The following is a 288358-nucleotide window of genomic DNA, read 5'->3' as shown; positions in this document are numbered from 1 at the left end:
TCATTATATATTAGAAACAAGCATATATTGTAATGTTACTAATAGATCCTGCTCCACAGTGTGAGATCTGTCTATGAGCATTCTCCTTTCAAAACAAATTCCATGTGGAAACATAGTGTGTTGTTTCCTCTCTATGCAGATGGCAATCTGAGAAAGGGCCTTCTCAAGAGTGGCCGTGAAACTTTGGAACTCCTTTCCAAGAGAAAGTAATCTGTCTCCCTGTCATTCATTCCCACTAGGGGTTGAAAACTTTTTTGTTTTGTCTGGCATTCCCTCACTAACTCCTGGGTTCCCCTCCTGGGTTCTATGTGTTTTGTTTAATGGTTTTTAATGTTTTGTTTATATATGTAATTCAAGTGCTGTTTTTAATGTCTAAAATGATTTAATGTTTGTGTCCTTGAGGATCCTGAGTTGGGTCAAAAGCCAGTATTGAAATTCTGTAAATAAATGTAAAAAAAACAAAACCCCTTCCAGTGACTAGAATTTGACTTGAATGCAATGAGCTCTGGAGGCTTCTCTGGCTCTAGTGTTATATAAGACTAATAATGACCTGTCAACTGTTGCCCATGGAGTTACAAAGACAAATTCGATATTTGGAAAAATCAAAAGATTTAGAAGATTATCATGGTAAGCACCAATAGGTCACAGAACATGCTAGGAAGCTAAAATTCTATGGAACCATACTTAAGCTATAATATACACTATATCGGCAAAAATTGTGATCCCAATATTTGAATCTCAGTTAGGATGCCAGTTAATCTTGTTACTGTTCCATCTCTCTCCCAGTATATCTTTTTCTCTATTAGCTTTGGTTCTTCTGCTATAAAACTATGGCAACCCAGCTGGTCTAATATAGCTGCCTAACATACTGGCTCAAAACCAGTTAAGGGACAATTACATGCAGCCTTTTTTCATTCAGTTTGATGGCAGTGCAGCATAAGGATCCTTACAATGAATCGATGGAATTATGAATCTAAAAAGAAAAGCTATTCTCATCTTTTGAAGCCAACATGCTTAGAAAGATGTGTCTGCTTAGGGTTAGAAATTGAAAAACCCACATGCTTCCTCCATTTGTAGATCTTTTCTCATTAGTATTTGAGTGGGTTTCTCTCACAGCTGTTAATTTGGGTAAACTTTGTCTCACATAACTGAAATTCATCCTCTTCTATCAAAGAACGAATGAAGGATGGGTTGCTTGAGAGAGCACCTCTCTGCTTCTTGTTTCATGAGTCAATGTGGAGTTAGGCATTGCTACAGTTGTGGGTCCCATGCTCTTTAACTTGTTCATTAATGATTTGGAGTTGAGAGTAAGCAGTGAGGTGGCTAAGTTTGCAGATGACACTAAATTGTTCAGGGTGGTGAGAACCAGAAAGGATTGTGAGGCATTCCAAAGGAATCTGTTGAGACTGGGTGAGTGGGCGTCAATGTGGCAGATGAGGTTCAATGTGGCCAAGTGCAAAGTAATGCACATTGGGGCCAAAAATCCCAGCTACAAATACAAGTTGATGGGGTGTGAACTGGCAGAGACTGACCAAGAGAGAGATCTTGGGGTCGTGGTAGATAACTCACTGAAAATGTCAAGACAGTGTGCGATTGCAATTAAAAAAGGCTAACGCCATGCTGGAAATTATTAGGAAGGGGACTTAAAAAAAACCAGCCAGTATCATAATGACCCTGTATAAATCAATGGTGCGGTCTCATTTGGAATACTGTGTACAATTCTGGTCACCGCACCTCAAAAAGGATATTATAGCATTGGAAAAAGTCCAGAAAAGGGCAACTAGAATGATTAAAGGGTTGGAACACTTTCCCTATGAAGAAAGGTTGAAACGCTTGGGGCTCTTTAGCTTGGAGAAACATCAACTGCGGGGTTATATGACAGAGGTGAACAAGATTGTGCATGGGATGGAGAAAGTAGAAAAAGAAGTACTTTTCTCCCTTTCTCACAATACAAGAAGTCATGGGCATTCAATGAAATTGCTGAGAGAGTCAGGTTAGAATGGATAAAAGGAGGTACTTCTTCACCCAAAGGGTGATTAACATGTGCAATTCACTGCCACAGGAGGTGGTGGTGGCTACAAGCATAGCCAGCTTCAAGAGAGGGTTAGATAAAAATATGGAGCAGAGGTCCATCAGTGACACTAAATTGTTCAGGGTGGTGAGAACAAGAAAGGATTGTGAGGCATTCCAAAGGAATCTGTTGAGACTGGGTGAGTGGGCATCAATGTGGCAGATGAGGTTCAATGTGGCCAAGTGCAAAGTAATGCACATTGGGGCCAAAAATCCCAGCTACAAATACAAGTTGATGGGGTGTGAACTGGCAGAGACTGACCAAGAGAGAGATCTTGGGGTCGTGGTAGATAACTCACTGAAAATGTCAAGACAGTGTGCGATTGCAATTAAAAAAGGCTAACGCCATGCTGGAAATTATTAGGAAGGGGACTGAAAAAAAACCAGCCAGTATCATAATGACCCTGTATAAATCAATGGTGCGGTCTCATTTGGAATACTGTGTACAATTCTAGTCACCGCACCTCAAAAAGGATATTATAGCATTGGAAAAAGTCCAGAAAAGGGCAACTAGAATGATTAAAGGGCTGGAACACTTTCCCTATGAAGAAAGATTGAAACGCTTGGGGCTCTTTAGCTTGGAGAAACGTCAACTGCGGGGTTATATGACAGAGGTGAACAAGATTGTGCATGGGATGGAGAAAGTAGAAAAAGAAGTACTTTTCTCCCTTTCTCACAATACAAGAAGTCATGGGCATTCAATGAAATTGCTGAGAGAGTCAGGTTAGAATGGATAAAAGGAGGTACTTCTTCACCCAAAGGGTGATTAACATGTGCAATTCACTGCCACAGGAGGTGGTGGTGGCTACAAGCATAGCCAGCTTCAAGAGAGGGTTAGATAAAAATATGGAGCAGAGGTCCATCAGTGACTATTAGCCACAGCATATTGTTGGAACTGTCTGGAGCAGTGATGCTCTATTCTTGGTGCTTGAGGGGTGAAAAGTGCAAGGGTTTCCAGCCCCATTTGTGAACCTCCTGATGGCACTATGGTGTTGTTGTTTTTTTGGCCGCTATGTGACACAGAGTGTTGGACTGGATGGGCCATTGGCCTGATCCAACATGGTTTCTCTTATGTTCTTATGTTAGATCTTCAAACAGCTTTTTAGTGGTAATAAATTCAAAGCATTGCAACGTTTACCAACACAGTAAATTTAAAAGCATTAGCCAGTGGGAAGAAGAAGGCAAAACTTCCATGTCCCATGCTGCATTTTTAAACAGGTGGCCAGCTAAAGGAAGTAGATTACATGTCAAGTAAATTCACCCTCAGATATTGTGTAATTAGAATACAACTAGATAGTAGATGAATCTTGGGCCTAGCTGACACAAACACAAACAAAAAATGATGATGATGACGATGATCTGTGCTTGAATTGTTCTAGTTCAAGCTGTAGGTGGTGACTCACATGTTGAAATGCTGTCATATAAAAAGTTGTGCATATAGAAAACTATTACATCTGGGGAAGAACTAGCTAGAACTCTACTCCATGACACCATCTTTATGTGCATATAGGAAATAGTTTGTTTGTAGGACTGCTGTTAGAAACACTGTTTTAGACCCAAACATTTCTTTCCACCAGTAGAACAACCTTTCTGCCAGTGGAGAAGGGTGACTTTTTTGTAATGATTCCCGTCCCCTCTTATAGACCTCCACATTGCACAAGCACTATTTTTGAGGGTCTCCTGAACCCCTCATTTCAGTATTTGGAGAGGTGAAGTTAGACACTCCATCACTCATTTCCTGTCACTGCTTATAGATCCAAGCCATTATGGTATTCTGGATGCAATGCACAGTCTATAAATATCTTCCATTTTGGTTTGACTATTGGTTTATTAGGATTCTCCATTCCCAAAGTGTTCAGGGTACACTACAAGAATCTGATGCAACTAATAAAAATCACCATCAAGCTGTGTTTACATTCTAGTGTGGATCCTCCTTGTATGAGTACTGATCCATATTATGGGCATTATTACTAGTCCTAGCTCTTCTCCCAAGATGTTTCTCCTTTCAGTTCCAGTAACCCATGTACTGATGTCTGATAAAGTTTCTGACACAGGGAACATAAATTGGCTGCAGTTGGGGGTTGCAAACAATGCACAGCAATTTGTGTACACATGCACACAGTGCATTCAGAACAGTTATGCTTTGGATAAATACATTAAATAAAAGCCTTGGGGAGAGCAGGGTGAAAAACAAGCAGGCCTTTGTAATCATCACCCCAAGATTCTGATCTGAATAGAACAGAGAAGGAAACGTGCCATGTCCAAAGGAAAAACCCATTTGTACTTCAGCAATTACAGGGTGTGTGCAAGCAGTATCGATAAGAACTGTGAATTCTTGTGAACAGCAAGCTACATCAATGCTGTTGAAATGTCTTGATAGAAGGAGGAAATAGTGAAGCATTTTTAAATAACATGTAGGTGTTCTATTAGTGCTTGCGAAGGTGGCAAAGGAGTGCTAGCTAGAATCTTCTGACCTAACTATAAGCCATGAGTACTTTTGCTGAAGTATCTGCATTACCTCAGTCATGAGGCTAAGACAATGCAGTGTAGATTAACATATGTGAGCAACAGCCCCGCAGCAATAATAATTTAAATCTGGTTTCTCTCTTATTATCCAAAGAATCTCAGGAGTTCCAGAAGACAGTTGCAGGAAAAAGTTGAAGCTGTTCTCAAGATGCTGAATCAATCCATCAGAGATCATTTTGGAAAAAAAAATAAGCAATTAAACAATGAAGAAATTGCATAGTACGATCATATAGCAATAGACAGTACATGCTATGTACAGTAGTCTAATCCACAGTCCCTGTGTCTTTTCCAAAGCAGCTTTCTGAAACATTTCATTACAATAGGGCCCTATTGCCTGTGTAAAAAAGCCCTCCTGAATAGTTCAATTTTGCATGGTTTGCAGAAAGCCAGAGTAGTTAGAACCAACATGACTTCACCAGGCATGCCACTCCACAAGGAGGGAGCCACAGCAGTGAATACAATTGTACGGAAGGTTGTTGATTTTGGCCATTTGAAAGATGGCATGGGCAGAAGGCCCTGCTCAGATTATCAAAGCAGTCATGGTGGAGTACAGGATAGGTGGACCCACAGATATGATAGACCCAGATCATAAAGGGCTTTATATATGAAGGCCAGTATCTTGAATTGGTCCCAGACAGTAGCTGATGGGCAACCAATAAAAAATGGGAGTAAGATGTATGCCTCACCTAACACCCTGATAATAACTGAGCTATAGCAGCTAGAGTCTCCAAGCTGACTTCAAGTGGAGACCTATAAAGAGTGCATTGTAGTAATCTAGCCTTGAAGTTACCATGGCATGAATCTAAATGGCCAGATCAGCCATATCAAGGCAGAGGGCCATCTTCTGCACTTAAGTGACTTGGAAGAAAACATCTTTTTGTAGCTGCATTAATTTGTTTCCCCAGCAACAATGCTTACCCATGTCTTTTCTGGCTAGGGACTTCATTAGAGGTCAGAATGTAATTAGGCAGGGAAAAAGTAGAGCTGACTACTGGCAAACATTGCATGTCTCTCTTTCTAACCCTCTTGGCTTTGTTCTCAGACCCCCACCACCTGCCCAATCTTGCTAGCAAGTCTGAAGGAAGCATGTGTCTCGGTATATGTTAACATCATAAATGATGTTCACAGAAATCCTGGCAGCTAAGAATACAACCAAGTCTGTGAAAGGAATGTTTCCTGTACAAGGAAAACCACGTCCATAGTCATATGTGATAAGGGTGTCTGATTCTTCTTCAGTGTGTGTGTATGTGTCAAGTCAAGAATGGAAAGACAACTCCATCATTCCAGCAACTTGAAAGCTTGATAAACAAGAGGGCAAAGAAGGAAAACAAGAGGAGAGTAGGCGGTTTGAAACTATTATATAGGGGGGAAAAAATCTATATTCCAATGGTAAGTAGGTAAAGAGGAAGAGGTGCAGCAGAATCTAGGGCACATCGCATAATGATATTGCATTTAAAATAGAATGGGTAAGTATCATTGTGTACATAGAAAATCCCTAAGAGGCTGACAGCAAAAAAAATAATAACAATAAATAATAATAATAAAGCAAACAAAAGTAAACGAGAATGAACAATAAAACAGTGGAGTAAAAAGAAGATATATTTAGGAGTGTTTTAGAACTTATTTAAAGCAGATACATGTATCAGATGGGGAAATGACAATCTGTAACTTCCATTATGAGTGTGGGTTATTATCTGTGCTGCATTAGAAATTTAACAGACTTAAAATAGATTAAATTCTTCAATTTTTTATTTTTAAAAATGTGATCCAATTCCGGAGGGGGGGAGTGCACAGGGAGCCAACTGGCTACGACAACAGTGTATCCTGTAACCCAGAGATATGCTAGCACAGTGCCCTGGCATCTGTATGCCACAGTCAAGCACCAGTATGGCTGTGACAGGAATAAGTTGCCCCCCTAAGCCACTCCAGCCTGGGAACACCCCTAGAACCAGCAAAAAGTTATGCCAGCAAAACCCATGATTCAACTCACCTACAACCATGGAATACAGAAAACTCAGCTTCCCCCAACATCTTTCATGCCCCTGGAACTGAAAGAGGCTGAAGAGCATTGTGCCCAGTTTCCGCTGGTTTCCATCTGGTGAGCACTGTGCCCTCCGAACAGCCAATGGTGGCCCCCAGTAGGCAATATAAACATTGGACGGCACACTGACATGTCAGATGCTAAGTCACAAAGCATGGGGCTACATTAGTCAGCCTCACAACTGTGGGACTTAGCTACAGTGGCAGCTCACACACACTTGGGCAATGGGTGCACCATTTGCTCAGTTTTCACTGCCCAGGAACACCAACAGGGCAGATAGCTGGGCAAAGCAGCCATAGAGGGACAGTGTATCCCTGAAGAACTGGTTCCTCCGATGAAGGGTGTCCCCAGCACAGCCTGGTTCTCTCCTGCAAGCACACTGAGCTAGAACACCCATGCCTGCAGCATGCCACCTGACCTCAGAGCCCAGGCCCAAGGGTTGCAGCATGAATGCAATGTAAGTTCAATTTCCCCATCCCTCTTTGACAGGTCCTACTCCCACACCCCTGCCCTCCCCAGACAGGAGCCATGGCCACACCTAGCCAGCCCAGGGTGGATGGTGGCACAACATGTGGTTGGCAGGAAGCTGCTATCAACCATGGTCCCTTGAGGATACCACTCTAAGACCCATCTACTGCTAAGGTGGTCCCAACAGAGCCTGGGAGTGCTCCTCTGGATGACCGCCAATGTCCATACCTATGCACCCATTCTGTAACATTATGCCTCCACCACCCCAGGGATGCATCTACCACCTGCCCTCCAACCTGCAGGTGGAATGGATCACCCATAGAAAAAGGACTACCCCCCAGACAGCAGGGATCATCCACCATGTGGGAGGTGTCTAGTCTGGCAGGTGACCTCCAACAGGCCCACATACCCCCCAGTCCTTCTCCCAACCCCCAAGGCCATCCCCTTGCACAAATGTGGAGCCCACATAGCACAGGATGCCAATGATGGGCAAGGGTCAGTTGCATTCCACACATCCTCTTGGCCACCCTACTGTTGTTCCTCTTCCTTCTGCAGGCAGGACCCTCAGGTGCTCCATCTACTTACTGCCAACCAGCTGGTGTCTGGAGTCATCCATGGCAGCTGCCAGGCCAGCACAGCCCCCACCCAGATCCTTGCAGCCCGCAGGCAACAGCCTTGTCACACAGCACCCCTCCAAGGTAGGCACCAAGCCACCGAGACAGATGAAGCCAAGGATCAAAGCAGGCCATCACAGAGTCAAAGTTGAAGCACTGCTGTAGCAACCATCAACTTTAATAGGAACATAGCACAACAAAAGCGGCAACAGTGAAAAACTAGCAGGCATAACAACACACACGGGAGGCAAGAAATTCTGGAGGAGTGAATGGGTCAAATGGTAATTTACACATTCTCAGTTGACTTATTTTGTGCATCTGGCTTCTTACTTGGGTTTCTGAGCAAAATACTTAAGAAGCAGGTTTCTACCACAGGTTTTGTCAGGATTTGGTGGCAACGGGATTCCACAGATTGGAGGGAGCTGCCAGTGCCCTTTGAGTACTTTTGAGGGAAGGGAGAGGGCATCATAAAGGTGTGTCACAGTTTGCACCAGCTGTGAAGCCCCTCTGCCCCACATCATCTACTCTTGCTGACCAATATAGAGGTGAACCTGCTTACCAATCAAGATAAGAGTAAGATGATCTCAGGGCACAATAAGCTCCAACCACTAAAAACAGTGTATGACATGAGTGCTGAGAGTTCCTCAGATGAAACAAACACTGCCAAGTCATTTTCTGAGAATACAATACATTTCTGCCTTGCCTTTTATCATCATACGCCAAGGCTGGGCAAGGTGGTGAACTTTTTCGAGATTGCAGGAAAAATGGAGCAATTTACCTCTGAAGGGTTGGAAAGAGTTTCACCTGTTGGGGATATACAGTTCATGTCGCTTCACCTCTCTTCTACCAGGGAAGATGCAAGATTGTTTTGCTGGTGGTCTTCCAGATGAAAGGAAGTGAAAATTGTTTCCATTAGCTGGGCAGAATCACGCAGGGGAATGTGCTGAGAGCAAGGTTAGGGACTGAATTCATAACTCTGCTCCAGCCAGCCAGTCCTCTGCACCACTTGCAAGGAAATGCAATCGCTTTCATAGGCCAAAAAGAAACACAGAGCACTGCAGGAAATGGGCAGAATGGTGACACTCGAAAATGGCTGCACCCAATGGCTGGCCTATGGGTATAATAGGACCCTCTGTGTGCACAAAAAAAACCAACCTCAAACTGATAGCTGGTGGATTTATCTGTTTGTTTGTTTTTAGCAAACTCTTAGTTTTTATAAAGAATTATAATAGCAGGACAGGGCCTGTGTGATACTGGAGAGAGAGGGGGGGGATGGGAAGGGAGGAAAGTCCAAATTTGTACCAACAGAAGCCCAACTGTCTGGTTTTGAATTACCAAAACTATTTTTGCCTGTTAACATTTTGTTGCTGCCTCTACAAAGACACATGGGCACACTGGAGATGGCAGAAGCAACGACTGCCAGCAGGCTGCAGACATGGGCCTGGCAAATGCTCCTGATTCCTCTCTCCAAACCCTCCTCCCCCTGATACCTTTCAGGAAAGCATGGGGAGTCATCACACATCACTTTCAGACTCTCTGGAGCCTCAGCATGTCCTGAGGCAAGACAGACAGGCTCTCCACCCAGGAAGAGAAGAGCAGCAGAACGACTCCGTGCTAGCCTTCCTCTCATTGTTTGGGGTCTGAATGCTCATGATGGCCTTGGGGTATCCAGCTGCTTTTGCAACTGCTCCAAGCCACTTATCCGGATTTTGCACAATATTGCAATATGTGCATTCACAGTACATTGGTTATCCACACTATGGAATACTGTAGGATGTTTCTGATGCCCCTACAGCTTCTCCACCCATCTGGCTGTTTGTCCTAGCACAGACTTGGCTCTGCTGCCTCTTCTGCATTCAGGTGCCAGCAGTACACCAGCATCTCATTCCCCAGACAGATGACGGACAGTCCTGGCTGCAGGCAATGACTAGCCAGAGACAAAATGTCACATTTTGGATCTCAGCATCACCACCATGCCTCAGGTTATTTAAAAGAGCTACTAATGTACTCCCAGGGGCACACTTATTTACTGCCAGACTTGGACCTCAAACTTTCAAGGAAATATTTAGTATTCATGGGAAGCTGCTGAGTGAGCTTGAAGTCAAAGATTATATCTTGTTAAGAAAACAAATAATACATTGCATGAAGACTGACACTAAGAGACAGTATTTCCATGATAAGATTTTCAGCACCAATGAAACCGGAACTGCTTTCCCTCTTTCTTCTTTGTAAAGCCCAGCAGTTCTAGAAATCATCGGCCAAAATATTTAGAGCCAGACTAAGGGAGATGTATCACTGCTTTGCACAAGCAATTTTTCTTGGTAAATAGCAGCTGTCAAGAGTTATATCAGTGGCCTGCTGAGGGGAGGGGGATTAACCTTTAAATAGGCCCCCAGAGCTGCTATTTGCCCCACTGGTTGAGAACAACATGCAGTTTACTAGTTTACTGTATGCTAAAATGAGCATGCATCGCATACAACCTGCCTGTACACCCATATGCCTGTTTGCAAGAAAGAACATGTGTTCCCTTTACAAATGAAGGCAGTGACCAGTACCTGGAGAAGAAAAAGCAAGTGAGTGCTGTACATGGATTTATGGACTTTTCTGTAGTCTGACAGTTCCTTCCTGGACTCTGGAACCAATCAGAATGTAGGGTACCAAGTCAAAGTTTTTCTTCAAGCCAACTCTTGAGTAATCACTTTAAAAGACTGGATTAAAGGAGTTTAAAGTGACAAGGGAGGGAGCCAATAATAATCCATTAGGATAACCTGATCTGCATAGCCCAAAGCAAGCCCAATCTCAGAAGCTAAGCAGGGTCAGCTCTGGCAAGTACTTGCAGGGGAGACCTCCTTGAAATACCAGAGGCAGTCAACTCTCTGAATATCCTCCAGACCCCCAGAAGGGGTTAGTCACCAGAAGGGGTCAGTCACGCACTCACACACATATATTTAAAAGAATTTAAAACCCCACCCCCCCAAAAAAAATCCATCAGGGCCACCTGACAGTTTAGACAAATGATAAAACTGAGACTGGGATTCAGTTTCCTTTCCCAGCACAACAATTTGTCTATTGGCTTGCACAATTTATTTTCTTTACTTCAGTTGTTCCTGTGTGTTCCTTACTTCTTCATCCTTTCCCAGAACAGCTGATAATCATATAACCTGTCCCTCTCTTCCTAGAATTCAATTGGGGATCTAACTTCCCCTTTCCAATGGATAAATCTTTCTATATGTACATAAACACATAAACTATTTATCCATTCCTAATAGATGTCAAGCAGGATGAGACTCCGGTACCTTTAATAACCTGACCAGTAACTAATTTTGCTGGTTCTCCATTGAAAGACCAAGGCCCCCACTTCCCTAAGTGGCCTATTCCATTTTCTCAAAGACTTATCCTTTTACACATCTTTTCCCCCTATGTATCTGAAATTGTGGGCCATTACACCTGTCTGGTGCGTGGGGGGGGGGGGGAGGTTAGCTCAGAAACATTGCTGGTTACAGTTGTATGAGAGAAAGAATTTGCGTGTGTGCAGCATTTGCCACTCATGCATAACAAGATGCACATATCACAATTGCCTCTCTTATACAGCTATAACAGACAAGAAAAGTTCCAGGGTCTCTTACCACCATACATCCGAGAATAACTCAATGAGTTCTGGATCATCTGATCAGTGCTATAGAGCAGGGCTTCCCAAACTTTTCTTTCCCGAGGTCCAGTTATTTTTACACTTCTCCTTTGTAGCCCACTAAAATTTGGGGGTGGAGCCAGGAGACTTTGGGAGTGGAGCCGGGAGACAGGAATTATGTCATTTCCTGTGGTGTCAAGGACCAAGTGATGTCACTTCCAGGGCACACTGAACCAAAACTCCACCTTTTCCAGTGATGTCACTTCCAGGGCACTCCCCCAAACCTGCCTCTTCTTCGGAAGTAAATTCATTTTCAGGAAAATCTCTCTGAAACTCATGCTGAGCCAAAATGGGGGTGGAAAGTGGGCGGTCCTCTCTTTTCACCCCCACACCTGCATGCACCTATTTGTTTGTGTATTCTTTTCCAGCTTGCAGCACTCCTAATGCCCATGTTCAATTGCTGTACCACCACACATCCCTTCCTCAACAGCACTGGCCAGTGTATGCAATTGGGAGAGCTGTTGCCATTGCCATCAGGAATGCCAGCACTGGGTACCACCCACACTGGGCCCTGGCAGCTGCTCTACCTCAAAATATGCTAACACATTTAGTAGGCACTTCCTTCAGCTGCTACTACTGGAACCCTGCCTCAAGCTACAACCAATCTTGCTTGGTTTCAAGAAAACCTTTCAACAGCTATTTTCATACTTTTCTTTGGTTGAAACATGGGAAAATTGCTGTGAAAGGTAGCAGAGAATTGTACTGCAATTAATGAATTAATTTCAAGTTATATGAAGTTCATGCAAGCTTTTCTGCAGTTATCCCAAAAAGGATATTTATGAAAGACTTGCAGCTTTTTACTGGCTGTGTTTCCCATGCCTTTAAAAGCAACCTGTTGTGCAGACACTTAGCCGGTGAATTATTTTCATCCTTTTTAATATCTACAGGCAAAGTTTAATTTTGGTGTCAGACAGCTGTTAAAAGCAGGACCAGTAAAATGGTGCCAAGTTCATAGTGACCCGGTGCTGTTGAGATATATTGCAATAATCTCCAACACTCTCTTTCTGCTCTACACCTCTTACTCTCACTCACTCACACAGAAATCTCATAGAAGGCCACCTGGCTACAACTGGGGGTGCCAACTTTTCATTGGCAGAGCTCCTATGTCTGCAACAACAGTATGATGAACAGAAAAGTTTCATCTAGTAAAATGAGAGGAAAGAAAGAGAAAGGGAAAGAATGAAATGGAAGGAAAGGAAAGGAAAGGAAAGGAAAAGAAAGACATGGAAAGAAAGAACATAAACATAAGAGGAGCAATGATGGATCAGGCCAGTGGACTATCCAGTCCAAAATTCCCTCATACAATGCCCAAAAAGCACCAGAATGTCCACCAGTGGGACCAGGGCACTAGAAGCCCTCTCACTGTTGCTTCCCCTCCCCCAGCAGCAAGAATACAGACAGAGCATCACTTGCAGGGAAAGAAAGAAAGAAAGAAAGAAAGAAAGAAAGAAAGAAAGAAAGAAAGAAAGAAAGAAAGAAAGAAAGAAAGAAAGAAAGAAAGAAAGAAAGAAAGAAAGAAAGAAAGAAAGAAAGAAAGAAAGAAAGAAAGAAAGAAAGAAAGAAAATAATAATAATAATAATAATAATAATGTTTATTTTTGTATCCCGCCCTCCCCCGCCAAAGGCAGAGAAAGAAAGAAAGAAAGAAAGAAAGAAAGAAAGAAAGAAAGAAAGAAAGAAAGAAAGAAAGAAAGAAAGAAAGAAAGAAAGAAAGAAAGAAAGAAAGAAAGAAAGAAAGAAAGAAAGAAAGAAAGAAAGCCTTCCTCACCATCAGATGACCCCAGCCAGCAAAAATTCTGCCCAGGGGTCGTTTGGTAAAAAAAATAGCTACTGGAATGCCTACTCCCCGACCCTCCTGGCTTAAAAAACACACACACATCTTCTTTGCTGCCCAGGCCTCCCGGGGAAATCTCCCCAAAAGAACACACTGCAAGGCATATGAAAGCTCATACCTTGAAGAACACTTCATGGATCTAAAGTGCCACTGGATGCTAGCTTTCTCTCAAACACTGGGAGCAGGGGAGAAGGAAGGAGAGGCAGCCCAGCTCCTCTCTGCACAACACGGAGATGAGGCAGGGCTAGCTTTGGCTTTTCTTGTGACCCGGTAGTGAAGCTTCCATGGCCCAGTACCGGGTCATGACCCTGCAAATGGGAAACACTGCTAGAGAGCAATATCTTGCCAGACTTTTGTTTTGCTGTCCTGTTAACATATTAGTCAAACATCCAAAATATCAACCACACCCTTTTTGATAGTAGACTATTGATAAATATTGGAGTTGACATCAGGTACGTGCCACTTCCCTGCCATTTTGTAATTGGTTGACATTCAGTTCAAAGCTGTTTAGTATTTAAAAGCAGTACTTAGAACTTATTATTTTCTCCATGCTTTGTAAACAGTGATATTGGCAATTAAGATAAGCAAGTTAAGATCTGGAGAGGTCAGGCACAATTCAGTTAAGAGGACAACACACAAACTGAGCAGAATAAAGACTTAAATCCATTGTTCAGCCCTTAACATATGGAAGCATAAAATGCCTGAACCATGCAAGGCAGATTAATTAAAACTATTGTTCAATTTAAAATGTTGGAAGGGAGGAGCATTAGTGATCTACTATTAAAACTGCCTAAATGTTTCCGACTTTAGAGAGTCTAATCACAAAAGTCAGACAACTTTGAACACATGGGCTAGCAGGGAGTTATCTTTTGCTGTAAGAGCTTTGAATTCCCTGCTGGCCAATGATTCTTGTATGCTTAAAGTCAAAGGCAGTTTTTGATTAGACAGCTGACTGAAGTGAGTAGATATATAGTGCTGTCATTCAAACTGGAATGCCAGAGGAGTCTCTGTGATATGATGGTTTAGCAAATGATGTGTGATAAACTAAATGAGCTTCTACAATGACTCCAGTTTTCTGTGCTGTTCACCAAGCCTCAATGCTAAATGAGGTGAGTAGAGAGCCAGACCTTTTACTGTGAAGGGTATACTGGTGGTTGTGGACCATACACACATGAAAACAAACACTCACTACATAGAATTCATCTTGGAGGAAGCTCATTTTTTCAAGCATGATGAAATCAGTCCTCCTGGCATTTAGTGAGACTGCCTTTGAGAACATCTGAGACATTTCTAACAGTCCATACTGTTAACTGGAATAAGCCAATTAGAACATGACAAGTGAGGGACCCACAAAGACTTGTGGGAGTTATCTCGCTTTTCGCTCCCCCATTATTTCCTCTTTTCATACATTCTGGTATCTTCCATAGTCTTTTCCCTTTTCCTGCTTCCTTCTGTTCTTCCCACTCACCAGTCAACCTATACTTCACTCCCCTAGCAGCCTCTCCCCAGGAAAAGCCTGGCTACATTGTGCAAGGGTTGCTGGGCCAAGCCCTGGTGCTTGGTGGCTGCTTGGTTGGGACATACCTAGTTGCACAATGGCTGCTGCCAGGAAATCAGGCTGAGCATTTTGGGTAGTGAATTTCCAGTGCCAAATGTTCCCTCTAAGCTGTGCTCAATGAGTGGCCATTTATAAACACAGGAAGCTGTGCTCAGCAGCAATCTGGAGCCATGCAGGGTCTTGCACTGCCCATTTCCCATTTTAAGATTACAGCAGTTACATTTTGCTCAGGATATAAACAGCTCCACTCAGTTGGGGGTGGGGGAGAAATAGAGACAATATTGATGGTCACTGAAAGATCTGTCCCCAGAGAGTCTTCCTCCATCACTCGACATGACAGCAGAGGAGGATGGGATACTTTCCAGAGCTGTTTTGACATCCAGTTCCACCCCTGTTCCACCCTGTGACTTTTTTTTTTTACAAAAACCAAGGGCTAGAATTCTCAGCAATATTGTTATGGTTGCCTGGCAACCTCTGACATAGTGACTCCCTGGACATTCTTTTCTTAAACCTACAAGTGTTATGTTTTTTTTTTAATTTGGGAGAGTTTTCATCTGTAATTTTTATTTATTTATTTTTTAGATTTCAGATATTTTTCTACAAACCTAGGACGTCTTTGCAGAGAAACCTCATTATCTATCATTAATTCCATTTTGCAGATCTATTAATCTATACTCTATGGCTGTTTGAGATTTAGATATATGGTTTTCCAATGCTAAAAGATCTATGCTAGTCCTGGCCAGTATTTTTCCAAGTACTATTCAAATTCTAGTCTTAACAATCAAAGCCCTAAATAGCTTGAAACCATATGAACCTATCCAGTCCTTAAAAACTGTACTAGAGGTTCTTCCATTTGAGATCAAGGAGTAATAATTCTTGAGAGTGGTTAAATTTCAGTGGTGGTAAATTTCACCACCAGTTGTTCAAACATTCTCAAGAAGATCATTGAAATAAATAATGGTACACTGAACAACAGTGCAGTGCCGGATGTCATAATACAAGATTATAGCTTTCTGAGAACAAAAAAAAGAGCGTTTGTCTTTCCAGATATAGCTTGATTCCCTCTCTTGCTTATATGCTAAAAGCAATGCCATGTGGATTATTATTTCCTTATTGTGTTTTTAAATGTCTCTCTCTTTCGATTCATGGGCTTTCAAAGTGACTAACAGCATATAGAAGCTATAAAGTTCAATACAAAATCAATAAATGTAAAAAAGAAAATAAATGCAGAAACAAAAGATACCATTTACATCTAATTTTTTTTAAAAAACATTTTACTGCTCTCTCCGAATATTCATTTGAATGAAGCTGGCTAATCTCTACTGGGATCTGGAAAGTGGCCCTCCACAGACAAGGAGCCACTGCTGGAAAAGACCTAATTCTGGTGCATGTGTAAAATCAGGGCCAATAACATTATACAAAGTCCTTGTAGCTACCGTGAGGACTTTGGATCACTCACCAAATGTTCCTTGCTTCCCAGGTTTGCAGGGGCTTGATTCTGACCATAAAATGCATGGAGAAGGGGCTTCAGTCTTCTGCACAAATTTGTACACGCACCACCAAAGCAAATAGCACTCTGGATCCATTTCAGGCAAGAAAAACAGCATGAGGGAAAGGCCAAAGGCTTTCTTCATGTGTACTGCAGTTTCAAACAGAATTCACACAAACACACACACACACTGTACACCTAGGAAGCATGGGATTTCCAGTGCACATGTAATCCAAGTCCTTTGGGCAGCCATGAGGAATTTGTATTTTCTGAATCATCCCTCACATTTGATTATGACGAACAATAGGGCTTCCATTCCTAATTCTCATGGGGACTTCTTATAGGAAAAAGTGCTCCTTCAAATTATAGGTGCAGTTCAAAAACTTCTCCACCCATTTAACTGAATGTTTCAATAATCTTTGAGAGTACAAATCTTCCAAACACTCTTTTCTTCATTTTGCAAAACAACAAACCAATGCACAGAATAATTTCTCCTCTGCCATATATTCCGGATCACTTTGATCTATTATCCTTTACATACCTTAATCATTGTTTTATACACACTTTCAGTCTGGTTAAAAAGCAGTTAAAAGATGCAAATTGTTTCAGACTTTCAATGCACAATATACAATCAGTTTTCTAATAACTGCCAGTATGGAGATGGGGAAGAGATGGAATTGGTCCACCTAATAAACAAAATGTGGCCATACATACATACATACCTGGATATTATATGGACAGTTGAAGGGAAAAGAGTATGACATTTTGCTACCTTCTCACCTTTCTGCAGTGATTTTCTACTTCATTCGCTAAAAAGCCTTCCTCCTGCAATGTTGCCTATGTCTTTGAATGCTAACAGATTTCTAAAGGAAACTGTACCATCCTTATTCCTTTCATGGGCATTTTTTTTCTTCCAGAGAAGTTGTCATAGGTAATAGAGTTCAGTATAGCATGTTCCAATCTGGTGAATAAATGAAGTCCTTAGGCTATGTGGTGCAACTTCCTTATTATCACGTTCAAACAGATGAACTAGAAATGGAATAATAAGGAGAGGAAGTTACCTAGAACCACAAACTAGCAGGATGGGATGTGTTATGAATTAATGATAACTAGCAGTGTGAATAAAGCATTTTTTAAGAATTCAAATCATTTTAAGTCTTCCTTTCTCCCATCAGGAACTCAATGCAGTGAGATGGGCAGGCTAGGTATGAGGGTTGGAAGATAGAGTCACTCTAGATTTCAAAATGGAAACAACCTACAGGGTTATAGTGACCACAATTACTAATATTTCATGCACTATAATTCCAAATTTATAGGTGAAATGCAATACACACATACATTAAATTATGGAACACTCAAAAATATCTCAATACACTAAAAATTCGCAATACAAAGTAGAGTCCCATTGTCACAGGAGGTCGACTTTATATCCTGCTTCGAAGTTCCTTCCAGCAAGATACACTCCACAGTCCTTTTTTCACAGAGCTGTAAGGTAAGTAGTGTCCAAACAATTCATCAAATTTACAATCACAAGATGGTACAACTATTGAGATTTACATTGATACATAATTGCCACAAATTTATATTTACTTACACTACTCCAGTAATTTCAAGCACAATCCAAATGAAAGACAATTTCCAATCCTTCCTCCTTCAGTTATTCTACTGAAACATAATATAAACCATTACTATACATCTAATCCTACAACCCTTAACTATAAACCACCACCTAACATACATAAATCCTTCATATAGTATATTTACAACTGACATCAAAGACTTATCTCTTTCCATGAGGGCCGATGCCAGGCTTTCTGGTGCCCTAGGCCCCCACCCTCCTGGGGAGGCATCCCCAAAATGTGCCCAAGTGCCCCTGCCCCTCTGTGGCAGTGATATTAGCTTACCAGAAGCTATGTGGGCACCATATGTGCCACACCAGCCACTGCACCTCCACTCCTTCCTCCTCCTTCTCCTCCTCTGCCTGACTGTGCTCAGTTTGGCCCAGCTGGCAGTTTATCCTACTGCTGCTGCCTGGGCTGGCCAAGAAGCCCATGGTGCAAACATGCTCCGCCCTGCTGCTGCTGCTACTGGTGGAGCCAGGCTCACTGGGGAAACCACTGACGTGGGTGGACTTGGCAGGAGAAAAAGTGGGGTCAGCGCTCTCAGCAACACCCCCCTCCCCATCCTTAATTTGCCCGGCAGGAGAGTGGCAGCACAGAAGAGCAGCCCGCGAATGGCAACCTAACCCAGCGCCCTGGGGCTGGCATCACAGGTGGGGACAAGGGGGTGAGGGTGAGCAGCCCCAACAGCAAATAGGGTGCATGTGCACTTGGTCTGGCTGGGTGGTGCTGCCTGCTGCTGCTATTGGTGGGGTTTGCTGGGAAAGCCACCACCACTGCAAGGAAAGGGAGGGGATGCCATCTGCCCTGGTGGCCAGGTGCACTCTAGGCAGCTGCCTACCTGGCCTACTGGGACATGCCGTCCTTGAGGGCCGCAAAGCAGCACACTCCTATGTCTCCCCAGATCCTGTGGTGTACAGCAATAGGAAATACATTAAGCAGCATACAGAAAGGGATGTGGGAAAAGCCTCTGTTACTACACTGGATCATATACCACAATTCATAGATCTTTTGGAATCAGCATTAGAATCTGAAGAAGATGAAGAAGAAGATATTGGATTTATATCCCGCCCTCCACTCCGAAGAGTCTCAGAGCGGCTCACAATCTCCTTTACCTTCCTCCCCCACAACAGACACCCTGTGAGGTGGGTGGGGCTGGAGAGGGCTCTCACAGCAGCTGCCCTTTCAAGGACAACCTCTGCCAGAGCTATGGCTGACCCAAGGCCATTCTAGCAGGTGCAAGTGGAGGAGTGGGGAATCAAACTCGGTTCTCCCAAATAAGAGTCCGCACACTTAACCACTACACCAAACTGGCTGCACAGTGATGACATGGTTTATACTGTAAAAATAATATGAAGGCGCTAGGTTCAATGAAACCATGTGACTCATGGAAAAAGAAAAATAAGCCTTCCACTCCAGACCCCACAGGTCAACTTTGTAGGATTGGGTAAAGAATATACTTACGTGAAGCAGACACAGAGAGACAACTAGACCTATCAAGCTTTCATCTCAAAGAACACCAGGCAGCATTCTTACCGATAGACTCTGAGATGAAAGGCACATGCCTGCAGCTCTGCCCATCACCATCCATAAGGCAAGAAATATGATGCATTCTATTTCTCCCAAACATAGTTCCCTCTAAGTTGCACTAGGGGGTGCTGACACAAACAATTTTTAAAGGTAGTTCAAGGATTTCTGCTTCTGTCCACAAGGAAACAACTGGAAACAATTGAGGATGGAAACACCTCTTTCTGGGGCCCATAGAATTGGACCCTCTGGTCCAATCTTTTTGAAACTTGGGAAGATTTTTAAAGAGAGGCACCAGCAGCTATGCTGCAAATTTGGTGTCTCTGCATCAAAAAACAGCCCCACCAGAGCCCCAGAGAACTGCAGATTTTCCATTATAGTCTACGGGGCCCATTGACTATAATGGTCCCTATAGACTACAATGAAGCTGTGGGAAAACTCCATGCTTTTTTTGTTTTGTTTTTTATGCACACCCCTGTTTTGATTTTTCAATATGATTTGTAAGCTGCCTTAAATCACAGGGGAAAGTGGGATATAAATATTTGAATAAATAAGTAGCTTGGGCAAGTTGGTAACATTTAATCAACTTTCTGGAGACCAAGTCCTATGAAGAAAGGTTGAAGGAGCTAGGCATGCTTAGCTTGAAGAGGAGACTGAGAGGTGATAAGATCACCATCTTCAAGTACTTGAAGGGCTGTCATCAGTGCTGTATATACCATTGTGCTTAGGTGTGCTCAAGCACAGGGCCCCGTTGGCCAGGGGGGCCCCATCTTCCTTCCAAAAAAATTTCGAACTCCTGCTGAAATGCATTAAAATATATCTCCATCGATTCAACATAAGCTTTTGTACATATTAGTAACCTAAAATCAAGTTGATCTACTTAAACTTTTCAGATATAACGAATTTAAAAGCTGCTCCATATGTGTAACTTGATAGCAAATGGTGAAAACAATTGCAGATTTTAGCAAAAAAAGCTCGTCATTCAATACCAGAAAAGACATTGAACGATTCAGCATAAAATTTTACACAATATAACATATGAAAATATTGTTGTATTGGTGAAAATCTCAAGTTTAGTGGCTAGCAGTATTCAATTCATAAAAGCAGTCCGCCATGTGTGATGTTTTCCTGTTGCCTAGTGCAAGAGGCGATATCATTTGGTGGTAAGGGGATACAGAGGGTAAGGGAGAGTATGTGTGCCTATGAGCACATGTGCATGTGAACGCTTCCAGTTATGTACCATAGACAGCAACAGTTTTCGAGTGGTTTTCTCAAACAGGTGTGTGTGTGTGCCTCTCTCCTCTATCTTCCTCTCTCTCCCTTTGTGTGTGTGTGTTCTGTTTTGTATGTGTGTGTGCATGTCCATGCAGCATTTGTATATACACATAGATTTGCCTGTGGTCTACACAAATTCGTTATATCTGAAAAATTCAAGTTGATCACCCCAATTACAATAGCGTACAATGAGTTATGTATGTAAGTTGTGCGTACGGTACATTCTATCAGTGGGTGAAAACACACTGTTCACGTGATGTGAATCGAACAGGACCTCCGCTTAGATGAGCTATGAATTCCAACAATATCAGAAAACAAAGAGGAGAGTATTGCACTTACATATATTGAGTGTGTATATATACACACACACTCATATATAATTATATTTATTTATGGGTTAGTTTTTAGTTGGCTTTATTATTACATACTTTAGAACTTTCCATACTTTAGCGCTTCCATACCATAGTTTACCTTGATATTACCCGCTTAGGTGCTGATGAGACGTTAAACACCAACTCTCTCTCTTTCCAGAATCGAATCTAGACAATTGCTATTACTGCTCCAGCTTTTTAATCCTAACAATGAGATGATATGAAAGTGGTGCAAGTAAAAGAAAAAGAACAAAAAGATATAGTCAAACATTTAAAGCCAATCACATCATTTGGCTTTGCATACCTGAAACAAACAAGTTCAACTGCAGATGCAGAAGATTTAGATGCATTACTTGGCACCCAGGAATATTTGTTAGTAACACTTAGTACCAGTGGCACCCAGGAACATTTTTCAGTAACTCCAAGTACCAGTGGCACCCCAGAACCTTTATCTGTAAATCCAAGTACCAGTGCCATCCAGGAACATATGTCAGTAACTCCAAGTACCAGTAGATCCACAGACACAGAAGCTTTAGTTTCCCCCACCAAATGTACAGAAGCGAGTGTTTGCTCTTCTACTGATTTCATTGTCAAGAATGATGTAGGTTTATGGACCACATTGAGCAATGAAGAAATTTTTTACGTGCCCACATAAATCAATATGGAAATAAAGGATCTGGCCATCCATCATACCTATCCAAGACCATATGTGAAGAAGTTACCCAGCTAATGGCTAAAAAAGTTCTTGAAGAAATAGTGAAAGATATCAAAGAAGCAGGGTATCTTAGTGTATCAGTTGATTCAACACCTAATGTTTCCAATGTTGATCAACTCACTGTAATTGTTAGATATGTTTCTCCCCTTGATGGAATACCAGTTGAACGATTTTTGGCATTTATTGAACTGAAGAATCACACGGGTCAAGGAATGGCTGACCTGATACTGAACTTCTTTGAAGAACTTGAAATTGATTTTAGTAAATGCAGGGGTCAGTCATATGACACTGCAGCTAACATGGCTGGAAAGTATAACGGCATTCAACAGAAAATTCTAGAAAAGAATACATTTGCAAAATTTATCCCTTGTGCTGGACATTCCCTAAATCTGGTTGGAAGAGCTGCAGTTGACTCTTGCCTGGATGCAGTGAATTTCTTTGCCGTGATAAATGAATTTCATTGCTTTTTCTCTGCCTCTACAAGACAGTGGGCAGTGCTGAAAAATGTCTTACCACCAGAGTCAAGAGTTCTGCAACATTTAACTGACACAAGATGGGAGGCCCATTCCAGAGCTATGACAGCCATCAGTGAAAGTTATGCACACATTGTTGAAGCACTCAGTCACATCCATGATGATGACACTGAAAAGGGTGATACTAGAAGACAAGCTCAAAATCTTTTGCAGAAAATGGAAGAATTTGAATTTGTGTTCATGCTTCATCTATGGACAGGTTTGCTTGAGCAGTTTCACAAAGTAAGTAATACCCTTCAAAGTGCACAGATTTCATTGAACACATATGCAAACCTATACAGTTCACTTCTGCAATTTGTTTCCAGCACATGGGAAAATTTTGATGAAATTGAGGAGCAAGCAAAAACTACTCTACCTGATATAGAGTACAAAACTCTCCAAAGAAGGTGTAGAGTACGAAAACGACAACACAATGATGGCAGTGCAACTGAGGCCTTGGATGAAATTTCTCCAAGAGATAAGTTTAAGATACATACACTCAAATTTGGAGAGAAGAGCTACTGTGTACAGGAGTGTTGCTGACAATTTTTCATTTTTAACTGATCTGCAAGCAACGAGGGAACAAATTCTCCATGGTGTCAAGAGACTAGAACAAGAATATCCAAAGGATGTTGATCTCAATCTTGTTGATGAACTCTTGACTTTCCATTTGTATGTCAAACAGGCTCATGCACAAAAAGAAACTTTCAGTCACCAAGACATGTACCAGATAATAAAACAAGAAAAAATCCAAGCTGCTTTTCCAAATGTGGAAACAATTTTCAGATTGTTCCTGTGTTTGATGGTAACTAACTGTTCTGAAAAGAGATAATTTTCCAGGCTAAAAAGGATCAAAAGTTACCTTTGTTCAACAATGTCACAAGAGCGGCTGTCTGGTCTGAGTATTCTCTGTATAGAGAACGATAAACTGCGACTTATTGATTTTGATGAAATCATTGATGAGTTTGCAGTCAGGAAAGCTCAAAGAAAGATGTTTTGACATTAAATTACCTACCATAAATGTGTAAATAGCCTTAACAGGGTAATACGAAAACATGGCAATTTGATTATCTGACTGTTTTGTGTAAACAATAAACCTCTTCATCAATCATCACTGTATGATTTAAGATTGTTATTTTCAATGAAGTTTAAGATTAAAAATTTTGTCAATCTTCAAAGGTTAAAATGTTGCATAATGTTTAGATTTAATTACATGATGTTGACTATAATGACTGTCCTGTCTGTTCTCTTTTCATCAAGTTTGACTATTTCATCATGTGACCTGTGTAAGACAGTGTTGGGCGGGTTGGTGCTTTGGTTAATATATATTAACTTTCACGTTTGTACATATCTGACCTATAGCCCATACAGTCTAGAATTTAGCCATAAAACTCCCAAAAAACATTCCATGATGCTGAGCCCTGATAATTCAAAAAATTGCCTAAAACTTGTTGAGAATAATGATTGATCAGGTAACATGTAATATTTTAACTACTCCTAAATTTTCTGAGCATGTATGCCAGACTGCCTGTGTAGGCATGCCAGGCCTACCTCCTTCAGGACCCAAGTAAGGGGCCTCATAACTTAACTAGCACAGGACCTCATTTGTCCTAAATCCGGCACTGGCTGTCATATAGAGGATGGTACAGAATTGTTTTCTGTTGCCCCAGAAGGTCGAACAAGAACCAACCGATTGAAATTAAATCAAAAGAGTTTTCAACTAAGCATTAGGAAGAACTTCCTGTTAGAGCAGTTCCTCAGTGGAACAGGCTTCCATGGGAGGTAGTGGACTCTTCTTCTTTGAAGGCTTTTAAACAGAGGCTAGATGGCCATCTGACAGCAATGCTGGTTCTGTAAATTTAGGCAGATCACAGGAAGGAGGGCAGGAAGGCTTGCATCAGTGCTTAGTTCTTACATGCCCAGGGAAATGCTGTTTGCCACTTGGGGTTTAGGCAGCAATTTTTCTCCAAACCAGCTTGCTAGGGATCCTGGAGGGTTTTGATTGGGGTGTTTGCCATTTTCTGGGCATGGAATATGTGTGTGGGGGTGGGCACAGGTATTTGTGAATTTTTTGGATTGTGCAGATGACCCTGGAGGTCCCCTCTAACTCTGTGATTCTATGATTCCTGTTTCTTAAATTAGGCAGGGTTCTGCCAGTGATTGTTCCACCTCTGTTATACTTGACCTGTAATACTTTGTCATATTTCATTAAAAAAAGAAAAAAACAAAGTAGGCTACAAGAGTCCCCACCTGTCACCACCCAAATGCTAATGTGTTCTCTAAGGCCGTTTTCGCACTAGCGTTTACTCCGGCGTAGCACCCCATTTACCTCCGGATCTTTCCCTGGTTTTCGCACCTGTTGCTCCGGCGCTGCGGTTTGCTCCGGCGCTGCAGGGTTTTCACGCCGGAGTATCTAGATCCACCTCCTTCCGGAGTTTTTGAAAACCTCCGGATCCACTCCGGATCCACTCCGCGGAGTTTTCTGTGGGAAATCCATCCACGCCGGATCGACTGCTGTGTGGGCGGCACCCTCTCCCTTTCCGTCCTCCCACCCCATCCACCCCCTTGGCCAATCATCAGCCTTTCGCGGCGCTTCCCCAAAGTGCCGGCGCGGCCATTTTTTTTTTTTTTTAAACTTCACAGTTTTGCGTAATAGCGATATTTCGAAATTAACCCCCCCCCCTTCCTGGAATAGCCTCAATTGTAATTTTTTTTGTAGTTTTACGCTGCCCCTGCACTGTCATGCCATTTCAAAGGTGGATGCATTAGAATTATTTTTTTTTTACTTTAGTTGCGTTACTTCGCTAAACCGATGGGACAGTTCGAGTGATGTTTCGTTACTTCGCAGCTGCATCACACCTAACACATAACACATTTCGGATGATACATGACTATTGATAATATGCATTATTATTAATAGGGTGTTAGGTTCGCGAGACTCTGATGGGTGCTATGGCGAGGGTCTCGCGAGAATTGCGGCTGATACATTATAGTTGAGGCTGTTGGCTCTCGCGAGAATTGCGACTGCTGAGCTAGAATCAGGGAATTGCCCACATCATGCTGCCAATGCTAGTGGCCAATCATGAGGCGAGAAGCAGCTATCGTCACAATTTGCATGAGCCGAACAGAACACTGGGAGGAAGAAGGGACAGATATTGCTGGCCGCCATTGAGCATCTTACTCCCGCCATTGCACAGCAGCTACTTGCAATGGCATCCATCAGCAGGCCACCGGGGGCTCGGGGTGTTTCGTGGCGGGAGAGCGAAACAGAAGCCTTGCTGTCCATTTGGGTTGAGGAAAAGATCCAGAAGGCGCTGGCCTCTAACCGCAAAAACATCTATGTCTACGAGGATATATCTAAGGCAATGCATGCCATGGGGCACAAGAGGTCGGCGCTTGAGTGCCGCACAAAGACAAAGGGCTTGCGTGCGGACTATCGAAGATGCGTTAGCCACAATGCAAAGACTGGAGCATCCCCAGTTTACTGCCCTCACTTTGATGTGCTGCACCGCATACTTAAGAACGATAAGTCCGCGCGTCCCCCCCTCATGAAGAGAAGCTTGACGGCAATGTATTACAAGGCAAATAAGGAAAACATCCCGATTCAAGGATCAGATAGCATCTCTTCAGCTGACCTCCAAACAATCAACGCTGCTGATCTCCTGACGCACACCACTGAATCACCTCCTGGTGAGTATCCCGGCGATACAGTGCTCCTCAGCCGTGTAATTTTTATGGTTTGGGGTCCCTGCTCACCCATAAGGAAACCCACGTAGTTTTTTCAAACTTTTATCGCAGTAGCGAGACTTCGTACTAACGAAACTACACAACGACAGTGGTTGCTGTGGGTTGGCCGGTGATAGGGAGCCATGGGGAAAACCTTAATGAAACCGCCCCTTAATGAAGGGAGACGTGGATGTTTGGCACTTATTATACTCGCAACATTCCTCTGGCTTCTGCCTCCCTCCCCCCCCCCCGCTAGCGTAATACTGTTGATTTTTCTGCATTGCTATAGGCTCAAGCGGCGTGAACCCAAGCAATGCGTTACAGGAACAGGAGCAGACCCAGGATTTTACTGATGAACACCCAGGCGAGGAGTCATTTCGGGGTAAGTGCGGCCTGCAGTGCTTCTGATAAGTCTTATGTGGAATGTGAAAGCTTTCAGTGGAACTTAGATGCATTGCCCAGCTTACAATTGCTGAACCATTGACCCTGCGTTTCCTGCTTCATGTATGAGCAGAACTGCTCCTGAAGACAGGTTATAGTACAGATCTTTAATGTAAGCATGGGCTTTGCAGCACTAACCATGTAGAGGAATGAGTGTTGTGTCAATTTCAATTCCAGGTGACTTTGAGGAGGAAGAAGGGTGCAGTATCCAAAGGGGAGGACCTGGAGATGCTGTCCTCTCAGAGCAGGAAGCAGAGGGAGGAGGTATGCTCTTGGGCTTTCTGTTTAATGTACAGCAGCGATGCCAATGCCTGCAGTAGAGTAGTGCATGTCAGTAATGGGAGCTTGTGCCCTAGCTCAAGCGAGGGGTGTATTTGTGTCACACAGTGGCCAAAAACCCAGGTGTCATCAGGAGGTCCATCAGTGGGGCCAGGACACTAGAAGTCCTCCCACTGTTGCCCTCCCTCTCCAGGCTCCATCCCCAAATCTCCAGGAGTTTCTCAGCCTGGATCTGGCAACCCTACCCCACATTCACTGGTAGCTGGGGGGATCTGCTAACCCTAGCCACAACTCTACCATCAAATATTGGCTGAATGCTAGAACACCACTGATGAAATGACCATGTCAGTTCCAGCAGCACCAGAAGTGGCATTGTTGTGCCACAAGCAATGTCACTAAATTGCTGGGATGAGCCCCTAGAGCCCCTGACAGGTAAGTCTCCTGCTGGCAAGCCTAACTGGAAGCAAGCTTCTGGCTATGTCCAGCCTTTATAGAATAACTGAAACAAGAGGGAAAGAAACAGTCCTCAGGAAAGATGTTACACATTTGGCAATAGATATTCTCCCCCACTATCCACTCCTTCCCTCTGTACTTTAGGTAATCAAGATATGGGTATCACTGATCATGTTTGTTTCAGTTAGTATTGCCAGAGTTTTCCAGGGAATGTAATCTTTCCATCCTTCTTCTTTGAGGAGATGCTTCAGGAGATCAGCTGCCGGTATCATCAGCACAGCAAATAAAGGAGGCGAGTGTGCAGAACGAAGCTCAACGTCAGCGAAGGGTTGCCATGCTGAATACTGTAGCTGAAAAGATGATGAATCAAAGCCGTCTGGATCATGAAGACGCGATGGAGCACTTTGACCGAATGCTAGCTTCTGAAGAACGCAGGTTCACTTTGCAGGGAGAGCGTGACACAGGCTTGATAAAGGCTTTCGAACAGGGCACAAGGGAGACTGTGGATGTTATGAGGGCAGCTGTTGATATGCTAGGCAGCATTGCCCAAATTTTTAGGGAACGTAGGGCACAGGGAAGGGTGGGTGAGGTACCAGCCACTGCAACATCTCCACCATATGCAGCATCTCCACCATCTGTCACACATAGGCAGCTTCACCTAAACTGTGACTGCAGCGAAACTCGCGGACCACTGCCTTCTGATATAGCTTACCCAGTTTGGGCAGAAGACTCTATGCCTGAGAGCCAGAGCCTCCTGTCTCCTGCACCCTCCTCAAGTGGCAGTGTGGCGGCTTCCCGTAGGGGCAAGAAAAGATCCTGCACAGGGAAGCAGAGGGTGTATTTTGAGCCCTAAAACCATTTCAGTACTGGCTGGCTGCTTCTGACATGCAATGCTCTCTGTATGACAGAAGCAGGTACTGCTGCTCTGCCTTTTTATTTTGCTGTGTTTTTCAGCACTGTCCCATTCATGGGTACCAGAATCAATGCCCATCAAGGGAGGCAGTGAGTTGCAGGCATTGTTTACATGTTGTGCATGTTGTTATTGATGATGTTATTTCATTGTTTACATGTTGTGCATGTTGTTATTGATGATGTTATTTCATTGCTTATACCAACACGGGCAGGCTGTTCCTACCTTAGAGATTAATACGCAGCAGCTGTGTACAGCTGATGTTGTGCTCTTGTCAGGTTAACGCACTTTTAATAAAGTTATGTTTTGCACAGGTCCCAGTTCGGTGTTTAGGTAAAGAAAAACGATATCTTACGGTTTAAACATTAACAAGAATTTATTAACACTGACAAACAATTTATTAAAACTATATACAACTTTATTCCCCCAACCCCCCACCCCTGGCCCGCTCCAGCCTCCGGAACTGCCGCTCCAGGGCGTCAATCCGGCGCGTGAAGGCGCTCACTGCAATTTAGAAAAGAAGCAAGTAAGTGCAACGCCCTCAGTAATGTACGCACAGCACAGCACTCAGTCACTCACAAGAACTACCCATCATGCAAAATAGTGAGCACTCACACGCTGAGCGGCAGAGGGCCTCCAGCCGGGCAATGGCCTCCAGTGGTGCCTCCAGTGCTGGGCGCCGCTCGAGGGCCTCGATCCGCTGGTTGAGGGCCTCCAGCCCGGCGTTGGCCTCAATTGGTGCTGGGCGCCGCTCGAGGGCCTCGATCCGCTGGTTGAGGGCCTCCAGCCCGGCGTTGGCCTCAATTGGTGCTGGGCGCCGCTCGAGGGCCTCGATCCGCTGGTTAAGGGCCTCCAGCCCGGCGTTGGCCTCAATTGGTGCTGGGCGCCGCTCGAGGGCCTCGATCCGCTGGTTAAGGGCCTCCATACGGGCAATGGTCTCATCTTGTTGGCGCACCTGCTCCTCCACCACTGAAATGCAAGCACACCATGCATGCACATTAGAAAATTATAGGCATGTGTGCATTGTATAGCAACATTAGTGCGCAGTGCCCTGAGAGGCAGCTCAGCAAACCCACCTGCCTTCTGAGCTCCCACCGCCTAAGATTTGCAAAAGTAATCATTAAGTTTTTTTACTGAACGCCCTGCGCACATGGCTTTTTAATGCCTCTAATGTGCAATAACCCAGAGGTGGCTGCTTTGTCAGGTAATGTACCTTCTTGCTCCTCAGCACCATGCTGCTCATCCTCCTCTCCCCCCAAGGGTGAGCCTGGCCGCTCTGCCTCGCCTCGTGGCCCTAGAGGCAAGGCTGACAAGGCTGCAGCATCATATGTATTAGAAACTTGCACGCCATGCCTATTGATTTCTATCTGAGCCTCAGCGAACCCACCTGCCTCCTCAGCGCCTCCTGCCTCCTCAGCGCCTCCTGCCTCCTCAGCGCCTCCTGCCTCCTGTGCTGCTGGGCTCCCACCGCCTAAGATTTGCAAAAGTAATCATTAAGTTATTTTCTTGAACGCCCTGCGCACATGGCTTATTAATGCGTTTAATGCGCAGTAACCAAGAGGCGGCCGCTTTGTCAGGTAATGTACCTTCTTGCTCCTCCGCACCCTGCTCCTCCTCTCCCTCCGAGGGTGGGCCTGGCCGCTCCGCTGCGCCTCGCGGACAGGTGTCAACTAGAAAAAAACCAAGCAACGAGACTCATACATGCAAGTGATGTGAATGAAAGCACACAACATATGTGAAAACTGCACTGTAATCTGCAGGTAATACGTACTGGCCAAGGAAGGCACATCAGGACACAGAAATGGGTGGGGGCTTGGGGTGGGATCCAATTAATGAGGTTTCTGTGATCATCCTTGTCCCCCCCCCCATTCCACCAGGAAGGCACATCAGGACACAGAAATGGGTGGGGGCTTGGGGTGGGATCCAATTAATGAGGTTTCTGTGATCATCCTTGGTCCCCCCCCCCATTCCACCAGGAAGGCACATCAAGACACAGAAATGGGTGGGGGCTTGGGGTGGGATCCAATTAATGAGGTTTCTGTGATCATCCTTGGTCCCCCCCCCCATTCCACCAGGAAGGCACATCAGGACACAGAAATGGGTGGGGGCTTGGGGTGGGATCCAATTAATGAGGTTTCTGTGATCATCCTTGGTCCCCCCCCCCCCCATTCCACCAGGAAGGCACATCAGGACACAGAAATGGGTGGGGGCTTGGGGTGGGATCCAATTAATGAGGTTTCTGTGATCATCCTTGTCCCCCCCCCCATTCCACCAGGAAGGCACATCAGGACATAGAAGGGGGGGGTGGATCTTGTACTGTACTGCCATGAAGCAGTAATAAAGAAGGAAGGTGTGTGTGTGGCGTTTGTGTGTTGTGTGTGTGTGTGGTGTTACTCACAATCATGATGACGGTCCTCCCAACGGGGCCGCCCCGCCAACTCCCAGAGACGCACCATGGCGTCGTGGTAGGGCGTCCGCCCTGAGGCCCTGGGGATACCGCCCCACGCTTGCAGGCTAGCCATGAAGCTGCAGCGGAGGCGTTTGATTTTTGACCGGCACTGCGCAGCAGTCCGGTCAAACCCCCTCCGCTGCAGCCTCCTGGCTATCGCCTCATAAATGTGGGTGCTCCTGAGGTGGGTGCTGGACATAACCTCGCGAGCGTGCCCGCTCCTCTCCACAATGTCCAACATTGCCAGCACCTCTTCCCGCTGCCAGAACATCCCTCTCCTTCCCCTGGCCGCCATTTCGAACTAACGCTCTTTCGATGTTGCGAAATAGCAGCCTCCCCTTTTTGCTTTGATTTATCCAATCATGGGGAAGGCATATCCTGATTGACAAGGCAAAAACAGACCCAGGCCAGAAGCACGTGTAAGAACCCCTGGTGCACCAAAATATTACTCCCCCCCCCCAACCACCACCAAAGTAAATGAAAAGTAAATGAAAGCAATGCCAGAAGCACGTGTAAGAACCCCTGGTGCACCAAAATATTACTCCCCCCCCCAACCACCACCAAAGTAAATGAAAAGTAAATGAAAGCAATGCCAGAAGCACGTGTAAGAACCCCTGGTGCACCAAAATATTACTCCCCCCCCCCCCAACCACCACCAAAGTAAATGAAAAGTAAATGAAAGCAATGCCAGAAGCACGTGTAAGAACCCCTGGTGCACCAAAATATTACTCCCCCCCCAACCACCACCAAAGTAAATGAAAGCAATGCAGTTTATAGTGCTCAAAACTTTATTCGCTGTAACGAGAAGCAGCCTAAACAAACGCAGGCATACTGTTAAGAAATATGCAGTATTAATGGGTGGAAGCTGAAAAGGCAGACAGGGAACGTTTGTGATAGCGTAAGATCGTAATAACGAAACAGCAGTCTTTTGACAGTCGCAGGCGGCGGCAGCGAGAGACATGGTGGACAGGAAGCCGCAGAATCATCTTCTCCTTTTATAAATGTATTCCGCGACAGCATCCCGCACAATCCTCCCCCCCTCTAACTGCCTCCTGTTGATCACCCTAAAGTCTGGCTCTTCTGGTTCAGGGAGGAGTGTTATCTCCTTATCAGGAATATCCAGCGTGACCGCATGTCCCTTTTCCTCACAAATATTGTGCAGAGTCACAGATGCGGTCACGATGGAGAACACACTCCGGTACTGCGCGTTCATTCGCGTTAGCAGGACACGCCAGCGAGCCTTAAGGCGCCCGAAAGCACGCTCCACCACGTTCCTGGCCCTGGCGTGCTTCTTGTTAAAGTGCTTCTGCACGGGCCCGATGGGTTTCCTGTACGGTGACAACAGCCAGGGCCTAAGGGGGTACGCTCCGTCGCCCAATACAAGCGCAGGGATGGTCACATTTCCAAAAGTCACCGTGGGGTTCCCTGGAACCCAGAGCCCTGCATCATTGGCGGCGCAGAGATGGCTGTTTGCAAAAACGAAGGCATCGTTGGTCCTCCCGGTGTAGCCAAACTCTGCATCCAGGAAGCGTCCGGTGTGATCAACCGTGCCTTGGAGGATCACCGAACAGAACATCTTCCGGTTGCAAAACTCCTCAGTTCTTCCCCCAGGCGCCCGTATCGGTATGTGCGATCCGTCCACAGCAGCCACCGTATGCGGTAGACCGAGTTTACCGAAACCATCCATAATCTGTTGAGAAATGGAGTACAATGGATCAGGTCAAGGTTAACGCAGCGTCCACTGTATTAGCAATGGAGAATCGCATCTTATATATCGATATTGAGTTATAACGCAAAACTAGGGAAGGGGGAAAAAAATATATATACACCGTTCCAATGTCGTCACCGAGGCAGATGACCTTTGAAAACAGACGGGTCTCGATGGCTTCGCAGACCTCCATCACAATCCCATGGACGGTGGAAAGGCCGATTCCGAACAGCCAGCTGATTTCCCGATAGGCGCTCCCGGTCGCGAGGTACCATAGCGCTACCGCGAGCCGCTTCTCAGGGTGGACAGGATACCTCATCCGTGTGGTTTGCCTTTCCAGCTTGTCCTTCACAGCGGCATAAATCTCCAGGAAGGTCCCTCTGGTCATCCGGAAGTTGAGAAGCCATTGCTGGTCACCCCAGTACACAAGCACAAAGTTCTCCCACCAGAGCCGTTCACGGGGGAACACCCAATACCTGGGCGAAAACCGCATTCCGGCAAGAAAGTGCCATCTACGGTCCTGGCGGCGAGTGCCACCTCTAATCAGCCGAAGCCGGGCCTCAGACTTCCTAGAGGAGATCAGAGGATTCCGGGATCTAAATGCACGATGAGTGAGGAGTTTTCCTCCAGTGTAGAGGACTTGGCGCCCGGCGTAGAGGCACAGTAGCAGAAGCTGCAATGCTGAATAAAGCAGCGCCATACTCTCGTCATCCAGATTCTCCATTGTGAATACAAGACAGTATGGAGGATGCTTCTGCTGCAGCCAATACTTAACCAGATGGTTTGCCCGCGAAAAAGGGGATTCTCTATTGTGGCTGTGGAGGTTTCTACAGCTGCAGCCAATCCATAAGCAGCAGCAGCACACGTGATGCGGTTTGTCCACGAAAAGAAGGGGAGGGAACAGCTCGATGTTGCGTTAGTACGTTAGTACGTCATAACGCAACCAGACTTGCGCTTAAAAAAAAAAAATGATTGACAGGGCATCGAACTCAAGTCGATGCCAGTGGGAAAACGATTTGAGCCGGGGCTTCAGGGAAGGCGACTCCGCAAAGAGTCACTAGTGGGAAAACGATAAAAATGATCCGGACATAATTGCGCCACGGAATAAGGGGAGCAAACGCTAAGTGCGAAAACGGCCTAAGGCTCAGCACAGGAAGATGGTCTGAGGCCAGGTCTACCAATATAGTGGAAAGGAGTGGTTGAAATTTTACTCAATTCTGAATTTATTCTGATATTTTTAAAAGGTTATGGAAGTAAACTTCTTTTTTAAGAACCCCAATTTACTCAATAATTAAATGTAGAGTTGTTCACAACTTTAATGCTACTAGCTTTTTTTCCACTCACAAGGTAGAATTTTTGCTCACAATACTGTAGAGTTTAGAGGGAGCATTGCTCCCAAGCCTCCCAGTCTTCATTTTTACAGCATGTCTTTCCCTCCCCCTCAGCAAATGTACAACTATCTGGATCTGAAGAAGCCATTTGTTGACCTATGTCACACCACTGTATTAAAAACACTTCACATGCCCAGTATCCTCCATGTTACCTGTTAACCTTCTGGTACCTCCTCCTTTGTTCCTGTTCTAACCCCCTTGGAGCACCTTGCCATCTTCTAGCTAAGCCCATTCTCTGTTGCTTCTTACTTCATTGACTTTGAACTAGCACTTTTGACTTTTCATCAAGGTGTAGCTGCACTTGTTAAATATGTTGTTTCTTCTAAGTACTGAATGCAATCACTTCCAAGCAAGCTCCAGAACATATCCTTTTTTCCTATTTCCTGCATCTGAAGATGATCAGGAGGAAAGGAATAGGAAAGGAGTCACAGAGAAGCCAGTCATGTTAAAGCCTCACTCTTACTGAGGTGGTAAACCCATGTTAGGACTGTATGATTTAAGACCCTCAATGGGAGGGTCAAATGACTAGATAATCTTCCATACTCATACCCAATGGGTTCTTGCCTTCCTCCTTGATATGCCCCTTAGCTGTGTGCTGGAATTCTGAAGGTGGGCTTTTTAGTAAAAAAAAAAGGATGTGGGTGGTGAAGTGGTTCACAGCCCTCCAAACTGAGGGACTTGTTTTAGGATGGCTTTTAAAAAGCTAAAGTGAAAGGCATTAATCAAGGATTGTGATCGGAGAGGGGTCTCCAAGAGCCACCGAAGAGGCCCTTACTTAGGATCTCAGATAGACTTCCCATAAGGATTGAGCTGTTTCCTCTTGTATGTGCATTTTATTGCTTGAAACCCCAATCACAATACTTTGATCTCATACAAGATGAATTCCCCCTGTACCCACAAGGCCCTGGGAGCTGGGCAAGCTCTACATAGCACAATTTCAGGCAGGGAGAGATTCTTGGCAGGGCTTTTTTTGAGCAGGAATGCACAGGAACAGAGTTCCAGCTGGCTTGGCATAAGCCTAATATGCAAATGATTTCATGCTGGGCTTTTTAGCCCTGTGTGAAACAATGGTGACATCTGAAGGTGTGTCCTAATATGCAAATGAGTTCCTGCTGGTTTGGGGGGTGTCAAGATTGTAGTGCTTGTTTATTGTCTCCTGAGAAAGAAGGAGTTGCCTAAAAGGCCAGCGATTTGGAGTGAAACTGCAGCTGCCTCTTGTGCCTCCACCTTGCCTCGCCTGCCATACCCATCAGGATAATAATGATTGATAATTCCCGTATAGAGAAAATTACACTTCACCACAGATCATGGCTTATTAGAGGCAGAGGTGACATAGCATATATTAGACCTCCACCTATTAGAATTCCATACCATGCTCAAAGGCATCAAAGCAAAAGATCAGCAACCAGGTCAAGTATTTTGTGCTGATTTCTTTTCCAATCAGCCATATTAATAGAAAAGATAGTGCTTATGTATTCCTTTTTCTCCTGCCTAATAGGCAGGAGGATACATATGAAGATGAAAAGTATCTGAGGACTTTAGGGGGAGGGGATGGAGTTCTGTTTGCAAAAATACATTGTCATATACCACATTTGCAAAAACACATTGTCATAAACCACATATACCAGGCTATCTAAATTCACGAGTCATGAAGCGTTTTGACCGATTGCAGTGTCTTTCCCAGGTATAGTACTTATTACCTAATGTGCTCAGGATGACATAAAGTTGCCAACCTGCAGGTGGGGCCTGGCAATCTCTTGGAAATTTAACTGATCTCCAGGTCACAGAGATCACTTCTCCTGGAGAAAACAGCTGCTTTGGAAGGTGGACTCTATGGCATTATAGCCTGCTGAGGTCCCTCCTTTCCCCATGCCTCATCCTTCTCAGGCTCCTCTCCCAAGATTACTAGGCAGTCTCCAGCTCAAAGTTGGCAACCCTAGGATAACAAGTATAAAAATATTTGAAATGAAAACCACATCCTTTGATGTTTGAGACTAAAATGATTCAGCTCCAGACTGACTTAGAAAGGATAATAAGGGCTGTAATAAATTGAAATTATCAGAGATGGTTAAATGAAGAAAACCAGGGTCACAGGCAAGCAGTTAGATGTCTATTTCAATCCTTTTCAACAGAAAAATCACCACACTGTCCATCTATAGGAGTACCCAGTCCTGTCACCCACTTTGTAATTACCCATACAGAGCAGTACATACCTTGAAGAACATGAAAATGGGCAAAAAGAGTTTTTTTAAAAAAAAGACAAGTGGGAATTGTCAGGGATGGGAAGCTGTCAAGTGCTTATCCAGCAGCAATTCTAAGCAATACACCTTTAAGAGCGGTGAACATGTACAGTGAAGCAGGGTCTGACCAGCAAGTCAGAACCCAGGCCACAAGGATATGAGGTGAGTGATTCCATGTGTAAAAACTGATATTAGGAAGGGAGTTCAGTTGCAGGAATCAAGCACAATGGAAAACAAAAATTTTCTTAGTCTTGAAAGAAGATGGAGAAAGTCTGTGAAAGATGAAATAGAGCACCTAGTTGGCATAACAGGGAGCAAGGGGGGGGGGGAGCAGAACTATGCCTTCTCCTCCCAACAATCTTATGCCTTTCCTCCAGTCCTGTAAGACCGGTGGTGCCACTTTATCTTCCTCTGTCCTTTCAATGTCTGTCCTGCTGTACCAAATTTTCCCTTGAGTCTGCACTCCCTCTGCTTGTGTCTGCTCCTTTTCTCTCTCTTTTTTTAACTTTTCACAACTTTTGGGGGTATCAAATGAGAAGTTACAGAAAAGAAAAAATAGAGACTTATATCCATTGGCATGTGCATACATATTGAAATGTCTGGCTGTTTTTAAAGAAACAAAATAGGCTCAAGCAAGTATGTTACATTCCCAGTATACATATACAGATAAGTTAAAAGGTAAACTTATAAACCATAATGTGCATAGTAAAATACATATGTAAAATACATATGGCATGTGAAGAGGAAACTGAAAGGAACGGTAAATATGGTCAAAACCCTTGGGGAAGCTTGGACGCTATTTAAAACTATAATCCTAGAAGCTCAGATAAAATACATACCACAAGTTAGGAAAGGTACAAACAGGCATAAGAAAAGGCCTGCATGGTTAACAAACAAAGTAATGGAAGCTGTAAAAGGTAAGAAGGACTCCTTTAAGCGGTGGAAAACCAGTCCAAGTGAGATTAGTAAAAGGGAACACAGGCTGTGGCAAATCAAATGCAAGACTGTGATCAGGCAGGCAAAAAGTGACTATGAGGAGCATATTGCAAAAAACATAAAGACCAACAATAAAAAATTTCTTCAAATATATTATAAGTAGGAAACCAGCCAGGGAGGCAGTGGGGCCCTTGGATGACCATGGGGTAAAAGCATTACTGAAGGAGGATAGGGAAATGGCTGAGAAGCTAAATGAATTTTTTGCCTCCGTCTTCACTGTGGAAGACGAGAACTTTTTGCCCGCCCCAGAACCACTAATTTTGGAAGGGGTGTTGAAAGACCTGAGTCAGATTGAGGTGACAAAAGAGAAGGTCCTACAACTGATAAACAAATTCAAAACTAATAAGTCACTGGGTCCGGATGGCATACATCCGAGAGTTCTGAAAGAACTCAAAGTTGAACTTGTGGATCTTCTAACAAAAATCTGTAATCTTTCATTGAAATCTGCCTCCGTTCCTGAGGACTGAAAGGTAGCAAATGTCACCCCCATCTTTAAAAAGGGTTCCAGAGGAGATCCGGGAAATTACAGGCCAGTCAGTCTGACTTCAATACCAGAAAAGTTGGTAGAAACCATTATCAAGGACAGAATGAGTAGGCACATTGATGCACACGGGTTATTGAGGAAGACTCAGCATGGGTTCCGCAAGGGAAGATCTTGCCTCACTAACCTGTTACATTTCTTTGAGGGGGTGAACAAACATGTGGACAAAGGAGACCCAATAGATGTTGTTTACCTTGACTTCCAGAAAGCTTTTGATAAAGTTCCTCATCAGAGGCTCCTTAGAAAGCTTGAGAGTCATGGAGTAAAAGGACAGGTCCTCTTGTGGATCAAAAACTGGCTGAGTAATAGGAAGCAGAGAGTGAGTATAAATGGGCAGTCTTCGCAGTGGAGGCCGGTAAGCAGTGGGGTGCCGCAGGGCTCGGTACTGGGTCCCATGCTCTTTAATTTGTTCATAAATGATTTAGAGTTGGGAGTGAGCAGTGAAGTGGCCAAGTTTGCGGATGACACTAAATTGTTCAGGGTGGTGAGAACCAGAGAGGATTGTGAGGTACTCCAAAGGGATCTGTTGAGGCTGGGTGAGTGGACGTCAACGTGGCAGATGCGGTTCAATGTGGCCAAGTGCAAAGTAATGCACATTGGGGCCAAGAATCCCAGCTACAAATACAAGTTGATGGGGTGTGAACTGGCAGAGACTGACCAAGAGAGAGATCTTGGGGTCGTGGTAGATAACTCACTGAAAATGTCAAGACAGTGTGCGTTTGCAATAAAAAAGGCCAACGCCATGCTGGGAATTATTAGGAAGGGAATTGAAAACAAATCAGCCAGTATCATAATGCCCCTGTATAAATCGATGGTGCGGTCTCATTTGGAGTACTGTGTGCAGTTCTGGTCGCTGCACCTCAAAAAGGATATTATAGCATTGGAGAAAGTCCAGAAAAGGGCAACTAGAATGATTAAAGGGCTGGAGCACTTTCCCTATGAAGAAAGGTTGAAACGCTTGGGACTCTTTAGCTTGGAGAAACGTCGACTGCGGGGTGACATGATATAGGTTTACAAGATAATGCATGGGATGGAGAAAGTAGAGAAAGAAGTACTTTTCTCCCTTTCTCACAATACAAGAACTCATGGGCATTCGATGAAATTGCTGAGCAGACAGGTTAAAACGGATAAAAGGAAGTACTTCTTCACCCAAAGGGTGATTAATATGTGGAATTCACTGCCACAGGAGGTGGTGGCGGCCACAAGTATAGCCACCTTCAAGAGGGGTTTAGATAAAAATATGGAGCACAGGTCCATCAGTGGCTATTAGCCACAGTGTGTGTGTATATATAATTTTTTTTGCCACTGTGTGACACAGAGTGTTGGACTGGATGGGCTGTTGGCCTGATCCAACATGGCTTCTCTTATGTTATGTTCTTACATATAATTTAGTGGATTATCTTGTGGGAGCAGCATAACCTAACCGATTCTGTGGCTACATAATGTAGGGTTAGCAGGGAAGAAATGTTGAATTGACTGGTTGCTGGTGGTATGAGAGAAGCTAAGTTTCCAACACAAATAGGGCATCCACTTATCTTGAAATGAGCGCTGATGCTGTGGGTTTAAGGGGAGCTGACGAAGTTCAGAGATTTTGTCTAATAGGAAATACTCCCAGAGTTTGTTTTCCCTTTGGCATAAAGTGGGTAAATCTTGAGATTTCCATTTAAGGCCAATGGCGTATTTTGCTGCTGTAAACATCAGGATGATCAACTCCATTTTGGAGTTAGGGACCACAATACCATCCCAAACATTTAAAAATAGAAGCTGAGGTGAGAGGGGTAAAGTAATTTTTGTAATTTTCTCTATACAAATAAGAATGTGTTTCCAAAAATCTGCTATAATTGGACTGTCCTTTGCCCTTCTGTACTGTGCCCTTAAGACTGAGGCTACAGTTATATCTGCTTTCCTGTCTGAATATAATCTGAAAGTTTTTCAAAGAATAACCAACTTCTGAACATTGAGTTTCACCTTTTCATGATGCCTAAACCTAGCATGTTTGCGTGTTTGCTTCTTGTGCCTATTTCTGTGTCTGCTATCCCATATTCTTAATAAATACAATTTGTCAAAGTAGTCCTGATATATTGCCTCCCTCTCTCTTTTTTGCTGTCAGATCACAGCTTACTTATGATTACCCCTTCCCATTTCAAGGTCAGAGGCAATAAGAACATATAGCTTGTCATGTTAGGGCTTTTATTTTTGGTTTGTACTACCTATACTGTTTTCATATTCACATCCGCATTAAAGGTTTTTACAACACACTTGTTTTTTCTTGAGCACTTATAATAAACCTGTTGTTATACTTCCTGAGTCCTCACGTCTCTTCAATCACAAATAGACACAGGGGTTGGGTGGGTGCTCTGGGCCCTCCCAGACAGACCCTTACCAGAGTGGTGGCAGTCTGTAGAAGGCCTTCCTTGGTCCCCAGAGGTGAAAACAGAAGAAAGCAGCTTACCTCAAGAACAGTTCAACTATACCTTGCTAATTGGATGCAAGCAACTTTGTATGATACCTTGGAGACTGTTGTCTTCAAGACCTGACCCCCATTGATCTTGAAATTCCTCTTTCAGAAGGAAGGTTCAGTAATTATAATGGTTGTTTGGGGCATTACCATTGGCCATGTGAGCAAAAGACTTGCAGTCAAAGTTCATTACAACCAGACCATTTGAACTTCTGAGGGAAATGCTTTGCTTCTTATTGAATGCACACACTGAGTCATGTAATCTAGAAAAGATTATTCTCCCAAATTCAGTCTCGTAGAAGTGTACATTGGAACCAATAAAGATTTCAAAGAGCTTATGGGGTAGCAAATACCACTGGCCTTTCTCTGCTCAAGGCTAATGATTTCTGTTGCAATGCACAATAAGATCAAATCTGAGCATCTGGGTTTGAAAGTGGCATGTCTGTGATGCACAAGATGACAAGACGGCACTTGGAATGACCTAAAACAGCATTTCACAAACATTTTCCTGCAGGATTTTACCTCAACACAGCATTTCCCACCCCGCAACCAGCAGACATTAAAGTACGATTAATTTAAGCTCTAACTATGATTGATCCTAAAGTCTTTCATCTGCTCACATCTGACTGAGAAGACATGCTGGTTATCAGGGAAATAATCCTAATTTAAATTGAAAAATTATGAAACTGAGTTTTTTTTATTTGTAGTTGTCTGATAGACTAAAGACTATCGTTTATCTAATGGAGATAAAGAAGTCACAGACATTCAAGAGATAATTCTAGCCAAAGAGAAGTCCATAAAAGTCTCATTGATTTCAGTGGGATATTTTTTAACTTGTACTTTATTCTCACCTACCAGAATCAATGGGAGAGAAAAGTGCTTCACTTTGGCTGGATCATACTGTTCACTTTCATGTGAAGTGGGTAAACATCTGTAGTTGCTTATCCTCCATAATCCTATGACCCTTTCAAAAGATTCCAGGGTCTTATTTCAACTAGTCCATTAAACTCATTTTTAAGAAAGAGCCAGCCATCACTGCTCTTGGGATTTATGTTATTATGAGTGTCAGCAGCTTCATGTTTTCAGGACCACTGAGGAAGGCAATGGGGGTGGGGGATGGACAGAATTCCAAGGGCCTGCATTTATTAGGTTCCTTGAATTCCCAATTTTTATTTTGTTAAAAGTTTTTTTTTAACGTTTCTAGCCATTTTTATTGTGGAAATGTGCCTTTGGGGACAGATGCTTCAAGGGTAGCCCTGTCAGTCTGTTATGGCAAATCCAAATTATTGTGCCATCATAAAATGTAACAACACCATCTGGGGATCCAGTTAATGTGCCTCCACTCAGTGAAGGATATCTCATCATTTTCCCTTCTCCATTAAGCATCTTTACTAGGGTTGCAAGCCTCCAGGTGGGGTCTGGAGTGCTTCTGAAATTACAGGTGATCTCCAAACTGCAAAATTCAGTTCCTCTGGAGAAAATGGCACCTTTAGAGGGTAGACTCTATAGCATCACATCTTAGCTGAGCTCCCTCCTCAGATTCTGTCCCCAAACCTCCAGGAATTTTACTACCTGGAGTTGGCAGCTCTAATCTTTATGTTATTGTGAGCTTGCTTTCTGTTCTGGGTGAGTAGAAAACTTCAAAAATATTTTTCAGTACTTTTTGAGAGAGACTGATGTCTTGTTTCATTTTATGGGGCTTATTCCCAGGTAATTTGTGTCTCATCTATATTTACTTTTCAGTGCACTTCCGTGTATTTGGCCCCATGGCTGGGGAGTCTTTCTGATTCTGCTTGCTCTTTTAAAAAAAAAATAATAAAAATAATTCCTATTGCAATCTGTCCAGTGTATATCATATATTTAATAAAATATTTTTAACCATCTTGTCCCATTTCATTTACTGTTCCTTACCTAATGAACAACCAGCGGCGTCACTAGGGCGGGGCCAAGGGGGCCATTGGCCCTCCCCCAGAGCATTCTCATTGGCCCCAGGCACTGACCCATGGCCCCCCCCCCAACAGGAAGGGGCTGGCCCTGGGACTAGAACGCTGCTGCTGTGTGGGCTGGCCGGGATTTTGAAACCAGGACCGCGCTGCCGCCTCTACCACAAGGGGATTAGCATTCTGTTCAGTGGGGGTGAGTGGGCGGGCTGGCTGAGCTTCCCAGCTCACGCTGCCGCCGAGTTGCTTTCTTTCTGTGCATGCGGGGGTGGGGGGGGCTGGGCTTCCAAAACTCCAACGGTGCCTCTGCTGAGTGAGTCCTGCCTGTTTTCTGTGTGCCTGGGAGGTGGGGGGGCGGAGGGGCTTCCCAAACCGGTGCCGTGTTGCTGAGTTGCTTGCTTTCTGTGCATGGGGGGGGGGCTTCCAAAACTCCAACGGGGTTGGATTACGGGGGCTGGTCACATGACCAGAGGGGGCTGGTCATGTGACCAGAGGGTGGATGAGGGAGGGGCCATGTGAAGTGGGCAGGGTTGTGTGCGGAGGGGGTGACGCAGCCCTCCAAAAGGGGTGATGCCCAATGGGGGGGGTGACTTGAATCAGTTACACCCCAGGGTGCAACCCACCCTAGTGACACCTCTGTGAACAACTATTATTCTGTTCATGGTATCAGGAAGCCAAGTGATCTGTTTTGTTTTGATATTTAGTTTGAATCAGTACCTTATGGAGGTGCAAATAGAATTTTTGTCCAGGTCCATCGTAGCTTTCAGCAGCCCTGTTTATATCTTACAGACCACCTTAATCATGTGAATTTATCTTTGGCTACTGAAGAAAATAACCTTGTAGAGAAAAGGAACAGAAACCTTTTCAGCTGCTGAATGAACCTGAGTGACTGCTCTTGCTAATTCCCTGACACAATGAGAAATGAAAGGGTCAGTAGCTCCCATTAGCAGGGTAAAGACTACTAAGAATGATTATTATTGATTGTCTTCCACAGTTTGTCAGCAACATACACACAGCCTACTGCCAAGATCAATAATGGTACAAGACAGCCTCTGCTTCATTGCATGTATTTTTAAAAACCTCATTGTCCCCTCCAAGAACTCAGCATTAACTACATCCTATAAGAAATATATTTTTGTCTGGTCAAGTCATTTAGAACTAGCTTAAGTTCCAAAAGTAAAAATGTCCTTCCTGATAAAGGATAATTTCCTTACAGTTGTTGTCTAGTTAAAAGCGGAATGAAATGCTATTGGGAGTTTGGGTACCAAGTCTGGGGGCTGACATCCATGTTCCCAATCTCGTGGTTCCTTCTTCTGTCCGGCTGCATCACATAACCCATTCAGGATTAATATTATGAATTGCTTTTCTGGAACAAACCATATAGTGAAGCGCATCTATAAAACAGCAGCCATTCCCTGTTTTTATCCACAGGTTTTAACGGCCCCAGTGAAAATTTCAATTGATGGTGCAGCTTGATGCATACTTTCCCCTCCTGGTCATCTGTTCCTCAGGAGCAGCATTCCAGGGGGCATTTGAGGCCACAGTGGGAAGGGGAGCTTGACAGAAATCCCCTCCATCTTTAGAGGTTACCTGTGGAATCCAGCCCTGGCACAGAGATGGACTCTTACATTTTTAATAATGTTTTAATAATTTACATTTTAATACTTTATTGTGATTTTATTTTATTAATTTAATTTTATGTTGTTTTAATTGTTGTTAGCTGCCCTGAGCTGATGAGGGGAGCGCGAGATACAAATATAATAAAATAAATTTTAAAAATAAATATTTTTTCTTTTTTATGTTTTTAGCTTACCCTTTCTCCAAGGAACTCAAGATAGCTCACATGGTTCTTCCTACTTCCATTTTATTTTCTACAACTCTGTGAAGCAAGTTAAACTGAGACAGTAACTATCCCAGTCTCACCTGGTGAATTTCATGGATGAGCTAGAATTGGAAACTAGGTCCTTCCTATAGTAATCTATCATTTCATTGCAGTACCACTGTAATGTACACAATGCTATGTTTTAAAATAAAATACTTACCAAGACTCTTAAAATGCATTGTATTTTGGAATTTAACCTTGAATGCATGTAAGAACATACTTTTGTACTATGATAAATCTTGCCCCTTTATTGAAATTTATTCTTCCCTGCCCCTCTTACTCAAATTGGTGCATGTGTTGGGCCCATAATGTGCAATGGATCCTTTACATGTGTCAGGTCAAACAATGTCACTGTGGGTCAAACAGTCTGATGTATACCTGGGACCCTATTAGACACAGCACTCTGATTAGGAAGGCAAAATGAGACTGAGAATCTCAAAAGGAAATAATAATCTTTATTCCGCTAATGAGTTACAAAGCTTGAAAGATGAAATGCAAGGGAATGAAAAAATATAAAGCACCATTGCCCAATAACCATAATTTCTTTTTTGTTTGTTTCTTTATGTGCTTTATTTTCTACTTTTTGCTGATAAAATAGCATTCAAGGAAGTTTACAACATGCCATTAAAATGAAATAAAACTACTGCAATGCAAAACTAAAAACACAATCTAAAGCCAAAACCAGCAACCACCAGTGGCACTGAAAGAGTAATAAAAGCAGCAGCTAAAATGTAAACAGAATTAGAACAGTAAATAATAAAAACAGCAGTTAACAGTGAGACCAGGTGTACAGAGGTAAACAGTGGTCAAAATGTAAATTATAATTTCAATCTGTTGATCAGGTTGAGAGTTCTGCTGCCACCATCAGGGCACTTCTGTACAATTAGGCAGTTTTAAACATCACCCCAGAGTTGGAAACGACTGGTGCTTGCACAGGGAACTACCTTTGCCTTTAAAGGTATTTAAACCCAGCAGGTAGAACTTACTAAACCTATAATCACACAAGCTCACCTTATGCTGAATCAGACCCTTGGTCCTTCAAGGTCAGTATTATCTACTCAGATTGGAAGCAGCTCTTTGGGGTTTCAGGCAGGGGTCTTTCATATCACCTGCTACCTGACCCCTTTATTTGGAGATGCTTGGGATTGAAACTGGGACCTGCATGTCAAGCAGATGCTCACAGCACTGAGCCACTGTCCCTCAATCCAGTGGAATAGTCAGGTGGACAATTCAGTCTTCCTTCCACCTTAGAGCTCTTTGGATATCCAGCTGCCAAGTCTGCACATGAACTTTTCACTGTTGTTACTGGCCAGATATTGCTACACCTGGGACATTAGGAAGCGTTCACTTTTTATCCAAGCATTACATTTGACCAGTAGTAGTTTGATTTTAAATAACTGCTAAGGAACCAGTAGTGTGAAATCTGATCAACAGAATAGATTGTACTCAAATACAGTGTGACTATGTCGGGTCAACAGAGCAGAATGCCTTGTTTGCTTCTTAAAAATCCTCCATATTCCATTATTCAGTGCAATGCAATGCAAAATAGCTAGTACTTAGGACTATGAACTGAGGCAAAGTGCTTTATTGTGCTAGAACTGAGTAACAAGAATGCAGGAGACAGGGAGGCCTAAGAAAAGTTACCTAAATCTTTTCCTTGAATGATTTATACATTTTGTGAATACCTCGATTCAAATCACAGTATTCTATTTATGCACTCACATGAAATGTCTTTATACTGAATCAAACCATCAGCCTATCAAGGTCAGTATTTTCTACTCAGACTGGAAACAGCTGTCCAGGGTCTCAGGTAAAGCTTTTTCACATCACCAACTACCTAGTCAATTTAAGATGCCAGGGATTTAACCTTTTGTATGTAAGCAGATGCTCTGCTACTGAACCATCGCTGATTCTGCTGTTTTACATAAAGTGTGGTATATGTGCTATTCACACACCTGTATATTAATAACAGAAGAGGAAACTCTCACTTATTCTTTCTAATGTCTCTTTATATATTCTTTTGCAAAATAATAAGAGTATGACAATTAGGGTTTACAGTATAATGAATAATGTTATCACAATAAGATTTCAATCATTATTTCTAGTTAATAGTCAACTTTGCAAGCATCTCAGTTGTATTTTTCCCAGTCTATGCTTAATTCTTTTCCAAAGAAACTGCCTCTTGAGGAGTTCTCTTCCATGTTTGCATTTTGCCCACACAAACATTACCAAATTTGCTGCTTTTTCAGAAATCACTTCCCCACTCTTGCTGTGACAAGTGTTATTAAATGCCTTTCTCACAGTCTCTTTATATTCTTCTTTAGAAATATCTTCTTTCTTGCAAAATGACTTAATAGTCAGTTTCACTTATTGTGCAGCTTTTCCAGGCTTAATGGCTTAATAGTCAGTTTCACTTATTGTGCAGCTTTTCCAGGATTTTTCCAGAAGTTAATTCCACCAATATGAATGGCACTAGAGTGAAGGAGGCAGTTCAGGATATGTTGTCACTTTAATTAAGATAGATCCATTGTCTCCTATGCCACTGCCAGTTACATCTAAGCAGAGCTCATATGCACATCAGCATCCTTCCCATTGTGAGATCCCTTTATTGCTGATATGGGAGCTAAACTAAACCCAGCCTTTACTGGCTGGATATTAAAATCTGGTCCACATATTTCACAAGCTGTGCAGTCATCTGTGTACCAAGCCATGTGTCTTGCTCGGTCATCATTCCCAGCAAGTTTGGCCACCCTTGGGTTAGAGAGAGGAATGTGTATTCTAGGAGAAGACTATAAGACAGCACATCCTTACCTTACTTCCTTCAAAACCTGGTTTGAGTACTCTTCATGATTGCTTCAGTGCCCAGTGAGTAACCTGTTGTCTCTTTGGCTCAAAGATGTCCTCTCCGGCATGCATAACTATCTCAGGAAATGTTAAATAAGAATTGTTTCTATTGTATGGAGTTCATTTTGAAGCTTTTCAGTTCTGCTAAAGCCAGAGTTGAAGGTTCTAATTCCTGCTGATCTCTTTGTTCTCAAAGAACATGAAATCTGATCTATTTTGAAACGGCATAAACAAAGTTTGACTATAGCTCAAGTAAGTATCATGCCCTGTCTGGTTTAGTAGACCCATATTTTATTGGTTTTGATACCTTTTGCCAGTTTCTGCTTTCTACTTTTCAATGTCTTGTAAATTTAGATTTTATTTGTAGTAAATAATTATTAACTTTAAAAATTACAGTTCCTTAGTTGGGATTTTTCATTATATACTCTGTTTTAGGGATGAGCATGGAATGCAAAAATGGTGGTTCATTTCATTTCATAGTTTATTGGATTGCCTGATTCAGTGGTTTGGTTTGTTTGTTTTTTCAATTTCCCGAATGATTTGTGGCTTGTTCAGTTCAAGAAGGTGTAGAACACCCCCTCCCTGAGTGGGCTAGAGATGCCAGACTTACAGCAAACTCTTCTTTAGACTCTCCTCTATCTACTCGCCAATTTTGGTGCAAATTGGATTTTGGGGGGCTGAGCTACAGGTCCCCCCCAAAGCAGATGCCACCAGTAAACTGCTCTCTTAGGAGTATGTCAGGCTGGGGAAAGAAAGAGAAGCCACCCTGCAGCTTCTGGTCTGTTTCACCCCCAGGAAGTTTGGAGGGAAGTGAAACAGACTAGAAGCAGCCGCTCCCTCCCCCAACCCCCTGCCTTCGGGTCAGTTTCACTGGAAACTGACTAGAAGTGGGGGGGCGGGGCTGGGGAAAGCAGAGCTGCCACTTCTAGTCAGTTTCACTAGAAACTGACCAGAAGCTCAGGGGGATAGGGAATCATGCCAGCAGCCAGCTGTCTGGAAAAACAACCAAACATGAACAAAATGACATGCCAAGAAAAAAGGCCAGTTCATTTTTGTGTCCAGGTGTGGAGGGATCAGACTAACCCAAGGGTGGCCAAACTTGCTTAATGTAAGAGCCACATATAATAGTCAGATGTTTGAGAGCCACAAGACAGGAACAAATATTACATATACATGTTTATTAAAATTCTTAATACTTTCTTTGCACAGAAAGATAAAATACATATGCATGCTAGATAAAATACATATGCATACAACATAACCATGCTAGAAATAGACTGTTTAAAAAACAAAATCTGAGAATAACACTCCCCATAATACCAGCATAAGAAAAGGTTAAAGAATTATTTTTTTTACACTAGTGAGAGAAGGAAATGTATGTACCATATAAATCACTGACCACTGTTTGCATCATTATGCATCTCTCTTTGCCTTGACATCAAGGTTAATAAATACAGCTCCTTCAAGAACTATGAAACTAAGAGGAAACCCTGCACCACCCTCTTTAATTCCATCCCTGCTTCCAGTGGCTCCCTGGGCTCTTGAGCTCTCTTTCCCCAATCTAGGTCTTTGGCTGACCTCTGTGGTGGAGAAGAACTTGCAAACCGACCTATTTTCCCCTCCTTTCTTACTTCACACACTGCAGAGATAGTCACTTACCTATGGATTGGTGCTCAGAGGCTGACTGAAGTCCCAATGCTAAGCATGCTTACTTGAAAGTAAGCCTGCATTAAGTTCCTCCTTGACTTCTGGGAGCCACACAATAAGTGTGAAAGAGCCGCATGTGGCACCCGAGCTGCAGTTTGGCCACCCCAGGACTAACCAGTTTGCAGCAAACCATGCATTGGCCATTTTTTAAGCACAAATCATGATTTGTGGTTCAGTTTATGCCCATCCCTACTCTTGTGTCTTGAATCATGCTTTCAAAATAAAAACTAGATAATACTGGAGATGTTTTGCTTCTGGTGTCAAAGGGCTGTCATAATGTGTGCTATTATTGTGAATAGCAAGGTGGTGACAGTTTATACAGGTTTTAAGGGTTTTGGTTCCTTGACTGAGGATAGACTGAGAATGTGGGCAGGTATTTGGACAAAAACACCTTGGCATAATCAGTTTGGAGAATAACAAGTAGAAGCACAGCCTCCTGGCTATTCAATGAATTGGGTGGAATCCAGCTTGACATTCCCAGGAGTAAGTAATATATGTCATGAGATTTGTGGCAAATCAAAATAGGAATCATCTATGTTCAAGAAAAAGATATTGCGTGAAGAGTCTAGAAGCTTTTGTTAACTTCCAAGCATCCAGAAGGCATATTTTAAAATATCTGCTTTAATGTAATCTACAAGATAAAAGTCCTGTTTATGGTACTATAGCAATGGCGCATTGGCTGCATTGCTCAAGCTATGAAGTAGAGTTGAGGAACATCTCTGAACCTCTGGTGAGAATTAATATTTGTAGAGGTTTGATTTAATGTAGTGCTCTTGCCTGTTGGTTTATAACATTATATAACTTTATTGTATTAATGTCTTTGATTACAGTAATAAAAATTGTTCAGTAACAGTGCTTTAGGGCAAAAACATACTGCCTTAAAATTGCATTCTATGCACAGTGCCATTTTAGAGCTTATTCTGTTTGTTTTATATTTGTGTGTAGTGTCTATGGACTTAGACCCACTCCATATGTTATGTAGAGAACACAACAGCTGTCAAAAACTGTTGCTGTATGGTTTGGGGGAGGTTCCACACATCTGCTGAAAAAAACTTATAATTGGCTCACCACATAAATAAGCCCCTGTATAGAGCTCTCATGCAGAACCATGTTTTTCAGCAGGAACCATACCACCCACATGAGGTAAGTGGGCCTAATCCAATCTATTGAAATAAGTGCAAAGAAGAAAGAAAAGAATAGGAAAGGCAAAGAGAGAAACTGAAAATGACTAATACAACAATATGCAAAATAACAAACTGTATTTTTTGCTCTCAGGGCATTGAAGTACCTACCCATGGAAACTAAAATGCAAAGCTTGTTATACTCTAGCTATTGCAAGATCTGAATTTACTGCTACATCAGTATTTTATTTTAAAAAAAATGTTATTTGCAAAGTTTGAATCATTGGATTTGGCAGCTTTCTGGATCCTTATGTGCTACCTTTTCTTGATAGGCATTATAGCCCTCTTGATATGTCATGGTTGTTGTATCCCAATCAGGACTTATCTTAAATCAGAATTTAATAATAATATATGGAGCTGCCTTATACTGAGTCAGATGATTGATACATCTAGCTCAATATTAATATATCTAATTCTCAACATGGGCAAATCTGTGCATGCTTAAATCCAGATATTAGAGCCATAAGCAGATAAGAAAGAAAAGGAAAAATCCCCTGTGCAAGCACCAGTCATTTCCGACTCTGCTTTCACAACGTTTTCACAGCAGACTTTTTACAGGGTGGTTTGCCATTGCCTTCCCCAGTCATTTACGCTTTCCTCCCAGCAAGCTGGGTACTCATTTTACTGACCTCAGAAGGATGGAAGGCTGAGTCAACCTCAAGCCAGCTACCTGAAAACCCAGCTTCTATCGGGGATCGAACTCAGGTCATGAGCAGAGTTTAGGACTGCAGTACTGCAGCTTTAACACTCTGTGCCACAGGGCTCTAGAAAACTGATAAGACATACCTAAAAAACACCCCAGGTTTACAGGAAAATATTTTTATATATTTATTTAAACCAAAATAGTATTAATCACAATAGGATAGCCAGGCCTTGGTTTCTGTCAGTAAAAAGCAGGGGGAGAGGGCAGGGACTTTCCAGGGCTGGTTCAGCTGGGCAGCAACCACTAGACAATGCTAGCATGCAACTTATTTAGGCCCAAATGCTTGCTCATATTCAATAGCAGCCACCCCACAATAGCCAGTGTGGTATGTAGTTAGAGGATCATATTAGGATTTGGGAGACCTCCCTCTGTCGTGAAAGCTCACTAGTGACCTTGGGCCAATTACACATTCTCAGTCTACCCTTCCTCACAGGATCATTTTGAGGATAAAAAAGATAAAAAGGAGGAGAGAAGAATGATGTAAGCTGCTTTGGGTCTTAATTGTGAAGAAAAGCAGTATATTAATGAAGTAAATACATAATTAATATAGCTGAAGATAGATGCAGGTAAAAGGTAGGTAGGTGGGTGGGTAGGTGAGTGGGAGGGAAGGAGGGAGGGAGGGAAGGAAACAAGGAAAACTGAGGACAAAGAAAGCTGAACACAAGGGTGGCAAACAAGAGAAAGTTTGGTTTGTTGAAGTGCAAGGAGCAGGGAAAGGGGAGATGATATGGGGGCTGCCAGAAGAAGACAAAGAAGATATAGTAAGAGAAAGGCAGCACAGGGGAATATGAAGTAGCCCCACCAGTGCTTCGGGGGCCATGCTTGTAATATATATAATTCTGAAGCAAGTCGTAGAGTGTGGATCAACAAATTTGTTAACTGGAATTTATAACAGAGGGGGGAGTTCCTCTATAAACCTGGAGTCTCACTAGCTACACAACTAGACCCATCCCAGCTGGCAGTACAAAACTAGACCTGCCATAGCCAGTACAACTCAGTGAGACTTTTCCTGAAGAAAGGCTGCTAGGGAGAGGGAAGGGGAAAGCTGAAGATGGGGGGTGGAGTTAGTTGGATTGGTTGGTGGGAAGGATAATCTATCAAGACATTCACAGAACAAACAGAGGACATAGTTGAGGAGGGGGAAATGAGACTCCCTCCCCCACCCCCCCCAAAAAACCTCTTTGTGAGTCTATGGATGGCATGACCTGGAAGCGGGCTCAGAAGGCATTTAAATGCCTCCTGAGCTCACTTGCATCATGCCACAGTGGCAGCACTATCCAGAGTTATCACTTGCATTGCCCCAGTGGCATAACCCAGAAGCACAAACATGTGGCACCCATCGTGGACCTCACAACTGGTTCATAAAGTGAGGAAGCCCATGGAAACTTATGAGCCTCCATTTTTCCAGTCCATGCCCATCTCTAGACATTATCAGCTCAGGATTCAAATCCATATGGTTTTTGGGGGGGAAGGGGGTTCTTAAGCTTCAAAACCATTACTTTCAATGAGGAATCTACTGGAGGGTCTGCAGCAGCTGTTTATAAAAGTAATGGCACCATATTTGCACAGACCATACTTCATTGGACCAAAGTAGATGCCTCTTGGCACAGGTTCAGTTTTCTCTACCTGTCACCACCTGGGATCTTTTCCCACCATGCTAGGCATATCCCTGGAACCTATTCAGCTATGAATTAATTGCTAAATAATAATTATAACTGGAAAAACCTTTTTTAAAAAATAGCACAGCTGCCCTGTCTTGCCATGCTAGAATAGCCAGTCTTCCCATTTCTGAACAGCCTGGAGAGCCGTTTGCAGAAATTACATTCACTTTCAGGTTCCGTATTTATTTATTTAGAACATTTACTGGTTTGTTCACAACATGAACACAATAATTTCAAATTTTAAAAGTTGGAATGTTTCATTTTCACAGCAGGGTTGATCTGATAATGGTTAGAGCCAAAAAAAGATACAATCCAATTCTTATGTTGCTTCAGAGAAGGAACTTCCAAAGTGATCCTCACAAGAGCTGAGCTCAAGGCCTATGGGGTTATTGGATGGGAGATGGAAAAATCAAATAGTGACATGATGAATAGGGATGAAGAAGAAGCATTAGGTACATGGAGACAAGTAGAGAGAGGGGCACTTGCCCTCTGAAAAAAATCATAAAATCTTTTTATCAACTGTAACACAACAATCTTTTGCTTCCCAAACAGAATGGGAAATAGTCTACCCGAATACAATCCTTCCAGGTGTCAGGGGCATTTATTTGTATAATCCATACTGTGTATTGCATTGTTAGACAACATTACTGAATTCATTCAGCTACATTCAGCTGAGGCAACAGAATATCCTGCCAGGAAGCCAAGCTGGGATCTCTCAAGGCATTTATCAAAGTCATAAATCCCATTCCTGGCAGACAAATCAGTAACGCTACTAAGAAGCAGTGGCATTTAATTTACACATTATGAGTTATAAAGTACCATTTTAACTGCAGAGTTACACTCATCTGAGTCCACTGAAGTCAAACACAGAAGGAGGTAGGACTGCTTAGAATGGCACTCTTAATAAACAAAACCTATAAGTTTAAAGAAACTGGAACTACTCAAATTTGTTGTTGGTTCAAATATTATACCTGACCTAAGGAAATGGATAAGGTAAGTTCCTAACAGTGAATGCAAAATTTAGACAAAGCTGACTTTTGCATTTGTTAAAACATGAAACACTAGCATCCATGTCTTTGTTGCTTTAGCACCTGAGGAGATTCTTTGTTTTAAAATGTATTAAAATATGTATATTCCCACCTTTCTCCTGAGTACGTCTGGGCAAAAGATTGGGAGCTTCACTGTCAAGCACTCATTCTATGTCTGACTTCCAAATCATGCTGGTTCTTGTAAACAGCCCACAAATGTTTGTGCTAGAATTGGTGCTGCCACAAGACTTTTTTTTTCTGCTGCAGAACACTTAACATGTATTATTAACCAAAGATTCTCATCTTCATACTGGACCTGTAAAAGAAAAGAGTGAAAGGATATCCTTTCATGTTCACATCCAGTGACAGCCTATACAAAACTGAACATGTGAATGTGCCCACAGAAATGATTCCTAGCTGCCTTTCTAATACAGCACAGCCTCGCAAAAGGACTGTACCACTCCATTTATACACAAGAAGAAACTATGTGCATTTTTGAACAAACCACTCTCAAAAAGGTTGTTTTCAAACAGATATGGACTGCTTCGACAAGGTTGCTTTGCTTCACCTTTTCTTCCAAACTACAGTGCTTTTTTTAAAAGACTTTTTTAAAAAAAATCATGCTCCAACTGTCCATTTTCCAGGTATTCCTCCACTTTACACTGATTTTTCCCCCAAAATCTGATTGCTATCAGTTCTTTTTGAAGAATGACGTTCAAAAACTTTTGCATGTAATCTGATGGGAAGGCAAGCATTGTCAAAGGTCTTTCCAACATCAGCACCCTGTTTCTTCCATCAGCCTCTTGCAGCTGTCATTTTCCCCACAACACAACTAAAGAGCTGAGAGGGAGGCTTTTTAATCTTGTACTGTGGTGCAATCATGATACAAATAATGATCTGTTTCCATGATCTACTAGTTCCTCTGCATTCCCAGTTGTTCCATTAGGCAGATATAAGGAATAGTTTTTGTTTGCCTGGAGAGGAGTGAGGAGAGGAAGCTGCAAGAAGCTGGAGCAGGGGAGGAATTCACAACTCTCCCAATTGTATGGATGCTTCATTCTCACTGCAAAATACTTCTGCATTCACAGAAGCAATGAGAGCAGCAGGGAGAATGAATTGCAGGTGGATGTATTTTTTTAATGTCAAGAGTGATTACAAATGCCTCACCACATGAAAAATGAAGTACAGAAATCCCCACATGAAAAGTCCTTCACTATAGATGCTTCATTTATTAGTACTTATTATAATGTAAATAAAATAATCTAAATGTGTCTGGAGGTGCAGGCCTGCCATGTACCCAGCCGTGATTAGGCCACCATCACTCAGGTGTGTGGTAGGATCCTGCCCCTATGAATTACAATCGCCAAAAGGGGCCAAGGCCACACACCATGGCAAGGAAGCCTCCTGGCCACATAAGCATGCCAGTCCCCAGGTCAGGGTGGGGGATCCCCCAGTTTTGCAGGCTGTTCCCTGTAGGCTTCCCAATCCCCAGGTTCCAGCGGGGATCCCCTGGTTTTACAGGCTTCCCCCCTGTAATGTATTGGCTGAAATACGCGCCCACGCGCAGAGGCGGCTGGGTATCCCAGGCACCTCTAGCGCGGGGCGCGGAATCCCCGCCTACTACATCCACGGCGGGAAGTTTAACAGGCCAGGATTGGCCTGACCTGTACAGGAGGCTGAACCGGGTATGTACATAAGCGGGGCCCGGCCCGCGTGTTCGCTCTCTTGCAACGTGCTCCTAATAAACAATGTCGCCCTACGGAGTGGGGGCAGTCCTGGGGCACCAACTCCCGGACGGGAGGGAGGTCCCGGTGGCATACTACTCCCGCACGCTGTCTCCAGCCGAGCGCAATTACGCGCAGATAGACAAAGAGGCACTGGCAATCGTGGCGGGGGTCCGCAAGTTCCACGAATATCTGTACGGGCGGAGGTTCACTATTGCCACCGACCACAAGCCTCTCCTAGGCCTGTTGGCCCCTGACCGGCAAACCCCCCAAATTCTCTCACAGCGCGTGTTGAGGTGGAACCAATTCCTCAACTCCTACACGTACACACTGGTGCACAGGGCAGGCAAGGCCATGGGCCACGCGGACGCGCTCAGCCGTTTGCCGCTCCCAGAAGTAGGCCCAGACCCCGCCCCCGCACACCAGGTCATGATGATAGAGAGCCTCCCGGAGCAGCCCCTCCACGCGGCAGAGGTCGCCAAGGCAACACAGAAACACAAAACACTGGCGAGGGTGCTAGACTGGGTGATGAGGGGCTGGCCGGAGGGGAACATGGGGGAAGAATTCAAACCATACATGACCAGGAGGGAGGAACTAGCCGCGCACAAGGGGTGCCTATTATGGGGAAGCAGGGTGGTGATCCCGCCTCCGCTGCAAAAGCGAGTCCTGGAATCCCTACACGAGACCCATCCCGGCATAGTCCGAATGAAGGCGTTAGCCAGGAGCTACGTCTGGTGGCCGGGAATGGACGGGGAGATTGAGACGTGGGTGCGCAGGTGTCAAACGTGTCAGGAGTCAAGGCCTGAGCCCCCCAGCGCCCCCGCCACACGGTGGGAGTCCACCCGGAAGCCCTGGTCGAGGCTCCACATCGATTTTGCGGGGCCATTCCAGGGTCAAATCTTCATGATCATTGTGGACGCCTATTCCAAATGGCTGGAGGTCATTCCCGTAGGGTCCACCTCAGCGGCCGCCGCCATCAAAGCGCTGCGCAGGGTCTTGTGCACCCACGGTATTCCGGATACCATAGTCTCAGATAACGGGACAGCATTTACAGCGGCGGACTTCCAAGGGTTCCTCAATAGATACCTGATTAAACACATTCGCTCCGCCCCCTTTCACCCGGCCACTAACGGCCAGGCGGAGCGGATGGTCCGCACAACCAAGGAAGCCTTAAGCCGCATCGTTCAGGGACACTGGGACCACAGACTAGCCGCGTTCCTTTTCGATAACCGGGTCACCCCCAACCCGGCCACAGGGGTCAGTCCGGCCGAGCTCCTCATGGGGCGCAAACTCATAACACGGCTGGACCGACTACACCCTGACAGGACCGCTGACCCCAGCGGAAGTCCCGAGGTCCGGGACGCGGCAAGGGGGTTCTTCGCAGGCGACCCAGTTTATGCCCGGAACTACGCTAGGGGACCCGAATGGGTGGCGGGCAGAGTGTTACGAGTAACGGGGTCCCGCCACTACGACATATCGACCGAGGGGGGCCAGGTCCTACGGCGGCACATCGACCAGCTATGCCGCCGGACGCTGCCCGAGGACCCAGTGGACATAGAGGAGGCGGAGCCCACCAGAGGCCGGCCAGACGACGCGCCCCCAACGACAGCAGGGCCGCCGCCCGAAGTGCAGGGGCCCACCGAGCCCGACCGGCCCGAGGAACCAAACCCGCCGCCTCTGGCGGCACCACAACCCCCGGACGTGCCCGCCAGGGAAGCAGCGCCCCCCCCGGACCTTCCCAGACGGTCCACCAGGGAGAGCCGCCCGCCCGCGTATCTTAAAGACTATGTTCATTAACTAGGGGGGGAGGAGTGTAATGTATTGGCTGAAATACGCGCCCACGCGCAGAGGCGGCTGGGTATCCCAGGCACCTCTAGCGCGGGGCGCAGAATCCCCACCTACTACATCCACGGCGGGAAGTTTAACAGGCCAGGATTGGCCTGACCTGTACAGGAGGCTGAACCGGGTATGTACATAAGCGGGGCCCGGCCCGCGTGTTCGCTCTCTTGCAACGTGCTCCTAATAAACAATGTTGCCCTACTCTCGTCTCCGCCTCGAGTACGTTACACTCCCCCACTCACAGCCAGCTGGCTGGCAGGGGAAGCCCCGCCTCCTCAGCCACCATGCAGCTCTAGGTCTTGGGCAGGTTTAGAAACCTGCAAATAGGTCTGTTTCAAAATGTGTGTGCGTCTGTGTGCCTTTACAGTTGAGCAGGAAGTACTTCAAGGGAAGGGTCAGCAACAAAGACATCTGGCTCCACCCCCAAAATCCCCAGATATTTCTTGAATTGGACTTGGCAACCCTAATGGGGGTACATTCAACCAGTGCTGAAAGAGCTGCACTGGCTACCTATTGCGTGCCAAGTCCACTTCAAGGTTCTGGTATTGACCTTTAAAGCCCTATAAGGTTGAGGGCCTGCCTATCTGTGGGACCGCTTTTCTCCATATGTTCCCCAGAGAGCACTGTGTTCAAGGCACAAAACCTACTATCTATCCCTGGACCAAGGGAGCCCAGACTGTGCTCTACACGGGCTAGGGCCTTCTCAGTGGCAGCACCAGCAATGTGGAACGCCCTCCTGGAGGCCATAAGGACCCTGCGGAAGTCCAAAGCCAGTCCAAGGTCAAAGTCCAGGAAATCAAGCAGGAGCCAAGTCACCAATGCAGAATCACAAACCAGAATCAGAAGTCAATGTCCAAAAGCCAAAAGGTCAGGGTGCCAAGGAAATCAAGCAGGTCAGGATCAGGAAGGAGCGTGGATGCAAGCCAGATAATAGACTTTAATAGACTTCTTGCTTCCACAAGGTTGCCAGGTCCTGGGTGAGAGCTATATGGGAGTCTCAATCAGCCTGCTCCCTGGATGGCAGTGACTCTGCTAGAACTCAGGGCTGAGAGATTTGAAGCCTTGGCATGCCTCATGTCTTTGCTCTGAAAGTTCTTTCCGGAGCCTGCGTCGAACTCTTGAGATGGGAGGAGGAGAGCTTGGAGGAGATTGATCGTCAACAGCTGACACTGATGCCTGGAGAATGATTGATGGGCCAGCTGCTGTTTGTTCAGCTGAGGAACTGGCTGGCAACTCTTCCAGGTTTGTTAACCCTTCCAGCTCCTCCTCGCCAGGGCTCATTACAACGCCTATACTGAAGTTTTGAGCAGCACCATGAAATGTATTTTAATTGTTATTTTATTGTTTTAAATTATAAACTTGAATTGTTTTGAATTGACTGTTAGCCGCCCTGAGTCCACTTGTGGAGAGGGCGGGATAGAAAATTAAACAAACAAATAAATAAGATACCTGCATGCTCTAGATCAGGGGTGGCCAAACTGTGGCTCTTTCACACATATTGGACATATGAAGCTGCCTTATACTGAATCAGACCCTTGGTCCATCAAAGTCAGTATTGTCTACTCAGACTGGCAGTGGCTCTACAGGGTCTCAAGCTGAGGTTTTTCACACCTATTTGCCTGGACCCTTTTCGTGGAGATGCCAGGGATTGAACCTGGGACCTTCTGTTTACCAAGCAGATGCTCTACCACTGAGCCACCATCCCTTTCCCTTGTGTGGCTTTTGAAGCCCCCCCCCCACCACACTGGCCAGCTTAGAGAAGGCATTTGTCTCTTTAAATCATTTCTTCAAGCCACGCCGGCCAGCAGCTTGGAGAATGCATTTAAAGTTAAAGTTGCTTTCTTTCCACTTCTCCCCCTCCCCTCTCCCTCCTCTATTTTCCTTCCTTCCTTCCTTCCTTCCTTCCTTCCTTCCTTCCTTCCTTCCTTCCTTCCTTCCTTCCTTCCTTCCTTCCTTCCTGTACTGCGGCTCTTAAACATCTGACATTCAGATCTTGTGACTCTCAAACATCTGACATTTATTTGATGTAGCTCTTACTTTAAGCAAGTTTGGCCACCCCTGCTCTAGATTAACCTGGGCATTACTGAACTTCCAGCATTTTATTTTCCAAGGGAAAGGCTTCATTTTTGGCTCCTTCATCAAGAGTTTCTTGTGCAATTTGAAACCTGAACTACAGCCATTCCCATAAAATCCATTAACATTTGCAACATCTCCAGTTCCCATTTTAAGCAAGCTACAAGCAGTAGACAGAATGGTGCATTCCTCATCCCATGGGTCAACCTGGCTATGTACAGTTGTATTGCTTTATCTTCAGCAGTCCATAACCACACTTAACCAGAACAGAACTGAAGAATGGCCCATTTAAATTTAGTATTTGCAAAGAGACCAGTGTCTACCAGTCTTATCTGGTTGTTATTACAATGAAAAACATAACTGGAATGCTATTATTTATTTGATATTATTTGTCATATGGCAAAGTTACACACAGGAAGCATATAGTAGTATAAAATAAATAACCAAGTTGATACAATGCGTATGCAGACTAACTGTGCAATTCCCATACATAGTAATATCTAAATTTTCAATCCACGTACTCACAGCTGGGGAGAGTTCAACGAGCTGTATTGTATCACCCTAGAAAGCATGACACTCACAGATGGAAAATAGTTCCAGACAGTTGGAAAATATTTGGCAGGCTGCACTACAGTCACATTTGTGTCCCGCTTTTTTGTCCCATTTAAACAACTTAAGAACATAAAAGAAGCCATGTTGGATCAGGCCAATGGCCCATCCAGTCCAACACTCTGTGTCACACAGTGGCCAAAAATATGTGTGTGTGTGTGTGTGTGTTTATATATATATATATATATATATATACACACACACACACACACACACACACACACACACTGTGGCTAATAGCCACTGATGGACCTCTGCTCCATATTTTTATCTACGGTAACTCCCCTCTTAAAGCTGGCTATGCTTGTAGCCGCCACCACCTCCTGTGGCAGTGAATTCCCCATGTTAATCACCCTTTGGGTAAAGAGGTACCTCCTTTTATCCATTCTAACCCAACTGCTCAGCAATTTCATTGAATGCCCACGAGTTCTTGTAGTGTGAGAAAGGGAGAAAAGTGCTTCTTTCTCTACCTTCTCCATTCCACGCATAATCTTGTAAACCTCTATCATGTCACCCCTCAGTCGACATTTCTCTAAGCTAAAGAGCCCCAAGCGTTTTAACCTTTCTTCATAGGGAAAATGTTCCAAACATTTAATAATTCTCATTGCCCTTTCCTGCACTTTTTCCAGTGCTATAATATCCTTTTTGAGGTGCGGTGACCAGAATTGCACACAGTATTGCAAATGAGACCGCACCATCGATTTATACAGGGGCATTATGATACTGGCTGATTTGTTTTCAATTCCCTTCCTAATAATTCCCAGCATGGCGTTGGCCTTTTTTATTGCAATCGCACACTGTCTTGACATTTTCAGTGAGTTATCTACCACGACCCCAAGATCTCTCTCTTGGTCAGTCTCTGCCAGTTCACACCCCATCGTATTTGTAGCTAGGATTCTTGGCCCCAATGTGCATTACTTTGCACTTGGCCACACTGAACCTCATCTGCCACATTGACGCCCACTCACCCAGCCTCAACAGATCCCTTTGGAGTGCCTCACAAACCTCTCTGGTTCTCACCACCCTGAACAATTTAGTGTCATCTGCAAACTTGGCCACTTCACTGCTTACTCTCAACTCCAAATCATTTATGAACAAGTTAAAGAGCATGGGACCCAGTACTGAGCCCTGCGGCACTCCGCTGCTTACCGTCCTCCACTGCGAAGACTGCCCATTTATACTCACTCTCTGCTTCCTATTAATTAGCCAGTTTTTGATCCACAAGAGGACCTGTCCTTTTACTCCATGACTCTCGAGCTTACTCAGGAGCCTTTGATGAGGAACTTTATCAAAAGCTTTCTGGAAGTCAACAGATCTACATAACTACCCAAGCCTGTTTGTATTCTATTAGCAATCATCCATACTTTTGCAGCAAGTCAAATTCTGCAGGCCTCTCATTGGTGTTTACCTGATTATGGCTATTGGGCAGAACTGATTATGTTCATTCATTCATTGTATTCATTCATTCCCTCAATCAAAGTGTTGTGATTACCAAGATCTTATTGCTGGGTGTTGGGATCTTAGTCTGGATAAGATGTCTTTGTGAATGGACAACTCTTTGTTTTCAGTGAGTCTGGATAAGATGTCTTTGTGGATGGACACAATGTGGATCTCTGTTTTCAGTGATCTCTCTATATTCACAAATAAGAGCATCTTGTCTTTGGAAATGCAGGGGAACAATGTTGAACAACATGGGTAGCCAATAGGTTGGAGTGGGGTTAATACATCCTCTAATGGTTCTAACTGTTGTATTGAATTAGACATAAAGTTTGTGGATATGGAGGCTGTTGAGCCACATTGAATCACCATAATCCACAATACTATACAGCAACCCCAAAGCATCTAAGTGTAGTAGCAGACACACCCCAAGTTGTACCATATAATTTTTGGAAAATGTTGTTTCACATGTGTATTTTCACGGCTACATTCATAGAATCATAGAGTTGGAAGGGACCTCCAGGGTCATCTAGTCCAACCCCCTGCACAATGCAGGAAACTTACAAATACTTCCCCCTCAATTCACAAGATCTTCATTGCTGTCAGATGGCCATCTAGCCTCTGTTTAAAAACCTCCATCTTACATTGGTAAGATGGTGTTTATAGCTCATGGTCATGTCTAGAGTAATGACAAGGTACTTGGGTGTATGGTTGTGTGTGAGTCAGGTGCCATTAAAGTAGACATTCAGTTTATGGTTGGCAAGATTGTTATTGAGATGGAAACAGAAGCATTCTGTTTTTCCTGGACTTGGAATAAGCTGACATTTATGGTAGTAGTAAGTTGAAATTTTGAGGTCCCTAGTCAGTATTTCCTCAGCCATTTCAATTGATTTGTACCTTACTGAAATCACCATGTCATCACCTTGATATCTCAGAAACATCAGAAATGTATATAGATTGAAAAGAACTGGAGCGAGAACTAGTTTCTTCTGCTCACTGATTAACTGACCCATAATTATTTGGAAAGTTCTACCACTCAGCATGTTGCTTAGGAGTCAAAAATAATGTTCTGCAGGAGAAAGCTTGTCCAGCAGACCATCCCTCCAGACTGTGTCATAAGCAGCAGTCAGACTGACAAAAACTGCTGATGTCTTAAGACACTTCTGATACCCTGCCTCAATGAAAGTTAAGAACCTGGTCTTCACAACTACAATGGTGTCTAAATCCTGCTTGCTCTATAAAGACATGTTTGTTACTTTTGTCACTGATTCTGTTCAGGATTAGCCTCTCGAGTTTATTACAGGAGTTCAGAAGGGAAATAGGTCTGGAACTTTCCACCAGATGTTTTCATTTTCCAGGTTTCAAAAAAGCAATTGCTTGGAATGCTAACAAGTGGGAAACAGTAGAAAATAGGGCTGTTGCAAACTACTATTTTCACTGAGGAAGCGCATGATGTCTTTGAAAAACAGAGGTCAACACTGAGCTTGTAGTATACATTATAACCTGGTAGTCTTGTTTTTCTGGGTTTACAATATCATCTATTCCCTGCGTAGGTTCTTACTTTGTTTGTCCAATATTGACAGGCAACAAATGTTCATTTCACTCTGACTTTGTACACTTCTGTGATTCCTTGATAACAAATAGGTCTCTGACAGAACACACCAGTATCAGATATTAGGTGTAATCCACCAACATGCAATGACATTGTCTTTTCTAATCTCCCTCAGGCAAAGTAAAAAGCTGTTTTTTGGCTCCCTGAGTTCAAGTTCAGTATGTTATGTGATAGCTTCCTGGTATACCAAACTGCACTCGAGGTTTTGTACTTCCATCTTAGTTAAGATCATAAGATGTAGCATATGAAGGGGTTATTTCCTAAATTCAACCTTGGAAGGGATTTTGCAGTCTCTGTTTTTGAATGTGCACTCAGGGACAGATTCTCACCTCAATCACTGCTTTTCTGTTGGAGTAACCTCATTGACTTCACTGACTAATGGTGCAATTCTAAGTGGAGTTATATCCTTCTAAGTGTCTTCAATGGGCTTAGAAGGGTGTTGTGATGTTTAGCATCGCACTGTAAGGTATTGCCATCACAGGTAAGGTGACAGTGGAGAAATGTAGCCTTTAATGATCTAAGCTATGAAACATGCTTTTTTCTATCTAAGAAGAGATGCTTTCAACTTTCGAGTCTACTCTGCAGAAAGCTACAAAATCCTTAATACATGTTCTAAGGCAGATTCCTCCCTTCCTCTCCTGATTTTTAGGTAACAGAGTTTGATTTTTTTTTGGGGGGGGGGGTTGCTAGGGAGTTTTTAATCATATTTTATAGCTGTTTGTAGACACAGAATCTTTAAAGAAATACCTACTAGGCTTCAGCTGAAGCACAGTGCAGTAACCACACTGTACTTTACAAAATTAAAGTACATATCAGTTACTGTTTTCACTTTATGGATCACTAACTGATTAAAGAGCAGAAAGCAGAGGAGGGCGGGGCGACGCGGCAAATGGCGGACGCCTGAGTGAGCAGCTCTCTCCTACCGTCCCTTCGCGCCCCCCCCCCCGCTCCTTCTAAACGCGGCGAAATCGCTTGGGCATGGGCAAACGCAACTCCGGATCATATAGAGCACCCAAAAAGACCTTTCCGACGCGGCAACAGGTATTATCCTTCCCTCCCGCAACCCCCGAAGCTCCCGCTCCCTCGCCCGGGCCTCCTTCTTCGCCAGTAAAAATGGCGTCCGACGCTTCCACTAACACTGACGAAAACGCATTGCTCACCTCTCAGTCTTTCCATACTGCTATGGCTCGGCTAGAAGAAACCATTGGGGATGCAGTCTCCAAAGCAACTGCCCCCATTTATGCTGAGCTGAAGAAGCTTAATGAAACCTTAGCAGCCGTTACCCAAACTGCAGACGCTGCCTTTGAAATTGCTACCACGGCTCAGGAAGCTGTTGAGAGCCTCCAACAGTCTGATCTATGGGTGCATGAGAAAGTTTTATACCTGGACAATAAACTGAGGGTGGCAAACCTGAAATTCAGGGGCCTGCCCGAACAGGCCGAAGAAAATCAAGAAATTAAAACTTTCATAGCTACTTGGCTGGCCTCAGCCCTTCATCTCCATGATGGCGTCGCCCCCTTAATTGACTCTGCCTACCGACTGGGAGCCCTTCGTTCAAACTCCAAGGACTTTCCGCGAGATATCCTAGCTACATTCCCGGACTCCAGGACCAGAACCGCAATTTTACAAAAAGCCCGGTCCGATGAAGGTCTACTCTACAAGGAAAAGAAGATTCTTGTTTTGGCCGACCTCTCCCCTGAGACCTTGCAACACAGGAAAAGCATGAAACCCATTCTCAATCTGCTTGCTTCACATAACATTCGCTTTCGTTGGTCCACTCCTACCCAGATCTTGGTGGTCTATCAGGGTCTTCGCCTGACTGCTACTGACTTCGTCTCCGGATGCAATCTCCTCAACCACCTCCACATCGACCCACCCTCAACCACCGACCCCAATCTGGCCAACGATACCCAACCACCCAGCAAGTCACCTTTTTCTAAATCAAGACGACGACGTTGAAACTGCTCCATGGTTCCAGCTACCTGCTTACCTGATCCGTTCATATTAAGTTGACAGCAAATGCCATGCCTTGGCTTTATTTTTACGTTTTGAAGGAGAGTGGGGGGGAGGAGAAATTTCTTCATTTTTAATCTTATATAGATGGGACGGTCGAGAGCCCTCTCTTTCTAGCCCTCCTCCTTTGGTTAGTGACTTACCAAGATAAACAAGATTTTTCATTGATCTCTATTCAGAGCCAATGAATAGTTTAGATGGATTTGAGTTTTATATGTTGTTTTTTGTGTGTTTGTTTAGAAGGGAAAGCCACTTGGCGATATTGTTCATGAACCTGTTTGTTCATCTTGTTAGTTTTAACCATTCTGGGTCACTTCCGCTTGCTTGCAACCGAAATGTGTTTGCTAAACGGTTCTTCTTAAAGTTATTATGGACTTTGGTAACCCTGTTTATATTTCAGAATTGTTCTATGAAGTTAGACCTGCCTTATACTGCCAACATCTATGTCCTGGCTTCCTGGTCCATGTATGTACCTACATTAGATGTTGACTTAAGTACTTATGGGTCCCTATTCCATTTATTCTCAAATCTACACTGGACTGTTCTTATTGTATTGAGGATTCATGTCGTTACACTATATTGTTTGCCGTCAGTTTTTAGATCCAATTTTTTAAACCTGGATTTGGAGGAACCTGCCTCTAGGCCATTTGGCCTCTCAATGTTAATCATTTTAGGAAATTTTTCACCTTTTGACTGGTTTATGTTATGACAGATCTTAAATTAATTTTACTCAATTGTAGAGGCCTTAACAATATTATTAAGGCCAAAAGACTGTCCTCTGCATTAACTAAACTACAACCTGATCTTCTTTTCCTTCAGGAAACCCATATCAAAAAGCTAAAAACTAATATCCTACACTCAAAGTGGTTCCAAACCCAATTTGTAGCTCCTGGCTCTTCGAAGTCACGTGGTGTCGCCATCATGCTATCCAAGAGAACAAGATTCACCTTACTGGCCCAAGAAGTGGATCCCTTGGGGAGATTCATTTTCGTTAAAGGTTTGCTCAATGACTCTATATACACCTTGGTTTCCCTCTATGCTCCTAACACAGCACAACTTACCTTTATAAAATCTACTCTGCAGAAACTCGCCCTCTTTCAGGAGGGAGAAGTGATCGTGGGTGGTGATTTTAATTTAATAATCGATCCTATTTGGGACAGATCCTTCAAAATACGTGCCCCCTTAGTCCCCCCTCCCGCACCTCTCCACACCGTTTTTCAAAATCACAACTTACATGACATTTGGAGGATTCGAAACCCAGGGGTTAAAGATTACACTTATTTTTCCCCAGTCCACAACGTTTTTACAAGAATAGACTACTTCCTCACCTCCTCCTCTTTAATAAATCAAATTTCTTATACTAACATCGGCCTGAGAACTCTTTCTGACCACGCGTGGCTAGAATGTACGTTAAGTGTTACCCCCCAAGAAAAGCCTAACTACAACTGGTCACTGAATAGATCACTCCTTTTAAATCAAGAGTTCTGTTCACAGATTGAAAAAGAAATCAATATTTATTTTGACAATAACTCCGACTGTGGGGTCTCTCCCGAAATTGTCTGGGATGCAATGAAGGCGGTCCTGCGGGGTAAATGTATTTCCCTGAATTCGGCCTACAAAAAAAGAAAATTAGAACTCCGTCAGCATTTATTAGACAACATCAAACAACTAGAGCGAAAACATAAATTGACCTGTTCGAAAAAGATCTACCATAAACTCATGCTGGAACGGAAAAAACTTGACTTACTTGAAACTACCACCATTAAGAATAACCTTCTCTTCTTAAAACAAAAATACTGGTACAACCACCCCCGCTCCTTGAAACTCCTATCTTGGAAACTCAGAAAAGAATTAGGGGAGAGACAAATAAAAGTCATCTCTGATTCTACAGGCAAAAAGCACTCCTCCAACAAGAAAATTATAGAAATTTTCCATAACTACTTTCAAAAGCTATACACCTCAACCAATCCCTCTCCTTCCTCAATAGATCACTTTTTGCATGAACATCCCATTCTTAACCACCTATCACACGACCACCGACAATTTTTAGAGTCACCTATTTCTTCTACGGAGGTCCTCGAAGCCATCAAATCTTCTAAACTTAACAAAACACCAGGTAGAGATGGTCTACCGTCAGAATTTTACAAAAAATTTGGTCCATCCTTAACCCCTCATATCACTTCAATTTGCAATCTTGTATTAGACACTGGTCTTATGCCTCCCTCGTGGTCCCAGGCCAAAATAATACTTATTCCCAAAAAAGAAAAAGACCCTCTAAACACTAAGTCCTACCGCCCCATTTCTCTTCTTAATAATGACTACAAACTGTTCACATCTATCTTAACATCTAGATTAAACAAAATCATTGGCTATTATATCCACACGAACCAATCGGGATTCATCCCCAATCGTGATATCACTGACAATACGCGGCAAACCATTAACTTGATCCAATACTGCAATTTTCAAAAATTTGAGTCCTGCATATTGGCCCTTGATATCGAAAAAGCCTTTGATAGTGTGGAACCGCTTTTTCTTCACAAAATATTACATTGTATGGGCTTTGGCCCAAAGTTCAGACAGACTATTAACTCCCTTTACGCAAATCCATCTGCCTTTCTGCAAATCAATGGCCAACAATCCCCAGTGTTTCGACTTGAGCGAGGGACACGTCAGGGTTGCCCCCTTTCCCCAATTTTGTTCGCATTGGCCATTGAACCCCTCGCTAACTTGGTTCGTCTTTCCCCTGAGATCCCTGGAATCTCAGTTCAAGGCTCCACATTCAAAATCAGTTTATTTGCTGATGATATCGTTTTATACATTTCTGATCCCCTACAATCTTTAAAGGCCATTTCCTTTATCTTGGACGGCTTTGGGACACTTTCCGGACTACATGTTAACCACTCTAAATCTATTCTCTACCCAATCAATATTTCTCTTTCCACAAGAAAGGAAATCTCCACCAATTATCCTTTCAACTGGGTCACTGAAAACTGGTCGTACTTAGGACTAAAAATTCCTTTGAACCTCTCCAACTTACTAAGATCCAATTACATTGCTACCTTTTCAGATATTTCCACCAATTTGAAACAGTGGGACAAATTACAATTGTCCTGGTTAGAGAGAATCCATACTATCAAATCTTTCATCTTTCCACGCCTACTTTACCTATTTCGGGCTCTCCCTATTGAGATACCCCAAAAAACATTAAACTTCTGGCAGCATTCTCTGACTACTTTCATCTGGAAATACAAAAAAGCCAGAATCAAGCTGTCGACCATATGTCGTTCAAGAACCAAAGGTGGCTTGGCGGTCCCTGATATCACTCGCTATTACAAAGCTGCCATTCTCTCTCAAATGGTTAAAATCCTGTACCTGCATCCCCTTCCCCCACCCTGGTCTCTTCTGGAAGAGGCCCACTTCACCCCTCTTAAATATTATGAACTCCTCTGGCTCAAAAAATCGGACCGCCCCCCCTGGCACTTTGTGAACCCATTTCTCAACGCACTTCTTTCGGTCTGGGACTCTGAACGATCCTTTCTCGCTCCAGATTTGTCTATCATTTCTTCTTTCATAGGCCAAAAATGGTTTCTCCCGGCTCAACCCCCCTCCTCCTTCAAAATCTGGCGCGACTCCTCTAAGGTTTTCCTCTTTAACCTTCTCTCTTCCTCCAAACAAATTCTACCTAAAGACAAATTAGACCACCAACTCTTAAATCCCTCACCCTGGTTTCAATACTTTCAAATTAGACACTTACTACAAGACCCTAAACTGAGTTCTTCACTTTCCCGCCCAACAACTGACTTCGAGCACTTGATTCTTCACCTACAGGACCCCGAAAACTCTAAGGGTCTTATTTCACGAATATATCGGGTCCTCCTCTCCAAACTGGAAGCCCCACTCCCTTCATATGCACATCTATGGCATAAAGATTGTGGGTACACGCTCTCCCCGGATCAATGGGATGCTATATGGGATAGCGAGATTCTTCACTCCAACGTGGTAAACATATCACAACAGAACTTTAAACTGATCGCTCGCTGGTATCTTACCCCCACCCAACTCGCACACGTATCTAACTCATTTCTCCCAAATTGCTGGAGAAATTGTGGTCTCAGGGCCTCCTATATTCACTGTTGGTGGGAATGTCCTAAACTAAGACCATTCTGGTCCTTAATATGCTCCCATCTTTCATCCCTACTGGGAACCTTAATTCCGGAAGACCCTAAGATTATACTCCTTAATCACTGGCCTGGTTCTAAGCTCCCAACCTCTAAAAAATCCCTACTGGTCAAACTTTTAACGGCAGCCAAAACAACAGTTGCGCAGTCTTGGAAAAGCCCTAACAGTCCATCACTAGACTCTTGGCTCCTAAAAATTTGGGATCATATCGCAATGGACAAGATCCAAGCATCACTTGACACCACCGATCCTTACAAAGCCTACTCTAAATATATTGCAGTTTGGTATCCTATCCTGGGAAAAATTGACAGCGACCCATTCTACATTAACTCCTACAATAGTAGTAAACTTTACAATGACTTTTTGTGGTTATGAACAATTCTAATGTACTCTACGCTATTACTCCAGTTTTGGGGGTTTTTCCCTTTTTTATATTTTTGTCTCCCCCCCCCCCCCCTTTTTCACTGTTGGATGCTTTTTTACCTTTCAGTATATTTGTACAGTTAAATCCATCCAGTTATATGTACCTTTGGTTTTATTTCACTACTGTATTTTGTATTCTTTTTTCAAACAATAAACCATTTATTGAGTTAAAAAAAAAAAAAAAAAGAGCAGAAAGCAGGGGGTGGGAATAAACCAAATTGTCATAACAGAAGAAAGTAAGCAGTGGTATCTGCCAAGAATCTAATATTGGAAGTCATGTTCACACTTAATATGGGATTAGGGGTGAGGTTTATGAATGACACCAAATTATTTAGGATTATTATTTCGAAAACTCCAGCAGACAATGAAGAGTTCCAAAAGGATCCCTCAAAACTGGGTGAGTGGGCAAGATCTCTCTCCTGGTTGTTTACTTTTAGAGGTGGCCACTGTATATATAAAGCTAAGAATTTTCTACCCCATTTGTACCGCTTCACTATTAAACTCATGATATATCACAATTGTCCAGCAAACCAGGCTCTAGAGATCCCCTAGGACTTCTTTTCACACTTTGTTTTGTTGTTGTTATTATTTCCTTTTTATACTGCCTGCAGCCAAAGCTCTCTGGGCAGTTTCAAGTACAAAACAGCAAGTATAAAACAGTAAAATATTAAATAATTTAAGAACATAAAAGTTTAAAAAATAGAACTAAAAAACAATTAAGAGAGAGACCTAACTAATCATATCAGACCCCTGAATGCCCAAAGAGATCTTTAAAGGCCTCTGTGAAGAGGATTGCCTTAACCTGGTGCTGAAAAGATGGAAAATTTGGTGCCAGGTAGGCTGCAGCAGGGAGGTTATTCTGAAGACAGGGGGCCACCACTGAAAAGGCCCTCCCCCAGATTACCTCCCTACAAGACTTTTGAGGAGTTGGCACCCAGAAGAAGGTCCCAGAATCTGTGCAGTGTGCAAGCAGATTGAGGCTGGGAGAGGTGCTCTGACAGGTATTATGGTCCAGTTCCCAAGCCACGATCCCATCTCAGAATACTTCCATGTCATCAGCAAGCACAACTCCTGGAATATTCTCCCTTGACCTCAAGTCATTTATGAATAAGAGCCAGTGCGGTGTAGTGGGTAAGAATGTCAGGCTAGGATCTGGGAGGACTGCATCCCTACTCTGCCATGAAAGCTTGCTGGGTGACCTTAGGTGAGTCACACACTCTCAGCCTGACCTACTTCACAGGATTATTGGGAAGATAAAATGAGGGAGAAGAGAATAATAAATAAATAAGTTAAATAGGAAAGGAAAGGACACCTGTGCAAGCACCAGTCATTCCCAACTCTGGGATGACGTTGCTTTCACAACATTTTCACGGCAGACTTTTTACGGGGTGGTTTGCCATTGCCTTCCCCAGTCATCTACACTTTCCCTCCAGGAAGCTGGGTACTCATTTTACCAACCTCGGAAGGATTGAAGGCTGAGTCAACCTCGAGCCAGCTACCTGAAAACCCAGCTTCCACCGGGGATCGAACTCATTTCGTGAGCAGACCTTAGGACTGCGGTACTGCAGCTTTAACACTCTGCACCACGGTTAAATAACCTTTATCTAAAATCAGGTCCTGGAAGGTCCTTGCCCATTGTAAGAACTAACCATGCTCTAGCAAATTTACAAAAGAGACTCACACTAAGGGATTCTCTTTACCATTGTGACAAAGTAGCGGCTGCAGACAGTGTGTTTTTATGCTGCTCTGAAATATATGAGCCACAAGAACAAAGCCCACAATGCAACTCCCTCATCACACTGTAATTGCAACAATAAGCACATTAAAGGTAAAGGTAGTCCCTGTGCAAGCACCAGTGATTTCCGACTCTGGGGTGATATTGCATCATGATGTTTTCGTGGCAGCCTTTTTACGGGGTGGTTTGCCATTTCCTTCCCCAGTCATCTACACTTTCCCCCCAGCAAGCTGCGTACTCATTTTACCAACCTCAGAAGGATGGAAGGCTGTCATTGGAAGAAGCTTATTTCACATGGAACCTTCCAGTGGAGCTGCATGGGAAGTTTACATGCTGCAACCTCTTCCTTATGCTAAAGGGTTCTAAAACATTGTTTACCTTAAATGCAGAAACAAATAGACGTGTGGCCACCTGTGACCTGTGCCTGCCACTTGGAGCTATCTGTCTTGCTAGCTTTCTCATCTGCTTTCTCTACTTGTTTCTCTATGGTCCACCTGAGTGGGATCACTTGTTACATTTGTCACTAACCTGTTACATTTCTTTGAGGGGGTGAACAAACATGTGGACAAAGGAGACCCGATAAATATTGTTTACCTTGACTTCCAGAAAGCTTTTGATAAAGTTCCTCATCAAAGGCTCCTTAATAAGCTCGAGAGTCATGGAGTAAAAGGACAGGTCCTCTTGTGGATCAAAAACCAGCTAATTAATAGGAAGCAGAGAGTGAGTATAAATGGGCAGTCTTCGCAGTGGAGGACGGTAAGCAGTGGAGTGCCGCAGGGCTCAGTACTGGGTCCCATGCTCTTTAACTTGTTCATAAATGATTTGGAGTTGAGAGTAAGCAGTGAAGTAGTCAAGTTTGCAGATGACACTAAATTGTTCAGGGCAGTGAGAACCAGAGAGGTTTGTGAGGAACTCCAAAGGGATCTGTTGAGGCTGGGTGAGTGGGCGTCAACGTGGCAGATGAGGTTCAGTGTGGCCAAATGCAAAGTAATGCACATTGGGGCCAAGAATCCCAGCTACAAATACACGTTGATGGGGTGTGAACTGGCAGAGACTGACCAAGAGAGAGATCTTGGGGTCGTGGTAGATAACTCACTGAAAATGTCAAGACGGTGTGTAATTGCAATAAAAAAAGCCAACGCCATGCTGGGAATTATTAGGAAGGGAACTGAAAACGAATCAGCCAGTATCATAATGCCCCTGTATAAATTGATGGTGCAATCCCATTTGGAATACTGCGTGCGATTCTGGTCACCGCACCTCTAAAAGGATCTCATAGCATTGGAAAAAGTGCAGAAAAGGGCAACTAGAATGATTAAAGGTTTGGAACACTTTCCCTATGAAGAAAGGTTAAAACGCTTGGGGCTCTTTAGCTTGGAGAAATGTCGACTTAGGGGTTACATGATAGAGGTTTACAAGATTATGCATGGGATGGAGAAGGTAGAGAAAGAAGTACTTTTCTCCCTTTCTCACAATACAAGAACTCATGGGCATTCAATGAAATTGCTGAGCAGTCGGGTTAGAACGGATAAAAGGAGGTACTTTTTCACCCAAAGGGTGATTAACATGTGGAATTCACGCTCATGGGAATAAATTCGGCTGGCACACGTATTTGTGTTATGGGAAGAATAAGATGGACGGTTTTTATATATATCAGAAATTATCAGAAATCGTTTATTAAACACTTGGATAAAATATAAGAAATATGGGGATGAGAGAAAACCGCTTTGGATAGTGCCAGCAGAAGTAATAAAAATAACAGCTGAATCCGATGAAGAGAGAGCGATGTCATATAATCAACTGCTCAAGATTCAAGGAGACAAAATTGAATTAAAATCTTCAGAAGAGTTAAATAATAAGTACGATTGGTTTCAAATGCAACAAATTAAAAGCTTGATGGAAAATGATATTAAATCGGAGGGAATTAGACGTGAGCAAACAGAACTGGAAAGGGTCCTGCTTGGAGATAATGAAAAATTAATATCGAAAGTATATAAATTATTATTGGAATGGTCTACAGAAGAAGAAGTAGTAAAGTCTCAAATGGTCAAATGGGCAATTAATGTGAATAGAGAAATACAAATGGATACGTGGGAGCACCTTTGGAAGAACTCGATGAAGATCTCAACTTGTCAGAGTATCAAGGAGAACTGTTTTAAGATGATGTACAGGTGGTATATGACTCCGAAAAAGCTGGCTAGGATGAGTAAGAAAATGTCGGATAGATGTTGGAAATGTAAAAAACACGAAGGTTCTTCATGTGGTGGACTTGTGAAAAAGCGAAAGAATTCTGGAAGATGATAATACAACAAGAAATCTCCAAAATTTTGGGTTATGACTTTAAGAAAACTGCAGAGACTTTTTTGCTTGGATTACAATTAGAAAAATTTCCAAAAGAAGACTGGACTTTAATTTGGTACTTGCTCTCAGCTGCTAGGACATTGTATGCGCAGCTGTGGAAACAGGGAAAAATACCAGAGAAATGGGACTGGATTGTGAAAGTTTTATCGTGGAGTGAGATGGACAAATTAACTAAAACTTTAAGAGACTATGATTTAGATATTTTCAAAAAGGAGTGGAAGAAATTTAAAGGATATATGGAGAAAGAATGGAATGTAAAAAGACATTGGACAATTTTTTAGTATTAATGAGAGAAGAAAAATTATTGAACTTTGATTGGTTAGTTGTACCTTTAGAATTGAATTTAAATTTATAACTTCGGAGAAGTCAAATATTGGAGGGAGGGGGGTTGATATATCATATGGGTTAGCATAGAAAGGATACAATTAAGTTTTGTAACCATACGTTTATCAATAAATTGTTAAAACACAACATGTGGAATTCACTGCCACAGGAGGTGGTGGCGGCTACAAGCATAGCCAGCTTTAAGAGGGGGTTAGATAAAAATATGGAGCAGAGGTCCATCACTGCCTATTAGCCACAGTGTGTGTGTGTGTGTGTATAATTTTTGGCCACTGTGTGACACAGTGTTGGACTGGATGGGCTATTGGCCTGATCCAACATGGCTTCTCTTATGTTATGTTCTTACTTGCTCTATGCTTGAAATCAACCTGACACCCACACTCCAAGTTGATATGTGTATTATTATGCTTTATTTAACCACCAATTAAGATCTCCCTAAGCCCTGCTCTCTGTGCATAGGTGATGTGCGTGAGACTAACAGGGCATTTCACTTCTGGAATTTCCTCCCTGCTTGAGACTCACCTGGTGCCTACTTTAATGCCAGGCTTTTAATTAGGAGATTTGTCTTTTCAGCTGTTCTATCGCCTGCTTTTGGTCTGAGGTCTGTTTTAATGGTATGTTTTGATTTCGTTGAATAGTTATGAGAATTTTGTTTGCCACTTCGAGCAGATGTCTGCAGAAGCAGCATTAATATTTCCTCTCTCTCTCTCGGCTTGACTTCGCGAACGAAGATTTAAGAAGGGTGCAGTATTTCCTATATACATTAATAAACATCAGTTCTGATTTCTGATCCTGCTGGCCCCCCTCAAGCCTTGAAGTGCTTCATATCACCCTGTCACAGAACCCTCATACTGACATGAAGGCCATTGTTCTAGGTTGGCATTTTGTTCTTCTGAAACACTTAAGAGGACTGTTTCCTGGGAAGGTTGACTTGGGCTTGAGCCAGCATTAATATCCATGCTAGCAACTCTATGATCAGAGTGAGATGCTGCATAGGGGAAGTAATTTCCCACACTAGTTCCCAAGGATATTGGTGAATGTGGCCCCCACTTGTGGAGTAGGGTCATATTCACACAGATTGGTGTGGAAAACATGTGTCACCAACACAGTAACAATACTTGCCCCTTTGTAAGATTGTAAGCACAGTGTGTGCTTCCTGTTCTCTTTTCTCTTCAGTTGAGGCTTAATTCCTTTGTTGAATCACCTGGAGCACTGAGGTCTGAAAGTTCCTTAGTGCCCAGTGTTGCTTCTTTGCTCACACTTGTTATGTGCCATGATCAGAATTAAGCATTAAGATGGTGGTGGGGGATGACACTGCTATGATGATCTTCATTTTCACCCCTGTGGGCCTAATGATTCAAAGGATCTCACCTACTTCACTACTCTCACTCTCAGATATAGATTTGAATTGGTCTGCCCATGGACACAAAAGGAAAAGTTATGGAGGCTCACCTTTGAAGGTCTTTCAGTCTGTACACGTTAAAATCTGCTTCAAAAGCCCTGCACTGCTTTCCTTTACCTTCTGAAAATGAGGTGAAGACAGATGGGAGACAGGGCTTTTTCAACTATGGTCCTTTGGAAGTTAAATACCCTCCCCACAGAGATTCTTCTGGCATCTAGTCACCCAGGTATTCTATTAGCATTATTGTATTTGTCAAAATGAGTTTGCTGAAATGGTTTTTTGCCACTCATGCAGTTTGACTGTGTTTTCACTACTGTGCTGAGTTTGCTCTATGTATTTTTGCACTGCTCTTTAATATCACCAATAGCTGTTTTTTCATGCTTATGTATTCTGATTTATTTACTATGTATTAGCAGATTTATACCTTGCCAGTGGCAAACAAATAATCTAAATACATTGTGAACATATTTAAATTGTGTGACAATCATGCTGATGATTGACCTGAACACATTTCGGAAATGAAAAGGTTTCAAATACATTTTTACATTGAGCTTCCACATTAGACATGTACACCTAAATAAATAACTTTTTAAAAAAACATGAGTACACAGCAGGAGATTTTACACCTTTTTAATAAATTACCTTAGGAGATAAAAATATTTTACTATCAGCCACTGAAAAATAAAGCAGGGGCACGTTTCTTTCCTTCATTCCTGCTCAAAGCCAGTATTTAATACCTTAGGGTGATTCAAACATTCCTTCTAACTAATGACTCCATCAAAAATTCCGTTGAATACTTATTTATTATTTATCCCTTCATTTTGCTCCTTATTCAACTTGACTCTCTCAGAAACCTTGGGAAGGAGGGAGAAAGGGAGCAATTGGAAGTGGGAGATTTTCATTTAAAAGATTCCACACTCCAGACTACAACTGAATGACCTGTGGGCAAGGGTGAGAGGTCTGAGGGGCTTCTCCCCAGAGGGCAAAGACAGAGGTTCCGACAGTCATCTCTCTCTTTTAGGAAATCCTGTCCATCAATATTTGGGGCAGGAGACATGTGCCAACAGGAGCGCAGGAACAGGGCGCTGAATTAGTTTGAAGAGGGGGTATGTTTCCAGAGGTTAAAACAAAAAAGGTACTTTTTGTGGCATAACTATAGCCCACCAGTCGATGCAAGATTGGGCAAGAGAAACTAGACTAGTGCTGGGCAAGGGGCACCGGTTTCCATAGCCTTGATCCATCTCCGCGATAGAAAATGCCCCCTAGATCACCCTTCCCGTTCGAATCGCTTGCTCTGCTCTTCCCACCCCGCGTCAAAGTTCCTTGTCCCCAACCCCCAAATCCTCCACTTCGGGATTCCCCCGGCAGCCGGCAATTAAAAGGCTGTAAAGTGTCACTCTCCCCTCGCCGCTCACCCCCACCCACCCCGCGCCCTCCCCTTTTATCTTGCCGACACATCTGCTTGCTTTCCAGGAAGGGATGGCTCGCCCAGCGCCCCGGTGTGCTTGAGCCTTCTCCCGAGCCGACCGCTCTGCCCCAGTCGCCGGGAGGAAACAATGGTCTGGAGTCCACCACCAATGTAAATAATGCGCTGGCCTCCCTGCAAGGCGAGAAACGGCTATTTTTAGAAAGCCCTGCATTTTTTTTTTTTTTTGCCCTCCCTTTGCAAACCTTGGAGTGGAAAAGCCTGCAAGGGAAGAAAGCCAAGGCACCGCCGCAATCTCCCCTCGCAGAGCTACGCGGGTGGCCAGGCCAGCAGGAGCTTCCCAGTGCCAAGCGCCCAGGTGGGTACGGCTCTTTGTTTTGTCGCCTTGCCTGCCACCCGCCTCCCTCTCCCCGTCCCTCTCATCCTCGCCTGTGGCCCGCTTAGGCCCAGCCGCTCTGCAGCAGAAAGGAGAAAAGCATGCCTCTTTAACCCCCTCGGGGCTGGGCGTGCCCTCAAGACGCAGCTCGGCTTTGGCATCACGCCGCGGATTTTGCTCGAGGAGCCGCTGCCGCCTCTTCTCTGGCTGGCGATCAGATAGGGCGGGCAGGTGGAAAGCAGGGCTGCCCGTTTCTGGGTTGCTTTTCCGGGCTCTGCTCTCCGGAAGCGGCATGAAATGGCCTACCGGTCTCGTTCGAGGAGCCCGATCTTCTCCTACTCCTCCCTTCCTCCTTTCCCGCTCCTCATCCCCGCAATCCTTGCAGCCTGCAATGCTGTGCAATGGGGAAACCGCTCTGGGCTGCTTTCATTTAGGTTTTCACAGGCGCGCCACCAGCCTAGTCATGGAAGCTGCAAGCCTCCCATTTCCTCTCTCTTCCCCTCCCAGCTCCTATTAATAGCAGGAGGGCTTTTGTCTTTTGCCTTGCATCCTTTAATTATTCCCGTGACTGGGTTGGGGCAGGGAGTGGAGAAGGAGAGCCGGGGGGGGGGGGGCGGGATGAGTCTCCCCGTATTCTCTCTTATACAATCAGGGTAATAAAGGAACAACCGGGGGGGGGGGCAGCCTGGTGGGTGTGGGATCCGGCCGGGATTCCCCCACGCGCAGACACACGCCCCCAGCCCAGCAATGTCTCATTGCCTGCCACACGCGCCGGCTGGCTCCCACCCCTGCAGCGGTGGAAGCAAGGTCAGCAGATACCTGTGAGGCTCTGCAGTCGAATTTATTGTTGACACCTCCTCCCAGAAGTCAAATGCAAACGTCTAGAAGGGAAAATATAGACTAAGGCCTCTGGAACTGAACCAGAAAGAGAATATGGGCATAAATTCTTGGAGGGGGGAGGGACTGCTTAGGGCCTTGACAGATCCCAGAGTAGAACAGGTTTCTTTTTGGGCTGTGTTGTGACCTGGAAGTGGAAATGCAGTTGCATTTTTGGTTATCATATACATGTGTTAAAGCTATAGATGTAGTGCAACAGATGGCTGAGCTGTGTAGTCCCATGAAGAGTCTTGCTTCTTCGTTCTTCCAACTGTGCTATCACGTTGTCCACCTTGTCTGCTGTGCAGTTTGCTGTACCATGGACCTGAGCAAAGCTACAGGTGCAAACCAAAAGTCAGAAGTTGTATACAGGCAATACATAGAATTGTTTAGTAGCAATTGTGACTCCACACACCACCTTTTCACCATACCAGTATCAAAATCACTATTTCCAGTGGGGCATCTTTGAACATAAGCAAATTCAAACGTTCTTTATTTGGTTCATAGCAATGAGGTGAGGAGGGTTCTCAGTGGCATTGAATGCTTACCCCTTTTAAGTATTTCTTTCTAAAGCAGTGGGGCGAGGGAAGGATGAGACACCAAAAAGGGTAGGCGAAGATTTGTTTTTGTACTTTTAATTTGTCTGATGTATGAACAAAACACAACTCTAGCCAGATCAGTTGTGACATAGCTGGGTTGGGGGCGGGGGGGGGGGAATTCCTGGAGAGTTAGGAGTGGAGCATGAGGAGGGCAGAGTTTGGGAAGGGGAGCTGGGAATAAAGCCAGAGAGTCCCACCCTTCAAAGCAGCCATTTTCTCCAGGGGAACTGATCTCTGTGGTCTGGAGATCAGTTGTAATTCCAGGAGGTCTCCAGGCCCTACCAGGCCATCCCTTCTGATAGGACTTTCAAGCATGCCCAGCTTTCTCTACTGGCTGTCTAGAGCAGTGGTGTCAAACTCATTTGTTATGAGGGCAAGAACTGACATAAATGAGACCTTGTTGGGCTGGGCCAGGCCATGTATGTACCTATTTAAGATTAGGTAGCAGAGATATAAACTTTATAAAGGACACAGACAAGCACAATTAAATATGTTTTTTTAAAAAAACTTAAAACGTGCTTAAAATGTTAGCTTCCTTTCCTTCCTTCCCCAGGGGACTGGTGAGGGAGGAGCCTCAGCCAATAGAAGGAAGAGAGGCTTGGCTCAGTAATTCTGCTGTGTGATTGAGAAAGCCTGGGAAAACATGCTCTGCCTCCCCCCCCCCTTCCTCTCCAAGGGAGGAGCCTCCAAGGGAGGAGACTTTGCTCTGTAGCTCCTGTGTGATTAACTAAGCCTGGCAAAGCAAGAAGGAAGCAACAGAGAGGGAGAAGGAAGCAGATGACAACCAGTTGCTTCCGGGCCTGATAGGAGTCCCCCAGGATCCTGATTCGGCTCCCGGGCCGCATGTTTGACACCCCTGCTCTAGAATGACTCCATGGTTCTTCTGAGTGGTTGAGACTACTGATGTAGGGTTGCCAGCTCTGGCCTGGAAAATTCTTGGAGATTTTGTGGGTGAAGTCTGAGGAGGGGGGTTAGAGGAGGAGAGGGAGCCGATATAGTGCCATAGAGTTCACCATCCAAAGCAGCCACTTTCTTTTGGGGGAATTGATCTCTGTCATCTGGAGATCAACTGGAATTCTGGGGGATCTCCAAGCCTCACCTGTTAATTGATCCTGATAGTCTCTGATGGATGGTTTCCGTAAGATATCTGCATGTGTATCTTAATTATTTTAAGTGCAGAAATGGGGAGGAGTGCCCTAAAAAGATAGTAGCAAAACAGACTACCAGTCTTCCTGGGATTTTCTAAGCATTGGAGCATAAGGAGAAAGGGTAGGGTTGTCAGCTCTGAGTTAGGGAAGTACCTGGTGATTTGGGGGTGGAGCCTGGGGAAGGTGGGGTTTGGGGGAGGGTCCTCAGCAGGGTATAATGGCATAGAGTCCACCCACCAAAGCAGCTGTTTTCTACCAGGGAACTGATTTTGGTCATCTGGAGATCAACTATAATAGTGGGAAATCTCCAGGTGCTGCCTGGAGGTTGGCAACCCAAAGGACCCTTGTCTAGATGACTGTATGAGCCATTTTCAACATTCAGCTTTAGAGGAGAACAGCAACTGGGGGTTGCAGAAATGAGACAGGAGAGCAGGCTCATCTACTTGTGTCAGTGTACAGGATCCAGGTTCTTTGAAAACCTTGTGGATTTTTAACATCCTGAACTACTGTATCATTTTATCTCGAATGCTGATGTTTCTAAATTAGCAGGCCAACTGGAAAGGAGATGGTGTGGGAAGACCTGTAGATACTTTCTAGAGCAGGGGTGTTGAACCCATTCGTTATGAGGGCTGGATTTGACATAAATGAGACCTTGTCAGGTCGGGCCATGTGTGTCATAAAATGTAATGGCAGATAGTGGAGATATAATATTTATAAAGGACACCGACAAACACAATTAAATGGGATTTTTTAGGGGAAAAAATTAAAATATGCTTAAAAGATTAGAACTCTTGCAATATTTTATTTAGCAGTTTCTGATAACTAACACCTCTTGCTCTGAATTATTGCATCGAAACCTGGAGACAATGTCTGTGCTGAAGCAATCTTGAGTATGCTGTTCAGGTGTGTTTCTATAAGTTGCAAGCTACTTTTGGTTTATTGACATTCATTACAGAAATCTCATAGTTAATGCTTTGAGCCCAAGACCCAGGGGAAAACATGAAATGGCTGGGCATTGTGAGCTTTTGTACATAAGGTGCTTCATGTGCTGGTCAGCCAATGGAGAAAATAGAGGCTTTGCTCTGTAGCTCCTATATGATTGAGCAAGCCTGGCAACACACACTCTGATGCAGAAGGAAGCAAGAGAGAGAGAAGGAAGATGACAGCTAGTTGCTCGCTGGCCTGATGGGAGCCCTCCGGGTATCTGATCTGGCATTTGAGCCACACGTTTGATACCCCTGTTCTAGAGTACTTAAAATAATGGTTATGCAGTGTTGCCATTAGGGAGCATGATATGTGCCTGTAGATACAGGTTAACTGATGAGATTTTTAAAAGTCAGCTATCCATTTGACCTGTGGCGCAGAGTGGTAAAGCTGCAATACTGCAGTCTGCTCACGATCTGAGTTTGATCCCAGTGAAAGCTGGTTCAGGTAGCCGGCACCAGGTTGACTCAGCCTTCCATCCTTCCGAGGTCAGTAAAATGAGTACCCAGCTTGCTGGGGGGAAAGGGTAGTTGACTGGGGAAGGCAATGGCAAACCATCCCGTAAAAAGTTTGCCATGAAAAGGTTGTAAAAGCAACGTCACCCCAGAGTCGAAAACGACTGGTGCTTGCACAGGGGGACTACCTTTACCTTTACTTTATCCATTTGACAGGTTAGACATAGGATGGTATCTTGCATGCAGAGAGAAACAGTATGCTCTAAACAGTTGGCCATGCTTACTGAGGCTGAAACCTGTCATGCACAAACCAGTGTGGAACATTTCCTCTAGCTGGCATTGTACGGAAAAGTTATTAATGGTGGGAAGATTCATTTCAGGGGATCTTATCTGCATTTATTAGTCTTCTTATTGAATAATTCCTGATAAGCTTCCAAGGATTCAGCGTTCTCTGGGGGGAAAGTTTGAACAGTACTGCTCCATATGAGCATTCTCTTTACTTGATAGGATGAAATAACATTTCTGCTTGAAAGACAGGGATGATTTACTCAAGGGGGAAAGGGTATCTAAATACCAGCACATCTCTGTATCCTGTATCCTAGCGGTGCAATCTAGTACAGAGCTGCTCCAGTTGAAATCGGTGGGTTTAGAGTGGCATAACTTTGTGCAGGATTGTGCTGAAGACCTTTCAGCATTGTGTCATTTTAGGGATACAGGGGGCAGTAGTACTTCCTGCACAGATGAAACCAGAGACATTGATGGCAAATTAAAACAAATAAAGGAGTTTCTGATTCTTTGGCTGCAGCCTGGGTGTTTGTTTCTTCGATTGCCATGAGCTCTAACATTAGTATTGAAATTATCTCAGCTAGACAGAGCTGTTAACGCCTGGGAGAGGTAGATGAGAAATTCAGTTCACACCTTAACTCTTCCTAGTGTTTGTTTGGAACAGTTTGCAATGAAGCTAGCTGAGCAGCTAGCTGAGTAGGCCGACAGGATTTCGCATAGATTTTTGCAAGGGAAAAGGGAGAAAAGTGTCAGATTGTTTTGGTTACATTACAGTAGCACCTGGGGTCCCCACTGAGCTGGGCAATGAACATGCACATTAAAAGAAAAATCCAGCCCTTGCCCTGGGCAACTGATGTGCTGAATAACAGCCCAAAATAGTAGATCAGCCATATAGCAAATCAGTGGCAGAGCTGGGAATGAAGTCCAGACTCTTGTTCCTCAAATCATCATTCCCACTGATGAGCTCAAGTGCACCATAATCTTTTGTTAAGAGGCAGTGAACTACACAGTACAAGCTTAAGTCACAATTGAACCAAAGATAAGCACTTGCATGCCTGTTGATCTCAATGGGAGTGAGGTATGCATATGTTTAGCTCTCTTATTGCTATTTCAAAAATCTGCATTACAGTCCTGGGAATTTTTTCTCAGCAGATCTCACTTTACTCAGTGTGGTTTATTTCTAAGAATGTTGCATAGGATTGCTGCCTTATGTGCTAAATGTGGGCTAGATTGTGACTTTATTATTTTATTATTTCTCTGAGAAACCATTTCTCTGAGAAACTCTAATGCCATTTTATTATTTCTCTGGAAACCATGCATAATTTGGTGACATATTTTTGTCCCAAATACTTCAAAACTCAATGAATGGTAGGGTTGCAAAGTCCAATTCATGAAATATCTGGGGAGCCAGGAGACATTGGGGTCGGAGCCAGGAGCAAGGGTGTGACAAGCATAATTGATCTCCAAGGGAGTTCTGGCCATCACATTTAAAGGGACAGCACACCTTTTTAAATGCCTTCCTTCCATAGGAAATAATGAAAGATAGGGGCACCTTCTTTTGTGGTTCATAGAATTGGACCCCCTGGTCCAATCATTTTGAAACTTGGGGGGTATTTTGGGGAGAGGCAAGAGATGCTATACTGAAAATTTGGTACCTCTACCTTATAAAACAGCTCCCCCAGAGCCCCTGATACTTCCCAATCAATTCCCCATTATACCTTATGAGAATTGATCTCCACATAGGGAATAATGAAATGCCCAGCAGACATTTCCTTCACTCTCTTCCCCCCCCCCACCCCCGTTTCTGGTGAGGGATTGGCATCTCTACTCATGAGTTGCAGCCAACTTCTTCAAAGTAACACAGACACACCCTCTCAAGAGGAAGCCTTTCCAATTGGAGACTGAAGCCTCCGGAGGTAAAAAGTCACATGGTGGCTTTGGGGGCGGGGCTCTCCCCCCCTGCCGGCCAGCTGAATGGGGGTGGGAAGGAGCCTGGGAAAGCGGAAGAACCATTGCTGGGACCTGAGGACTGGCAAGCCTAATGAATGGGATATAAACAGTACCAATTCTTTTTGGTCCTAAATATTTTTTCCAATGTCAAAGTATACTACTATAAAACCAAAGGAGACTGGGCATTCATGAAGGGATTGATGCCCAAATGATTTTGGCAATGACTAACAAACTTTCAAATAAAGCTCTGGCAAAAGATTTGACTGAATTTTCCAGAAAATCTGGCAACATAAGCAGATCTCAGTTTATAACCAGCTACACTGCATGGTCAAAATCCATTGCCACTCTTTACAATGAACATTTATGTTCAGAAAGGGATATTTCCAACATCTGATACTAAATGCAGAATGTAAAAGTGTAGAAATGTAGAAGTATATCCTGCCCCCCTAAACTAGACATCTTACCATTATTTTTAAAAGGTCTTCATTTTAATGTGCTCCTTGGGCTCATTCAATATTCCCTGTCATTTTTTACACTTAAGATTCCCCCACACACACACACACACACACTCAATAACTTTGGCCCAATTACTCTTGTTCTGATGTTATACTTGCTTTGCTGGGGTTTGTACTCAACCCAGTGGATGTGCATTAACACAATGTTATATATGAGGGATGCAGACTTTAATTGGCATGCCCTCTATTCTTAATCAGATAATATTTGAGTTGATTAATTTGTAAGAATTAAAAAAAAAATAATTATGGGCCCAGATTTTAAATGTAGAAGTACTGCTGAAAAGCTCCAGCAGCTGGCAGGATACTGTGCCATGTAAGCGGCACAATTTCTTAGTTAATGGTGGGAAAACTCTGAAAGACTGTTGCTGATAAATGCACAATGATTCCTGGCCTCCTTCAGAGGTAGCTGTGATAGGTTCTAATTCTATTGCTAAACCCACGCCAGTAGAATACTGTCCTTTGCCTGTGAGACTACAACAACTCTTTCTAGTTCTTTAATGCTTTAAGAAATGCAGACTCGTGTCCATTAGAGCCACCAGTCCTCGCCAGAAGCTTTTGAATTGCTAGTCCTTTGGGATGTTTGTCTTCAGTCAACTGAACCGCCTTCAGTCTTATATACACACAAGCGTCTGTATATTAAGAGTGAACTTGCAGGGAAATTCTGGAATACCAGGCTACTTTGCAGGTTGGTAAGACATTCTGATCAGAAAGAGTTATGTGGAACTCCAGTATTGCTCTCTGAGACATTTCTCCATGGTGTAAGGTGCAGTAATCAGACTCCAGTGACACTGCTCCATACCAAATCAACAGATAACAAGAATCACGCTTGAGATTGATCAAACAAACTTTCCACTTTATTCTTTGTGGGTCCGCATCAAATATACTTGTTCATTGCTCAATAGATGTAGCAGAAAGTGGTAACTTGCTCTTGTGGATTGGCCATCACTGATCATATGGCTCAATGGAGTTAATAAAAATGTTCAGGTATGGGCCATTTCTGAGGGCATGCTAATCCACCACTGCACTCACAGTAGACTAGCCAACTTCCAGCTGGTGTCTGGAGATCTCCCAGAAGTACATGTGAACTCCATATAGAGATCAGTTCCCCTGGAGAAAATGCTGGCTTTGAAGAATGGGGTCAATGATATTTTTCCCCACTGAGGTCCCTCCCTAATTTCTGCCCTCCCTAGGCTCTACCCCTCAAATATCCAGGAATTTCCCAACCCAGAGTTGGCAATCCTAACTGACACATCTCTGCCATCTAACGATGCAAAATTTCCACAATTTTTAGAGCCATTGAGGGATTGTTTTTTTCTTTTTGAGGAATGGGGAAGCAGAAGTGTGGGGGGGCAATTAAATATATGCAATACTTACTTTTTTCTCTAGCCTAAACTCATTTTGATAACATAAATAATCGTTTATAACTTGATTAGCATATAGCATTGTATTACTGGGCATATTTATGAAATGTAAAAGTATATATGCCAGGTTTTCGATAAGCAAAATTGTGAATGTACCCAATACTAGAGACGGATAAGCTGTTCTACCTTATATCACCTTTTGCTGCCTGAGGGGCAGGATCAATTCAGAAGGGTAGCCATGTTGGTCTGCAGTAGAAGAGCAAGATTCCAATCCAGTAGAACCTTAAAGAGTAACGAGCTTTCCAGGGTATTATACACTTTTGAGAGTCAAAGCTCCCTTCACCAGATACCAGAAAGAAAAACAGAGGTAGGCGGTGGAAAGGTGGAAAGTAGAAAGTAGAAAACACAAATTTTGTACTAAAGAAAAAAAGTATGTTATCTGCATAAAAACAGACTTGTATAGTCATAAAATGGCTAGCAGTATATTTAAACACTGAATTAAACTTTATAACTTTGAAAACATTGAACTTTTCAGTAATGCAGGATCATCATGCAGATCATAGCATACCATTGCTAAGCCTGGCACGGCATCAAGCAGGACTGCAGAGGTAGGAGCTTGGGTGATGGCTGCCAGCTGGTGTGACATCACTTCTAGGAAAACTTGGAAGTTATGGTAGCCCACTCTAGGAATCCCAGAAATCAGTACAGTTTTACCATAGGGTTGCCAGGTCCTTTTTAGAATCATAGAACTGAAAAGCATCACACACCCCTAGTCAACCCCCCTGCTCAATGTAAGGTCAACCTAGAGCATCTCTGACAAGTGTTCATCCAGCTGCTGCTTAATGACTTGCCAGTGAGGGGGAGCTCACCACCTTCCTAGGTAGCTAATTCCAGTCTTACTGTAAATAAGTTTTTCCTAATATCCAGCAGGTACCTTCCTGCCCTTAATTTAAACCCATTATTGTGAGTCCTCTCCTCTGCCTCCAACAGGAACAGCTCCTTGCCCTCATCTAAGTGACAGCCCTTCAAATATTTAAAGAGAGAAATCATGTTCCCTCTCAACCTCCTCTTCTCCAGACTGAACATTCCCAAGTCCCTCATTCTCCTTCCCCAGCAGAAGACTTTGGGGGGGGGGGGTGTTCCTGGGGATGGTGGGACATCTCCAAAGCAATGACATCACACAGAAGTGACATCATCACGTTGGGGACTGACACCCTGCATGCCTGAACTCCAAACAGCAAATTTGCAGTTTGGATTTCAGGTCCCCCACCACACTTCTTGCAAACAGAGACCCTTTAAGTGCTGTTTACAAAAAATGGGGGCTGCAAATTCCCTCTGCCTCCCCCTGCAAGATTTAAAAGGCCATCTAGCTGATCTCCTGCAGATCAGCTGAAGGAACCCTTTAAATCTTGCAGGAGGCAAGGAGAGGGATGGCCACTGGCTGACACCTGAATTCCAAATGGTGAATTCACTGCTAGAGTTCAGGCCCCTATCCTGCTTCTTGTAAGCAGCTGAATTTTGCCATTTGGAGTTCAGGCATGCAATCAGTGGCCACCCCACTCTCTCCTTCTTGCAAGATTTAAAGGCCCCTTCAGCTGATCTGTGGGAATGTGCTTGGAACCACTGCTCTAACAGTCAAGCACGAATACTAGTTACAGCAATAATCTTGACAGTATAGTTCTCGTACATGAAGGCAAACGAAGGCAACCAGAAGATGTTCTTTTGAAACATGCAATCAAAAACCTAGCATGGATGTCATCATGCCTCTTCACATCCGTATGGAGTTGTAAAAAGTTTCATCTTTGAGACATCTGTCATTTAGACTTTTGTTGTGACCAGAGACTGAGCCTATTGTTAGTTGTGTATTATAATATGACATGTAACTTTTGTCAAGCTAATCTCTATATGGCCTGGGACATTATTATCCATAAAGCTAAGACCATTGGTGGAATTGTTTGTGGCATGGTTAATAGTGTTGTATACAGTTCTTTTTGTGGTTGACCAGTCTCATATAGTGTTTTTTTTGTGGGTTTTTTTGTCCACCCGAGGACTGGCATTCCTGTTTTACCATAAAATTTTGGCCAGTACCAAGAAAGATGTGTTGTCAGCTAGTGTCCATTTTTAAATCTTATTTTTCTTCCACCACCTTGCTGAGCAGCAGCAAAAATACCAGCTGGGTGTGGGACATCCCTTTCTCCCACTGCAGGGAGCTGTCAACCCTCTATATTGAGTGTGAATTGCAGGCAAAATTATTCACATTTGAAGAAACATATGCTTGAAAGTGTGTTATATATGTCTACAATATCTGTAGAAATTGTTATCATGTAATATTGTAAAGCTGCAGTACTGCAGTCTGAGCTCCCTGCTCATGACCTGAATTTGATCCCGGCAGAACCTGGGTTCAGGTAGCTTGCTCCAGGTTGATTCAGCCTTCCATCCTTCCGAGGCCGGTAAAATGAGTACCCAGCTTGCTGGGGGGGGGGGGGGGGAGATGACTGAGGAAGGTAATGGCAAACCACCCCGTAAAAAGTCGGCGATGAAAACGTTGTGAAAGCAACGTCACCCCAGAGTCGGAAACGACTGGTGCTTGCAAAGGGAACTACCTTTACCTTCAATATTATGATGATTTCACACTCCCGCACAGGATTTATCTTTATATAATTCTTAGCTGAGCAGCCTCTTTTATTTCTTCTTTGTTTTTCTCTGGCTGACCCTGCAAGTTGTTTGAATGTATATTGGCAGGAGTGGAATTCTAGCAGGAGCTCCTTTGCATATTAGGCCCCACCCTCCAAGAGCTTACAAAAAAGAGCCTTGTAAGCTCTTGAAGGATTGGCTACATCAGTGGCCTAATATGCAAAGGAGCTCCTGCTAGAATTCCATCCCTGTTTTGGTATTGGTAAATGCTGATTCAGCATAGGGAACTGTGGGGAGAGACTAAATTCCTTATTTTGTCTTTGTTTTATAATGGCACACAAGAGGCTGATGGTAAATCAAAACTAACAATCTTTTATTTTACTTCAAGGGAAAATGGTCAGGGAGGAATCAGGTTTAAGACTTATGAGGTGAACAGGAGTGAGGTAACTTTGTATAAAATAAACACCAGTTAATTTGTCCCAAGCAAGTAACTGTTTCTGTTACTCAGAGAGGTCTTTGAAACTTGAGGACAGAGATTAGTCTCTGCTTACATAAACAAGCATAAGCTTCTTGGTTGCACAGACACTAAAGTTGGTGAAAGCAGGAACATTCACACAAGTTCCAGTTTCCTTCTTTATTCACTAGCTAGGGATCATCCCCATCTGAGCTTTTCCCCTCAGTCTTGTTAGGGATGGGCTATGCATTCCACTTTCCTAATTCAGGACCCTTCTTGATCCTTTCACAGTCTGTTCCACTCTCTCCCTGTTAACTGTCAGCTCCCAACTTCTGACACTGTGAATCTCCCTGTCACTCAGAGTTCTCAGACTGAGTTACAGCATCAACTATTTACTATCTGTCAAAATTTTCTTAAAGATTGTCTTACAGAAAAACCTTCCTAAGTTTTCTACTTTCCACTTTCATTTTTTCTTCCTGGTATCTGATGAAGGGAGCTTTGATTCTCATTTTGAGTGACTAAAAGCTTGTCTTATAAATATTTCACACATTCCAGGTGGGGAAATATTTCATATGGTTTATTCATGTTTCCACATGAAGAACTGAAAAAGTCCCCCCCCCTCCCCCAAAAAGCTCTTCCTGCCCTCCAATTTCCCATTTGTTGCCTGGTTCTTTACATCTGTAGCTCTATCACACAGATAAACAGCTACTGCAATTATTACTGTGATTCTTTTTCATAGAAAATATTGTGTCTGGCCAGTGTATTAAATATACTGCCACCTTTATCTTATCCTCAAATAGTGGCTAGAATTAGGTGAATGACAGCAGATTTACTAGGCATTATATTAGTCAGTATTTGAGTGATCTATGCTCTGTCATTCACTGCCAGCTTTTGCCAAGATTGCATTCCGTGACCAACTTGGTTAGAAGCCATTAAAGGATTAAATTGACAAAATTCTCATACAGTATTAAACCTAGTTTTACTCTGTACCTCTGCATCAGGGGTCTGATTAGACAAGACATTACAATATAAGACTGTGATCAGGCAGGCAAAAAGGGACTATGAGGAGCATATTGCAAAAAACATAAAGACCAACAATAAAAAAATTCTTCAAATATATTAGAAGCAGGAAACCAGCCAGGGAGGCAGTGGGGCCCTTGGATGACCAAGGGGTCAAAGGATTCCTGAAGGAGGATAGGGAAATGGTTGAGAAGCTAAATGAATTTTTTGCCTCCGTCTTCACTGTGGAAGATGAGAAGGGTTTGCCTGCTCCGGAACCACTTCTATTGGAAGGGGTATTGAAAGACCTGAGCCAGATTGAGGTCACAAGAGAGGAGGTCCTACAACTGATGGACGAATTAAAAACTAATAAGCTACCAGGTCCGGATGGCATACATCCAAGAATTCTGAAAGAACTCAAAGTTGAACTTGTGGATCTCCTGACAAAAATATGTAATCTTTCATTGAAATCTGCCTCCGTTCCTGAGGACTGGAAGGTAGCAAATGTCACCCCCATCTTTAAGAAGGGTTCCAGAGGAGATCCGGGAAATTACAGGCCAGTCAGTCTGACTTCAATACCAGGAAAGTTGGTAGAAACCATTATCAAGGACAGAATGAGTAGGCACATTGATGAACACGGGTTATTGAGGAAGACTCAGCATGGGTTCTGTAAGGGAAGATCTTGCCTCACTAACCTGTTGCATTTCTTTGAGGGGGTGAACAAACATGTGAACAAAGGAAACCCAATAGATATTGTTTACCTTGACTTCCAGAAAGCTTTTGATAAAGTTCCTCATCAAAGGCTTCTTAGTAAGCTTGAGAGTCATGGAGTAAAAGGACAGGTCCTCTTGTGGGTCAAAAACTGGCTAATTAATAGGAAGCAGAGAGTGAGTATAAATGGGCAGTCTTCCCAGTGGAGGACAGCAGGGCTCAGTACTGGGTCCCATGCTCTTTAACTTGTTCATAAATGATTTGGAGTTGAGAGTAAGCAGTGAAGTAGCCAAGTTTGCATATGACACTAAATTGTTCAGGGTGGTGAGAACCAGAGAGGATTGTGAGGCACTCCAAAGGGATCTGTTGAGGCTGGGTGAGTGGGCGTCAACGTGGCAGATGAGGTTCAGTGTGGCCAAGTGCAAAGTATTGCACATTGGGGCCAAGAATCCCAGCTATAAATACAAGTTGATGGGGTGTGAACTGGCAGAGACTGACCAAGAGAGAGATCTTGGGGTCGTGGTAGATAACTCACTGAAAATGTCAAGACAGTGTGTAATTGCAATAAAAAAAGCCAACGCCATGCTGGAAATTATTAGGAAGGGAATTGAATACAAATCAGCCAGTATCATAATGCCCCTGTATAAATCGATGGTGCAATCTCATTTGGAATACTGTGTGCGATTCTGGTCACCGCACCTCAAAAAGGATATTATAGCATTGGAAAAAGTGCAGAAAAGGGCAACTAGAATGATTAAAGGTTTGGAACACTTTCCCTATGAAGAAAGGTTAAAATGCTTGGGGCTCTTAGCTTGGAGAAACGTCGACTGAGGGGTGACATGATAGACGTTTACAAGATTATGCATGGGATGGAGAAGGTAGAGAAAGAAGTACAGTACTTTTCTCCATTTCTCACAATACAAGAACTCATGGGCATTCAATGAAATTGCTGAGCAGCCGGGTTAGAACGGATAGAAGGAAGTACTTCTTCACCCAAAGGGTGATTAACATGTGGAATTCACTGCCACAGGTGGTGGCGGCGGCTACAAGCATAGCCAGCTTCAAGAGGGGGTTAGATAAAAATATGGAGCAGAGGTCCACCAGTGGCTATTAGCCACAGTGTGTGTGTGTGTGTGTATGTCTATACACACACACACACACACACACACATATATATAAATAAATTTTTGGCCACTGTGTGATACAGAGTGTTGGACTGAATGGGCCATTGGCCTGATCCAACATGGCTTCTCTTATGTTCTTATAAGTTCAGATGGACACCTTAAATTGGTGGAAGAAGAGTTGATTTTTATACTATACTTTTCTCTACTCTAAGGAGTCTCAAAGCAACTTACAATCACCTTTTCCTTCCTTTCCCCACAACAAACACCTTGTGAGGTAAGTGGGGCTGAGAGAACAGTGACTGGTTTAAGGTCACCCAGCAGGCTTCATGTGGAAGAGTGGGGAATCCAACTTTTTTCTCCAGATTAGAGCCCATCACTGTTAACACTGCACCACATTGGTTCTCCCACTTGTGTGGGGGCAGATGGGTTCCTGAATACACACTGAGGCGAGAGGTTTCTTCATACCTTACCTTCCACACAGTGCACATTTACAGACAGAAAAGGGCAATGGGGGTGGGCTTAAACAGAAGATTATTTCTCCCCTCCCCCGTAGCATTTTGAAGGTGGGTGCCAGTGACACATTAAATGAGAGTTGATTTGGGGGGAGCTCATGTGTAACATCTCATTTAATTAGACGCAAGGGATCCAAATTAAATAATTTGATAGGTTAACTCTGTGAAAAAGTTGAAATCAGATGTAATATTATAGAGAGAGAAATGGTTTTAACCAGTATTAGGCATAACTGCTTGCATCTTCATAGCCATGCAGTATCATAAGGCTCAATAGCATGTGGAAGTTTGTCTAATTAAGATAAAATATTTTCCATATAATAACTGTTTTCCACCCCACCCCCACCCCCACCCCCAAATTCTTAAAATTATTTTGATTTTTCTTAGGCAAATTGTTGCTGTATTTGAGGGGGAATCTCAGGCTGGGGCATAAATCTGATCTGACCTGACCTGATCTGTCTTTAGCCAGGCATATCTAGATAGCCCTAATGTTAAGGTCATGACAGGATTTTTTTTTTGGGGGGGGGGGGGTTAAAGGAGGAATGCAGGTCTGGCTGGCCTGGCATCAGGGTGTGTGGCCTAATATGCAAATGAGTTCCTGTTGGGCTTTTTCTACCAAAAAAAAGCCTTGGTAAAAAATATCCTGAAGGACTGGTGCCATATTTTGGATTTCAGGGAGTGTTTCAGAGAGAAGCAGCCATATAACTGTGGGATGTAATTAACTATCTCCAAGCATTGTATTACATTGTATTTTGAACCTCTGTAGATATTCAATCCATTGGATACTATTTCTCAGTAGCTACACAAGCTGGCAGGTCAAAGTAACCCGTGTAATCCTAAAAGCTACACACTTCTACACCCGTTTACTTCAGTGGGCTCAAGAAGGGTTAAACTCTGTTTAAGAATGCAATGTAGTGAGCTTCACTACTATGAACCTGGGTCTCCCTATTTAAACTCAATACTCGTAACAACTAGAGTGCACACACTCTCAGCAAACCTCCTCTAGACAAACCATTAAGTCACATGGCAGGGGAAATAAAACACAAGATGGTGTGTATGCTCAGTTATCTTGCTGTGAATAGATCAGCAGCATTCTGTGGTCAGTGACCAGAGCCTTTGTGCCATGCCCACTCTGTGTCTTCAGTGCTCTTCATCAGCACACACTGATTAGAAATCCAGAGTTATGGTTCAGTTTCAAAGAAGCCATTATCTTTGACTTGGGGAAGACTGAAGGACTGTGATCATCAGCACAAGAATAAAAGAAACAAAAATGCCTGCTTCATCATCAGCCTAATAGAACTATGCTGTCAGCAGAAAAGAGATGCCCTTACAAAACCCAGCCAAAAACTTCTTTGACCTGCCTTGTTCTTCTTCCCCATTAGTATTGTTCCATTAGTATTAGATGCAGAAAAGGCGTGTCTGCATCATTTCAAATGGTGGCAGGTAAAAAGGCAAGGTCAGATCATCCCTTGTTGATGGAAAGAATTTTTAATTTAATTGGTGGCAGCACTGCACTCCTGAATCAACAAAGTGGCTCCCCACCACCAACTATTCGGTTACTACATGAATAGTTTGGGTTTTTTTTAAAAAAAAAACCCTACTGATTTTAAAAAGTCTTGAGAAAATGTGACTCACAAAATTGTTCAGAATGACCAACAGGAGACACATGTTGTGGCAGAATTCTGGATTTGGTGCATTTCCTGACTTTCAAATATTTCAGAATTCCTGAATATAATTAGGTAGGGTTGCCAAGTCCAATTTAAGAAATATCTGGGGACTTTGGGGGTGGAGCCAAGATCAAGGCTGTGACAAGCATAATTGAACTCCAAAGGGAATTCTGGCCATCACATTTAAAGGAACAGCACACCTTTTCAATTCCTTCCTTTCATAGGAAATAATGAAGGATAGGGGCACCTTCTTTTGGGGCTCATAGAATTGGACCCCCTGGTCCAATCTTTTTGAAACTTGGGGGGTATTTTGGGGAGAGGTACTAGATGCTGTACAGAAAATTCAGTGCCTCTACCCCAAAAAACAGCCCCCCCAGAGCCCCAGATACCCACAGATTAATTCTCCATGATTTTCTATGGGAATAAATCTCCATAGGGAATAACAGAGTTCCCAGAAGACATTTCCCTCCCCTCCCCCTGCTTTCTGACGACCCTGAAGCAGGGGGGGGGGCCTCCAAACTGGGGGATCCCCTGCCCCCACCTGGGGATTGGCAACCCTATAATTAGGTGTCTGTGTTTTGATACTTGTTTGTAGGGTTGCCAAGTCCAATTCAAGAAATATCTGGGGACATTGGGGGTGGAGCCAGGAGACATTAGGTGTGGAGCCAGGATCAAGGCTGTGACAAGCATAATTGAACTCCAAAGGGAGTTCTGGCTGTCACATTTTAAGGGGCGGCACACCTTTTCAATTCCTTCCTTCCATAGGAAATTATGAAGGATAGGGGCACCTTCTTTTGGGGCTCATAGAATTGGACCCCCTGGTCCAATCTTTTTGAAACTTGGGGTGGGGGGTATTTTGGGGAGAGGCACTAGATACTATACTGAAAATTTGGTGCCTCTACCCCCAAAAAACAGCCCCCCAGAGCCCCAGATACCCGTAGATCAATTCTCCATTATTTTCTATGGGAATAAATCTCCCTAGGGAATAACAGAGTTCCCAGCAGACATTTCCCTCCCTTCCCCCTGCTTTCTGATGCCCCTGAAGCGGGGGGAGGGTCTCCAAACTGGGGGATCCCCTGCCCCCACCTGGGGATTGGCAACCCTACTTGTTTGGGAGCTCTTATAAATAACTAGGAGTAAGGCCTGTTGTGAAAAAAAATACAATGGGCTCTAGAAGGAGGCTCTGGGCAAGTGCCTGCCACCCTTGCTGTCTTCCCACCCACCCAAGTGAAGGCATCAACGTCCCCCCATTTCAAGGGGAGCTTATGTCTGCTATCTAGAGAGCAGTTGTAAATCTGAGTGATCTCCAGTTATTCCCTTGGAGGAAATGGCATTGTACCTGTCTGAGGTTCCACCCCTCCTCAAATCCTACCCCTTAAATATCCAGGAATTCCCTAACCTGGAGTTGGCAACCTATTTCCTTCCGTTTATCTGCCCCTCTGACTTCAGCTTTCCATCTCCTTCTTCCTCCATGCAGCTTCTACATAGGCTGTCTTTCTCCACAGTGTGGGGTGGGGAACCAAAGCAGCTTACATACCGGTAATTCTCTTCTGCCCCCTTTCATTTGAACAACAACCCTGTGAGGCAGGTTAGGCCGGAAGTCTGCGACTGGTCTGAAATCAGTCAGTCAGCTTCCACAGCAAGGACCTGGTCCAGCAGACCCCACTCTGAAGCCCTAACTCCTATGCCCTCCTCAAACTCCACCACAGAATCTCCAGGAACTTCTCACCAAGCTGGAACTGGCTGCCGTAGTCAGCACTGGTCCCAATGATCCCTCAGAGGCCTGTAGTGAGACCTTTCAGACCAACAGTCTATCTCTGACAATCTGTTTAATAGGGAGGAGTCTTCAGCCATTACATCAGCTTCCAGCATTCTCCTCTCCTCTCCCCCGTTGATCTGAACGACAACAACCCTGTGAGGCAGGTTAGGTTGGTTCAAAATCACCCAGCCAGCTTCTACAGCCCTCACCTGGAGATTGGCAACAGTGGTTCCCCAGGAGGAAAGGCCTCCCTCAGAGGGCTTAGGAATTTCTGACCAACGTGGAAAGGTGCCACTAAAGGCCTCTGTGCGAGTGCTCCCCCCAGCCTTGTGTCTTCCCACCCACCCAAGTAAAGGCATTCACTCCTCCCCCCTCAAGGAGAGCTGATCTCTGCCATCTGGAGAGCAGTTGTTACTCTGAGTTATCTCCAGCCCTTACCTGGAGATTGGCAACAGTGGTTCCCCAGGAGAAAAGGCCTCCCTCAGAGGCCTGTAGTGAGACCTTTTAGACCAACAGTCTCTCTCTGACAGACTGTTTAATAGGAGGAGTCCTCAGCCATTACATCAGTTTACATCATTCTCCTCTCCTCTCCCCTCCCCTCTTTGATCTGAACAACAACAGCCCCCTAAGACAGTTTAGGCTGGTTTGAAATCATCCAGTCAGCATCTACACCCCTCACCTGAAGATTGGCAACAGTGGTTCTTCAGGAGGAAAGGCCTCTCCCTTAGAGTCCATTCTGTCATGTTCACTGTAGCCTAATTGGAATAGAAAGAGTGAAAAGTATTGGCAGGTAGAAAGGGCCCCTCCCTGCTGTGAATGAACATTCCTTTTGCCTCAGTTGAAGAGAAGGAACCCTAGTATTTTCTCATGAGCACAGGCCCATAGCTGGTGGGGGGAGGGAGGCACCACAAATCTTGCCCCTGTTTTACACCCTCACACCTCCTTGCCTGCTCTCAGATGGACTGTCCTAGACTTCCTACAACAGGCCCTGAGGAGAAGCCATGCTGATCAGTAAGCCCCCTGTCAGCAGAGAACTGTCTCCCTAGAAGGTCAGTAGGCTTTGTTGTTGTTCAGTCGCACAGTCGAGTCCGACTCTTTGCGATCCCATGGACAAAGTCATGCCAGGCACTCCTGTCTTCCACCATCCTCCAAAATCTGCTCAAATTCATGTTTGTTACATCGATAACGCTGTCCAGCCATCTAATCTTTTGCCGTCCCCTTCGTCTTTTGCCTTCTGTCTTTCCCAGCATCAATGCTCCCTTCTCATTTGGTGGCCAAAGTATTTGATCTTCAGCTTCAGCATCTGACCTTCCAGGGAACAGTCAGGGTTGATTTCCCTTAGGACTGACTGATTGGATCTTCTTGGAGTCCAAGGGACTCTCAAGTTTCTTCTCCAGCACCACAGCTCAAAAGCATCTGTTTTTCTGCGCTCGGCCTTCTTTATGGTCCAGCTCTCACAGCCATACATTACTACTGGGAATACCATCATTTTGGCTATACGAACTTTTGTTGGCAGGGTGATGTCTCTACTCTTTATTATACTGGCCAGGTTTGCCATAGCTGTCCTCCCAAGGAGCAAATTTCTTTTAATTTCATGGCTACAGTCACCATCTGCAGTGATCTTGGATCCCAGAAATGTGCAGTCTGTCACTACTTCCATGTCTATTTGCCACTGTGTGATGGGGCCGGATACCATGATCTTAGTTTTTTTGATGTTGAGTTTCAAGCCTACTTTTGTGCTCTCCTCTTTCACCCTCAACAAAAGGTTCTTTAGGTCCTCCTCACTTTCTGCCAAAGAGCCCCATGGCACAGAGTGTTAAAGCTGCAGTACTGCAGTCCTAAACTCTGCTCACGACCTGAGTTTGATCCCCGGTAGAAAGTGGGTTTTCAGGTAGCCGGCTCGAGGTTGACTCAGCTGTCCATCCTTGCAAGGTCAGTAAAATGAGTACCTAGCTTGCTAGGGGGGAAGTGTAGATGACTGGGGAAGGCAACGGCAAACCATCCCATAAAAAGTCTGCCGTGAAAACGTTGTGAAATTGCATTATAGGGTTGCCAGGTCTGACTCAGGAAATATCTGGGGACTTTGGGGGTAGAGCCAGGAACAAGTTTGTGACAAGCATGGTGGAACCCTTCTGGCCAACGTCACCCCAGAGTCGGAAACAACTGGTGCTTGCACAGGGGATCTTTCCTTTCCCACTTTCTGCCATTAGAGTGGTATCATCTGCATATCTGAGGTAGCTGATGTTTTTCCCAGCAATCTTAAGTCCAGCTTGTGCTTCTTCCAGACCAGCATTCCGCATGATGTACTCTGCATATAAATAAGCAGGGTGACAATATACATCCTTGTTGAACTCCTTTTCCTATTCTAAACCAATCAGTTGTTGCATTTCCCATTCTGACCGTTGCTTCTTGACCCTTATACAGGTTTCACAGGAGACATGTGAGGAGGTCTGGTACTCCCATCTCTTTAAGGACTTGCCACAGTTTGTTGTGATCCACACAATAGGCTTATGCTGGAGCTATTGCCTGATGGGGCTGGTGGTGGGCAGGGAGAGCAGAATCAGCCAATGGCACGGCAGAGACAGTGTGAGCCAATTCTATGCAAGCCACATCTAACAAATAAAAATCCTCAGAATTGCCACCACAGTTGGGCTTTTATTTATATAACTGATACCTTATTTGAGCTGTGGGTCCCCTGAGGAAGCACACTCACCAAGCTGTTGTTTGATAAACATTTTTAATTAGGCATTTGTGTTTCAGAAGCTGTTTGGGACACACACAAGCACAGTGAAAACTGGCTTTTCCAGTTTGCAGAGAAGATGGTTTTGCATACCGCTATTTGGCTTGCCCCATGGTATGGCAAACCTACATCCCCCAGAGTGGTTCTTCAGTTCTTAGAGAGTGGTTCTTCAGTTCTGAGAGCCAGTTTGGTGTAGTGTTTAAGTGTGTGGACTCTTATCTGGGAGAACCAGGTTTGATATCCCACTCCTCCACTTGCAGCTGCTGGAATGGCCTTGGGTCAGCCATAGCTCTGGCAGAGGTTGTTCTTGAAAGGGCAGCTTCTGTCAGAGCTCTCTCAGCCCCACTCACCTCACAGGGTGTCTGTTGTGGAGGGAAAAGATATAGGAAATTGTTAGCCGCTCTGAGTCTCTGATTCAGAGAGAAGGGCAGGGTATAAATCTGCAGTCGTCTTCTTCTTAAAATGTTTGATTATACATATTTTTAAATGGGAGCAAATATATATTTAATCTTAAAAATATGTATGGCCTTTAAAAATGAGAAAATAATAAAGGTGGACAGCTGGCTTCAAGCATGGATAAGCCCAACACCGAGGCAGTGTTTGCTGATTGCTGGTGTATATTTATCTTTTTCACTGCAAAGCAGGGTGGAAGCCAGGTTCACACCACGGGAAGAAAAAATTCACAGCAAGTCCTGTTTAAGTACTTCTTCTGTATGCACTCTTTGATAATTTCAGTAATCCAATCAGCTAGACCTCAGTGCATGTTGGTTGAAATTGATTTTTTTTTTCTTCTGCAAGAGATTAATTTTGACTTTTTTACCCTCTGGAAAAGGTAAAAGTGAGATCTATTTTTTCTCAGGCATCAGTAGCTTAGGATTTCTCAATGTGGTTGTTTCAAGTCATACTGCTTCACTACAACATCAACTTCCTTAAATTGCTATGCCTCACACATAGGGTAGTCAGATGTTTAAAAGGCACCTTCTAACTGGGACATCCCTGTTTTGTGAAGCACAGGTCATGATGTAGCCAACCAATTTTGTATAACTGCAATTTGCTGTTTTGTGACTTGGGCAAAGACAGAAATTGCATTATAGGGTTGCCAGGTCCGACTCAGGAAATACCTGGGGACTTTGGGGGTAGAGCCAGGAGCAAGTTTGTGACAAGCATGGTGGGACCCTTCTGGCCATCATATTTAAAGGAACTATGCTCCTTTTAAATTTCTTCCCTTTCTTGGACATAATGGAGGATGGGGACACCTTCTTTTGGGGCTCATAGACCTGGACTCCTGGTTCAATCTTTTTGAAAGTTGGTGGTGGGGGGGGGGGTTGAGGAGAGGCACCAGATGCTATGCTGAAGATTTGGTGCCTCTACCTCAAAAAAATAGTTTGCCAGTACCCCAGATACCCACAGATTGATTCTTCATTATACCTTAATGAGACCAGTCTGCATAGGGTATAATGGAATGCCCAGCGGATGTTCAAATCCTTCCACTTTCTGATAACTCTGAAGCAGGGGGAGAGTTTTCAAATCAGGAGATTCCCTGCACCCAGCTGGGGATTGGCAAGCAACCCTACTGCACAATGGTTTTGACCCAGTACTAGGAACTCCTGATGTCCAATACGGAACACACTACATTACAAAATGCTCTAATAATTCTACCTACGATCCTTTGGTTCCAGATCGTAGAAATAAGATTGCCAGTTCTGGTTTTGGAAATTCTTGAAGATTAGAGGGGCAGTGCTTGGGGATGGCAGAGTTTGGGGAGCAGAAGAAGTTCAGTGGAGATGCAATTCCATAGCCTGACCTCCAAAACTGCCATTTCCTCCCAGGGAACTGGTCTCTGTAATCTGGAGATCAATTTTAATTCCAGAAGAACTCTAGGCACCACACTGAGGTTAGTAACCCTATGTGGAAAAGCTATTAAAACCATGAAGCAGTTTCTCCTTAGGGTCCTGAAGACAGGCACCAACTTGAGACTTTCAGCAGTCAGAGTCCAAAACCCCTAGTTTTGTAGCTGAATTAAATTAAAGAAAGTTAATACGCAAATGCTTATGTCTGATTTGTAGAACTGACACCCTAGCCCTAAACACATTGGTTTGGGGAGCGTGTCATTGATTACATGGGCGTTTATTCATCAAATGATTTGCTTAGGATTGTTACCAGGAGCAGAGATTTTGGACTTTCTAATCACAGACCTTGAAACCTTTGCCTTGTTTCAAAATCAGAATCAAGATGTTGTTTTTTTCAATCTGTCATCAGGCTGTATCAGCCTTGACTATGTGAACAAGGAATTCAAGAGAAGAAAAACAGAGAGCCTCTGATCTTACCAAGATTTACCAACTCACTCTAACCCTTGAATCACACCTTCAGTGTAACTGTTAATGCGGAAATCAAAGTCAGTTCAGGGACTGTTACCTTGGGAAACTTATCATATAAGCAGGCCTTTTTAGGACAGAAATCCTGTTCTCCTAAAAAGAGTCTGATACCCCTAGTTTAACAAGTGTGCATGAAGTCTCTTTGATATCAGAGTAACTTCCTTCCAAATACTGCTGCTTTGGATCCCTAATCATGCGCTCTGGCAAAGCAAGAGTAGTCCAAGTTCAAAAGCAGGTTTCCATGCACAGATACCCTTTGAAATGAGGCTTCATGCACAGCAGATTTTGGATCTGGAGCCATTCACAGATCGTTCAGTGTTGATTTCCCTTTGGGCATGAGGAACTACTTCTAATCATTGTCCCTCTTTCCTTTCCCATGTGGGTTGGGCAGTTAAGGATTATCATCAGGACTGACCATATGTTTGGTGGTGAGACCAAGAAGCCTTGGAACAGTTCAGGATGAAATGCAGTGATCTATGGATTTGCTTTTGAGAATTTAATATGATGCTGTGGGAAAGCATCTTGGTCCATGAACCAAGTGGATACTATCCAAAATTCAATGCCAAAATTCTAGCAGTTTATAATTAACTTCACTGCAGTCCTCCTGCAGGTGAGTCCCTCTTTATCAGGAGAATCTTTGCCTCCCTTCCACCCATGACCTATCCTCCTCACTGTCATGAGTATCTTTCTCCTTCTTTGCTCTTGCTACCCAGTTCCATCTCCCCTCAGACTTTCAAGCTCCCCCTCCTTCTGCAGCCTCTGCCCAGGTGCAGCCCATGCTTGCCACATCCCTTGGACCAGATGCAATGGCCTTAAAGGCCCCTTGGCCCTTCTTCCCATTTTGCCTGACAGTGCTGTCTGTCTTCCACAGACACTCATACTGGCATTTGCAAGTGGAGTTGTATAAGCTTTGGGGGGCGGGATTTGGTATGCTTATATTTTTAATGTGTGTGTGCATGCACACACACAGAGAAGTCATGGCAATCTCTAGTGACTGACTCCTACTGGGGGCATGGAGGATATTCAGGGAGGTGGCTGAATAAAGCCTACCCTGTCTTCTCAACTGCTGGTATTCCTTGGAGGTTTCCCATCCAAGTACTTGCCAGAGTCAACCCTCCTTAGCTTCTGAGATCTGATGTGATTGAGCTTGCATGGGTATCCAGGTTAAGGCAGAGTTGTACAAGCTTGATGGTTCCTAGGGTGGTAATGGCAGCCCAAAGTTAACATCAAAGGTAGGCCCATTATGAACAATGTATCTCCCCCACCCCAAAATTTTCAGTTCCTTAGAAGGAAACAAGCCGATCCTTTAAATCATTCATCTCAAATTTAATGTGGAAATAAACTCTTTATGAGCTAGAAATGTCATTCTTCTCAAAACAGTTTGACTTCCTATGCCTTTTTGTTGCCAAGAAACACTTGCATCTTTATGAGTAATCTGTCAGAGTGGTTGGGAGTCTAGGGATGATCCACCTGTTAGGAGGGAGTTGGAAAGGAGCCACTTGTAATGAGAAGCTGGTTAGCTCTTAGGAAGAAGGCATGGAAACTGGAAGCAGGGATGTACAAGCAAACAAACAAACACTGGGCTGTAAAGGGCAGGAATAGCTGCCTTAGTAGATGGCTGGAACAGAGATGCTGGAGAGGAAAGAACATCTGGAGAATGATGAGATGCAGTACTGAGGGAAGCAGAAGCACATTTGTGCTTTTCTGGGGTTTTTTTATGCCTGGTAACTCATAGTGAAAGCTATCACTCATGATAAATCCTGCAATGTACTTGATAGGTTGATCCAACTAAGACTGCAGAAGAACCAGGTACATCAAGTAAAGGAAGGCCAAGAGTGGAAGTCCAGTCTCTCCTTATCTTGTTCTCTTCATTTATATACCTCTCTAGGGTGTCAGCTGTTGTTAACATGCACTGCCTGGCTGAGGAAGCTTTGTGTTAAGTTACCCAAAAGAGTGCCTGCCTGGAGAAAGGTAGGTGCATTTCCTTTCCATTTTCAAATTTGTCCTCTGGGCTTTTGGTTTGGGAAGAAAAGTGTTTCACCAAATCTGTTTTGCTGCTGGTGGTTTAGATAAGTAAGCAATTAAAGATATGGGTCTCTATCCAGCATCTGGGATGCATAGAGAACAGGCCTTGCCTGCAGTCAGAAACCAAGTTTAAATGAGATCTAAGCCATGTAGAATGTACTCTTGCCTTATTTCTCTCAGTTGTGATTCCATACAGATAATGCAGAATTTTTCTTAGGAACTATAATCCAATGCTAAAATGACCTGTAGAACTAATCAGTACAACTCAAGGCAGAGCCAGTTCATATATTATCATAAAAGCCTCTCTTTTCCCCATGCTATTCCAGCAGAATTTGAGTGCAATAACCACGAGGATTAAGCTAGAGATTGTTCTTTGACATCCATATGACTTGTGGTGTGAGGTGAGGTGATAAACCATGGGGAAACAGCTCCCAAGTCCATGGGTTATGAGAAGTCACAAGCCCTAAATGACTTGCCCATAATTACAGAGCAAATCTTTGACAGTTCTGAACCTGGGGCCCTAGCAACAAAAATTTAAGGTGGCTGCTTTCTTTTGTGGCACCTTCTATTCCAGAAAAAATCCAAATGCTGAGCAGCAGCACAATTGGGGACACGATGCACACCTTCCTTCCTAACCTTTTCTGCCTCCCTTTCTATGTTTCTACCTCTCATCCTTCTTGCTTTGTTTCTAAGGTTTTGTGTCACGATCAGGGTTATGAGGTCAGTGCTCTCATTCCCCTTTCTGCCCCACTGTTCCCCAGTAAATGCCATCTTCGTGAATTGATAGCGGTGGAGCTCTATGTGTGGGATGCTGAATTTCTAATGTGCTGTGATGGGGTGTGTATGTGAGGAATTTTTTAAAAAAAGGAAAAGCAGAGGTGCAGCTCATTCTCAAAGTGCAAAACGTTTCGCAGCCAAGCTGAAAATCTCAACTTTCTAGAAAAACTGACAATGATATTTGAGCAAATGAACCATCCTAAGGAAACCAAGGCCACTACAACTGCCCTTAGAGTATCTAATGCTCTTTAACAGATGCCTTTTTTCTCAGGGCTATATTTGCTTAATGAGTGGGCCAAAGTAACAGATTGAGGCAGTATCTTTCACACACCTTTTGTTTGAAACACGGAAGTAAATTAAGTGATGACTCCTCAAGGCTAACAAACAAGAGAACAATCACTCTCCTTCTGTTTAATATGTATTCACTGACAGAACTGTGTTAGATACTGTACAGCCATCCCTGGAGGGATTGTATCCCTTACTGGAGAGCTGACAGTCTATTACATTGTAGTTCTCACAAACAGCTGATGAAGTGGCAAGATGGTGTCTAGATTTTACCACTTCAGACTGCTCATGTGACTGAATGCTGCTCTCTGCACTCCCCAAGAAAAAAAACAACACATACAGAAAACAATAAAAGAGAAAGCTATGATCAGTGTTCCTGACATCAGGGCCAATTCCACACTAGACCTTTAATCCTGGCTCAGCCCTGTCCCCAAACTGATTTTCTACACTAGAATAATAGACTCATAGAGTTGGTTTGTATGATTCTAGTGTAGAATGTCAGTTTGGGGACAGGACTGAACCAGGATTAAAAGTCTAGTGTGGAATTGGTCCAGGTTTTCTGTTTGCAGGCGACTGTTTTGTACAGGGAAGCATTTAAAGATGTAATTTCCCCACCTACAATTTGAAGAGGTATAGTCCTCTAGATAGGATTTTACACTCTTCTGCCACTTGTGAGAATTGGAATGCCATTAGAAGGGTTACATGAAGTCATAATGCAAAATGAGATGAGGTAGCATGACATTGTAGAAGAAGAAGAAGATGATATTGGATTTCTATCCCGCCCTCCACTCCAAAGAGTCTCAGAGCGGCTCACAATCTCCTTTACCTTCCTCCCCCACAACAGACACCCTGTGAGGTGGGTGGGGCTGGAGAGGGCTCTCACAGCAGCTGCCCTTTCAAGGACAACCTCTGCCAGAGCTATGGCTGACCCAAGGCCATCTCAGCAGGTGCAAGTGGAGGAGCGGGGAATCAAACCCGGTTCTCCCAGATAAGAGTCCGCACACTTAACCACTACACCAAACTACACCATTTCAGAAGATCCCGTTTAGGAAAACTAGGTGAAATGTAAGCAAAAGAAGTATCTGTCTCCTCAACTGTCAACTGTCTCCTCAACTGTCAACTGTATCTGTCTCCTCAACTGTCATCTTCCTTTCTTCCCAAATCCTTGGCAATGACATGCTAATTTGCATACAAGCTAAACAGTTTAATCCAACCTGATCTGGATAGCCCAGACCAACCTGATTGTGTCAGATCTTGGAAGCTTAGGGTAGTTGGCCCTGGTTAGTGTTTGGATGGGAAACCATCAAGTGTCATTATGCAGAGGTAGACAATGGCAACTCACCTTTGGACGTCTTGCCTTGAAAATCCCATGGGGGTTGTCATAGTCAACTGTGACTTGATGGCAAAAAAAGCACTTTCATCATGGTTAGGGGACAAAATCCAGTTTTGTAAAATTCTAGCCCCAAGATATAGCTGCTCATTCACTCTGTTAACTCTGCCCAGAGTTCTGTTTGTTACACAGATCTGCTTAAGCACCATGCATTCACCTTTTTTTGTACTTGCTGCAACATCAGCATCCTGAAACTTGTCTTTTTTTAAAAAAAAAAAAAATCTTCTTTCCTGACATGATGATTGCATATGAAATATAGGCTGGTGACACGCAGAACCAGGCTAGCAGGGAGGTGCCATAGGATTTTTTTGGGGGGAAGGGGGGGTTATAGGGTAAGATCCATCTTCCTGCACAGTTGCTTTCTCCTCTTCTGACAAACTAAGTTGATTATGCAAATAAACTGAGACATTTGAATCACAGATTACTTAGAACCACAACATTCTAAACATGGGTTAACCTGTGGAAATGCATTATATTTTAGCATAAATTGTATAAATCTCGAGAGCAAGCAATAGCAACCACCTCTGAAAGTTTCTTGGCTTGAAAATCCCATAAGGACAAATATTATGTATGCCTCTATTTCATCGTGTATGTCTTTGATTAGATATATCAGAGACACTGAACATGGAATTAGATATATCAGAGTGAACATGGAACCTTCTACATGGTCAGTATGTAGCCTGCCAATACATAAATTCAGGAATAATAAAACCATTTCAATCACATACTGTACTTATTCCCCTACGGTAATGTGACTCGGGTGGCTGGGTGTCCTCAGAACCAGATATTTGCAGGTTTTGTGTCCTTTTCAGTCAGTGGGCCTTTGAAGGATCTCTAGACTACTTCAGTAAAACAAACGCTCTTTAGCATGGAGTCTCCTGAGTGTGTCCTTCATCTGCTGTGGAGAGAGGACTAAGTGGCACCTGGTATTCTTCCACAGCTCTTTCTCTCTGACTTCTCCTCAGTGCATTGAATTTCCCTGCCATAAATATTCATGGTCTGGACTTGCCATAAGTGTGGATTTATATATGATATTAAGGATGTAAATCTTTTAAAAATACCTGCTGTGAGAGGATAGGCCAAAGGGAGCTACGGAATTGGTGATAACTTTGAGGTCAAATGCATTATGACTGTTTAGTGGGAAATGGAATTTAGGCTCATTGGTAGCAAGTGGAGGAGAACCTAGCTGAATAATGAGAGAAGTCTTGAATATTCTACAAACTGAAACTTGCAACATTGGTTTGTGAAGCAAAACTTAGTTAGAAAGGGTTACAGTATTTTTGTTTAATGGTGCATGGTATGGGGGCTTCATCTGAGCATCAAGGAAGCTCTCCTTTGGGTATGTAGCACTGATGAACAGTATCCCCCACTAGCCTTCTTGGGAATAGCCATGGACATCTATGTTGTAGTACAGTAAGTGATTTTTTGGGGGGGAGGACTGAGGTAATGACACCTAAGTCTAAGAGTGGCTGAGCCACCTTAACAACACAGAGGAGCGGCACAACTACAGTTGGTTGAGTTGCTGTGATCCTATGACAAATAAGTTACCAATTGTCCCTTATAACAGTGCCTAGCATAAACCACCATCTTTGGGCAGAGAGATAGATCATGACATATTTTCCCATATTTTTGTCCTCAAAGAGAACATTTAAGATCTGTGGGGTTGCCAACCTTCAGGTGGCACCTGGAGATCTGCTAATATAGTTGATCTCCAGATATCCAAGATCAGTTCCCCTGGAGGAAATGGCTGCTTCTATGGCATTATGTTCAGCTGAGGTCCCTCCCCAAACCCCACCCTCCCCCAGCTGCACCTCCAAAATCTCTAGGTATTTCCCAAACCAACAATGTTAACCCTAGATCTAAGCTTCTGAAGCTCCAGAAGCAATGGAGAAAGCAACATGGAGAAAGGTTCTGCTGTTGTTTGCTCTCATGGAGGTATATAGAGAGCTGCATCAGTGCCTATGCAATGGTGTGGTAGAAGAATGCCTGTGAGATTTTTATAAAGGAAATAGGGATGTAGTAAAGTAAAAATGTGCAGGAGGACAGTTTTTAAAAGGAAATAAGCATGGAGCTTTAATTTCCAGTGAAAACAAATTTAGGGAGTTTTTCCTCTTCCCTCCTCCCATGTGATGCCATCTCAGTCTCACTTCCAAACCCACCTTTTCTATCATACCTGTTGTGCAGTCCCCTACAGATACTAGTCTTAGGATGTGTCACTGAAATAAGCACTGGTTCTTCCCCTGTTGATTGCTGCCTCCACATTCTTCCCCTTTCTTTGTTGCTCTCTTATATTAAATTTTAGAAGAGTCAGCTGGCAATTTTGTAAAGGATTGTGCACACTGGTGGCAATATATGATAATAAAAATATAACAAAGAAAAAGAAATATGACTGTCAGTCTTCATGCACAGGCTTGTGTACAAAAAGGTGTTCATTTTGATGAAGGATGACACCTCTGTATATGTATTTTTGTATGTTTTGTATCCTTTAGTGCCTTCCTTTAGGAGGCAACTCCAATTTTAAATTCCTTGGTTTTAAAAAAAAATCAGCTGAAATAGTTTACTGTATTGATTTTGTGTTTTTTAATGAAACTACAGATAATACACCCATCTCATAATGTAAGCACCATAATTGTAGTTTCTCTATATGCCCCATGTGTGTTATGGCTTCTGCACAATATTCTCACAAGCCCCTCACAATATTATGTTCTGTCTGCACACTATATGGTAGAGTGCATCATCACCCGGGATTGGGGGGGATAGTTGTGCTGCTTTTTGTCCCTACACAGCTGTAAAAGATTTTTATAGTAAAAAAGCAGTATTTTTTAAGCATTGTAGGGGAGGAAGAGTTGGCTCAGATGGTAGGCCCAGTAGCCAGTTTAAGCAAAATAATGCCTCATTACGTCTTGTGGTTTATCTTTTCACTGAAGGGGAGCATGAGTCTACAACTCTTATGTGAGTTTATAGCTCCCATGTTATACTATTAATGCAAGTAGACCAATCTTCATGCAAGATTGCTTGTATGAGCGGTCTTTAATGCAGATCAGCTGTCCATATATTGTTAAATCTGTCTTCAAGTCTGCAGTTACAAAAAGTCAAACCCTTTGGTTAATGTTGAAACATTTTTAAATTTTCACTATGAGAACTGGCACTTAATGCAGTACTAAGCCCATTGATTTAATGGACTTGGTATGGTGAAGCTGTGCTTAGCTATACTGTAAGCTGACTGAATATAAACACAAGAGAGACAGTGTGGTATATTGGTTAGAGCAGATGTGTCGAACTCATTTGTTATGAGGGTCAGATCTGACATAAATGAGACCTTGTTAGGCCGGCAATGTGTGTCATAAAATGCAATGCCAGATAGGCTTCCCAATCCCCAGGTCCCAGAGGGGGATCCCCCGGTTTTACAGGCTTCCCCCCTCCCCCAGCCAGCTGGCCGGCGGGGGAAGCCCCGCCCCCAGAGCCATCATGCACCTCCATGAACGATTCCCATGGGGAATGATGGGGAATTGAACCGCTTGTATCGGAGGCTCTGGGGGGGGCTGTTTTTTTAGATAGAGGCACCAAATTTTCAGTATAGCATCTAGTGCCTCTCCCCAAAATACCTACCAAGTTTCAAAAAGATTGGACCAGGGGGTCCAATTCTGTGAGCCCCAAAAGAAGGTACCCCTATTCTTTATTATTTCAAATAGAGGGAAGGCATTTATTTCCTATGGAAGCAATGCATTTAAAAATTTGTGTAGTCCCTTTAAATGTGATGGCCAGAACTCCCTTGAAGTTCAATTATGCTTGTCACACCCTTGCTCTTGGCTCCGCCCCCAATGTCTCCTGGCTCCACCCCCAAAGTCTCCTGACTCCACCCCCAAAGTCCCCAGATATTTCTTAAATTGGACTTGGCAACCCTAATGCCAGATAGTGAAGCAGAGAAATAACGAGGTCCGCACAGACTTACTGAGTTGAAGCAAGGTTTTTACTTTATGGTACCATAAGCAGAATGCAGTCGGGCGTGGGCCCCCAAAATGACTGAGTTAAAATCATCCTACATACAGCCAGTTTTATTCACACCCAAAACAAGCAGGCAGGCCCCAGGCTTATCTAATTCTCCAGCTCCCTGTAACTTCTGGTACTTTTCCACTCCTCCTGTCTCCTTCCTTTATCAGCTCCAGCAAGAAGCTTCTCAAGGAGGCCCCTTTGTGTTATCCTAATACACATCTGTGTTTCACACACCCACTGAAGGCTGTCTGTGCTTCTAACGAAGGGTTGCATCAGACATCCTAATTCTGAAGGCAGAAGCATGCTTTTATTCATTATTATAGGGGTATTCATTAATTATTCAGGGGTCTCCCTTCATTAGCGGAGATATAAACTTTATAAAGGACACAGACAACACAATTAACTTTTTAAAAACGCCTTAAAATATGCTTAAAAGATTAGCACTCTTGCAGTATTTTGTTTAACAGTTTATTCTGACACCTCTTGCTCTGAATCATTGCATTAAAATCTGGAGACAATGTTAGTATTGTAGCAATCTTGAGTATGCTGTTCAGGTGTGTGCTTGTAAGTTGCAAACCTACTTTTGATTTATCCAAGTGGGCAGCTGTGTTGGTCTGAAACAGTTGAACAAAGCAGGAGTCAAGTGCACATTTAAGACCAACCAAGTTTTATTCAGAACATAAGCTTTCGTGTGCTCTCTAAGCACACTTCATCAGACGATGATCCTCTCGTCTGATGAAGTGTGCTTAGAGAGCACACAAAAACTTAGGTTTTGAATAAAACTTGGTTGGTCTTAAAGGTGCACTTGACTCCTACTTTTGATTTGACATTCATTATAGAAATTTCATGGTCCATGCTTTGAGCCTAAGAACCAGGGGGAAACATTAAATGGCTCAGCATTGCAAGCTTTTGTACATGTGCTGGTCAGCCAATGGAGAAAATAGAGGCTTTGCTCTGTAGTTCCTGTGTGATTGAGCAAGTCTGGCAAAGCAAGCTGTGATGCAGAAGGAAGCAAGATAGTTGCAGATGTCAGTGAGTTGTTCGCAAGCCTGATAGGAGCCATCTGAGGGCCTGATCCACACGTTTGATACCCCTGGGTTAGAGTGTTGGCAAATAACTAGGAGGACTCAGGTTCAAATTCCATCTTTGCCTTGACACCTCCTGGGCATTCATGGACCATTCGTTCACTCTTGGCCTAACCTATCTTGCAGAGTAGTTGTGAGGATGACACTGGCGGACCGTACTTTTTCTTGGAGAATAAATAATAGTAATCTCCCTCAAACCCTAGCTGCTCCATCTTAAACAAGGCTGGGATTTCCTGAGTATCATTGTTGGTGATCAGCACATTAGAAAATAAGGTTAGATGAACGCTCTTATTGGCATTATAATGCAAGAGAGTACATGGCCTTTTGACTGTTTTTAAAGAAAAGATAGGCATAGTAGGGGAAGTTGTACAGCCTGCGACTAGCAAAGTATCAAGTAATATCCAGAAGGTCCTTGTCACAGTTGTGCAGCCACACCATATGACAAATGAATGTACACTATCTGTTCATTTTTTTTCCAATGACAAAATATTGTGGCTTGAGTGCTGGGAAGACATGTTTTCTCAACACTGAAAGCACAGCCTCAAGGGAAGATAAGTGGACGGTGCACTATAAATGATAAATAGCAAATAAATTACGTTTATTTATTTGTATGACATGCAGATGTGGCATATTACACGAGTAACACCTGCACAAAAGACAAATCCCTGCCCCGAGGAGCTCACAGCCTAAATTTAGATATAGACAATGGACACTGTTGGGGAAGACAGTGGAGGGAGAGTAACATGAACAAGTATGACAGATACAGATATCTGGGCTTCATTTCAGTTTAACACAATGGCTTGGATCCTTCCCTCCTGTTACTACTGACAGTAAGAGTTTCATCCCTGAAGTGCAAAAGCATTCCCTAAAATGAAGCAACTGTTCTGTGAATATGGCTAAGGACAGAAGGCTGCTGTTTTGGTTTCTGCATCCCAACCATAAGAAGAGAGCAGCAGAACAGATCCCTTGAGGAAAGTTGGAGGGATGGTAACTGGGATTACCACCCATTCCCTGTGTCAAGGAATGATTCTTTATTTATTTCAAAACTAGTCAAGGTGGAAAAAAGTGAAGCAGCAAAGCTGCACAAAGTAAGTTCAATGCATTGCAAAGATAGTATATTTGAACAGATATTTCTTCAGTACCCTCTGTACTGGTCATGGGCTGACAGACAAAATACATAATTGACTTAAAGTCTCACAATATGTTCTTTGTTCTTGTTGTGTGGAACATTGGTGCTCTTTGTGTGGTACTCCTAGAATAAGATGGTGAGAGCAAAGGGAAATAGCATGCATGCAGTACAGGCAGCAGAGGACCAATGTAGCAAACAAACAGCCTATGAGCAGCTGCTGGAAAGGGAGGCAAAGACATTTTAAAGTTTTCCCTAGAGCATTAAAAGCACCTCAGGCCATCCTATGAATCTTTTTTTTTTTACTACTGCATTGAGTTTCCTGGGCCTCCATTCTCCAGGTGTACCATTTCCAAGCTGTAGAGAAACATCAAGGGTTGCGTCTGCACCTGTCAGTTTGGCACCAGCACAAAATTCACAGAGTTTAAAAATTAAACAAGAAAGACAAATGGGGGCGCTTTGCTGTTTTAATATTTAGACACATGGACAGCAGTACCAGTCCTGTTCCCAGCTGCCTTCAGCATCAGGAACTCCCTTATGCAAGTGCTACGGGATCCAACCCCGTCGTACTGTGTAATCTCAATACAGCTTGCCCTGAGGTTTTATTGCAAAGACCCAGTAATAATTCCCCTTCCTTCCCAATGGCTTCCCATACCAACTGTGCATTGTTCTTGAAGTCTTTAAAAATTCCCTTCTGCTAGGTGATTTTCCAGCAGTGATTATTATTTGTTACTTTACACCTCTCTCTCTTCCTTCCTTCCTCCCTCTCTCACAGTAAGTAGAGAATTGGGAGCAGGAAGACCGAAACCTTTTAGAACTTTGGTTGTTAGAGCTATCCCACCACAAGACCTATCAGTCAGAGTGGTAACTTGGCAGAGGAGTTTCTGGGTTTCCTACTGGTGGCAGTTTTTAATAATATATGACAAAGTTGGATATGATTAATCCTGCCTTCATGCAATGTGGGGGATGTCCAGTAGGTTAGTGTTTTCATAGAATTGTTGCTGTCTTCTTGTATAAGCATATTTTTAAGATCTCACTGTACCTGGAAAAGCTTTTCTTTTCTTAAAAAAAGAGTAAATAAAGATGTATGATTCTGTGAGCATAGAAGAGGAAAATATATTTGAGATCTAACTATCTCAATCAAACACAAATTGTTTGGGTACATGTATCCCAGTCTGGTGATTCTTTGCAGAGATGGGAACTCTGGTAAGGGCACCACCTCACTTTTAATTTATGGTCAGTACAGATGACTGGGGAAGGCAATGGCAAACCACCCCGTAAAAAGTCTGCTGTGAAAATGTTGTGAAAGCAACATCACCCCAGAGTCAGAAACGACTGGTGCTTGCACAGGGAACTACCTTTTTTTCACACAAAAAGGCTGTTAGTCAAAGACATGGCCTTCTAAGGAGCAAAGGGAGCATTACCTCCTTTTGAGATATTATTTAATTGTGTGGGCTTTCCAGGAAGGTAAACAAACAAACATTGGTTTAGAAGTTTTATCTGTGCATTCCCCCCCACACACACACACACACCAAGAAAAAGTGTGAGAAATTACTGACTGCTGTCTGGTTTTAGATTCTTTTTTTTTTTCTTGCTGTCTGGTTTTCTTTAAAGGTAGTCCGCTGTGCAACCACTAAGTTGTTATCAACCCATGGGGTGACATCACATCATGACCTTTTCTTGGCAGATTACGGGGTGGTTTGCCATTGCCCTCCCCAGTCATCTACACTTTACCCCCAGTAAGCTGGGTACTCATATTACTGACCTTGGAAGAATGGAAGGCTGAGTCAACCTTGAGCTGGCTACCTGTTTTCTTTATGGTGCTTTTAATGTTTGCATTGTGATTAGCGATAATACAGGCAGGGACCCACAAGACTCACAGTGGGGAATCCTGTGCATTTTGTCTTCCCCTCCCTGGGCTTCCTACTTGCTGGCCAGCCTACCACCTGCAGAGCTGCTGCCAATGGCTGCTTGGCTCACAGGGGGGAGGGCAGCTTCAGCTCCCCCCTCTCCCTCCACCCCATCTACCTGCCCAGCTTTCATCTCTACCTGCCTGACATATGTGGTGGTGACTTCAGCTGTCACCTCCTTCCTTATCACACCTAGAACATGTGGTTCCATCTCTCTTCCATCTTTTTCTTGCCTAGCTGGCTTTGGCAGTGGCAGCTCCTGCTCCTCTGTCCATCTCACAGCCACTCCAAAGGGGATGCATCATCATGTTGCCTGTGCAAGCACAGTGAATATTCCTCTCTCTGAGGGCAGATTTTACATTTTTCTGCAGACCTGGAGAGTGAATCTAATGTGAACTTGGCCCCCATTCTCTGGGTCAATCCATATGAGAGCCAGGTTCACCAATAGATATAGAATATTGTCCTTCTGTACTGTTCCATTTATTGGTTGATTGTTAGCTGCTTTGAAGATTCTGTATTGAGGGAGAAACTCAACAGAAACATGTTAAGCAATATATAAACACATACAGCTTTCCTGTTTGACTGTTAATCCTAGTCTTAGTGCATTGCTTATTAGGAGCCTTTTCATATTACCTTTCTAATCCAGATGTTATCCTTCATTGGGCCGGTTCTGAGTAAAATGATACAGGGATGGGCATTTCACAAAGCAAGTCTCCTTTCATAAAGGGGCCATCCCTAAAGGGCTATGGCCATTTCACACCATGCTACTTCCCCCTCTGTGTGTGAGACCTCCCTCAGCCCTTGTTTGTTTGTTTGTTTTGAAGGTTCTAATGGGAGCACTAAGATGCTAAACTAATACAGCAATTCAGTGTCATAGTGACACCATAAACAGCCATAGCCTCTGAGCCTCATTTACAATTCCCCCTCCCTGATAGCAGCACACATTTCTTTTCTCATTCATTAACTTGAACTAAGGGAACGCCCCGCCCCCCCCCCCCCTTGCTGTCAGGCACATACTAAATGCAGCACACAATTGTTTTCCCACCCTTTTCCCAAAAAGGCAGCGTTCACGCCAACAGTGTTTCATTGGGGGAAGAAGAACAAGAGAGAGACTAAGAGAGAGAAAAACAAAAAGGCTTGGGATAAATTGGATTCCCCCCTCCCCACTTTGCATTGCTGAACTGCAATGAGGGGGGCTCTGGGACGGGAAATTGTAAATGAGGCTGAGAGGTCAGATCACTGTTTTATGGTGTCGCTATGATGCTGAATTACTGTATTAGTTTTAAGTCTTAGCAGTCGCATCAAACCTCTTTTAAAAAGGCATTACAGGAAGTGCTAGGGGGCATTTCACAAAGCACTCCATAGCAATTCAGTGGTGAAAGAAGGATTTGAAACCAGAAGAAAGGCAGTTTTCCTCAACAATGGCTCAGACAAACCTCCTAAACAGAAGACAAGCAGATTTGTCTGAAAAAGCTAAGAATATTCCATTAGCAGTCGGTTACAAAAACGGCTCTGTCTGAAATGACAAAGGGGAAAACATTAGTAACCAGTTGCTAGAACAGAATAGGTAGGCTGTCTGAAAAGGGCCTAGATCTCTATGTGTGGGGATCCACCAAGATTTGAAGGGGAGAGGAAATCTTATTTCTTCTTCCCCTTTCCTGAAAGTCTCCATAGTTTCTTTCCCTTTCCTGCCTCATTCTCATCTTCTCACCCATCAACCAAGAAGAAGAAGAAGAATTGCATATTTATACCCTGCCCTTCTCTCTGAATCAGAGACTCAGAGCGGCTTACAATCTTCTTTATCTTCTCCCCCCATGACAGACATCCTGTGTGGTGGGTGGGATTGAGAAGGCTCTCACAGCAGCTTCCCCTTCAAGGACAACCTCTGCCAGAGCTATGGCTGACCCAGGGCCATTCCAGCAGGTGCAAGCGGAGGAGTGGGGAATCAAACCCGGTTCTCCCAGATAAGAGTCCGCACACTTAACCACTACAGCAAACTGGCACCAAACCAACCTACCTTTATTTGCCCTGACTCTAGTTTTCCCTCCTTTTCTCTCTCTTGTAGCCTCTACCTGAGAAAACTATGGCCAAGTTGCACAGTGGCAACCTCCAAGCCCTGTTTTGCAGTGCAAACGCACATGGGCTCACAAAGGGCTCTTCACTTTCCTGTCTATTCCCATCTCCACACTACTTCTCCCCCCTGCCTTTCCCTGCTAATCCCATATTCTCACCTTTCCCTGCTTCTTTCTCTTCTTCCTATCACACAACCAACCTGTCTTTTTATATGCCTTTGGTTATATTTATAGACATTTACTTCTTTTTATACCCTTTCTGCACAGGTGGGGAGCACAGTGAGGGGAGACAGCTTACATCATTCTGTTCTCCATTTAATCTTCACAACAACCCTGTGAAGTAGGTTAGGCTGAGAACATGTGGCTGACGCCAAGTCACCCAGTGAGCTTCACTGGCTGAATGGAGATTTTAGCCTTGGTATTCCAGATCCTAGTCAGAAACTACTGTTGCCAGTTTGGTCTGTAATGTGGTTAGCAATCTGTAGGTTTAAGAATCTTCACTATGGATTCATATTTTGTTTTAATTAGATAGTCACAGGTTACATGGAACAAACATGCCGTCACCATCACAGATTTTTTTTAAAGTCTTAAACTTCAAGTTTTAAGCTTCAAATCTATGGATTAGCAGTTTTTCTTTGGTCAGTTTTGCATACAAATTCCCTTTTAGCAAGAGACAATTCTGGCCCTATCTTTCCTTCTTTCCAACCCTGCTCAGTATTTCACTGCCAATTGTTGTTGCTGGAAGGAGGTTTTTGCCCAAGAAAAATGACCCATGTGCTTCTCAGCTGCCACAGAGCTTCCCAAGCACCCAGGGACAAGCAATGATGACTAATGGGCTCCACAGGCCTCTGACAGGAACAGTGCCTTCTCCAAACATACCTCAGGCCTGACTCTGGCTGTGATGTCACTCCAGAAAATCTCTATTAAAGTCAATTATGCTGCTGCTGTGGCTTTCAGTGCTACATTTCTCTCACTATGCCTCTGATGAATCACCTGCTAAGACTGAAACATAGCTGCTGGAGGAGGCTTTATCAACACCCTAATCTGGAAGCAAACTGGCACTCATGCCTAACCTGCCAGGCTGAGTATGCAGTCCCACAGTTCTCAAACACACACTACACCAGCCCTCTCAGAAACTGGAGAATACCTTTTCGACACTCTTTCCTCCACATCCTGAGCATGAATCAGCCAGTCAGTCAATGGGGACCCTAAGGCAACTATTTACAAACAATGCCAGCATGTGGATGACACTTTGGGTAATAGATGCATCAATAATAGGAGCCTGGCATTGAAACCCAGCTCAGGATGCCATCTGTTGCTGCAGCTTTCCCAAAAGCCTATTTTGCCCATGTTATGCAGCTCTGTCCTGTCAGTAATTTTTCACAGTTTACTGAACTCAAACAGTAGGATTGTATGTATTTCATAGTCACAGCGAACAAGGGTAGAATTTGCTGCTTGTCATGGAATTTAGCATTGTGAGAGCCACTCTGTGTCTTTTCCTGAAGAGATGAAAGAAAAACTGTACATGACTCGTCTGTGCATGCCCCTGGACATCTTGCAAAGGAAGAGTTCCTCCCTTCATGTGACCTGGAGAATATATAGAGGAGAAGGCATGTGTGACAGACTGCACCTGTTAAAAGCTTTGAAGTGCTGTACAAATAGCTGAAGGACTGTGAAGGGTTAATTCTTCACGGAAACAGAGAGATTGAGTGACAGGCTGCTATAAGTAATCTGATTGGCTAGCATCAGTTGATCAGAGAAAGACTTGAGAGCTGCATACTGATGAGATAGACAGATTTCTGCCTTGACTGAGCTTAGTCCAAGTTTAGCAGAGAGCAGTTTTACTCAAATGGGGGAAAGTTGGCAAGGAAGATTGGGAAGTAGGCAAAGACTCACATTCAGGCCAAAGAAAGGGGATAGATCTTCTAGTAAGAGGATAATTTCCCTACCCAGTCAAACAGAGAGTTAGCTCTGAAGAGTGCAGAGATCCCTAATCTGGTCTGGTTAGAAACTGTCTTGAGAGACCTTAAGAGTCAGCTAAAAACTCAAGAAGAGTCCTGGTGTTTCAAGTGAAAGGGTTTGAGTACTGGAAAGAGTGTATCAGCCGTCTGGAAACCAAAAGAGTGCACTGAACTGTTTGTGAAAATACTGGAACAAAAGCCTCTCAACAGAAAGATTTTAAGTAACTGTGAATAGCTTAAGAAACTCTTATTAGCTTGAAATACAAGAACCAAAGTCTGTGCGTGTAATGAGTTTACCTCAGAGTTACCTATTTTGAGTTATCTCAGAAATTTTCAGCCCCTGATATCACCCGAACTTTCCCCTCTACGTTAAATAAAATATTTTGCTATTTTTGAATTTCATAATGCCTCAAGTACCATTTAAGTTGTTTAAGTTAAAGGGGGCACCTGATCCTTCCCTCAGGATGCTGGACTGAGTCAGCCGTCAAAATATCATACTGTGACAGGGTAGAACAGCCAGAGTTCTTCAACAAAGTAGAAAACATGTTACTAGGGAAGCTCAGTCAGTAAACGGAAAGAAAAACAGGGAAAATCTTGCCTCTGAGGAAGGGAGGTTGATGGGGGCATCTTACAATGCAATTCAGTTTATCATCTATCCATGCCCCTAAGTCAGTGACACTCATCCACTTTGACAGTTCACCTATGGCTCTTCCGAGCATTGTTCCTAACATGCCACCCACCTCACCAGGGTAAATTATCATCTACTGTGGGCCCCAAATAAAACTAAGGTTTTTAAAAAGAAACACAATATGTCCTTGATGTTTATATCAAGGTTAGGCAAGTAGGCGTGAAAAACCTCAGCTTGAGACCCTGGAGAGCCACTGCCAGTCTGAGTAGACAATACTGACTTTGATGGACTGAGGGTCTGATTCAGTATAAGGCAGCTTCATATGTTCATAAGGTTGTGGAGATACAGGGGTTCTGTGTGTGAGGAAGAGTCAATGTATATAGTTGAATTAGGTGGTGGAGCAAGGCAGATTCCAACATGGAACATTCTTGGAGATTTGGGGATGGAATCTGAGGAGGGTGGCTTTTTAGGTGTGGAAGGGGCTCAGCAGTGACACAATGCTGTATGTTTGCTGCTGCAATTTTCTCCAGAGAAACTGATGTTTGTGGTCTGGGAGAACTCTGGCTCTACCTGGAGGCTAGCAAACCTAGTTTTCCTGTGTTTGGGGGGGGGGGGATGACAGCTTTGAAGGATGGACTCTATAGTATTGTATCCCTGCAGAGTTCTTTCTACTCCCCAAACTCCACTCTCCACTCCCAGGAATTTGGATCTCCAGAAATTTCTTAACCTGGAGTTGGCAACACAAGTTGCAAGCCCTTTTCGCTGTTGGTTTTGCTAAAGTTGAATGGAGAGACAATTCCACATGCTATACATAATATACATTATTGTTTGTGTGTGTTTGTGGTTGTACACAGGGTATACAGTAGTCACAAGGCTCTTTTGGTGGATGAGAACTGCTCATGTGGCTCTCCATAAGGAGTGAGTACTGCTGCTCTAAGTAATGTCAGAGCTACACAGGGAACCTCAGCTTTCAGTTAAAGAAATCTAAGAGAGAGAACAGACTTGAGCTGCCCTGAGGACAGGAGGCAGGCGGCTCAAAAAAGTGTGTACACATGCACATCTGCCTGTCATCCCCCTCCCACATGCAGCTCATCTGGGGCCAGAGTGAAGCTGCCTCAAAAAGGCAGCACTTACAAAGTGGTGCCTAAATTCTGAGGCAGCTCCTAGGCGCTTCCCCGGCCATCTAGACAGCTGGGAAGCGCCCGGGGAGTGGCCGAGAGGTGCACGTGTGCTCTGGAAGCTCCTCCAGAGTGTATGCAGCTGATCCCTGTTCTGGGGGTGGGCCACATGCCATCTGGAGGCTCCCGGCCACTCCTTTTCTGGCTGGCTTACTTCCAGGGTGGCTTGATGCCGCCCTGAGCCGGCCGACTGTTTTCGGCCTAAGTGTCATGTTTCCAGTAAACTCTCTGCTAATGCAATCCCAAGTATGTATACTCAGAAGTAGGGTTGCCAAGTCCAATTTAAGAAATATCTGGGGACTTTGGGGGTGAAGCAAGGAGACATTAGGGGTGGAGCCAAGTTCAAGGCTGTAACAAGCATAATTGAACTCCAAAGGGAGTTCTAGCCATCACATTTAAAGGGACGGCACACCTTTTCAATGCCTTCCTTCCATATGAAATAATGAAGGATACGGGCACTTTCTTTTGGGGCTCATAGAATTGTACCCCCTGGTCCAATCTTTTTGAAACTTGGGGGGTATTTTGTGGAGAGGCACTAGATGCTTTACTGAAAATTCAGTGCCTCTACCTCAAAAAACAGCAACCCCCCCCCCCCGAAGCCCCAGATACCCGCAGATCAATTTGCCATTATTTTCTATGGGAATAAATCTCCCTAGGGAATAACAAAGTTCCCAGCAGACATTTCCCTCCCCTCCCCCTGCTTTCTGACGACCCTGAAGCGGGGGGGAGGGCCTCCAAACCGAGGGATCCCCTGCTCCCACCTGTGGATTGGCAACCCTACTCAGCAGTAACACCCATTGAGTTTAGTGGGGCTCCCTCCTAAGTGTGCTTGGGTTGGCAGCCCAAGTGAATCACATTCCTGTCCCTCTTAAAATTACTCTGTGATGATTTTCAATACTCACAAAATAGGTCCTGACCTGGATAGTTTGTCAGATTGCGGAAGCTAAGCACTTGGCAGGTACTTGGATGGGAGATCTTCTTGAAATACCAGCAGTTGAGAGGCAGAGGCAGGCTTTATTCAGCCACCTCCCTAAATATCCTCCATGTCCCCAATAGGGATCAGTCACCAGAGGTTCCCATGACTTTCAGATGCACACACACACATGCACACATACACTCACACACATTTAAAAAACATTCACAAAGTAGCAGTTGTCTGACCAGATTACAAGCTGCTAACCCACAATTTATCTGCTACCACCATCTCTTTGTATATGAGGCAGAAGGGTAATTGTGTGCTTTGACTGCTATCAGAACAGCAGGACTTTTTTTGAGCAGGAATGCACAGGAACTCAGTTCCGGCTGGTTTGGTGTCAGGGGTGTGGCCTAACATGCAAATGAGTTTGTAGAAAAAGCCCTTTGAGAAACAATGGTGATGTCGGGGGGGGGGGTGACCTAATATGCAAATGAGTTCCTGATGGGCTTTTTCTACAAAAAAAAAGCCCTGAGAGAAGTATCGTTTATATGGTTCTAAATGTATATATTATATGGTACTAAATGTATATATTACGTAGCTGATTTCCTAAGCCAACTACCATCTATCGCTGTATGAAACCAAGAACAAACGTTTTTTGGAAGAGAGGAGACAGGTGGCAACCCATCTCCAGCAGTATAAAAAAAAAATCAGTTGCTCATGAAGAGCAGGCCCAAAAGACTAGCTGACCCTGTGCAAAGCCATACTGTGAAGTCCAGTTTCTCACAACCAGAAAACTTTTTTCTCATCTGAAAACACTCACAGAGATAGCACTCTATAAACCACATCACATCCTGTTAACCTTGAAAGCTTATTATAAAGCATCTATAATAATAATTCTCCTGTCACACTGGCAAATCTGACCATCCTGATTGGTTGGGGGTTGGTGGGCCTGTGGGATATCAGCCTTTGACCTGTCAAACTATCAATCAAGAGAACTTGCATGCCATTGGTTGAGTCTCCTCCACTCTCCCACCCAAGTGGCTGTTGCTAGCCGGCAAAGCTGATTCTGTCAATAAAAGGCAACCAATCTTAGTTTTGGCAGTTACTGTGGGAACACACTATTAGCCCAGCACACGTTGGTCACCGTCTCTGGCTTCCCATTAGCTGACTTCCCTGCCCGCATCAACTGCAGGCCCAGGAATGCTGAATAAACTGCCAAAAGCAGTCTTACCTCAGGGACAGCCACATTTCCAACTCTTCTCTGTATCTTTTCCATCAACTGGCATCAGAAAGGGCTGCAGAGCTATTGTGGCCTCGCAAAAGGCCTCCCAACACATGCGGCCTCCAAAGGCCACAGAAATAGCCAGGGAGGCCCAGCCCAGCTGGGAGTAGGCTTGCCAATCCCCAGGTCCCAGTGGGGGTTCTCCCACTTTCCCAGGCTCCTTCCCGCTCCCAGTCAGCTGGCAGGTGGGGGGAAGCTCCGCCCCCACAGCCACCATGTGCCTGTCCACCTCCAGAGGCTTCAGACTCCACTTGGAAAGGCCTCTTCGGATGGTGGGTCTGTGTCTTTAAGGCTGAATGGGGGCGGGGGGAACAGGCAGAAGAACATGGCTGCTCTCAGTGGCTGTGAAAGCAGCCCAGCCCCTCTGTTGGTTGCATGATCTTTTCAGAGGTTGTTTGCATAGAAAAGCAAAACTTGAACCTTTGGTTGCTCTGTGTTACTTTGAAGAAGTTGGAAGTTCAGCAGCTCATGAGTAGAGATGCCAATCCCTAGGTGGGAGCAGGCCCTCCCCTGCTTCAGAGTTTCAGAAAGGGTGGGGGAAGGGAAATGTCTGCTGGGCACTTCATTATTCCCTATGGAGATCAATTCCCATAGGGTATAATGGAGAATTGATCTGGGGGTATCTGGGGCTCTGGAGGGGGTGTTTTTTGAGGTAGAAACATCAGATTTTCAGCATAGCATGTGATGGCTCTCCTCAAAATGATCTCCAAGTTTCAACAAGATTGGACCAGGGGGTCCAATTCTATGAGCCCCAAAAGAAGGTGTCCCTATCCTTCATTATTTCTAAAGTAGGGAAGCCATTTAAAAGGTGTGCAGTGATGGCCAGAACTCCCTTTGGAGTTCAATTGTACTTGTCAAAACTTTGCTTATGGCCCCACCCCCAATGTCTACTGGCTCCACCCACAAAGTCCCCAGATATTTCTTGAATTGGACTTGGCAACCCTAGCTGGGAGTGTTTCCTTAGCGCCCTTTCAGCCCTGGTCCCAACTTGGTGGAACTCGCTATCTAGTGAGACCTAGGCCCTGTGAGATTTGAAACGATTTCACAGAGACTGTAGGACAGAGATGTTCCACCATGCTTTTGCATAAGGACAGCAATGATTGCCGTGCTGGCACTTTTCTCCTCTGCCCGTTTAAGGGGTCCTTCCCTGCCCCCCATGCAATGTCTGGAAATCTGATCAACAGCACTTTAATAAGGTGTCATCAGGGTTTGTAATCATTAAGCTGAAATAATAATAATAAGATGAAGAAGATGGTTCTCTTCCTAGGTGTCCCTTACTTACAGATACCATCTGTAATATACCAGTTTCTATTGAATATCTATAGTTTTATTATTGTAAAGTTAATTTTTTAACTATTTTATCATGTTTTAACCCACCCTGAGCCCTACTGTGCAAGAAAGGGTGGGATAGAAAGCAAATAAATAAATAAATTCATGTTGCTCCTGTTAATAGTTTCCCTACGTTTTGCTGCAATGGGAACCATATGTATAGTACCTTGGCGTGACTTCATTCTCTCCATAGCAGCAGCACCATCCCCAAGGTTAGTCACTAAGAGAACAATCCTAAGCAAGTCTTCTCAGAATCCTACAGAGATCTATTCAACTGGGGCTTACTTCTAGAAAAGCATCCTCAGTTAGGATTGCACAGTTAATAACAGTGGGGTTAAAGCAGCTGCTGAAGAATTACTTTGCTAGGAAAGTAACTACCCATTAGCCCCTGTTTGTGAAGCTGTAGCCTTCCTGCCTAAGGCTTTCTTCTCACATATCCTGCAGAACAGCTTGCTTTGTTCTGGGAAGTGCACACATTAGCAGCTGTTCCTGCTGAACTAGGTGTCTTCCTGTGAGCAAACAAAAATACTGTGTGCAGGTTATTAAACGTTTCTGTGCCACTTTTAAAAAATGTATTTTTGTTTTATGTTCTTTAGTAGGTAAACACATGCTATCAGTTTCTTTAATTATGAATAAACATATAAATTCAAAATCAAGCTAAGCAAGATTAGTCACTCAACCAGAAAATAAGTCACTCAACTAACCAATTGTCTGCAACATTATCTTGTTGCACAGTGCCAGGTGTGTGAAATATAAGGTTATGCTGCTCTATGATTTGCTTTTGGACAGACATATGAAGTTGGCTTGTGTGATGGAAACCTGGATGGATGAAGTGAGTGGTCTTTTATGTCAAATGCTGACAGTTTGAAACATGGCCTTTTGTCAACTCCAAGCTGGGGGAGGATAGTTACAATAGTCCACTATTAGTCTGTCTTTTTCCATGGATAACCAGTACAGACAGTTGCCAGTTTTGATTGTATGTAGGGCTTTTGAGACACCAGGAGATAGATTGGCAATAGTACTCCATCCACCTAGCTTGCTTGTCAGTGCCTTGTCCAAGCTGATGAAAATGGTCTCATATCAGGCATTGAATGTACCTATGTTGATAATACTGGGAGACTTCAGTATTCATGCCAGTTCCACTTTGTCAGGTTGTAATCAGGACTTCATGGCTGCCATGGCATTTAGGGAACTATTCTAAAATGTTTTGGATCCAGCACCTGGAAAAGAAGTTAAAACTGGATTTATTTTTCTGCACTGGGCAATCTGGTAAAGCATGAGTGTCAAACATACGGCCTGTGGGCCAGATCAGGCCTGCAGAGGGCTCCAATCAGGTCCTCCAGCAACTGGCTGTCATCTGCTTCATTTTCCCTTGCCTGCTTTTTTCAGTCACCATTTTGTGTTTCTCCCCAGATAAGCCAGAACAGCAAAGCAGTCTTTCCCTCTCCCCCATCCCTTTTCCCAGGAGGAACAGCCTCAACCAATAAGGGAGCTTGGCTCTATAGCTCTGCTGGTTGATTAAGTTTGCCAGGCTCAATTAATCACTTTGCAGAGCTACTGAGATAAGCCTCTCTTCCTTCTAATGAATGGCTGAGGCTCCTCCCCCTCCTGCCCTGGGGAAGGAAAGAAAGAGCCAGAGTTTCCTTTGCCCAGTCCCCACCATCAGGAGAGCTACAAAGAATGCTTTTAAGACTAGCAACGTTTTAGTGAAGGTATGAGCTTTTAGCCTTGATACAGAGAGAGATTGAGAGAGAGAGATTTGTTGAGCTTGTAACTGGGTTCCCCTCCTCTTTTTCACTGTACTCATGCCCTCCAGTCTTTCTCAATAGGAAAGCATGTGAACTATTTAGAAGAGAAATATCAGCATTAGGCTGAGAGTGTTACACCCCAGGTTTACCCAGCAAATTTTCCTTGGTTTTTCTTTAACATTTTCCTTTGATTGGGGGTCTTGAATTTAGACTTCCCAGATAGTAGACTGACACTGACCACTGTACATGGCTGTCTCTCTGTTCTTGTAGTTGTTGTTGTTTTTTTTGGGGGGGGGGGAGGGGGGAGTTGTATTTTTTTTTAGTTGTAGTCATTTTTCTGGGGAAAATTATAGTTTTGTAGACAAGCACATAGCCCTCAGTCTGTGCCATGGTACCTTCACATGTTCTTGACTAGTATGTGAAGCAGCTTCTGTACAAAAGTTCAAAATGCCCAGGTGCTTCATGTTCCTCTGGGTCTTAGGCTCAAAGCATTGACCATGAGATGCCTGTAATGAATGTCAATGAATCAAAAGTAGGTTTGCAACTTACGGATGTGCACACCTGAACAGCACATATTCAAGACAGGTACAGCACAGACATTGTCTGCAGTTTTTGATGCAATAATTCATTATCAGAGACTGTAAAACAAAATATTGCAAACGTTTTATTTTAAATAAAAAAAATCTTTGTCTGTGCCCTTCATAAAGTTGATATGTCTGCTACCTGACATTACATTTTATGATACACATGGCTCAGCCCAACAAGGTCTCATTTATGTCAAATCCGGCCCACATAACAAATGAGTTTGGCACCCCTGTGGTAAAGGAACTGAGCTGGCATCCAGATCATTATTTGCTGTGGGAACATTTGGGACTGGCCCTTCCTCCATTCACAAGCATAAGATGGTTCACCTCCAGAGACTTATGGGTTCAATTGTTTATAGAATGATCTATGGGATTTTGGGTGACCCTGTGGAGACCCGCTTAAGGGCCTAGAATGTCAAATTTTCTGAGGACATCGGACAGACTTGCTCTTCAGCACCCTTTCCCCATCTAGATGTGTTCCCCCAACCATGGTTAATCCATGATCTGGAAGACTGGGAAAGGATTGAACTAGAGCATAACTAGCAGAACACTTGTGCCTTATCAGACTGAGCACACCATAGAGCCCATCAGAAGGCCTAGGAGCTGATGGTGCTGAAGGTGAAGAAGTTTAGTTTTTGTATGCTGTTGTAGTTTTATCCTGTCTTTATGTAACTTTCTTCTTTTCAAGCATGTTGTTAGCCTGTTTGAGCTGTTTATGGAAAGATAGGATGTAGAGTTTTAAATAAATAAAATAAACCCTTACAGTTCTGATCTTTATATCACAAAAAGAATATAGTAGCACTAGAAAAGAACAAGCAAAATGGTCAAGAAGTTGGAGCACCTTCCATTCAAAGAAATACTAAGGAGTATCTTAGAGAAAAAATACTAGTACAATTCCATGCAGAGTTAAGAATCAAAACCCATTGATTTCAGTGGACTTAAACAGGATTAACTCTGCACAGGATTACACTGGAAGTGTGGGGGGGGACATGATAGTGGTTTGTAAAGTTATGCATGAGCTGGAGAAAGTGAATATGAATAGCCTTTTCTGCCAGGAGGAACCCAATGAAGTTGATGGGCAATAGTCTCTGAGCAAACATAATGGTACTACTTTATTGAAAGTGCAGTTAACATGGAATTCACTGCTGAAGTGTAATGATGACCACTAGTTTAGTTGGCATTAAAAGGGAAAACTTATGGAAGGTATGTCCCTTAATGTCTGTTAGGTAAATGAAACCCTCGTATTCAGAGGCAGTCTCCCCACCCCATCCAAATACTAGTACAGCATCCAGGGGAGCTGGCTGGCCACTGACTGGTCAAACAGAATGGTATGCCAATACCTAGCTGGGACCAAAAACAAAGACTGTGCTCAAAGAAAACACAATATCAGTATATTGGAAATAAATTCTCACAACAATAAATTTTCAAATTCTCACATAATTCAATTGCAGGAGGTCAAGAAAAACATCCAGGAGTGGAGCCACAGATTCTCAGTCCTTAAAACAGAGAACCTTCTCAGTTCATAAATCCAAGATATAGGTCCAATCCCTTTAGGATCGGCTTGAAGGGGTTATGTCCTTTTACGTGACTGCCAGCTTGTGACAGATCACGTTTTGCAGATAGCAGCTTCTTCCATAAGCCGATTTACAAATCCCACTGCACAGGAAAATTCAAAACTCGACGTTTTAAAGCGTCTTTCCAGAGCCACAGCTTTTGCTCTTTCCAGCTGTGGCTCTGGAAAGATGTAGGTTGGAATCCCTGGAGATTTTGGGTGTGGAGGCAGGGTTTGGGGTGGGGAGGGACCTCTTCAAGGTGTAATACTGTAACAGTCTACCTTCCAAAGCAGCCATTTTCTCTGGAAGAACTGACCTCTGTCATCTGGAGATAAGTTGTAATTCTGGGAGATCTCCAGGTGCCACCTGAAGGTTAGCCACAAAAGATAATCACCATGAAATAAATAACACAACATTAGTATATTATAATATAGTGGGTTCTTAGGCATTGAAGAGGCAAGGTGATAGTGATAACAAGCTCTTTATTGAGTACAGCATGGTAAATGGCTGCACTAACTGAATTGGCAAATGGGGCCTACTGGGCTGACTATATACAACACTGGGTTCCCATGCTAGCATGTTATTGGGTCATTCAAACCAGCAGGGGACCTGTGATTGGAGCGGGGCAGTTTGGATTTGGATCCTACTGCCCATTGTTCCCAAGTCCCCAAGCTCAGTCCTTCAGGCTCCAATGAGCCAGGCAGGAACACCATTGATGCAGCATTGACTTTCATACATAACAATTATGATTATTATTTTTCTAACGTATAAACTCTAGTTATTATATCTCCCAATATGAACATCAGCAATCAATTATGTTATCAATTGCACAGCCCACATCAATTTCAGTCCAAGTTGTGAATTTAAGCAGCCCCTTAAAGTGCAAGTGCCTTCTCAACCTCTCAAAAGAGCAGGCAAAAAGTGCTTGTGCTGATCCTATGAATGCTTGAATAAACTGCTTGCAAAATGTCCTGTCAATTTCATGTGGTTATTCCAGTATTATGATCAGGGGGGTTTTTTTAGCAGGAACGCACAGGAACACAGTCCCGGCTGGCTTGGCATCAGGGGTGTGTGGCCTAATATGTAAATGAGCTCCTGCTGAGCTTTTTCTACCCCAAAGCCTTGTGTAAAACAATGGTGATATCCAGGCCCGGCACTATGGGTTCTGCTGCTCCCAGCAGACCCCCGCGCTGCTTTCCCCTGCACCGCCTGGCCGCTTTCAAGGCAAAAGCAGCCATTGCACTCTTTGGAGGCTTCCTTGGAAGCATGCAAATAGCACGGTGTTTTAGCAGCGCCTGGCTGCTTTCAAGTTGAAAGTGGCCAAGCGGCAGCTTCATGGGAAAGTACCGCTCAGCTGCTTTCAACCCAAAAGCGGCTGGGTGCCGCTAAAATACCATGCTATTCAGAGGCTTCCAAGGAAGCCTCCAAAGAGCGCGGTGGCAGCTTTTGCCTTGAAAGCAGTCAGGTGGCGCTAAAACACCATGTTCTTTGGAGGCTTCTAAGGAAGTAAGGGGTGCCTGGGGGTGCCCCTAGGTGGGGTAGTGCCCTAGGCAGCTGCCTACCCCGTCTACTCCCACACGCCGGCCCTGGTGATATGGGGGGTGGCCTAATATGCAAATAAGTTCCTGCTGGGCGTTTTCTGCAACAAAAGCCCCGATTATGATTATGTGTGACTCTTTCTTTAGCCTGGAGGTTGGCAACCTTGTAGTTGTTCAGACGTCAGCCATCAGTGCTGTGGGGTGATTATGCTATAGCCTGCTGAAGTTCAGAGCTAGGTGAGCAAGAAACTATTCATCTTGCCCTGGAGATCAACTGTCTCACACTGTAGGTGGAGAGGAACTTGTTTATTCTCTTCCCCCAATGATCTTTCATAGTCCCCAGCTCGTAATAGCTGATTTCCAAATCTTTAACATCCCCATTCCCCTGGACCATATTGCACTACTAATTATTTAGCAGTAGACAAAATGGTATAGGCAAGGACTTTCAGGAATTGCTGTCGATATTGAAAATAGCTGCTTGTAGACTACAGAGTATAATATTATACCTAATGGTTTCTCTGATTTTCTTTTCTCTTTGTTTAAAGCAAAAGCATCAGTCCTTTTGTCCCCTGTCCTTTCAGGAATTGTGGTTCACATTGGAAATAGCTGGTTGTAGAGTCCTTTATCCTTTCATCTACCATTTTAAAAAAAATCAATGTTTTTCTCATTAATTCTCATAGTGATCCCAGGAGAAAATACAAGAGGTAGCAAAAAGGGTGAAATTGGGTAATGCAGTTTTGCTAGTCTGTAAGATGTTTACACATTTGTCTAGCAAGTTGGCAATGGAGGGGGGAAAGAAGCAAAATACAAATTGTTTTCAGTAAACATTTCAGACCTGGAAACTCACAACCTTTTGACCTTGTGGAAGTTTGCTTCCAAAATACATATATATCATTTGAAGATGTCTGTGCCCTTACTATGCTGCTATATTTCTCTCATCTCTTTCACTGTTGTGCTGATTGTGTGCATAGATTCTGAATCTCACTGTGAGGGTAAACCATGAAATGTGTGTTTTATAGAAGTAACAGTATGAAATGCTCATCTACCTTATAAAACATTTAGAAGAGAGTATTTGCTTTTTCTGCAAACATATTTATATATGTTTCTTCTGGGAAACTTCTGGGAAAGAAATGCCTTCTTTTTGACCCAGGTTTTTAGCAATAGAATAATTAACAGGCATTCTCACATTCTGACATGTTAGATGGACATCTGACAGCAATGCTGATCTTGTGAACTTAGGGGGAGGTGTTTGTGAAGTTCCTGCATTGTGCGGGGGGTTGGACTAGATGACCCTTTGGACCCTTCCAACTCTATGATTCTAGGTTGAGGGGATTACACCCTTTCCCCCCATTTTTTTCAAATGACATCAACCCCTTTCCTTTGATCTGCGAGTCCTGGTCAGCTAAATCAGCCACAATATGAGCCATTTCATTTTTCTTTATTGGCTAATAGTAGCTCCAGGAAGAGTAGTTTCTCCCATGCAAGATATATGGTGGAAAGTGTATAAAACTCTTAATCTGTGCAATAGCTGTGGTCCAACCCAGGAGGCTCAGAGGCTGTTTAATATTTAAAAAATATGTTGGCACTCCTGTGTACCATTTAGCCCTAAGATCTAACAAGAAAAATAATGTAGGGATAAAAATTAATGTGACTGTAACAGTGCAATCCTAAACACAGTTAGACCCTTCTAACCCCATCAAAGTCAATGGATTTAGAAGGGTATAACTTTGGGCAAAATCACATGAGAGATTTGACCCGACCCAGCCATGCCTCCCATCTGGATTTAATGTGTTTGATCACATGAGCGCATCTGCCTCCCAAGTTCCGCCTGTACCTATCTCGTCTCAGGATGGGCGGGGACCAGATTAAGTATCTACCAGGAACTTCCAGGTATCAAACCGCTAAATCATATGTATGGCACATTTCCTGGCTATCTGAATGGCCGGGCATGCACTGCACCCACCCCACACCTTCCTGGCATGCTCATGAGAAGTCTGAAAACTCTTATTGTGCATTTGCAGCTGGTGCCTCTCCCGGCAGCAGGGCAGGGGCTGTGTGAATGCCAGGGCACATATAAAAGACAACCGACTTTTTCAGAGCCAGGATAACACTGCGCCTAGTCTCCACTGTGATTGCACATCCTCAGTTTAGGATTGTGATTTGTTCCTAAATCTATGCCTAGAATGTAGACTTTAAGCACAGATTCAGTGGTAATGTTCCATGTGAAAGGGTTTCAGTTCTGACAATCCATCAGTCAGTCTTTTGTATATTTCAGTGTTTTTTAAAAAAAAAATTGATGGGATTTTTATCCTTCCCATCCCGCCAAAGCAGGCTTACGGTGGGTTATAAGCATAAATAAATTACAATATCACAATACAAGCATAAAATGCACCATATACAACATACAATTTGTAAAACAGCAAGATAGCTCTGTCTCCCTGAGTCTGCTCACTAATGTTCAAATTTCAAAATTAATTCATAATGATATAAGTCCTGTGAGCAGATGAGAACAAGTCTGGGCTGATTTACAGCAGATTTACAGCAATTTTTGTACACCAAAGACTACTTTTACAAAGCAATACGTGATTTGCCTATCTTGGTGAGACAGGCATCATTCCAGATATCAAAACATTGGCTTGGATACCAATTGGAGGCAGGTTTGGAGGATGCAAGTTCAAGGAAAACATTCAGTGACCACCTCCTGCTCCTGGAAAAGGTTGTTGTTGGACTCCAGCCATTAACTGTATTGAGAACCTGTTATGTCTTTATTAGATAATGAATAGATGTATCAGTTAAAGCCTAGCCAGTGAATCTGCTAAACACATTTATTCATACAAAAGACCCAGACTAAAGCAGATACATTAGATGATAAATTTAATGAAAGAAATTTAAATAAAACTCTACTGCTATTATAGTTCTGCATAGCATTACAGATGTACAAGGCACTTTACAGTGCCAAAAAGATAGATCTTTGCTCCAAGGATTTAAACTCTACAGTTCAACGGCATGGATGCAATGAAGGAAGAAATAGCAAAAGAAGAAATAGAAAAGCAAGAACAAGGGGATAAATAAGCACCCATATACAATTCCATGTCTTTAGACTTGGTGTTTTTTCCCCCCAGGGGTGGGGGAAAGATGGCAGTCTTCAGGTAAACAGATGCCTTGCAGCTCTTGAAGGACTTACTGTACAATCCTAGGCACACCCTTCTGGATCCATTGAAGTCCATAGAATTAGAAGGTCTTTAGGATTGCACTGTTAATAAAGTTTTGTTTTGCCACAAGACTCCTGTTTATTTTGTGCTGAAGCAGGCTAACAGGGTTGCTCCTCTGAAACTGTTGCAGTCTTCATGGTGGCTGTTGAAGGATTCCTAGTTGGTGGACATCTGCACACAACTGGAATATCATTCCAGTTGCAGTGTTTATTAACTCTTGTATTTATATGCTAATTTGCTGCCATTCACAGATCCCGCCAACTGCTTTAATTTAATCTCAGCTATACTTACCATCAGTTACTTATGCATCTTGACTCTAACTAGCCCTTCCTGGCAGCTATCTCCCCACCACCACCGCTCCCCAAGGCTTGAAGAAAACTATTTCAGTGTATCTGATGAAGTATGTATGCTCATGAAGGCTTATACCAAGAATTAAACTTTGTTGGTCTTAAAGGTGCCACTGAACTTAAACTTTGCAGACAACCACATTTTGTATATTTTGGGAGGAGATTTGTTGAAGTAGTTTGAATGAGGTTCATGTGGTAAAAGATTGATGCAGTTTGTTGTCACTCCTCTTTCTGCAGAAAAAGAGCTCCAGTATAAACACAATTTTTAAAATGAAGGGCTACAAATATAATGCTGGGAAATGGATGACAGATCTTCCCAGCAATTCTAAAAATGTCTAGTAGCTGCCATGCAAAGGTCCTATTAGGGTCCCAGCTGGAATGTAGATTTAACTTTTCCCCTCCCGATCCATTTCACCAATCAAAACTCGCTCATCCTATGGTAATGTCCGGACCGGGTCTACATGTTTTTTGAGGATGGGCAAAATTAAAAAATGAGTCCCCCTTATGAGCCATTCTATCTTATGATCTCATAGAATACAATGGACTCCATACCTAATTCGGCGCCCACCCTCTGTTGGTGCCCAGGGCAAGCACCCCCCTCTGCCGCCCCTAGATCCGACCCTGGGTAATGTTGGAAAGGAAACATTTGACTGTGTCATTTTCCATCTGTCTTCCTTTCTAGGATTAATAATGGCATGGGCTGGGTGGAGTGTCACTTTGAATTTGCAATATTTGCCATGTAGGGCTGGAAGGGTTAGCACCATAGTTTCCCATCCATCCTCACTCATGCCATTGCTCCGATCTGAATTAGAGCTTTGTGAAGCAGTCTTTTTTTAAAAAATAATGTGTTTGTCTTCTGTTTTGGCCCTAAGTTTGGACAAAAGGAATTCTCACAAAAGAAACCTTACTGAGTGCCAGCCAAATTCAATGTACATTTTTAAATCTTTTCCATCATATAATTTTAAGTGCTACTTACATTATGTCTTTTTGTACATTTGCTGTCATGATGCGATGTCACCCCAGAGTTGGAAATGACTGGTGCTTGCACAGAGGACTCTACTTTTACCTTTAGCAGCCCGGTGGTACAGAGTGGTAAAGCTGCGGTACTGCAGTCCTAAACTCTACTCACAACCTGAGCAATCCTGGCGGAAGCTGGGTTCAGATAGCCAGCTTGAGGTTGACTCCACCTTCCATCCTTTCAAGGTCAGTAAAATTAGTACCCAGTTTGCTGTTGGGGGAAGTGTAGATGACTGGGGAAGGCAATGGCAAACCACCCCGTAAAAAGTCTGCCGTGAAAACGTCATGATGCAACGTCGCCCCAGAGTCGGAAATGACTGGTGCTTGCACAGGGGACTACCTTTTTAATATTTGCTATATTTTGAAAATCATAACTTTGAGGGCCACCTGGCAGATTAACATATGGTGGATTTAAGAAACGAAAGAAAATACTCAGCATGCAACAGGTAATTAGTCCTTGGATTTCATTGCCCTGGAGGCCAGTTCCCAGAGGACACACTCCATCAAGAGCTGCTTGAGTCCTGCATAATTCATGTACAGCAACTGTTACTAGTCACCACTAGAAGCCAGGGACTGGCATTGTTCTATGATGGCAGTTCTTAAGATTTTTAAGATGTCTCGTTTCCCTTGTTTGTCAATGTGATGTGAATGAGACAATTTGGGGAAAGTGTTTTGAGCAAAATGGCAATGACTTATTTAATTAATTTAAAATTTATATCCTACCTTTCCTCTTTATAGCCCACCTTATTAACACCAAGTAACTAATAGATTAGAGGCTTGAACACACCTTTTGCAGGATTGGATTTGTCATTCTGTTTCAGTTACTTATTCTTCTGTTATCCTAGAGAAGGAATGGCCAACTTTTATCTTCCTGAGGGCTTCTCTGTTCAAGGCAGTGATTCAAAGAATCAGATGTATATTTTACAGCACAAACCAATTCCCTCTTTAGTGGTCAGGTTTCAGGATAAACATTATAAAGAGCGGCTCTGTGGCACACAGTGGTAAGGCAGCAGTACTGCAGATCTGTGGTCTGAACTCTCTGCTCACGACCTGAGTTCAGTTCCGGCAGAAGCTGGATTCAGGTAGCTGGCTCAAGGTTGACTCAGCCTTCCATCCTTCCGAGGTCGGTAAAATGAGTACCCAGCTTGCTGGGGGAAAGTGTAGATGACTGGGGAAGGCAATAGCAAACCACCCCATAAAAAGTCTGCTGTGAAAACATGAAAGCAACGTTACCCCGGAGTCGGAAACGACTGGTGCTTGCACAGGGGACCTTTCCTTTCCTTCATGATATAAGTGGTGGCATTTAAAGCTTCTGATATAATAGCACATTCTTCAGGCAGAGCATTCTGTGCAGATATGCATATGACCCTAGCAACATATGCATGTTATAAAATCAGAAAATAATGCAACAATAAAGTATGAGAGTAATTCCAGAGGGGCTGCCATATTAGTCTATTGCACTACATTGCATCTTGAAGAAGTGGGCTCTCACCCATAAAAGTTTATGCTAGAATGAAATGTTGGCAGTCTTTAAAGTTGTTATGGGCCATAGTATGGACACCTCATAATCAGACAAAGGGGTCACAGACTTAGATGAGGAGGAGGGTGAGCTCCAGTCCAGACACTAACACAGAAGGAGGCAGTTGAGAAATCTCCAGGAGCCCCCTTAGATATGTAGGAGGAGCCCCAGTAGTCTGAGTCAATTCTCTCTTCTTGGGATACAGCCCTGCCTTCTAACTCAGACTTGGACCATGAACCCTCTGAGTTCACTGCAGCACCAGAGACTTCTCCCCAAGTGACTCTCAAGACCCACAAAGCCAAGAACTAACCCAACCCCACAGGAGTGCTTACCAATATAACCAGGTATGGCTGCTTTAAAAGCCTTTGGAATTCGGTTATGCTTGTCAGCCTTGATCTTGGCTCCACCCCCAGAGTCCCCAGATATTTGTTGAATTGGACTTGGCAACCCTAGTTCTTGATCAATGTTCTTTAGCCTTGAGCAGGACCACAAGACTCCTGTTTTGTTTTGTTTTTTAAGAAAAAGTATGGGAAAACAATCTAAACATGTTTCTGTTATGTGCAAGTGAAATTGTGGGCTAACTTTTTGTCATATTACAAACTGTTCAAAATTGTTGGATTCAACCTCCAGGTTACTTGCTTGCCAACCCTACCCTAGAAATAGGCTGCATTCTCACACAACCTTAATGGTTAGATGTTTCTGTTTCAGAATATGCTCTTGGAAACAATTCTAATTGCAGGCAAATTCAGTGTGCCACTGCTTCTCTTATTAGTCTTCTGCTATAGGGAGAGACAGAGCAATTCTCACATATATAATCCCCATTCCAATGTAATAAATTTGACCTCTCCTTGCATGTGATTGGGTGTTGATGTTGTTTTCTCCCTTCCATAAAACAGAGTTATAAATGCTGAAGATTGGACTTCTCTGATATCATTCTGTTCATGCAATTGTTCTTGGAGTCCCCCCCCTCCCAGATTGATATTTGATGCAGCTCCAATTTGGGTGCACAAACAGATGCAATCAGATTTCTTTTGTCTCTTGAGCCTGCCTATTGTTATCACTCTGATAAATCACAAATAGTGTGGCTGACTAGATGGCAGTTTTCTGTTTTCACTATTAGCAGGCAATAACATTTTAATAGAGAAACACAGAGCCAGAGAAATTTAGAGAAATATATATATTTCAAAGCTCAGCTTTTAATTACTGATGCAGCTTTTTCTCTTCTGCAGTGAAGGGAGACAACGCAGATTGGGACTGCGTTGGCAGGATCTGAAATTAGTTGGGAATTTTTTTGTCAGTATTTGAAAAGTCCAAGGAGTGATCAGGGTAATCTGTTGTTTGTCCATAGGCTTGGGAAACAGTGTTAAGCTCAGCTTTTGTGAAGCAATGATTTTGAAAAGTACATGAAGAGACTGGTGCACTGGGTTAGAACTGAGGTGAATTACTGTGACCACGGATGAGTAGCTGTGAGCCAGTGTTTGTGCAGCTCTGCTCCTGAGCTTGGCCAATTCTGTCTTTTCAAATTCCATGCAGAACAAAACTTTCATACTCAACTCACACCCTGGCCAAAAGTAATCTCATAATGACCCTTTTGGGTGGTAGTGCCCAAGAAACATGATAGTAGCCCCTTGTGTTCAGACTTCAGGTTGTACAAAATCCCTCCTGTCTCCTCTCCCTGCACTCCTCAAAATGTTGGCGTCTGCTTTAGATCACTGTCCAGTAATTAGCATCAGAAAGCTCCTCTGTCTTCTCAAGGGCTCCCATTAGGGAGGTACTACTCTCCTGGGCCTCTTTGCCTAGTGCTTTGTTGTTCCTTAATAAGTCTCAGTATTGATGTTTTATCTATGCCAGTAAGTTCAAGGTGTATGGAAGGGCATATATGAATGTTTATTTAAAGATGTGCACACTTGTATAGGATCTCTAGGCCTCTGTATATGTCAGGATGCAGGAAAGGTAAGCGGCAGAGCAGAGGTTCCCAACATGGTGCCGCGAATGGCTTTCTTGGTGCTTATCAAGAATTTTTAGAATGTGGGTGGGGCCATATGGGGGTTTTCTCCAGCTGTGCATTTTTTTTTAAAAAAAATGTTGCTTTGGCAGCAACTCTCACCATAGCATGAGGATATTCACTCTATGACTGAAAGTAAGCTGCAGCTGCCATTTTGTGTCTGGTTCTGCCTCCTGTGACAGCCATTTTGTGGCTGTGTACCTCACACTGTGCCTGCGGCAAATTTCCAAAGATGCCTCCTGGCTCAAAAAGATTGAGGACCCCTGAGGTAGAGTGCTTGTATATACCTAGAAGCTCATAATTTGGCAAATGGCTGCTACTTAGTAGCTTGTGCTGTCAGATGGCTATGACTTGGATCTACAGAAGTATTTTGGCAGATGAAAGGAGCACATCTTTCTCACCTAACGTTGCCTGCTGCTGGCCAAACTGCCCCCAAATGCTACTTTTAGGGGACAGGGTTTTCCCTAGAATAGCATTTCAGAGTGTCTTTGGGGCTGCTGTGAGAAGGAGGAGGCAAGAAAATTAAGCCCTATGGTCAAAAAACTTTCCACCCATAGAAATGCTCTGGTGGATCCAAACAGGTCAGCGATATATGAGAGTAGGGTGCATTTGGCAAAATCAAACTATAAAATGAAACAGACGCCCCGCAAGCATTATTAAAGGAAAGACATACATGACACGACAATAAATTCAACAGTGTTTTTGTTCCTTCTGAGTTCTGTTTGCCTCTGAACTTGGGAAGCCACATTTTGTATGCTGGGAGAATGTGAGGGAGATGCTCATGAATAATATTAACATGTCATTGAACTATTGTTGGGGGGAAAGTTACAGACCAGTATCAAACTTTCCCTCTATGGGAATGTTAATTAGGAGAATGGTGGCACATTAGCGTCAGAATTTCTGGATGACACCTCTGCCCTTACCCTTTTTAATCTGGTTTCAGTCCTGGCTATTACACAGAGATGGCATTGGTTCTACTGATGATGATCAGTCTCCATTTAAATATGAACAAGGGCTATGCCTTCTTTTTTTTGTTATTAGCTCTTTGGACAGCCCAATATGGTTGACTGCTCAATAGTATTGAAGTATTTGGGTCAGATGGTTGGATTAAGAGGAAATATTACTTACAGGCAGGCCCATAGCTACATTAGGGGCACGGGGGGGACGGCCCCTTTGTTTAAACCCCTCTTCCCTCTATAGGGCCCCTCCATTGGAGCCGCCCTCTAGGAATCCGACGCACTTTCCGAGCAGTCCCACCCCACGGTCGGACTCTGGCCTGCTGCAGGCTGTTCAGGCAGGCATGGGCTTTCTCTTGAGGGGGACCTGATCCTCGCCTGGTGGCAGGTGGCGGTCGAAAGCAGAACCGGGAAAAAGCAGCCAAGCCCTGCGCCCCCCCCCCCACCACCACCACCAATTTTTTTTTTATCTGGGCCCCTCCTCCCAAAATTTTCTGGCTACGGGCCTGCTTGCAGGGCTTTTTTTTTGTTGTTTTAGCAGAATGCACAGGAACGCCGTTCCGGCTGACTTGGCATCAGAAGGTGTGGCCTAATATGCAAATAATTTCCTGCTGTATGAAACAATGATGATGTCAGGGGGTGTGGCCTAGTATACAAATGAGTTTGAAAAAAAAAGCCCTGATTACTGCTCAGACAGAGCATTTTTTACTGCAGAGTGAAGCAGTATGCCGTATTTCTTCAATACTTTCTAATAACTCTGTGAAATCTTGGGGGAAGTTCATCTGTAGCTCTGTATCAGGGTGCTGTCAACATGCTGATGACACTCAACTGTACATCTCTGTTCTAAGCCAGTGTCTGTCCGCCATGGCCAAGTGACGGGAAAAACAAGGTGAAATTGAATTCATATAAAATTGAAGTGATCCTGGTCTGCAAGGCTGGGAGATCGGGCAGGGTATAGGGCTCCTCACTACTGATAGGGTACAGTTCTCTATCTTTGACCCAGAAGAATTTGTGAGCGATGCTTGATCCTGCTTTTCTAATGGAAAGAAAAGTTAGCAGGGCAGCTAAAAAAAGTTCTACTATTTGTATTTGGCATGGAAATTGGCCCCCTGTCAATTCCAATATTATACTTGCAACAACAGACTGGATTGAGCCCCTGATGTGTGACTTCCTAACCTAAACTGTGTGGAGCTGAATAGCTGATGACATGGACCATAGTAGTAGGCAGAAGCATGAATGATTTTCATAATCAAAGTTCTAAGTACGGTTGAGCCATAAACTAATTAAAACTTTGTTAGCCAATTAATTGTCTTGCTTTAATCACTTCATAAGTAAATTAACCAAATAAAATCAGCCTTACTGTATTTTAGTGCAACTGACTTTCTAAGGATATTTAATGAAGATAGCATTAGTCTCTCCTGTTTGATAAAAATAGACAAATAGGCCCTGTTCACACAGCGTGTTGTCCGTGTTAAACTGACCCGGTTCTGTTCCGAATATCTTTGTTCCGGATATTATCGATCAGATTGCCATACTGCAATTCGAATCACTCCGCTGTGAAACCGTCTTCTGCCGTCCACACGACAGCACCATTCAGTTCTTTTTTTCTCCACTTTTATGCACATGTGTGCATTATGCACACATGCGCATAGGTTAAAACATTATGTGGCTATGCAGTTATGTACATATCACTAAGTAGTAAAAAAAAAAATGGCAACCGTAAACTGGATGTCTGAGGCTGCTTTTGCTCCAGGACAGCCTTCAGACATCCGGAAGTTGGTTGAGAACTATCCAGATGGGGAAACTACGAGGTGAAACCGGAGAACTCAAAAAACACTGCAAAGGAGCAGGTAACAAAATACTCCGGTTCCAAGAAGGATTGGGGGGGGGGGCTACTATGAGTTAATACCGGGAGGCAGATGTTGCTGTCTGATCAGCCACTTTTAATATGATATGAAACAGCAGCGACAACTGATTATACTGTGCATCTGAACAGGCCCATAGTGTATTTCTCAGAAAATCAACTTAAATGCATAGGACACAATATGCCAGAAACTTTTCCTGTGCACACCTTATTAAAACGAATAGGAATTACTCATTTGTGCAGAGCTTCCATGCACTCATTTGTATTCTGGTGGGTTGAACCTGTCTAGTGATTTCTAATTGGCAAGTAGTTTTTTTGCATACCACTTTTCATAGGGAGCAGCTTCAGTTAAAATTCTGCATTTTCAGTTGGTGATTGAAGCAAGTGACATGCTAATCTTCTGAATAATATGATCTCTTGGGTCTACTTTTAAGCCATTTGGAACAGGATTGGAAAAAGTCACAGGTGCCTTGCATCTTCAGGTGAAGGCAGATGTGACATTCTTAACAAAGGTTACACTGCAGATTGTGCGTTACTGCTGATTCACTGATTTTGTAATTTGCCTTGCTAACATGTATGTCTTGCAAGTAAACAGCTAAATTTGCATTCCATCTTGCCTGTCTCATTGTGTTTTAGTTGAGCTGTCTGATTTTAAAATAAAGTGGTATATATGCATTTGTACAAATATAAATTTATATATGTACATTTTTTTAAAAAAACCCACTTTCAAATAGTTGCAGAACTACTTTGAGGACTTATAGGGAAGGTACCTTGCTAACACACAGGTGCTGATCAATGGACCCCCTACAACAGGGGTGGCCAACAGTAGCTCTCCAGATGTTTTTTGCCTACAACTCCCATCAGCCCCAGCCAGCATGGCCAATGGCTGGGGCTGATGGGAGTTGTAGGCAAAAAACATCTGGAGAGCTACCGTTAGCCACCCCTGTCCTACAAGATGAAATGTATCCCCAACATACTTGCTGATCTTCTTTTCCCTTTCAAAGTTAACTACAGGAGAGAGGAATGACTCTGTGTGTGTGTTTTCACAGCAGCAAAGGTATATTTGAATCACCTTCACCATGTTTAAATGTCTGTTTTGGGCTTCTAACATTTTATTCTGGCTCCTGAGGAATTTCCAGATATGAGGAGTGAAAAAAAGAGAGGGATCTGTCTGAGTCATGATTTTGACATTTTTGAAATGAAATGGGCTCTTTTTTCATTGCCCCTATAAAGTGAATTTCCTTTCCAGGCTTAGTTTCTCCTTCCGTTTCCTCCCATAGACATCACATCTTCTGCCCACACAGGTTCATCCATTTGGCCTACACATTGGCAGAAACTAATTTACCCGCCAGCCTTCAATTGGCCAGTGTGCAGGCATTTTCTGTGTGCAAAAGTGAGACTTCTCAGGATCAAAACACCAACACAACTTGCCTTCCTCCTGGACTACTTTAGAATCTACATTGTAGCATCCTTACAATAGCGTATGTGAAGAATTAACCTTTGGAGACCTTAAGAGTCAGTTAAAAACACAAAGACAAGTATTGATGTTTCTTTCTCTGCTTCTCAAGTAAAGCAACAGCCCCCCCCCTCACCTTATTTAACTAAGTAAACAATCCAGGGGGATACAGCTGCAAGTAGGCTTCCCCACTCCCGGTGCTGATGCGGAGCCCCTCCCTGCTGGTCTCTCTGGTCAGGCAAAAGTAAAGCCTCCTTCCCACTGCTCAGCGGGCCGGGCCAGGCAAAGGATGTGCCACAAGAGCACCAGCCAGGTGGCATTTGCTGCAGACCCCCACCACACTCTGTCTCCAGCAGCGCCTCTGCAGGACTTTCCGGCCAATGAAGGAGGATGCGTGGCCCGCAGTGGTTGGCGCTGCTTGAAAGTGGCAGGGGACTGATTGGTGGAGCCTTAATGTTTGCCCAGGAGTTTGATTTGAGGAGCCTGGACCTCTGGGGGCCCACTGTAGCTACAGACCTGATGTTTCAAGAGAAGGGGTTTGAGTACTGGAAAGAGTACACCAGCCTACTGGAAACCAAAAGAGTCAGAGAATACTCAAAGAAAGTGTATTAGAATGTTTGAGGAAACAATACAACAGAAGCCTCTCAACATAAAGATTTAAGTCACTATGAATAGCTTAAGGGACTCTCCTTAGTCTGAAACATAGGAACTAAAGTCTTTGTATGTACTGATTTTACCATGGAGTTATCAATATTGAGTTACCTCAGAAATTTTCAGCCCCTGATTTCATCTGACCTTTCCCCCTTATGTTAAACCAGCAGTAAAGCCCGTTGTAAGAAGAAATACAACAGGCCCTAGAAAAATATTCAGGACGGGTGTAGGTGGCAGCTTGGCTGGCGCATGGGAGTAGGCCATGTAGGTGGCTGCCTGGGGCACTGTATGGACTATGGGGCACCGTTAGGCATGCCACCCTATGGCTTGCTGCCTATCTCGGGTGGACAAAAGAGGCAGCAAGGCCTTGCTGTGAGGCTGTCTCCCCTGCATTGGGCTTTCATTATATTTATGATAAAACACTTCGTTGTTTTTGAATTTCAAAACACCTTGAGTGCCGTTTAAGTTGTTTGGGGGCTCCTGATTCTTCCATCCCTCAGGTTCCTGAGCTGAGCCAACAGTCAAAATATTGTACTGTGACAGGGTGAGACAACCAAAGTTCTTCAGCAAAGAAGAAAACATTCCTAGGGTGGCTCTGGCTGTAAAGAGAGACAGAAATGGAGGGGAAATCTTGCCTCTGAGGGAAGGAAGTGGATGGGGGAGGTGGGGCATCAAAGCATCCTTGCCAAACACCATCCTAAGAATGATTGCCTCATTTTTCTGTTGTTTGCTCTGTGCCATTCAAACTGTCCTGTCTGTAACTGCCTTCTCAAGTGAACATGGCAAGGAAGATATTTATATGACAAGTTGATAAGATCCTTACTCGGTACTATTAGCCACGTGAAAGCAGAAAGCATTGCATCCAGTCATATGATCTTTCTAAGGCTGAGGAGCCTTAACATGATTAGCAATAACAATGTTATGCAAAATTAACAATTAAAATGTGTGTATTGGTTGCATAATTCATCTTCTTTTACTACAGAATTTAGGTTCTCTTGGTTAAGAATGTTTATAGTTATTAAAATTTGCACAAAGTAATTTCTTGCAATTGAACAGCCTGATTGTACATACATTTCTTTGGAAGTTTACTCCCAGGTAAGCTGTAGTGAGTCATAGCTCTAGACATTTTCACACTGTTGTGAGATGGGCCCAGCACATTTTGATATTTTCTAAACATTACCTATTGATCTGCTATGACAATCTGACATCAGTATTAATAGAATTTAATAGAACACATAGATAAAATATAGAAGCTAGGCAAATAGTGCACTTTAAAAGTATTTTTCTTTTGAGGTTTGACTTGGCCAGGAAAATGAAACCACATTCCATTCTTGCAAGCAGACCTTTGTAGCCCTCTTAACATAACACTGAAAGAACAAAGCAGTAGACAATTTTCACCTTTATGACCAATTAAGTTTTATTCAGAATGTAAGCTTTCGTATGCTCTAAGTCAGAGGTGTCGAACTCATTTGATATGCGGGCCGGATCTGACATAAATGAGACCTTCTTGGGCCGGGCCATGTTATGTTGAGTCGAGCCCATGTCAGGCTGGGCCATGTATGTACCTATTTAAGATTAGATAGCAGAGATATAAATTTTATAAAGAACACGGACAAACACAAAGATATATTTTTAAAAAACTTAAAACATGCTTAAAGCGTTAGCACTCATTGGTCTTAAGGATGCTTTCTTTGTATTTCTCCCATGGCGCTTTCCTTCCTTCCCCAGGGGACTGGGGGGGGGGAGGGAGGAGCCTCAGCCAATAGAAGAAAGAAAGGCTTGGCTCTGTAGCTCTGCTGTTCAATTGAGTAAGCCTTGCAAAGCAAGCTATATTGCGGAAGGAAGCAAGAGAGAGGGAGAGGGAAGCAGATGACATCCAGTTGCTTGGGGGCCTGATAGGAGCCCTCCAGGGGCCTGATTCGGCCCCCAAACTGCATGTTTGACATCCTTGCTCTAAGACTTCATCAGACAAACACTGTAAGGTCTCACCTTTGCCCCGGACTCAGGGAAATTTAGGCCGGTAGGGGGGTGAGCAAGAAGACCTGGGCATAGCAATCAATGTGCAATGGCACACATCTTGACACATTTCATTAGGGAAAAAGAAGTAATTTAAGGCCAATGCTTGGTTCTTTGGAATGCAGAACTGATAACACAGGAACACTGAGTGTTAAGAGTATCACCAAGAGGCCTTGAATCAAAGAACAAGACAGGAAGGGTAGAAGTTTTATTGACTTTCCAAGGTGCCAGAGATCTGCAATGTTTCTTTTTGATATGTAAACAATTGTTAATTTCACCAAATCCATCTCAAAATTGGAATTCGCCAATGGAAAGAAGCCAAGTCATATTAGGGTTGCCAAGTCCAATTCAAGAAATATATGGGGACTTTGGCGGTGGAGCCAGGAGACTTTGGGGGTGGAGCCAGGAGCAAGGGTGTGACAAGCATAATTAAACTCCAAGGGAGTTCTGGCCATCACATTTAAAGGGACAGCACACCTTTTAAAATGCCTTTCTTCCATAGAAAATAATGAAGGATATTGGCACCTTCTTTTGGGGCTCATAGAATTGGACCCCCTTGTCCAATCTTTTTGAAACTTGGAAGGTATTTTGGGGAGAGGCACTAGATGCTATACTGAAAATTTGGTGCCTCTACCTCAAAAAACAGCCCCCCCCCAGAGCCCTTGATACCCACGGATCAATTCCCCATCATTCCCTATGGGAATCTTTCATGGAGGTGCATAATGGCTGTGGGGGCGGGGCTTTCCCCGCCGGCCAGCTGGTTAGGGGAGGTGGGAAGCCTGTAAAACCGGGGGATCCCCCGCTGGGACCTGGGGGATTGGGAAGCCTAAGTCATATAGTGTTACTTGTTTATCCAATAATGTTTATTTGAATAATGTGTGCTTAATGTATTCCTATGCCACAAAAGGTATAAGACCTTTGGTCACCTTTTGTATTCTTCAAAGAACTTTGGGATGTCCTGAGATCTTGGTGCCTCATGGGCCCAGTTCTCTCTGTCAGTACTGACAAAGATATTTCTATTGGTTGTTGTAGATTTTCAGGGCTGTCTGGCCATGATCTTGGCATTGTGAGGCCTGATGTTTCGCCAGCAACTGTGACTGGCATCCTCAGAGGTGTAACCCAGAAAACTTGAAGTTCTCTCTGGGTCAAATTGAGAAGAAGTTGGTAGGCAGGTAATTTATATCTACTCAGGCAGGTGGGGTAGAAAAATAAGCTGTTGTAAGCTGTAGGGCTGCGTCATTATCTTGTGGGAGCTTTCTGGGCTGTTACATGCTAATGGAGGAGCTTATCTGAGGGGGTTCTTTTGTATATGGATTGGCTATTGAAATTCTATTCGTATCTGTAGTTCTTTTGTAAACTGTAGGGCATTTTGTGTTTTTCAAGATTGGAAGTCATGCCCTATTCATTTTTAAACTTTCTTCCTTCCTCTTGAAATTGTATTTATGTTTATGGATTTCAGTGGCTTCTCTGTGTAATCTTAACATGGTAATTGGATGTGTTGTTCAGCATTATAGTGTCCTGGAATAAGATACTGTGTCCTGTTTGAGTTAGGCTATGTTCAGCCACTGCTGATTTTTCAGGTTGGCCAAGTCTGCAGTGTCTTTCATGTTCTTTTATTCTTGTCTGGGTGCTACGTTGTGTGATCCCGATGTAAACTTGCCCACACCTGCAGGGTATGTGGTATACTCCTGCAGAAGTGAGGGGGTCTCTTTTGCAGATCGTAGCATCTGATGTATTTTTCTGGTGGGTCTGAATACGGTTTGTAGGTTATGTTTCTTCATAAGTTTTCCCATCTGATCAGTGATTCCTTTGGTATATGGCAAAAACACCTTTTTGTGAGTGATAGTTTTTCTTCAGTTGTTCTTTTAATCCTTGGTTTAATTGTTCTTCTGGTTTCATTCTTAGAGTAGCCATTTGCTTGAAGTGCATGGTTTAGATGATTTAGTTCATCATTGAGAAAGTGTAGTTCACATATCCACTTTGCATGGTCTACTAATGTTTTTATTATGCCTTTTATGTCAAGGGTGGTGATTGGAGTTTTTGTGTACATAGCGATCTGTGTGAGTTGGTTTTCTGTAGACCTTGTGACCTACTTGAAGGTTAGCTTTGTGTATGACCATGATATCTAGAAATGGGAGTTTACCCTCAATTTCTTTTTCCATGGTGAATTGTATGTTTGGGTGGATATTATTGAGGTGGTCTAAAAACTCCATCAATTCTACCTCATCATGGCTCCAAATAATAAAGGTATTGTCTACAAACCAAAACTGTAGGTTTGTGGGGTACGGTATTATGGGCTCTGATGAGGGGGATGGCCAGGCAGAGCCGACAGGGTTAATAGACTCAGCAGAGCCGGCAGCTGGCCCCTCTCACGGTTTGACTGATTTATTGCTGCCCCCCTGCATACTTGACACCTGGCTCTGTAGCTGACAAAGAACAACAAGAGTCAGACACACACCCCAGTTCACCACCTTGCTTTACTCGTATGCAGGATAGGCTATGCCAAGACTTAGCTAGCCGCCAAAAAGAGGCTAGGCAGCGTGCTAGGTGTTCCCTTAGCCCAGAGTTTTAGCAGACACCAGGCCAGCCCTTCTGCTTGATGACTGGAAACAGCAGCAGTGGGCTGTATAAGCTCCTGCTTCAGGCCGCATGCTCTGTGGAAGCAACAAGTCGATCTGGTGATTTGCAACCACTCCAGCTCCTCCTGCTCTGACTCCCCCGGTCTCCTGACTCCTGGCTTAACTGACCTTGCTATGACTAAGAGACCCCTAATTTCAGTTATATACGGACATCGTAATCACCCATTTGGTTGCCAGAGTGTCTGGAGATTCAACTTACACACATCTGCTATAGAACGTGGGTTTTATCCACCAGGGTACAAGAGATTGATGTGAGTACTAACAGCCTCAGTATTACAATAGCACTCTATATCTCTGTAAGAGTGCTAACCAGAAGTACAGATGGGTTTCCCTCCATTCCGTGCATGCACCATCTCGGCTGTTGCAGTGGAAGAAGTCACGTCACCAGGAACTGTCCAGACAAGTGGTTTCCAGCCTTGACCATTAAAGCCATGTTGGTAGGTTAACATCAGCAGCAACCATCTTCCTGCAGTGCCAGACTCCATGACAGAGAGGCGAGAGGCTCACGTACTCAACAGCTATGGCGTTTGCATAAGGCAATCAATCTTATCTTAAGCACAGACCCTGTCAGACTGTCTAAGCTTTTATTCAACGGAACCCAAGACAATAGATGGTGCCAGTATGAAGGTAAAGAAGAGGAAGAACATCTTCACCTAGAGCCAGACTTCTTTGTATAGATCGGGTGTCACCTTAGGTAGCAATTTTGCCCTCTATTGTCACCTTTAGATAAGTTTTGATAGTTTGTTAATCACTTCCATTTCAATACCCTCACCCATGCATTGCCCTAATTGTCACCCTGGAGCCTCCTTCTTCCTGCTCATTGTTACCTGGAAGCCCAATCAGGTAACCAGGGCCACGTCCACTCATTGGCCAGGTACAGGCATCCAATCAGGTGCCCCTAATAAACTAGCCATTGGCTACAGCACAAGTCCAGCCCTTATGGTCACTGCAGAGCCTCCCCTTTTCTGAGGTCATGTACCAGCTGACCACCTGTCATCCGCCCCTGCACCTCCTACCCTTTAAGGGCTCAAGGTAGTCCTTATAACCTCTGACCCAACTCCCCACACATGTGCATCTGACAATACCCCATATCCCACTGTTAGATATGCCCCCGATTCCTGATCAGTTGAGGGTCTATCCCCCATCTCCTTTTTGTCGTGATTGGAGCCTTCCTTGAAGACTACGATAGGTAATTATTACCCTGTTTGTCAATCCGTTTATGTACCCCTGTCTGTTTCTATCTTATTTTAATTAGGACTGTATGTTTGCTGTGTGACCTTATACTCTAGTATGTTTGTCTTTATTTCATAATAAATCCTTTTATACTATATTACATTGTCTCATTATTGGGTAAATTCCAAAGCAGACACCTTCTGTATAAACAGGTTTTTGGTCTCGCTAAAAGGCAGATTGCCCTGCACTCTAAATTCCCCAAAATCCTATTTTAGGGCAGTTTGCTTGATTTAAACTTGACTTTTGGCTCCTGCAACGCTTCCCCAGGTCTGATGTGGACTACACTCGGACTACTCCCTTGCCTGCACCTCAGCACATGACATGCAGATTCTAAAGCTGTTTTTTCAAAATGTTCCATGTAGAAGTTTGCTATAACCGGGCTGAGAGGACTTCTCATGGCCACACCATCCATTTGTTCATAGAACTCATTATACCATTTATTAAACCATGCACTTCTCAGCATTCCATTCCAGAGATATCTAGACATGATTTCAAACACCCAGCTTATCCTGTATTAAAGCAGTGTCAAAGACCCTATGTCTGTGTTGCTAGTAACGCCTTTTATTTAATTTCTGTAGCTGTCAGAAATCTAAAAATAATGTTATAATTTATGCTTTGGATATTTCAATTTACATTAATTGGTATCATGTTGCATTACTTATAGAACTGTGAGGAACATTCAGTTTGGCAAGTCTAGTCACTTTTGTTTGATTACATGGAGGCCTGAAAACAGGAAGTTCGGCCATGATTGTTGAGATGTTCAGATGTAGTGAACCACCAATGGCTTTCATGGGGTAAAAGATTCTACTGGGGCCAGGACATGGGGGACAGCCATCAACATCAGCATGATGTCATGGCTGTCTAAAAATCACTGGAAATTCTGTTGTAAAACTGACAATTCATAGAGAGGACTGATATCAATTATGAGTTTTCCCTTGAAGTGATACTATGCCATTGGCCCAGCAACCAGGATCTGGCAGCAGGGGGTTCCTCACCCCCACCAGAGGGCTTGCAACTCTGGAAGTTTTTCAAATTTTATATTTTATAGAACATAATTAGGACTCTTGTGGTGCATTAAAGGCTAGCAAGGGGCCCAAGATTTGTGTATATTTTTGCTGCAACAGTTGAACATGGTTACTCTTCTGGAATTATTTCTAGCTTGTATGTAGTATTAGACACAGTAGAAGTAGGATGGTGTAATCCTGTTCAAATAGCTCATTTTCCTTATTGTGGTAGTCAAAACTCAAGGAAAATATACATCCTGAAAATACCCTAACAACTTCACAGGGTGTTGTTCCTAGTACACTCTGTGCATATGCTTCTCCCTCTCTATTCTCTTATGTCCGCCCATTTGCAGATACAAACAGTGGATAAAAAAATAGGCATTAAAACCAAGATATAAAATGCATTAAAACTAAATTAAAAACCAATCTAGAAACACCATGCTACCAAAATATTTCTTCTTTGCTCAGGCTGAGCCTGTCCTCAAAGTTGTCCAGAATAACTCTGGCTTGCAGCCTTGCCAAAAAGCCAGGAGAGAAGAAGTGTCCCTGACCTTTTGGGGGGGTGGGGGAGGGGGACTGTTCCACAGTAAGGTAGAAGCCATGGTGAAGCCTGTTGTAATATGAGGCTTCTTATGTATGTTCACAGCCACAAACCCCACCCTTATTAAACAAAGTCTTAATTGCTTGCACACAAATTCTCAATGAGATTAACCACACTTTATGATAGATTAGTCACAAGTGGAAATGGCACTATGAAAAGTTCTCAGATGATGAGGTAAAAAGAATGAGCTAAGACTAGAAATGAAGAGCCATTCACTAAAGATCTCATCAGCAACCGTAAGGACACGTTCATAGGATTAAGCCTCATTGAATAATGGGATTTGTCTCTGAGTAGACTAGTTTAGGATTACTGCCATTGTTTGTAAAGATCAAGGCTTTGTAGAGATCAATAAGAATGTAGGCTTTCTAGGTTGCAACCAGGAGGACCATCCTATGCAGTCATGAAAGGAAATGCATCTGCCATTTTCCCCATCCTTCTTTGGTCCCATCACATTGACCTGCCACCATCTCCCACCACAACTCCTGTGGAATAAAACTAAAAGACTCCTCTTTGTCCCAGTGGGTAGGACTAGGGGCTAGATTACAAGAACAAGGAGCTGGAGACTCCATGGTGATCTGTGTTCTGATCACATTAAGGTTGCCAGGCAGAATAAGGGTTGTGGGCAGGGCCATGGGGGCCATGGTGTCATCTGTGGCACTATGTCATTTCTGGTTTTTTACAAGGGGTAGCTCTAGAAATCCTTGGAAACTCTATGGTAAAACTGTAGAGTTCGCAGCAGTTCCAAGAGTTACTGTTCTTGCTACGGGTAAAAATGTCTGATGCTGCAGATTTCTTTTTAAATTTTCTCCTATTGCTTTTTGGAGTGGTGGTGGGCAACAGAACCTAGAGGTGGAGAATTCCCCACCCTCACTAGGGTTTTGGTAATCCTAGATCATGTCCAGATTATTTTACTGCCATGCACTCTCTGTGGGGCTGCCTTTCAAGTTGGTTCAGAAACTTCAGTAGATACGGGATTCTGCAGCAAGGTTATTGACTAGTGTTAATTGTAAAGACAGTATGAAAAGAAGCGCACTGGCAGTCAATTTGTTTCTGGGCCCAGTTCAGCATGCTGATTATTACCTTCAGACCCCTGAAAGGTTTGGAACTGGGGTATCCAAAGGACCACTTGCACCCATATGCGCACCTACCCATCATGTCATTTCATCTTCAGTGGTCTAACTCTATATCCCCTCACCTTTTGACATATGGTAGACTGGTGATGGTGGACTGGGCCTTCTCTGCTGTGGTGCCTTAACAGTGGAATGCCCTTCTGTCAGCTATTCTGCTGCTGCCTACTCTCTGTTTCATTGTCAGTGCCAGGTTAAGACTTTTTTCCCAAGGCATTTTTGTGGAGTTGAGTGTGTTTTAATCTGTGTGGTCTATTGCTGTTTTCTAAGTGTTTTTAGTGGTCAGCTGCTTGCTTAAAAGGCTTTTCAAAGTGTTCTGCTGACAACGTTTTGTATTCATTATTGATTATCTGCCGCTACTGACTTTGCTGTTCGTTTTTAGTTTCTTTGATATTATTGTATTTTATGTAATAGTTTTTTTGTATTTTTTCCCTGTGATTCATCTCAGGAGTCAAGCGCGGCTCAGAATTAAATGAAAATGGTGGCATTCTCCTTTGCTGCTTGTGGGCTGTCAAGAGGAAAAGGAGAGTTATCCAGGTTTGGTGTTTGTACAACTTTGGCAGAAACCTTTTGGTTACTGCGAGGAAATAAAATGACACCTGGCTTTTTCTGGGAAAGGAAAACTTCTGTTGTCCAAAAAAGGGCACAGCACAGTGTCAGGAAGAGAACATCAGCTAAATGAAGGATCACAGAGAGATGATGTCATAAGAACATATGAGAAGCCATGTTGGATCAAGCCAATGGCCCATCCATTCCAACACTCTGTCACACAGTGGCCAAAAAACCCTCAGATGCCATCAGGAGGTCCACCAATGGGGCCAGGACACCAGAAGCCCTTCCACTGTTGCCCTCCCTCTCCAAGCACCAAGAATACAGAACATCACTGCCCAAGACAGAGTTCCATCAATATGCTGTGACTAATAGCCACTGATAGACCTCTGTTCCATATGTTTATCCAAACCTCTTGAAGCTGGCTATGTGTGTAGCTGCCACCACCTCCTGTGGCAGTGAATTTCATGTGTTAATTACCCTTTGGGTGAAGAAGTACTTCCTTTTATCCATTCTAACCCGACTGCTCAGCATTGAGTGTCCACAAGTTCTTGTATTGTGAGAAAGGGAGAAAACTACTTCTTTCTCTACCTTCTCTATCCCATACATAATCTTGTAAACCTCTATCGTGTCACTCCTCAGTCAACGTTTCTCCAAGCTAAAGAGCCCCAAGTGTTTTAACCTTTCTTCTTAGGGGAAGTGTTCCAACCCTTTAATCATTCTAGCTGCCCTTTTCTGCACTTTTCCCAATGCTATAATATCTTTTTTGAGGTGCAGTAGCTAGACTTGTACACAGTACTCCAAATGAGGCTGCACCATCAATTTATACAAGGGCATTATGATACTGGCTGATTTGTTTTCAGTTCCCTTCCTAATAATTCCCAGCATGGCATTGGCCCTTTTTTACTTCAATCACACACTGTCACAGCATTTTCAGTGAGTTATCTACTATGACCCCAAGATCTCTCTCTTGATCAGTCTCTGCCAGTTCACACCCCATCAACTTGTATTTATCAAGCTTCATCCCTAAATCACCAGAAAAAGCCAGCCTGGTTCTGGCAACCCTACCTCTCTATCCCCCTCTGGTGGCCAGGAGGGACCTGACAGCCATCGGGTAGCAGCCCTTCATGATAGAAGAGGGGTCTGAAGTAGGGTTGCCAAGTCCAATTCAAGAAATATCTGGGGACTTTGGGGGTGGAGCCAGGAGACTTTGGGGGTGGATCCAGGAGACATTAGGAGTGGAGCCAAGATCAAGGCTGTGACAAGCATCATTGAACTCCAAAGAGAGTTCTGGCCATCACATTTAAAGGGACGGCACACCTTTTCAATTCCTTCCTTCCATAGGAAATAATGAAGGATAGGGGCACCTTCTTTTGGGGCTCATAGAATTGGACCCCCTGTATAGCACTAGATGCTATACTGAAAATGTGGTGCCTATACCCCAAAAAACAGCCCCCCCAGAGCCCCAGATACCCGCAGATCAATTCTCCATGATTTTTTATGGGAATAAATCTCCCTAGGGAATAACAGAATTCCCAGCAGACACTTCCCTCCCCTCCCCCCGCTTTCTGACGACCCTGAAGCGGGGGGAGGGCCTCCAAACCGGGAGATCCCCTGCCCCCACCTGGGGATTGGCAACCCTAGTCTGAAGCCTGTGGCTCTACAGCCAAAGGTAGCTCAGTATGGAGTCAAATATGGCTGTTAAAACAAAAGTTAAGGTCATTGGAGAGATAGGAGCAAAGATTTTTATAGAACTATAGAAAGCTAGTCTGGTTGATACTTCTAGGTTGTACTCTGCTTCAAGGAGCTTTATTCTCTAATTTTTGGTTTCTATTTGCGTCTTTAGCTTCACCAGCGTAACTGCCCTTCTATACTGTATACTTCTATACTGTAGTTCCATTAAGTTAAAAACAAAGTTTGCTAACTACTTTTGGTAGAGGAACAGTAACATATTGAACAAAAATTATGAAAATTGCAGCAGATTCTTGCAGGGATTAGGCAAGGTTATAATAAAATTAATATTAACTGAGATTCTAAAATCGACAATGTTTTATACATATAGCCCAAGTAATTAGTAAATAAAATATTGAGGACAATTCAGAAGCTCTGAACTCCAAAAAAAGATTTGGACTACCACAAATTATAACTCTTATGTTCAGGGGACTTTGCCCTCCAAGAGAATGTATGTTGTTTTCTAGTCCAAACCTCAGTTTTTGTCAGGGCTGCTAAGCCCCCAAGTCGGGCAGGGTTTCCCCCACCCTGGAGGTTCCCAACCCACTGGCCCACATTGGGCCGGCGGGTGAAACCTCCCCCAATGTCACCGGCACAATGATATCACCCGGAAGTGACATCATCGCACCAGCAATGTCACACGCCGACCGCTGTAGGCGTTTCCAGGAAAAAACTATGGTTTTCCTAGCTACTCTAGCAATTTGGGAGGGGAAATTCTATGGTACAATAGGTACCATAGAGTTTTTACCTCCCAAATTGCTAGAGCGTCTGGGAAAACCATAGAGTTTCCCTGGAAACACCTAGAGTGGCTGGCATGCACTAGCGCGATGATGTCACTTCTGAGTGATGTCATTGCACCATGCATTTGTGGAAAAAGTTCCTTGAACTGGGAACCAACCTCAGCTTCTTCTGTTCGCCATGGGGCAGTTTCCTGCACCTTCTGTGTACCTGGTTCAGCTCTCTCCCTTACCTGGTTAATCAGGGGCTCCTCACAATTTAGTCACCACAGTATTCTCTAGTCCTATTCTCCATATTTTCTCTGAAAACTTTTCTATTAGGATTGCCACCTTTGCCAAAACAAACAAGAAATTGCCATTGCTGGTTTACGTTTATTGCTATGTTTAAATCCATGCACATTTGCTCAGTCTATTTGCCAGATAAACTTGGTGGGGGGGGGGGAGAATCATGTGACACAAAATAACACTTGCTGGTAGCAACAGCTAATGTGTTTGCTGATATAAACATATATGGTATAATTACATACAAAAAGTATCCATAAAACTATTCTCCCCACCTCAGGTAAAATAAATATGTATGTTAGCTGAATGTAAAAAAATATGATATTTTCCGGATATCACTGAATAACATGCTTTGGAAGATCGTTGATGGACCAATTTATGACAAGGTGCATTTGGTCTGTTCTCTGATGGTCCATCTGCCACTGCATAGAATGTGGGCTCTGCAGTATGCTGTGTTTCTAATCAGGCTAGGAAAAGGGCAATTGCGGAAGCACATAGTGTCTGCTCACTGAACCAAAAATCAATTTTAAGGCACGATGGGGAGAGTACTGGTGGTGGATGATCTCTGGCTCTTAGTGACTCATCCCTATCCACTCAGTGATGCTATGTAATAGCATTTACTATGTCACACTAATAGCAGTGAAATGAAAGTGCCCAGTGACAGTAAAGGGGGGAATTAACACAGGGGTACAAATTAGCCAGGAGGAACTTAATCCAGAATTAACCAAGGATGTAAGTAAACTCACTCAGCATCTGGTGTGATTCTGTGGAAGTGAATGACATCAGATCAGGAATGTATTTGGTCTGTTACCTCTCTAACCCCTTTTAACAAGTAGCTGTAGATTTACGAAGAGGTCACATAACAATATGCAATCTCTAGTCAAGAAGCAGGTAGCACAGGAATCTGTGAATTGCTGGTGATTATACATTGTGAGCCACTTGCAATGCTGAGGAATTAAGAGTGATCCTCTCCTTTTTGCCAACCAAAGCAGAATCCAAAATGCTACCCTTACACACACACACAGAGTGTCATCACATGCCCACTGCCTGCTTATGGTGTGCACTCACCCAGCAAGTTGAGACTTGCTTCTGGACAGACACTTTCAAAGTGGAAACAGGGTCTGACTTCCCCTTTTCTTTTAGAACCTGCAGGACACACAGGACATAATTCTTCATTATGTGTAAATGTAAGAGAAATTATTTTAGTCTAATTATGTAATGGTATTCAATGACATATGCAAAATATTAGAATGTAGAAAAGATCACTCAATTATTTATTTGTTTTTATTACATTATTTATAGTCCACCTGTCTCATGATTCATAAATTATGAAGCTATGAAATGAAATCCAAAAGCAAAATGTATTCAAATAAAAGAAGGAAGACAGACAAGTGGGGAGTATTTATTTTTGTCAAGAAAATTCACTGTTTGTTTGATCCACAGTATTATGTTCCTTCTGGGAGTGGTGATGTTATCCCAAGATTTCCTCCCTTCCAAGGAGCCCCACCACTTGGAGCTCCTTCAGATCCTACAGCCCGTGTACCTGGAGAATCCTATCTTTTATCAAACCAGAGAATCATAATTGAGGCTACGTGCAATTCAAAGCATCTCCTGATGACACAGCCCAGTCCCAGTGGGAAGGCTTTCTCACACATTTGGTGTGACTCTTTAGGATCCCACACACCCAGAACCTGATGAATGAGCCATATTTTCAGGACAATAGCTCAGCATTTCTTTCAACTCATGGGCATATCCCTTCCATTGCAGACCTGCCTAGTAATCCAATCAAACACATGAACATGTCATTTAAAAAATTATGTTCCTGAAAACAGAGTCCTAAGCAAACCAGCTCTAAAATATTAGTCCTACTAGGGATGTATACACACTATCCCCATTTCTTATGTATGAGCAACAAATGAGACAGCAACCAGAGTGGTGGCAACAATCAGCTGGTTGCCTCTGTTAGCCTCCTGTAGTGAAGTGTCATTGGGAACCGTTTAAGATCACCTTCCACATTGTGGCTTCCTCCTCGAAGAGCAGGAGCAGCCTTCTCTGTCAGCTCCTACTAAGACCCCAGTCGTTAGCAGTGCAAGTCTTTCATAGATCTGCAACATCAGCATTTCCCATTTGCAGGGTCGTGGCCTGATACCGGGCCACGAAACCCTCAATACCGGGTTACGAGGGGCAGCTTGATAGCTCCCTCCCCTCTCTATTTATCCTTGGTGCTGCATGCCTCACTGCAGCCCCTGCCCCCAAGCTGCTGCCTCTGGCACTCAAAGAGTGCTACAGACACTGCGCTGGCCAGAAGCCCTCCCTTGTCCCTCTCTGATGTTCGGAAACATCAGAGAGGGCGGGGAAAGCTCCTGGCCAGCATGCAGTGTCTGTATTGCTCCCTGATCATTCTCTGCCCAGAGGATGAACAGGGAGCGAAACAGAGACTGTGCGCTGGCCAGAAGCTCCCCATGTCCCTCTCTGATGTTCAGAAACATCAGAGAGGATGGAGAAAGCTCCTGGCCGGCACACAGTCTATGTATTGCTCTCTGAGTGTCTTCAGCCTAGACCACGGGGAGAGAACCGGGCCACAGAGGGGAAAAGTTTGAGAAACCCTGTTCAATATAATTGGGAAGTGGCCATCCTGCCTCTGGTGGTCCCATGTCACTTTTGGCCTGACCAGTATTTACTTCACTCGGCCTCTCTTCCTTGGATTTTATAAATTCTATAAAGTTGTTGCATATATAGCTGTGTTAAACAGCTTTATATGCAACAGCTTTATGGGATATATTGCTGTACTTAATCTGGAAATTAATACCCTCTCCTGCCCCATTACATCAGTGGTTTTAAGTGCCACAAATGCCCCTTGAGTTTCTTTTTCCTAGCACTAGCAAGAGGATACTAGACATTAAAAGGGGCTCCCTGTGACCCAGCATTTTGAATTGGTTTCTTCTTGGCTGGGCACAGACAGGCAGCTCCATGCGCTCAGGAGGCATCTCAAACTGTGCCGCCCCAAAATGGAGTGGCCAAATCCCAATCAGATGCTCCCGTGCTATGCACCAGTAGGGCTTTTTTTGAGCAGGAATGCAGTTCCGGCTGGTTTGGCATCAGGAGGTGTGGCCTAATATGCAAATGAGTTCCTGCTGGGCTTTTTCTGCAAAAAGAGCCCTGTGCACCGGTATATCATGCAGGGGGCACTTTGGCACATTTACATGGCTGTTGTGCACCATCCCCTTAGCATAGTTTGGGTTTCTTTTTTCCCTTTCATTTTTAGAGGCCATGCGCTCATGCACACATGCATTCATGTGCACATGCACTCAAGCACTCTGGGCAGTTTTTTAAAAAATACCAGTGAGTTCCTAGAGTAGATTGGCAGGTTCACACTGCCAACCCACCTCACTTGTAAACTTCTGCATTCAGACACCTGGAAAGACGGGTGGAATGCGGCAGAAGAATTTGCTACTAGTTCCCAAGTGGTATTTGACCCATCTCAGAGGTGTCAGAAAATGGGGTGAGTACAGGACAAGTGGCAGCTGTGCCTGTCTGTTTTTGCTTTTTTAAACTGGCTGGGGGCCATACCTAAGTTGGCTCAAATTGGCCATCTGAATTCAGCCCCCTTGAACCTTCCTCCACCAACAACACAAAACAACACTCCCTCTTTAGGTGCAACTAGAGTGTGACATCCCATTCCTCTTTCCTTCTTTGAACCTCTCATTCACCTCTCTTCTTTCCCCACTGCCGACTTTCCTGACATTGCCTCTTACTCAAGATCAGCAGCCCCCCTTGCCCCCTACCTCTCAGTCCCTTCATTCCTTCCATCTTCTGTCTCTCAACCTATTTTCAGATCTTCCACATGCCTACAGGGGCATAGATAAGAACATAAGAACATAAGAGAAGCCATGTTGGATCAGGCCAACGGCCCATCAAGTCCAACACTCTGTGTCACACAGTGGCAAAAAAATTTATATACACACATACACTGTGGCTAATAGCCAGTGATGGACCTGTGCTCCATATTTTTATCTAAACCCCTCTTGAAGGTGGCTATACTTGTGGCCGCCACCACCTCCTGTGGCAGTGAATTCCACATGTTAATCACCCTTTGGGTGAAGAAGTACTTCCTTTTATCCGTTTTAACCTGTCTGCTCAGCAATTTCATCGAATGCCCACGAGTTCTTGTATTGTGAGAAAGGGAGAAAAGTACTTCTTTCTCTACTTTCTCCATCCCATGAATTATCTTGTAAACCTCTATCATGTCACCCCGCAGTCGACGTTTCTCCAAGCTAAAGAGTCCCAAGCGTTTCAACCTTTCTTCATAGGGAAAGTGCTCCAGCCCTTTAATCATTCTAATTGCCCTTCTCTGGACTTTCTCCAATGCTATAATATCCTTTTTGAGGTGCGGCGACCAGAACTGCACACAGTATTCCAAATGGGACCGCACCATCGATTTATACAGGGGCATTATGATACTGGCTGATTTGTTTTCAATTCCCTTCCTAATAATTCCCAGCATGGCGTTGGCCTTTTTTATTGCAAACGCACACTGTCTTGACATTTTCAGTGAGTTATCTACCACGACCCCAAGATCTCTCTCTTGGTCAGTCTCTGCCAGTTCACACCCCATCAACTTGTATTTGTAGCTGGGATTCTTGGCCCCAATGTGCATTACTTTGCACTTGGCCACATTGAACCGCATCTGCCACGTTGACGCCCACTCACCCAGCCTCAACAGATCCCTTTGGAGTTCCTCACAATCCTCTCTGGTTCTCACCACCCTGAACAATTTAGTGTCATCCGCAAACTTGGCCACTTCACTGTTTACTCTCAACTCCAAATCATTTATGAACAAGTTAAAGAGCATGGGACCCAGTACCGAGCCCTGCGGCACCCCACTGCTTACCGTCCTCCACTGCGAAGACTGCCCATTTACACTCACTCTCTGCTTCCTATTAATTAGCCAGTTTTTGATCCACAAGAGGACCTGTCCTTTTACTCCATGACTCTCAAGCTTTCTAAGGAGCCTTTGATGAGGAACTTTATCAAAAGCTTTCTGGAAGTCAAGGTAAACATGCATCTTCCCAGTCCCTTGTATGTTTTTCCTTGGACTAGTCATTTGGGAGGAACACATCTTTGGATAAACTCTGAAGTAAAGTGGACACTAGGACTTCAGGACTGATCATTGTTACTGTATTTTGAGACTGCCCTGAGTTAATTGCTCATACTATAATGCTTAGAACTGTCGTTGTAAGAACTGTCTCCACATTTTCCAAGATTTTGAACCTGCCTTTTCCTCTAGAATTTCCTTTCTCTACTTCTGTGTCTTGGGTTAAATCAATAAAGGTAAAAATAGGTTAAACTCCTCTAGTTCTGGAACAATGTTAAACCTAAAGCCTTTGTATACACAGACTTTTAAAAATTCCTGGGGGCAGGGGTCTTGGATTTGCACATGTGGGGGATACCTCTACACATGTATTCCCTGACACAGGTCTCCTTTTTGGTAACAGTTACTACTAGTGCTGCTTCCCAGGCACCAAATGCCTGTTGTGTCTTTTGTGCATGCATCCTGGAACTCTTAATACAGGATGTTGTAAAAGAAAAGAGAAAGAGTCCAACAGCACCTTAAAGACTAACAAAATTTGTAGTAGGCTATGAGCTCACTTCTTAAGATCCCCATCTTGATCTACAGGATGTTGTGCAAGTTATGACCATGTCATTGTGCCATTCTCTTGGAAACACATGATTGATGCTGCAACAAACAGCATTTTTAATATCAAAAAGAGGGTAGGATCTGGACTTTTAAAAATTGATTTAAAGGTTGGCATATTTTGTCCCCAAATTGCTGCTCTTCAGATTGCATTCCAGTCTGCTACTTGAAGCCAATTTGCCACTCGAGGTGATAGCTTCAAATTGCCTCGTTTGCAGGGATGACTTTACATGTGTCTTACATAGTGAAGCTAGAAGTGCTTATTAATGACAGCATATCTAAACAACTCTAATTTGGAGGGTTGGGTGTTCTTTTAGAAGTGACCTATGCAACTCATATGAACCAGCATGAGCTCTGCAGACTACACTTCTCACTTGGGAAAGTACATTTATCTGGTCACTTTAGAGACACCTCCCAGGCTAACCATTATCAGCAAAGCGGAATTGTAGGGAGACTGAGGTGTGGCCCTCTTACTACTAACTGTTTATACATTATACTTTTGTATATACATCTTGGAGTTCCAGGAACTCTGTTGGTTGATGGAAGCCGTACAGGCTTGCCCAGTTGAATCAGTACAAACAGTTTTCATACAGATCACATTGGGAAGGTAGAGCCTGGACTGGCTAGAATCCTGCATTGTTTGAGTAAAGGACAGAGAGGAGACTCCATTGTCGCCTGCCTTTGTGATGGAGATTATGTAAACAAAAGGCAGTGGAAGATGAAAGTCAATGATTGCTTCGTAAAAGACAGAGGGGAGAGCGTGCAGAGATCGCATGCATGGCTAAGTACTGAGATTAGCTTGCTGTAATGATTCCTTCCCACAACAGGGAGTGTGCATGCAGAGCGCAGAGGTCATTTGAAGAACAAGGGTGCTGTCACACATTTCATTTCTCAAGCAGCAGTGCAAAGAACAAAGGACCAAGTGACATGGGCATCAGCTTACTAATATTTTGCTGTTAGAATGCTTGGCCATGGTGGGATCTCAAGAGTTCCGTTAGAAGACAAATGGAAAAGGATTTGCCTCCTTTGCCAGATATGCAGCCACACCTGTCTGCAGAGCACTGCTTGCTGCAGAACTTGCAATTGGTGTACAAAATGGACACCCCTTAGAACTAACCATGCCCTTCAGCTGCTCTAAACTACCACTGGTGAGGAGTGACAGAATGCAGGAATGACTCCTTCCCATGTAACGTTACTCATGCCCCCTTCCCCCATCAATGATGTGATGCTCGAACCTATGATGTAGAGCCAGCTTATGCCTCTCTCACAACAGGTGGGAAATTTATTGGAAAAGCAAAGAATGTATGATGGAGCCTTGTCCCTTCTGCTGTTGATCTTTGAAATGTTCACAACTATTAGGAGCCAGAATCTGAATTCTAGATCAAATGTTGTTATGAACTCACATGTTCCCAAAGATATTGGGCTGTCCTTGACCTGAACCAGGGCTTTCTCAGCCCTGGTTCCAACCTAGTGGAACTCTCTGCCAATACCACTAGGACCCTATGGGAATTCTGCAGGGCCTGTAAAGTAGAGGTGTTCTGCCATGCTTTTGGTTGAGGATAGCAATGGTTTCCATCATAGCTGGCACCCTCCTCTTTTCTTCTGTTTCTCACTTTGGCCTCCTCATCACCCTGCTCACAAGTCGGTGACATGGTCAAATCACTGATGCCATCTTGAGACTATTTAATAATATAAGAAAACTGTTTTTTAACTTTACTGTTTGTAATAATATTATATTGATGTTGGCTCTTGTTGTATATTGCCCACACCTCTCTGTACTCAGGGACTGGGCAATTCATAAATTTCAAATATAAATATAAATAAATGATTTAATGTTAAGCACCAGATTGCTAGATTTGATAGAGTTATATCTTATATTAAAAAGGGTATTCATCACTGGGAGAGAGGAATTAAAAAATGATAAATTAGAATTTTTTAATAAAATGTGAATTAAAATAGTTTGTTTGAAACATTTCCCCTCAAATTGGTTTTAACATTACCTCATGCAGTGATTAAAAACCAGAAGCTAATGAAAAACCTTTAGATTGACAGTCCTGGTTTTTATGAATAGGCCTTTTATCTTTCTGATCCTTCTTCCCAAACCTTTGATACTTCCAATTCCCCACAGAACTAGGAGGATAAAGAAGGATATAAGGATGTTACAGAAACAAATTGACTGAACAGCAATTTTAAAAGCTTTACCTTTCTAAACTTGAACTTTTAAAAAACTTTCTTCCTATTTTTTTAAATAGTTGTATTTTTCATCTCAATCAATTTCTAGATTTTTTTTTTGTAATTCTCTCATTGAACAAAAAGGATAAAGAAGAGATGAACTGTGTTTCACATAGAACACAGAAAACCTTTGTTGTGTATTTCATTTTTCTGTAGTGCTGGTCTATTATAAGCAGAAGTCTAATAGCGTAAAAACACGAGCTCAGACTAACCACAGGTTTTTCTTGTTAGTGAATTTCTGATAGCAACAATGGCTTGCATAGCTGCAAAGAAACCCACTCAGAGGTCTGTTGCTTTCCTTGTGAATGTTTGAGCTCCCTGCCTCCACTTGCCGGCAACACAGTTTGCCTTCGTGATATGATCCTTCAATCAGTGACTTGAGTTTTGCACTTTAAAGGACAGCCTTCAAGTTTCAGGCAGAGGAGATCATCTAGATGCTGACTATTTTTGTTTATCCTCTGCTACCTTTTTGCCAATTTGTTATTTTGTTTAAGAGGCTCAGTTGCGCATTTTAAACAGTCGTCTCTGAAACCCAATTACCTCCAGAAGGCAACCCGATAAAAGCAGCATAAGTGGCTGTGTGAAAATCTCCTTGTGCAGCAGCCTGGGGAAAACCAACACAACAAAAGGCTCTGAAAATTGAGTTAACCAGCTTTAATCCTTCAGAAAGATCAGGAGCTTTGATAATTATTTTCTGCAGAGGTCGGTCAGAGAGGGGAGGGAGACACATAAATAAATATATGCCCTGCACTAATGGATTTGGACTGACCTATGAGGTTACCAGTTCCTTGAGCTTTAATTATTTTCTGTTATGCACCACTTCCTGCTTCCTCTGTGTAACCTAAGAGGAAAGCAGCTTTAGAGGCTGGTTCTGCATCTAAAAGGTTGCTTGTGGCTATGAAGAATACACTGTGAGATTTGAGGTGTGGGAACCTGAGGAGAAGAAAGTGAATCTTTCTCTTTCTCCACTGACAAACCAGAAGATCATAAAAGTCTTATGAAAAGGTCAGCAGCTTCCCAGTAGCAATTCTCAGAGTTCTTTTAGCCCCACCTACCTCACAAGGTGTTTGTTGTGGGAAGGGAAAGGAGATTGTACGCCTCTCTGAGATTCCAAGTAAGGGGTGGGGTATAAATCCAGTCTTCTCCTCCTCCTCTTCTTCCTCCTCGTCCTCTCCCCCACCCTCCAATGGGGAAGAATATCTTTCACTTCTCCACCATTTTATCTTCACGACAACCCTGTGTTGATGGCAGAGTATTAATGGATAGTATTTGATTTAAACTGTGGTGTAATGGTAAGAGTCTTGGGCTAGGATCTGGAAGACTTATTCAGTTCCCCATTCTGCTACAAAAGCTTGCTGGGAGACCTTGGTCTGGTTGTATGTTCTCTGCCTAGCCAACCTCACAGGGTAGTTGTGAGGATAAAATGGAAGAGAGGGGAATGATGTAAGCTGTTTTCATTCCCTGTTAGGGTTGCCAATCCCCAGGTGGGAGCAGTGGATCCCCTGGTTTGGAGGCCCTCCCCCCACTTCAGGGTCCTTACAAAGCGGGAGAGGGGGGAAATGACTGCTGGGCACTCTGTTATTCCCTATGGAGACTGATTCCCATAGGGTATAATGGAGAATTGATCTGTGGGTATCTGAAACTCCGGGAGAGGTGTATTTTGAGATAAAGTAACCAAATTTTTAGCATAGTATTCAGTATCTCTCCCCAAAATACCCTCCAAGTTTCAAAAAGATTGGACAAGGGGGTCCAATTCTATGAGCCCCAAAAGAAGGTGCCCCATCCTTCATTATTTCCAATGGAAGGAAGGCATTTAAAAGGTGTGTGGTGCCTTTAAATGTGACGGCCAGAACTCCCTTTGGCGTTCCCTGTTAGGGAGAAAGGTGAGATATAAATAGGGTTGCCAGGTCCAATTCAAGAAATATCTGGGGACTTTGGAGATGGAGTCAGGATACATTGGGATGGCGCCAGGGGCAAGCCAGTTTGGTGTAGCGGTTAAGTGCGTGGACTCTTATCTGGGAGAACTAGGTTTGATTCCCCACTCCTCCACTTGCACCTGCTGGAATGACCTTGGGTTAGCCATAGCTACCGTAGGAGTTGTCCTTGAAAGGGCAGCTGCTGTGAGATCCCTGTCAGCCCCACCCACCTCACCCTGTGTGTTGTGGGGGGAGAAGATATAGGAGATTGTAAGCTGCTCTGAGTCTCTGATTCAGAGAGAAGGGCAGGGTATAAATCTGCAGTCTTCTTCGTTCTCCACACATTTTTTAACATATCTTTTCCATCATGAGAGCTAGGAACTTTCTTTTTTTAGAAAAACATAAATAAAACACCTACCTCAAATAGTACAGCTCATGCTGCCACAAAACTCCAGGATGAAAATGGTGGTGCTGTAGAGCTGTTGAAGAGCTTTCTCAGGAGTCAGAAGTGATAACAAAGTGAAAGCACCCTTGGTATTTGCATGACAAAAAAAGAAAATGGAGGCGGAGGACAGGCTAAAGGACTAACAGCACAGACCTTGCGTTTCAAAAGAGTCAAGGAAGACTGGCTGGCTCTGTGGATGGAAAGAAATCAGACAAGGATAGATAAGGCTGGTATATTGGTTAATTAAACACAGGGCATGGTGGACACAAGTCTGAATTCTAGCAGAGTCCCAGAGCAGATGCTGAAGAAATACACAGCCAAGCATTGTGCAAGGAATGCATTAATGGTTGTGATCACACAAGAGATTTGGCCCAACCTAGCCACGCCTCCCCCCCAGATTTAATGTGCATGATCACACATTCACATCTGCCATCTTGAGTACCACCCATACTTACCTTGTCTTTGGACAAGCTGGGATGGGACCAGATTAAATCTCTAAAGTGTATGCAGGGCACATTTCCTGGCTGTCTGAACAGTCAGGGCATGTGATGCATGTGCCCTGCATGCACAGGGGCAGGGCCTTTTTTTAGCAGGAACACACAGGAATGCCTAATATGCAAATGAGTTCCGGCTGGGCATTGCGTGAAACAATGGTGATGTCAGGGAGTGTGGCCTAATATGCAAATGAGTTCCTGCTGGGCTTTTCTTACAAAAAAGCCTTGCGTGAAACAATGGTGATGTCAGGGAGTGTGGCCTAATATGCAAATTAGTTCCTGCTGGGCTTTTTCTACCAAAAAAGCCCTGTGGAGGGGCAGTCTGAATGTTCCTCTTGCACATGTGTGGACTGTACTATTGCCACAGCATGCATCAAAGAGCACTGGCTTTTTCAAAGCTGGGATACTGCTATGCCAAATTCTTAGTGTGATCCCACCCAATGCCCAATAAACTATAAAGGCTACCAAGACAGCAGTGTATAGACTTAGAGTGACCCTGCTGACTTTTTATAAGTATCCCTACCAATTTTTGAATTAGCTGTCATACTGGCGGTAGCATTTCCTGGAATGGATTAGACATAAAGTCTGTCACACTTTTAAGGGGGGGCGGACCTCTCTCAGCACATTTGAACTAGCAGCATACCCTCCTTTGTCTCACTGGGTCATCTCTCTCACACACACGCACACAACACACACAGGTGTGTGACAAATTTCCTGATGCCCCCTTTCCAGCAGCCTGAACTGTCCCAGGGCCCCAAACTGACATGTAGGATTGCCAAATCTATTTCAGAAAATATCTGGGGAGTTTTGGGGTGGAGCCAGGAGACTTTGGGGCGGAGCCAGACTTTCCCATTTCCAAAATAAATGCATAAAAATACAGCAGTGCAGTTCACCTGAATAGTCATCATTTCCTCATCCCCCAGTAGCTGCAATTCTAGTAAATGAAAGTGTAAACACACAAAAAGCAGCCAAAGTGCAGTTTGCAAGCTCACATTTTTGTGATCTCACTGGGGCTTTACTCACAAGAACTGCTGTTTTCAGCCTAACACAGGCAAACAAAAGAGAGAGAGGTCGAGTTTTCCTCTATCCCATAAACAAGCTCCTATACAAGGACTCTGAAAACAATGCAAAACAAGCACAGAGACAGACACACATTATTACTGCCTCCCCTACAAAGACTTCTGAAAAGTACTGTCTCTCTCTCACTGGGTCTGGTTCCTCCACAATGACATCTGACAATTACAGGGGCTATGCTGCTCTCTCTCTCTCACACACACACACACACAGGCACATATTCCTACTTGGGAAATGAAAGCAAAACAAACGGAGGCCCTCCTGACGTTTTCCCATGAAGTACTTCCTGCTCCCTACTCAACTTTAAAGGGGCACACACAAAGAGGCATTTTAAAATGGGACCTGTTTGCAGGTTTCTAAACCTGCGGGAGATCTAGAGGTACTGGTGGCTGTGGGGGCGTGGCTTCCCCCCCCCTCCGGCCAGCTGGCTGGAGGCGGCGGGGGGGGGGGAGCCTGGAAAACCGGGGGATCCCCTGCTGGGACCTGGGGATTGGGAAGCCTACAGTCACATGACTTTTAATACACATTGATCCCCTCATGCTGTTCCTGGAGCACGGGGTGGGGGAGAGGGTTTTGGGGCTGCAGTGGGAAGGTGGAGGCAGAGAAGTTACACTTGGTGGAGATTTTTAGTGGGATACAAGCCAGTGTTTCCCAAGAACCTCCACAGTTCTCTGATTGAAAAGCTTCCTGGGCTGTTGTCCGCCCAAGAAGGAACAGTTCAATTCAGTTATTTTTTAAAACAGCAGAAGGTGATAAGCTTTTCATATCCAACACAGCGTATTCTTCCCTAAATGTAATGCTGAGGCCAAAGAAGCCAATTCTACCCGTTGTATGATTGTTCTGGGAAATGGGAGCTGTGCACTAGTACTTCACCATGAAAGGCCAGGGAATGGAGAGACAGCTAATTATCTGTCTTGCAAACATCATTGTGTTCTCAGATTAAAGGGGAAATGATCAATTGTTCTTCGCTCCCCACAGAGAGGTATGAGGCCTTGGATTAATGCAGGCTTTGCCCATTAGTTTTGTTCCAGTGGAGCCAAGGAGGACAAAATGGGCCTTGAGTTCCTGTACTCTAGATTTCCTCATGGAGTGAGGGTTGCACCCTACAACCAAGGATGAATATTTTGAAATGTAAATAATGATTACATTCTGGTAACCAGAGAATTCAAAATGTGCAAACTGGAATATATTTCAGTAACTTTACTATGTTTAAAACTCTTTTGCTCCAATCTGAATGAGATCATTGCAGAATTTGTATCTACTGTCACTAAAGAGTGAAAGTAGAGAGGGGAGGCTGGCCTTGCTGGCAAAGCCCCCTTATTCTTTGTGAACTTCGATGTTATCAGAACCCAAGTGGAGTCTGAATAAATCAGCCTCCCCCCGCCCATTCACCTATCAGCTGGATCTCCCCCCTTGAGGGAGATGTAAGGACAGAGAGGTAAATTCCTACAGTGAGATAACAATGGAGCTTAAAAAAAAATTGCTCTTGTGCAGGTCACCATTTCCCTGGAAGTCTGCAGGAGGAGCAGAGTAACAAGAGTTTCAACTTCCATGTGTAAAGATAGCAGCAAAGAGCCCAAGACAGGTGTCTGTGGGGAAGTGACAGCAGTGAGGGAAGTTCAGAATGAAGAGACAGAGATCTTGGGGAAAGGGTTGGGTGCTGCAGGTTGGAAGCCAAGGGGGTATAACATTACAGAGTCTAGGCTCTCTGCTTTTAAAAGTGTGTAATTAATGCAGAATTCTACCATCACTGAAGCACTGTGCCTTGACAGTCCTAAACTGTGAAGCAGCAGTGGAGCTGAATGCATAATTTCACAATGATTTGAAATAACATGCCAGTTCCAGCTTCAATTTTCTTGTGTTACATTTTCTGGCAATCCTGGAAGACTTGTAAGAATGTGTAATGTGATGTGGAAAACTACCATCCTAAGCATAGCTACACCCTTCTAGATCCATTGATTTTAGTGAACTTTGAAGAGTGTGTAACTCTGTTTAGGATGTCATTGCAAGATGTAGCAGTGACATGGGCCTACCTTTCATAGGCAGATATTTGATTTAGATTTTGTTTCTGTTTCTTCCACAGGGTCTGCCAACCTTCTAATATCAGCATCAGGGTGGAGACCAAGGTAAGGACTGGATCTGCTGGTTATTGACTGGTGTTTTCTGATTCATTACCACAAGACATGCAGAAGGCTCCTGTCCAGGCTCCTTATCTGTGTTCTGCTTGGGTCTTATGTCAGGAGCAGGGATCCTGGGAGGCCACTGGTTTTCCTGAGACTCAAGTTATTTGATGTTTGGTATGGTCCTACTAGGAGTGTGCATTTGGGCCAAAATTATACCTGAAATTGGATGTTTCACATCGGCTCAGAGATTCCCAGAATGGCCCCAGAATCTCCTGAAATTCCAGGAGTAATACAAATTTATCTCTCAGAATTTTGGGTGTGTTTTGGGGTTTCAGAGAGGGAAAGAAAGGAAGCCAGCTGGGAAACAGCTGCTAGTTGGCATCTCTCTTCCAATCTGAAAGGAAGAGACATTCCAAATAACAGCTGATGGTCAGGTAGATTTGGCTTCCACCCATGGCCATTTACATTTTTAAAAGGAAAAGACAGAACTGGTCCTGGACTTATGATGCCATCAGTACCCCCACTGGAGGCTTCTCCCCACTACCAGAATTGTAGGAAGCAGAGCCTGCCCTCACAGCCAAAATGACAGGCAGACTAGCAGGTCTTCTCATGCAAGGTATGACTGTAATGGTCATTTCCCGCTACCTCCACTAGGAGGCTTTTTAAAATTAGCAATTTAATAATGTTATATAGATGTAACAGTACAGCGATATGCATATGATGTTCCCTGAATCACCAACTTTCATTTTTAAGAATAGCCTCTTTCCTTGCAGAGATACACAGGAAAACAAAAATACTTTCTTTTCATGAAAGCTGGGAATTTAGAGAACCTGATGCGCATATTGCTATACTATTATATCAATATCATGCAATTCAGTTGCTAATTTAAAAAAGGGAAGTGGAGGAGAAGATAGTACCTATGGCAGCCAAGCCTCATGAGAGTGCAGGAGCCTTGCTGCCCACCATTTTCCAGCTGTTGGACAAGCTTTGCTGCTTTTGATGCCAATGTCAAGGAGAATCCTCCAGCAGAGATGATACTGGTATGGTAAGTTTGGTCCAGTTTCCTCACTTTCCCTTCTTTCCATGGGGGTAGGTAGAGAATGAGGGGGATGACAAAAATAATGCTCCCGATTTTCAGAGGCCAGCTACCTCCCCCCCCCCCCCCAAACTGGGATAATAAAAACAGTGCCCTACCCAAAATTCATATCCAATATTTTCAAAAATTTGTTGAAGTATGTGCCTCAAGCTGCCACAGCTTGTTTTCAACTTTGGTGTAAACTGAAGGCACCATGTGTGTAACAAGTAAAGTATCCAGTATAAAGATAAATTTTCTATGACATGATATTGTGAGTTGCACTGAGAGTTGCACAATTGTTGGAGTTTACACTTATAAATTATTCTAGATCTGGACCTTTCCAAACAATTCTTTGTGCATGTGTGTGCGTGTACATGCATGTGTGTGTGTTCACATGCATCTGTGCAGTAAATGCAGTTACTAGTAAGTTAGAGTGGAGATCTTGTTATCTTTTCCCCATCTTACAAACCTGTGGGAAAAGATCTGCAAAGTAATGGCTAGTGTCCATAACATCAGTGACACACTCCTATCATCTTTTGTCGCCCATCGTCTTTTGTCCTGATATTAAGTTGCTCTTCAGTTTGTATGATATTGCTGTTTTAAGTGTGTTATGGATTTTCTTCTATTGTTGGATTGATTGTTTGTAAGCTGCCTTGAATGTCATGTTGATATAGAAACTGTTTAAAGAAAACACCTGTTGAGACTATTTATAAAGTTTTATATAAAATGTTGCAGTGGGTGAGTGCTCCCTGATGTACCATTCCATTGAGAGGAACAAAGGAGACTTGCTTTAAAAAAAAGAAAAAAGAAGCACAGCTACTCCCCCCAAACAGCACTCCATGTTGTAATGACATAATTGAACTTTTTAGTTTTGAACTGTGTTCTCCAACTGTCCAATGCCTGAGTGCATACTTGAAAAAATATCATTGAAAAATTATTCTCCCCCCAACACTGCTCCCTCTATAGCCATCCAAGGGGAGAGATTTTTATTAGTACCTCAGCATATAAAAAGGTACATTTATTGGATCATGTTGGAAGGTTCTTATTCTTCCCCAGTACTTGAGACTACCAAATATCCGGACTTGCTGCTGAAACTCCTTCCTACATATGAGGCGGGGAGGTGGGTGATGTTGATACTCAGGTTATTTTCACAGAGCAGAGCTGCTAGATCTTGAAAAGAAGCAAAATCTTATCCCATGACATTCTACAGAACCTAATTAGAAAATCTGGATAGGGTAATTATTCCATACTGGAAAGTTCCTTGCATATTCCATCTGTCAGCCAGTTTGTCCCTGAGAAAAGCCAAATTCATAGTGGTGAAAATCAGGGTGCCTTACCCACAGAAGCTTTGGATTGTCCTTGATCTGATTATGATAAGATTGTGATAAGTGAGTGATAAGTCTTTGTATCCACTTGCAAGGATACACAGCATCTTGCCATGGAAAACCACAGACTGGACTTTGAGCTAGACCTGAAAATGAAGGTAGAGTCCCATATGATTGGAGTATAGGACTGCTTTTGATAATGGTTCAGAAGCTTTGATTAATTTTCAATAAAGTAGTAATTTTGCTGTCTGATGTTGATTAGAGGAAAACATATCAATTCACTGACTGCCTGGTCAGGCCCTGCTTTGTGTCACCACACCGCCAAAGGTCATGCTCCTGAGGAACATGGCCTGTTCAGTTATGGCATCTCCTCTGTGGAATTTCCTTCCCCTATCTGTTAACCTGGCAATGAGTCTGACAGAATTCTAGTACTAGACCAACTTTTTTTGTTTTTGTTTGTTTTGTCAGACACTTTAGTAGTTGTGATACTCTATTGGTTTTAATTGGTGCTGATACTTATATTTTTTTTATAATACCTGGATGGTCTTAATGGCTGTTTTAGTAGCTGTGTTATTATGCTAAAATCTGTTAGGTTCAGTGTTGTTTCAGCTGTTTCTATTTGCTGTGTTTGGGGTTTTGTGGCTTTATGGGGGGGTTTTACTGTGTTTTGTGATAGGAAAAACAGAGAATGTATATTTTAAACAAAATTAAATAATATACTTCTTCTCTAACAGCACATGTATTTATAAGAAGGAGGTTTCATATTGCTGCTTCCCCAATAGCCATTTCTTGCAAGCAGGTCAGATGGTGGCTGGAGTTCAGGAAACATCAAAGTCCTTAATAACAGATAATTCTCATCACATCCAAAAATTCCACATTTTAGATATCATCAGTGGTGTAGGGTACTACCCTATCACTTTGCGTATGACAATATCGTGACAATATAGCGCAATCTAAGCCTCATTGTTATCAGTAGTACAGAATTCAGCATGCGTTTCCATCCCAAGAAAATAGCTGAGAATAGAAGGGCTTAAGTTGGATCATGCCTGCTGTTTGATATCCAGTTATTCTCTAATGCTTCTGTGGTGGGCTGGAGAGGTATGTGTGGGAAAAGGTGGGAAAAGCCCCCCTCTCCCAATGCATTGCCTCTGTACTCATCCCTCCCCTAAGAATACTTGAGGTCTGCCACCAACACCATACTCTCTGATACACACACCAAGCATCTCATACAAAGAGGACAGATAAATAGTTATGTATTGGCCTGCAAGCACTTGCCACTTCTCAGGTAAAATGATGATGGTGTCCCTGAGGCACCCTCTCCTCAGCCTTAATAAAAACCCAGTTATAACTTTGTCTTTTCTAAATACCAAGGAGGAAATCAGAGATTTAACGCAACAAAAATAAGTTTATTTTTCTGGATAGGGAAAAGAAATTGTGGGTATTAACAATTAGCACAAATGTAACTTCTTGAGAGTTTAATAGATAGAAATATAATTTCCTCACAAGATACAATGTTTCAGTTTTTAGACAGTTAGCCGGGAATTGCCACAGTTCCCTCAGTTTTCCTAGTCTGTTGAAAAATATACCTGCATTTTTAAGCCCACAGACCTCATCCTGCCATAAGGCTTCCCTCTATATCAGAAAGACTATGCCTGTGAGCTTTATACTGGTGGGTGCTGTCACGTTCTCAGGGTGCAGGAAGGCAGGAGTCCAAAGCCAGTTCAAGGTCCTACCGGAAGGTAGGACCAGAACCAATGGGTTGAAATTAAATCAAAAGAGTTTCCAGCTCAACATTAGGAAGAACTTCCTGACCGTTAGAGCGATTCCTCATTGGAACAGGCTTTCTCAGGAGGTGATGGGCTCTCCTTCCTTGGAGGTTTTTAAACAGAGGCTAGATGGCCATCTGACAGCAATGAAGATCCTGTGAATTTAGGGGGAAGTGTTTGTGAGTTTCCTGCATTGTGCAGGGGGTTGGACTAGATGATCCTAGAGGTCCCTTTCAACTCTATGATTCTATGATTCTAAGTCCAAGAAGTCAAGCAGGAACCAAGTCACCAATGCAGAATCACAAACCGGAATCAGAAGTCAATGTCCAAAAGTCAAAAGGTCAGGGTGCTAAGGAAATCAAGCAGGTCAGGATCAGGAAGGAGCATAGATACAAGCCAGAGAATAGACTTGTTGCTTCCACAAGGTTACCAGGTCCTGGGTGGGAGCTATATGGGAGTCTCAATCAGCCTTCTCCCTGGGTGGCAGTGACTCTGCTAGAACTCAGGGCTGAGAGATCTGAAGCCTCAGCATGCCTCATGTCTTCGCTCTGAAAGTTCTTTCCGGAGCCTGCTTTGAACTCTTGAGATGAGAGGAGGAGAGCTTGGAGGAGATTGATTGTCAACAGCTGACACTGGTGCCTGGAGAGTGATTGATGGGCCAGCTGCTGTTTGTTCAGCTGAGGAACTGGCTGGCAACTCTTCCAGATCTGTTAACCCTTCCAGCTCCTCTCGTCAGGGCTCATGACAGGTGCCACTCCAGGTTACTGCTAGGGTTGCCAGGAGATGGGAGGAGGAGGATTGCCAGATTCAGGCTATGAAAGTCATGGATATTTAGAGATGGAGCCCGGGCAAGACAGGGAGTGGGGTACAATGCCATAGTGTATCTTATCATCCCAAATAACTTCAGAAAGCTACTCTTGGGTTTCAGCTTCATCTCTGTCCCCTTGAATATAGAAGCTCCTTTCCTGGCCTCTCAAGTGTGCTTTCAGCCTGCCCTTTTCGTCTTTGCTTTAAAGTCATGGGTTTTAAATGCTGCAGTGAGAGAGAGTGTGCTTGTGAGGGGTCTGTAGCTTTTCAGCCTCTGTAGCCCCACCACCATCACTCCACACACACACACATATCCACATCAATAATGTGCACCCAAAACAAAAAAAGGCCCGCATGTGGCCCACATGCCTCTAACACTGTTTTGTGCATTCAGAGAACAAGGCATCAGCTGGTACTAGCACAGTTCTGACCCAAGTAGTCTGGTACTGCTAGTAATACTGGGATCATCTTATGACAGACTTGGGCTGACAAAGTGCCTAATGAGCTGAGGCATTGCCGAGAATGAAAGACTTAAGAAACCAGGCCAGGGAACAAAAGAGGCATGTGTCAAGCAATGATCGATGGGCTCTTTAATTCTGCCCGGTTGTCACATTTATCTGTAATGAATTTCTACTCAGCTGTATTATTTTTAATACAATAGGAAGTGAAGCTTCCCCTCCCACTTCACCAGTGTTTGGGGAGCAGGGGCTTAAATGCCTTCAGCTCCACTACAACCAGACTGGAGAGAAGCCACCATCCACATTCCTCAGGAATTCAGAAGAATCAATGTCATGTGATTTCCTTGGGCACATTTGGGTAACTGTGGCATTTTGAGGTCTTTTGAAATTGCCATGTCTCTGATACCTCCAGTTGCCAGCTGGGAACATTAGAACCATGATTTGCCAATAGCAGCATGAGATCTACTAGTGAGTTGCTGAGACTAGGCTAACTAGGGGTACTGTGAGTACATATCTCCCAGTACCTGCCCCCCACTGCACCAACTACACTCATCTAAGCAAAGCCTTCTGGAGGTGCTGCCTTGCAAAGGGGTGGAGTAAACAGCTGCCTCTATCTGAGCATTCTCTATTGAAGCTCCCACCTGGTGGAGTTCCCAGCCTGATGAGGACAGGAAGGACTGAATACCTGTAGCATTTTGCAGAATATAGAGAACAGAATTGTTTGAGATTTTTGTAAAAGGAATAGTGATGTGGCAAAATAGAATTGTGCAAGAGAACAGTTTTTACACTGTGGATAAGGTTGTGGTTTTAATTGTCTGCAGACATCTTTAGGCACTTTTCTCCCCCCCCCCATGTTGTTTATTGGATATATTATGCAGTTTTTATTTTGTTCCTTAATAGTGTGATCCAACTGAATTGCCTTGTTTAGTGTATGTATTATACTGGTCTTCATTATATTGTTTAAATAACTCTGTAATTGGCCTTGAGAAGGAGCCCTGGGGTGCAGAGTGGTAAGCGTACTGCAGTCCAAGCTCTGCTCACGACCTGCACAGGGGACTACTTTTAATTGGCCTTGAGTCTCAATGAGGAAGATAAAATAAATAAGCATTTGGAAAAGTTTGCAAAAGAGGCAATTGGATTAGACTGGTGACATCTGTGGAAGGATTCATCATGTGTTAAGACTTCAGAAGTTAAATTTTTTCTGGTTCTTATGTTTGTAGAGCTAAGTCCAAAATACATTTGCTGTGACAGTGGAAAATCCAGAGAATGAAGCAGAAAGACCATAGCTAAGTGGTAAGAGTGCATGGTTTCCATGCAAAAGTCTGCAAATTCAGTCCCCAGCATCTCCAGTTAAAAAGAACCTCAGATGGCAGCAGTGCTAGGAAAGACCCCACCAGAGCATAAGAGTGGACCGCACAAAACGAAATGGTTTGACACAGTATAAAGCCACTTTATATACTCAAGAGCTTCAGTGCTCTGCATAACTTCCTATCTCCTCACGACTCCCATCATGATGACTGTTTGCTGTGAATCTCCCTGTCCCCATGATCAGCTATCAGCAATATTCATGCTCGTCTTTACCCAGCATAGGAGAAAGTGCTCCTAAACTCAAATGGTAATCCATTCCTCTGATCTGAGGATTCTTTTTCCGGATTGTATATGTGTGTCAAGTGCCATCAAGTCACAGCTGACTGATGGCAACCCTGTAAGGTTTTCAAAGCAAGAGATATTTGCCATTGTTTGCCTCTGTACAGTGACCCTGGACTTCCTTGGTGGTCTCCCATCCAAATACTAACCAAGACTGACCGTGCTTAGCTTCTGAGATCCAAAGAGATCAGGCTAGCCTGAGCCATCCAGGACAGGGTTTTCCAAATCAGGTTTTTTAAAAAAAACAGCTTGGAATGTCATGAACCATTACATACATAGAAACACCTTTCCAAGAACTACTTGGGCTGTGAGCAGAAGGTTTGTGCTTTTCCTTCCTATGCAGTTCTCCCTCTTGTGGTCTAGAGTGCACTTGCCTTGCAACTACATCTTTTGCCTTCAGCACCTTGCCCAAGCCTTCACACCCGCAGTTTGATTTGCCAGGTAGAATCATTAGCAAACACCTCAGTGCTTGCCCTTTCTGCCATCCTTTTTTCTTCTTGAGCATTAGCCAAGGTGCTGATCTCTCTAACAAGGGAGACTGGAACTCACCGCCTCAGCACACAGACCTGAGTGCTCTTCCAGCTGGATAGCCCGGTCTCGCTCTGTGCTCTCTGAAATCGTCGGGAACTCATTAACCTGTGCAATGCATTTAAAACAGCTAGTCCATAAGTAATGATCATGAGGGAAGCAGGAGAGGCAGCCACAAAATTTGTTTCTTAATCACAGGATTATAACTGAGCAAATGTTGTGAGGGAGGGGGGATGACTGCTCACAGAACAAGCTGTGCCCAGCTCCCAACCCCCTTATCATTGGGAGAATTTAACTTGCTGATTCTTTCTGGGGACAGAGGTGGCTTTCAGGACTGTTCTGTTTGTAGAAAGAAGCCAGGAGATTATGATATTTCAGTATGTGCCTCTTAAGAAAGAATTCTCCAAGGATGAAGCTTGTTGGTGCCCAGATTATGTGTGGTTTTTGTCACAGCCTTGGTGTGTGATCTTGGAATGAAACCTAAGGCAAGGAGGTTTCTTGGGTTCAAAACCAGCTATCAAAGTCAAATGTAAATGTTTCTTATCAAAATATGATTTGGACACCCACTATCAGCTCTTAGTACAAACTCTTATGCCACATATAAGATTGATTCACCCCACGCTGGATAACTGACATTTGCAAGTGGGCAGTGGCTGATTTCTTTCTCTCCTTTGTTAGAGGTGGCAGCAACTGAATAAATGGGGTTAGGCAGGTCATTTGAACGTATTTGTTACCTTGAAGCTGAATCCTTTTGAAAACCCAGGCCACTGGCCACCCATCAGGTTTAAAAGCCAAGAGAAGGGGACATACTTGAGAGCAGTCTTTGTCTTTGAAAAGCACCCTGCCAATTCCTTGGATTTTCATGAGCAAATTGAAGATAATGGTTCTTCTCTACTTTGCTGGTTCATATGCAGTTAGAATCATTAAAGTAAGTGAAGCATTCACATGTTAGTGGTTGATGTGAGGAGGAATTTGACTGTTCGAAATACAAAAATGTTTGAGAGAGAAAATGGCTAAGTCTTTTCATGCTTCTTGAGCACATGAGGTAATTCTGGCCCACCTGAACCTAATGAGGTTGGGATTGGCCTAGAATTCTCTTCAGCTTTGCTTCCATCTAGAGTTTCTTATTTCCCACAGCCATTATGACTTTCCAGAAGTTTTCTAAGGCACTTAATGAGGAGTTTTGCCCAGGGAGATGTCTCTGGTTACCCTTCCCACTGTTTAAATAGTTTCTGTCCTAAAAGAGAAGCTGAAGGATCAGGCAATACTTTTCTGATGCTATCCTATTTGTAAGGGAGACCTTCCAGATACAATATTCTGCTTGTGCAGTTTACAAGCAAATATTCACAGTTCTTTTCTTCTCGATCATGTTCATCAGCTTTCGTTGACATGTCATAATTTATCATTTGGACAGAATGGGCCTTATAGCTCTTGTACATCTCAAGGTTACATGTCCTACTCCTAGAAAATACAACATCACCCTTCACAACTGCATAAATTCCCCTTTTTTATCCATCCATCCAACTGTCAGTCCCGCTGCCTATGGCTGCTTTTGTCTTCCCTTCCTTCATTAGTCTTCTCTGCCCAGACACTGGGAAGAAATGAGGGCTATGGGGTGTATCCAAGACAAGCAATTTCATCACATTTCACTTTTGCCTCTTGCTATCAACTTTCAACCATCTAGCTGGCCCTATCTGACCATTTACTTCAGTTAGAAGAGAAGCCAAGAGAAAATACTGCAGACTTAAAAAGCTGATGCCCCCAAACCCACCTTTCTGTGTGGTCCCTACAGACCTTCTGTGGACTCCCTGCTTTGTTGTTTGCATTTTAAAGAAAAAATGCACAGCTTTAAAGGGCATGCTTTAAAGGACGTGCAAGTAGCAGAGAGTGGGAGAAGGGAGGAGTTAGTCTCAGATAGCAAAACTGAGTTCAGGTTGAAGTGTTAAATTGTGCAGTTCTTTCCCTGCATGGCCTTAAGGCTGGTTACACTAGCACTCAGTTTGAATTTTATGGATGGAACAAAGTGTGTGTTCTTTGTTTCATCTGTTTGAGCCCTTAAGGTCCAGCATACAGTGTCAGATCATTCCAGCCATCCTGAAGTCCTATAGCCATGGTCCATGTTTCCAACTGGACACAAAAGTGAGTTGTCCTCTAGGTTCAAATGTCTGCTGCTCTTCCAGTGTTACCTGATAGGGAAGAAAGGTCTTGGCCACACTGGGACAGAGTCAACAGATCTTCCTGAAAGAAGTGATTCTTCCCTTTTTGCTCTCTCACGGTACTCCATCCATGGTCTTCAACCAAGAATCTGGAAACAAGCCCTGGTCTGCCACATCCTACATTTTCAGACACATATCCCCATAATTCTGGGTCAGACCTAAAGACCCAAAGCAGGAGCATTGGCTGTTCCTGTTCAGAAACTTTTCTCTGTTAGCTAACAGTGTTTCAACAGAAGCATTGCAAAGGGAGACCCTTGATGAGAAGCTACTGAGTTGGAATTAGTATACAGATTTGACACAATTAGACTTGGACACGGTAGGAAGTAGAGAGTAGCTAGCTCACTACCAAAAGTAATTTTCTCTCTTTGCTGATTAATATATATTACTACTCAGGTTCTTAATATACACTACTACTCAGGTTCTTTTTACTTTACCGGTTCATCACCAACCAAGAAAGGTTTGCAGCCATCTGAATGGGTTGTTTTTGTTGTCATCTATGCTCTGCAATGAGAGCCCCGTGGCGCAGAGTGGTAAAGCTGAAGTACTGCAGTCTGAACTCTCTGCTCATGACCTGAGTTCGATCCTGGCGGAAGCTGGGTTCAGGTTGCCGACTCCCGGTTGACTCAGTCTTCCATCTTTCCGAGGTTGGTAAAATGAGTACCCAGCTTCCTGGGGGGAAAGTGTAGGTGACTGGGGAAGGCAATGGCAAACCACCCCGTAAAAAGTCCGCCGTGAAAACGTCGTGATGCGATGTCACCCCAGAGTCGGAAATGACTGGTGCTTGCACAGGGGACTACCTTTACTGTTTTATGCTCTGCAATGCCATATAACAGACCTGTGTCTCAGGATGCTGGGGCTCCTAGTCTCATTGCTGAGCAGTATTGTCAGGTCATCCCACAAGCAAACCCTGCTGCCTGTCTGTTGGCTGGCAGGGTGAGGGGGAATATTCTTTAAAAAAAAATCATTGTTGGCATTACAATGTTATGTTGCTTCCATGAGAAACCCAGCAGTGACATTGCTCTGTTCTAGGAATTGCCGGAAACTCTGTGGTTTTACCTTAGAGTTTCTGGTGATTCTTTGAGAAATGTTATGTCACTTCTGAGTTTTCCCCAGAAGTGATGTAATGCTATCATGCTGACAATGCCCCCCTCATTTCCCAGTCCTTTCCCCCAACTCCTGCTGGTTTCCAGTCACTAGCCAAGCAAACATAACAGTTCATGCCTCCAGTGAAGTAGGCATGAAAGCTTATGCCACAGTAAATACATTAATCTTTAAGGTAGTCCAGGGCCGTAGCCAAGATTTGGAAGGTCAGGGGGCATTTAATTTTTTGGGATGCACTCACACACCCCAGCACCCCACACAATCTTCCCTCTCCTCACTCCCTCCACCCTCCCTCACTGCTACCCTCCCTTCCCCGCCACTAAAATAGTGAGCAGGGCCAGGATCAGAAGCAGCCCCCAGCCTCTGGCACAAGTTAAAGGGACCACCTGTCAGCTGATCGATGGGCCCTTTAACGCACTGGAGGCTGGGGGCTGCTTCTGTCCCTGGTCCCACACACAATTTTAGTTGCAGGGAAGGGAGGGCGGTGACAAGAGTGGCAGGGAAAGCTGCTTTCTCAGCTGGCCTTCCCTGCCACTAAAATAGTGCATGGGGCCAGGGGCAGAAGCAACCCCCAGCCCCCCAGCTGATCCGTGGGCCCATTAACTTGGGCTGGGGGCTGCTTCTGCCCCCGGCCCCGCGCTCTATTTTAGTGGTGAGAAGGGAGGGCGGTGGTGAAAATGGCACGGAGAGCCACTCTCTCTGGGCGCCACCCTCCTTTCCTGCCACTAAAATAGTGCGCGGGACCAAGAGCAAAAGCAGCCCCCAGCTGATCCGTGGGCCCTTTAACTGGGGCTCGTGACTGCTTCTGCCCCTGCCCCCGCAAGCTATTTTAGTGGTGGGAAGGGAGGGTGGTGACAAGAGCAGCAGAGAGAGTCGCTCTTGCTGCCAGCCTTCCTTCCCCGCCACTAAAATAGTGCGCCTGCAGGGAGCAGAAGCAGCCCCCAGCATCCCTCGTAAGTTAAAGGGCCCACTGATCAGCTGATTGGTGGGCCCTTTAACTCAGGCAGGAGGTTCTGGCTGCTTCTGATGCCGGCCTCGCGAGCAACCTCTCCACTATGCAAATTGTTCGCAGGGCTGGTGGCAGCTCCCACCAACATGGCTGAGGCCCCGGGGGCTCCTTGGCCAGAAGTCGGGGGTTTGTGCCCCCACAGGCCCCCTCGTAGCTACAGGCCTGAGGTAGTCACATGAGTCGACCCAGTTTAAATGATATACTTGTTACAGTCTTAGCTGGTAACATGTCTGGCCAGGATATTTGCCCTAAGTGTTGATTATTTCAAACACTAATCTGAATTACTGGTGTAATGGAATTTAAAAAAAAAACTTTCCTCAGAGCTCTGGAGTTTTCTTATCCCATAAATCATCACAAGCTTCTTAAAAGAAGTTGTAGAAGCTGACCTCTGGAATTAGCTGACACAGAATTTTTGCTACCAGCAATTGCTTTGGGGGAATTGAGATGTAGCATAAACTGGAATCTGGTTTACAAAAAGTTCACAAGTTTTGACTTTGGGGTGGAGGGGGGTGGATCCTGTGATATTGACATTCAAAGGTTACTGCCCCAACTGGCCATGTTTAACATGGATGTAGAGAGGAGCCAGTCCTCATTGTCTTTCACTGTGGGCCCTGGTCCCACAAACTGTCGTTTCAGTTTACTCACCAGCAGGCTAATCCTGTTACTGACTGTAGGCCAAGGCATTTCAAACAGAGTAGCAAATATCTTTGGAGCATTCCCAACAGCAAACTCCACAGGCTCTCTTCCCTTGCATGCCAGCCTCTCTCATTTTTCCTTCCTCTCTGTACATTCATGTCACATCCCAGAAAATATGGTTTCATAACTTTCTGCCAAACCGCTCTTTTGATGTTATTGAACATTAAGAAGTGGAAGGAAGAAAGTAATGTGCATTTTCACTGAAGAAAGATGTAAGCCAAAATGCCCTCAAAACGAGGTTGGGGAATTGTCAGGTGGGCACCTGGCTCACTCAGGATTTTTTTTACCTGTATATACAGGATTCCACGTCCAGAAAAGTAATGCTTAAAATAATGGGGACTCTAATTAAGTAAAACAATTATAATTTATTAAGAAAATATAGGCTTCCATACAAGATAAAATACTCATAAAAACACACATTCAGTCCTAGGAAACATAGATAGATAGGGGAACACATGGGTAGACAAACAGGGCAATATTTACCTATCGTAGTCTTCAAGGAAGGCTCCAATGGTGACGAGCAAGGAAGTGGAAGAAGGGACCCGAAACTTGGCCTTAGAATTGGGGATGGATCTATGCAGCGGAAATTGGGATACTGCTAAATTGGGTGTGCTAGAAGCACATCTGTGGGTAGCTAGTCCACAGATTATAAGTACTCTCTTGAGCCCTTAGGGGATGGGAGGTACGAGGGAGGAGAAAGGTGGTCAGCTGGTGCATGACCTCACAAAAAGGGGAGGTTTCGCAGTGACCATAAGGGCTGAACTACTGCGACAACCAATAGAAAGTACATTGGTGTCACCTAATTGGGTGCTTGCTCTTGACCAATGGACTTGCTTGGATCCTGGATACCTGAGTGAACTTTCAGGTTGAAATGGACCAGGGGGAGGCTCCAAAAATGATAGTTGGGAAGAAGAATAGAGAGATTACTTGGGTGGGGTAATACTAATGAACTTATCTAATGGACAATAGAGAGCCAAATCATGGCCTAGATAGCACCCAGTTTGTACAAAGGAACTTTGCTCTGGCTGAAGATGGTCTTCCTCTTCTTCTGTCTTCTTCTGGGCACCAGTCTTTGTCTAGAGTTCTGTTAAACAAAGAAAGTGGTGGTTGGACGATTAACCACTCCTGGGGTGGGTAGGTTGCTTGCAGGCACAGGTGACATCTGGTGTGTACGTGAGCCATCCGCTTCGCTGGAATGGAGTCAAGCCTGGTAGGAAGATGGCTGCGTTGGTGTTAGCCCTCCACGGTGGATTCCATGGTCAGAACTTCAAAACTGTTCACCTGGATAGCTCCTGGAGGCGCAGTCTCCTCCGCTTCATGGTTGGGATGGTCATCATACGGAATGACGGAAAACCATCCGTTCTCCTGGTAGGCACTCTTGTACCGGTTTAGAGTGCCTTAGTAACGTTGTGGCTACTTGTAATGAATAAGTCCCTTTTGCCCCTGGATAGGTTTACCCACACTCTCTGGCCAGATGTGTGCGTGAGTCACTTCTCCGGGTGCTCTGGCAACCAAGCTGGTAATCACAATGTTCTGTAAGGGGTTTTTTTCCTCACAAAGAATTCTGTCTTTAGTGATAAACTATGGCATCTTCATTTGGTATCTTTGACAATTGAAATTTATTTTTCATTTTTCTTGGTGGTTGTTTTACCTAAAATATCTTCACTTTCATTTATTTATTTATTTTAAAATCTGCAACTAAATTCGATGTTTTTAAATTTTTAATATCTCTTGGTTGGGGAAAAACTTAAAGTGTTATTCATGCTGAAATGTAAACAAAATGAAAGCATTTATAAAGGGTAATTATATATCTAGTTACATGTGCAAACTCCACCCTCAAATTGGGCATTGGTTTCCTCTTTAAGAAAGGCAAACAAAAGGTTTTGTTTTTTAAAAATTCACTTGATCCTAATGACCAGCCCCACTCCTAAGATTGGGGTTTTACTAAATTAAATATTTTTGCTGAAACCTTCTCAAAAATTTTCCACTTTCATTAATGCATACATACTTATCTCATGAGCCTGCCTTGGCTTATAAAACCTCAAAATATTACTCCTTCAGTACTCTGCAAACACCTTAACACATTACAAGATTGCTACATGGGAGGCATTTTGTGTGGATCATGCATGTAGCTCTTATGTGGAGCCATCTTATATCTGTGCAGTGGATTGCTGTGTATCCAGAAATGTAGGATCATCATGATCATCACAGGTGCATGTTCTATGTAGGACCGTTGTAATATATGAAGCAGCACTTTGTTCTCTTTTTTTCATCGCCCTGTCCTACATATATAAACATATGTACACAGTCCAGTTCCTCAGCCTGTCAAGCTGCACTCCGTTTCTTGCATGCTACGGGCAGAAGCAGGTATTAAGATTAACAGCTTCCCTACAACCAGCGGCAGTCTCCAAAAGGCAGTTTCTATTTGAATGCCCTTTTCCCCCTTAAACCATCCATGCTTTTTAAAATCCTATGGCCTTCCATTCCTATGGCTCAGGTGCAAGCTTACCACCTTTCTACACTTTCCTCTGGGGTTGCCAATCCCCAATTGGGGGCAGGGGATCCCCTAGTTTGGACACCCTCTCCCTGCTTCAGGATCATCAGAAAGTGGGGGTGCGGTTTGAATGTCTGCTGGGCATTATGCCATATGGAGACTGATCCCCATAGGGTATAATGGAGAATTGGTTTAAATTCCCTTTTCAATCTTCTGTAGCTTGATCTCCTTCTTGTAAACTGAAGGTAGTATTTTGCTTGCTTTTTATCCCCAATTTTATCTGCACAACAGCCTTATTAGGCTGAGAGATAATGATGTCCCCAAGGTTATCCAATAAGCCTCATGGCAGAGTGGATTGAGCCATTTCTGACTCAGGTTCCCCCATCCAAATCTAGTATTTTAACATCCACCCAGGCTTTGCAAAGGGTAAATTGGGGGTGATCTGGAGATCTGGTATGCAGAAATGTCATGGTTGGGCACCTTGAATTAATAACTGTTTGAAAATTTGCACACAGCAAATGCCACTGGAAAAGTGTTAGCTAGAGGTCACCATTGACCTGGGCTGTGGCCAACTGAATTTTTTCCCCTCAAGACATAAACTTTTTTTGTCAAGCATTCTGGGACTTGAACAGCCTACACACATCATCCCCACCACACCTCATAATCCTGGGGTGGGGTGGGAAATGAAGCACAAATCACTCATTCTTATTTCTTGTTTTCCTAGAATATAAGAAACAACCCAAAGTAGAAAACATAAATCCAAAGCCAAGTTGTTGTCAATAGCTTCCAGATTGCTTGTCGACCTGCCCTTTGTTCCTACACAGCATGGTGTGTCACAGTTCAGGGTTCCAAAACTGTGGCCAGTTCAAGGTATTTTATTGCACCAGGAAAGCCAGATCAAAGCTGAGCCCTTGCAGTGGTGCCAGAGGGGATTATTTTGGACCTGGCCAGTGACAGAACAAGCTGAGGGAGAGCTGTCCATCAAAAAAGATCACATAAGGACAGAAACACAAAGGCATACAAAATCACGTTCATGCAAAACTCCATCAAACTGTCAACAGTATGTACACACACACATACCTAATGTGCCCATACACAACTCATTAGTGAACTTGAACACTACACAGGTTGATGCAGACCCAAATACTAGCCATTCTTTCACCTTAACTTCTGTGCTGAGGCCCTGCTGCTAGTAATTATATACCATTTCTTCTTCATCCTCCCTTGGTCCCAGCAACGACTCCAGAAGAGAGGTGGAAAGAATAAGAGGGTAGGACACATCTGTTGCTTTCCTGCCTTCGATCATTTGGAAACTTTGTTTAGGGAAGGTATGCCAGAGCGTCTTAACCAGATTGCACTTCTCAAATCCTAGACCTCCTGAGATTCTTTGGTGCCTAGATGAACTTCTTCGTGGTCTCTGTGCTTCACACTCATGGGATATAGCGCCTGCGCCGATCCTCGAATCAGTACCTAAAACGCCCAGGAATTTTTCACGCTCAGCACCACTGCTGACGGTTTCCCTGTGTTAGGGGCTTCCAGCTGTCAAGAAGGAACTGGCAGGATCCTCTCACTGGCTCCGGTGAGCATACGTACTGGGACACCTGCACATGCTCACTGGTGCCGAGCACGAAAAAATCCCGGGCTTTTTAGGTACCGATTCGGGGATTGGCGCAGGCGCTATATTCCATGAGTGTGAATGCACAGATGACCACTCGAAGATCTACAGTTACAGGTAAGCAACCTGTCTTTTTCCTGCTGCCAGATAAATCTCTGAAATTAGCTGAGATCTGGGCACAGTGCAATTTCACTTGTTCAGTTAATGAAGCCAATGAAAGATATTCCCCCTAGTAAGCCTGAGCTTCCAATAACCTGAATATTAAATAATAAATATTTGCCAGTGGCCTTTCCTGAGCTGAGTTAATCTGATTTGAGCAAAGCTATTATTATTTTTTTTTAATATTCTGAAGTTAGATTAATTAGGAGACACTAACCATGTTCCTCTTCTGGGCTCTTATTAGATTGGCCATGACCCTTTTTCATTTTATAAATGGCCTCACTTCTTTGCTTTAATTTAAGTCAAAGGGAACTAGAGCCACTGATTTCCCTTTTGTCCTGATATCCCATAGCAAAAGCTTGTTGAGAATGAAAGACCATTGCCAGAGTTTCTTCTAGGGCATTAACCTCAAAAGGGTGCTATGGTTTGGATCTCCCTCCCAAGGACTACTGACTTGTTGTTTAATGCCCAAAGAGGCAAAACCTTTAATCTTCTCATACGGTTCCCCATGTCTTCCTATGACTCCTGGTAGTGCCCGAATGACCCACACTTATTTATTTTGTTCAATTTATAGCCCACCCTTCCCATAGAACAGGCCCATCCATTTATTTCATCCATTTATTTCTAATGACAGGTCATGTTTATGATATAAAGCACAGTGAGATTGCTGAACAGCTGAAGACAGGACTTTTTTTGAGCAGGAATGCACAGGAACACAGTTCCAGCTGGCTTGGCATCAGGAGGTGTGGCCTAATGTGCAAATGAATTCCCGCTAGGCTTTTTCTACAAAAAAAGAAAAGCCCTGGCTGAAGACATTGTGCCATTTAGAAAATCCAAATGGCATCCCTTCCTCCCACTAATTGACATGGGAAAAGATCTGCTTACTGTTCTGGATGGGTACCTGTGAGTCTGCAGCAAAGAAATAAAACAGAAGTCCAGTGGCTCTTTAGAAACTAGCAAAAATTTGTTCCAGCGTAAGCTTTCATTAGTCAAATTTCACTTCATCTGTTGTATCCCTGACCAATGAATCTATATTACAGGCTGCAAACAATAGAAAGACGGGAAGCAGGAATATGTTAAAAAGAGAGGCTAGTTTAAAACAAGAGCCACTCAAATAAGTGGATTAGTGACTCATGGAAATTATTGTACAGTAGTAGTTAAGAAATAGAGATGCTTATTAAATCTGCAGATGATACTAAATTGGGAGGAGTTGCAAATACAATAGAAGACTAGAGCTTTAATCCTGGTTTAACTCTGCCCCCAAACTGACTTTCTACACTAAAACCATAGAATCATAGAGTCATAAAATTGGTTTCTCTGATTCTATGATTCTAGTGTAGAAAGTCAGTTTGGGGATAGAGTTAAACCAGGATTAAAACTCTAGTGCGAAATTGGTCAGAGTCAGGATACAGGATGATCTTGACAGGCTGGAAGACTGAGCTAAAACAAATAAAATGAATTTTAACAGGGATAAATATAAAGTTCAGCATTTAGGTAGGAAAAAATCAAATGCATCATTATAGGATGGGGAAAACTTGTCTTGGCAGTGGTTTGTGCAAAAATTACCTAGGGATCTTAGCGGACCATACACTGAAATCAGTCAGCGGTGTGATGTGGTATCTAAAAAGGCTAATATGATTTGGGGCTGTATCATCAGAAGTATAGTGTCCAAATAACACAAAGTGATGGTATCACTTTGCTCTGGTTAGACCTCACATATTGTGTTTGGGGCACCACAATTTAAGAAGGATATAGACTAGCTGGAAGGTGTCCAGAGAAGTGCAATGAAGATAATGAGGAGCCTGGAGACCAAGTCCTATGAGGGAAGGTTGAAGGAGCTGGGCATGTTTAACCTGGAGAGGAGATGACTGAGAGGTGATATGATTGCCATCTTCAAGTACTTGAAGGGCTGTCATGTAGTGGATGGTATGGAGTCGTTTTCTGTTGCTCCAGAAGGTCAGACCAGAACCAATATGTTGAAATTACATCAAAAGTGGTTTTGGCTGAACATTAGAAAGAAGTTCCTGATGGTTAGAGCAGTTCCTCAGTGGAACAAGCTACCTTGGGAGGTGGTGGGCACTGCTTCTTTGGAGATTTTTAAGCAGAGGCTAGATGGCCAACTGACATCAATGCTGATTCTGTGGACTTAGGGACATCATGAGAAGGAGGGCATGGGGAGATACTTGTGATTTTCCTGTATTGTGCAGGGAATTGGACTAGATGACTCTGGAGATCCATTCTAATTCTATGATTCTAAGAGTGATGGATTAGTATCCGGAAGACCCAGGTTCAAATCCCCATTTGTGCCATGAAAACTCACTGGGTGATCTTCAGCAGTCATACTCTCTCAGCTTAAGCTACCTCACAGAGTTGTTGTGAGGATAAAATGGAGGGGAGGAGAATGATGTGTAAGTTGCTTTGGGTCCCCACTGGGGAAAAAGGCAGGGAATGAATGAATGAATGAGCAAATGAACTGGGAACTGAAGACATTCACAGCCATGCATTTGAACATCTCCCATTTATTTCAGCAAGGCTTACAGAGGAGGCCTTTAAAGTGGTGTGTGGGTCAGATCTGACTCTCCCATTCCGCCACACAAAATGGCACCCAGAGTAGCCACCTGAGTACAGCTGCCTCGTCTTGCTTGATGGTAAGCCACTGAAGGACAAATGATTGCACCTGGTTTGTTACAGAACTGGAAGGATGGGCAGCAGCAACAGCAAACAAATTAGGTTTACTATAAAGATTTGGATTAACCTTCCCCATTTTTGTCCCATGCTCAAAAAATGTTCAAAAGCAGGAAGCACTGTTGCATTCAAAATTCCCTAACCAAAGGAACATTACTAAGTCCACTGAAGAGATGGGGTCCACATGTTGAAATTCATGCCTGCTTGCCTACAGAAAAACAATGTACCTATCCCTGTGTCAGGAGTATAGCATTCATTTTTCTAAAAAGATACGAACTGAACTACAGGAAACTGGGCATATGATAGTTTTAAGCTGTTCCCCTTCCCCCCAGGAGTTGATGACTTTGGAAAAAAATCTGTGCAATACACCTGGGGGTTTTTTTGGGGGGGTGTTAAAATAAAACAGTCATTCAGTGCATGTTATTGATTAACTTCTCATTTGAGAATCTTTTTTATGAAAGTAGTTTTTGTGACTATTGAATCCTCATGCAGTGGTTTCTCATACCTCTTCTCTGCAGTATTCAGGCCGGGGAAAACAAAAACATTCATAGATTCAACCCCCCACTCCAAATTTTTTGTACAATAGAATACCCAATTTCTGAGATGACCACCCTAAAATAAAGTGACTTTCAAACTGTATCATAACAAGCCATTAGACGTGTTATTAGGAGAGCCAGTAGACCAAAAATGAGAAATTGAAAAGACCAAATCAACTACTGTAGCCCATTTAGCTCAATCTCGCATGGCAGTCACCAATACTTTTAAGACCTTCTAAAGAAGATAAGAAGAATATTTGACAGTTAAAGTAAGCATGCTCATCCAAGTTCAGTGTTTAAAGTGTAACACTGGTCTAGAGATATGCATACATACCCATGCACACAACAGGGCATTTTCCTGATTTCTCTAAGTCCAAATTTCTACCCCTTTTACAGTATGTTAAAAGACTTTCAATCTCTAAGAAATGTAATAACTTTCTTGCAGTACACATGAAATGGGGGTGGGGGCAGCAGATCAAGAAAGCCTGGGAACCCTTCCTTTACATCCTTACTCTACATGAATTTCTGGATTGGCAACCCTATCCCTGTCTAACAAGGAAATGCATTTGAGCTCAAAAACTGCCATAACAGTTATCTAACATGGATTCGTGGGGAAGAGTTCTTGGTGGCTGCCTTAGCACTATAGAATTCCCTTTTAAATATGAGCATGAACCGAACCATGAATCAGAATTTGTGCATGAATCAGGCTGATTCGGGGTTTGTTCCAAACTGGTTTGTTTGCTTGCACCTTGCCCAAAATGGAAAATAAATCCCCTTTTTTCCTTGGTGCTTCATGTCATGCCTGCCCCTGCTGACTCGGAGCAGGTGCCTGCTTCAGACCCAGCCCCTGCTGTGCAGATGCCTTTACCAACATCGGACGTAAGTCCCGAAGGAGCAAGCCAGCAGCAGGGGCCACCTGGAACCGATCAGGCTACACCAAGCACTAGCTCATCCCCTCCTGAATCACCACCACCTGGAGACCGGCTACGCGAGAGGAGACGGCTGGAGTTCAGGAACAGGCGTAGAGAGGCACGCAGGCGTGCTAGGAGGGATCTGAGCCCAGAATACTGACAAGCTAATTAGCCAGCACAATATATCTGGAATCCTGGCCTCAGTACAAACTGTGCTGGCAACAAATGATCACCCTCGGACGTGACCGCGCCCTGCACCCTCTTGCCTGCTGAGCAAACCTGTCTGTTCCCGACCCGGCTTGACTTTTGGACTGGACACTGGACCCTGCTTTGACTCTGCGACTTGGCTAAGTACTTTGGATATATTCGGCTTGCTTTCCCCGGTTATTGACCCTTTGCATTCCTGACACCGTGCTTTGCTACTCCCTTCGGCTGGACTGATTTATGGTGAAGACCAATTAGGACTGTTAAGATAACGCTTGAGCTCCCTTTGCAAGCACTACAGACGGCAGCCCGCGTCCTGGCCGATTGCCAGGGCAACAGAAGCTGCCCGTCGCTGCCTGCAGGTCTGGGTCGTGACACTTCATTTGGCTCAATTTTTGTGGATCATTTTCCCAGACTGCCTGGTGTCAATTCAATCAATTTCTAGACAATGCTGGGGTGGACTTCTGAAAGCTCTAGAAACACCTATAGCAATTGTCCATTGCTTGACTTGGCAGCCCTGGTGGCCAATCATGGAGCTCCTGTTCTGCTCTATGGGAGTAGACACCCTGACTCTGCTGCTTTCACCTTGCATTGCAGCATAAGGAGAGAAGAATTAGTTTTCATCATGAGAGCTGAAGTTGAGCTTTCCTGGGGGCGCCTGCTTTGGGGGGTTATAATGTGGACATTCTAAATCCAGTCTTCACCAGACTTAGAGGACGGGTGGAGGAGAGCCTGCTGAAGACTCCCAGTGAGTTTTGCACCTCCCTAACAAAACAAAACAATGAACCAGTTTGGGCAACCAGACAAATCATGAAACAAAATGAACATTCAGTTCAGGCAGTCACACAAACCACATGGACCATCATTTTCGTCTTCTGTGCCCATGCCTACTCCCTTGCCATGGAGATTTGTCAGGGCCTGAATCTGCATATTTTCTAAGTGTTCCACAGGACCCTCTGGTCTGGACTTGCCTTTTGCAGGCTTGCTATTGTGTTCTGCTTATTAACCAAGTGTTCTGTCCTGCTAGTTTTATCATGCTGTACCATTATCCATGTGGGATGAATACACATTTTACACCCTTATCTATTATATCAATAGATAATTTTGTCAACTCACTTTGTTTGAATTTCCTAAAAGATTACCTTGAGACACATCTGATGGCAATGATGGCCCCATCAGTCAAAGGGGACCTTCCAAATTACATTTCTGTTTGCGGGCTACAATTGACAGCTTTCAGTCTTCTTCATCCCTTTGATGTTGAATTATGAGATACCAAGAACAAGAGTTCTCTGCCTGCCTCCTCTGCACCATTCATTAGTTTCTAGACTTGTATCATCACCCATCTTATTTATTTCCTCTCTAAGGGAAGCAAGCTCTTTATTTTCATCTCCTTTTTATATGACACTTTCTCCAGGCCCTTAATCATTCTCATCACTTTGCTCTGAGACCCCTCCAGTTTTTCCAATATCCTTTCTGTCGAGGCTTGCATTGAAAAATCTCATATTACTCCTTTGTCTATCAGTCCTTAATATAGCTATTTTTGCTAACAGTATTCTGGTTAATTTTGTTGTTCTTGTACACAAGAAGATTACATCCCAATTTAGGGGTGCTGCCAAGGCAGTTTTATTCCAAACATCCTTTCTGTGTTGGATTTATTGTTCTTTAATCCTGAAGTAGTTTCAGCACAGTTCCTTCAAGTAGCCGAGACAAATTCTTTTCTGTTATGAATGGATAGATCCTATAGTCATGCAAACACAAGCCCTCAATGTTTTCTACAATGTACTGTAGCTATAGTCACCTTTTAACCTACAAAGTAGCCATCTCACTGCAGAAATGCCTTGTGCTGTAGTCATTCACTGCAAAACAGTATTCTTACAGAAAGAGAGGCAGTTAATTCATGTATGGTCATATTCAGATAACATATGGATTATTCATATTTATATGCAGCTCATTTTCATAAAGAATGCATTTTCCAGCACCCTTGAAAGAGGCTATGGTCCGTCCCCTCCTGAAAAAGAGTACAGCAGACCCGGCCGAATTGGCAAACTACCGACCGGTCCCTAATTGACCTAGCAACAGTAATCCATGCAACGGTCACATCAAGATTGGATTACTGTAATGCCCTCTACATGGGGCTGCCTCTGTGCCAAACCCGGAAGCTGCAGCTGGTGCAGAATGCGCCGGCTAGGCTGTTATTAGGGCTCCCGAAATGGGAGCACATACAGCCAGGGCTGCGCGGACTGCACTGGCTGCCAGTTGTATACTGGGTTCGTTACAAAGTGCTGGTTATCACCTTTAAAGCCCTACATGGTCGAGGACCTGCCTACCTGAAGGACCGTCTCTCCCCATATGAACCCCAGAGAGCACTGAGGTCAGCTGGGAAGAACCAGCTGACTATCCCCGGGCCGAAGGAGGCAAAATTAAAGAATACCCGTACATGGGCCTTCTCCATTGCAGCTCCACACCTATGGGACCAGCTCCTGGAAGAAGTGCAGGCCCTGCGAAGCCTTGAACAGTTCTGCAGGGCCTGCAAGACCATCCTTTTTAGGATGGCCTTCATCTGACTGAATGACTGATGATTCACCTTAAGTGATTCCGCCATAATATTTACACCTAATAGAGTAGCACCAGGAATGTTAATTTTAAGTGGAATGTTTTAAGTGAATGTGATTTTAAATCCTGTTGTATAATTTATTGTATGGATTGAGATGTTGTTAGCCGCCCTGAGCCTGCTTTGGCGGGGAGGGCGGGATATAAATAAAATGTTATTATTATTATTATTATATGTTCAGGAGTTTATGCTTTCGAAAATAGCAATCGCTGTATTCAGCACCTCCTTACACAGCACAATTCAGGCTTCTCATTGACTTATAGTTTCTCTTCTGAACTGCAGTTCAGCAGATCCAAAGAGATAACAACTTGATTGAACCACAGACTAGGCAGTGGGGAAATACATTTATCTTCGCATGCCTCCTAGTTGCCTTTCTTATACATAGTAACACAATTGTAGCTACAGGTATTCTGCCCAGACCTGATGAAATGGGCAGCAATTCAGAAATGTTCTCTCTTCAAAGATGTAGTCTGCATTGATTTTTAATTATCCTTCTTTATAAAGGACATCCTTTTAAGAGCTGCCTAACAACTCCAAGCATATTTGTGATCTGAGCAAAGATCAGTCACTGGAAGCCCAATCGCAGGACTTGACCATCAAATTCAGTACATATCTTGTTGTCTTGAAGCCCCTCTGCAGCATGCTGTGCTCATCCCCAAGGCAAGGCATGATGTTCATTTCAGTAGGATCACACAGTCACCCAGCAGAGACCTGTAAGTTGTTTTTGCAATGTCCATTATTCAAAGGCAATTTTTCTTGCTCTTCTAAGAACTACTTTTGGAGCGATCTCTCCAAAGCCTTCCAAGGATTGCTTTTTCAATGTAACTTATTCTGTTCTCATCACCTTGTCAGAACCATTTGAGTCTATCAAACAGAGGGGAGAAAAGTCAATTCTTGGAACCAGCAATCTGAAAAACAAATCAGTTTTCAAGAGATTATGCCAAGGACAAATGCAGTTTGCAGTGGTCCAGCTGGGCTCCGGAGGAGCACCAAAATACATAATTCCACTATAAAGATATCTGTTCAGTGCCTTGCTAAGAAAATTGCTAGAGGTCATCCCCTTGTTTACAGCACTGGCATGGTTAGGCCCTGTACAGCAGTGGTTCCCAACCTTTTTGGCACCAGGGACCGGTTTTGTGGAAGACAGCTTTTCATGGACCGGCGGGGGGCAGGGGGCATGATGATTTTGGGATGATCCAGTTGTGCACTTTATTTTGGTGTGGTGGTTAAGTGTGCAGACTCTTATCTGGGAGAACTGGGTTTGATTCCCCACTCCTCCACTTACAGCTGCTGGAATGGCCTTGGGTCAGCCACAGCTCTTGCAGAGCTGTCCTTGAAAGGGCAGCTTCTGGGAGAACTCTCTCAACCCCACCCACCTCACAGGGTATCTGTTGTGGGGGAGGAAGATAAAGGAGATTGTTAGCCACTCTGAGATTCAGAGTGGAGGGCAGCATATAAATCCAATGTCGTTATCTTCTTGTTATTACATTGTAATATATAATGAAATAATTATACAACTCACGGACCGGTTGCTAACAGGCCACGGACCGGGACCGGTTCACGGCCTGGGGGTTGGAGACCACTGCTGTACAGAATAATGCCAAGGAGGTACCCACTGCTGTAAATGGAAGGCAGAGGAAAATTCATACTCCTTCCTGTTCTTCATCCAGCTTCTTTCCCTTCCTGAATCCTTTTTGAAAGCGATCCTGCCTTTGTTCTTAGAAACCCAGCATTTAGCTAATACAACCCATGCAGATGCCATTTGGAGCAAACAACATTAAGTGCAGCCAGATTAGGAAGTGTCATAATGAATTTGCTAGGAAGTCAATAGAGAAGGAGAGATAAAAATGTGATTGATAAAGCATAGAAGATCTGGTCCTGTCAGCTTTCTGGGTGGAAGATTGACCATCTGGAGTTCTACTGTAGGCATCTCAAAGTCCACTGGAGGGTTATAAACCTAATAACTAAATTTGCTCATGTCACTGAAGTTGCCTATTTAGGAGAGGTTAGGAATGTGAAGGCCCAAAAAAAGACCGAAAGAACTGGGGGGAAGGTGCCAAAGGTTAAAAACACCAATAGTTATAGACAAAATGGATACCTCTCTAACCATGGAGACCCAGGTTACCACCACTGCCAGATCGGCCTTTTTCCATCTGAGGTGGGTCAGACAGTTGGTCCCGTAACTCGACCCCCATGACCTGGCCACAGTAACCCATGCAATGGTCACTTCCAGGCTAGCTTATTGTAACTCTCTCTACGTGGGGCTGCTCTTGACCCGCCTCCAGAAACTCCAGCTGGTGCAGAACACTGCTGCGTGGATGTTGACTTCGTCGCCTGTACGGGCACGGATCCATCCTGTGCTGCGTGAACTGCACTGGCTACCCATTGAGTACCAGATACAGTTCAAGGTGTTGGTACTTACCTTTAAAGCCCTATATGGCCAGGGGCCAGTATACCTTCGGGACCACCTCTCCCTGTATGAGCCCCGTAGATCCTTACGATCAGCAAACCAACAACTTTGGTAATACCCGGCCCCAGAGACGTCCATCAGCCCTGGCCCCTGCCTGGTGAAATGAGCTCCCCCTAGAGATCCAGGCCCTGTGGGATCTGCTTCAATTTCACAGGGCCTGTAAAACAGAGCTCTTTCACTAGGCTTTCAGTTGAAGCAGTGGGCGCAACTTGTTATTGGGCTCCCTCCCTCATTCCATCCCAACGCTACAAGATCTGCTGGACCTGGACAATAGGTCACATCTGTGAGGCAGAATCTTCTCTCTTAGTCTGTCTAATTTTAGATTTTATATATTTTAAACTGGTCTTTTACTGTTTTCACTGTTGTCTGTTTTTATGATGTAACCCGCCCTGAGCCTGTTCTATGGGAAGGGTGGGCTAAAAATCAAACCAAACCAATAAAATAAAAAATAAAAGTACACGTTTGTTACAAAAACATATTAAAATCTTGTAGAGGTAGGCTTCCCAGCTTTCCACTGAGCGTGGGTTTTCCCCCAGTTTTGGGGGTCCCAACCTGCCAGCACGGAGCTGGCCAGTGGGGGTATCCCTGCTCCCAAAGAGCTCTGTTGCTCCCAACATGCCCGGCACTACAGCACTTCTGGGTGACATCATCATATCAGGCACATTGTGCAGGGACGCTCTAGCAATTTGCGTTAAAACTCTATGGCACCATAGAGTTTTTTACCCAGATTGCTAGAGCATCCCCACACAATGTGCCCAGCATGATGACATTACTTCCAGGTGAAATCATTGTGCCCCACATGCTGAAGACCACCCCACCCCCCAGCCAGGAGCCAGGTAAGACCTGGCAACCCTATGTAGGGGCCCAAATGAAATCTCATAAAATTATCAAAGTGACAGATGCACATGGAAGATACATATATAACCTGATGCATTTCTGCTTGCAGAGGCCTTCTTCATACGGATGTTACACTTGCCCTGGTAAAGGGTTTTACTCTTAGGATCTATACTGGAACGTACATATTTGCAATATTATTATTTGCTATATATATAATTGCTGCTGACACAAGGCCAGATACATTTGTGTCCTTCCGAAAATTGTGTCATTCATTTCCATGTTGGAACATTCCATTTTGGATCCTATATTAAGTGTTTATTGATTTATCAGTGTAACTGGGACTTTGTTGTATTTGACCTCTGAAGGAGGTATCTGCCGGCTGAAATGTGTCAGGTCATATATGTATCTTTCATGTGCATTTGTCACTTTGATGATTTTATGAGACTTCATTTGGACCCCACAAAGTTTTTGCATGTTTTTGTAACAAACTCATGTACTTTTGTCTATAACTTTTGATGTTTTTAACCTTTGACCCCTTCATATTCTAAACTTCCTTTGGACGTTTTTGCTTGGTTGATTTAGTTTCTCTTCCTCTCTCTTTGTGGTTGGGAGGGAAGATATATACAACATTTTCAAGAATATTTTTAAAAATATAAACAGTTGGCTACAATTAATATGATATCATATGTGTAATTATAATGCATGATTAAAGACTTCAGTGTTTTTAGTGTTTCAAAGTTTAGCTTGGTATCCGGATATGCTTGTAGTGTGACTTATTCTGACTGTATGAGTGTTTCTGTCTAAATAATATACTTTTATTTTGTTTACTACAGAATTTATTTTCTACCTTCATCTTTTATGCTACGGGGAAAAATAAGAAACACACTGTGACAGCATAGGTTGCAGAAGTTTGCAACTCATTTTCATGTACTAGACATACTTATAATTTTTTCTTATAGAAAAGACAACTAAGACATATATACTTTTAAATTCCATAAATCTTCCAAACTGTATGATTTTATATGCATGCTAAGTTATAGAGACAGTTTGGTGGTTAAGTATGTGGACTTTAATCAGGGTAAACTGGATTTGATTCCCCACTTCTCCACATGCAGCTGCTGAGATGTTCTTGGGTCAGCCATATCTCTTTCAGAGCTGTACTCTCAAGGGCAGTTCTCTCAGAACTCTCTCAGCCTTACCTACCTCATAAGGTGTCTGTTGTGGGGAGAGGAAGGGAAGGAGATTGTAAACTGCTCTGAGACTCTGAGGGAAGGGTAGGGTATAGATCCAATCTCCTCCTTTTCTTCTTCTATAAGTGATGCACTTGATGATGTTGAATCAGTACAAGAAGTTTAGGTTTGATAGGAAGCTAAGTGTTCCATATATTTCCCTTCCCTCCCCCCCCCCCACATTTCCATTTTTTTCTGCCTTAAAAAGCTGGGGGAGTGTTTTTTCTCCATGGGTTCAAAGTTTCTAGAAGTTTTACCTCTGTAAGAATGATAGCCAGGGCTGGCACGTGAGAGTCAGCAAAGTAGGCGGCCACCTGGGGTGCCACCTCACCGCAGGGGTGAGCATTCCATCCCCATCCCCGCTCACGCCGACTCCTGTGGTGCCTGCCCAGCTCCCTCTGAAGCAGGAGAGCGCTGAGCAAGGGGCGGGCCGAGCTGCACGTTCTCGAAGAAAGAACATACGGCTTGGCCCACCCTGCCCCTTGCCCACCCCTCTCCCGCTTCAAAGGGCGTCGGAAAGAGACCACCTCCTTCTTTTTTGTGAAGAAAGAAGGAGGCGGCCTCTTCTCGGCTCCCTCTGAAGCCAGAGAGGGCTGGGCAAGGGGCAGGGTGGGCCGAGCTGCGTGTTCTCGAAGAAAGAATGTATGGCTCGACCTGCTCCTTGCCCGTCCCTCTCCTGCTTCAGAGGAAGCCAAGAAGAGGCCACCTCCTTCTTTCTTCGCAAGAAAGAAGGAGGCGGCCTCTTCCCAGCTCCCTTTGAAGTGGGAGAGAGGGCCGGGCCAAACATTTGCATGAAGCACATGTGGCCTGATGATGTCACTTCTGGTGACATCATCAGGCTGCGGGGGTGCAGGGTTCTGCCTGGGGCGCCAGAACCCCTAGCACCAGGCCTGATGACAACTGAGTCTTACCTTTTGCATAGAATTTTTCCCTGTATTTCCTTGCTTTCATATCAGCCCAAACAGTGCTGTTTTTCCCCTTGTTAAAAAAAATAAAATAAGTGCCAGTACTCATATATGAGGTGGTGGTGATTTCTACCAATTCACACCTCAAAACTTGGGAGGGCTCTGAAAAAAGGTTCTGGTACTAGTACTGGTGAGTACTGTAATCATGTTCACTCGTAGGTAGCAGTCAACCCGCTCCGTGTAGGTCTCCCACCTATCAGGGTTGGCGGGGTTGAACTCTGCAATGTGGCCCGTCGTCCCACTTGGGTTAGCCATGGTGGTAGCGGCGGGCGCTTCCGTCTCCCTCGAATGCGTGCCTTCCTTGTCTCCAGCCAGGTCAGCGAAGTCCCGCTTGGGGAGTTACCTGTCTAGAATCCCATCCTCGTCGCCACTTTAATGTAGTGAGTGACGAGATGTGTTGAAGGCAACATGCTTTATTCGTGAGTACATAACAAAGCAAGGCAACGCGGGCCGGGTCCCGTTTATATACATACCCCGGAAAAACCCTCAGTCTGGCCAGGTCCAATCCTGGCCAGTTAAACTTCCTGCCACAGATCTTGATTGGTGGAGCGTATTTGCGGAGCTACATCTGGGGACCAGTGGACTTCCACTGGTCACCTCCGTAGCGTCCACTGTGTTGTAATTTCGGTACTGAAATGCAAGACACAACAATAATGTTCAGGGCAAAATGCTCTGCCAGCCTGCTGGTCCTTTATTTTTGCTTTTCAGTTTAGCTCTATGGCTTAACAGCATACTGGCAACACTTTCACCCCAAGATGCCCCTTGAAGTGTCTGAGAAGGAGACATTGCCGCAGTGAAGTATAACTGAATCCTAACTGATTGCACAAAAGTAATCACTTTTAATACCCTTCGCTCATACTACTGGAAGCTGAGAATGCTCCAACAGACTAAAAGGAACATGTAAAAGGGCCCCCAAAGGGCTGCTTAGAGCTTATTTGAAGCCTGCAGGGCTGTTTGCATCTTGTGGTTGATCCTTCCAACATCCTTGCAATCTCCTGTGGGGCAGCAAGTGCAAATATTGCTGCGGAGAGGTCAGAAGCACTCATACTGGGTTCTGTGTGAGGTTATCCATCCCAGACAATGCTAGCCTGATTACATTTCCAAGAGCTATTTGCCAGAACTGAACAAAATAGTCTGAGCCTGTTTGGCCCTCGTAAAAGGATCCTGAGAGAGGATGTAATCGTAGTGCATTGCACTCTAAAACACGTAAGGGAGGGGGGGTTGCAGAAGAGAGAGAAGTTTCTTGCTGAAGATGGTTGTGGATATAAGAACTGTCAATTGACTAGTAATCAATATGGGTAGAGATAAAAAGCTTTCAAACTCTTAGGAAATTTCTGCACAATTTCGTTTGGTTCCATCTGTTGCTGGTTGTCCCTTGATGACTCTCTATTAGTCCGTGTGCATTTCCTGTCATGTATAGGGTTTTTTTTCCTCTCAACAGTGTGAGATGTTCTTTGGATTAGGTAATGGGTGTTTTTATTTAATGATGAATATGTGTAAATACACCTGTGCTTCACTTGCTTCATGAAGTGGAAAAACAGATAAAAGATGGGATCTCCTTCCCTAAGTGATTCAGAAGTAGCTGGACTGGTTACAATAGCAGGACAAAAAATAAATATTAGCAGCTGCTATGGTCTGTAAGAGTGAAAGGGTCTGTGACTCTGTGGCAGAATGCTTGCTTGGCCTCTGGTGCAGTCCCTGGCATCTCTTACTAAAGGATCTCAGGTAGCAGGAGCCGGGAAAGGCCTTTCTTTGCCTGAGGCCATAGGTGTAAAGTACGCGGGGGGGGGGGGGCTCCCGCCACCCCCGAATTTTTTCCCTAAGGCTAAGCCCCCACTGGGAATACTCCTTTGAAATTATCTCCTTCAAAGGCATGTGAGGGGTAAAGCAGCTATTCACTCTGTGTTTTTTTCCTCTGGCTGCCAAGAAGGAAGAGACTCTTTCACACCTTCCTCACAAATGCTAATTGAGCTACAGTAAACATCTCCCCAGGAAACACATATGTGTGAATCTTTGTCTCTGGGAAAAGCTGCTTTGACCTGAGCAGTCAAGTGGGTGGGGAAAGAGAACTTTGATAAGGTAACAGGGGTGGAGTCCACTTATCAGTAGGGACAGATCTACGAAGAAAAGGTGCTTTTTTTTTTATCCTTTCAGCTGGTCTGTCTAGAGGGCCGAAGAAGGACAATTGACATTGCAAAGGTAAGTTTTCTGCAAAAATTTTTGCTGTATCTTTGGACTTTCTAAATTAATTACTAAGGTTTTGATATGCAGAACACATCAATACTTAAATATGAATTTATACCCCATCCAACCCCCTAGCAAAAAAAATCCATGCCTCATGCCAGAGAAATATTTGTGTCTGTGTATAACCCCAAAAACTAGTGTCTGAAACAATATCAAAAGGTAAGAAGGCACTGTGAATCATAGAATCATAGAGTTGGAAGGGACCTCTAGGATCATCTAGTCCAACCCCCTGCACAATGCAGGAAACTCACAAACACCTCCCCCCTGAAGGGGCTATATACACCACTTTGTTGGAGTTAAAGGTGCTACTGGGCTCCAACTCAGTTCTCACATTTGTTGACTGTCTGCTTTATTATCTGTACTAGGAGTAAGAACCTGGATCTGGCAGATCCCACTCTGAAGCCCTAACTTGTATGTCCCCCACCCCACCCAACCTCAAGTGGAGCTGATCTGTGCCATCTCTTTGGATATCAGTTGTAATTCTAAGAGATCTCCAGGCCTCACCTGGAGATTGACAAAAAGCAGGGGGCACTCGCCTAGAAGCCTTTAGTGGTACCTTTCCAGGTTGCTGGAAAATTCCCAAGGGATCACCATAGGCCTCTGAAGGAAAGGCCTTTCCTCCTGGGGAAACACTGTTGCCAATCTCAAGGTGAGGGCTGGAGATCACTCAGAATTACAACTGCTATCCAAATAGATGGCAGAGATCAGCTCCCCTTGAAGTGGGGGAGGGGGGAGGGAATGCCTTCACTTGGGTGGGTGGGAAGACAGCAAGGGAAAGGCAGCTGACTGGGTGATTTTGGACCAGGCATAGACTTCCAGCCTAACCTGCCTCTCAGGGTTGTTCAGATCACATAGGGGGAGAGGAGAATTATGCAAACTGCTTTGCTCCTCCCCATTCGTGCAAGCTGCAAAGTAACATTGTATTGTAATGTGTGAGCAGTTGCCTTTAGCACGGGTTCCAAAGCTAAAAGAAAGTGGCCAGTGGAAGGTGAACAAAACACAGAAATGAACCTAGGACCTGTGTAACCGCCGCACCTGTCACTTCAGTCTGCTACCCATAGGAGGAATCGTATACAAGCGTGGTACTGTCTACGTCTTTCAAGCAAAGGAGAACTGAGACCGTGGACTGTAAAGTACTACCTTACAAGAGTGGTGTGAAATACCTTTTTGATTTTTCTATGGACATTTAATGAATTTTGGTTTGTGATGATAATAATATAATTGCATCATTATTAAAGAAATTGCTTAAGCATTTATTTGCAACATAAATAGGCAGTGGTTTATTTCTAGTGTTTGCTAATCAGTACATTGCAGTTTCCAGTTTGCCCAATCCCCAGTTGGGGGCAGGGGATCCCGCAGTTTGGAAGCCCTCCCCCTGCTTCAGGGTCATCAGAAAACAGCGGGGGGGGGGAGGGAGAGAAATGTCTGCTGGACACTGCATTATTCCCTATGGAGATCGATTCCCATAGGGTATAATGGTGAATTGATCTGTGGGTGTCTGGAGCTCTGGAGGGGCTGTTTTTTGAGGTAGAGGCACCAAATTTTCAGCATAGCATCCAGTGCCTCGCCTCAAAACAACCCCCAAGGTTTCAAAAAGTTTGGACTGTGGAGTCCAGTTCTATGAACCCAAAAAGAAGGTGCCCCTATCCTTCATCATTTCCAGTGGAGGAAAGGCACTGAAAAGGTGTGCAGTCCCTTTAAATGTGATGGCCAGAACTCCCTTTGGAGCTCAGTTGTATTTGTCTTCTGGCTCCACTCCAAAGTCTCCTGACTCCACCCCCAAAGTCCCCAGATATTTCCTGAACTGGACTTGGCAACCCTACCTAGGTAGCTACAACTAAAATGAACTGTACAAATGATAAAATGAACTGGTTCCTTAGCATATAACAGTATTATTGTGGCTTACTTTACATGGTGGTTTTTTGAATAAAAAGTTATAAAACACTTTGACAAATTTGAAGTGCTATTATAGCAATTTAGAAGCTGCAGGGATTACATGATTAGCATGGCACCTGCAAGTGAACCTCCAGGGAAACTTATAAAATGTTCCCCTAAAGCTTTTCTGTATTGCCTTTTACTGTCAAATTTGTGACCATTGGTTTGTCCTATGCACATGATATGTATATTTGCAGATCTTAAAGTGACTATTCTAAAAGTAAATTTCAAAAACAGGACACAGCAAGAGACCTCTGAGATACCACTATAACCACTGGCAAACTCCCACCTTTTCCTGTATTGGCCCAGTCCATGGGCATTGTTGGGGGGGTGCTCCCTAAATTTATGGGGAGGGAACTTCTCTATAAATTCATAGGTAGTGATAATGGAGGCCCCTCCCTGTGATGTCACTGGCTCCTCTCTATGATGTCACTGGATCAAATGCCTCTGGCTGGGCCTCAGCCCCCCCCCCCGGGAAATTGAAAAGTCTATGCCCCTACCTGAGACCCTAGAGAGCCCCTGCCAGTCAGAGCAGAAGATACTGAGAAGACCTGACTGGGCAGCTTCAGGGTCAGACTTTGAGATGGAATTTTGGGGCTTCAGTTCATTGGCTTAGCAAGGCACCTCTAAAAGCAGGGGGCATTCATACCAGGATCTAAACTGTACAACCAGGCTTCTACCATTGAGGAGGGGCCATAGCTTAATGCTAGAGTATCTGCTTTGCATGAAGAAAGTCTCAGATTTAATTTGATCACTGGCATCTCCAATTAAAAGCATCAGATATCAGGTGATATGAAGGATCTCTACTTGAGATGCTGAAGATCCAAGTAATCTGTTATAGTGTCTCAGCCAAGGAACTTCATTTTTTCCTCCCCCACTATTTCTTCTTCCCTTTCCTTAAAGCCCCCCATATTATCTCTCCTTTTCCTGCCTCCTTCTCTTTTTTCCACCCACCAGCTAAGGTTTCCAGGTTCAACTAGGAAAATATCTGGGGACTTTGGGGGCTCTGTTACTCACCCCACCGATTCAGCTTTCCTCTTGCTCAGATTTAAAGGCATACACATTCCAAAACACAGGTAGTTTGCAGGCTTCTTTTAAGCCTGCACAGATTTAAAGCCACATTGTAGTTGTTGCGGTGGGGCTTCCCTCCGCTGGCCAGCTGGCTGGGTGCGGAGGAGCCTGCAAAACTGGGGGATCCCCTGCTGAGACTTGGTGGCTGGTGAGCCAACCACCAGCTAATACAACTCTATCTCCCCCTTCCCCATCTTTAGTTTTTCTTTCTTCCTTGGCCCTAACCTCTCCCTGGAAAAAGCCAGACCCAGTTGCACAGTAGGCTTGTGAGGAGCACCTCAGTTTCCCCACACACTATTTTTCCCTTCCTTCTGGCAGCCCCAAATCATCACCTTTCCCTTCTCTTCTTTTCCACTCACCAACCAACCTACATTTAATCCGCCTGCCATATTCAGCATTATTTTTACTATATTTATACCCCACTTCTGTTCACACTGTTGATCCAAATAAGCTTTCATCAATCTCTCCCATTTTATTTTACAGTGTGTGTGAATGGTCCAAGGTCACCCAGCAAGCTTCCATGGGGGAAGTGGGGATTTGAACTGGGGTCTCTCAAATCATAATCTGACACTCTAACTACTGCACCACACTGAATTTTGTGTGGTGGCTGCTGTTGAACAGTAGCAAGCCTAGATGAATCATGGTACTTATGTGGTATCAAGTCACGTGGTAGTTACTGCTGGACTGGGCCTTGAGGAGTCCTCTCTAAAAGGCCAAAACAGCATGGGAAGAGGCCCTGCCCCCTCAGCCTGCCTTTTTCTGACAAAAAAAACCAGGCATGAACTGGCAATACTATTGTGGTTGCCTAGCCACAGAAGGCATTTGTTCCTTAAAGCTACAAACGTTATTGGTGGTGGTGGTGGTGGTGGTGTTGTTTGTTTTCTGGATTTCAGATTTTTCTGCAAACCTGGAGCTTGTCTCAGGTTTGTAAAAACATCTGTCCTATCTATTCACAGCTCCAGTTTCCAGATTTAAGTATCCACAGATTTGACCACATTGAGAATTAGATAATTGTACGTCACTCTGTTTGGCATTCAGCTTCTCAGACGCAAGGTACTGATTTCTCAACAGTTTGGCTTGATAAACACTTGGTGTTCTCAAGCAGAATCTATGAGGCCGTATCAACCATTTCATTTTTATATAGCTACATGCAAAACATTTTATGCTTTTCAGTAGAAAAGTAACAGATGTAGTGTAGAAAGTGTTGCTGTCTGTCTGTATCAACACACATACCAGGAAGCCAGGACTGATTGCACCTTCATGGACAGCCACGTTGAGGTTTGTTTGTTTTTAGCATAGGAAAGCTTATGATTCTCTACCTGCAGTCTGGAGTGGTGCAGTCCATTCTACCATTTCAGAACTCTAACCACATCCTTCCCACCATATTCTGCATCATTTTTTAGATTCAGTTTCCAACATACCTGAAGAGGGGAAGCTGTGGTCCCCTTGCAGTATCTTGCCAACTGTTGTGCTCCATAGGAGTAGCAGAGGCTGGTGCAACCTTGTACTAACCCCACCAACTCGGCAGGATAACCTGGGTTTGCTCTACCTCTGGGTTAGAGGAGTACTTGAACAGTAGTGGTTCAAGGAAATTTTTGTGTTTCTGCAACTATAGATGATCCATAGGATCTATAAAAGCTAATGGGAGATTAGAACTGTCATCAGAGCCACAATGAGAAGTCAATAAAGTAAGAAGGCTTAAGGACAGAAAAACTAAAAATCGGGTTGCAGGGGCAGGTGCTCCTAAGCAGGAGGCTGAGAGCTCAGCAGTACATCTGTACACACCAAAATGGCAGTGAGCAAGATTTCAGCAATGCCAAAGGAGTTAATAGGAAGTTATGGTGAGCTGGGGCATCGAAACATTGGTTTTTGCATCAAGTTTGGCACTTTGGAGGGTGGCCAGTTTTGAGTCTAGCTGAGGAGTTAGGCAGAATCATCTTTACTCTCATTCTCTCCTAGCCCTGTCAATAAGTTGCAAAAAGAAAGGGTTACAGCTCCAGTCACACTTCCTTCAAGTTTTGACAACTGCTCTTTGTCAGTCATGCTTAAGCTTTATATGGAGTATTATGGTAGGGAAATGTTAAGTGCCTTGCATTTTGGTATCTTCAAAATGTGACTGCATGGGATACAGCTGCTCTCTAAGGGGGCTCATTTTTGAGCCTGTTGTAGATAATCCATTTTAGAGCAGATTTCAACTAAAACCTCTTCACTCTTTAAGATGGTAATCAACAAGAAGACAGTTTTATCTTCAGTTCCTTATGTGGTTGTGGTTAAGACAAGAGATACCTGAATGTATATCTGCTTTCCTGGTATTCTTCAGGAACTGTAATCTGTCACATTCCAGTGGCTGATAACATCTCTTGGCTTGTGAAACATTTTATCAGTGAAACCTCATTTCTTTAGGAATCACAGCACTACAAAAAGTGACTGTTCTTTCACTTTATGCCAGTTTGGGCCTTGACCCTATTCCAGAAGCTTGCACATTCCTTTCAGCTGTCCTTGTACCAAAATGCCACCTGCAAACCACACACCAGTGAATGAAAAATGCAATGTATTTGGCTTTTGAATTCAAAAATAGTCAGATGATATGATCCTTATTATATGATTCTCTAGTGTCAAGGCTATTGTTGGTAATATTATTTAATATTTCTACATAAAGATGGTACAGAAATGTATATATATATATTATGAGTATGTTGCCTAGGACAGAATTTCACCAACTATCACACAGAAACAAAACAGAAATTAAATCTAATTGTGAGAAAAAGCCCCCTACTTTTCATACACATGGACATCATGATCACCAGTATGGTTGCCAGGGTGCCTGGAGATTTGACTCTTACACATCTGCTCTAAGAAGTGGACTTTGCTTACAGTTTCTAAGGCTTATGTGGATACTATAAGCCTCAGCTTTGCATTCTACATCTCTGAAGAGTGTTAGCCAGAACTACAGACATGCTCCAGCTGCTCCTTGTGTGCCCAGTCTTGGCCACTGCAGTGGAAGAAGCCAGGCCACCATGTTTCCAGCCTGCCTCCATGGACCTAAGGCTAACAACAGCAGAATCCATCTTGCTTTCCTGACCCAAGCATACCCTGCCAGGCTGAACTCATTCCTTCTTAGTGGGAAAGTCACACGTACACACCCTAGCCTGCAAGCAACCCATTTACCTCATGAATGGATTAATAGCTCCACTGTTGATCCTAATTGCTCAGCAATACCAGAACAATAACTCTTGCCCAGGAAGAAGATAAGGAAGAGGAGAACCATCTCCTGTCTTCATCAAGTCTTTTGTCTAACCCGGGTGGTACCTAGGCCAGTATTTGATTCCCTATTGTCACCTTCCCAGCTAATCCCATTTAACCTTAAGTATCCAGCCATTCCCATTCTCACCCCAGTATAATACCTTGGAGCCGCCCCAGGCAGCATTGCAGCTTGGAAATTTCCAGCTTCACCAGACTAAGGTGAAGTTCATTGGTCAAAACTGGCATCCAATTAGGTGTCAGCAAGGGATGTCCAGCCTTCTTGGTCATCGCAGAGCCTCCCCCTGCTCCTCCCCAAGACCTCCCAGCCCCTGAAGGGTCTGAGGGAGCCTATTTAACCTCTGACCCAACTCCACTCAGGTGTGTTCTCTATTCAGCAACCCCCATATCCCGCTGTATAGATCCATCCCCGATTCCTGATCAGTTTCGGGTCCATTCCCCATTCCCTCATTCGTCGCCATCGGAGTCTTCCTTGGAGTCTGCGAAAGGTAGTATCACCCTGTATGTTTATCCTTATATGTACCCCTATCGATCTCTCTATATTTCTTTAGATCTATATTTCTTGTTGTTAGCCGCCCTGAGCCGCCTAGGCGGGGAGGGCGGGATAGAAATAAAAGTTATTATTATTATTATTATAGATCTGTGTGAATGTGTGATTGTTTTGTACCTTGTGTGGAAGAACTATTGTTTCAAATAAATTACAATTGATTTTATTAAATTAGAGTCCAGTTTATTGAGCATCACTCTCTGAATGGTTGAGCCTGGTATACATAGATAAAAAAGATTCCTATTAAAGCCAAGTGTCCATTAAACTAATTCCCCAACCTCGTTTTGAGGGCATTTTGGCTTACATAATAATAATAAATAAAATCCTTTTTCTTATAGTTCATTACGAAAAGCAATATCCTAAAGCTGATAATAGTGAAGGAAAGTTTTAAAGCATGTTAGTACCTACTAAAGGAAGAAAAACAAGAGCAGGTAGATAAATAAAAAAGAAGGTGGGGAGTGGGCACAGTAGCATGCAGGTCATATTGTGCAAACTGGAAAGAGGGGTGTTTCAGTAAAGTGTATCTACAGAAATAGGGGTCCATTTTTATACCATTCCCCCCTGTTCTTCATTTGTTCATCTCCAAGATCTGTTAAAATTCCATATTTAGCACAAAGCTTAGTTTTGTAACTGAAGTAAATCAGAAGGCATCTACTGTCTGATGCAAATATACCAGCATTTGCATAATTTAATTATGGGTGGCAGATATGGGACTCACTGCTTAGAGCAGAAATTTAAAACCTTTGAGACTGAATGCACTCTATAGATGTACAAGCCTGGAAATCTCAGAGCTGACTATGTGAAGAAATGACCCATAGAACAGTCCTCTCATGGCTGTATCACTCCAAGATTCAAGTGCAGGTCTCAAGTTTGAAGGTTTTGCACCTAAACAACTCCCTGTGTGTGAAGAAGTAGCATGGGAGATGTTTTGTAGCTTAGAGGTCTTCCTGGCATGCTATTTCTTCATCAGCATTGGAATTTTTTTTAAGGGAGGGGGAATACTCAAAACATCCATCTGCCACCTATGGTCTAAAAAATGACAGTCCAAGGAAGACACTGTTACATGTTTTGCTAAATGTGTTGTCCACACAAAGAAGCCAACAAAAAAATATGTGGAATCAGAGGCACAGGAGAATGAAGGGGCTTGCCCATGTGTGTTTGTGTAAAGTACTGTCAAGTTGCAACTGACTTGTGGCGACCCCAGAAAGGGACTTTCAAGGCAAATGAGAAGCAGAGGTGGGTTGCTGTTGCCTTTCTCTGCAGTGTCTTCCTTGGTGGTCTCCCTTCCAAGTCCCAACTCTACTTCACTTCCAAGATCTAATCAGATTGGGCTATACTATGCAGCCTTCTCTCTCAGGTTTCCTCATGCTCATGTATATATCAGTGGTTGGTGGGAAATGTAACCAGTGTCATGTGAACTGATGCAAAGAGTGTTTTAGAACTATTTTCATTGTTAATGTTTGAAAACCAGTAAGTGAAACCTTAGAATATGGAGAGTTGTTCTGAACTCTAATTGTACCAGTAATGCTTGCTGTTATTCTATGTAGATGTACAGCACATGAATCCTCATGAGTCTTTTTTTTTTTAAATGTTTATCAGAAGCCAACATTTTTGCCTTTGTGGAACTATACTGTGCCTCCTCAGGGTTGAGTTTCTTTTCCCTGCATATCATTCCAATCAGTTTCTCGCCTCTAGGCATAGTGAAGCACTGAAAATACAGCCGTTCATCAAATAGCAACCATTAGTGTTGGGGCACAGCAGCTATTTATCAGACCTTTTAATAATTCCTGGAGTGACCCCCTCTGTCTCTCTCCCCCATTAATCACCATTAGGCTGCTACAGCCAAGCACCGATTATTGAGAGGTACCAAAAGGCTGACTGAGCAGTAGGGGGCTAATGGGCTCCAACAGCCTGAAGCATGCCTCCAAACCTCAGCTGCTGGGCCAGCCCTGGAAAGATCTATAACATCTGCAGAGAGACCTCCATGGTCTCCCCTGTCTCCCTCCTTGTGTCCTTATACCTTTGTCTCCGCAGCGCCTCTTTCTTCAACATAACCAGAAAGAGTAAGATTTCATTAGCCCCAACAGGACAATTTCATTGATAGATTTCTCTTATAACCTGCTTCCCTTATATCTATATCCCAGCAGGTGAATCCTGGATTGGTGTTCCCATGGCTACCACTAATGGCATCACTAATGCAGGATAAAAAGCAGGGGACCATGATCCTCCTCTGCCAGGAATGGCACCTTCCTTTATGTTTGTGCAGAAAGCAGGACAGGGTATGCTGTTTGTCAAGGTAAACTGAAAAGCTAAATTCCACACCTGTTACAAATTACACGGATTGAACTTGTGTACATAATACACCTTATTGTATATAATAAAGCCTTAGCCCAAGCCAGACCATTGGTTCATCTAATTCATTATTATGTATTTAGACTGTTAGCAGTTCTCCATGCAGAGAAAGGTCTTTCCCAATACGTGTCACTTGTGATCCTTTAGCTGGAGGCACCAGGAATTTAACCTGGGATACAAGACTTGTGATCTACCAGTGAGCCATAGCCTCCTGCTCCCCTCCCCGCTTTTTTAAATTTCTGCTAAACATAAGGGAGGCCCTCCCTCTGGCCACTGTAACTGGTTAAGCTGCCTCTCAGTTTCTGATATTTCAGTAAGTGTTAACCACATATGTTCAGCCCTATCTTCACAGCCCTTCAGTTCCAGCCTTGGAATATCTGGGACTGGACTTTGCACCCATTATCACATTTTACATTTGTTCTTGCAAGGGCACAGAACTGCAGTTCATACCTAGCCCTAGAAATAAAGTAACAGTGCCAGTGCTGTTTGTAGGATGTTGTCTGTGGAAAAGAATCCTTGGGCCCAAACTTTAGTCCAGGGGTGGGGAACCTCCGTCACAAGCACCGTATACAGCCCTCGAGGTCACTTGGTGTGGCCCTCAGGGATTGCTGGGCCGAATGGAGCCATGTGGCAGCCTCTCTGGGGCCTGGCTGGCCGGTCAGAATTGCTGCAGGGCCTGGAAAAGTTACTGTCACAGTTCAGTTTGCACTTAATTATCCCAAATAGTGTGGCCTAATTTGCTAATGAGTGTGTGACCTAATATGGTAATATTAGGGGATGTGGTCTAATATTAGGGGATATTAGGGGATGTGGTCTAATTTGCTGAGTTCCTGGTGGGCTTTTTCTACAAAAAAACTCTGGACCTATGAATTTGCCTACGGTGGCGGGCCGGGTGTGCATGTGTGTGCCAGATTAGGCTCTCCCCACATGACTTCAAATAGAAAAACAATTATTTGCATTAAATTTGCTTGGCTGAATCATTCTCCCTCAGCGGAGCACTGTTTTTTAAGTTGATCATTTTTTATGGGCCGCGAATGATGTTATAAATTTTCATATGGGCCTTGGCAGAAAAAGGGTTCTCCACCCCTGCTTTAGTCTCTGAGAAAATCTGAAGACCTTTGAAAGGGGAGAATAGAGGTGAATGGATTCCTCTTGTAAACAAACTGCTATACAGTACTGATGCACACATATGTACATAACAACTGATTCAAAGGCCATGATCCTCATTGAAGCCACTGCACCATATCCAGCAGCATATTCTTTACTTCCTTGGTGTGCTTCTGCAAACCTAGCCATGAAAGGAGACTTACCAGTCTATGATGGGTGCAGCAGATGATTTTGCAGTTGAACCCCTTTTCTTTTCCCTGGGCTCTCTAGGTCAGGGGTCCCCAACCCCTGGGCTGGTCCATGGCCTGTTAGCAACCTGGCTGTGAGGAACAGGCACCACACCACCCCTTTCACCTGCCCAGGACCTAGGTGGACAAAAGAGGCAGTGCAGCCTCGCTCCAAGACTGCTCTTGGAATTAGGCAGAGTAGCCCGATCATCCCTTCTGTCCACCCGGGATCCAGGCAGATGAAAGAGGTGGTGTGGCCTTTCTCCAAAGCTGCCTTCCCCTGCAGAGGAGGCAGCCTTGGAGCGAGGCACACTGCCTCTTTCGTCTGCCCAGTCCCAAGCGGTCAAAAGGGGTAGCACTGCTGCAACCTTTGCCTACTCCTCATTTTAGGGTTGCCAAGTCCAATTCAAGAAATATCTGGGGACTTTGGGGGTGGAGCCAGGAGACTTTGGGGGTGGAGCCAGGAGACATTGGGGACGGAGCCAGGAACAAGGGTAAGACAAGCATAATTGAACTCCAAGATGGGCAATTATGCCACTGATGGACCTCTGCTCCATATTTTTATCCAATCCCCTCTTAAAGCTGGTGATAAGTCCTCAAGTGACATGTGGATCCACCCCCCAACGCAAATCTGCACTCCGCCATGGTCCTACATCTGGGGGTGGGGGTGGGGGAAACTGCTTCCCGCGCTGCCACTGAGTCAGCTGACCAGAGGGGGAAGCCCCGTCCCCAGAGGATCATGGGCTCTTCAACTCTGGTGTGTATGTGTTGCTGTGAAGGAAGGCACGATGGTCAGCTGGTCCCATGCTCCGTTGCTGCTGCCCTTCTGGCACTTGCTCGCTCGCCCTTCCCAGCAGTCCCTGCCTTCCCCCACTTTGGCCAGGCGACTGTCTGTCCCCCAGCTTCAAGTGCCCAAGGCAACCCCGGCACCTTCTTTTCCGAGTTTGACACCGCCGCTCCCGCCTGCCCATTGATTAAGGGCATTCCCCTCCCCAGCAACAGAAGCCGCCCACCCGGCTGCCTGCCTGCCTGCCCACCCACACCAGTTCGCCGCCGCGAGTTCACCTGCCCTCCCTCGAGTCAAGGCAGTCAGAAGAGCCAGTCCTGCCGAGTCCCACCACCCGCGTGCAGTCCTGTCACCTGCTGGCTCCTGTAGAAAGCGGCCGCTCTGCCGGGGTTTTCCCCAAGTGGCTCTGCTGCGGCCCCTGGTAGGAAGCAAGGGGGGTGGTGATGCGGCTGGAGCCGTCGTCGCTGCAAAGTGGCTGCGGGCGCCAAGGCGGCGAGCATGGCCAGCAGCAACGGAGCTCACTTTTCTTTCATTTGTTTTGCCGCCGCAGAAGAGGCCCACAAGCGCGCTTCCCTCCCTCCTTCCGGGGACAGCTGGCCCTCCACCACCAGGGCGCGGAAGAGCCCCCAGCCAGCTGGGCTGAGGCGGGAAGGGAAGCTGCACCACCAGAAAGAAAAGGGCTCTGAGAAGGAGCGCCCAGCTCCAGCGGCACGAGACCTCGGGCAGCCAACCCAGCCAGAGGCTCGCTTGCGCTCGGCTCGTCTTGGTGGGAAGGTGGGAAGGGCCGCCATTCCCCCCCGCTTTCCAGATTTTTGCCGAGCGGGGGGAGGAGGCTCCAAATCAGGGGTCTTCCGCCCAGGCGGGGGATTTGGGACCCCTACCTCATTTATAGACCCCTGCCAATCAGTTGATTGGTGAGGGTCTTTAAATGGGAGGGGAAGGCAGATTGACTGCTTCTGCTGCCTGGCTGCCTAACCAGGAAGCAGCAGAAGCAGCCCCATCTCCCCCCTTCATTTAAAGACCCCCATGGGGAGCAGGGATGGGGGGCAGCAGAAACCCAATGCCCCCCCCTCGGTCCATGGAAAAATTGTCTTCCACAAAATCAGTCCCTGGTGCCAAAAAGGTTGGGAGCCACTGCCTAGGTGATCTGTCAGTGGAAGGCCCTGATGCCTGTGAATCTTCCCCATGATTTTGTCCCTCTAGCCATCCCTTCATAAGGAACTTTATTTCTGGTGCCATGGGACCTATGTGGAGTGATAGCCATGGGAAGGCTGCAGTAGGGAGGGAGCAGGGGGCCAAATCACTCCCTTATTCCTCTTCTATTAGTAGAGATCCACTGAGGGACAAGGGGAAAGGGAGTGATTTCACCCCCTTCCCCCTCTCCACTGCAGCCTCCTGACCCACATGGTTATACAGGATCCACATGGGTCCTGTAACTCCAAGAATAACATTCCTTAAGGTTGGAAATGGGGAGTGGGGAGCAGGGAATTCCTTTCACTAGATACAACCCTCTTTCTGCCTGACTTTCATTCACACATACTTAGCTCATATACAAATCTGCCACCTCCTTAAGGTATCTTCATGCTCTACCCATCTTCATAAACTGCTTCAAATAAACAGTCTCATCACCCAGGCCCACTGAACTTGGACTACAAAAATATGCTCATTAAAGACTGGGTAAAATTGACTTTTATCTCTGTGAGCCACTTTTAGGAGTCCTGTGCCTAAATAAAATGAGAATAGGATGACCCTCCCCTTTCTCCCTTTTTGGAAGTACAGATAATTGTCCTCTGATGTCTAAGATGTCCTCAGAGATTATATCACACATGCACACAGATGTACGCATATTGTGTCCAGTTGAAATCCAAGGCCTCCAGCCCTGGTTTATGAATCTTTCCATGTAATTGTTTTCTACAGTGACAGGAAGGCCAAGAATCCTGTCCCAGATATAATGGTGGCATTCTGAAGGTGCTTAACTTTTTCTGTTTGCAGTTCTCTGAGGATAATGGAAGAAAATAAATCTCTTTCAAATGCCCGTTAAAAGACTGGGAAGCATATTGCCTTGGCTAAAACGTGCCTGTCTTTCAGAAATGAGGAGCTCTTTCTCAGTGGGGCCACAAGTTCAGCAGCCGCATTGGGAAGAATCCCAGAGATAAATAGCTGTGGCTTTGGCAGGCAGCTGCACATGATAGGCTGGCACACAAATGCCTCATTTCAGCTGCTAATTGCCATCCAGGTAAATCATTAACTGTGCCTAGAGGAGGACGCAGCAGTCCAGAGACCAAGCTAGCTGTGGGGAGAAAGGGTGAACAAGGGGGAGGCAGAAACAGTTCTGGTTGAGATAATTCAGCTCTTGTTTCCTGGAAGTGGGTGAAGTAACTGTTGAAATGTGGGTCTGTGAAGAGAGGTACAAGAGTATTAGACAAGATTCGCAAAATGTATCTTTTACTCCCTTCCCCTTAAGATATCCCCATCTTTCATTGCTAAGTCTCCATCTGGGATAATATTCTCTAGCAATTTATTTTATATCTGCTTCCTAAGTTGTGCATCATTTTAAGATTTGCATATTTGAAAAACTAACTTCCTTCTCTCCTCGATCTTGTGTGTGTTTTATCTCCTGTTCTGCTGGCTAAGAGCAGGCACACACAGATGTAGACACACTGAGAGGACTACAAAGCCTCACATACACAAAGAAGCACAAAGATAGCCCAGCATACACCTGTAATCCTGCCAAGGCAGGTGGCCTCAAGGAACAAACCAATTGGTGCAAGCCAGGCCTTTTCCCAGCTGGCACTCTCTCACCTCCTTAGTGCAGATTCAATAGCCCCAGATTTTTATCTGTCTCTCTTGCGGATTAGAATTAAAACCAGGAACAGAACATACCCAGCAGTGGAAGGGAGGGGAAATAGACACTGTCTGCTGGAGCATATAGTAGTCGATGTGCACAAAACGTTCCACTAAGGGCCCTGGGTGGCTTGGCTATACTCTTTGGGATGCAAGATACAGAAGTGCCAATGATAGTCATCTCTCCCAGTCCAAACTGGTTGAAGTTGTGTAAGCTTAAGGGTCTTGCTGCTAAACACTACCAACTTAAGCCCTCGTCAAGGAAAACTAGAAACCCTATTGTATATGTGTAGGAAAATGCTTTACCACTCTCCAAAGCAGGAGTGTTTATTCAGGAAAAAAGGAACAGTTAGCTGTTTTGATTAACACAAGTCCAAGGAAGCTTTGCCCCCACAGTCTAGGTACACAGCTAAAAATCTTTGTTCCTGGGTTCTACTTTGAGTTGTCCTGGAGTAGAGATGCTACCATGTCCCATGCATTTCACATGGGAGAGCAGTGAGAAACATCAGAGTTGTGAGCATTGAGCTTACCAGGATGTTGTCGGTATGGCTCACAAGGCTTGCCCCTCCGAAATGACCTTGGAGGCCTGCCCCTCCCCTAGCTCCATACTAATTGTCACGTGAAAAACATGATGGTAGAAAATGAAAATAGAAAGTTAGGCATATTTCATCTCTGCTATGCAGTATTTCATTGAGGAGTATTTAGCTTCACATCAACTACGTGTGATTGCTGCAGATATGAAATCCTCCTTCATGGAGCATTTGGTTAATGGGAGTATTTCAGATCCAAAGAGAGAGAGATGGGCTTCTGTATCATTTCACTGTCTTCCCTGAAGGGTGACCATCCTCTTAACTATGTTTCAAGTCACAGTGAATTACTGGGGTAGAGCAATGCATTGTATCAACTTTTCAAATGTACTGGAAAGATTTTTTTAAAAAAGAAATAATCATTGGTCAAATGTCTCATTTTAAAGGCTAAAATGAAATGTGGTTACTGCTCTATATACTTGAGGGGAAAGGTCTATACATAAGAGGCAAAGAGATGAAATCAGATTTGGGGGGGCAGGGTAGTCTTTGCTAGGATTGCCAGCCCATGGTTGACAAATTCCTGGAGATTTGGAGGCAAATCCTAGGGAGGGTGGAATTTAGAGAGGAGAGGGAGCTCAACAGGGATGTGACATCATACAGTCCACCCTTCAGAGCTGCTATTCCCCTATGGGAACTTACATCTATAATCTAGAGCAGTGGTTCCCAACCTTTTTGGCCCCAGGGCCAGCAGGGTGGGGGCACCCAATTCAGCCTCCACCCATGGTGCCTCCTCCCCCCCCATTTCCTCCTCCTTCCTTCGTTCCCCCACACAGCCCCGCAGCCTCCCTCCCCCCCCCCCCCCCGTTTTCACCATTTTAAGGACGGGGAAGGGGCCATGAAGCTCTTCCCAGGCCAACCCCCCCCCTTGGGAAGGAGGCAAGCACCGCGTCCCTTGCCACTGCTGCAGTGGTTTTCCCAGCCAGTCAGCTGATCGGCAGGGGGGGTTGGCCCAGGAGGCACTTCACCGCCACTTCCCCAGCCTTAAAATGGTGAAAAGGGGGGAGGGGCTGCATGGCCCATTGCAAACAGGCCGCGGCCCGGTACCGGTCCCCAGCCCGGGGGTTGGAGACCCCTGATCTAGAGATCTTTTGTAATTCCAGGAGAACTCCCACACACACCTCTTAGCTGTTTCTCAGGGTGCTGCACATTTACTTTGCCCTATAGAATTCAGTAGGAGGGAAGGCAGGATGGTATAGAAGGGAGGCCACCAAAGGTGTAGAGGAAGGCAAATCATCTCTGCTTCTCACTTTGCCTTGAAAAGCCTCTTTCTGGAGTTGCCATAGGTTCTAACTTGATGACACATGTATAGAATTCAGTGGAAGCTGTTATGTAATCCAGCCTCTGTCTCCAGAGTCCCTCCTGTTTTTCTGCATAACCTCTGCCTGGGTAGTGGATGAATTGCTGTGTTCATTTTCTGCTACATGTGATGACTTCCTGGAAACTGGCTATTCTGTTTAGATATGGCATTTGGCAGTGATGGGACTAGATAGCCTTTTGTTTCTTTCTCAGTTTCGTTGGTCTCTGCTCATCCTTGGGGCATTCTGCCACCTCCTAAAGATCATGTGTTTGAAAGCTGTTTGTTTTAAAAACAACTATCCTTGCGGTGTGCTGAAAAGAGCCTGTCCTGTTGGGCTTGATAGTGCTGCCCAACTATGGTTTCGCCTAACCAGCCCTCCTTCCAAGTCCTTGAATCTTTCAGAATTTATTAATGAGCCTTGGACAATAGTGTGAAGGGGAATGAAGCAATTAGCATGAGAGCAGGAGGGAAATATTTTCTACACAAGAGAATAAAAGACCTGTAATTTCCCACCCAATATGCAGCAGAAGAGTTAGAACAACAATAATTATCATAATAAAAAACCATCAGAGACTACATTTCCATGACAAAAGGAGCTCACAATGGGCAAATATCCCCATGAGGATGAAATGGGGTGAAGAAGAAAAGAGGAAGGCACTGAGATTTCTTGATGACTTTAGCCATTTGGTTCTATGATCCCAGTTCCACAACAGAGGTGAAGGAAGTGCAGGCTAGATGGAGTTGGGGGTAGGGAGTGAGGGAGTGAGGGACAGAAAGGAAGAAACAAATGATGAAGAGATAGGAAACAAAGTATATGAGGAGCAGGACAGAAGACATATAAGAAGGGCAGTGGATATGGAGAGCCCTTTTTGAGTACACAGGGATGTCATTTGTTTTAACTAGCAACCTCATATGGTTCAGAGGCCTACCAACAGCCTGAGCTCTCCACAAAAATAAATTTGCTTTTACTGTGGGTTCACTCAGAAGTTTCATTCCATTAGGAATCAAATAGAACCAGTATTTTGCCTTACCCTCTCTATTATATAGTTGCACTTTCATATCAACCATTAATTTCATTGGTAATATATAAAGAATTGTCATCTGTCTGTCTCACTTTTTGTCCCAGTTTTATTCTGAGGAGCTCAGAGTGGTCTTTTCCCATACAAGCCTACCTAGAACTGAAGATCTTCTCCAGCCTCATCCCTCTCTTTTCTGAGATCAACTGTGGTGAGAGTATCTTTTCAGTGGGGTCAATTCCACATATAGAGTATACTTTCCTGATATATTTGGTACATTAATTTCATTTTAAGTCCCAAATCAAAACCTTATTTTAGTTTCCAGGGCTTAGTGATAGCTGCATTTTTTTTTTCCTGTTGTGTGGCCAGTAAACTATCTGGCCTTTTCCAGCTGTGACAGTTTTTATTGGTTGTATTGCTTCGGGGGGGGGGGGTTGTTTGTCTATTGATATATCTTAAGTCTCAATGTGGCCCCATTTGTGGATACTTAAATCCAAAGACTGGGACCATGAACAGAGAAGACAAATCTTCTTATAAACAAAAGAAAAACCCTAGGTTTGCAGATAAAATTGAAATCTAGAGGGTATAAAATCCCCTCCAAATAATAGAAGCAATGTCTGTAGCTTTAAGAAATGAATGTCCTCTCAGTGTCCATTGTGATGGTTTCTAGGCAGCCATAATTCCCAACCTTCAAGCCTTGGTTTTAAAGGCAGTGGAAGGAGGCAGGATAGATAAAAAGTTAATGTGCTATTGGGAAGGACAGAAAGGAAACAGGGAAAAGTGAGGACATTGCCGCTAACTGGAGGAGGAAAACAGGAAATCATGTGGGGAGGGGAAAGTTGTTCATTCTACATAAGTCCTTACAGGTTTCCCGCTGTACAATCATGCCTGGCGTGGCAATTGGCACTATACAATTAAGTCTAGCCCAGTCCAACAGCTGTCATCGTGCTATGTTTTCCCAGAGAGAGGCTGCCAGACAGAGAGAAAGATGAAGACAGGAAGGCAGGTAAAAAGGTATGTTGTCTGGTGGGTGGGAAGGAGAGAAGGAAGCAGAAAAGGGGAGAGGCTATGGTTCCTTTCAGGGAAGAGAAAGATGAAATAGTGGGAGAGGAGAAATGAGATACCCCCATAAGTCTTCTTGTTTGATAACTCTTCTTGTTTGATAACTCTTCTTGTTTGATAACTCTTCTTGTTTGATGTTTTGAATTGGTTTACTCTGCACCACTTTTTGATTATTTTGTCTAGCAGAAAATTGGTTTATTAATTTTTCAATTGAATTTTTAAAAAACAGGAAAGTTGTGCACAACAGATGACAATGTCCTGGGCAATATGATCTTCTTCTTCTTCTTTAGCTGAGCTTTCAGAGGCTACTTTCCCCAACAGATGGGATACCCTAACACAGATACATATGAATCCCCCTAATTGACAATTACAGGCAGTAGTGAACAGCCCTGCCCTGGTGGACTTTGGATTCATTGGGTTCTGAACCCTTTCATGTGTGTCATTTCCCGCCCCCCCCCCCCCCAAATATAGATGTGGAAAGAAACTATAACCCCACTAATTATTTCTAGAAAGTGCTGCCAAGTTTGCAGCACTGGTATATGTTCCTTACAATCTTACAACCTATTCCTGAGAAGAGGCAAATTGCCATGTTCTGCAGAAACAGATGCTTCCAAGTAGTCATTAAGAGCAATTCTGTAAGCACTAGACAGCATAGGGTAGGGCCAACTGCGCACTATATGGAGGATGGTTGATTGGATTATAATAATAATAATATAATAATAATAACATTTTATTTATATCCTGCCCTCCCCGCCGAAGCAGGCTCAGGGCGGCTAACAACATCTTAGTCCATATAAAATTATACAACAAATTTTTAAAAACACTTTCATCTAAAAACATCCCAATTTTAAAATTAACACTTCTGGTGCTATTCTGTTAAATGTAAAATTATGGCAGAGTCACTTGGGCGAATCCAACAGTCGTTCGGTTAGGTAAAGGCCATCCTAAAAAGGATGGTCTTGCAGGCCCTGCGGAACTGTTCAAGGCAACGCAGGGCCCGCACTTCTTCCGGGAGCTGGTTCCATAGGTGTGGAGCTGCAATAGAGAAGGCCTGTGTGCGAGTGTTCTTTAATTTTGCCTCCTTCGGCCCGGGGATAGTTAGTTGGTTCTTCCCCACTGACCTCAGTGCTCTCTGGGGTTCATAAGAGGAGCGATGGTCCTTCAGGTAGGCAAGTCCTTGACCATATAGGGCTTTAAAGGTGATAACCAGCACTTTGTAATGAACCCGGTATACAACTAGCAGCCAGTGCAACCCACGCAGCCCCGGCTGTATGTGCTCCCACTTCGGGAGCCCTAATAACAGCCTAGCCGCCATGTTCTGCACCAGCTGCAGCTTCCGGGTTCGGCACAGAGGCAGCCCCATGTAGAGGGCATTACAGTAATCTAATCTTGAGGTGACAGTTACATGGATCACTGTTGCTAGGTCCCGACGCTCGAGGAAGGGGGCCAACTGCCTTGCCCGCTTCAGATGAAAAAACGCCGACTTGGCATTGGCTGCTATCTGGGCCTCCATTGATAATGAAGGCTCCAGTAGAACTCCCAAGCTCCTGACTTGGTCCTTATATATGTTGGTCCTGACACCATATATATATATATATATATATATATATATATATATATATATATATATATATATATATATATATATATATGTTGGTCCTGACACCGTCAAAGACTGGGAGAGGAATTTCTCCTCCCAGAGCGCCGTGACCCACGCAAAGGACCTCTGTCTTCGTCGGGTTCAACTTCAACCCACTCAGCCTAAGCCAACCTGCCACAGCCTGCAATGCCAAATCCAGATTCCCTGGGACACAGTCAGGCCGGACATCCATTAGCAGATAGAACTGGGTGTCATCTGCATATTGATGGCACCCAAGCCCATACCTCTGGGCAATCTGGGCAAGGGGGCGCATATAGATGTTAAATAACATCGGGGATAGAACTGCTCCCTGCGGCACCCCACAATCTAGTGTGCGCCGCTGAGACAGCTCACCCCCAACTGCCACCCTTTGTCCCCGTCCCTTGAGGAAGGAGGAAAGCCATTGTAAGGCCGACCCCCTAACCCCTATGTCGGCGAGGCAGCGGGTCAGTAGCTGATGGTCGACCGTATCAAATGCGGCCGACAGATCTATCAATATCTGCACTGCCACGCCACCTCGATCCAGATGCCGCTGGAGGTCATCTACCAAGGCGACCAGCACTGTCTCCGTCCCATGACCCAGGCGAAAGCTGGACTGGCAGGGGTCAAGGATGGAAGCGTCATCCAGGAAACCCTGCAGCTGCAACGCCAGTGCCCTCTATAATTTTACCTAAAAACGGTAAATTAGAGACCGGTCGGTAATTTGCCAATTCAGCCAGATCTGCTGTACTCTTTTTCAGGAGGGGACGGACCATAGCCTCCTTCAAGGATGTTGGAAAACGCCCCTCCGAGAGGGATCTATTTATGATGTCCCGTAAAGGACATCTAAGCTCCCTCTGGCAAGATTTAATCAGCTAGGAGAGGCAAGGGTCCAAATCACAAGCTGTTGGGCGTGCAGTCGAGAGAATTCTGTCGACTTCCTCCAGGCTGAGTGTGGCTTGCCAATGGCGCTTAGCATTTTGACCTGAAATATAGCTGTGTGGGGCCAATGCTGGACCTAAGGCACATGATGCCCCAGGCAGGCTCCCTGTCCACTGCCCCCCTGACGCTGCCTCCTGCCCTTCCTCCACAGTGCCCCCTCCCTCAGAGAAGTGCAACGAGACTTCGAGGCAGCCGGAATCAAAAGTGAGGGAGGAGCAAAGCCTCCTCCAGTGCTCTCTTCGGAAAATGTGCAGATGCCAGCTGCCTCGACACCGGTAGGGCCCAGCCTTGTCGCAGTGAGCTTCTCTAAGGGGTGGGGTCAGAATGCGGCAGAAGGAAAGGGAGGGGGCTGGTGGTGGTGGAAGCAGCGGCAGGGGGAGAGAGGCAAATTTAGGCGGTTGCCTTGGGTACCAGGAGGTTAAAAAAAAAAAAAAGGTAAAGTAGTCCCCTGTGCAAGCACCAGTCATTTCTGACTCTGGGGTGACGTTTTCATGGCAGACTTTTTACGGGGTGGTTTGCCATTGCCTTCTCCAATCATCTTCACTTTCCCCCCAGCAAGCTGGGTACTCATTTTACCAACCTCAGAAGGATGGAAGTCTGAGTCAACCTTGAGCCAGCTACCTGAACCCAGCTTCTGCCAGGATCAAACTCAGGTCGTGAGCAGAGTTTAGGACTGCATACTGCAGCTTTACCACTCTGTGCCACAGGGCGCTCCCCTCGCAGCACCCTAGGCAACCTCCTAGTTTGCCTAGTGGGCGAGCTGACCCTGTGTGGGACTGCCAGTTCCTCCAGAGGAGCAACAGGGGAGAACAAATTCCCCCTCGCACCATCTTCCAAGTCAAATTTGCCTTTTTCCCTACTGTTTTCCTGGGGAGGATGATACAAATGTGAATTCCCCCCCCCCCAGGACAAACATTGAATTTTACAGCAGTAAAAAATCTACAAACAATATCATTTTTAAAAGGAAGTAGAAAGGGGTGTAGAAAAGTCAGAGAATATCAGTTTTCTAGAGAAGGAATAGAAAAGGTTTTTGAAAACTCTCCCACTGTTTCACCAAAGAAATTGGCAGCCTATTTCAATTTTTGTAAAAATAAAGGGGAGAGGAGAGTAAAGTTGGGAAATCCAATAATGTTTCTTTTGTAGAATGTATAGTATGACCACAGTTGCCTAGCTGTGAAGTTACAAAATACATGGTCAGCATGCAAAATATCTCAAGTTCAAGCTGAAGCAGTGCCATACAGGGACCCTCACTATGAAAGCTTGTCAGCCATGCAAAACTGTGTTTTGCCATTGGTAGCATTTCCCCCATAGTTGACTACTCGATTGCTTACTGATTTAGGTGGGTAGAGCTTTTATTCTGACATTATTTGAGGGAGAAAAGGCATTGCCTTGACCAAACAGTGTGAAGGTTATCACTTTTTTTGTCTTTGTGGTGCTGAAGTGAATCAGGAATGCACTCAATAAACAACCCGCTTAAGACCCTTTCCATACTTGGACCTCAGCCCAGGTTTTCTTTGAGTTCAATTCACAGCTGTTTACCTTGCATATATCTCTGGTTATTTCAGCATCCATATCCAGAACAACTGTGAAGCAAAACCGGTGACCTTAATTAAATGGGCAAGGGGCGGGGGGTGAACAAGATAAAAACAAGGGTGAACATGCATGTAGTGTAGAATGTCAGTTTGGGGACAGGGTTGAATCAGGATTAAAGTTCTAGTGCGGAAAGGCCCAATGAGTGCTCTGTCCTATTTTTTCCTCTAGAACCATTAGTCAGCCATGCCAGTTAACAATATAACTGGCAGGTAAGGATGGAGCAAATCAGAGCAGGGAGCTGGAGTGAGATTGCATTGAGAAGTAGAGAAAGGAGAGAGGGGTAGAGATTCCACCCACACGTGCCTTCATCCATGGACCACACTTTTCATTTTGCAGAATTAATTTGGCATCTGGATTTAATTAATTGCGTTTATTCAGTGTGTTTCCAATGTTGCAAAGGACAAGTAGTGATGGTTTCACAAGGGTAGCAGCAATAGTACAGGGTCTACAACTAGAGTTGCCAGCTCCCCCTGGCCACTGGCAAGGGATAGAGGAGTAGCATTGCCAGTTCCAGACTGGGAAATTCCTGGAGATTTTTTTTTGGGGGGGGGGGAGCCTGAGGAGGACAGGGACTCAGTGGGCTACAGTGCTATAGAGTCGACCCTCAAAAACATCTGTTTTCTCCAGGGGAACTGATCTTTGTAAGTAATTCCAGGGGATCTCAGGTCCCTATTAGCCCAGGGGAAGTGGCAAAGAGTGCAGCTGGAGATGCAACACTTTCGCCAGTTAACAGCACTAGTAGGTAGAGACAGTGGAGGTGATTCAGTTGCAAAACTGGTGTTCAGCCATCAGAGTGACATAGTTTGCAATAACCATTTGCTGTCAAGTCGAGCATCATATGCGATTGTGATTTCTTTTGAATTCAAAATGAGCAGCATTTTGAATAGTTTTAACTCAGTGTGGTAGCAACATTCAGCATGGCAGCTGGCTGAGCAGCTGCTGTTGATGCATGTTCACATTGTTGAGACTTGCTTGGATTAAATATCCACCAGGGTCATCAGTTGGGTCATGAGTTCTTTAAAATCAGCATGTGTGCCGGCTTTGCTGCTATCTAGTCAGTTTATTTATTTAAAATATTTTTGTGCTGCCTTTCCATCCAAATAGGGTCCCTGAGGCAGCAAACATAAACATATTAAAGCATCTCTAAAACAGCACTGAAAATAATGTATAAATAAAATAATTTAATAAAAACATATACACACACATTAATTTGCAGCTCACATCATACTGGGACATATTCAGCATTTTCTCAATCAAAGCACAGTTCCCAGGTGGCATTGTAGTAATGTATAAATGTTATTGTTTGTTAACACAAAAATGCTGCACTGGGAGTTAGGTGAAAAGGCAAAATGGACAGACTTGGACCACTAGAAAGACTAGCTTTGCAACTTCCTTGCCATACCTTGCCAAGATTGAAATAGCCAATGACAGGACTCCTTTTGTATGAGTGTGTTTTCCCCTGCTGGGTGAGTTGGAGAGGGAAGAGAACATCTGCAAGAAGTCTGACATGGCATTGTGATTATAGTCAGACAAGAATCTGGAACAACCAGGTCCAAATACATTGGTGGCTTATCTTCCTTTCCACTGCATCCTAAACAGGATGGGAGTCAAGATTAACTGGAACCATTCAAATCTAGGTTCTGCCTGGAGCTTGATATTCTTTTATGATCCTTATCTAGAGACAGAGAGGGGAGTCAATACTCTTGGAGCTCTCAGTGGCATTCAACATTATTAAATATCAGATTCTGCTAAGATGCCTAGAAGATGACTTGAAATTCAAGGCAGTAGTATCTAAAAGGTTATTAGGGGGGCACGATATTGCTTTGCTTTGAAAAACAACCCAGCCCGCTGGAAGCATCTCCTCTATATTTATGGTATATGATGAAGTGAGCTTTGACTTGCAACATGAAAAAAAAAAGTGTTGGCTACTGGACTCAGATTTTGTTCTGCGTATTCCCTGTTTGCAATGAAGGAGTTGCCCAATGATATAGTTCTGACTTGCAACAGGGCTTGCTCAGGAGAGGTTTCCTGTAGACAGTGCTCAAGTAGGGTTGGATGACGGTGCAGATTTGCCTGAGCAGCTCCTGGTGCGGTGACCCCACAACCTTTCTTCTAAGCACTGCTTTCGGGCACCATCCTTCCTAGGTAACTTGCCACCACATTCCTGAACTTTTCTGAGGTCAAAAGGAAATTTCTCTCCTGGTGTCTGGGAGACAGTAGAGAAAGAGACAACATTTAAAATAAAAGTAAAGGAAATAGACATTGAGAGTGCTTTTCTGCAACAGCCCTAATGTGTCTGTGAAGCTGACAGAGCAGGTAATTGCCAAGATCAGTCCTTCACTTGTCCCAGTGATTAGCTTCTTTCCAAGTGATTTCTGTTCCATTAAGTATGTGCAAAATGCAACCCTCCTCCTCCTTTCTCTCTGCCCCTGAAAAGTTGCTCCTGTGGCCTGTGAGTACTAGGAGTTCTGACACTTCTTCACTCGTTCAGCAAGATTGTAGCCTTTGCTCGATTGACGCTTTCTGACAGTTCAGCGGTGCCTTTGAGCGAGGTGGTTTAGATGACTGTGGAGCAAAACCGCAGAACAGGGTCTGTTCAGTCCTGTGCAGTGCAGAGCCCCTTCCCAGTTTTACTTTACTTGATTACCTCCCCACTGAGGCAGGCTCAGAGCGGCTCACAGCATAAAACCACAACAAACAATTAAAATCCATACAATATTATAAAATTTCACATTCAATAATTAAAACAGTCAAAAAATGATTTGGTGCTAGCCTCTTTGATGTTGTATAATTTCAATGGCGACAGTATTTCTTCAATTTCCCTTCAGTACAGGCTCAGCATCAGTTAAAAGCCAACCAGAAGAGAGTGGTCTTGCAGGCCCTGCAGAACTGGGCAAGGTCCCGCAAGGCCCTCACTTCCTCTGGCAGTTGGTTCCACCAGTAGGGGGCTGCTATCAAGAAGGCTCTCTCTCTAGTGATCTTTAGTTTGCCCTCCCTTGGCCCAGGGATTGCTAATAGATTTTGAAATCCAGATCTAAGTACCCTCTAGTTAACGTGTGGGGAGAGATGGTCCCTAAGGTAGGGTCCCTAGACCATATAGAGCTTTAACGGTGATAACCAGCACCTTGTAGTGAATCTGGTATACTTTGGCAGCCAGTGCAGTTTCGGCAGTCCCGGCTGTATATGCTCCCACCTGGCAGACACCAAGATCAATAATTCCATTGTTGGCTGTGGGCTCTATTGATTCTGTGTGCATCAATCATTAAGTAATGCTTTGCTGCATGTATCAGTTATTAAGTAAAATGATCCAGCAGTACTACTGTTGACTGAGGTACAGAACTGAGATGGTATCAAGCCTGAGGTTGTAATGCCTATTAATAAAGTTAGTGTTTCCCTCCCTTTTCTGACTGCCCTGGTAAAGGAATAACATTTACCTCCTCCCTTCTATCAAAGTAGCCATTCTGCCACCACCCATTCTGTAGTTTCTCACAGAAGCTTGGTGGCAGTGGAAAGTGCCATCGTCCCAGCCAAATTATGGTGACCCCAGAGGGGTTTTCAAGGCAAAAGACATTCAAAGGTGATTTGTCATTGCCTGCCTCTTTCTTGATGGTCTCACATCCAAATACTGACTGGGGCTGACCCTACTTAGCTTCTGAGATAGGGCTAGCCTAGGCCAATATTGGTCAGGGCAGAAGCCTGATAGATCGCTAATAAATTGTTTGATACTGTGGTTTGTTCAGTAACATAAAGTTCAGTAAAGCAACAGAAAGCTTATGCGAGAATAAATATTGTTGGTCTTTTTCTATTGGACACCTTGTTTAACTACAACATCAGGCTATGCTTCTGCAATTTTGGCATTGTGTCACTGGTCTATGGGACAGGTTTTCATGGGAACAACATAATTGTTGGTTGACAGACCAGAGAATTTTCCAATCTAACAGCATATATTTTCCACAGAGGGGTAACAAAGCAAAAACGGGGGGGGGGGCATTCCAGTATACATCTATGTGCAAAATGTAACTCTTCTCCTCCTCCAGAACATGGAGTTCTGCATGTTTAGACTTCTGTGTGAAATCTGGTAGTGAATGCCATGTTTATTTTTGAAAACCAAACATATTTCTAGTAATATGGTGGGGAGGGAATAATTTGAAAACATGGAAGTAGTTTCCATAAAAGGCTTCAGCATCCAAGATTGCAGCAGCTATGACCGTCCTGAAGCACCCACACAAACACATCTCATTTCCATACATTGATCCTAGCTGACCTTTCACTGATTTGTACTTTTCTTCCAACCCACCACACTACTTGATGGGAACACTGAAATACCCATGACAAGCATGCAAATGAACCAGGATATTCAAATTTATGCAGGACAAATTTGCACAAAATATTGCCAAGGTAAAATGTTTGGGGATTTGAAGCTGAATTTGGGGTGAGCAGAAACTAGATTCAGATTCTGCCAGCCAGATGTAAGTAACTATGCAAGGCAAGAAACCTGGACTCAACTGTGCGAATGAATTAATTGAAATCCAGCATCCTCTTTTTGGTGATGGAGAGGTTCAAAGGAGTCCCCCCTCCCGATTAAAGTGAAATATCCACATGATTTTCTGCCTAAAGGAGCTTGCTTCTCTCCCACCTGTTACTTCCTTTATGCACATTCTCCTACACTCTTGGGGCCAAACGCAGTGCTAGTGGGAAAAGTCACCCAATTACACCCACACACTCCACTGTTCTGACACTCAGTGCACTGACTCTCTGGGGGGGGGGGGGGAATTGCCTTGCTGAACAGAGAGAATCGGTAAGCATAGTGACACCCACACAAGTCAGCGTATAAACCCCTGTAGCACTCGTATTAGCAATACCTACACAGAACATGCATATACACAGACTGTTCACATAGAGAGACATATATGTGTGTATGTATATATATATATATATATATATATATATATATATATATATATATATATATATATCCGTGTGTGTATGTATACAGCTGTTAAGTTCTCCTTCTGTGGGATGAGAGTTTGCTATTTATGACTTTGGTTGTAAAAACAGTAAAGTAACAAAGTATATATGTATATGTGTGCATGCGTCCATACCTAGACCCAGACTAGCGCAATCTCATCAGATCTTGGAAACTAAGCAGGGTCAGTCCTAATCAGTATTTGGATGGGAGACCACCAAGGAATACCTATGCAGAGGCAGGTTATGGCTAAACACTTCTGACTGTCTCTTGCCATGATAAGGCAACTGCAGCTTAAAGGCAAAAATCAACCAATTAACTGACAGGAACTTCAAAAAGTAGATTTAAACTAGACTTTAACAGCACTGTCTCCTGAACAAAGTACGCAATGTAATCTTTCTTCATATAACATGCAGCCCATTTGCAAGATTACAGACTAGGAGCCTGCAAGGAGGAAGGAGGGATAAGCAACTGGCAATGTGATCCTGTGCAGTTGCTCCAGTACAAATTCATTGGTTGTAGTAGGCTTAGAGCTAAATATTTCTCCATGGGATTGCATTGTGGAGAACTGCTAAGCTCCAATGAACTTCCTTCTCTCCTAGCCCTTGTTACGGTGAACAAAGGTTTGGGGGCCCAACCCTGTGTCCTGTGAACAGTCTCACATTAGTTGCAGGTTCTCCTCAGTTCCCCCAGACACAGATCCCAGTTTGGATCACAAGTCTGGGATGTGCGGAGAAGGAGCTTAAGCTTTCCTCCCACTTTGCTGATTTCCCAAACAGCAGTGGCACAGGGATATACTGCTTGGCCCATTTGGAAAGCCCATGTTTATACTTGTGGGTTTCCTCAACAAACCAAGAAAAATGTGGCAAGGGGGGGGGGGGGCGCTGAATCTCCTTTTCCATCCATGCCACAGTCACAATCTAAATCAGTCACTATGCATGAGGAAACTGAAAGTTTGCAGAAACTCTTATCTTTGCTGTGGATATCCCTGTTTTCCTATCATGAAGTTTGCTATTATAGTGAACAAATGGGACCTCTGAGAAATTGCAAGGGAAATTTCCTTATTTTTGAAGAGTGAAACTGTGGGTGGAGATTAGCACTGTCCACATAACCTTTCCCTCTGTCTTGGGGCCACTGCAGTTTACAGAATCCCCTTATCATACACTATCCATCATACTGATAGATACTTCACTAGTCCTGTTTATAAAAGGTTCAAATATGCTGAGTAGGCATGCTGAGCCCTTTCGGTGAAGATACTCTCCAAAAACCAGTTTGAACGACTCCAGTTACATGAGAGGTGAACTTCGATGAGCATTGTATCATGCCATTCAGTGCTGCACTTGCGCAGTGGCTGCTTCATCATTGCCTTTTGCATCTGCTTATGCCCAGTTTAAGCTCTAAATAATCTCAAGAGCTGGAAAAGAGGTAGTGTCCCCTGTGCATGGCATGTGCCAATCATCCCCCTCTTTGCACCTGTGCTGTCAGATGCATCCTTTATATGACTGGCATTGGATAGAATGTGATCCCAGCTCCTTGCACCTGTGCAGTCAGCGGCATCTGTTCAAGAACTGATTGCAGGATTAGCTCGGTTGTTGAGCAGGCACTGAGACCCTAAGTCTCAAATCGTACCAGAAAACAGTGCAATCATGCAAATAGGCACATCTGAATTCATTAAGATGCATCCAAACAGCTTGCTGAACAATCAGCTCCCTGCTCGCAGCGCACAAACAAGACATGAGCCAAACCAGCCGGTGTTCAACCAGACCTAATTCAGACACACCTGCAAAGGCACACAGATAGTGACGCATGTGCATTCTCACAAGAACATGTGTGGATATTTATGTATTTGGGAAATGCATGAGCCACCTTTCCAGAGGTGACAGAGGCTTGAGACAGCTCTCATTTGAAACAATAAAACCAAACCAAACAAGTCATTAAAAACAAAGCATTAAAAGCAAACGAATGGGTTGAATCCAGATTCAGTTGGCAGTTTCCACTGATTCCTCCTTCCCACTCCCCTCATGTCCTTCCTCAGGTTCTCCTATCTCTCTGGAACAGTATTTTGTGGCAATCAGTGGGCTGCTGTGGGAGGGAGAGGCAGGAAAGTTCCATTCACCTGATGGGAAATTTAGCCTGAATCCAACCCACTAAAGGGCGCATAAACAACATAAAGCAAACATCAAACAGTTTAAAATGATATTCATAAAACAAGTCAGGCTAAAAACAGACCGCAGGACAATTGCCATCATACCTACATTTATGTGTACATGCACACAGCTTGAAATGTATTCCTATGTTCCATATCTCCAGTGATTACAAATGCTTACATATATATGTGCATGTGCATGGCCACTTACACACAAATGCATGCATCATTTCATAAGCAGTTACTGAAGTCCAGCTTTGTGTTCATTCCCTGGCCTTGCCCAGTGCATTCACCAAAGATCTGGATATGTTTCAATGAAATGTAAATTAAATTACATGTGAGAACAACAGTAGGTCAATATATAAACATAATTCCTCTTTTATCAACAGATTTGGCTTCTTTGACACTTTAATTCCTTCTACATTGTTTTTTAAGAACTCCATACCAAACATTGTCATTAGCTTTACTGATTAGCTCTCAGTGTCTACAGCATTGCCATGGATCATTAAAGCCATCTGAAATATGGGCCTTCCAGCAAGTAGTTAGTTCCGCCAGTAAATAAAAATTTAAGCCTGGGAATATCCAGTATAAATCATTGTAAAGTACACAACAGTCATATTTCATCACAGTGACTCTGCAGTATGCCTGTTCTAAAAATGTTGGGTTTTAAATACAAAAAGACTGACAAGTATAAAACATTTTCTGTTAGTCAAAGGAATATAAATAGAGGGAGAGAAGCACTGGGTTGGGAAGAAACGATGTCCTAGAGAGGCTGGTGAAAAGACTTCATGTTGTTTGTTTGTAGTGGAATAGAAACATAACCTCAAATATTGATGGGAAATTAATCAAAATCAGGGTGAAAAACAGGATAATAATCTAACTGCTTCATCCCCGTCTTTGAAGAATTTATTCACATGTGGTGCAAACCAAAATCTCTTTTTAAAAGAGAGAAAGCCAACAAAGGACCCATTGGCCAGGATTCTGCTGCCATCCAAGGCTGGACTTGATGGAACTTTTGAATTAATTCATTTACTAAAATTGATTCATTTGGAAAAAGAGATGGGGGATGGATTAATAGCTAGAAGGTCAGATCCAGAAAGATGAGCCATGGGAAAAGATACTATAATTGTGTCATTTTTTTTTTTACCTGTGTGCAGTACTGGTGCAGAAAGATGGGCATTATTCAATAACAGAACAACAGTGTTTGAGATGCAGTATCTCAAGAAAGTTGCAGGTAGCGTTTGAGGGGTGGAGGGCTGTTCCCTGTACCAGGAATGTTGAACTCCTTTGTTATGAGGGCCAGATCTGACATAAATGAGGCCTTGCTGGGCCAGACCTCGGGTCGGGCCATGTCAGCCCAGGCCATGTGTGTACCTATATAGGATTAGGTAGCAGAGATATAAACTTTATAAAGGACACAAACACAAAACATTTTTTTAAAAAAAGTCTTAAAACATTAGCTCTTGTTGGCCTTAAAGATGCTTTCGTTGTATTTCTCCCATGGGATCCAGTGAACTAGGCAAAGGCTGTTTCCTTCGTTCCCCAGAGGACCAAGAAGGGGAGGAGCCTCAGCCAGTGGAGAAAATAGAGACTATGCTCTGTAGCTCATGTGTGACTGAGCAGGCCTGGCAAAGCAAGCTGTGATGCAGAAGGAAGCAAGAGAGAGGAAGAAGAAAGCAGATGACGACCAGTTGCTCAGGGACCTGATGAGCCCTCTGGGGGACTGATTCAGCCCCCTGAGCTGCATGTTTGACACCCCTGCCCTATACAGTGGAAAACCTAGTGGAAATTCTCCTCAATTTTGCCATGATGACACTGTGGACATCCAACATACACAAGTGTGAAAAAGTACAAGGATTTGCAGAGCTGTGGAGAACTACCATGTGTCCTCTTTCTCATTCTGTGGGAAGCAGTGGGGAAGGCCACCTGTGGCCATGGTTATGTGACAAGAATAACAGTAGAAGGGGTGCTCATTGACCTGAAGAGAGGGATGAGATGGTGGAAAGAGGCAGTGGGACCACAAAGAAGAAAATATCTCTTTGAGTCAAGTTCTGCTGGTCCAAAACTTTGAACCTGTCTTTGTTGCAAGGATATAACTTCTCATGCTGTTATGTTCAGGGTTTTTTTGTTTAAAAAATAGTAGATTTCATATGAAATACTTTTATTTTCATTGTATTTTGTCACCTCTGGCATGGTGACTTTTTTGTGCCTAAACAGCAGCTTAGGGTGATGGTAGTGTTGTTTTATGTTTTGCCCTGCACACGTAAGCAGATTTATGTAAGCATCTTAATTTATAGAATGTTACTGTAGTATAAAAACCACAAATTAAGCCACTAAATGGAGCCCCCCCCCCCAGTATGCAGATAATGCCTTTCAAGCTCTGAACTGGCCCCTGTAATATTCACTGTAGTGCAGAGTGACTTCTTGAGCATTAGGAACAAAACAACCATATTTTCCTACCTGATTGTAAGTATGGGTTCCAGGGCTTATGTCACCACAAAACAACAGGAAATAATTGTCCTGGGTAGCAGTGTCCAGAGGAGAAGCCCTTTGCTTGCTTGCAACCTGCATCTCCATGTATTATTTTTAAAATGAGCAACAGACACCCAGGATGCATTGGTGAAGTTTCATGTCCATTACAGCACACTGACTCTGCTCCTCTGCTCTTTTCAGTGCTCCCATATTAAAATGGTGTCATGCTTCCCTTGCTGCCATGCCAAAATAGAGAGCTCATGGGTATAGATAGGCAAATCAATATTGAACACTTTGTGAGGGTTTTTACTAATGCGTGTACCAAAACCATTTTATACTAAACAATATTCAGTAGTATTCAAAAACTTTTTTTACAGAAAATTGTACAATGTTCTCTCTTTGTTTGTAAAGCTACACAAGGTCCAAGAAATTCCAAAATAGATATGACTGCTTCCCAAAACAGGTGTGGTTGCAAATGGACTGCTGCTTCTGTCTTCTTTTTGGAATATCCTCCTTCAGAACGCTTACCAAAGGAGTAAATTATTTCAATTGGCTGTGCTCTGTGTTTCCAATGGATCTGGCTCACACTTCCATTTGCTTTGGCCCTTTCAAGCGAAGCACAGGCAATTGAAATAATTTACCCCTTTGGTGAACTGTCTGAAGAAGGATATTCCAAAATGAGGATGGAAGCAGCAGTACGTTTGCAGCCACACCTGTTTTGGGAAGCAGTCATATCTATTTTGGAATGTCTTGGACCTTGTGTAGCTCTAGAAACAAAGAGAGAACATTGTACGATTTTCTGTAAAAAAAAATTTGAAATACTACTGAATATTGTTTAGTATAAAATTGTTTTGGTACATGCATTAATAAAAACCCTCACGGAGTGTTCTATATTTATTTCCCTTGCTGCCATGACTTGGACTCTGTGTGTGCATGTGTAAAGTCACAGCTGACTTGTGGTGACTGCAGCAAGGTGCTTTCATGGCAAGTGGGAAGCAGAGGTGGTTTGCCATTGCTTTTTTCTACAGAACAAAGTTTGAGTCCAGTGATCCCTTTAAGACTAACAAAGTTTAATTCTGGGTATAAGTTTTCATGTGCATACACACTTCTTCAGGTGAAAGCTAATATCCAGAATCAAACTTTCTTGGTCTTAAAGGTGCCACTGGATTCAATCTTTGTTCTATTACTTCTGACCTACACAGGTACCCACCGGAATCTGTCTTCTTCTACAGAGTCTTCTTTGGTGGTCTCTCTTCCAAGTACAGACCCTGCTTAGCTTCTGAGATCTCACAAGACTAGACTATACCACACTGCCTTGCCTCTTTTCTGACAAACGTGTAACCTCAAGACAGTTATCTGTCAACTTGTAAAGCATCATTAGCACATTTGGGGTTCTACCTTAATAGTAAGAATAAATCACAAGAATAATGTCACATCCAAGTGCGACCACAAAGGGCACTTCCCTACCATCCTTTGTTCATGCAGATAAAATGATGGTGCCAGATGTGCACTGCTTCCCTGTTGCACTCCCAATTTTTCTAGGAGCTGATTTGTTACATTTCCCCCCAATTTTTATGGAATAGAAGCACAATTTCTGTAGTATGAATGGTCTTTGTACTGACATTGATAAAAAGTAGTTCATAGAATCATAGAGTTGGAAGAGACCTCCAGCATCATCTAGTCCAACCCCAAAGTTGTCAGAGTCATGCTCAGAAGAGATGCTTCCCCATGTCAAGAGAAAAATTCAAGGGGAAAACTATTTCAATAATATAATACCCACTGATGTGTGATCCTGCATTGTAATTTCATATGCATTTAATGCTGAACTAGTTCCAGCTGTTTACAGACAATGACCCCAGTGGGGGACCAATCAAAGAGTCATGTGGCACATTTATTATGGTGTCATTTTTGTGAGCCAGAGCCCAAGTCATCTAAAGACCTAATGCCTTCAGTAAATATATTGTTCTTTATTAACAGGGGTGGCCAAACTTGCTTAATGTAAGAGCCACATAGAATAAACATCAGATGTTTGAGAGCCACAAGACATGAAAGATGTCTGAGAGCTGGAAGGGAGGAAGATGATGGATGGATGGGTGGATTGGATAGAGAGAGAATGGGGGGAGAGGTGGCAAGAAAGCAACTTTAACTTTGAATGCATTCTCCAAGCCACCAGCTGGCTTGGCTTGGAGAAGTGATTTAAAGAGAGAAATGCCTTCTGCAAGCTAGCTGATGGGGCAGTGGGCACTTCAAGAACCACATGGCATGTGTGAAAGAGCCACATGTGGCTCCTGAGCTGCAGTTTGGCCACCCCTGCTCTTTAAGATGCTACAGATTCTTTGTTGTTCTGGCTACAACAAAGTGACCCTATGAAATTTATGACTGTCAAGCCTGCTTTTCAAAAGCATCTTTTCCATTTTCTCAGGCATCTCCTAGCTCATGTAACTAATTTGCCTGGTTATGCAATTGCTTTAAAAAGTAATCATATATATAGCACATGATGAGCTTGGCAGAGTGGTCAAAGAAGCAGAGAACAAGAAAGTCACCGGAGACCAAGCCATATTTTGTCAACAGGTGACATTGACCTCTTATGGAAATTCCCATCCACTCACTCGTTATATTCCTATCCACAAGTTTTGTTCACATGGCTAAACATTTGTTAATTGCTCCAACTATTGCAGCATTCTGTTGTACCTTCCAAGCCAAGTGAAAGTCTCCCACAGAAAAATAGTGGCACATCCAACTATGGACAGCATGTATATTTTTAGTAAGAGAAAGATTACATAGCCCTGTATTGAAGAAGAACTGGAAGAAGGTCATTAATGGTCTGAAAGAGCCAGTGTGTTGTCACAGCTAGAAAGTCTGACGGATCTGTGAAACACCAGGTTCAAATCTCCGGACTGTAGAAGCTTGCTGAGTGACATTAGGCAAGTCACATACTCTGAACCTAACCTATGTTGCAGGTTTGTTGTGAGGATAAAATAGAGAAGAAGTGAACCATGTAAGCTGCTTCAGGTTCCCCCGACTGAGTAGAAAGGTTGGGTATATATTAAGTAAATAAATAAAATAGTTATGTAGCACTTACTATTTGTCAAAAACTTCGTTGCATTTGTCTTTCATAGCAGAACTGTAATGTGAATGGCTCTTACTATTCCCATTTTACAAAAGGAAAACTGCTGTTGAGGGGCAGTGCTACAACCCAGAGCCAGCCATTCAGAAAACCATACTGAACTGAGATTGATTTCAAGGTCCCAGATTAAAATCCAGCCGTGAAAGGCCAAGTGAAATATGCTAAGGGGCTGTATCTTGTTCAGGTGAATTTCTGCCATGTAAACCCAAAGGGAGAATCTCTCAGGATCATTAGAATTTCTACTGATTTCTCCCCCTCTGTAAATGAAATCCCAGTTAGCTACTTTTGTTTTTCAAAAGCCTTAGGCAGACTTCCCAAATCCAGCCAGCCTTTGCTCCTTAGAGTCCTTTCCTCAAAACCGTATTTTGAGTCCAGGGGTTCCCATGATTTTGGAGTCCTTTGGGCAGTTGAATTGCATGGAATCTCTGATCGGGATCCCCTTTGCTGACACACAACAGGAGGGAAAATACAGAAGAAAGCGTTTTGGTTCTCTGCCCCCCCCCCAAAAAAAAAAAATCTTGGGGCCAGCGGCTCCTTTGAACTTCCCCCTCCTTTCTTCTCAACGCCTAATTGCCGGACCCAAGGGGCTGGCGCTGGGTAAGAGATAGGCGCCGTTTTGCTCCTGGCGGCGGGGCGTGATTAATATTAGTCAGCCAGATGGGTGGAGATGACAGGAATAATGAAGCAGCTCGTTAGGGGGACGCTGTCTGGAAGGTCAAGAGAGCCGGGATGGATTTAGGGAGGGGGGAGAGGAAAGCCCTTCTTGGAGAGACGATGGCGAAGACAGAAGGGGAGGGTCGGTTCCCCGGCAGAGGAGGTTCAGCCTGAAGGAACCTGAGCGTGAGCCGGCCCACTCCGTCAGGGAGTGAGAGAGAGGAGAGACGGGCAGGCGCGTCAGGGTTTGAGAGGAGTGATTGGAGAAGTGCCGTCAGGCTGCAGGGAGAGCAGGAGGCGGGCTCTGCGCTCTGGACTTGGGAGAGCGCCTTCCCCGTTGCCGACCAAGGGCTTTTGGAGCGCCCCGGGTGAGTGAGTCCCTCTGGGAGGGGCAAGTAGCGTGGTGCTGAAGGGACAGCTCCTCTGCGCGGCATGCCGCGGTGAGCGGGAAAGGGAATTCCGTACGGCTAAGGAGGAGCTTCGAGGCTTGATGGTATTGGGGGCGCCGGCTATAGAATGGGGGGGGGGCGGGGGCGTCCGTCTCATTCCTGCCTCCAAAGACTCCTGAGTAGAGGTGAATAGGTCTTTGTAAGGGCGGTAATGACGGGAATTGCTTTCGTAGTTCTCCCCACTCTTCCTCCATTCAGAAGGAACTTTTAGTACTGCCCGGGCTCGTACTCCGAGACAAAGCCAGGGATCCTTAGATCTTAGTTACGTCTGGCGTTGTGCTCAGAATAACGGCTTGAGGATGTTGAGAGTTTGGAGGGGGGGGGAGTTGTCCGTGCTGATGTGCCCTCCCTCGGCTTTGCTCACAGAGCAGAATTAAGGAATAAGCCGGAGACTGCGTGATCTCCGCCTGCTGCTCGGCGCTGAGTATCCCATTGGAACCGCGGACTTCTGTCCTGCTCTGCATGTTAATAACTCAGCAGTGCGGATGGTGGCTGAATAATGCGGGGTGCGAATAGACGATCGGGGGGCAGCTGCGCGATATTCGCTACCGAAGAAAGGGAGGGAGCTAAGGAAGGGGACGAACTTGGGGAGGGGGCCGTGTACGTAGAGCTAACTCATATGCAAGCGAAGTCACATACGCACATGCCTTCTTTCAGACAGACCAACGCGCTGGTCTGACACAGGACTCGTCGCAAGCAGATTCAAATTGAGTCCCGCAAGTGATCTCTTCTTACCCACAGCACGCCACACCGATTCCCATGATCCTTCGGATTCCCTTGCGCCCTCTAGTCCGAGTTCTCTCGGAGCTGTTGCGGTTGGTAATCGACGCGCCCCTTTCGTCCTCCCCTCTATCTGTAAGGCGAAACATTCGAGTAAATCCAAGACTGGCCTGCTTGAAGCAGAATGACATGTCCATAGTGGGGATGAAGCCGGGAGCTATCCGCTGTTTGCGACAGACGGGAGGGAGGTCTGGTTGAGATCAGTGGCTCCTTGCTCCCTGCCTGCCTGGTTTGCAAGGCCACAGCTCCGGCGCTCTGACAGGCCACACAAGGAAGGCACCTTGCTGACCCCTGTCAGCATCCGTCTCTGCCTTCAAAGGGCGAAAAAAACCTTCCTTTCTAGCAAGTTTGCTGTGGACTCACTTTACACACACCTTGGCTCAGTGAACAGACAGAAATTTGGTGTGGTAGTCTGTTTCTGCATGCCTTTTGTTTGGGAGATGTGAGTGCAGGAGCTGCTGTGGCCAGTGGCATACCCTGAAAGGAGGGGCTGGGGTTCAGTGGAGGAACCTCTGCTAGGCATGCTGAAAGTCCCAGGTTCAGTTCCCAGCGTCTCCTGTTAAAGAATCTGGCATTAGGTGAAATGAAAGATTCCCATCTGCCTGAGAGCCTGGAGAGTAGCTACCAGTCTGAGTAGACAGTGCTGACTTTAAGGGACCAGCGGTCTGATTCAGTATAAGGCAGCTTCTCTAAGCTTCATGCAAAGTAACCAAATTCATACATGGTCAAGGATTGCAGCCTGTGTGTGTGCATGCACACGCATGCATGGTTGCCTGTTAGTGGGACATATCTCCAGACAGAGGTTGTGTGCTGCATGTTCAGCAAAGAAGATCTCAGAGCCCCTGCTCTGCTCCTTGTACAGACTCCTTCTTTACTAGTGGTTTGCTCAGGCAGGCACCAATACTCCCTCTAAGCTGTGGAATCTTGTGAGCAAAAATTCTACTTCATTAGCTACTGGCATTAAAGTTGCAAGCTATTGCATAAATTAGTTTGTTCTGGGTCCATTTTTCCTGAGCTAAGACAAAAATGTGTGATTCAGAGGCTAAAACCTGTGATCTAGCTCACACTAACTCCACTTAGAGGGAAAACTGGCAGGACTTTTGTGCTTAGCCACCAAAGTTTCACTGGGAACAGCTTGAACTTATTCACTGGAGAATTTGAACCTGATTGTTTTTGGACCCAGTCATTTCCCGAAAGATTCAGTCTTGCCTTCCTTACCTGCCATCTCCTCAGTGCTGGCTGCCTGAAAACTTCCCCAGCACAATTGCCCTTGCCTTCCTCAGTCGGTGGGGCCTTTTATCATTGCAACTGTGGCTCTTCTGCCTTTCCTTGGCTGGGTCTCTTGGGCTAGTGGCTGGCACAGCAGCTTAGCTTCATCCTTGATTTGGGCTCCTTAGAAACTGACAAACTCCTCAGCATGCTTCTCAGGGAAGGAAGATTTGGTGCTTCTGGCTATGTGACCAGGTCCCAGCACAACCACACTCAAATGGATAGTCTTACTAGCAAAGGACCCACTCCCCCAACACACATACACTCCTACTCACACATGTGTCTCATCAGACTTCATGAACATTTTGACTCAGGATCAACATAAATCCACTAAACCCTGACTGTGGGATAGAAATCCATTGAAATCAATTAAAACCAATGGGTCTACATGATTTTTAATCCAGGGATATTATTTAAGTGGGCTGGATGTGGAGGGGGTGCTATATATGCATATGAGTGGGTATACATGCTGAGTTTTCATACAAAATTCTTAGATCATCTTTGACCTCTCTCACACTTATTTTTTTTTTTTTTGCAAACTGGAAAAACAATTAATAAGTACTTATGAAAGCGCCACATAGAATCATAGATTTGAGTCATCTTTTATACGAGAAGCGACTATGATATACATAAGCGTTTCAAGGTCATTTCTCACTAACTGTTACTTGAAAGTCACTGAGGAAAGTAAAGCAGTTCCATGTCTTTCTAGGCTGTTTGTTCCATTGCTTATTCCACCTGTATTTTTTCATCAGCACAGAATTCTCTGCAAAACTCCTTTGAAAAATAAATGCACACCTAATACATATAGAATTCTTCAAACAGCCACATCTGTTTCACATACACAGACTATTGTACCACACAACCTAGTTTGTATGTGTAACCATTCACATAATATATGTACTCCAGAGCTTCCCTACACATAGGTTTCCTACACATAGGTTACGCTATGTATGCAGTCCTATAGAACCAACCACATAGCCATTTCACATTATGTATCTCAATCATATGCACCCTGTGTCATATGGCTTTGTATGCAATGTGTTTCTTGCATTTCCATCATATTTTATCATGCAGGAGGGATACACATGCTGATTTTACAGAATGTTACTATATGTTTTTCCCACTGAGTCTGCTGTCTCATATACCAGTCTTAAAACGCTGTGATGTCTAGTGCCATGGTTCAACCTTTGTCTGGCACCAGCTGCCTGATAGGTGCAGTGTACCCATAAATGCACTTTGATATTATTTGTGTCTCTTGTGAAACTGCCTTCTCACTGCTAATATACAGAAAAAAGGTGCCAGGACTTAAGGCTGCTCTCTGACCAAGAAACAGGGAAACTTGGTTGCATAGAGTGGCATAGGACATTAGTAGTGAGTGCTAGCAGTTGTATATCCACTTTTATGTATGTCTTTCATGTTTTTACCAACATGTATCATAATGTTCAAAGCCATTTGCTGGTACAGAAGATATGTATTCTACACATTTTCAGGGGCCTTCTTTCTTCCAGGAGGGAGCCCTAGCATTAACAGCATTTAGGGACTAAGCGTAATAAGTCCTGGCTCAAACTGAACGTTGTACCTCCCTCTCCTATGCATATACTTCCTGTCTCTCATACACACATTTTATATACTTTGCAGGGTAGATCTGCAATTCACAATGTTATCTTTCTTTATACATTTGGATTCTTGTCGCACACAATCTGCTCTTCATGAGCCGCTTTATATACATGCCCTGCAGGTGGTTTTCTAACATATCACCTCTATGTAATCATAGTCTCACTGTAATTCATTACAGCTCTGCTACCTCTCTCCTTGACCATAAGTAAAGCATTTTTATGAAGCACAAGTTGATCCTAAAGGCCAGATAGTTCATATGGGAGAATTATAAACACTAGTCACAATTTGGTTATCATTCTGCCCAGAAGGAGCAAGCTGCTCCTGCTTCCCGGCAGGTCAAGAATTATATTACTATCCTACCCATGTGTTTAATTTGAGGGTGAATTATTTATATGAAACAAGCACATTACAAGACATCACTGTAATGAGGCTATGTTTCTGGGCAGTGGGATAAGCCTTCTCTTTTTACTTGAGGAAATCGGTTACAGATGGATCACAAAATTACCATTTCTTTGTAACATTTTAACATTTGCAAATACACCCAAGTATTTGCACTCTGCCCTGGTTTTACTTGTCATGTAATTGGTACAGCATGGTGCAAGATGGAGTAGTAATTTTAAACCTACTACAATATGCCAGAAGTACTAAGATGGAAGGATCCTTAAGGATTCTAGGTTGACCCTGAACCCATTGTTGGTTTCTTTTTGCCTATCCTGAACCTACTGCCTATCAGTTTCATTGAATGCCCTCGAGTTCTTGTATTTTGGGAGAGGGAGAAAAATTTCTCTTTCTCAACTCCCTCCATCCCATGTAGGAATCCAGGCCACACTGTGGGTGGTTTCCAGACAGAAAGTAGATTAAGGAGATCCTCCACACCACCAACAATGACCTCAGTTAACACAATGCGAAGAAAACTATTCTGGCTGTTTCCATTATTTCACCTCCAGGTCAGTGCAGACAGGAACCTAATTTCCAAGCATAAGCCCATATTGATGTGTGGTGGCTGAAGAAAATCCACTTGAAAGAGTTCATGTAGTCATTCTATTCCAGCAGTGAGCCAGTCACATGCTAGACCCATACATTATTTTTTTCCATGCCACTGCAGATCTCTCAATATGAGTAGGTGATGGAATGCTAAATATTGCATATATATCAGGGCATGATGGTATCTATACAGAAGCTATAGGCTGAAAGCCAATGCACCTTGCGATTTCTTGTTGATTTCCACTAGACACCATGTGCCTCTGTTTCTTTACATAGTGCAGAGGGCAGAAGAGAGTGTGTTCTGTTTGTCTGAGAAAATCAGTGTGGGAGAAAATGTGAGTAGGTATGTTTCCATATGTAACCATTGTGCAAGATAGCCTAAGTAAGTGACTCTTAGATTCTGTGTGAGTGGATGAAGAAAAATGAATTCATTATTGGGGGAGAAGGTGCGTTTGGGGCAGACAGGGTATTTCTATGAATGAGGCAGTGTGTGTGTGTGTGTGTGTGTGTGAGAGAGAGAGAGAGAGAGAGAGAGAGAGAGAGAGAGAGAGAGAGACTATGAGGACACATGTCTATAGAAAAATGTGGGGTGTAAAACTGTGTTATATACATGTGTGTGTATAATTGTGTACTTGATGCAAGGTGTGTTCTTGTCAGTTTTTTCCCCATTAGTTGGCCAATTCACTTGTTTCTCAGTTTCAGGTTCCTTCCTGTAGTCAAAACCATGAGCACATCCTCCTTTGCAAAATGTGGCCCATTCATTTATTTTGTCACAACTACCTGTGCTGGGAAACTGATGCACAAAGAAACATCCTGATTCCTGTACACACAGCAAAATAAGGATTTGCACCACAGATGGATCTGTTTGCCTTCACATGTGGTAACCCAGCCGTTCATGTGTGCCTATCACTAGACCTTTCTCTTTGTGCATGAGGCTCTGAGGCCATGAGAACTCTCTGTGTGTGTACAAAAGAGAATGTGTTTGTGCTGTTAGCAGTGCTGATTTCTCAACGCGCCTGTGGCAGCCAGAGAGCGCAGGAAGATCTCACTGTCCTGGGGCTGGGGAAATTAGCAGTCCTGCCAGGTCTGCATAAGGGCTGCACTGCCACCATCCCACGCAGAGTGCAAGCTGTTAACACCACAGATGGGCTCCGTATGGTGCTCAGCTGTGGTGGGGTTTTTTAAAAAACCTTATACCTTAGTTCTGCTGCATCTGTCTATGGAGTGATTTCTGATCATGCCTTTGCCCTCTTGAATGAATATACAGATGCTGTTTGTCCAGATGGGCATATTGTAGTCCATATTTTGGGTTGAGAAAATGATGTGGAAAGAGGCTTGAACCCCCCTCCTTCCTGCTGCAGCATGGTCCCAATCTGAATGGCCCTCACACCCTGGGCCTTATCACCTCCTGTGAACAACTAATTCCATTTCTATTTATTTATTTATACCCCACTATTCTCCCTAATGTGGACCTGGAACAGTTTACATCTTTGTTCTCTCCTCCATTTTATTCTCACAACAACCCTGAGGAAGGTTAGTGTGAGAAAGAGTGACTGGCTCAAGGTCAGTCAGCTAGCTTCCATGGCAGAGTGGGAATCCAGACCTGCATTTCCCAGTTCCTAGTCTGCTTTAACCCCATCCCTTTGTCTGAAGAAGTATGCATGCACACGAAAGTTTACAGTCTGAATAAAACTTTGTTGGTCTTAAAGGTGCTATTTGACTCCTACTTTACTTTAATCCAAGCATCTTCAACAGGTCGTTCATGTAGCTTGCTTGCTTGTTGTAGAGCAATTTACGCATCCCTTAGATTAGAAGACCCAAGACAAGATTGTGAAAAGATCTGCTCTAAGATTTATATCATAAGATTTTCCTCCATGCTGATGAGCTGATAACTTCATTTCTGCTACTTTTCCCAGTTCATGTTCTGTTTCTAGGACTGAACCACCTGCCATTACATGCCCAAGGTGGGGGGAGTAGGTAGCTTGGGATATTTTTCATTACTCAAAAATAGCTCTCATTAAAAAAAAAATGGTTGACGAGCCTTGTTCTATCCACTACACCCTGCTGGCTCTTCATGAATTTGCTAAAATATCAGCATGAGCTTTTGAGTTACACAGAACTCTTCTGTAGGTTTATGAAATACCAAGCTTTTTTAAAAAATAAAATCAAGGCACTGAAATATCAGCCAGTTTGAAGAAATAGAGCTCAATTGCACCTCGAGCTCAAAGCCCCACTCAGCAGTGCACTTGCCAGATGGTCCTTTGAGAGTTGTTTTCTCTCTTTCTCCCATATGTAAATTTGTCACCTACATTTGTGAGCTGATTGTTGTTGTAAGAAGAACTGTAATCAAGCATGTTGACACCAAAAGGAGCATAGATGATGGTAGTGTTGGAGAAGAAAGAAATGGCTATTGCTTGAAGCACAAAGCTTACCGTAGTTTAATTGTTAAAGGGCCAATGAGCCTTTTCCTCTACTGATCTGAATGGAGCTTTGTTTCTCAAAAGCTTATATCCCAAAAATCTTGTTGATCTCTACGCTGCTACAGGAATCTAGTTTTTTGGCTTCTAGTAAGACTGCTCTGATTAACCGCTTTTTATCCCTTTTTGGCCCTGTTGTTACTAAAGCAGGAAAATATATCTTGCAGTCTTTGCTTGTTTCCTCACTAAAGTGTTTTTTCTAGCTCAGAAAAATTACTAAAAAAAACCCCCAAACATCCTTTGTTTTCTTGTTCCTATGGGTGGTATAATCTTGTTTCTCCAACAAGACCAAAAAGTATGTACTCCAACTAGCATCCAGTGTATGGGCTAAAGGCACATGATTTGGAAGCTTGCTGCAGTTAAGGCAGTCAAAAGCCCATCAGTGCCTAGATGGGAGAACACCTGGGAGTCCTCTGTGCACTTCCTCCATAACACCCATTCTCTGCTTGGGGACCTGATTTATAGTCCCACAAGGTCCTATAAATGGGATATAAATGGAATATTTAACCCTGTTTCTCCTTTATTTAATGCTGAGCAATGCCAAGCTGATTTATAAAACCATTGCTCTTATTTTTGCTCAAAAGTCTTGAAACACCATAAGAGTTCTGTTTAAATGGGGGGTGGGAGTTGTGTTTATGTCAAAAGTTCACATTTCCAACACGTTGAATGTTAGTTCAATAAATGATAGCCCCTAAGGAGCCCTGATGTTTTCATCTAGCATTAATGATTGTTTTCTCTTAATTTCTGTGTCTTTTCCCCCTGATTCCCATGGCAGGAATATGACTGGTTGTGGGGAGGGAGGGCTGTATCCAACCAGATGGTTGGTAGGCTAGTGATGCGATCTCCCAGTTTTATTGGTGGGCTGTTGGAATGAATGAGCTCATAGGCCTTCTCCATCTCTAACGGCTGTGATTTTTCTGCTTATTATTATTGCTAGCATTTATCTTGCCTATTACTCGATGGGAATTTTCCAACAGGCCTCATTTTCCAAGCCTCATTTACCCAGAAGCATACATAGATTGCTCACGTTGTGCTTGCCTCACAGTGGAAAAACCATTCCACCTTTCAGATCTCCTCCCGCCTCTTTATATCAGAATTAATTCTTCCAAAGAGGGTGATTTTCTCCCTGCTGAAGATATGATCCTAAATGAAATTGAGCTGCCATTGCCAAATTGCTCAATCCAGAATAAGTCCATTTATATTGCCAAAAATGTATACTCCAGAAATAAGGATCTTGGTGACTACAGTTTGCTGACTGCTGTGCTAACTTTAAATATACAAGGTGATCTTTCTCCTGAGAGTTGCTTTAGATGAATGGCATTCCTCTTGAACAGATTTCATCTTCACCAAAGCACTAAAACTGAGATATTGTTGGGGGGGGGGGGAGATGTGAACAGGCTACAAATGGTTCCTCTGCAGTGGGTCCTGAAAGCTCCTTATGGAGGAGAGAGTCTGATGTTAAGCACAGATCAGCTAACTGCCTCTTGTCCTGCTAACAAGCCATTATCTGCCATGACCTGGACCACAGCAGTCTTCTTTGCCTTGCCAAAATGAACTTAATTATCAAGAAACAACAGTGGCTAATTTATACGAGACAGGACAAGATCAATTGAGTAGAAACACTGCCTGATTATCCAGCAGCAAGAAAAATCACACACACATACCCAATTCCCAACATCACAGGAGGAGAGAAGTTCTTATTTTCTGCTTCGAAATCATCCCTGCACATGGTTAGAGATACAGATACCTTGCTCCAGCATGTCCCAGCAATTACAGGCCTAGGCAGATCTAAGTAGCTTGCCAGCATAGCATCACTGACACAGGGTAGTTACTGCTGCAACTCATGTCTGGCAGTATGACAAACTTGGGAATCTCCCAACAGTTCCAGGCAAGTATCTGTTTTTATAGACAAGGGCAAATGTGACTGCCAACTCAGTTTCTTTCATCTGACTAGTTTTTATTAGAACAAAGCCATGCAAGCTTCCCAGTAACACCAAACTCTTAATCTTTCTGGCTGATGATGAGTGCAGTATAACTAAAAATTTCACATATTTGTATGTCTAAGGGAGGTAGTCTGGTTAAAAAAAGGGTCAGTCTATTTTGTATGAACTATTCATTTATCTTTTTTCTAGAGATTCAAACAAGTGCTGTATATTAACTAAAAACCTGGTCAGTTCTAATTCTGTTGTCTATATCAGTACTTTATGGGAGCTTTAAATGAGACTATTAGTGCATTTAGGGAAATTTTGAAAAGTCATTCACTCTTTTCAGGGAATTCTGAGAACTGCAATTCTGAGAGGGAAATGGTGGATCTCTGACTTATAAACAGTCACCAAACTATAATTTTCAAGAATCTTTGAAGAACGCTATTATAGTCAGAACTTTTTTGGTAGAAAAAGCCCAGCAAGAACTCATTTGCATATTAGGCCATACCACCCGACATTACCATTGTTTCACATAGAGCTTTTTTGTAGGAAAAGCCCACCAGGGCCTCATTTGCATATTAGGCCACATCCCCTGACACCAAGCCAGACGGAACTGTGTTCCTGTGCGTTCCTGCTCAAAAAAAGCCCTGACTATAGTTGTATAAAATCAATATACAATAAAGGTCCTAGGGTCCTTCCCAGTAACATCAAATTAAGGAAGGAAGGAAGTCTGTTAATTCTGTTAATTCTCAAATTAGGAAGTCTGTTAATTCCCAAGGAATTAAGGGAGTCTGTTAATTCCCAAGTTAGTCATCAGAGGGTTTCTGTGTAAATTAGGGTTTCTTGCTGTCTCAGTTTCCCATCTGAATGAAACTTTGAGGCAAGTTTGTAGAATCTCAGGGCGTGTTCACACACACTTAAAATGCACTTTCAACTGGATTTCTGCTGTGCAAGAACAGCAAAATCCACTTGCAAACAATCACCATCAATTTTAAAAACAGGCTAAGTAGAATTCTACAAAGTATAAGTTTTTCCCTACTAGCCCTATAACAAGAATGGGATTAAATAAAATTATTTCTTGGTGTTCAATACTACTGTATTTGATATAAAACTGAAGAAATTCCTTGCAAGAAGGGTGAAATGTAATAAGAGGAAATGTACTAAGGCTTCAGTTCTGAGTGCATTTTTAGATTTACTGGAATCAATTGGACATAAGGCTCACACAGACAATACTTTTATCATGGGAGGGGTGGTGGCTCAGTGGTAGAGCATCTGCTTGGGAAGCAGAAGGTCCCAGGTTCAATCCCTGGCATCTCCAAAAACGGGTCCAGGCAAATGAAAAACCTCAGCTTGAGACCCTGGAGAGCCGCTGACAGTCTGAGAAGACAATACTGACTTTGATGGACCGAGGGTCTGATTCAGTTGTATGAGTTCTCTTGTCCAAGCATATGTGTTTTTAAGTTGGAATGAAGGCATTTCTAAAGACTCATCCTGAGCTATTCATGGGGGCTTTCATGCTCCAACAATATGCAGGTTAAATAAGTATATACTTAGTTTTGCTGACAAGTCTCGCAAGTGAATTTCCAAGAGTCAAATTATATATTAATTTTTATCATTTATATGAATCCTTTGTGCTTATTTGGAGCCACTACGCAATAGAAATATGCTTGGAGTAAACCTGATAAATACATACATTGCCTGATACTGAATTGTGCAGAAGTGCTGAAATGACGAGAGATCAGTCCCACTAATTTGACCAGTGAAGTGTAAGGTAGATATCATTCCCTAGTTTACTAGAAACCGGAGGCAGACAATGGATTTATTTCTGTGTTCTCATCAAATGTTCAAAGTGTAGAAATGTACCCAAAAGTATAAGGAATGGTGGAGGAGCTGTCAATTGCAACAATCTTTCTAAGAGAAAAATACATAGAAGTCCCAAAGCTTGCTTCCACAATGGTTTATGCCCCTAGATGAGCTCAGAGAGCAAAACTGTACAGCAGGTCTCTGATCACTGTAAGTTTTTAGTAAATCACACAGCTGAGGTAGCACATACTTTGATGTGCAAGACATTCACAGTGTAAGAAGCCTGAATTAGGAAGGGCACGTATATGTCCAATATGCCTACTTTGACAAAATGTGCTTAATACATCCAAGAATATCTTATTAATTTGCTTTCTGATTCTCTATCATCCCTGGAGTGGTGATAAAAATGGTGTTTATCTTATTGTGGTGATAAAAATGATGTGCTTTATTGTATTTTTAAAAATCTATTAACTGCCTTTCTGCCCTGATGAGGGCAGAAAAACAAGATATAAATTTTGTAAATAAATAAATACTAAATTTTAAAGAAGAACCCCGTGGCATAGAGTGGTAAAGCTGCAGTACTGCAGTCAGAGCCCTCTGCTCACAACCTGAGTTCGATTCAGCAGAAGTTGGTTCAGGTAGCCGGCTCCAGGTTGACTCAGCCTTCCATCTTTCTGAGGTTGGTAAAATGAGTACCCAACTTGCTGGGAGAAAAGTGTAGATGACTGGGGAAGGCAATGGCAAACTACCCCGTAAAAAGTCTGCTGTGAAAATGTTGTGAAAGCAACGTCACCCCAGAGTCGAAAACAACTGGTGCTTGCACAGGGGACTATGTTTACCTTTTTTAAAAAAATTAAAACTTTTGAAAAGAATTTGTAGACAATTACATAAATTAAACATATTAATAAATTAAACCAGTATACGTTTGTGTATATAGCAAGACAAAGGTAATTTATTTTTCGGTGGTGCACACATCTATTATAGCAAGCGTCATTCTAATTATACTGATCTGTGATGGGATCTCTAAGAAAGGGCTTAGCCTTAAAGCAGCTGCAAGGGAGTTGGAATCAAGGTTATAGTGCTGGGAAACCAAGGGATTGACTCCTTCCAGCCATGCTATTTCCTCAAATGAAATTCTTCCTACCATACATTTTTATTAACTGTAATAGGGAAATAAGGCAGGCGCCCTTTCTTTGTAATGTTCATCCTTCAGGAGCCCTGGAGATGCACACAATTCCCATGTGGGAAAAAGTACAGAAGGCTTCCCCAGCAGCACACCTCTGATTCAGGCCCCTCCCACCCACTAAACTCCTACAGTTGCTTTTTAAGACTAAACTACATGAATTTGTAATGTGCAGTTTGGCCCTAAGATGAGGCACTGTTTGTTCTATCTCACACACAGGGGTGGAAATCTGTCTTTTAAGTTGTCATCTGCAGATTTGTATTTCTGTAATAAGAGAATGTTTCAGGCTGCTAACCTCCAGGTGGGACCTGAAGATCTCCTGGAATTACAGCTCATCTCCAGATGAAAGAGCCCCGCTGTAGAAAATGGCTGCTTTGGACGGTTGACTGTATGTCACTATATTTAGCTGAAGCCTCTCTCCTTCCCAAGCTTGCACTCCCCAAAGTACACCCCAAAACTTCCTGAAATTTCCCACTCTGAAGTTGGCAACCGTGCTTCCTGCCCAAACTCTACCCTCCACAGGCTTCTTCCCCAAAATCCCCAGGTATTTCCTGACTCGGAGCTGGGAACCCTATTAAACATCTGCCTCCAGCCCCAGAGTATATTAGGGACAGCCCCGGGTTTGATAGTGACCGGAAAGAGATTTGCTTATGAGCTATCTTCTTCTGCTATACAATTATTTAGTCCACAATAAACCATGTCTTAAGCTCCAGAACAGAACTGCAGGACTTTTTACGAATGTATATATCCATATTGTTCTGCAGTTGTAAGAATGAGCCCCTCTCACCAGTAGTTTACACATGCTTAAAAAAATACTAGTCAACAGAAGTCTTGAGGAGATGGGGAGCTGGCTCTCCCTTCATTCCTTTTTTACAATCTGTTGTGCATGACTCATTGCCAGAATAGCAAAATGAGCTTTGGCTCACAGCCAGAATACATGTTCACATCCAATCATCTCAAGTCACATCACATATTGGTGTTTGTTTCTAGACTGCTCAGACTCACATCCTCAAAGGTATATTCCTAGAGTGAGTTGATCAGTGGCAGTCTCTCTGGGAAAAGTCCAGAAAAGAAACTCTTGCAGCTGCAGCTGTGCTGGGAATCCTGCCACTCAGTAACCAGGGCCAATAGATAAGCCAATTTGAGCTTTTCAGAGGAAGGGCCTGGTGTAAATGTAATTAAAGACCTAAAACACTAATGATGCCATCTTAAGCAGAGTTGTACCTTTCTAGGATTGCATTGTTGTACCTACCAGTGTGATTACTAATCTGTAGGTTTCCACACCACCACCTGTGAAGGATGCAACTAACAAAAAAAAATGTGAACTTTCCTAGAGCAAGATCCAGGCTATGTTTAATCCTCTGCCTGGCTATGTTTAAACCTTTCACAACTTAATGTATTTCTTTCTAGAGCCAAGAAATGTCCCCTTATCATTGTCAGAGTGATGTTCCCATGCTTCCCAGCTGGACCTTTTCAAGAGTGGAAGTTACATAGTGAAGCAGTAGGCAGGGTGTTGATGGTGTTTATAAATGGAGCAGCATAAGAGTGTTCTCTGTAGGAGGAAGGAGGGTGGCAGAGGGTTTTGACCTCAGAGCATCGGTCAGTGACAGTTTGGTGACAGTAGGATTACTCAGATGATGGAGAGGCTTTGTGTTACAAAGTAAGACAGCCTAATTGTGAGAGAAAGGAACAAAATGACAAACTCAGGATGTCGCTAAACTGCAAAATAATTACTGTCTTTGGAACACTTGTGACATGAGGCCTGCTTTCCAAGCTGCCTCTCTTTCATGGCCACTTACTTACACAAGAGGTCTGTCAGGCAAACCATGATTATTCCCAGGCCATTTCACAGATGAGGAGTAGAGGGTGCTAGTAGTGACCTGCCCAGGAACTTAAACCTGTATCTATTGTCATGCTCTGTACACCAGGCCAGCCGCCTCCTACCATCAGAGATAGGTAGAGATTAGCATGAGGTATAAATGATGATAAGAACATAAGAGAAGCCATGTTGGATCAGGCCAATGGCCCATCCAATCCAACACTCTGTCACACAGTGGCCCAAAAAAACCAGATGCCATCAGGAGGTCCACCAGTGGGGCCAGGACCCCCTGATGACACCTGAGGGTTTTGGGCACTGCGTGACAGAGTGTTGGCCTGGATGGGCCATTGGCCTGATCCAGCATGGCTTCACATGTTCTTATCATCACTTATGCCTCATGCTAATCTCTACCTATCTGTGATGGTAGGAGGCGGCTGGCCTGGTATACAGAGTATGATCAAGCTCCAAAGACAATACTGTGTTCCATGTTGATCCCAGAGATCTTCTTGTGGTAAATCCAAGTTAGCACTGAACTAAGTAAAGCAGTAGATTCTGGAAGATTTGCTGAGCTACTCCTTTGGAGCAAAAAAAAAAAAGTCAATTTAAGCATTTTGTGGCTCCTTCAAGAGTTACAAATGTATTGTGGCATGAGTTTCGTGAGCAAACACCTAGCTCATTTCACATAGGCTGCGACAGCTGCTAACCCATTGTGAAGGTTAAGCATAAATATACCCCAGAGCCCTAAAGAATAGATTGCACCTGTCGGTGAGGGACATTCAAGGGACTGGATCTTCTTTTTGTAGACTGACAGCTCTTTACATTCAAACTGAATAGAGCAGTGTGTGGGAGGAACTGTAGCACAGTGGAAGCCGACTTGCTCTGCATGCAGAGGATCCCAGGATCTGTCTGCAGTTTCTCTCCATAAGGGGTCTTGTGTCCCCTTCAAAAGGCATTGGTGTAGAGGTATAGCAGGAGAAGGGGCATAGCAGATCTTTGAATTGTTTCCAGCTGGGGCAGAAAAAGTCAACTGTGATGCTCCTTCTGCAACAGGAATTTTGTTCTTGCCCATGCTGGAACCTCAAGGTATGTCACACCACAAGCATCCCCACCATTTTTGTTTTCTGTTGTTTTTCAAGGAAGGAAAGACGGAAGAAATAAAGAGAAAGAGAAAGGTGACTTGATGTGAAGCACGACTGAGCTCTTTTACATTTATTCCTTGCCTAGAGAAAGGAATTTCAGCAGGGGCTCCCTAAATGACAAATGACACCTGCCAAAATCCCTTTCTTTCAAGGTCATGGGAGAAAAGGGGGGGAGAGACGTGTACAGTAAAGCAATCAATAATGGATCCTGTGTTGCAGCTTTGAGTCTGTCTCATTCACAAAGCAGTGGCCTTGACTTTCCAAGCAACCCTGTTGCCCCTTCCGTTTGGTTCCAGAATGCCTCATGAGTTTCAGTCAGGATTGTTCTTGTGCACTGCAGGAGACCTCAACCTATGGGTTCTCTCTGCAGCACAGACGATTTGCCCTCAGCATTCACAGGATTACCTCTTGGGTGATATTGTCCTACATTCAGATACTGTTATGGTGGAGATTAATGGTGGCAAGTGAGCATGTACAGGATACTGACAGAAGATTTAGTGGAGGCATGGGAGAACTTCCTTTAGAATGTTTGGGCAAGATAGAGATAGAGGTACTATCTGCCTCTGAAGGAATCTCTTTTTCTCAGTTTAACATGTATGATGTCAAGTTGAAGGTATTCAGTAGTGATAAAAAATGCACTCTATACATGTTCAGATACCTATGTCTGTATTATATAAATATATAATTTTAAATCTGTTTCTTTAAAGAAGGGTCATGACTATTATTGGTGGGAAGAAATCAAAATGCTGGTTTTTCCTATAAAGCTCAAAATAGTCCCAACCAGGCTATTTTTCCTGTTTTCAGAAAATATCTGTTGGCAACTGGAGACAGAGTCTTCTCTGTGGTAACACCATACCTGCAAAACTCCAGCTGGCACCCTATAATATTCAGACACCAAACTGAAATTTAAAAGTTTTCTCTGCCCTTTGTGAAATTATTAATGAGTATTAAATACTTGTTATTATTGAGTAATGCGCACTAGAACTGTTTCTACAATTTTTCTTAATAGTTGTGTTTATTTTTGATGGCTATAATTTTGTAAATCACTTTGTACACATATTTTAAAAGATAAATAGTGTTAAGTGAATTTTCAGTGGAGGACAGGACAACAACAGTCCCTTCAAGCATCCCCCCCCCGCCACACACACACACTAATATCACTTGTGAAAATAGATATGCCAATGAGCTTATGCATGCTTACTTGAGAGTAATTCCTCTGAATTTTGTGGAACTTGTTTGAAACCAAGCTGTTAACAAGTTTGTAACAAGTTGTAAATATTTGTTTAGCATGTATGTGCCAACCTGAGATCAATTCCAAGCTGTTAAATGAAACAAGAATCAGTGGCACTTTAAAGACTAACAACATTTATTTCAATAGAAGCTTACCTGAGTCACATATCTCTTCTTCAGTGAGGTGTGACTTGACTCATGAATGCTCAAACTAAAATAAATGCTGCTAGTCTTTAAAGTGCCACTGGATTTTTGTTTTATTTTGCTATAGCAGATTAACACTGGTCCTTCTGATGAAGAGTTCTGCAAAACTCAAAAGCATGCACAGTGTGTTGTGTTATTTTGGTCAGTCTTATGGCACGACATGCCTTTTCTTATGTTACAGAATACACACATTCTCATACATGAGTGTGGACTTGCAAACATTAATCTGGGTTAACAGCTCTACAGGATGCATTTAACTTCACTTTTGATCTCAGAAACAGAAACCAGAAATATAAAGAACTCTGGGGAGGGGTTTTTCTTCTCTTCTTTTCAGAAATATATGTAGGTGGCTTCTGATCTGGGACTGTCCCTTGATTCTAAGCAGTCCTGCGGCATTTCCATAAGCACTGTTGTTCCTGGGATCCTGTGGCTCCTCTCATATTGATTCTGAACCCAGCAGCAGTTTTCTGCGAATTGTGAGCTAACGGAGAGCTTGGTCACCAAAGCGCAATGAGGGGCATGGCAGTTTTCTACTTGGCCTGCTGGGTTTTGTTGCTAACTGAAGGGTTTTTAAGGGAAAGTGGGAACTTGAGCAAAGAGGTAGCATATTGTCATCTGCTTAAGCCTATAATAGAAATACATTAAAATGGCTTTTATTATTTTTTGTTCTCCAGCTAGTAAATTTACATAGGTAGCTATTTAAAAAAAAACCTACTATGTAGGTGGAATATTTCCAATTGCAGCTATATTAAGAACTGCATTAGGCAAAGCCTTCTAGCTAAAAAGAGCCCGAGTAAGTGAACCTGAGATGTCATCCTGGAAAGTTTTTAATGAAAGGTTGGACAAGGCCAAACCGGACATGATGGGCAGAGAAGGGGGGAAATCCACACGCAGTTAATTCATATAACCTACAGTGCATTTGTAAATTGTGATATTTTTTTTTATTGTACATTGAAAACACAGATGAGCAGAGCTAAACTTTGCTATGTCCTCCATGTCACACTGTTCTTATTGTTTTAAAAGCCTGGCTCCTTTCCAGTATTGGAGCTGGAACAGGAGAAGGAAATGCTTCAAACAATGAAGTGCAGAGAAGTAAGAAAGGGAGGAAAGGCAGGTTTTAGCAGGTCTTTTTGTCTCCTGAGCATTAGATCTTAGATCTTTGTCATGGTTGGATTTAGTTCACTTCACACTACTTTCCCTAAAACAAAATATAATCCACCAATAAATCAAAAGCAGAGTATCCAGAAAAAGTGTATCAAGAATGGGGTCTTAAGATCTGGTTATTAATCATTTTTTTATTTATTTTAAATGTCTGCATCAGCTTTCCATGTCAGGCCTCCAAGATGGCTTACAAAGTTAAGAACAGTAACACTACAACAAATAAAGCAATAGCTACACTAAACTCATCAACATTCACAGCAACAAAACCTGGTACCTAAATTGCAATAATGTGTAGCTGGGGGGTCACCCATTGAGAAGGCCCTATCCCCACTAGCCATGATCCATTTGGCCTCTGGTTTTGTTTATTTGCTAACCGATTAGTTTGAGTTTTTTTAAAAAAACTGAGCTCCACACTTCTCAGCTTTCTGGGGCAACTAACAAAAACAAGCTGTTAATAATATAAATATGAAAATAAAGTTAACCATGTGTCTGGCCTCCAAATGGGGCCTGGACTCCCGCCTGACCCTGAGAGGCCTTCCCCTCAGCAGCTGCGAATATGCCAGTGCCCCAGCAAGAAAAGGGGGGAAAGGAGGCAGGCAGCAAATTTCCTTCAGGATGGGTATTCCCAATGCCAGAGCAGCTGGAGCACCCTCTGTTTGACCTTGAGACAATAAGTGGCCTCTTACCTGCCCTTTCTAGGGATTACCTGGTGGTGCTCAGGGTTAAAAAGGGAAGAAAATCTCAAAGCCAGGGAGGATTACCCAGAGGACAAGGAGGTGACCAGGGAGGACAGAGAGATGGCTTGGAACAGATAGATGGAGGCAGGGGTGGAATTCTAGCAGGAGCTCCTTTGCATATTAGGCCACACACCCCTGATGTAGCCAATCCTCTGAGAGCTTACAAAAAGACCCTTGTAAGCTCTTGGAGGATTGGCTACATCAGGGGTATGTGGCCTAATATGCAAAGGGGCTCCTGCTTGAATTCCACTCTTGGGTGGAGGAAAGACAGTCTTGCTTCTATTGGAGTTATCTCTCACATCCTGGGACATGAGGAGGAGGACTACAGGTTACTAAACCCCCTTCCTTGTGTGGTCTGAGGCTTCAGAGACTCCCGCAGGACAAGTAACTCGCATCCTGGAGCCCACAGGACCCTCAGATGGCCCCACATGTCCTCTGCCCACCATGAAGTATATAACACAAATCACAACTATGGCAATACAATCAAACCTATGTGTTGGGGGTGATGGATAATCAACCAAAGGAGAGCTAGTTTGGTGTAGTGGTTAAGTGTGCGGACTCTTATTTGGGAGAACCGGATTTGATTCCCCACTCCTCCACTTGCACCTGCTAGCATGGCCTTGGGTCAGCCATAGCTCTGGCAGAGGTTGTCCTTGAAAGGGCAGCTGCTGTGAGAGCCCTCTCCAGCCCCACCCACCTCACAGGGTGTCTGTTGTGGGGGGAGGAAGGTAAAGGAGATTGTGAGCCACTCTGAGACTCTTTGGAGTGGAGGGCGGAATATAAATCTTCATCTTCTTCTTAACTGAACGTGCCTTTCTGGCTTCTGTCTGAAACTGAGTAGGTGTCACATGAATGGCTGCATGAGGGTATTCCACAGTTGGGGTCTGGCATGATCAAGAAGGGCCCATCACTTGTGGCCATCCATCTTACTTCAGAATGTGAGGACATATTGAACAGTCTTCAATATGGATCAAAGTCATTAAAAATACAACAAGCAGGTGAACTACCACTAACCTGGAGAACAATATGTTGTTGCTTTAACAGAGGTGTAATTGAAGTCACCATGCCATCAACAGCTTCAGCTCCTCCTATTTTCACACATTAAACCTTCGTTAAAGAGATGGGGCATTTTTCTCTGAGGTTGTTGGCAACCCTAGCAAGTGATCTTTGATAGGTGAGGACCATAAGGAACAAGATTTTAACTTCTGCTTTAAAAATGAGCAGTTATCATGAACACCTCCATGCAGCCCAAACACTTCTTGAGTTTCCATGTAATCGTGAATCCTCAAGCAGTTAGGATGGACAAGGATAGCACGGTGCATAGCAAATGGAGGTGGGAACACCAGAATTTTCTGGTAAGTCTCAGCAAAATCATTCTCCATGTAGATTGTCTCTCCCACCCCATTGCCTATACAATTTTCCACAAATGACAGGATAAGCAATACCTTTTGGATATACCCTATTTTCACTGGCAGGGTCCTGGATTGTTTTACTGTTCCTTCTTTCTCATCTGACCTGTCTTTCTTCCATCTAGGTAGCAGCTGACCCAAAGATTCCCACCAGCAACACTGGATGAGAATTCTGCAGTTGCCTAGAGCTCAGTAACTCAGTTGGCAGTATGGACTTTGTGATGAAGCAGGCCCTAGGAGGTAAGTCTTGTCTTTGCATTATTAAGATTCTCTTTAACCCATCCCTGCCTTCATGCTCCAACCTCATTATCAATGTTGATTTCTCCACACCTACTGTCTCTCTGCATATCACACCTGATCCAAACACACTTATTGTCATTTGCCTGCTAATGTCATTCAAACAACACAAAGTATTCACAGTTTTACCACCCATAGAAGCTTTTGAACTGCGGCCAACTTCTGCTAGCACTAGAGCTTGATGTAAAATAATATCACTGATTGGGCACATGTAGCCTTTGGCTGAAAAAGATAAACTTATCAAAACCAGTTCTGCTGCTACGATTCTGACCGTGTGCGCCATGCCCATCGGTTAGCCACTGTGAAGGATTTTTTCAATTTGCAGTAACACTACTTTATAGAGTTGGGCCGCATTGAAAACTGAGGCATTTGGTTAAGTCCATGGACTGCTCTGTTCAGCAAGTCAGGTTTATGGGACCGTCTCTTTAATTTGTATTGCATATTATATGTATGGACAGAATTGAAGTATTGTATGGAGCATTTGTGATTTATTCCTAACATAGTGCTACATAGGTTTTGTTCTGTTTCATTGCTAATGTCATTTGGCATCTGAAATCACTCTACTTTCCAATATATAGGACAGATGGACTCACATTCTAGCTGTATCTGAAGAAGAGAGCAGTGACTCACGAAAGCTCATACCCTGTCACAAATTTTGTTAGCCTTTAAGGTGCTACTGGACTCTTGCTCTTTTCTGCTGCTACAGATTTAGGACTGTTAACTTCATGGTGGGGGCTGGAGTTCTCCCAGAATTATAACTGATTTCCAGACTACAGAAATCTGGTCCCCTGGAGGAAAGGTCAGAGTCTAGGGGGAAAGGGAATTCCCTCTAAAACCTTCCTTTCCCAAGGCACCCTCACCAAGTCTTCTGGAATTTCCCAAGTCAGAGTCAGCAAATTATTTTTTTTTTAGAAAGTTGAAGGTTGTTTGAAAGAGGCATTGCTACATGTGGAGCAGATATACAGTTGTTTCTCTTTCACATTCAGTAAACAGGTTTTGCAGGTCTGCATATTGTTGCAAAACCCTGCTTGATTCTAGGTGACAGTGAGCTGAAAGCCACTTTCAACTCTCTCCAAACACCTTCTCTGCTACTCGCTGCTGGTAGGAAGCCATCACCCCAAAGCTTGCTCCCTGTCACTGACTGGGGACACTGAAGCTAGGGAGAAATGAATACTGGGTTCTGTCTCTGTAGCCCAGTGCAGAAACCATTTAGTGAATTTATTAGCCCCCAGGTAAGCAAAATGTCTTGGATGAGGTCAAGGTTTTAAAATGGGTCTTTTAACCTTTAGGTAATAAATTGGTAATGCCAAAAGACTCATGTAGAACCACTTTATACTATACCTCACCATGAATTAGGATCTGACATTTGAATAATCAGACATATTACGTATGTTAACAGAGGCTTGGTGCTAGTTATTTTTTTTAAACTGTAATTTGGTTCATCATAAAGTAATGAAATAATAGGCAGAGAATTGACTATATCCAATCTGGTTCACCAGCATTACCACCAAAAAGTGCTTTTGGTTTGTCTACAGCTGAGGTTTCCTGCCTAGTCCTGAATATTAATATCTGTGGCCAGTCACCCAAGTTTCAGTAATTTCTTTTAGCATTTCCTACTGCTAAATTAGCATGGCTTTATACCTTAGAAGGAACAATTCAGGTATAGTGAATCTTATCAAAGCGCATAGGTGAGAGTCTGCAAAGATTTCTTTTTACCCTATGATTCATTCTCACTAAATAAGGTGCAGTGGAGATAAATGTTTGCACAGCAACCAACCAGTCAAAGCTTTCTTAGGAAGGAGATACTACACTTCCCACTGTACATTCCCAAATAGATGACATTCACCAAAATCTTACCTTAAAGATCAAGAACCATTGTTAATGAATAATTAGAAGCCTGGAGAGTGCCAGTAGACCTTTTTAAATGAGCAAGCAAGTGGATGTGAGTGCTGCTTAGATCTCCATTCTCCATGGCTCTCCTTCACCCCCTCATGCATGGGCACTAATCTCACCAATCATTAAGGCTCAATGACAGCAATTTCAGCATGCTTTCTATTCTTTTTGCCACAGTTAGGGTTGCCAGCTCTGGGCGGGGAGGTACCTGGCGCTCAGTAGGATACAGCACTATAGATTCCACCCTCCAAAGGGACCATTTTCTCCAGGGGAACCGATCTCTGTCATCTCTAGATCAATTGTGATAAGGGAAGAGCTCCAGGCCCCACCAGGAGATTGAATGTATGAGAGATCACAGGCTGAGATGGAAAAATAACAAAAATACAACCAAGGTATAATAATTAATTGTAATGCAATCTTGACAAACTACTTTACATTTTTACTTTTTTTAAAAAGTGTCTTTGCATGATTTTCTTAAACAGTATTGATTATGCCAAGTCTATTTTATATATAATCTAAAAAATCCTGTATTGTGGTCCATTGGTTTTTCTGTTTCCTTCCATGTGTCTGTTCTAAATAGCATGTGGTTTCCACAATGGGACAGTTTAGACCCCATTTCAGCACTTTGTCAAGGCAGATCCCACATAGAATAATTCCTCCAGTTTATTTCTCCAAAGTATTCATTAAGCAGCCTACCAGCTTACTGCTGAATTCAGTGTTGCTAATTCCACCATCCAGTGTTACCAGAATTATGAAACCATTGGTGGTTTAATAAGTAGTTTGTCAAGATTGTGTTATAATCAATTATTATGTCATGGTTGTATTTTGGTATTTTCCCACCTGGAGGTTGGCAGCCCTAGGAACAACCTGTCCTCCACACTTCTGCTATCAGAGCACACCTGTTCTCCATCCTAATCCACTATATTCCTGTGCATTAAAAAAAAACCTCTTCCAGACAATAACTGCCATGACAGTAAGAAAAATAACCATTCAGTTTGCAGTCCAAATATCTGCCTCTTTTACCCTGTGTCTCTAATCCCTAGCCTGCCCAGTAGCCAAACCAATTTCCCGCATGTTCCAAAAGGCTTTCCTGCCACCTAAGGTTGCCAGCATCCTGAAGACTGAACCCAAATCTGTATATTGACTCCAGGACTCTTCCCAGAGAGCACTGCCATGTTCCCCTTATTCTGTCCCTTGGTGTGCTTTGTATAGGCTAACATCTGGGGGCATGGCTGTGTCAGCACATACCATTTAGCTGTGTCTGTGAGTCATATGAGTGGTAGGGGCACACTGCCCCATGACTGGTGGATTATGACGGGGTTGATATGGACTCCATTGTAATTCCTGTGCTTTACTGGGGACATTTCCCCCCATATATTATCTCTCTGTGGAGTGGGCATAGGGCTACCAATTAGCAGCACTGCTGCCATGCTGGTGTTGGCAGTGCACCTGGATCTGGCTCTTGGGATTGGGTTGCTAATGAGAGACCTCTGAGCATCTAATCTAGGTTGACATTTAATGATTATTTCACTGAATCGGGAGAAAACTCCTACCTGTCCTTATATCTGGACTAGATTATTCCTGATTATCTGGGCTTCTCTTTATTCCTGGGAACTTCTTTTTATCCAGGTAAGATATAGTGATGCCAAGAAGTAAATCATGTTCATGGCCCTTTTGCAAAGTGTGTGTCATTTAAAATTGCAAAAATGGTAACAGCCAGTTTTAAAACTATAAGTAGTGGGAGGCAGAACAAAAGAAAGAAAAATAAAAAGGATGTAACTGTCTCCATTCACAAACCATAGTGACAATGTCCATTTCACAGAACTTTCCTCCAAGCACTTTTTTTGTGGGAAAGCAATATATCTGAACTAGGAAATTTCATTGGTAAAACTCTCGGTGTGTTGATGCAATGTGTTATAGAATAGGCAGTGCAGTGGAGAGATGGCTCAGATCCACTCCTTAGGCTCTGAAACGAGAATGCTGGGACTCCTGCCTCCCAGAGAGCCATTCCCTTAGTCCTGGGGTCCTTCCTAATTCTGAGCTTGGCTGTGGTGACTCAGAAGTAAGAGATTACTCTGGGCCTATTCAAACACACACTCTTCTTCCTTATTATTTTACAAAAAGTAGCTCAGGGCTGAGCTCCAGTGACCTTTGGTCTATGTTCATTGCTGAGCTAATTCACACACTGAAATCCAAGTTGTTGGTCACCAAACATATTCCAGACAGCCTTAATGTTCCAGTTTCATTTCCCTTTGTTATCAGGTCCCCCTCCCCCCCATTTCCACACAACTTCATTAGCAATCATTTTTCCAAGTCTTTTCCTGGATCTTTCTAGTAAATTTATTTACAAAAAGTAAAAAGTAAATTTTTTATTTATACCCCGCCCTCCCCGCCAAGGCAGGCTCAAACTGTTTTCCCTCAATCTCCCCACCCCACCCCCCGAAACAGCTTGATTTTGAGTTTGGGGCAGTCTGAAGTGCCCTTGCCATTTCAATATCCCAAGGAGTGTCTTGCAGGCAGGCAAGCCAAGGAGGCAGTGAGGCAGCCAGGCAGCCCAACAATCCCCAGGTAGGTGGGTGAGCTGAGGATACAGCCTCAACCTCTACTAGCCAAAAGACGTGTCTGCATGGTGTATACTTTCTCCCACCATGTACACTTTCTGGAAACAAAATCCATGCACAGTAATAATGAATGGAGCATAAACACAGCAAAATTCTTTACTGATTAACAGAACAGGACCATTGTAAAGGTGCTTTGAACAACCTCAGCAGTAACTTTGCAAAGCAGTATTCCCTTATGGCAATTGGCCATATCATATCTGTGCTGAATTCTTTAGCTGCTGTCTGTAGGGAAGATAGGGCATTACAGCCAATCAAAACAACAGTCTAATGGGAGAAAGCAGCTAACCAATTACACAGAGAGACAGTTAAGGTTTGGGAGCAGTAAGTGCTTAAACCAATGAGGGCATTAAATTCCCCCCAAGGACTAGCTCAGGGAGGGAGGGAGGAAGGGAAGGAGGGGAAGGAAGGGGAGGAAGGAAGGGGAGGAAGGAAGGAAGGAAGGAAGGAAGGAAGGAAGGAAGGAAGGAAGGAAGGAAGGAAGGAAGGAAGGAAGGAAGGAAGGAAGACTGTGAAATGATCACCCCAATCATGCTAATATTGGAGGTACACCAGAGGCCAGGAAAATCCAGATCAGAACTGCAGTCTGGCAGACGCTATAGACTTTTTGACAGATGTGAACTGGGAGTTCTGCATAGCCCTCAGGATAGGTTATTTTTCCCACTGGTGTAAATGGCAGCTCCTTGAGGCTATTTCAGATTGGGAAAACTGCATGCAGGGGAGAGAGAACTGAACCTTCCCCATCCCAACACACTGTAGTCACAATCCAAATCCAGCCTATGCAAACCTGGGAATTAATCCCTAGCCTGAAAATTCCAGTACACATCTAGTCAACAGGGCATGGCTTAGAACCAGCAGTAAGTTCAACATTTGAGACACATGAGGTTGGGTCCAGTGCAACATGATTTTCTCACTTCCCACACTGCATCCCCAAATGCCCCCTGAAATGCTGCTCCTGGGGGATGGGACTTTTCCCAGGAACAGCATATGGGCAAATTGGAGGTCTGCAGTAGAAGGGGCAATCAGCAAAAATCAACCTCCATCCATCCATAAAAGTCCTCCACGGGATCGAACTCCATGTGTTTGTCATACAGGCTTTGCAAAGTGTAAATCACCTACCAGTTCTTACCCCCTCCTAAGAAGGAGTTCATTAATCTTTCTGAGGTGGAATCTTGGCAATGATTTTTGCTGCCTCTTCTGGAATGACAAACTGGATCGAGCAGACAGCCCAGCTTCCCCCTCCCAGAGACATGCTGTGATTAAGTCTTTATGCTTTTCCCGTTCTTGGCTCTGCAGCTGAGAAAATACCATGCCTGGGCAAACACTTCTTCCCAATTTGTAATATAGAGCTAGCCAGAAAGGATGCTGCATGTCATCATACCTCATTGCCTCTGCCCCATGCCTCACTCCCAGCCACAATAACCCATCAGCCAGGGCTTCTGTATCACAGCCTGGCCATATGCAGGCTCCCTTCTCTCATCCTAGATGCCTCTGCTGGCACAGCAAACAGCAAGTCTACTGTCTCTGGCTGTGTGAAGGGCTTGGCTAGTTTGAGCTAAGTGATGATGATTCACAGAAGCAAAGAAGGAGTGAGATGGCGCTCAGGTAGATGAAAGACCCTGAAGTCTCCTGGGGGCTTGGGGAGCCAATGCTGGTTTGTAGCTTTAAAAATGCCAACAAACTGCTGTGGGAAGTGCTTCTGCCTTGCTCCTGGCACAGCTGCTCAGAATGATACAGCACACACCAATCTCCTATCTCCATTGCACAGATACACACAAGCTTGGGGAAAGAAGAGAACAACTCTTCCTCGTGGTGGAGAATGCTGTTAGCCTATGGTTCAGTGGGTAGTGGACCTGCAAGTTCAGGAAGAATTTGTTGGAAAAGCTGAGACTAGACAGTCCACAGGCTGTAGGCTTGCAAGTCCCCAAATCCAGGCAGGGGATCCCCTGGTTTTGCAGGCTCCTCCCTGCCACCAGCCAGCTAGCTGGTGGGGGGAAATCCCACCCCAACAGCCATCATGTGCCTTTAAATCTTGGCAGGCTTAGAGGAAGCTTGGAAATTGCTTGTGTTTTGGAAGAGGTGTGTGCCTTTAAATCTCAGTAGGAGGAAAGCTGGTTGGGGGTGGGGCAAGCAGACAGAGCCACGTGGCTCTTTCCAGTGAGTGTGTGAAGCTGTGAGAAAGTAAGAGAGCCTAGTCCTTCCATTTGTTTTGCATTGCAAGCCATTTGTATAGTAAAATAGATAGTAAAAACCAGAACCTGATTGTGGTTTGGGAGGAAACTCCACCACCTAAACTGCTCTCCTTTTGTTTTCCTCTTAGTCTGAAGAAGTTGGTTGAAATACAGCAGATGGTTACATTCAGCAACCCCCATGAGTAAATTGTCCCAGAGAGGTCACAAAAGTGTGTGCTTGAAAACTGTGTTTATTTTGGCTGCTTTGTGAGTGTATGTGTATGTGTGTTTACTTTCATTTAGTGGAAATGCAGCTGCTGGAGAACCCTTTCAAGGCAAAAAAGAGGATGTGGAAATGAAGACTATATTCAGGGGAACTGCACTGCTGTATTTTTATTTAATTTTTAAGGGAATCGGAAAGTCTCCTGGCTCCACCCCCAAAGTCCCCAGGTATTTCCTGAGTTCGAACTGGCAACCCTAACTGGCAGACATCTACTTTTGGACTAGCTGCTCAGCCATTCCATTGTAGGGTTGCCAATCCCCAGATGGGGGCAAGGGATCCCCTGGTTTGGAGGCCCTCCTCCCACTTCAGGGTCATCAAAAAGTGTGTGGGGGAGAAATGTCTGCTTGACACTCCATTATACGTTATGGAGACCAATTCCCATAGGGTATAATAGGGAATTGATCCGTAGTTATCTGGGGCTCTTGTGGGGCTGTTTTTTGAGATAGAGGCACCATATTTTCAGCATAGCATCTGGTGCCTTTCCTCAAAACATCCCCCAAGTTTCAAAAAGATTGGACTAGGGGATCCAATTCTATGAGCTTGCAAAAAAGGGTGTCCCTATCCTTCATTATTCCAAATGGAGGGAAGGATTTAAAAGGAGTTGCAGTCCCTTTAAATGTGATTGCCAGAACTCTGTTTGGAGTTCAGTTGTGCTTTTCACACCCTTGCTCCCAGCCCTAAAGTCTCCTGACTGCACCCCCAAAGTCTCCAGATATTTCTTGAGTTGGACCTGGCAACCCTATTCCAGTGCCATATTGAACTTTTGCTGCAAGCATTCTCTTTTAGAACTAGCCCTGTCATGAAATAAAATGTGGTGTCAATCTCAGGAGGCAGCTTTTGGACATCATTTCCTGGCACACAGTACCCACCCACCCACGCTCCGGGGAAATAGTCCCTGACCCCGTGTTATCCATTGCAGGTGGGAATGGTATGTGAAGTGTGGCTGCACAAGTGTTACAACAACAATGGGCTAGTGCTGATGAGGTCACTAGTGACAAGAGGCATGTTTTTTCATTGCCTTTGTCCCCCTCCCTCCAGTCTGCACTATATCAAGATTTTTGAAACACTTAGTGTGTTGGTTATTTGGTTTTGAACTGTTTGGTCCTAAATATATCATTCATTCATTTGAGAGATTTTTGTGCTGCCTTTCCAAAGGCCTGCTCAGGCAATTTATTCCAATAGAGCAGCCATATTACCTTTTAAAAAACAGAAGAAGAAAGACTGAACAAGATGCATTCTTCTCCTGCAACAGTCCTACAACATTTGGTTGGTTTATTCCTTTAAAAAAAACCAAAAAAACACCACAGCAGGCCCTGACCTGGATAGCCCAGGCAAGCCTGATCTTGTCAGACCTTAGAAGATAAGCAAGGCCAACCTTGGCAAGTATTTGGATGGAAAACCTCCAGAGAATACCAGGCCTGGCAGACAGAGGCACATGTATCAAGCCACTTCTTGTCCTCCATCCCCCAGTAGGATTTGCCAGAGGTTGACATGACACAGGCACTAGGCTTCCCAAATCCCCCGCCTGGGCGGGGGACCCCAGTTTTGGAGCCTCCTCCCCCCGCTGGCCAAAAATTCAGAAAGCGGGGGGGGGGGGGGAATGGCAGCCCTTCCCACCCAGCCCTGATCCCAGCAGCTTCTCTTCTCCCGTTCCCACCGATCCCCAATGCTTCTACTCCTCCCTTCCCTTCCCTTCCCTTCCTACCTCGGATTGCAGCAGCTTCTCCTTGCCCCTCCCCTTCCCACCCAGCTCCATCGCAGCAGCCAGAGCTTTCCCAGGCTGCTTCCTGCCCCGCCCAAAGGACCATGTGCCTTTGCACCTCCGGAGGTGGTGAAAGGCTTCAACTTCATGTGTCTGTAAAGAAGCTGGCTGGTGAGTAGAGAGGCCAATCCCCTACATTTGCGAGAAGGGGTGTGTGTGTGTGTGTGTGTGTGTGTGTGTTTGTGGAGGAGAGGGAAACGTCTTCATTATTCCCTATTTGTGAATTGTTTCTCATAGGGTATAATGGGGAATTGATCTGGAGGTTTCGGGGGCTCTGGGGGAGCTATTTTTTGAGGTAGAGGCACCAAATTTTCAGTATAGTATCTAGTGCCTCTCCCCAAAGTACCCCCCAAGTTTCAAAATGATTGGACTGGGGGGTCCAATTCTATGAGCCCCAAAAGAAGGTGCCCCTATCCTTCATTATTTCCTATGGAAGGAAGACATTTTAAAAAGTGCGCTGTCCCTTTAAATGTGATGGCCAGAACTCCCTTGGATTTCAGTTATGCTTGTCACACCCTTGTTCCTGGCTCCACCCCCAATGTCTCCTGGCTCCACTCCCAAAATCTCCTGGCTCCACCCCCAAAGTCCCCAGATATTTCTTGAATTGGACTTGGCAACTCTAACAGGCACACACACTGCAAAAAATACCAAAAAACCCCCCCACACAGCAGTTCTTGGATGTGCACTCCCCTTCTCTAGTGCTGGAATGTGCAGCTTCCCTTTTTAATAATAACTATAAATGTGCATTTAACACATCCCAACTTAGCACTCATCACAACACAACCACTTGTATGGTAAGTCCATCTTCACTATCTGTGTGACAGGATATTGCCTTTCTAGTACTGAATTCCAGCTTACACAATTTTAGAGTAATTAGAAGTTGAGCTATGACTAAATCTGGGATATTTTCGGGGGGGGGGGAGGCTTGTGAATGCTTGAGCACCCTCTAGAGAACTGCCAGGGATATGGGCTCATACGTATTCTGTTAGCTGAAGGGTATGCCTGAAGTAAATAATCTTAAAAGGTATCTACATGTTACTACTGCTAGAGTTGTGTTTTATAGCCACCTCTGGATTGAATTATCAACACTGGCCTATTTGGAGACTACATAGAATAAGAGGAAACCAGACTACCCAGTCCCTGACATGGAGCCATTTTCTGCAAGATCCCTTCACCTCATGGAAAGTCATTCCATCTTCCCACCTCTTGGGAACAGAGGTTTTGGTTGGGGGCAAGCAGAGCTGTGGAGGGAATACACAGACCTGAAGTGCTGCAGTTTCCTCCCAGATTCAGCATCCATTTCAAGAAAAATCTTGCAGTGACCCATCATTGAGTAAGCCATTTATTCTGTGGGCTGCCATCTGAAAACAGCTTCACTTTCAATCTTCTCCTGACACCCAAGAGGGAGAGTGCAGGGCTCCCGGCTCTTGCTATGTGGCGACACTTCATCTAGGGTTGGAAGCTGTCAGGCCTCTGGCAACAGGATAATCTAATAGCTTTTAGCTGCTTTAACAGGCAGGCAGAAAGACTTCTGGCTGTTTCACCTGTCCCAGGAACTCCATCTTGCAAAGTAGAAGTCTTCCTGTTCTCTTCAAGTATGAACAAGCACTTTCAGAATGCATAGGAAAAGAATACTTTTCTTAATCCATTGCCTTCTTTCCATTTGCTGCTGCTGCAGAAGGACCTCCGGGTCCTTAAATGAGAGAGAGTAGGCAAAGCTCTGGAATACCCCTTCTGGGGTTTCACCTGAACCTACTCCATGACATGAAAGGTACCAGGTCAAAACATTTTCATTTGCCCAGGCTTGTAAATAAACTCATTTTGCTATTTTTGTGGTATTTTACCACTTAGTATGCTTTTCATGGCCTGCATTTTATGAGTGGGGCTTTATGGTGGTTGATCTGTTTTTACATTCCATTCATGCTGCTGAGCTCTGGATTGTGGGGGGCTGGATCCTACCAGCTTATCTGCAGGTTAAAAAGAGGAGCGAGGACACTGTGACAGTGACAGCTCCAGTGTATACAAAAAAGCACACGGTCTGGATGCTGCAGTGAGGAAGAAAATTGGGCAACGTCAAGTGGAGAAGCTGGTAGGATCCAACCCTGGGTCGTTGATCTTGCATGGGTTTGTTTTATAAGGTTCTCTGATTTAACTTTAACCAATTTGTTTGTTTTGTGCTGTGGAGAGATGGCATATAAATCTACCAAATAATTGAATGAAACTATAAAAGACATAGCTGAACTTGGGCACAGCTGGACTCATAACAGCATGTGGGACCTGGGTGCAGCCATTAGTGGGTTAATGTAGCCACACTGCACATGTTGTGATGTAGGAACTGGACAAGAGAGGAGGGCATCAGCTGCCAGCATCTAAAAAGGGCAGTTAACGGTTGTGAATATAGCAGAAGGCAAGTTGGAAGCACATTGGAATGTATCAGAAGCATAAATGTGATATACTATAGTGGCTGTTTAGAGCTCTTCATACATTAAGAAAACATTTTTTAAAAAAAAAACAACCCTGCATTTGTAGAACCCTATTTCCCCACATACCTTGCTTGAATTGTGTTTGCTACAGTTGCAAAGAATAAAGCCTGGTAAGATATACTTTATACTTACTAAAACAGTGTTATTTTACATGGTGCGCCTGAACCCCACATTACATTGGAAACATTTGGCTCACTAGAATCAAATAAAAGGCAGAAGACATGGGGCATTTCCACATCAGCTCTATCAGCCCCTCGCCCCTGAATGGTATGGAGCTGATACTGAAGCTTTGCTTGGGATCCACCAAGTATTTTGCAACAGAAGAAAGGGCCCTAGAATTGATGCCAGAACAGAAAGTCTGGATTCTAAAGTGGTTCTAACATCACTGGTTACCATGGGCTGAAATGCAGGAAGGAAATTCCACTGAATTACCTCCTCAGTACCTTCAGCTTTATAATATTCACTTAGAAACTGTTTCCCCTTATTATATGAAAAAGCATTAATGAATTGCACACTCAACTCTTGTAAAGTGGAGCTATGTGGTTACTCTTCCCATCACTTTTGAAGTTCAGGTGAATAGGGAAGTACAGCAGGGAAGCACGATTGCAGGGGAAACCTTTCAGAAGGCAGTGAGCCGTTCTGAGGAGTCATGATCTTTCCCACTGACTGTGGTTTCTGTAATGTCACATGCAGGGGCCACTAAAGATATGGGTAAAATGCTGGGGGGTGAAGAGGAGAAAGACCCTGATGCTCAGAAGAAGGAAGAAGAACGACAAGAAGCCCTGCGCCAGCAAGAGGAGGAACGCAAGGCAAAACATGCTCGCATGGAGGCTGAACGGGAAAAGGTCCGGCAGCAAATCCGTGATAAGGTCAGCAATCTGTCTACAGCTACCCATAAAAAGAATATAACTCAGGTTTGCAGAGGTGGGAGGGACCTGTTTGGTGTAAATGGCAAGTATAGAATTGAAGTTAAATTGAGTCTATGTGAAATCTAAGAAAATACTGCTGCCAGAACCAAGTTCTGTAATGATCGTTACAAACCAAACCCCTGTTAGCCATTATTGACAATATTAGCTTCCATTTCTAAAGGGCAAAACTTCTTTTTGAGAATCTAATCTAACTAGTCAATCCTACTTGCTATGTGCAATGGTTGCCTCAAGCACTTTGCTTTTTATCTTCTGCTTAGTAAGCAAATGCCCAATGACTCTTAAGAATCCATAAATATTCAGCGAACTGATTAGATTGCCTCTGAGAGGTGAAAGATGTATGCTAAGTGTTCCTGATAGACTTTAGACAATTTTATGCCATCACAAAATATCTGTTGATTTATATTACAAGGTAGTCACCCCATTCACCAATTGCGAAGATTAATCCTGAAGGTTAACTTTATAAAAATGTGAGGTTGAAGTTACCTAAGAGATTCGTCTATTAATCTCTTTGGGGCTACATAGAGCTTCTTCTGTAGTGGGATATTTATTTATTTTTAAAAATTATCATCTACCTTTCTTTACGGAATTCAAGGCAGCTTACAATATAGAGAGGTTGTTACATTAATTGGGAATAAGTGGCCACAATGCCACTCAGTTCAGCATTCAGGTCAATAGAAAGTTACCACTAAAGTTCAAAACTGTAACATTTGATTTAAAAAGATGAAGCTTTACGAAAATGAGGGGAATAGTAAAAAGGAAGCTGAAGGGTAAACACAAGAGTCTAATCCTAAGAGGATGCTTGGAAGCTATTTAAAACCACACTAACTGAAGCCCAAATAGAATCCATTCCACAGGTTAGGAAAGGGACTGCCAAGTAAAAAAGAAGGCCTGCATGGTTAACATCACCAGGAAGCTATAAAAAGTAAAGAGGCTTTTTTTTAAAAGTGGAAGATCTGCCCCAACAAATTTAACAGGAGGAACCACAAGCTCTTGGAGAAGAAATGTAAGTCAATAATTAACATGCAAAAAGAGATTTTGAGAAGCAGGTTGCTAAAAGTATAAAGGCAAACAATAAACATTTTAAAAATATATTCAGAGCAGGAAACCAACCAGAGAAGGAATGGTGCCTTTGGATAACAAAGGAATGAAGGGATTCCTAAAGGAAGACAGGGAGATGGCAGAGAAGCTCAATGACTTTTTTTGCTTCTGTGTTCATTGTGGAAAGTGTGGGGCATGCACCCATGCCACAGCACCTATTTTCAGGAAAGGAGTCTGAAGAACTGAGCCAAATTGAGATGACCAGAGATGAAGTTTTCAGACCTACTGGGGAAATGAAAAACCAGTAAGTCTCCATATCTTGATGGCATACACCCAAGAGTTCTTAACTCAATGTGAGATAGGTTGCATATACAGCTTAGTAGCAGGCCTGTAGCTATGGGGGGCCTCTAAGGCCCCCACCCCAATTTCTCATCAAGACCCTCCAACTCAGGCCAGCCCCTCAACTCTGCTGGCCCTGTCTCTCTCCCTGCCTGCTCAGCCAAACAGAATGGGAGAGCAAGAGGTGGTAGGTCTCTGTGCTTCTCATAGCTGGCTGCCAGCCCTGCCTGTCTGTCTCCTCCTGCTCAGCCAAGCAGGACAGGAGAGTGAGAGGCAGCTGGTCTTCACTTCTCAGGGATATAGCCAGAATTTTTAGGTCAGGGGGCTTTAAAAAATTTTGAGTATCCCCTAAATTTTTAAAAATTCCCCTGACCTAAAACAAAAAAATCCTCTCTATGCCCCTGGTTAGTAGATCAACTGTCAGTAGATTCAACTGCTGAACCAGAAGTCTGGAGAGTAGCAAATGTTTCATCAGTTTTTAAAAGCGATCCAGTGGGGAACTAGGAAGTTACAGGCCAGTCAGCCTAGTGTCTGTCCCAGGCAAATTAGAAACTGTAATCAAAGATATAATTCATAGCCTCATAGAGGGACAAAGCTTGCTGAAGGAAAATCAGCATGGCTTCTGCAAAGGGAAGTCCTGCCTCACCAACCTTTTGAAGTTCTTTGAGAACGTGAACAAGCATGTAGACAATGGTGACCCAATGGCCATTATATACCTGGACTTTCAAAAGGCTTTTGACAAGGTACCTCATAAAAGATTCCTGAGTAAACTTAGCAGTCATGGGGCAAGTGAATGTGCTCTCTCATGTATTAAAAAGTGGTTAAATGACAGGAAGCAAAGAATAGGAATCAGTGGACAATTCAGTAGGAAGTAAGCAATGGTGCCCTACAAGGATCAGTATTGGGACCGGTACTATTTAATTTATTCATCAGTGATCTGGAACTGGGGGTGAGTAGCGTAGGAGCCAAGTTTGCAGATGACACCAAATTATTCAGGATGGTGAAAACCAAGTTTGAGTGTGAAGAGCTCCAAGAGGACCTCACAAAATGGGTGAGTGGATGACAATGTGGCAAATGAAGTTCAGCTGTTGGTATTTGTAAGGTGATGCACATTGGGACAAAAAATCCCAACTTCTGGTATAGGCTAATGGGGTCTGAACTTGCTGAGGCAGAGGGGAAAAGATCTGGGGGTTGTAATGAATGGCTCAATGTAATTGTCAACCTAGTATGGTGCAGCAATGAAAAAGGCAAACTCTATGTTTGGGATTACTAGGAAAGGGATTGAGACCAAAATGGCCAAAATTGTAATGCTGCTGTATAGATCTATGGTGCTGCCTCATTTGGAATACTGTGTACAGTTCTGCTCACTGTATCTCCAAAAGGAGATTGCAGAACTGGAAAAGGTACAGAGGAGAATATTAGGGTGTTGGAGCACCTTCCCTATGAGGAAAGGCTGAAGAGCCTGAGACTATTCAGTTTAGAAAAGAGACGACTAAGGAGGAACATGGTGGAGGTTTATGAAATTATGCATGGGATGTAGAGAGTTGACAAAGAATTTTTTCTCCTCCTAAAATACTAGAGCTTGTGGGCATCAGGATGGACAAAAGGAAATAATACTTTACACAGAGAGTGATTAAAATATGGAATTCACTGTCAGAGGATGCAGTGATTGACCACAGAAATAAATAGCATTAAAAGGAATAAGGTATATTAATGGAGGATAAGTCTATCAATGGCTACTAACCATGGTGGCTGAGGAGAACCTCCACATTCAGAGGCACTAAAACTCTGAATCCCAGAGCCAGGAGACAACATCAGAGGAAGGCCTCAGCCTTTATGTCCTGCTGTTGGCCATCCAGAGGAACTGGTTGGCCACTGTGTGAGACAGGATACTGGAATAGATGAACTATTGGTTTGAATCAGCAAGGCTTTTCCTATGTTCTTATTAATAAAATAAAATACATTAAAAACATATTACAAACATAAAACCAATTTTTTAAATCACAATATGGGAAAATTAATTGAATGCAGCCCTAAATAAAACAGTCTTCAGCTGCCTCCTAAAGATTGAAAGTGAGGGGTCCACACTTGAACTTTTTTTATTACAGTCATAGACCAATATAAAAACTATAACACATCATATAAAAACCCTCCTAAAATACATAAAACTTTCCTCACCTATAGAGGTCGAGGATACTAAAATATAGTTTAACCAATTATAAAATCCAAGATCAGTTCAAATTAATATAAAATCCTTTAAATCAGAATATATAAAATCGTTTATAACCTAAAATTCAAACAGATCATACAAAACATGCAATTTCTTGTATCTTAGTATGGAACTTCACAAGGTAATGGCAGAATTTAGCTATCTGTCTAGAGATAGATAGCTAAATTCTGCCATTACCTTGTGAAGTTATCTGCCATTACCTTGTGAAGCTATCTGTCTAGAGATAGACTTGCATCCACCAAAAGTTTCTCCAAACACGCCCCGTCCGCATCTGCTATTGGTTTAACTACAAACGGGGAAACAAATCTGTCCCTATATACTTGGTGAAATGGGCATAAAAAAAAACATATGCGTCATCGACTCCACCTCTCCCGTAGCACAAAAACAGCATCGATCTTCGTACGGAACTTTTCTATATTTCCCTTCTAACACTTTTGAGGGCATGGCTGCGCATCAAGCCAACGTAAAGGCTCTTCTGTGAGCTGATACCTCCAAATAAGAAAAGTACTTGGCCATCCTCATAACATATTTAGTCTCAGTAGACACGAAAAAAGAAGGGGCCTGTTCTAGATCCCTTTGTCTCTCTATATCACAGATTCTTTGTTTGATAATACTTTTTGCTTTGGCATTACTTTGCGTCAAGAGGTTTTCAAGTGAGAATCCTATACTTTCCAAATTGCTTTCAACCAATTGCACCACCTTGGGCTGTAGAGGTCTTGAATTATTAGAGGAAGGAGGCCTTTTTTGTTTGTATAGACCCTTAGCCATTGGTATGCCGAAGATAACATAATTCTGGCCTCAATTCTCATTTGCCCAGTTTCTAGTCGCAAAAGGGCATTTGGCACACCTGGCGGGAGCTGCAAGATGTTACGCAAAAATTTAGATGGCACTTTCTCAAGAGCCTGTAGTTTTTTAACCGAAATGCCCAGGTTAATACCATAGAGCAGTTGTGTTAAAACTTTATATTGGAACAGTTTCAGTGCTGCCGGAACATAAAAGCCCCCCTTAGAACGAAAAAATCTCAGGATAGCATACATTGTTTTCTCAGCTTTCTTCACCCTCATATTACAATGTTCAGTATAGGCGCCTGTATCCTGAATTACCATTCCCAAATAAGTAAATTTTGTTACTTGTTCTATTTTCTCCCCTTTCATAGTCCAGTACCTCTTCTTGGCTTTTTTACCAAATGCCATCACTTTTGTTTTTTCAAAATTTATTACCAAACGTTCATTTTCACAATACTTAACAAAGCTGTCTAATGCCCTCCGCAACCCAATAGGTGTTCTAAATAATAGTACCATGTCGTCTGCATATAGCAGTACTGAAAGGTGGCGAAGAGCCAGCTTTGGGGGGTGTAATTTAGTATCAGTCATATGTTCCACCATATCACTGATGTAATAATTAAATAAGATGGGAGCCAAAAGACAACCCTGTCTTACACCCTTCTTGGTTTTTATTGGTTCTGTGAGTAATCCCTGCGTATTGCATCTCACTCTAAGAAATGATTCTTCATGGAGGCCACGAATAAGAAATAGGAGCCTTTTATCAATATTGGAAGCCACTAGTTTTTGCCACAATCATTGCCTTGAGATGGAATCAAATGCTGCCTTTAAATCAATAAAAGCCGCATATAGAGCGGTTGTACCTTTACCAGAGTACTTCTCAATTAGCTGTTGCAATATCAGGCAGTGCTCAGTTGTCGACCTTTCTTTCCTAAATCCAGCCTGTTCCAAGGGGATAATTTCTTCTTGTTCCATCCATATTTCTAGTTTTTCTAAAAGATGTCTTGTGTAAATCTTACTTATAATATTTAAAAGACTTATGGGCCTATAATTGGCGGGATTATTTCGATTGCCCTTCTTAAAAATAGGGACAACTATAACTGTTCCCCACTGCTTTGGAATTCGACCTGTTTGATCAACATAAGTAAAAAAAGATGCCAGAAACTGTGCCCACCAATTTACATTCTCTTTAAGCATCTCAGCTGATATGCCATCTATGCCTGGGGCTTTCCTATTTTCCAGCTGCATTATATGGGCTTTTATTTCTTGCGTACTAACTGGTGGCCACTGAGGGAGGTTCTCTATGTTACCTGAAAAAGGGGGTTGAATATTATCATCATATAAATTCTGAAAAAAAGCAGTCCATGTTTCCACTGGGATATACATGTCCAGGGGAAAGGTTGTCTTAAACCCCCCAATCTTTGTTAGTTTCCAAAAAAGCGTGGAGTTTTTTAGTTTTACAGCCTGTATAAGTTCCTCCCATAGTTTCCTAGTATACTCGTTCTTCTTCTTTGAATAAAGTGACGGGTCCACACAAATTTCCCTGGGGAGGTTGTTCCATAATTGTGGGGCTGCCACTGAAAAGGCCCTCTTTTGTGTAACTACCAAATGAGCTTCTTTGTTTGGCTAGACAGTCAAGATGACCTCTCCCTCTTAATTCCCAGGCAAGAAAACTGGATAGATTTCTGGGTTGCAATTTCATTTGCCCGCTGGCACATGTTTGGAGTCAGTGGGAATCTATAATGTTGGCTTTGAAAATTGACATTAATTCTTATATTCCTGCACCTAAAACAAATATAGCCTTAATGGAAAGACAATTAAAAAAAACATTTTCTTTTTGATTTCCAAGTGAACTGATTTTCTAAGAATAAACCTATTTGTATTAAATATGCTCTAAACTAGGGGTCCTCAGCCACTCGATCATCCTCAGACGATTTAGTGCTATAGCACTAAAACTCTGTAGCACCGAAGAGCTACAGCGGCACACATGAGATGCATTGACTCCATAACTCAGCTGTCCTTATAAGTTCATTTGATGAACTTACCCATAAGTTCATCAAAGAAATCTTTGTAGTGTGTGCTGTGACTATGGATGTGCACATGCAAAAAAAACCCCAGCCAGAGTGTATTGGATTCAAATATATTAGACCACCCCCACCCCCCAAAAAAATCAGGATTTCCCAAAATCCAAAATTCCAATACCAGTATAATATTTGGATTTGGGGTGTTTTTCCCTCAGAAATCCCTATTTTTCCCCACTTCATTATACCCTATGGATCATTATAGTCAATGGGGAATTTATCTGGGGTATCCAGGAGTCTGGGACTGTTATTTTTTGAGGTAGAGGTACCAAAATTTCAGTGTAGCTTCTGGTGCCTCACCTCAAAGGACCCCTCCCCCAAATTTCAAAAAGATTGAACCAGGGGAACCAATGCTATGAGCCCCCCAAAAGGTACCCCATCCTACCATTGTTTCCAATGGTAGAAAAAATCCCAGCAGAAACACAAGGACTGGTGTCAAGCCAGCGCCTCTGCAGTAGAAACTGCAGGAGTGTTTCTAAGCTCAGCAGAACCAGTACATGTACAGAATGCCCCGCAGAACCTGTGCATGTACAGAGTGCCCAGCAGTACCAGTGCCACTGTGGCAATACCAGTTCAACAGATCCAAGCAGCAGGGGTGCAAATACAGCACAGACAGTGCATATACAGAGTGCCCAAAGAAGATGCCCCCATTCTCCATTGTTTTCAATGGAGCAGCAGCAGCAGACATACATTCAGGCACCAGGACATACGCCTGAAGGTGCCACAGTGCTGCCGGCTCCCTTGGCCACTGTGCACCTGAGCGCCCACCACTGTCTTTGCCTACCCGCCTGCTAGGTCCTCTTCCAGGGTGAGGAGTCAGATGAGAGAGAGAGCCGAGTGCCAGAGGTCACCACCACCTCTTCTCCTGCTCCTGGGGCTGTTGGCAGGCCCAGCAGCAGCCACTGGGCACTCTCCCACCATCACCTCCCCCCCTTCTTCCATTGTGGAGGGGGAAGCCCATGCTTGACACTGGTTTCCCTCTCCAGGCAAAGGGGAAAGATCTCATCCTTCTCCTCACCTCCTTGTTGTCCTCCTTTAAATTTAATTTGAATGCCCCAGTGCCCTCCCAAAAAATCCTGGCTATGGGGCTGGCACTGGCTTTGCTGGGCTTGAAACCCCCTCTTTGCTTGGATAGATGGTTCTGGGCATTATGTATATGCACTGGTTCTTCTAGGCACTTTGTTCATGCACTAGCTGAGCTAGGTTTGCAATAAAGAAAAAACCCTTGCTTAGATTTGTTGAGCTGGCATTGCCACAGTGGCATTGGTTCTGCCAGGCACTCTGTACATGAACTGGCTGTGATAGGCTTGAGGGGGGGGCATTGTTTGGATTTGTTGAGCAGGCATTGCCACAGTGGCACTGGTTCTGCAACACGCCCAAATATCTGTTTGATTCATTCATCCTTATCACAGCAGCATGAAGAAGAACAATGGAGAATTTGTAAAAAAAAAAAAAAACCTAACAACCCAACAACAAGGGAGTTTGCTAATCAAAGACTTTTATCTAAGCTTCTGATAAACTCTGGACCAATCACCTGTTGGGTTAAATGTAAATAAAAGCATTTGACTTGGAAGCACAGAAGCTTTATGCAGTGTCTTCAGTCCTTCATATTTCCTGGTTAAGGGGAAAATTCTGTTTAAATAAATTACAAAGATGATCTTACTCCAGTGGCAAGAAGAGAAAGAAATTTTACTTACAAAAACAGAAGCACTTCTTACATGACGGGTTCATGTAGGTGCATTTAACTTATTGCGAACAGATTAACTTCAAAATTTGCTGTATCAATAAACTTCTTTTGAAAGATTAAAAAAGAGTTAACTTGCTACAGCTCCATGCCCAGGTAAGAGGGAGAAGAAGAGAGGTCCTCCTATATAAGATGAAACAGAAGGCAAGCAACAGCCAACAGGCTCAACATCTGACCAATGAGAGGGTGGGGCCAACTGCATCTGAGTGAGAGAATTCTCTTAACCCTTTCCTTCCCAGATCCTCTTGCATGCAGTGTTGCAATGTCCAACAGAATCAGTCAAGGTTACACACCACCAGAGTGCTGAGAAGCTTTAAATGTTCTACTGGAGTTCTGAACAATTTCAGTGTAAACACAATATTCCATCCATAGCCAAACTGGAAGCAATGGCTAAAGAGATGTGAGCAGAAAATGTGAGAAGAGGAGAAGGGGAAGCAGGAGGACGGAGAGAGATTGTTTTGAATGCCACATGAACAGAGAGGGAGAGTGAGGAGTCTGGAGGGAAAAGGAGAGGAGCAGCTTTGTACAAGAGCGTAGACAGGAAGAAAAGAACATCAGACCTCCAAGTCCAGAGGCAGTGTACCTCTGGATACCTATAGCCAGGAACAAGCAGCACAGGAAGGTTGTTGCCTTTATTCCCTGTTGAAAGCAAGATGTTGGACTAATCCAGTAGGGCCCTTTGTTCTGGTCTTAAGACAGCCAGAGGTTTGAGGACGGGACGCACAGGAGGCATTGGCTTTACACACAAATAAGAATATGTTCACCTAATGCAAAATGAGGCAGTAGCTGGAATCGGAGTGGGGATCTTCTAGGTTATATTCTTTGCCATTTACTCTCTCTGCCAATCACACTAGGCTCCCACCATCCACAGATTATTAGTCAGGGTGGTGTCTACATCTCTGTTGCCCACACTGTAAGTGCCTGTATTAGGTAGGGACTTGTACTCCTTATCTGTGATCTTTAATATCCCTCTGCACAGGCAGATAGTGCAGTTGGTGCGGCCTGTACCCAGCCCGCAATATCTTGCTAGCTGGGGCAGATAGGAACAAGAGATTCCGGCCTGTACAAAAGAGCACGTGGAGCAGCTCTTCTTTGTCACTGTATTCATCTGTTCCTTCTGCAGCCCCCTCCCTATCTCCCTACCCACAGCTTTTGTGCAACTCCTGTCTTTCCCAGGGGGACTTGCGGGGACACTCAGAATAGGGTGGGGAATAGCATACGGACCCAGAGGTGTTTACAACAGAGACTGATACAACCAGCCCTGTATCAGTGCAGACTGATTGTTGGCAGTGTTATATAGTGCTTTGAACACTGGGGTGGGGAAGAGTTTAGACACCAGGCTAGAATGTGTGCTGATGAGTACCATGGACAGGCTGGCTGAACACTGAAGAGATGTCTCTCCTGGTGGCTTCTTTCCTGCACCACCTGCAGTGCTGTGGACAGTCCAGATATGCCACCTTCAGATAAAGACACATGGATGCTTTGTCTCCAGCATAGAGAGAGGCTTTGGCCAGAGGCAGGCCTCATGCTGCAGAAAGGCTCTGCTGCTTATAGGTGCCCATGAGGACACACACATGGATGCAATGCTTGGCAAGAGTAGGGTGTTAAACCATGGTGACTGGTTTTTCAAACACACCCCTCCCTTCTGGAGCAGGAAATAAAAAACAGGCAAAGACAAGGTGTCTCTCTTCTTTCTCTACTGGGGCTTTTGCTAATGGGGAATAATTCCGTTATTATGACCCAGACCGGGCCCTTTTTTTTTTTTTTTGCATTAACAATTTATTAAATTAAAATCTACGATGAACATTAATACAAGTTATCTGCCACATAATTCTATCAATCTACTATATCGTTCATCCACAATATACACTCCTACCACTCGAATCAGTGAGGACCATTTGGTCTGCACTGTTTTTGTTGGAAGCAGTGATTTCTTAGAGAAGGACCAACAAAAAGAACCAAGAAGGTTTTCTGATTGTGTTTGTGGTCTCTGACTAAGCTGCTCCTCTCCCCAAACTTAGGGTTGTCACCCTGCAGTCTAAACATAGGACATAGACCCTAAAATTCACACTGAACTTTTAGATAAGGCAGCCGGGCCTCACTGCTCTCCCTCAACTGTTGTGTGACCTTTCTGGGCTCTTGATTGACTTGGAAGGTGATAAAAAAAGAGCATGGGTGGGGGGGGGGAGGTGAAGGGAGGGAGCTCTGGCTGTTTTGTTTCTGGATTTATTTATTTATTTTTGTTTTAAATATTCAGGAGAAAATTTAAAGGTTTGTGATGGGTACCCTTATTGGAAAGCCGCAACTGTAAAAACACAAGCCATATAAGAAATTAGGGTCTATTACTGAAGTGGTCAGTTCATCAGTGGAAGTTGTGACCTGCCAGGCTTTCCTTGGTATGCTGACAAGAGAGTCCCACAGGCCCAGCTCCCCAATCCCATGCCTATTTGCCACAGTCCTTTCTGCCTATTTGTGATGACCTCCCCCCTGTCTCTCTCCTGCAGTATGGCCTAAAGAAGAAAGAGGAGAAAGAGGCAGAGGAGAAGGCAGCCCTGGAACAGCCATGCGAGGGAAGTCTGACGCGCCCCAAGAAAGCTATCCCAGCAGGCTGCGGAGATGATGAAGATGAGGATGAGGAGAGCATCCTCGATACGGTGCTCAAGTACCTGCCAGGTCCACTGCAGGATATGTTCAAGAAGTAACAGCCGCACCAGCCCCAGCCCCACCCCCACCCACAGTTCCCTGGTATTGCCCACTCAGTGCTTGGGTTGGGGTTCCATGTGGGGACGCTCATTTTTTTATCCATCTGGTTTTGTTTTGTTTCAAGGGGAGACTCCACATATGTCCTTGTGCCATGGGACCCCTGCCAAGCCACCCCCTTTGTCCCCAGGAGAGGCACATCAGGCATGGAATACTCTCCCCTTCTTCCCCTGCCTCACCCGTTCTCTATCCATCAGACCAAAACCAAAACCCAAACCCAACCACTCTCGCCTGCTGTGCTCCCTGGAGCCACAGGCTGGGCACTGCCGGGAGCCTGGCTTCCCCTCCCTATAACTGTGCAAAGCTGGAGTTCTGTTGTGCCAAAGTGCCAGTTGGCTACATGGTTTTGTAAAAGCCCTGAGCACAGATGGGGAGAGGGAACTGGGACCAAATTCACTGATGCAACCCCATGGGATACTGGAGAGGGAGGGGAGCCTGGGCTCTGCACAATGCCATGGCCCCTTGCACATTCCACAGCCCCATGCTGACTGCCAGGGAGGGATTGTGCATCCCTCCCACCCCCTCCACATTCCTACCTAGCTCCTTGGGGCAAGGCCAGCCCCATACATTCCGTCTCTGACCAAGGGAGTGACCAATTGGAGCAAACCTTTTCCCCCAATCCTAACTTCCAAGGGCTGTTGGCATATTGGATTGTCTGTCTCATGCTTGGGGAGGGGAACTCATTACCTGAGGAATCACACCTCAGATGCCAACACAGATACATATGGGCACAGAGGAGAGCACAGAAGCTCTGCTCCCTGAAACCATTTCCAGCCCACACACATGTTCACAGAAGCACACATATACTTCCACAGCCACACTAGTGCTGATGAAAGGCCCAAAGGCCAAGTTCAGTTCTTTGGCCTGACCTCATGATCCATGGGGGTGAAGCCTTGGGAAAAATCACTTGGCTCCTTCATGGAAGTAGGAAAGAAGAAGATTTTGTCATCATGGCTGTCTCAGCCACTTTTCTTTAGTTCAGGTCATCCTTTTACTTTTCAGCTGCCCTGGTGTTTGATCCCTAAGTATTTTGTGGCAGCTGCAGGCAAAGGTTGCAGAGTAGGAGGGACAAAGGAAGTGTTGAGAGTCCTCAGTTACTCCTTTGAATAAGGTGATTATTCTGGAGACTGATAAACTCAAGGCAAATGGGTCATTTATACCTGGACCCAGTGAGTGGGAGAAGGAAAGACATTCTTCCATTTCCAGAGTAGAAGAAAGTAGCCGTATACTGATGGAAATCCAGAAGATTGCCTTCCATGAGGGGGGCTGGGGAAGTGAGCAGGAGGATCTGGGGACTCTGAAGTAGATTAGTGATACTGTGAGAGCAAACAGTGCCTGCTGGCTCAGTCTCTTGGGACTGAGAGGCTCAACCACTGATCCTAGTTAAACCAAGGGCTCTGCATCACACCCAGTAGTCCTGTCTTTGTGGCATCTTGGCCTCAGGAACCCTGCTGCAAGCCCTCATAGATTTAAGCAGTCATAGACTTGCTGCAGGCATATTCAGATGCATGCATACAGTTTGGTGTGCCTGCTAGGGTGCCTCTGCATCGCAACCAGTGTCACACAAGCACAGACAAAAATCATTTCTGAACTTCTGTGGCTCACATGACATAACCAGCGCTTTCCTTTTCATACAGCACAGTTTCCCCTTGAAGTGAAAAGATGCCAAGGAACCTCCAAAACTTGCTGATTCAAGGTACTACATAGCTTGGGGGAGACCCTTCCAATCTCCCACCTCTATAGCCCAGTCCTGCCCAGAGGTGTGGTGATCTACAACCCCTCCCCCAGCTTACTCCCAGCTCTTCTGCTGTGCTATTGTTGGATTCAGTCCCTGCCTGCTACTCCCCATCCTTTCCCCAGAGGCACACAATTAGGCAAAGTGGGTTGGCTAGAAGGTGAGGTGGAAGTCTCAAACAGTCTTGCTACTGTTTGGCCTGCACCCTTCCTTAGGCTACTAGTCCTTGACCACCACTGAAATAAAGGTTGGGATCAGCCTGCCTTGGGGAAGTTCTGTGGTTCTCAGTCTTTCGCATGCCTTTGTTTGAGAGGGCAGGCTCCCATTGTTCCCCATGATTTCCTGGTGCCCAAGGACTTTTGCGCCAAGGTTGAGTTTGACATTGGGAGAAATCTCCCTGCATCTCAGTGTCCCTCCTTCCTTCCCTAATAGTTAAAGCCATATCAGTTAGACTGCAATACTATCAACACTAAAAACTCTGTGGGCCACGCTCTGTCATCTTGTATAAAGGAGCGTCCCGGGGACGGGGGTCCCCCTCCCGCCCCCTTGCCCGCTCGTCCATGTCTCTGGCCACCTGCCATGTGGCCCATGCGTGTTTTTTGCATTGGTGTCTCTGTAACAGGGTAAATCACCCCAGCGCCTCCCATCTGTCTTGTTGTCTCTGCTAGTCACTCACTTGATGGTCACCGTATGGCCCCATGGAGCTCAGGGCTAAGGGGCAGAGGGCCTCCAGGAAAGTGAAGAGAGAGAAGCAGGCTGGAGGTGGCAAAGGGCCAGTCCATTACTGTTTTGTTGTTATTTGTTGACTTGGCATTCGCTTTGACCAGTCACTTGTGGTGCAGTCATCCCAAAGGGCAAAGAGTGTGATTGTAGTGTGGAGTGACTGACCAGCAGGAGTACCAGAAGATGCATGCTGGTTGCGATAAGTGGGCTGCGTGCCACTACCCTGCCCGAATTCACTCATCTCCATTGTCTACTTGATCTTCATGGCTGAATATTGCAAACTGCAATAACTGCACCTCACATGGGGCAAAGGGCTGATGCTGGAGCCAGCTTCCCACCATGGAATGGTGCTGCTGATGCTCTCAGTTTATATTTTTACAACACCCACAAGTTGGTGTTTCGACCCAGAGAGTGGGCTGACGGGGCTGCTAGTGAGCCCTTGTACCCACACACACACTGCCCACAAGCCTCAGTGGCCTATCCCAGGCAAGAGCAAAAGGCAAAACCCAGCTGTATTGGAGGGATTTGGGATAGCAAGGTCTACAACAGAATAATTAAACTACCCTGTGGGACTCTCAGTGGAGCTATTGTGGGGCCCTTCTCATATTGCCTTTGCAGCATGGGAAGACTGGCAGTGCAGCTCTTCCGGGTGCCACTAAGGTAACTTCAGAAGCCACCAGCACATGTGACTTGCTCACATGGCAGCTCCTCCCTACACCAGCTCACTCCTCCTAGAAACTGGAGCATTGATGACTTTAGGGAGCAGCCACTGTGTGTCAGCCTAACAAAAGTCCCTTGACAAGTGCTTTGTAGCCAATTGATATTAGGAGCTTGATGAGAAGTAGCTTCCAGTCTGAAGTGCTTCTATACTCATTTTGCATGTAAGAGGGAGAGAGTGACTGAGAGGATAAACAGTGATGGGTTATTACCAATCCTCATCCCTTATTACATAAAACTTCCACCTTTTGAGATTCCCCAATTCTCCACTTTGTCCTTATACATTCCTGGGCCAAGAACCATTACTAGAGGTGTGCTTTTGCCTGCACAATTTTGTTTACATCTATGGTTGTGTATGAAAATTCCCAGAGTGACAGGGATGACCATTTATGTTTCTGTATGAATGATAATATAGGTGTGTGTGTGTTTGTCTGACTTCACAGGAAGAATTGCTGACCTTCTTAGAGGCTCTCTGAGCATGTGAATATGTAAGTAAGCCAGGGAAGTCAACAGCATGGATGTGTGTGTAGCAGTATATGGAGGGGGGCGGGGAATGAGTGAGTTTGCATAAAACCAGGGGAAATGTTTGAGTCATCTCTGCCCATTCATCTATCATGCTCAGTGTCTCCAAGTGTACATACACACCATTTGTTTTCAAATGGCTTCCAGAGCAGGGCATCCCGCAGGGACTCGTCGCTGGCAAAGAGGAATTGATCCCAGCCACCAGATGCTTCTCTGTCCTCATTCTCCAAACGGATGGAGAGCACTGCAGGAGGGGCCTTGCTTCATTACCCTATGCATGGATTCCCCTTTGTCTGCTTGCCTATCACTAGTCTGTATGGGGGAGCCTGCTACTACCCCACACTAACTGGTCAGATTGCGTGAACCATCCCACATTGCTTGTGCCATCTGTTTTCTAGAGCCAGCGTGTCTAATTGGCTAGTCCTCCTCCCACCTGCACCTGGGGAGAGGTATCTATCACAGTGATGGGGCTAAACGGGATCCTGAAAGGGAAGAGGAAGTGCAGTCAGCACGCTCTGGGGGAGCCCTTCAGGTTAAATCTAAAGGGGCACCTCTGTCATCCCCCCAGAGAGCTGAACTGCCAAGCCAGGGAGTGCACCACTTCTGAGCCATTGCCCTTGCACCCTGCAGCCTGACTTTGACCTGGGGGTGAGCAGGGAGTGGGACTTCTCTCCTTTCCTCTGTGGGGTAGAGGATGCAGGCAAAAGGGAGGGGGCAATGAAGATGTGAGGAGCTCCATCTGTCCACCCTATGGTGACCATCCTGCTCTAACTAGTCTTTGAAGAAATAATAAAATAAAGGAATTTGTACATTGCCCTGTGTCCAGTGTCTCTGACCATGAACATGGGAGGAGGGATCAGAGTGGTGGCAGTGGGAGAGGGGTGACATCACATCTTGCCTTCTCAGCAGCAGATACCTGGGGGAAGCAAAGGAAGGAACTGTGGTGGATCAGATGGACTGCAAAGTAAAGTATGCTGGAAGCCCCACCAAGTAAAAGTGCTGCCAAGAACAATTCATGCTTGGAGAAGGCCTCCTAGCAGAAGCTATACCCACTGTGTTTTTTTTTCTCACCAACCTGTGTTTAAGCTTCTCACACATTCAAAATGGGATCACCAAGGGAAATGATGCATATGCTCATATCAGGAGCTGGTTCATTGAAAGCTGTAATCCACTTTTTTCCTTGCCCTCATCCCAGTGGTGAAGCATTCCAGTATGTCCTCCTTATCCTTTCTTGCCCAATAGGATGCCAGTTTCAGCATCTCCTTAGTTAAAAGCTTTAGCTATTGCCAGTTTGCTTCAGCAAGTGGAAGAGTGCCTTGTCTTCCTCTTCTGTGTTCCTCTCTCCTATAATCTACAGGATGAGAGAATCCATAACTAGAGACCTGGTGGGGTGGTGGGTGGACTAAACCATCTCATAGGCCAGATGCTGCCCATCGTCTACTAATTAGCAACCCAGTACCCAGCTTGCTGGGGGAGAAAGCGTAGATGACTGGGGAAGGCAATGGCAAACCACCCCGTAAAAAGGCTGCCGTGAAAACGTCGTGATGCAACATCACCTCAGAGTCGGAAACAACTGGTGCTTGCACAGGGGACTACCTTTACATTTTTTACATTAGAACATCATTGATGTTCCTTGATCGTACATCAGGAGGCACAGAAACTCTGTTTGTAGTTGGTTGGTTTAAGGGCCTCTTTCTAGCATGTGGGTAAGAACACAGCCATATGTTCTCTATGGCAGATTTCAGAGACGGGATTAAAAAGCCATTTCTGTAGGCGAAAGCTGAAGAAGGGGGCATGCTAAAGTGGCCAATGGTATGTAACTCCTAGAATAGTATCCCCTTATGCTTGAATACAGCATGATGCATAAATGGAGAAACCATTTATGAGCGAAAGGGTTACAGAAGCAAAATATCAAAGCAAACATTTATAGCAACTGCAATGTGCATGACTCAAAATGACAGACAAGCTCCTGTCAAGATCTGGGCCAGAGCCCTGCTGTGCCCTACAGAGCTGCCCATATGCTAAGGGATGCCTCAGCCTTTTGCCAACTATATCATCAGAGGTTGCTAACCCATGAGGAAAGAAGCCAAAAGGAGCCAACAACTTGCCACCTCAGTTACAGGCTCACTGCTATCGCCTACTGAGTGACCTTGGGCAAGTTTATACGTTCTTATATGTCTCATTTTTCCCTCCACAAAGCATGGCAGAATGTGCTACTGTGGCTATTAAATAGAGACTAGAACACCTTCAGGCTGGTGAGGTGGATCAAAAGTTGGCCATGCATCCAGCGCCTAGCCTAAGTCTAACAGAAGATTAGCGCTACTGAGAGCAAAGGTCATAGCAATCTTCTGTGCTTCATTGCGTTCATTCATTCTTTGTGTTAATTCATTTTTTGTCCCGTATATATTGACCTGGCATCACACAGTCATTAACCCAGCACATGGAAGACAGCTTCAAGCCTGGTCATAGGTCCTTTTGTAAACAAGGGATTTGGTGAGAAGCATTTCTCATGCATGTTTGTGAGGCATCTTGCTTAAAAACCACTCTTGCTGTTCAAGGCCCAGCCCCCTTCCCAGTTGTTCATGCTATTTCTAGGAATCTGTACTTCTGTGTACAAACCATCACCATGAGGAACAACTTTTACAAATACCACTTGCTGAAACTTAGCAGGCCTTCTTCTCAAGTTCCTGCTTGTTGTCATGCATAACCCAGGTATTGGAACAAAGGGCAAGTACAAGGTTTAGGACTTCCTTTCTTAAAGCCCTGCCCCCCTCGCAACTACTCACACACCGTGGCTTAAGCAAAACAACTGTATTTATTACCATGGAAAAGATACAATTAGAACCACTGGGTATGGAACTCTCCACCTCCAAAACTCCTTTCCCTTTCCAAACCAAAGATCAGGAGTCTGAAGATGAGTGATTGCTATTAAGTCAGGGCCTTATTGCTCTTTGAGAGTGCAGCTCTCTGCTAGGGTTGCCAACCCCAGTTGGGGGTTCAGAGGCCTCCCCCCACTTCAGGGTTATCAGAAAGTGGGAAAGGGGGCAGGGAGATGTCTGCTGAGCATTCCATTATACCCTATGGAGGCAAATTCCTATAGAGTATAATGGATAATTGATCTGTGGGTATCTGAGGCTCTGGGGTGGGCTGTTTTTTGAGATAGAGGCACCAGATTTTTAGCATAGCATCTGGTGCCTCTCCTCAAAACACCCTCCAAGTCTCAAAAAGATTGGGCCAGGAGGTCCAATTCTGTAAGCCCCAAAAGAAAGTGCCCCCATCCCCCATTATTTCCAATGAAGGGAAGGCATTTAAAAGGAGCTTGGTCCCTTTAAATGTGATTACCAGAACTCCCTTTGGAGTTCAATCATGCTTGTCACACCCTTGCTCCCAACTCCACCCCCAGTCTCCAGATATTTCTTGAGTCAGACCTGGCAACCCTACTAAAGTCCCAGGTTTTCATAGTAGCCTTGGGGAAATCTGGTTTAGCAGAAGGTAATTCCTGTGGTCCTGTAGTCAGTGTCCCAAAAATGATGGAGGTTTTTGCAGAAGCTGGCTCAGCCACAGTCCCTCAGAAACAGGCCTTGAAAGTGAAGCCAAGTTCTCAAGGCCTTCCTCCTCACCATCCCAGAGAAGAAATCATAGTGAGTTCAAAAATAGATGGTCTGGGGACTAACACCCTCCACAAGAAGTAATTTCATTAAAGGGAGGACCTGCACAAGACAAAAAACTTCATCTGAAGCCTTTCGGCCATTTAGTACTTAGAGAAAAAGTAGCTAGGCATCATGCTCCACAACCTACCAAGTTTTTTCAGTGACCAAATTCACTACATAGACTTCCCAATATGCAGCTTCAGTAGTTGCATTACACCACCCAACAACCTATATACTCAAAGGTATATACATGTCTTCAGAAGAGGGGCTTATCTTCTCCCTGTTCTTGTGGGGCAAAAGTCTTTGGGTTCTTGATCCAGACACACAATATTTATTTGTTTATATGCTTTTAGCCTACTTTTCTCCTGAAGGATGAAACCCAATACTGAGTGGCTGCCTGCACTTGGTGTAGCCTAAGGTTACTTCCAGTATCTCAGACTACACTACAAGTATACATTACTAAGTTAAAACTAAAGGGTTGCTGCCATGCATTTCTTCCACTGATTCCTCTAGGTGCCCAAGGAGAGTCAAAGAGGCCCTATGAATGCTAAAGAACGGTTGCCAGGTGTCCTCTTTTATAGTGTCCATCCCTTTTGGGGGCTCTTTTAAAAACTGATAAAAATATCCTCTGGGGGGGGCGGTTGGAGGGTTAAGAATATTCCTAATTAGTAGCAATTATCACAGCTTAAATAGTAGAGGTATTTAATATAAGATTTGACATAGTGATCACTTGTTTGAAGTAGTCAGTTGGGAAATATGTCCTCTTTTTTTCCTTTTCAAAATATGGTATCCCTAGCTGAAAGCAGATCTACTCCTTAGAATTAATAGTCATTCCTTGGGAACTGTAGATCTGTGAAGTGGAGCCTAGTTACTCTCGTAACCCTTCCCAGCACCCTTACCATTGGAGAAGCTAGATTCAGCTGGGTAGCTATGTTGATCTGAAACAACATAATAGAGTTTGTGTCCCGTGGCACATTTAAGACCAGCAAAGTTTAATTCTGGGTATAAGCTTTTATGGCATGCACACTTCAACTGATACACAACATTCCTGGAGAAATGTGCATGCATGCTAAAGCTTATACTCAGAATCAAACTTTGTTCCATAGAAGCTGTGACAATAACTATTGTAACACTGTGATGCAGATATGCCCTGAAGAAGAAAATATTAGATTTATATCCTGCCCTCCACTCCAAAGAGTCTCAGAGCAGTTCACAATCTCCTTTACCTTCCTCCCCCACAACAGACACCCTGTGAGGTGGGTGGAGCTGGAGAGGGCTCTCGCAGCAGCTGCCCTTTCAAGGACAACTTCTAGCCACAGCTATGGCTGACCCAAGGCCATGCTAGCAGGTGCAAGTGGAGGAGTAGGGAATCAAACCCGGTTCTCCCAGATAAGAGTCCGCACACTTAACCACTACACCAAACTGGCTCTCCAATTTGCAACTACAGATGTTTCCTGAAGGGGAGGGGGTGTGTGCCCAAAAACAAACATTTTTTACAGAATACTTCAAATTATGTCTTTCAAATGTTGGATACAAAGTAAAACTTTGATTTTAAAATGGCATAATTCTGCTGGAGAAGTTGCTTGAGACCTTAATCTGAGTACTATATATGTGGAACTGGGATAGGGAGTAACTGGGTGGCAATAACAATAGATAAGACAAGACAGGTAGACCATTTAAACAAATGTTGGTATACATTAAGAATGGGCATGGGAGGACAGCAAATAGGCAAACACAACTTTCATTTCCAACCCTAGTCTTCTGCATATACTAACTGGCTTGATTCCCAGTCAGAGAGAAAGCAACCATTGATGCCTAAGACATTTACTACATAGGAGCCTGAAGTAGCTGCTGAATTCTTAAATGCCTTGCATTTTGCAACAACAGATGTTTCCTGATGGAATTATTCAAAGTGTCTGAATCTAAGATGATGTCCGCATAGAAGCAGTATCTATTGAAGTCAGAAATACCAAGGTCACAGCTAAAGTCCCACAAACTTTCAGTTGTTATTTGGTTGATTTTAGACTAAAGAGTTATTGCCTTCTAACCAAAACTTTTCATTTATCCTCAGCATTAGGCAGTGGTCAGTTTTAAATCTGCATTTATTTTAATGAATTTGTATGTACAAATCAAAACATTAAATGATGAAATGCATGGAGTGTTGTCTTTTACTGAGGTGACATTCTTACAGTGGGGGAAAAAGCCATTAGCCATTATAGCTCAATAAAATATTTTGTATTCTGCAGCACCAAACCTCCAAGTACCATCTGCTAGGGACAAAACCCAGAAGAGAGCCATTTCCATCATGCTCTGCACCTAGGTGGCCATTGCTGGCAAGGGAATTTTAATGTACTTAATGAGAGATGAGCTTATCTGTACTACTGTATAGCCATGTCCAGAAGCTGCATCTCTTTGATATGATCCAGCAATGGGGGGGGGGGGCAAAAGAACTCGGAATGATAGAGAGAGAGATTGGAATATGGCAGTTCTGAAACGGAATCTGAAGACAATACACTGGAAGGAGTCAAAACCTGGAGCTGGAATGAAAAGGCAGAACTAAAAAATGTTTGCAAAGCCTTTTCCCACTCCTGAACTGTATGACACCAGAAGTGGCACCTCAGCTCCCTTAGTCTGAAAACTGATCATTTGAACTAGTGTCAGCCATTTTAGACAGTTCAACAGTGCAGCAGTCAAACAGCTTTGTTCTTGTTCCAAATCTAAAGCAGGCACCCACGTCACTTGTGCCACCCCACGTCACTTGACTTCCAGAAAGCATTTGATAAAGTTCCTCATCAAAGGCTCCTTAGTAATCTCAAGAGTCATGGAGTAAAAGGACAAGACCTCTTGTGGATCAAAAACTGGCTAATTAATAGGAAGCAGAGAGTGAGTATAAATGGGCAATTTTCACACTGGAAGATGGTAAGCAGTGGGGTGCCGCAGGGCTCAGTACTAGGTCCCATGCTTTTTAACTTGTTTATTAATGATTTGGAGTTGGGAGTAAGCAGTGAAGTGGCTAAGTTTGCAGATGACACTAAATTGTTCAGGGTGGTGAAAACAGGATTGTGACGCACTCCAAAGGGATCTGTCGAGGCTGAGTGAGTGGGCGTCAATGTGGCAGATGGGGTTCAGTGTAGCCAAGTGCAACGTAATGCAGATTGGGGCCAAAAATCCTAGCTATAAACATAAGTTTAAAAGTGCAAAGTAATGCACATTGGGGCCAAAAATCCTAGCTATAAATACAAGTTGATAGGGTGTGAACTGGCAGAGACTGATCAAGAGAAAGATCTTGGGTCATGGTAGATAACTCACTGAATATGTCAAGACAGTGTGTGATTGCAATAAAAAAGACCAACACCATGCTGGGAATTATTAGGAAGGGAACTGAAAACAAATCAGCCAGTATCATAATGCCCCTGTATAAATCGATGGTGCGGCCTCATTTGGAGTACTGTGTACAATTCTGGTCACCGCACCTCAAAAAAGATATTATAGCATTGGAAAAAGTGCAGAAAAGGGCAATTAGAATGATTAAAGGGTTGGACTTCCCCTATGAAGAAAGGTTAAAATGCTTCGGGCTCTTTAGCTTGGAGAAACGTCAACTGCGGGGTGACATGATAGAGGTTTACAAGATTATGCATGGGACAGAGAAGGTAGAGAAAGAAGTACTTTTCTCCCTTTCTCAAAATACAAGAACTCGTGGGCATTCAATGAAATTACTGAGCAGTCGGGTTAGAACTGATAAAAGAAAGTACTTCTTCACCGAAAGGGTGATTAACATTTGGAATTCACTGCCACAGGAAGTGGTGGCGACCACAAGCATAGACAGCTTCAAGAGGGGAATGGATAAGCATATGGAGCAGAGGTCCATCAGTGGCTATTAGCCACTGCTTATTGTTGGAACTCTCTGTCTGGGGCAGTGATGCTCTGTATTCTTGTGCTTGGGGGAGGGAGGCACAGTGGAAGGGCTTCTAGCCCCACTGGTGGACTTCTTGATGGCACTTGGGGTTTTTGGCCGTTGTATGACACACAGTGTTGGACTGGACGGGTCATTGGCCTGATCCAATATGGTTTCTCTTATGTTCTTATGCTCTTAAGTAGTTATCTGCAAGATTCCAGGAAGTAAATAAATCTAGGGGAAATATTTAAGTCTCTCAAGGTCATAATTATCATGTGACTGATGGAATGGGAATATGGCCATTCGAGACTGATACACACACTCATTCATTCCTAGATCAGCTGATGACACCTAGCAAAGGTGAGAACTGTCTCCATTGACAAGTGTTAAGTTAACACGAAGTGATATGGATGTTAATCTGTAAAAGCCAATTCACACATGCCAGGCATTGTGCTGCTAGAATCAACAAGAT

The 288358-nt window shown here is 43.9% G+C and overlaps 1 protein-coding gene across 3 annotated transcripts; it reads left to right on the top strand.

Annotated features, from left to right (window-relative positions):
- Window positions 1-76038: 76038 nt before the first annotated feature.
- On the top strand, window positions 76039-276665 carry CPLX2 (complexin 2). Of its 3 annotated transcripts, XM_060240222.1 has the most exons (5): window positions 76039-76381; window positions 165810-165852; window positions 253360-253474; window positions 265435-265610; window positions 276389-276665. In XM_060240222.1, exons 3-5 carry the CDS (start codon window positions 253444-253446, stop codon window positions 276584-276586), a joined length of 405 nt encoding a protein of 134 aa, XP_060096205.1. In that variant the 5' UTR covers window positions 76039-76381; window positions 165810-165852; window positions 253360-253443; the 3' UTR covers window positions 276587-276665. The 3 variants fall into 3 exon arrangements, with proteins under 3 accessions (XP_060096205.1, XP_060096206.1, XP_060096204.1); XM_060240223.1 differs by lacking the exons at window positions 76039-76381; window positions 165810-165852 and adding an exon at window positions 233216-233416 and having other exon boundaries at window positions 253364-253474; XM_060240221.1 differs by lacking the exons at window positions 76039-76381; window positions 165810-165852 and adding an exon at window positions 233216-233416.
- Window positions 276666-288358: the final 11693 nt, after the last annotated feature.

The sequence above is a fragment of the Heteronotia binoei genome, chromosome 5 (assembly GCF_032191835.1).
Source record: "Heteronotia binoei isolate CCM8104 ecotype False Entrance Well chromosome 5, APGP_CSIRO_Hbin_v1, whole genome shotgun sequence".
Lineage (NCBI taxonomy): Eukaryota > Metazoa > Chordata > Lepidosauria > Squamata > Gekkonidae > Heteronotia > Heteronotia binoei.
The sequence above is the reverse complement of the archived record's forward strand: the minus strand, read 5'-3'. Positions and strand labels throughout refer to the sequence as shown.

Excerpts from the sequence above, each read along its gene's own strand:
- CPLX2 (XM_060240222.1), top strand. The coding sequence starts at position 253,444 with ATGGACTTTGTGATGAAGCAGGCCCTAGGAG. Across the intron at positions 253,475-265,434 it reads GATGAAGCAGGCCCTAGGAG|GGGCCACTAAAGATATGGGT; the intron begins GTAAGTCTTGTC and ends TGTCACATGCAG. Across the intron at positions 265,611-276,388 it reads GGCAGCAAATCCGTGATAAG|TATGGCCTAAAGAAGAAAGA; the intron begins GTCAGCAATCTG and ends TCTCTCCTGCAG.